The following is a 257250-nucleotide window of genomic DNA, read 5'->3' as shown; positions in this document are numbered from 1 at the left end:
AGCGAGGAAGTTTCACTCATGGTAACAGACACCATGACGTAATCTTGACACGATTGCGAATTGGGCATTCCCACCTAACGCATAATTATCTGCTTCGGGCCGAGGAACAACCGGTCTGTCAACACTGTAGTGAACCACTGACCGTACTGCATATTCTTATCAGTTGTCCCTTGTATGACCGCCACCGCATCACTCATTTTCCGATATTTTATCGATATCACTTACCATATCATCCACCTCTTTTACTAGGTGACGATGGGATTGTCTCTTATGACAGTATCCTTGGTTTTTTAGACTCTACAAAGTTGATAAAATACATCTAGTCCTGTAATGAAATGAATTTCCCAAGAAGCGAAAGTTTTCAAGTAATAGCATTTACCTTTTTACCATGCTTTTTATGAGAACAGAAGCTTTTTATATTGGTCAACATCGTAAACATTCATAGTAATTAAGTCATTGATTTGGCGCTCTTTGGCCCAAGCTGCCCTTGCGCCATTAAACCTTCAATTACACACACACACACAGTTGTCTCGCGACGTAAAGCCACGAATTATTAGACGTATACAGAACAACAACAACGCGGACAGGTTTGTCCGCGACAACATACGTATCGTCAGATACTTTCATTCAGCATAAGAATAAAACGAAGCCGCACCAACGCAGGTCAATCAGTTCCATTTGTCAATCATCAGGAACGTTGTCAACAGCTCTGGAAAACTGAGAGCCAAAAAGTTCCGTTTCAAGTCTCATGCATTCGAAGAATCTTTGCTCGAATTCGCTCGGGACTCGGGAGGTCACCAAGCCTGGGACTGAACCGGTCCTTTTCTGGTGGCATTGAAGGTACCAGTGTTACAAATCGGTCATATAGGGCTTGCTCAGAAATTTTGGTAGGACTGCTCTACTAATATTAACCAACAAAAAATCTGACGCAGGGATATGCTTAGAGACTCATCAGCGAAGACGATGAAAGCAACAGAGGAACTGACAGGGAACGTAACAACTTTGAACAATATGATTAAAGGCTGATTATGATTAAAGGTTGAAGGTTCGACGTTCCCTTGCTCTCTTTGTGTTACTTTTGTCGTGTCCGCTGTTGTCATGTGTCAACCGGCCCCGCTTGTCTCTTCGTTAGAGAGTCATCGACTGTTACAAGTCAGTGGTAACAGTTTTCTGTCACTAATTAACGCAAGGTAAACTGCACGAGTACAGAGGGGGCCCAATATTTTTTCTTATTTTGTTCGGGGGTCACACGAGCCGCATGGCAACCCAAGGCAGTCCGCATGTGGTCCGCGGTCCGCCACTATAGCTACCATACCGCCACTTCGGCACCCCTGCACTGTAGTAAAGCAGTACAACTCCGAACCCGCCTAACCAATTAGAAGGACGTAGACATATGTAGATATATCCTGCTTCCATGTTTACTGTTCATAGTAGAACCTTGAGTTCCTTTGAGGTCGAACACGAAATGAAAAAAACACACGAAGGAGTTATCTGTAACACTGCAGTTATTTGACAGCATTGTCGCAAGATGTACATAAGAACATGTTAAGTTAACGACAAATGTGCCGGGAAGGAGGTGTTGCCTTTGATGGATCAAAATTTAGGGCTTCTTCCTACCCTGTTAATTGTTTCCTCAATATACACGGAATGAATTTCCACTCGCTTTGCATTCCGGCGACGTTAGCAGAATGTAGGGGTAGCCGTAAAGGGTTCTTGACTAGACAGTTTTCCATAAATGAGGATGTTACTCGAGAGAAGGAACTTGTTACAAGTTAAGTTACTGTGTAAAAAGATGTAACTAAGTTGCTAACGAAGTTACAAGTTAGGAAAATGAACTTCCGAAGTTTGGAAAAGTAACGAGATACTTTCATGTTACTTGCTACTTAATATACACTCTTTAGTCCTTGGCCACTGTGTAATTATTTCAGATATCCACATCACACTGGATGGTGCAACGTGTGCAATATGTTGTGTAATTCTTTAGATACATCAAGATTATACCAATCATCGATACGGTGAACGAAGCTGTAGGTTTTTCTGTTTTCTTGGGCTGGCGTTTGACGATTTTTGGAGCCTTAATAGACTTTAAAGAGAAAAAAGCAATGCGTCGGAACTGTATATGTTGCCATTGTCAGTGCATACTTCGCGGAACCGCATAGTAACGTCTTCTCTTCGATGGCTCGGTTGATGTTCAGAAGTACGGAGTGAACAGCCAAGAGAACGCCTAAGGACAAAGTCGGTTACATCAGACTGGACATATTCACTCGCTGAAGTCTCATCGAGGACTCTGAGCCCACGTGAATCCTCAAGAGACTTGACCGCGCACCCAGAAAGGCAACCAGTCTCTTGAAGGATAATGTCAACACCCACCAACTTCGCCCAATCGACAACCCCCACCTGCTTGGCCTCCCTGCTAAGCCCCCGGACGTTTAAGGTAGCAAGACTGAACAGATACATTAAAAACAAAGGAAATGCAGCGAACTTAACACTAGTACTCATCGTCCATTTGAGACTCATCATGCACCTGGGAGCCGTCGGATGACACGCGCATACGTTTAGCGACAGAAGCAGCAAAATCCCTATCACCCGCATGGCCTATCTTAGGGTCCTCATCAATCACCAAGTGCTCGGAGTCGGAGGACGTAACGCTGTCATCCTCATCACCAATGGCTTCGGTAATATGGGAGTTACACCCTGCCACTGCACAGTCACCAACAACAGTACTCGCGTGCTCAACTGGAGCAGCATCTCTTGCATCAAGAGCACCGCCACTGACTACCACAGCTGCGACACTAACAGGACTGGCAACGGCGCTAACTGTAGTGACACCGACAACGGTGTCACCGGCATCCGCACCGTCACCACTAACAGCATCTCCACTAACATTATCACTGCCACCACTAACAGCGAAAGGCTCGTCCGCCACACTAACGGTATCATGAGCAGCTCCCGCTGGACATACCACCTCAGACGTGACACACTCGTCTACGAACGCCTGCACGAGGGGCGCCCCAACGGGAGCTGTTGGTAGCACACCGCCACCAGAAACATGGGATGCCCATGTCGTAGCCGAACATTCGGATACAGCATGATCCCCACCACAGCGCTTACACGAAGCACGACACATCCCATGCCCAAAATCACCACAGCGAGCACACACTGGGACAGCGCAGTCTTTTTTGAAGTGGCCCTCTGCAACACACCGCATACGAACTCGTTTGATACCGTCACAGTGGACGGTCGAACGCTTATCACGCACACTTTTGAAGTTCGGAACTGGGGTCCGCATTTCCATAAGAGCGCGCCGGTTACCCGTTTCGGTCTCTCTAGCTCAGAGGTCTCCAATTCAAACTGAGTCGCGGGACGCATTGGCCTGGCCTACACCACGTCGGGCCGCAGATAGTGATCGTACACAAAAACTGCCTCTGATTTGGGGGACCGCGTGGCCGAGACAGAGTGGCGTAGCGACAACTTTCTCAACTGTCTTTAATATGACACAGAACTCGTTCTCCAGGCGATACATGGATGCCGTTGGCTGCGATATTATCGTCTAGAAGAGAAGCCCGAAGGAAATACGCAGAAGAACAGGGCCCGCTTGCACGAAAGTTCTGCTAGGATCCTATCCTTGAGGCATTTCCTTTGGCACAGCTCTGGTAGTGCATTTCGCTGAACGTGACACAAGCACTAGCAAGGCTGCGCTAAAGGAAATTCCTCAAGGTTAGGATTCTAGCAGAACTTTCGTGCAAGCGGGCTCAGACAATATCGACTTTATTATAGCCAACGGCAGGAGGCTATGCACCTCGGAATAAACTAAACGCGAACAAAGGTACAGGAGGACGCGCTCCTAGCTGACGACACTTGAGGCCTCTTCTTCCTCACCAGGTTCCCGAGGTCCACTCGTAGTTGGTCATCCGACAGCTGGGACGTCAGCTTAGTCTTGCTGATATTCATCATTGAAAAGAACTGCTCGCATACGTATGTGCTTACAAACATCGGCAGAACACGGCTGACGTCAGACATCAGGCAGGGAAACGATTTCCTGTCTACATATTTCTAGAACTCGGGAGCGCCGATTTCGTCAAACTTTGGTCGCAATGTGGAAATGCACTGGAGATCTATTAGTTCCATTTGGAGCTCGGGCTTAACGTCTTCTGGAAGAACTGGAAAGGGGTCGGCAAGCAGCTTAAACGTCGCCTCTGGGATCTCAAAGTCATGAAACCGTGACACGAACTCACCCCGCAGCACCGACACTGCCGTTCGAGTATGTGCGAAACGTTACCTCGTTCTTGCAGTCAACGGCTTTAGACAAGGAAAGTGGGAGAGATCCTTCGACGTTAGCTGTTTCTCCCAAAGCTCAATCTTTCTTGGAAAATCCTTTGACGCTATCGTACATCTTTGCTATCAAGCGCGCTTTCCCCTACAGGCCCATATTCAGAACGTTCAGGTGGTTAGTTATGTCGACGAGAAACCCCAGGTCGCGCAACCATTCGGTGTCGTCCATTTCAGGACGTTATTTTCCCTTGTTGTGAAGAAATTCTTGATTTCCGCCCCCTTGTTTTCATCTCGAAGATCGAAGAGACGTTGAAGTACTTTCCCCCTGCTGAGCCATTTGACCTGTGTATGATAAGGCAGGTCTTTGTACGTGGAATCCAAGTTTTGAAGGAAATCGGCAAACAGACGATGATTCAAGCCTCCCGACCGAATGAAGTTAACGGTCTTGAGAACGTCCATGACGTGTTTAAGCTTAAATACGCGGCAGCACAATGCATCTTGATGTCGGATACAGTGAATTGCTAGAAGGCTCGTGAGCACGCCTTGCACTGCAAGCGTTTCCTTAAGGCGAGCTACCAGACCTAAATTGCGATCAACCATCGAAGCAGCTCCATCGCTGCTTCGATGCTGCCTTTTACCGCGCTCCACAGGTCACTCCCCGTCGTTGTCCCTTTCAGAGGAAGCAGGTCAAACAGTTCCTCGTATATGTCCAAGTCGTGCGCGACACCGCGGATGAACACCACGCATTGAGCCAGCGGCGGATCTAGGATTTTTCCGGGGGGGGGGGGGGGGGGGGGGGGTCCGGTTTGGAGAAGTGCCACGTGCATGCTGGGATTGGTCCCTTCAATCCTATGTTCAAGTCTGGAGTTGAGGAGATTGTCCCGACCCCTGGACCCCCCCCCCCCCCCCCCTAGGTCCGCGCCTGCACTGAGCAATATCAATTATGTCAGTGGATTCGTCAAGTGCTAAGGAATATGCACAAGCATTCTTCGAAATATCGCGCAGCTGCATTTCCAAATCTGCACCCATGACCTCAACCCACCTAGCGACAGTATTTGCAGAAAGGCTAATCTTCTCAAAAGTATCTTTTGCGGTTGTGCACACAATTTCAGCTGCACCCGAATGAGACAGTTCTTGATTAAAGGGCCTTCTGTGAAGGGTTTTGACGCTTTTGTGATCAACTGCGACAGGGTGAAGCTTGCTTCAACGGCGATCTCACTTTCTCTGTTCACCTTACGAAAAATGTCCGTTCGTCTTGTAGCTGCCAATTTGATCCGCACCACCTTTTCACGGATCTTTTCAGTAAATTCCGCGTACTGCCTTTTGTGAAGCGCTTCGTAATGGCGCCGGAGACTGTACTCTTTCGGAACAGCAACAGTTTTTTGACACACCAGACATTCTAGGGCGTTGTTTATATCCGCGAACAGAGAGTTTACTTCCCAATGCTCTTTGAAGGTACTCTTCTGCTCTACCGTCCGCTTCAGATGCGGCTTCGATCAGGTCACGCTCACTGTGCTCTTTTATAGTCAGTCGCAAAGACGTGGAAACACTGCAGAGCGCAAAGCGACGTCCACCGGAGGCTTGATAGTTCAACACGTGATTATGGAAGAGAACGTCTGCAAATTCCGAAACTATAGGTATAGGACGACCTTCTCGGCTCGGTCCTTCTGAGGAAGCGTTTGTTGGCCGCGGCAGTGAAGAGAGCTCCCATGTGAAGTGTACTATTTTAAGTGAGTTTGTGATTCGATGTTATCCAAGAACTAAAGGGCATTCCGCAGGCCCAAGATTGCCCATAGCGCCTACTAACTTCTTGTTAATGTTAGCGTTAGGGGTTTTTTTGTATTTTTTTTTAAATTCCGTGTTAGCGCCGCGGAGAAACTGTGGCTATGAGCGGCGTACAGACGTGGACAGATGGAGAGAGGACAGCAGGAAGGAGTGTGGCACAAGGGGCTAGTATGCGTCCTGGGCCGACTTCAGGGGGAACTGTGCCGACATTCGTCTGGAAAGTCTTCGGAAACCCCAGGGAAAGCCTCGGACAGCACAGCCGGTGACAGGATTCGAACCCGTGTCACTTCCCAGTCTCGGCGTGGAAGGCGATCATCCTAACCACTATGCCACGGGAGCTGGTAGCGTTAGGAGTGTCAAAATGAAAAAAAACAAACCTGTATGTATGTATGTAAGAATGTATGTATGCACGTATGTATGTCAATTTCTTCTTTAGGCACAGAAGGCGTTCCTCGTTTGAGAGTTTGGGCAGGGACTGGAGTACTTGGGCAGGGACCTCTGCAGTTGCCTCAGAGCAAAACTGTCGAGAAAAGAACTGTTGGAAAGCTTGGCGGTCTGTTCTTGACTGAGCAATGTACTCAGCAGCTGTAGTTGTCTCCGGATCGATAAATCGCCTGGAACGCAGGTAGCGCAAGGACCCTGGCCCTGCAACAGACCGAGACCGGAAAAATTCTAGTCGCGCTGCCATAGTGCTAGACTTCAAAAGAGCCATTCGTTCTGCCTCCAGGCAGTCAAGGTATGTCTTTGCTTTCGAACAGAGCACACTGGAACGTCGAGCTATGCGTATCTTCTTTGTCAGAACAGTAAGTTGGTTGGTACGCTGGCGAGCCTTCGACCGACCCATTGCTGTGAAGAGGAGACGGAGATCTTTCTTGATCTTGGACCAACCCTCGAATGTCGTCTCTGTTCCAAGTAGTCTTTCAGACAAGAATTCGTTCACTGTCGTTATCGTATCTTGGTCGCATAAAGCAGCGTGAGACAATCTCCACGGTCGATGAATTCGCTCTGCTCTTTGAGGTACACGTAGCGTCATCATGACGGCTCGGTGATCTGACACATACCTTCCACTTTGGGAAACCTCAAATACATCACACCTCCGCACATAGCTTGTGTATTCTTGTGGTACGTAAAATCGATCCAAGCGCGAGCTGCTTTGTCCTCGGTGCCAGGTGTACACGAATTCGTTACCGCGTGTTAGTTCCCACGCGTCTTGTAATTGGAATTGCTGTACAATTCTGAGTAACTCTCGACCATTCCACACCGGTCGTCCAGCACCAGGCCCTCGGACATCTCTCACACCGTTCAAGACGCAGTTGAAGTCTCCCACAAGAAATGTAGAAGATGGGCTTAACAGGTGAACATCAAGATCAGCGAAAAATGCATTGGTGGAGTTCATCTGAGCAGGGGCATACACATTAACTATGCGAAGTCTGTTCCCCGCAATGTTTATGTCCACAGCGATGACGCGGCCCTCACTGTCTGGAGTCGAGAAAGCGCCAGATAACAAAGCTCGGCGAAAAATAATCACTGCCACACCAGTAAAGCGAGTGGATGCTAGGCTAAAAAACAGTTCACGCGGAAACGTTGTCTGAACGATTCTACTTCTTGCACTGTGGTAAAATTAGCTTCTTGCAAAAGCAGAATGTCTACTCTGGCAGCTGCGGCGAAATTAATTACTTCTGCTTGCTTATCGGGGATTTCGAAATCCCTGTACGTTGAGAGTGCATACTCGCAAATCCATTGTTAGAAAGAGGAGTACGAGCTGCACAGGAAGTCGCCAGTTGTTATGACCCATATTACGAATACTCTAGTCAGACGAGGTGTCGGAATCTCCAAAAAGATCTCGCTTCAGTGCGCGATGTAAGTCGCTCGCCAGCTTGGCTCTCTTCTTTGTTGGAACAGAGCCCTCGCTCGACGTCGTTGTAGCATGTTGGTGTTTTCCTGATGTACCTATCTCCCCTTTGCACCGCATTAGAACAGATCCAGAAATAAAAACAAGCCTAATGCGCGGGAGGGTAGGACCAGTGAGCGAAGCGCGCTCGTAACGGTGTGATGATTGCGTTTTCAACCCTTGCAAAATGCAAATCGTCAAAAATTGGTTGGCGCGAATACTTCTAGTATTCATTCGTAACCGGTATTCAGTTTCTTATTCGATATGTCACCTGTATCGTGACAACCTATTATGTTTGGCCCGTCTAGGGCCGGGTTTCATTTGTAAAACTGGGCCAATGTCGCCAATATTTGGCCAATGTGGAACCAGTATTGACCTCCTGCTGCACAACAAGGTGAGCTAATGCGGGGCCCACGCTGGACAAATATTTTTAAGAGAAAAGAAAGGAACGGTTAGCCAGGCAAAGAGTCGGCGTGCCATTCCACACACACACACACACACACAAACACACAAACAAAAGAGGAAAAGAAAACCGGGAAAGCTGAAATAGAACGGAAAAGAAGAAAAAGAAGGAAAGAAAGGAAAGAAGAAAGGAGACACTATAACAACGTCACATGCAGTTCATTAGACCCGAGGCTCTGAGGAAACGAAGGAGAGCGGCTGTGACAGGGGTTACATCCCATTTCGCCTATTCCCATTTTGCCTAACCCGGATTATCGGATTAAAGAGGCGGGAGGGTTAACAGCCGTTAGGCGAAATGGGACTGCCGTGCAATCTCATTAGGCAAAACGGGACTGTCGGCAAGTGGGCGTTACTTACACGCTCCGACCCGATGATGACGTGTGCAAGAAATGAATGTGCTCGTCGGACAACTACCTTACGTCGTCCGAAACAAAGACCCTTTACATTTGCAAATATAAGGTGTAAATATAATGTACAAATATAACAAAAACATTTTACAGAAATTTTACATAGTGACTCCTGATGACGAATGAAACAAGGCTTGTTGCCATGTTCAGTGTCACCTGAGCGATGTTAAATATGGAAACTGGTGTCACTGTAGTCGTGTTTAATTTAACTCTTTTTTTTTTTTTCGTGTTAGCGCCGCGAAGCTATGAGCGACGGCGAGGTGGCTATGAGCGAGATGTGGCTATGTGGAGATGATAGGTGGCTATGAGCGACGTACAGATGAGAACAGATGGAGAGTGGACAGCAGGAAGGAGTGGGGGGATAGGGGGTTAATATGCGTCTTGGGCAGACTTCAGGGGGAACTGTGCCGGTATTCGTCTCGAAAGTCTTCGGAAAACCCAGGGAAAACCTCAGACAGCACAACCGGTGGTAGGATTCGAACCCACCGCCTCCCAGTTAGCACGACACCACCGAGCGAGACGCCTTAACCCACGTTCAACCTAACTACCGTATTTTCCGGTGTATAACGCGCGCGTTATTCGGTAAAAAGGTGCTCTGAAGAGGGCCTGCGCATTATCTAACGGTGGGAGTTATACACGGATATATTTTACGACAGGAATTCCTTTTCTGGTCGGTGTTGTACAAATTCTAGTCTCCTCCAGGGTGTGCTGTGAATTTCTCCCAAATCACTTAGGGTCAGTTGAAAAAGCCGGCGTAGGGCGTTGGAATTAATAAAAAGTTGTGATGCTACTTAAGAATGTCATTGAGCAGTCAATAATTCAGAATGGCGAACGGGACATGATGTCGTACCTCGATGCCGTGGGACATCTAATGCATATTGAGTAGAGCTGCAAATTTGGAAGAATTTTGAAGTGCAGAAAACAAAGCTGCCCTTTTAATTTAAAAAATTAAATAAAACCATGTTTTCACTCTTGCACAGTCTATATTTGTGAACCAACAGATGAGGGAAGAAACCCTAGTGTAATATGAATTATAAATACAGACCTCATGCTTCAGTGAAACCAACAAGGTTTCATGTAAAGTTATATGAAGATCCGAAATTGACTTTTGGCAGCATGCCAGAGGACCGCCTTCTTTCTTACGTAACACGGATTAGTAGGCGAAGTGGGACTGTCTGCAGCATACATTAGGCCAAATGGGACCCCCTGCAGTTCGAGGTCGGTGAACCTGCTAAGGGATGGCGAGATAATCTGTTAAGAAGCATTAGGCAAAATGGGAATAGGCGAAATGGGAAGACACGGTGACAGGCGGCGGTTGGGATGGGATACCGAACGGGGCCAAGGAGAGCGGCCAAAGAAAAGTCATTACACCCAATCTGGAGCAGGCGGCAATGGAGGGTGTTCCTATGGGGAAGGTGCTGCTGACAATACAGGAGTTGGTGTGGGATTTCAGCTTCCACGCCACAGACGGTGCAGTTTGGGGAAATTAATCGACCCATTTTGAAGACAAGCGAGGGTGTACGGGCACCATTGAGTCGTAGGCGGTAGAGAAGGAATTCTTCTTTACGACTGCGGTGGCAAGCGACGACAAACTCCATCAGTGGGTCGATAGACTGTAGGAATGTGTTATAAGTAGTTTCGGGCCGGAACTGCAGGGCACATGTGGCATACCGACGGCGAATATGTTGACGGCATGTGGAGGCTGTAAGCGGCAGACGCACCAGGGCCGAAGTGTCATCAGAGTCAGCGCGTCTGCTCGGGTGTTTCCATACAGGCCTATGTGGCCAGGGACCCATTGAAGCGTGATGTTGTGACCAGTGGATGCTTTTACGACGATGCTTTTACGATGCGACACACCTTTACTTTGTAGGACCAGAGGTGGCGGATGTCCTTCACGGCAGGGAGGGGCGAGCCGAGCCCTGCCCTGCCCTGCCCTGTCCTGACCTGACCTGGCCTGACCTGACCTGACCTGACCTGACCTAACCTGACCTGACCTGACCTGACCTGACCTGACCTGACCTGACCTGACCTAACCTAACCTAACCTAACCTAACCTAACCTAACCTAACCTAACCTAACCTAACCTAACCTAACCTAACCTAACCTAACCTAACCTAACCTAACGTAACGTAACGTAACGTAACGTAACGTAACGTAACGTAACGTAACGTAACGTAACGTAACGTAACGTAACGTAACGTAACGGAGAGCACTACAGTCCATGGTTCTAGAACAACAACTAGTTTATTTTGAGATGATGAATGGGGAGTTACATCGCCAGGGGCGATAATCTACCCCGTTGAAATTTATGGCCCCCTTGACCCCACATCAAAATCAAATCATTCAATCAATTGCTGGTGGCGATGTGGGGAATGAAATAATGAGCTCCTTCACAATAAGGATCGAAATCCTATGGTGTCCAAAAAGACCAAAAAGAGCTTTGAAGGCAGAGTGTTGGTAGGAAGAGCATGATTCTAGATTGAGAAGTGAAAATGGGAGCCATTGATGCGTTTATTAGAAATGACTCGTCAGAGCAATCCGATGACGGTGGAGGTCGTAAGACATTGTACACAGTAAGGGTCAATTCTTTCTTTCTCAGTTCAATTCTTTCTCAGGTAACTTTGCCAAAGTAACTTAAGTTAAGTTCCGAGTTACTTTTAACTCGCTTTTCACTCACGTCCACATATTTTCTTGCTTTCTCTCCGGTTTCTTCATGGCATTTTTTCCCATAAAACGTGATATTCAATTAATGACAGTATTTTATTCAGGAAGTAAGAACCGCTGCAATTGAAATAAAGCTGAACCATTGTGCGTCCACAGGGGGTAAAGTGCTGAGCGTTCGAATAGACCTCTACTAAAGAAACGTCATCATGACATTGATAGACAGACTGAAACCGAAACAAATGGGAAGGAGGGCTGGGTTCCACGAACGGGCACTTGTTCGCTGTCTCCCATTGAAAGCAATTGAAAGGAAAGTTGGACCGAGGGTCGCTTCCCTTAAAGGGACCATGTCGTAACCCCCTCAAGACCGTGGCTTTCGGACACGACCTTGTTCACCTCTAGCTTCGAGCGTAGTTCAATTCTACCAAATTTTGGCGCTGTCGGACACTATGACGTCATTTGTTTACAAACAGGGAGAGGTCTATTGTTGGACATAAACGAAAACGATCTAAGCGTGTTCCACTCCTCCGCGGGCAACTCAAGGTCTAACTCAACTGCTCACGCGCGCTGCACCTGCATAATGCTGTTTTGTGTCCGGAGTAACTTGGAAGTAACTCGTTCTTTTTTTATAAGTAACTCAGTAACTGCGAGTTACATTTCATGCTGAAGAACTTCGTTATTAACTTAGTTACATTTTGCACACGGTAACTTAACTTGTAACGAGTTCTTTTTGACGGGTAACTTCTCAATCTATGATTTCCACTGGTCGGTGATAATTTCACCATCTCGCGTACCGCCGTTCCAATAACTGACACATCGAAGTCTTCCTGATTGGTCGTGCTTGCAAGGCGGAGCCGTGTGATTGACGGGGTTGCAGCTAGAGTTGCAGAAGAAATCGCTCGTGAAGCGATCGGCTCTGCAACTCCTGCAACTCGAGTTGCGCAACCAGAGCCTCGCCGTTCACACGGTGCAACTTGGAGGCGCAACGTGGTTGCGCGCAACTAAAGTTGCATCGTGTGCATCGACCCTAAATTATTTTACACCTTTATTCGCTCAAAATAGGCGTATTCCTATAAAAACACCCCTTTTTATCCCTCAAACTGTAGCAAATTGTGTAAAAAGAGCATTACTAATGGTGCAATACCGTCATACACCACGTTTTATCCCATGTCGATCATTAAGGTGAGGTGTTGAAAGAGGTGTTTACGTCCTATGCACCTTTTTTACACCCCGTTTGAACTGGGAATATGGTGTTGAAAATGATGTTTTAACTCGTGAACAAAAATTATACTGGTTTCACAGCTCCACTCGGCAGTTACCGTAATTTCACGCGTATAAGCCGCGGCTTATGCGCGATTTTTTTTTTTCTCGCGGGCGCTCTGCGGCTTAATCACCAGTGCGGCTTATCTGATGACTTATTTTTTCTTGTATTTTCCTCATACGCCGGTTTTAACGAAAGGGCCGACAGTGTCTCTGGAACAGCACTGCCCTGCCGATGCATGAACAGTGCGTAACAGAGACGGGTCCACATTCGAGTAGATTGATCCTCCTGCATGGTGCATTCTCCCAAGCAGCTCTAATAATTAATAATTGGGGGTTTACGTCGCGAGACAACTGAGGCAGCTTTAACGAAAGTGGTGACAGTAATTCATGTCTTGTGGAAGATCACTGACCCATCAATCCATGAAAAACGCCCAACAAGGGCACAATCCTATCTTGATAGAACTCTAGAACTGACCTCCTTTGTTGTACATTATGCCCACCCCGGAGTATGCACTACAGGCTTTATCGCCTTCACAATGGACTCCTTTGTCGCACAAATCAGTCGTCTCGTATTGCCCGCGGCTTATCTGCGAGTGCGGCTTATCTGCCAGAAAATTTTCAAAATGTTCCTAAAAACGCGTCCTGCGGCTTATCTACGGTGCTACGCATGAAATTACGGTAATAACATTAAAAACGATAACTTGAGTTGAAAACACAGTATTTGACAGGGAAGGATGTCAGCAATTTCGATGGTACCCTTGACTCTTGCAGGCGTACGTTTCAATTGCAAAGACGAATTCCTGTCTCCGTTACAGACGTTTTCCGCGCTGCTACACTTAACGAACATGCTCGCAACAAATTGTATTCCAGTATATTAGCAGTATTCAGTCATGCCGAGGGAGCGGGGATGAGGGGGGGGGGGTGATGGCAGGATAGGCTCGCCGTTGTTGGCCACACAGAAGTGGGCGTCGTCACGACTATAGCAAAAAAAAAAAAAAAAAAGAAAACGCATAGCAAAACAAAACACAAAGGGAGGACGGACGGATGGAGGATAGAGGAGGTTGAAGGATGGGGATGCGGTGAGGTGCACGAGTTCATCGGGGAGAGTGCAGTATTAGATGGGTCGATCAGCAAGGCCTGTCTTCAGCAGGAAGAGAATGAGGTTTCTTGCTTTGGCGGAACGTTCGGCAGAAGAACCAGCGGGGTAGAGGATGTCTGCTGGCCAGCCCGAGGTGGAGCGAGGGAGATGTGTTTCGCGCGCAGAATGGTATGCTCGGCAGTCTCGCAGGATGTGTTCGATTGTTTCGGGTTGTTGACAGTGGCCACAGCAGGCGTCACCCCTAGAGCCTACCTTGAACAGCTGAGAATTGGTGAACGCACACCCAGTGCGGAGCCTATGGAGCATGGTCTGGATGCTTCGAGGAAGATTTTTCATGGGAAGAGGAGGGCGATTATGATGCATGATGTCCCGTATTCCAGGGTGGCGCAGTTCAACAAGGAGCTGAACAGACATCTGCCTGTCGGCGTCGTCCGGAGTTGCCAAAATATTGCTGCAGCCCAGGTGTGCCGAGAACGCCAGCTGGTCCGCCCTTTCGTTGCCGCCGACACCGACGTGGGACGGTATCCATTGGAAGGCGATATCGCCTCCAGCTTGTTTATGTTGGGCGCACGATCTTCTGATGCTTCGCGCTACGATGTTGTCACACATGGGGTTCATCACGTCCCATAGAGCGCTTCTCGAGTCTGTGAGTAGGAGTGCTCTGGCAAACCCTCGTACCTGGACCGCAGCAGCTGCATGCAGGAGAGCCAGGAGCTCAGCAGTCGTGGAGGATATCGGGTAACGCGATGATCTCCCTTGCCAGGACACGTTCACTGACGGGATGTGGAAGGCACACGTGGCACTTTTGGTACGATCGTCAATAGAGCCATCAGTGAATACCAGAGTATGTGAGTGGTAGACGTCAGTTATGAGGTTCTCTGCCGCCGTTCTAGCGACCAGGGGGCGACATTCCCTATTTTTATGAATGCCCGGAACGTCGAGCGTTACACCCGGTACAAACTCTCGCCATGGCGCTGAAGGTAACCCAGCAGGATGTTGAGGCGATCGCTCACTGTGGGCCAGGGCGCTAGTAGCGTATACGCTGGCGAAGCGGCCGAGAGACGTGTGTGACCTTTTTACGAGGGCAGAAAAAAGAGAGTGCTTGCTTCTGGACGTGGCCAAGTTGTCTAAGTGGCGGAGCCCCCTAAGCTCGGAGTGGATACTGACAGGCTTTTCCTTGGCTTCCAGGTAGGTCTGGGTAATTCCAGAAAAGCTGGGTATTCCAAGCGCCGTTCTTATCCCTGCCCGATGGAGCCGCTCAAGAGCCTGCCATTGTGAAGGTCCCAGATCCACGTACGGCGACACGTACAGGATACGCGAGAGAATGAGGGCTTTGTGTAGCGTGAGCAGCGAACTCGAACTGCAGCCCCATGATTTGCCACTGATCCCTTCAGAGTAAATTAAGAGTCTTCTTGCCTTTACACACCGTTTGGCTTACTAGCCTAGACCAGCGTAAAGAGCTGTCGATGGTGACGCCAAGGTAACGACAAACCTCACATCTTGGGATGGGGGTGCTGTTGATGGAAATATTAGGGAAACCCTTGCCCACGTACTTTCGGCGGGGAATGCAAACCAAGCATTGAGATTTTTCTGGAGATACAACAAGCCCCCTTTCAAGAAGTTCCGCACTGAGGCCGTTCAATGCAATTTCGGCGGTGTCACGAAGCTTCTCCTTGTTGTCTCCCACAACGCGGAGGCAGATATCGTCCGCGTTGATGGTAAGCTGAAGGGTACGGAGATGGGCGGATCCTGCGGCGGACACCGGCCATGATCAGGTTGAATAGAGTAGGAGAGAGAACACTGCCCTGTGGGACCCCACGTTCGAACTTTTTCTTTGAGCCCATGCGCCCATTGACGCACACATCGAACGTACGGGCAGAGAGAAAGTCCCAGAGGTATCTCAGCAGGCGGCCCTCGATACAAGCACCTTGTATCGCAGCCAAACATGCTGCGTGAGTGACAGAGTCGTAGGCCTGCTTTACATCAAGGAACAGTGCGAGGGCAAATGCATTTGACTCCCTTGCCTCTTTGAGCGTCAGATGCAGACCAACCCTTTCCAAAAACTGTAATGTTCGGGGAAGTGACTGTCGCGCTCCAGGACCCAACACAGCCTCTTGTGAATTATCCGTTCCAATAGCTTGCCGACACATGAGCTTAGAGCAATGGGACGGTAGGAGGACAACTGCGAGGGGGGTCTACCCTTCTTGAGGACTGGAATGAACCTAGCATGCTTCCAGTCAGACGGTATGGCCCCAGAGGTCCAGACAGAATTGTAGAGATGAAGGAGAGCCTCCAGCTGCTCTTCACCCAGATTCTTCAGTGCCTGATTGGGGATTCCATCTGGGCCAGCCGCGCTCCTGTGGCGGCCCGTGTGTGATGACGAAGACGTGCCTCTGCTGCCACGCGCTACGGCGCTGGCACGGCAGTTCTACCGGCACCGTCCTAGCGTGAGGCCACGACCATCTGCCCGCTGGGACATTCCATCATCGCCGGTCAGGACTCATGTAGAGGAACACCACCTCCTCTACATTTGGTGACCCGAACAACGAACACCATGTTCGACATAATTCGGCCAAGCACCATCCCAAATTACTGCAAGCCCACCTCCGAAGGTACGGTGCAACGTTCTACCGAGGAACCGCTAGGCGACGACGTCAATTCACCGCGGCTCCACTCATCGCAACGCACGGCCGCGCAACACCATGGTTCTACCCAGCTCGCTCATCTACTCAGCTCGCATCGCCATGGTCTCTCACTCTGCGTCACGTCGCCACATGCTTCGCGATGGCACCCCTCGGGCTACCACCAGCGGCACCTTCCCGAGCATCACGCTCCTGTACCGGTCGCGGTACGCCGCTGTCGACCGCGCCACCCGCATCTGCTACGCCAGCGGTCAAGGAACCCTGCCCGCCTCGCCTTCCCACCTGGCTTTTGTGCAACATAGTGGCAGTCCAGTCCATCCAATGGCGCTCAAGAGGCACCGGGACCAACGTTCCACCGGGGACACGCACGGAGGCCACAGAGTTCTACTCCCGGTCTCCCCGTGCTTCGCGATGGTCCTCCCCGGCACTCTCCTTGGCGACAGTACGAGCTCACCGCTCACGAACCGGTCGCGGTTCTGTCGCTCCATCCTGCATTACGTCCTGCCTACCTGCCTACTCTGCTCTCCACTTCGGCCCGCCCCTGGAACCCTCCCGGCCAGCTCTTGTCCGCACCGTTCAGCCCGCCACTTCTGCCCACTCATCACAAGACGCAAGACCAGCCGTCCCTGTACTGCGTGTCACCCGTCTTCCTCCTCTTCCTGTATCGACGCGGAATCTCAACCGCCAGCTCTACACCGCTCCGCGTCTGAGGGGGGGAGTGATGTGGCGGCCCGTGTGTGATGACGAAGACGTGCCTCTGCTGCCACGCGCTACGGCGCTGGCACGGCAGTTCTACCGGCACCGTCCTAGCGTGAGGCCACGACCATCTGCCCGCTGGGACATTCCATCATCGCCGGTCAGGACTCATGTAGAGGAACACCACCTCCTCTACACTCCGTCGTTTGAGGCTACGAATGGCGTATTTCAGTTCCGACATGGTGATATCGTCGTCCACCGGAGAAGGGTCGGTGACTGACTGGCGAAGTGTGGGGCGGCAATCACTGGAACTGGCGGTCTGCGCTAATCCCCTGGCAAAGTCTTCAGCTATGGCCTTCGGATCACGTCGAGACGCGACCGATAGCGTGACGAGCGGGTTTACGGGTTCGGGAAGGCCTTCAATAGCTTTCAAGGTGCTCCAGACTCTAGAGGTCGGCGTACGGGCATTGAGGGACCCGCTGAACTGTCGCCACTGACTCCGCCGTAACTTCAAGCTATATCGTCTGTGGGCAGCCGAGACACGCTTATAGGAGATCCAGTCTGCTTAAAGACCTGTCCCCAGAGCCCTCCTTTGTGCCCGTCTACGTGCCGCGCGGAGACTTAGATAATGAAGATCAGGTGCAGGTCTACGGGCCGGGTACGAAATTGTTTTTGAGCTGTTCGCCAGGGAGTTCTGAATACCATCAAGCAAGTTGTCTGTGGTGGCTGCAGTCAGTCCCTGCCTAAATTTTGCCCAGTTTGTGACAATTTTCGTTCTCCTGGCTTCGCTACTCCGATATGGCGGGGAAAGGAGAATGGGAAAATGGTCCGAGCCCCATGTGTCCTCTTCGGCTTCCCACTTTAGGGTGACATCAGCAGAAACCAGGGTGAGATCAAGGGCATTTACGTAGCGCGGTGGTCTCATGTAGGTGGGCGAGCCAGTGTTAAGCACCACAAGGTCGCTGGTAGAAAGGTAATCGGCAAGGGCATTCCCTCTTCTACAGTTTTTCCTGCTGCCCCAGAGACTGTGGCTCGCATTGAAATCCCCGCAGATGATGAGAGGGCCATGGCAGGCAAGACGCAGCGCTTTTAGGGTGTCGACACAGGGTTGGGCTTGACCCCAGTGGTACACTGAAACCACCGACACAGATCTGGATCCAGACTTCAGGGAACACCCAACATATTCTTCGGTTGACGAGCAGAGCCCAGACAAGTTGATCTCTGCCTGGGCAATGGACCGCTTGACGAAAAGAGAAGCCCGCGGAAGGCCGTCGGCCTGGTGGCCCTTGGCGTGGTAGGATACAAATGGTGATATCTTGAACGATAGTCGCGAAAGACTCTCTTGGATCGCCAGCACGTCGAAGTCGGACTTCCGCAGGAGGAGCTTAAGGTCGGCTTGTTTATGGGAGAGACTTCTGGCATTCCATTGAAGGATGTGGGGGAGGAACACCCTCGTGTTCCTTCTGTCAGACATAACTGCTATGTAGAACGATTGTTGGGCAGAGGGCGTGATGATGCACTTAACTCTTGTTGGCAGACACGAGCAGGGGCGCAATCACGGTTTTCAGTTGTAGGATCGATTGGATTTCAGCTAGAACGGTACATCCGGGGACGGCTGAGACAATGGCCTTCAACGCAGCAAAGAGCAGCTGAATGATGACCAAGGGCAGATCTGTACACTGTGGCCGGTTTAACGCCTTTTGGTAAGCTGGCGAGGAGATGGCTGGGGGTCGTGGGGAAGTGGGAGGGCCCGTAGTCTTCCGTTTACGTATCTGTGGAGGCAGGCTCTCTTCCGTCACCGAGACGACTGTGGGCTCCAGCGGGGGGAAGTCAGTGTCCGCCCAGATGACTTGCTGAGGAGACGCGTGGGGGCTCTTAGATGGCAGACGGGCACCTGGGTTTCCTGGCTTGGACGGGGACATTCCACGCCTGTATGTCTTTGGCTTACTCGACCGCTTTGCATGGCGGACTTTGGCTTTTGCCTCCCTATAACTGCTGTTGGAGCGTGAGCGTTCCCTTGCGATGCGCCTTTGCTCCTTAAACAACGGGCAGTCCCTGGACGAGGCAGAATGCTTTCCTCGGCAATTAGCGCAAGTCCGTTCGGATTCTGGACACACTGGGTTCTCGTGGGAGGTACCGCAGTTTGGGCACATTTTTCGCTGGCTGCAGCAAGCAGCCACGTAACCGTATCGGAGGCAGTTGTCGCATTGGACTACACGGGGCAGGTACTCTCGGACTTACATCGTGAGTAACTGGAAACTGACGCTTTTAGGGGGTGTCTTCCCAAGGTATGTGAGCCTCACCGTACCAGCGTCCCGTCGAATTCTTCTAGCCACGAGAAGCGGAGGGTCGGACGTTATGGCGTCCTTTATCTGGCTGTCCGAGAGGGACGAGTCAATGCCGACGATGACACCATAGCTCGAGTTCACGGGCCGCGCCTCGTAGGCACGGACTGGTATGGTGCAGATGCGCTCAAGTTGCAGGAGCGCTATCTTGGCAGCTGGGGCAACTACATCGACTGCTATGATGTTCTTTGCGTGGTTCGGTCGGGTCTCCTTAATCCTTCCAGGGAGTTCAGATGTAAGGAACCGAGAAAGCTTCAAGTGGTTGAGGTTAGCGAGGTTCGATGTCCGGTCCAGCGGAGCAAATATCACGGTAGTTCCCTCATGAGAGATGATCCGCCCGTCATTCCCCAGGTTGGCTTTGCGAGCTCGTTTCACAACGTCCTGAAAAGGTTGATCGTCTTCTGACGAAGCGAGAGTAGACGAGGCATGACTCGAAGTAGAGGCACTCCGCTTACGGTGGAGCACCGTACGCCCACTGTCGGGACTGCTTACTTCATCAGGGGATAAATCCATGACTGTGAGGTCAGGAGGCCCGTGTGCGGGCGCAGCTCGCCAAAGTCAGGAAGACGGCTCCTGCTTGAATGCAAGGCAGAGCAACTTCGGCAATAATTTCAGCTAAATCGCAGAAAAACAGAAGGACAGAAAATCAGGAGCTTCGGAATCGAGCGGGGATGAGAAACTAACGCACCCCCGCCATCATCGAATGTGGTTCGTGCGCGTATTTTTCCCCGCGCGGCGCGTGCGCGGAGGGTTGCCCACGTGCTTATAACATGCATAGACATGCAAAGAAGGGTCCTACACAAAAAGTACAAGTGAAAATATATTTATTAATGCCAATTGTAATGTCAGTCAAGTTGAAATATATTTATTAAAGCCAATAGTGCTGGGAATTGTGCCAATTGTGATGCCAATCAGGTGAAGGAGAAAGGAAGGACAAACCCAGCCGAAAAACCTTCACGACCTGTAACAGAAGAAACACAAGGCAATACATGTAAAGAATATATACATTTATTAATCTCCAAATATTTCTTTCAATGTGTCCTCAATAACATTTTTAATCAATTCTTTCATTTCCGACCCTGAAAGAAAGCATAAAATTAACATCGTCACATTTCTTGCCACAGGATAACTCACGTTGGGCACAATACTGACCTGAAAAAGCGGTTATTGTTATTATATGAAACCACACTTGCATTTCAATAATACATACAATTCACTGGATCCAATGTTGGGTAATCTGAAAAGATAGTCACATTATCAACATTCATACTCGTTTTATAATAATACATACATTCCGGTGTCGGACTCCAATGATCTGAAAGAGAATCATAATTTATTATTGTAATCGTGTCCTATAACTTTTACTCACATTCAGGGGTTGGCTGCGGTACAGGCGTGTAAGCTGAAAAAGACATTATCAATTAATAATAAGTAAACATACACAACTATTAAACAAATCCCAATAATACATACATAACGGGGGAGGCGACTTCGGAGCTGAAACAAGAAATACAATTTTAACACTTTTTTCCCATATCCATTATAATTCCTTACCATTTTCAAATAATATTGGGCTTGAGCTAAATACTGAAAACAGAAAACATTCACGAGAAAGAAGAACTACGTACGTTGCGAATCAAAAACTTACTGCTATCGTCGGACACCGGTGTGTAAGCTGAAAAGATACTAACAATTAATAATAACTAATCAGTCAATCCAGCAAAGTCATCGGACTCATATATTAACGTCAAATTAAACAAATTCCGATAATACACACATATTGGCGGCGGCGACTCTGGAGCTGAAACAAGAAATCAAATTTAAACACCTTTTTCATATTCATTATGATTTCTTACATTCTTCAAATAGAACGGGACTTGGAGTAAATACTGAAAAAGAAAACAGTCATGTGGAAAAAAGAACTATATTGCGAAGTAAAAACATGCCGCTATCGTCAGACATTTTTTTGGAATAAGAGTCATTTGCACGTGAGAAAAAATATGATAAAGTGAGGAAGAAACTTTTAAACGTGCAGCTGAAACCACACTCACATTTCAATAATACATACAGTGTGGTGTTGGTGGCGGCGAACTCCAGTAATCCGTAAGCGAATCTAAATTAATATCAACTTATTCGTTTCAATAATACATACAGTTGATTGGATCCAATGTTGGGTAATCTGAAAAGATAGTCACATTATCAACATCCATACTCGTTTTATAATAATACATACATTCCGGTGTCGGACTCCAATGATCTGAAAGAGAGTCTCATTTATTATTGTAGTCGTGTCCTATAACTTTTACTCACATTCAGGGGTTGGCGGTGGTACTGGTGTATAAGCTGAAAAACAGATTAACAATTAATAATAACTAAACATACACAACTATTAAACAAATCCCAATAATACATACATAACGGGGGAGGCGACTCCGGAGCTGAAACAAGAAATAAAATTTTAACACTTTTTTCATATTCATTGTATTTCCTTACCTTCTTCAAATGAAAAGGGGCTTGTAGTAAACACTGAAAAGGACAACATTCATTAGAAAAAGGAACTACGTTGCGAATAAAAAACTTACCGCTATCATCGGACACCGATGTATACGCTGAAAAGATACTAACAATTAATATTAACTATATCATACAGATCCAATCATTCAATCCAGGAAAGTCATCGGACTCATATATTAACGTCAAATTTAACAAAACTGGGAAGGTAACTTGAGAGAAAAATCCATCCAAAAAGAAAGCAGAAGGAATGCAATACATATAATAAACAATATGGGAAGCTAAGTTGAATATTCCTATCAAAACATTCTTTCATTCCTGTCCATTCTATCAAAACGAGAAACATGCACACACTTAACACTGAATAGCAGAGAAACACTCTAAACGGCGCATCTGCCAACGTGTAAACAACAGACACATGCAGGAAAATAATATCGAAACAAACTATCAAACAAGAAACATTACAGATTTAATAAATTGAAATGGAAATAATCTATCTTTTGAACTATCATAAAATCATCCTTGCGACCGAATCTAGTCGAGCAATATACAATTTTCGTCCTACTCAGTCACTATAAACATTACCTTGACAGAGGTATCCAACACCTGCAGTACAGCCAAGCTTTACACAGTACAGCCAATCTTTGCTACTTAAGTCCGGTGGAGGTCTCTCTCTCTCTCTCTCTCTTTATTTCCCTCTATACAGCCCAAAGCGAAAAAACCAAACGTCCTTTGTCAATCTATGGGGTGGGGGACTTTCTCTCTCTTTTTCACATTCTTTTCTACAAAGGGAAATATTCTTAGGACTGGTGTACAGAGGCGAAATTTTTTATTGATCAACTATCGTAAATAGACATTGGAATTATTCGATTCTCAAGAACACAATAAGATTTCTATCAACAAACAAGCAATAGCACGCAAAAAATAAATAAAAAATCTAAGAATAGACTTTTATGTCAGTGCAAACTGGTTTTAGAGAAACATTATCTAAGCAAACGAGAAATATTATCAGCGCAAACAATACTCAATCAAAACGAGAAACGTTGCATTTAATGTATTTCAAATCAGACACAACTATTATGCATACATTATTCTCAACTCACAAAATATCAATCGAGTGAATATCTGAAGCAAAGAGAGAAAGTCAAATTTATTCAATGATAGAAACAATACTCATTCGAAAACGAGAATCAAATTTCATTACATCATTTTATGATAACTTTGCAATAGTAATTTCTACACGCACAAGCCACAAACAAACAACTCATCTGAAATGCAAATTAATGTAAAAGTTTGCTACAGCGAAAATCAACGCACACAACTTAAAAATACTTTCCCAACTAGTCGAATATTTTTATTAATATCAATCGAGCGATCATCTGAAGCAAACTCAAAGCAGTAACTAATTTAGGCAAATACTTTCTGAACAAGCGGTGCGATACATCACAGGAACACGTCTTTTTTATTCAGAACCCACTAGGAAAAAAAATGAGAGAGGGAAGCTGAGCTCCCATACACTTTCGCCAAGGTTACGTCCGCAGGGAGTAGGGGATACTACAATGGTCTTGGTGAAAGGTGAAAGTCATAAACAGACTCCAACAACTCAAGCCGGGAATTGAGGGTTCTAGCGCGTTTAAAGCTCGCGTTTTTCTTACTCATCACATTTTTTTTGTAAATTGACTTTCATAATTCTCACGACGGGTGGATAATAATAACATTCTAAACACGATAACATAATAATTTTATAGTAAATAAAATGAGCACCGATATGATTTAATTAAGTGTAGAGGCGCACTGCAAAACAGAACAGACAATTGCGCTACACTGAAGAGATGGACGGATTTTGTACTCGTTACCATAAATCATGGGAAGATGTGATAAAAAACTGCTTCGAAAAGGAGGAGCCTCGAAACGATTCAATTATCGCTGCATTTCAATACGTCCTAGACATGATCGTATTCGGAGATATGGCGCAAATTATGGAATTCAAGGTGCAAGAATTTGTATGCCGCATCTACAATAGTTATAAAAATACTTGCACGTCAACATCGGAAGGACCACTGGGATTGATGGTGGAGTTTTTGAGGTTTGCTAACGAAGAATTGAAATACAGTAGACCAAATGTAATTGTAATCATTGCAATGGGCATTGCATTAATCAAGAAAGCAATCAGATCAAATTATCATATACAAGCAGTCTATAATGCGCGATTCATTACGGATTTGTTGAAATTACACCTAACGGTTGAAATGGAAAATACATAAAAATCTTATCACGTGATATGTTCCACTAGAGCCTTTACACATTTATTTTCTTCTACCACTTCTTGCAATGATGTCGAATGAACAGAAGTTCAATATTGTCGTGCAAGGTCTGATGTATCATCACTTATTGAAACTCAACAAACATATCAATTGCGGTGGACCACCGGACGATTTTCATCTAATACTCTCTTGTACGCCATTCAAGAATTGCACTTCAACTTCCACAATAACTTGCACTTTGTTGCGATGAACTTGCAGTCTCTTATGATATTTCCTTTCTTTGTATGAAGATTCTTGAATGGCGTACAAGAGAGTGTTAGATGAAAATCGTCCGGTGGTGCACCGCAATCGATATGTTTGTTGAGTTTCAAGTGTGTGCATGTTTTACTGACAGTGGTGGCGCTACGAGCCAACATCATTACATTCCTTCAACCGTTATAATAGTAATAAAACCCTTGCAAACGTGACCCCCAAACCCCCTTTGCGAACAAAACACTATCACACACGTAAGTTCATGAGTAACAAGTTCCAAGTCCACAACTTCACGGGACGCCGCACTCGAGTGGACCTCCTAAGGGCCGGTGTAGCAGGTCTATAGCCGTGCTGGGTGTGTCAGACGCCGCTGTCGCCGGGTCCTGTCTACTTGAGCCAGGTAGCGGTGATCCTGGACCACCTGGGACTTGTGGTAACGGTGACGCTGGATTGTCTGGTGCCAAGGTTAGGGTCTCCGCCTCTGAGCTTAGACTAAGCTGTGGCTGATCTGGAGTGGCACCTGCACGGGAATCCTCTGGACCACGTGGCGATATCGGTGTGGATGCAGGAGACAGTATATGACTGTGTGAACCTCTCATGTGGTCCAAGTGACGATGCCAGGTAGTGCCATCAGCCAGTCGGAGGTCCGCAGACGATGCGCTCTTCTTTCCCTCTACTTCCGCAGGAACCCAGGTAGGACACTATCTGAAATTGCGGGTGAAAACCCTGTCGCCTGGAACAGGTTCCGGCGAGCTTCGGAGCGTGTTGATCATGCCACAATTTTTGTTTCAGCTGATGATACACCACATTCTCTCGTAGGTTAGGCTGCAGGCAGTCCAGTGCAGTTTTCAGTTTCCTGCCGACCAAGAGTTCGGCTGGTGATAACCCAGTAACAGCATGCGGTTGGGAACGATAATGCAGCAGGAACCTCGCTATCTGCTTTTTGAAATCTCCCGCTACGCTCTTCTTTAGCTTCGCCTTGACAGTCTGCACCACCATTTCTGCGGCACCATTTGATGCTGCGTGGTACGGCGGAATGAGGAGCTGTTTGATGCGGTTCCGCTTTAGGAACGCCTTGTATTCGCTGCTCACGAACGCTGGCCCATTGTCCGAGACGATTAGGTCTGGAATGCCATGAGATGCAAAAATGTCCCGAAGGCAGGCGATAGTTGAAGACGACGATGGTGATCGTACTGGTATCACCTCCACCCATTTGGAGAATGCGTCTACTAAGACGAAAAAATATTGGCCCTTAAACGGACCACCGAAATCCACGTGCAGGCGGGACCATGGCTTCTCCGGAAAAGGCCATGTTGTCATTATCGCGCGCTTAGGCATCCGCTGCTGCTCTTGGAAGATATTGCAGCTGCGAACAGAATCTGCAACTTGGGCGTCCAGCGCAGGCCACCATACATGGCTCCTAGCCACTGCCTTCATTTTTTCGATTCCCGGATGACCCTCGTGTAGGATCTGAAGAACAGTCTTTTGTAGCTTCTTTGGCACAACAACTCGGGCTCCCAGCAGGATGCACCCTTCGTGCAGACTCAGCTCGTGTAACCGGGCACGAAAGGAATTGAATTCTGCATCCGCAGGCAACTCTTTGCCGGCACGGCAGGCACGGCAGCTCTTTGTCGGCACGGTATTTGCCACAAAACAACTCCATCCTGAAAGGTGTTTTCAATAGAATACTCCCCTTTTAAAGCTGTTTTTGTTTTTAAACGCCCATTATAAGAGTGTTTTATGAGGAATACACCTAATTAAAGTGTGTTTTAGAAAACGCCCTTCATTCGGGTGTAAAGGCAACACCGAAAAGGTGTGCGCCATGGGACAAGCCATTTACACCGAAAAAGTGTAAAAAAGTTTACTGTGTAGGGAAGACCATCTCGCGTTCTTGATTACCTTGAGGCGAAAAAGAAATTGGCGTTTGAGCAGCACAAACTGAAATATTTGTTCATGCTTTCAATAAATGCGATAAGACAATTTTGTTAGAAATAATCGTGCGCTTGCGTGTTTCTATATTTTTTTATGTTTGTTCACGTCAAAAGTACAATGATTTCATCTGCAAAGCGTGTCATTATTGCTTCATTAAAATTGCTGCACTCATTAGTGCTGCAGTGTAGGCAGAAACATTCAGATATGCCAAACGAGTCATCGAACGTACCAGCCAGGGGAGGATCCAGACCCTGGGTTTGGGGGGAGGTTCTTTGTTGAAGCGCGTAGTGGGGTAGGGGAGAGAGGGAAATCCCATGTATAGACTCACGTTTTGAGGGCGATCGCTCCCCCCCCCCCCCTCCTCCCCGGGATTCGCACACTGGTACCAGTGAACTGCTTAAAAACGCCTCGCCGCAGGATAAGAGCTTCCCTTTCTAGCCACGAGTGCTTCCCTGCGTTGATCAAAAACAAGGCGGCGTCCTTTGCTGGAGAGAAATTCTGCGTTTGCTTGTAGCGTCTAAGCAAGCCTACTGAATGGCGCGCCGCTGCTCTTCGCGTAGGAGGTCGGCACACACAATATCACGTTGGATAATTGGGGGATAGTACCTATTCGGGTGAATTTCGTCTTCTGCTTTTTTAAACTGATGTTCATTTTCATTCTGCGCTAACAGCTGAAAGCGAATCTGTCTCGGTTGAGAATAACGGATCAAAGATGGTGTGGCGGGACCCTCAGAGCGAAAGTTCCGGGGGGAGCAACCCCCGTTAGAAAACTCATGGGGGAACTGTCCCCCCCTGCCCCACATTCCGACGCCCGTGTGGTGGACTACACTTCCGGGTGTGCGGCCGAAACCTTCGAACCCACCTCCCCTCTTTCCGGCGTTTGCAGTATAACATATGGCATGAGAGTTGAACGAAATATGGTAGAGCGGCGCTCACCTCTAGCGTGTTCATCACGTGCACGGGCTTTGTTTGCAATGCCACGATACTGATAAGTGATAACGGATATCGTGACGGCGGAACGTCAGCTCCCCATTCGCTTGTTGACAACGAATGCCTGCACCCCCGCGCAGCATGGGGAAGACTAACAACGTACTTCGGCTGCCTCACGTTTTCGTGACAGTTCAGAACAGATTTACGTGACAGCTCAGGACAGCGTTTGCGTGACAGCTCACGTTCAGGTAGGTAGATTGAAGCGTTGTTTGGTAAACAGAACCCTCGTCGAACAGCTTGCAGGCTGGTCCCAACCATGTAGTCGCTCCGAACACAGCAGCAACATGCAAGCCGTGGAATCGCGACGCCATAGCAACTATTTAGTTTGAGGAGTAATCCGTCTCGATGTAATCTGTAATGCATCTGCGTGGGAGGAACAATTTATTTTCAAGCGTTAAACATGTTATAAGAGAACTGCAGTCCTCTGGCAGAGGACTTCAGTTTGGCAACAATGTGCAAGGTGATGGAAAGAAGCCGCCAAAATATCACTGGAGCGAAAAGAAGGACGACACAGCAGACTTCTCTTCATCCCAGTGTTATGGTGGCAGCTCCTTTCCATCGTGGACTGTTACCAGCCGCCCCGCTTCCATACATTCGTGTACGCGATGTTATTACGTATACGCTACAACGAAGCTATTTAATTTCAGCGTTTTGCGTGACCTTCCTTAAAAATATAAAATGCCAACTGCATGACGCATAACGCTTGGATCAAGGTAACGGCAGAAGGAATGCTTCAGTGAAGTGACGCAATATGATAGAAGCATATTTCCTATATGCTGTTAGATAGCGCGCATTCTATAACTAGCGCTCAGGGCTGTTTGGATTTAATCTGCATGGATTTTATCCGGTGGATTTTTTTTATTTTATCTACACAATGTTTTCCGGCTTTTAATAGATTTTGTCTAGATTAGATGTGGAAGACAAACCGAATTAAACATCACACGGAAAACTCCCGGTTTATTTTATCGTAGTGTTGGCTGTTTGCTAAAGCCCAGGTACGCGCAACATTAACTGTTAGCTTTTTTAACTTTGTAACTATTTAACTTATAACTTTTCAGATTGAACTTTTTTCTAGCTTTCTTCTACTTCCGCACATTCAGGGAAAGGCTTTCTTCTGAAGTACAACAGCTAATCCAGGCGTGTAGGATCTACACCATTGAACCAGGCGTGCATGGAACTCCACCTTTCGGAAAACAATAGAAACAGATACAATGTTGCTGGGACAGGCAGTTCCATAATCCGAAACAATGAGAGATCACCCGAAATCAAGAAGAGCAAAACACATTTGTTTTTACTCTATGTCACATTTCTATAGGCTTGTATATATATTCTCCAAAAATATCCGGGTTTTATCCTAAAAAGCCCACTGGAGAGGATCTTTAAAAAAAAATCCAGATTTTTTTCAACCCTGCTGGCACTGGCGGTAGTGAGTTGGAGCGCAGGTGGACGAGCGTTTATAATTGTGACGTGATGTGATAGAAAAAGAAAAAAAAATGGGGATGCGTTTATAATTGTTACCGGGAAAGTGACTCATAGTGGCGGCTGTCATAAAAATTATAAAGCATTAGCGCTGGCTCTCTCTCTCGCCACGAACGCGAGACGAACGCCACCAAGTACAGCCCGGGGGATCACTGCTGGACGTCTGCAGCATACTTTCTAAAATTACACGGTACCAAGTTCGATACGAAACGTACCCGTCCTGATCTACCAGAGTTTATACAGATCGACCACTCTGTGTCTATTACAACAATTTTGTGAGACCGTTGTAGTAAACCCTGCATATTTACGTTCGGTCCTTCGTGATGTGGTGGGACCAAGAATGCAGGAAACTCAGGTGGGCGAAAAACTCAGTGCAGCATACCCAGGGTTCTTCGTTTTCGGGTTAAACCCGATTTTTCACGATAACTGCCCCACGAACAAATTTTCAAGAATTCGGGTAAAACCCGATGTCTACCCGAAATCCTTGCGGTCCTTCAACTTGTCATCCTCGGTAAAACGTCGGAAAAGTGAACCATAACATCAGCAAAGAGAGCTATTTGTGACAACCTATTTGTCCGCCTTTTATAATCCCCTCCTGCAGGAGTCAAAGACGAGCTTTTGTGGAGCTCGTGCAAGTGCTCGTGCAAGTGCAAGTGGAAAACCCGGTTTGAATACCGCGGTCATTCACTATCCCAGTTCCGAGCGGAAATATAAAGATCACTGTTTCTCGTCCCAGTGTCACAGCTGTGGCTTGTTCTAATGACTTTTGTTTGACCCGAAAATTCCCCGGTGACATGTCAAACAGAGATCATAGCACCTGATTTCTCCCCGAATTCTCGTGAGTAAATAGCACCCGATTTTTCCCTCCCGAATTTGAAAAATCATAAAACCCGAAAACGAAGAACCCTAACTGCATACCGGAGGCTGGATAACATTATGTAGTTTCTTCGAGAATGCCATCTTCCCCATGTTCCAAATACTGGAAGATGAGATTCGTGAAAAAGGAAGCGCCTTGTAACGCGAGCTGAAGTGTTCTCTGACCAGCAATCGGAGGATGTGAGTTGGAATCCCACTGCTGATGCCTTTTTTGTCATCATTCAGTTGGAGCTGAAGAGCATTGGCCTTCCCAAACATGCCCCCTTTTTTTGCGCAGATGTGGCGGTCTGATGTTGTAAGGTAGTTTGGTTTGGTGTTGGCAGTTCCGCAGTTTGGTTCGGTCAATACAGACCTGCAAAATTTTGAAATGATATCTCGAGCAAAAAAAAGAAAAAGAAACGGGCTTAAAATATACGCGTGCCGGACGGCATATCCTCTCACAGCTCGTTGACAAAGCGACTCACGCGCATAGCTCTGCAACTCACGCGAAGGTCGACATGGCGTATCGGTGAGCTCGATCATGCCGAACATTAGTGTACTCCCGGATAACATCACACTTGTAGACAGAGCAGATGTGATGTTATCTGCTGTTCGTGGGTGTATGGGTGTTCGTGTCGTCCATCGGTGTGCCCAGGCTCAGGCTTTTACATTATGGACTAATATGCGGCATGATCGAGCTCCCCGATACGCCATGTCGAGCTTCACGTGAGTTCGTAGTCGCAGCACGATCAGATGAATGTGATCGTGAGTTTCGCGGCCCGAAATGCCGAGCTATGCCACGCGGGCTAGCTGGCCGGCGAGGCAGGGTCCAATGACAGCGTGGAGATACATCACCTGATTGCGAGTCGCCTTTCTTTTGTGAGATAATTTCCATTCAACTTATCTCCACAATGTGTTCTTTTGTCATAGGACACCCCGGATGATATACCCTCCGCTGTCGAGTGCATTCAGGTGATTTCCCGAAACTCCCGGATTACAGGGAGACTCCTGGGCAATCCGAAACTACTATAATGACTGTGTAAATAAGCTCGATACATTCTTCTGGAGTGATAAATAAAGTTGGTTTGGCAGTCGGTGACTCGGTAGTTGCCAAAAGAGCTGCGAAGCTCAGAACGAAACCGAAACTTCTGAAGGTTTCCTCTCCTACCTTCTGTACCATCCGTGACGTCACCGGTAGTTTCGTGCGGGCCACCGGCTGTTTTTCGGGCACGCGCTTTGTAACTTCTTCGTGCCACATGGATGACGAATCATCTGCTTCCTCGATTTCGTTATAAAATATTCGCCAGCGGTAAAAGCAAAGCATACAGAAAGCCGTACACCAGGAATACCGGTGAGGTGAAGCCCAGTGTTGCTGGACTGCTTTTCCGTGGAGGAGCGCCTAATCATTCAAAGGAAATATTCCTTTTCTAAATATCTGCGCCACTTGGGGATGAGAAATTGTATTCACTGAAATATCATACGGTACGGATTGATGTCGCACTGTTACCTCAAGACGTTTTTTGGTGCGGAGTCTCCCTTTAAGAACACTTCGTGCGGTAGCGTTGGAAGGAATCACACGTGCACTCGTAGATCTGCCCTGAATGAACGACCCGTCTAGAAATATAGTAAACACGGGCAGGTTTATGACATCTGCGTGATTCGTCGCGAGACCACGCAGGTCCAGGCCGTGTAGCTCGACTGTCTTAGATTTTGCTGAAAAAAAAAAAAAAAAAAATGAATGTGCGCATTCTCTGAAGAGTGGGTACGTGGGGTATAGACTTTCTTTCTCTTGATTTTGTTCCCTTGAACACTGAGCGCTCCACGAATGTGGAGCCCTCACTGAAATGTGTTCGGTACGCGTCCCCTTTCCGACATATACAGGGTGTTTCACCTAACGTGATAAAAAATTCTAACTGGCGACGTACTCGCCGGAGGATTGTGGGACTTTAGGCAATTACCTTCTGGGAACTTTTGCCACCATTCAGGAAGGCTTTGGACAGGGAAATTTATTTTGACTTTTATTAACTTTGAAACTCAATTGAACTTTGAAAATTGCCAAGCGAACCTCACTTTTTTTTTTTTTACAGAGATATGAAGTCCTTCACAGATAACCACAGGCCCAACAGAAACTATGCACAGTATCCCAACAGAAATAGTCGAAAAAAAAAATTCGTCGAAACTACGCTTTAGGTCCACCTGCTTGATTTTCGCAAAGAAGCGCCCGCTACATGTGCGTTTAGAGGAGGAAGTGCCCCGCATTCATTTGTTTTGCCTTCTGTGTGATAAGACTGTTACTTTGTTTTCTTTGTGATAAGACGGTAGTCACCAGCATCAAGGTCAAAGCGGGGGAAAGGAAGCTAAAACAAGAGGCGGGAACACTTCCTCCTCTAGACATTAGACGCACATGTCACGCGGGCTTCTTTGAGAAAATGAAGCAGGCGGGGCTAAAGTGTAATTTTCACTATTTTTTTTCGACTATTTCTGTTGCGATACTGTGCATAGTTTTTGGTGGGTCTGTGGTTATTCATGGAGGACTTCATATTTCTGTAAAAAAAAGTGAGGATCGCTTGGCAATTTTCAAAGTTCAATTGAAAAAATAAATTTTCCTGAATTAAAAATTGTTCAAAGCCTTCCTAAATGGTGGCAAAAGTTTCTAGAAGTTAATTGCCGAAAGTCCCACAGTCCTCCGGCGAGTACGTCACCAGTTCGAATTTTTTATCACTTTTTGTGAAACACCCTGTATATATATATGCGTCCCCTTTCCTATAGTGTTAGATGGGAAGGATCGCTAAGGATAAGCTACAGCGATCTAGCTTGTTGGAGACAGCATAGAAGGAGAATAAACCTGCTTTTCGTGATGACAGATCTGAAACAGAACACATTTTTGACCAAGTTCCCGGTTTATTTTAGGCAGGTTACCAACCTCGCAGGGCCCCGAAACAATTTTGGCATTTAAGCTATAAAGTTCGGTTTCCCGTAACAATACGAAGCACATCTCTGACTACCGTGTAAAAAGAAAGAAAATCGTAACGATCGGCGATGCGTAAGAAATTATACTTTTCGTACACCTCGCATACCTGAAGTCCATCACTTGACACATGTAGAATTGACCCTTTCCTATAACTACGGTTCTGGGTTTTCGGATTTATCAGAAAAAAAAAAAATCGTAAAACGTACGCCTGTAAAATTTAAAGTTATTCGGATTTATTTGAAAAGCCCCGCATTTCGCGGTTATCGTGGACCACGGTTTGTTGTTGTCACACGACACTTTGTGGCACTTTAGCAGTTACTGCGTGATTGTGACACAACGGCCAAGTATATTTCGATTACGCTGTATATCATGAAAAGAAAAGAGCATAATGGCAATTGAAAAGCTTAATAATCATTAAATACACGGTACGCGCATAATTATTTGCGGGAAATGTTATTACACGCGTACTGACGTCGGGAAATCGGAATCGTGAAAGCGTGGTTACCTCGCGAAACCGAAGCTACCAAGCTCGGTTTCCCATAACGGCGGTTAGCGGCGTAACCTCCGTAACCTCCTAACGGCCGTGTGACTGCGGACTGCCCGTCTGACAAGCTTGATGGAGTTCGTTTTCTTATGTGTCCAGGCTGCCTGGTGTCGCGCGTTAGCAGCCACCGCGACAAGGAAGGCTGGTTCGCTGGATCCAAATCTACTGTCCAACAGTCTTTCACTTAACAATGTACAAAGCATCTGTGTAATACGTCCTAACTCCGTCCTTGCCTAGAGGCAAGGGTGGACATAGATACATTTTAATGTATTTTGACATAAATACAAACCAGCTCCCGTGGCATAGTGGTTAGGATGATCGATTTCCACGCCGAGACTCGGAGGTGACACGGGTTCGAATCCTGTCACCGGCTGTGCTGTCTGAGGTTTTCCTTGGGTTTTCCGAAGACTTTCCAGACGAATGTCGGCACAGTTCACCCTGAAGTCGGCCCAGAACGCATACTAAACCCCCTGTCCCCCACTCCATCCTGCTGTCCTCTTTCAATCTGTCCACGTCTGTACGCCGCTCATAGCCACATTTGCGTCGCGGCGGTAACACGGAACTTTAAAAAAAACAAATACAAAATACTTTGCTTAAATAGATATTTAAATCCTTGGCATAAATACCTCGCAAGCACAGTGTAAGTTTCGCAACCGTCGTACGCGTAACTCGTGCGTATAAAAAGCAATACGAAGCTTCGTTGTCGTCGTAGGGCACTTATGCCCAGGGCCCGCCCTGGCCGAGGGACGCAGAGTCGAGACAACACGTCTTCACACTTCGAGCTTCGAGAACTGACTCCTTTATTTCACACTATGTACAGTAAACGAAATCGGAGCATTGGATTACGTGAGTTACAATATGCTGCGTTAGGCCCGTGGTATCCCCTTGCGAGTTATGACCAACGTGTCAATGAGGGCAAACACACGCACTTGCCGTGTTTATGTCTGGCGTGTCAGGGTACAGCTCACAACAGTATATTTGAATACCGTATTTTCCGGTGTATAACGCGCACCCCTGAAAACGTGCCGAATTTGAAAACAAAGTTCCATGTAAAACGCGCAGCGGTGCATAACGCGCACCGCAATGTTGCTACAAGCTTCTGTGCTGCCACCAGTGTACACAATAAACCAAGGCGGTGTATCGTATACGCATATGCATTATTTGAAGCACATTTAGACAAAGCCGTTAAGATCCGATGCAGCAGAGTCGGTGTCATATAGTATACTTCAGTCGCCTCTCCGCTTTCGGTTTCGCGTCCCTTCTCAATCACGCCAGTCTTCTGAAATGAATTCAGGATTATTGACCTTAAGCAGCATCACTAACTTTTTATGAAGTCCGGTGTCCTTTTGCCGGTTTTGTCAATTGACCCTAAGGGATTTGGGAGAAAATCACAGCACACCCTGGAAGACGCTTGAATTTGTACGTCACCGAACTCCGCAGGAAAATATTTCCGTGTATAACGCGCACCGTTAGATAACGCGCAGGAGCTCTTCAGAGCACTTTTTTTACTGTATAACGCGCGCGTTATACACCGGAAAATACGGTACCCGAAATATTTTCATAAATACATTGAATGAGCAAATAACTAAGATCAATGTAGACCGAATAACTGGTTATAATGGGCATTGAAGCAGACCATTACGAAGTAATAATAATAATAATAATAATTCGGGGCTGTTTTTCTTTTAAATTCCGTATTAGCGCCGAGAAGCAACTACGGCTATAAGCGGCGTACAGATGTGGACAGTTGGAGAGAGGACAGCAGGAAGGAGTGGAGGACAGGGGTGTATTCGGGGCTGTACGTTGCGAGACAACTGCGACCATGAGCGACACCACAGTGGTCGGGTCCCTGAATTAATTTTGCCCGCCTGAAGGTTCTTTAACGTGCGCCGAGATCTCGACACACGGATACACCACATTTAACGTCCCTCGTCGAAGACGGCGTGTCTTGACAATTTGTACCCTTCCACCAAGTTGTCGCCTTCCTCGGCCGAGTTTGAACCCGCGATCTTGGGATCAGCAGGTGGACAAGCTACTGACTGGGTCACCGAGGGATGCCCATTACGAAGTAACAGCGTTCCTTCATCATGGTGATTTTAATGATGAAATGATTTAATTAGACGAGTCTGTCGTCCACGCAGCTCCTGTTTGATCAGATGCCCAACAATTCGGGACGAAACATAAAGCAGGCTTTATACCTGATAACGCTCCCGTAGAGGCCGTGTATTAGGAATAGAAAAGCGCGTGCAGCACATTCCGTTGATATCGCTTTGCATTCGTTCGCTAGTGGAGCATTGCCTGTGTCATAGCGAAACACTGTGAGGCCGACAACGGCGAGCCCTTTCACCACCATAGCGAAACATAGGGCGATTCCATCTCAACTCAGGCAGAGTGGTCCGGACACCATCACCGATTTCCCTTGGAAAAAGATATGTTGTGCCGTAACACGCATACACACAGGATCAACAAATATTTTGGTTCTATCTGTTGTGGTCCGCCCGAAAAAAATTCCCAAAGAAATTGACTCGGCGACGGTGCTTTCTGACGGAACGACTTTGATATTTTATTCCTCGACATCGGACGGTCCCAAACTATAGATTTTCTTTGCACAATATGTCAGGTACAACGACTTTCAGCGTGCGGAAACAGTACCGGTCAATTCTATTTTGATCTTTAATTAAAAATCGCCAAAGTTGCAACAAAATTCACATTTTGCTGATATTTGTCCTTACGCTGTACTCCTGCGATATACACCATCGAGATATATGACCACCGCTGTGTTGGTCGAAGCGTGCTCTTTAAATTTATGTCAAATTCACATGTCTGTACCTTGCCCACTTTTGTCAAGGCGGTGTAGAGTACAGCTATGTTTTCAAAAATGGGGTTTTTTGGACTCTCGTTTCTCAAAAACCCCGGACCTCCGATTTCCTTCATATTTTACAGTTATATAGCCCAGGCTATGACCTACATGTGTTCGCAAAACGGAAGGTTCCCTCTCAGCACAACTTGGTATAGCGCGCAACAAACGTGGAGTGCGGAGCACACGATGTACACCGCGACCGGGAGAACTACGCCAGAGAGTTAATAGGATTATTGGCGTCTGCTACTGCCAACGTCTGCGGCTTTGAATGACAGAGCTCAGGATGCAGACCCACCGCAAATCCCATCCTAGCAATATGCTTTGGGTGTTTCTGAGTTGTTTTTCCCACAGTCGAATCTCAATGCCGTTCACGTGAAGTTCAGCGACGTTCTGAGTCGGTGGCTTGTGTTTCCGACATGAATTCCAAGTACAGTATGGATTGCGTGTATACTGTGCTGACTGTGCGGTGCTATGGTAGCCATCTCAAGCCGAAAAAATCGAAAGAACTACAATTTTGTTATCAGAAACAAGTTGGGAATGCTGGGCATAATGATTCCTTGAACCGTGGTACCATTCAAAATGTAATAATCTCGTGCAATAAAACAGAACTGTACACTTCTTAAGCATGTAGTAATCAGGAAATGGTTTATTTATGTGAAGGACCAGATGTGACTGCTTAACCTCACAGCCCAAATGGACGTAGAATGAACAGCGAAGCCGTTACACAAACGTTATTTATGGTTTCGGGGGCGCCGTCCAGTTCCTACACTCGAAAGGGTGTAACGCGACACCGTCGATCGGCCCCGTCTCTGCCGTTTCTCGGAAAGTGTCCGTTTCTTCGGTTTTTGGTCTCGAACTCTCGATCACCATCCGTGGGGGAAGGCAGTCGTGCCAGAGCTCCCGAAAGACGAACAAGGGTCCAGCACCGAAACGGGGGATGGAGGAAGCCAAGAGACAAGGCAGCGGCCACTGAAGCTACTCGGAAGACAAGGGCGACCACCAACAGGGAGAAGACGACGATCTCTGAGCCAACATTTTCATTCCGTGCTCATATTAAATATGTGTGCTACAAAATCTGGTATTTCGTGTGCTTCCTCTCAGCGTGGACTCACGCGTCGGTAGCGAGCCTTCACATTTATATATATATATATATATATATATATATATATTATTTTTTCCCAGAAAAACAGATAATACAGATCACGAAGCTTGTAAGGTATAACCCTGCTGGACGACACCATTTCTTTTCAGAAGGTTCTCTTGTTGTTGCCTGGAAACTCTGGACATCTTGAGAGTGATGCGTCCATCTCCTTCCACGTTTTTCGTTAACATGTGGCAAGACTGGATTCCAACAGCGGTTCGCGCTATGTTCCATTCTTCCTTCTTTGAGGCTCGGTATGTTTCTATGGAACTTGTTTCTAACAACAAAAGCGTCGTTCTTTTGTCTTTTGGCTTAAGAAGGATGCCATAGCACCGCACAGTCAGCATAGTTGCACGCGATCCATACTATACTTGGAGTTCATATCGAAAACACAAGCCATCGACTCAGAACGTCGCTGAACTTCACGTGAGCGGCATTGAGATCCGACTGTGGGAAAAATCGAGACAGAAAGACTCAAAATATATTGCTAGGATGGGATTAGCGGTAGGTCTGCATACTGAGCTCTGTCATTGAAAGCCGGAGACGTCGGCAGTAGCAGACGCCAATAATCCTGTTAACTCTCTGGCGTGGTTCTCCTGGTCGCATTCGTGTGCTCCGCACTCCACGTTTGTTGCGGGCTATCCCGAGTTGTGCTGAGAGGGAAACTTCCGCTTTACGAACACATGTAGGTCACAGCCTGGGCTATATGACTACAAAATATGAAGGAAATCGGGGGTGGGGTTTTTGAGAAACGAGAGTCCAAAAAACCCCATTTTTGAAAAAATAGCTGTACTCTACACTGCCTTGACGAATGTGCTGCCCTTCAGCATATGCTATATTGCAGTTCATTTCATCTCGGAAAAAGTGATATATTTTTTAAAAATCTGTATACACTTAGCTGGGACACATTATACTTCAGCATGATCCTCGCGTACTCCAAATACCGCTTGCGTGAATTTGAAATACGAAAGCGATCCCGCTGCTCCTACAACGCAAAGTCCTGAATAACCTGTGAAAATGGCAAGGGAAATCAGATAGAAATATGATATTTCGAGGGACGGTAACATCCCACACTCTTAAAAATGAACTTCACCGCATAGCACGCTCCTAGCCAACCATAATCTCGACTGATATCGTTATCTGCCCTGATTTGCTGAAAACGGGAGGCGTACGCCTTTTTGTGACAATTATGAACAGCATAAGTGTCACAAAAAGGCGTACGCCTCCCCTTTTCAACAAATACGGGCAGATAACGATATCATTCGAGATGATGGTTGGCTAGGAGCATGCTATGCGGTGAAGTTCATTTTTAAGAGTGCATCTGCAAACATGTGTTTCCGGGGGCGTGAAGTACAGAACCGGTTCAATTCATTGAATGTTCTCTGATTCATCCTTGAAACTGATGATTTATGCAGCCATGTTTGCGTATGGGCGTGTTGGACTGGTTTTCGTGTGTTCAGTGGGTAACATGTATTACCCAATATTTATTTGTGTCCTTTGTCATCCATTGCCCATCCTCCCGCTTCATTTTCTACAAGCCTGACATTCTGATGCTCTACACGAAAGAAAAGAAAGAAGGAAAGCATTTCAGACACAGTGTGCACAATTGGTACAAGGAACGGAAGACCAACTGTCCAGCACCGGAGCAGAATCCATAAAAGTGAAGCAGAACTCATGTTTTTTGGTATTGTGGACATTGTGCAGTCCAGCACCTTCAGGCATAATGCGCATCACTACGTTTTTGCAGCACCCTGCTCTGTGGGATAAAGAAACCTCAGGAGCTACACTGTTAAAACATAACTTCACCACATAGCACGCTCATAGCCAACCATCATTGCCAATGATATCATTATGTGTATGGATTTGTTGAAAATAGGAGGAGGCGGCTATCTGGGACGTATTATGCTTGTCCCAGATAGGCACCTCCCCCCTGTTTTGAACAAATAAAGACACAGAATGATATCATTCGGAATGATGGTTGGCTAGGAGCATGCTATGTGGTGAAGTTCTGTTTTAACAGTCTAGAACGTTTCGTAATAGAACCACGTGATCTTTACTTCACAAGTAAGATATCGATGAGAGGTCGTACAACGTCGGTACAGTCATCGCTTACGAGCGCTTCAGAGGCAACGCAAGTGGGAAGTGACTGAATTACAAAAAATAAACGAAGAAAAACACCGAATATCCGGAAAATAATAAACAGTGAACAACGCTGTCCGAATATGCCAAAAAGTAAACTGCAACCCCCCCCCCCCAAAAAAAAAAAGAAAAGAAAAAGAAAACGAAAATACCCGATAAAGTAAACTTTTTTTCAGATAACGCATGGTAATGTCACCTTTCACCGGAGCACACGTGGCTGACAAATACGACAGAGAACATTAGTCGAGACAGCACACGTTCGTGGAAACGTCTTTCTAAAAATGTTTCGCTATTTTGTTGAGTTGTGTTGAGTTGAGTTGATAAGAAAAAATGAAAAAGGGAAGAAAAGAACGGCGAAATAGGCACTCATTACGAGAGCCGGCTACTCCAGATCACTTAGAAAAACACAAATGGCTATCTACCATAAAACCAATGAGTGACAAAGACACTCAGTCAGTCATTCACACACACACTGTCCACACACACTGTCGGTCACACTGTTTCCACCAAATTGGAGTCTGCGCAAAATCGCACAAACGCCTGCATGGCGTGGAACTGATGGTCGGATGTTTTGTTATTTGCGAGTAGAAACTCCGTGTCACTGCAGGTTGCGGGTAGCGGATGCACCCGCACTGCATCTGCGGATTGTGCAGGCATACCCGCATCACACACCGCAGGTTGCCGGTGGCACGCCCGTGGTGCGGGTGCGAATTACCCGAGCACACTTCCTGTCATCAGTTCACGGCTTATGAATGAGATTATTTGAGACGGGTTGTGAGGGAAGGGCACATTGTATGAGGTCTGGTAAGCTTAGCGCGAATGGGTTTGCAAGAAGTAAAGGTTCCATGAGGTGAATATGAGTGAAGTCGTAGCGAAACGTCTGCCTATATGCCCTGATCTGAATCGACCTGCGAGTTGATCTGCCCATACTTGATAGGCTAGTCCTTTTTTTAGATCCTCAGAGCATTCCATAGAATGGCGCGCTATTTTCTTCCTATTCACGTCTGTTCAGACAGCGGCTCATTGAGTCTGCCTTTACATGCAGGTGAAGCGCCTTCCTTTCATAGACACTGGTTGACATCTGTAACAATATGGAGAGGATGCTACCGGATGAAGTAGATGACAGCAAAGTCTCCAGCAGTGGCAACTCCAATTGTTCAACTAGGCCGTGTAGTTCACCAATCACCGATGCTTCTCGGACCACGGATGTCTACGTCGTACAGAGCAACGAAAACTTCACCGAGAAAGTACGAGAGAACACTCCTGAGAACCTTCCCCTCGCCTTTGAGAAACCAACGCCGTTCTCTCGAATATACCACTACGTTTATCTCGCTCGTCTAGAAATTTTTTTCTTCGCCTACATATTCAGCCGCTTTATGGTAAGCACGCCCATAGGGGACCTCTTGCTTCACAAGGCCTGTCTGAACAGCCTGCAGTACAATGCTTCCATATGTGAACAGTTGGATCGCTATCCCGACGTTAAGGACGCTGCAGAGAAAATCGGCAGCAACTGCGGAATGTTCAGGGTCATTATTTCCTTCGCTCCTTCGGCAGTCATCGCTATCTTCATCGGCCCCTGGTGCGACAAGTATGGCTACAAGACTCCATTACTGATAAGCAACGCCGGTTGCATCATCAGCACCACCTTGGTTCTTGCGACTGCTTACATGATGGCCCTACCTTTGTACTACGATGTCCTAGCTGCGATACCGGACGGTCTTAGTGGAGGCTTCATCGCTGTCTTCATGGCTGTGTACAGTGAAGCCACCGTAACGACTAAGGGAGGTCAGAGGCGCACAAAGTTTTTCCTTTTAAGTTTATGCTTCAGTGCCGCATTTCCGCTGGGTGGGCTCATCGGTGGACAAATCTACGGTCGATTTGGCATCTGCGTCGTTTTGCGGGCATCCATCTGTCTGTTAGTGATCTGCCAACTTTGGGTTACGTTTGTATTGACTGTGCCCGAAAGTGTGAAACTGCTGAATCATAGCTCATGGACGAAGCTCCGCTCTTTCTTCAAGCTCGAGAACCTTGTGGATGGGTTCCGGACGTGTGTACGAGATAGACCCGGCACGGGGAAAGCACAGTTGTGGCTGATATTTGCAGCGCAATCCCTCATGATCGTGGACATGACGGGTAAGTCGACTCAAGATTTTACTTTTCTTTCTTTCCTTTTTAAGTGGTCAGTATATGAAGTGCTCAGAGCGTCCAACTCAATGACCTATATAGAAGATGATTGTGACAAAAATATACAGAGATGAAAGGTATATCACACGGCTGTATACTCCAGGGGAAACGGACGACAACGACCGGACAACCGTAAGCCAGTACCGCATGGCAGCCCTCCAGCAGAATGGTAGTGAAAAAAAAAAAAAAAAATCGCGGAATAAACCATGCTGTTACCTGCGGTAACCGGTAAACAAGTGCCGCAACAGGAGCATGGAAGAACTTGGAACGTATTTACTATACCGGGTGTTTATTTTTACTCGTTACAGAATTTTTATTAAAAAACTAGCAGAGCAAAATAGTTTTTGCCGTTTTCGCAGGTGAGTTCTACGGCCAGGCTTACATCCCCTCGAAGAAGGTATGCAACTACAACATCACTAATTACCTAAAATTCATGAATTAAATCTTTAATTAGGGGATTTCGGGCAAAAGCGGAAGATCAGAATAAGAGACCATCCTAGTTGAAAGCCATCCCATGTTTAAAAAAATTCTGAAAACACAGGGAGACTCCGGGACAATCCGAAACTATTATAATGACTATGTGAATAAGCTCGATACGTTCTTCCGAAATGAGAAATACAGTTGGTTTGGCTATCGGGGACTCGTTAGTTGCCAAAAGAGCTGGGAAGCTCAAAACGAAACCGAAACTTCTGAAGGTTCCCTTTACCTCCTGTACCATGAGTGACGTCACCGGTAGTCTCGTGTGGGCCACCGGCTGTTTTTCGGGCACGCGCTTTGTAACTTCTTCGTGTCGCGTGGATGACCAGTCGTCTGCTTCCTCGATTTCGCTCTAAGATATTCGCCAGCGGTAACAGCAAAACCTACAGAAAGCCGTACACGAGGAATACCGGTGAGGTGAAGCACAGTGTTGCTGGACTGCTTTTCCGTGGAGGAGCGCCTAATCACTCGAAAGGAAAATATTCATTTTCTTATCATCTGGGCCACTTGGGGATGTGAAATTGTGTTCACTGAAATATCATACGGTACGGATTGACGTCGCACTGTTACCTCAACACGTTTTTGGTGCGGAGTCTCCCTTTAAGGTATCCAGCCCCGAATTTTGATATGCAAATGAGCCGAAACTGAAAAAGCGCGCCTGAGAAGCGCATCACCTTCGCCGATGAAGGGTGCGTTTTTTTATTCTACCCGGGTTACGCACCACGTGACCCGAGTGAGATGTCACGTGACCTGTGGGTAGGTAACCCCGTTTAGAAATTTTCGCCCATTACGAGTTACGCCCGTCTCAGCGAACATGGCGGCAGACGCAGACGACGTTTTTGACGAGGACATGATTGTAGAAGTTGCGGCACTTGTGCTGCTTGACGCATTTGACGAAGGGGAAGATGATGACGAAGGAAGAAAAAGGCATGCATCCAACGAAACAACAGTCGTGCTAAAGCCACCGAAATATGCTCGGAATCCGAAAGTTAGAAGACGCGGGACTCACACTTGACGTCGTGTGACGTCATAACCCTCTGCTACCCACCTGCTGAGCAGTGTCAGTGAGTGTAGGTACCCAGAGTAACCCTCGAGCGACGAGAGTTGCATTTTCGCCGGTAGGTTATGACGTCACTTCCGTCACCCTCGATTTTTCGCCCAGTAAGGGTTACCCCCGAGTCACCCGGGTAGAATAAAAAAACGCACCCGGAGTCGTATCTGGCCGGGAAAACGGTTTATCGGGCCCACAGGTCGGCGTCTACTCCAATCATCTCCACCGCTCCAAATCACGTGGCCATCTGACGTGAAATGACGGCTGTACCCCCTGCGTTCCAGGTCACCGCGGTTTCGGTTTCGGCTCATTTGCATATCAAAATTCCGGGGTGGATATCTTAATGCACGTGCGTGTTTCGGAATTTTTTAAACGTGTAAAGGCTTTCAACTAGGATGGTCCCTCACTCTGATCTCCCGCTTTTGCCCGAAATCCCCTAATTGAAGAGTTAACAAAATTTAGACAACTTGTCATCTTGTAGTTGCATACTTTCTTCGAGAGGATGTCAGCCCTGCAGTAGAACTCGATTGCAAAAACGGCATCTATTTTGCTCTGCTAGTTTTTTAAATCAAAATTCTGTAACGAATAAAAATAAACACCCCGTATACTTTACCGCGTGGTACGAACATACAACCTTCAGGAACTGTTTCCTTTGGGAAGTGCGAATTTCCACGGAAAATAGCTTTACAATGCTGCGCGCGGCGCCAGCGATCTCCCCAGCTGCCCCTTGCGTGTTGTGACGTCAGGTCAATCAAGCACTCTTTATTGGATACTGAGAATCGTCGGCTAGCGATGGTGGTGTCGTGGGACTGCTTGGCGTGCGCTCTACTTCTTCTTCCTCACAAATGATGGGGGGGGGGGGGGGGGGCTATGTTTATTGAGAAAAAAGAAAGGGAGGAAAACAAAACAACAAAACAAAAGATGGCCGTGAGAGCCACTACATACACTCTTAGCAATGATGGTGGTGGTGGTGATAGGGCTAGGGCTCTTAGCAATGAACTTCACCACATAGCACGCTCCTAGCCAACCATCATCCCGAATGACAACGTTCTCGCCCCCGATTTGTTGAAAACGGCAGGCGGAGCCTATTTTGTGCCCGTTATGCACGGCACAGAATAGGCTCCGCCTCCCGTTTTAAATAAATCTGGGGCGAGGACGTTGTCACTCGGGATGATGGTTGGCTAGGAGCGTGCTATGTGGTGAAGTTCATTTCTAAGAGTGTATGGTGAACTAGAAGGTCCACTAAGTATCGTGAACTAGAAGAATATTATACACTAAGGGAGATTGACCAGGACGATTGGGTGGAATTAACAGAGGTGGTGGTGGTGGTGACGATGATGGAACTTAAAACAGAGCTGCACCACATAGCGCACTGAAGGCCAACCATTGCACAGAATGATACCGTTATCGCTCCTGATTTGTGGAAAGGTCGGGGCGTACGCCTTGTCTTTTTTTGTGACACTTACTCAGTTATGATAATTGCCACAAAAAGGCGTACGCCCCTTGTTTTCAACAAATCAGCCAAGAGAGCGATGTCATTCGGGACGACGATTGGCTGGGTTCGTGCTATGCGGCGAAGTTTGGTTTAGGGTACCCGGGTTCGAATCCCGGTGCCGGTTGTGCTGTCTGGGGTTTTTCCTGTGTTTGCCTCGGACGCTCTCAGACACGCACAGTTCCCTTAGAAATCGGCCCAGGACGCACATTCCCCTAGGGCGTCAGTCGTGACGTTGCCCACCTCTGTGAGGCCGACAACGGCGAGCCCTTTCACCCCCCCCCCCTTGGTTTTAGGGTTTAGGGGATAGGAGTCTGGGTTGTCCTCAGCCGCTTTCAGACATATGTCGGCACAGTTCCCTTAGGGGTCGGCCCAGGACGCACATTTCCCAGGACGTCAGTCGTGACGTTGCCCACCTCTGTGAGGCCGACAACGGCGAGCCCTTTCACCCCCCCCCCCCTTGGTTTAGGGTTTAGGGGATAGGAGTCTGGGTTGTCCTCAGACGCTTTCAGACATAAGTCGGCACAGTTCCCTTAGGAGTCGGCCCAGGACGCACATTTCCCCAGGACGTCAGTCGTGACGTTGCCCACCTCTGTGAGGTCGACAACGGCGAGCCCTTTCACACACCCCTGGGTTTAGGGTTTAGGGGATAGGAGCCTGGGTTGTCCTCAGACGCTTTCAGACATAAGTCGGCACAGTTCCCTTAGGCGTCGGCCCAGGACGCACATTTCCCCAGGACGTCAGTCGTGACGTTGCCCACCTCTGTGAGGCCGACAACGGCGAGCCCTTTCACCCCCCCCCCTTGGTTTAGGGTTTAGGGGATAGGAGTCTGGGTTGTCCTCAGACGCTTTCAGACATAAGTCGGCACAGTTCCCTTAGGAGTCGGCCCAGGACGCACGTTTCCCCAGGACGTCAGTCGTGACGTTGCCCACCTCTCTGAGGCCGACAACGGCGAGCCTTTTCACCCCCCCCCTTGGTTTAGGGTTTAGGGGATAGGAGTCTGGGTTGTCCTCAGACGCTTTCAGACATAAGTCGGCACAGTTCCCTTAGGCGTCGGCCCAGGACGCACATTTCCCCAGGACGTCAGTCGTGACGTTGCCCACCTCTGTGAGGCCGACAACGGCGAGCCCTTTCACCCCCCCCCCTTGGTTTAGGGTTTAGGGGATAGGAGTCTGGGTTGTCCTCAGACGCTTTCAGACATAAGTCGGCACAGTTCCCTTAGGAGTCGGCCCAGGACGCACGTTTCCCCAGGACGTCAGTCGTGACGTTGCCCACCTCGCTGAGGCCGACAACGGCGAGCCTTTTCACCCCCCCCCCCTTGGTTTAGGGTTTAGGGGATAGGAGTCTGGGTTGTCCTCAGACGCTTTCAGACATAAGTCGGCACAGTTCCCTTAGGAGTCGGCCTAGGACGCACATTTCCCCAGGACGTCAGTCGTGACGTTGCCCACCTCTGTGAGGCGGACAACGGCGAGCCCTTTCACCCCCTCTTGGTTTAGGGTTTAGGGGATAGGAGTCTGGGTTGTCCTCAGACGCTTTCAGACATAAGTCGGCACAGTTCCCTTAGGAGTCGGTCCAGGACGCACATTTCCCCAGGACGTCAGTCGTGACGTTGCCCACCTCTGTGAGGCCGACAACGGCGAGCCCTTTCACCCCCCCCCCTTGGTTTAGGGTTTAGGGGATAGGAGTCTGGGTTGTCCTCAGACGCTTTCAGACATATGTCGGCACAGTTCCCTTAGGAGTCGGCCCAGGACGCACATTTCCCCAGGACGTCAGTCGTGACGTTGCCCACCTCTGTGAGGCCGACAACGGCGAGCCCCTTCACCCCCCCCCCCTTGGTTTAGGGTTTAGGGGATAGGCGTCTGGGTTGTCCTCAGACGCTTTCAGATAAGTCGGCACAGTTCCCTTAGGAGTCGGCCCAGGACGCACATTTCCCCAGGACGTCAGTCGTGACGTTGCCCACCTCTGTGAGGCCGACAACGGCGAGCCCTTTCACCCCACCCTTGGTTTAGGGTTTAGGGGATAGGAGTCTGGGTTGTCCCCAGACGCTTTCAGACATAAGTCGGCACAGTTCCCTTAGGAGTCGGCCCAAGACGCACATTTCCCCAGGACGTCAGTCGTGACGTTGCCCACCTCTGTGAGGCCGACAACGGCGAGCCCTTTCACCCCCTCCCCTTGGTTTAGGGTTTAGGGGATAGGAGTCTGGATTGTCCTCAGACGCTTTCAGACATAAGTCGGCACAGTTCCCTTAGGAGTCGGCCCAAGACGCACATTTTCCCAGGGCGTCAGTCGTGACGTTGCCCACCTCTGTGAGGCCGACAACGGCGAGCCCTTTCATGAGCACCACCATCACCACCTTGGTTTTAGGAGTGTCGTCGGCTACGCTCAAGCGGGCAACGTCACGACTATCGCAGGGGGGGGGGTGGAGTGTAGGGGGGGTCGTGCGTCCTGGCCCGACTTCACAAAGAACTGTGCCGACATTTGTCTTAAAGCGTCTGAGGAAAACCCAGGGAAAACACTCAGACAGCACAGCCGGCGCCCGGATTCACCACACGGCACGGTGAAGGCCAACCATTGCGCAGAATAATACCGTTGTCATTCCTGATTTGTGGAAAGCGCTGGGCATACGCCTATTTGTGACAATTTTCGTAACTGCATAAATTGTCAGTGTTTTGTGAAGATTATCATAACTGCAGAAGCGTCACAATAAGGCATATGCCTCGCGCTTTTAACCAGTCACGGGGAAGAACGATTTCACTCCGGGACGGTGGATGGCTAAGAGCGTGACTTGCGGTGAAGCTCTGTTGGCCCACTTCTGTGTGGCCAACAACGGCGAGACGATCCTGCCATTACCGCCCCCCCCCCCTCTGTTTTAAGCCCACTACGGCAAGCTGTTCCATCGCCACCACCACTACCATATGTTTCAAGAGTATACTTTTCGTCCAAATATTTATTTATTTGAAGGATACTGCCGGCCCACAGTTGAGGGCCAAGACGAGTAGTATTGAAAACGTCATCAAAATCGTGTCGCACACTATAGAACAAGACACAACATCGGAAAAGTAAAATCTGACAGCACCTGTATAGTCGACTGAATTTAAGAAAATCCAGAAGAGCACCAAAGAAAGCTGCCGAAATTTGAATATCTGTCAAACTTGGAGCCAACTTGTTTCACTCTCTCGTAGTACGAGGGAAAAAAAGAGAAACTAAATGCGTCAAGTTTCTGCAACGAAACTCACAAATCAGCTTGTCGTGTTTCTGCCTAAACTCTTATTGTAGTTTAGATAGTCAACAAATTTTAGTCCCGTTTTCCCATGTATGATACTGTGCAGAATTTTTTTGGCGCCTGACGTTCGGTCGCCTGACGCGTGTACATAGACCGGTGACAATGGACATTTAGATGACAAATTTTAGTCGATAAATTAGTGAACGGGTCAACTGTTCTTCTTCAGTGCCAGCCGCACAGGGCTTCTCGAAAGCGACTCGCTATATGGTTGTTTTGTTGCATAGATTGCTCTATAGGCTTGTCTGTACCACGACCTACTACGAGGGGCGTTCAAGTCAAACCGGGACCTTTCATTTTTCGCAAAAGTAAAATGAACTTACAGGCGAGAAAGTAGTTTTACTTTTCAACGTAATCTCCAGCTGCACTAATGCGCTTGTCCCACCGTTTCACGAGGGCTTGGATGCCAGCAGCGTAGAAATCCTTTCCGGCGCGTAGCAGCCATGATCGGACCACATTCTTCACCTCGTAGTCGCAGCTGGAGTGGCGGCCCCCAAGGAACGCCTTCAGTGGCCCGAAGAGATGGAAATCGCTGGAGGCGAGGTCTGGACTGTAAGGGGGATGTGGCAGCAACTCCCAGCCAAGTTCCTGTAAGGTGCGTGTCGTGAGATGCGAGGTATGCGGGAGTGCATTGTCCTGTAGGAGGAGGACACCTTTGGTGATGAGGCCCGGCCGCTTTTGCTTCAGCGCCTTATGCACATCCCTGAGAACCTGGCCGTAATATGCGCTATTGATGGTGGTACCACTGGGCAGAAAATCAACATAAACAACGCCAGCCTTGTCCCAGAAAACCATGGAAAACTTAGATATTCTCAGGAACTCTGACACTGGGCTCTGAGCCACCCCGGCCGGGATCGTCCTGCACTGATGTACGGGCGTCTCGGAACCGTTTGCACCACTCAAGCGCTTTGCTGCGGCTAAGTGTATCGTGGTCATACTGAGCCTGAAGTCTTCTGTGAATTTCAGATGACTTTACGCCTTCATTCACGAGAAACTTCATGACAATTCGCTCTTCGATGTGCGCGCTCACCTCGTTGTCGGCCATCTTGTCCAGCACGTGTCTTCTGCTTTGCACAAACTTTGGACCACCACGTGGTGAACGCGAAGGCCTGTCGCGTGTGAAAATGACGAAAAAGAAGTAGCGCGAGCCATTTGTACACTCAGGAGACAGAAAGTCCCGGTTTGACTTGAACACCCCTCGTAGATTATAACGACCATGTCATAATCGGCAACCCCTATGAGGAGCCCGTCCGCACGATCCGCTAGGGGCGCTGCTCCTCGGCCCGCGGGATCTACGTCATGATTGGACAATGGAAATTTGAATTTTGAACGCGCAGAAGCGGGCGTACGACTACCGTAGCAGACGACAGGGACGACAGCAACAGCTCCTATGAAAACGTATAGAATGATGATGATAATCGGCTTGAGAAAGAAGCACCACTTGTACAAAAATACTAAGGAAAGCTGAAGTACAAAGTATTACAGAAATTGAGGAAGCAATAGCCGGGCCGATGAGTGGCGCCACCGCTAGCTTCCAAATGCGGTGCTGGGAAGGAGTGCCTATAACATGGTCACTATAATCTAGTTGGTCGTGGTCTATACAGTCCAGAAAAGTCTATACATGCACTGCGATTGCCTCGCAGCCTCAACCGTGGCCTACTACTTTGTGCGAAAGATGTACTCTTGGAGCGTGGCCTACTACACCACAGTGAGCGCTGTGTCTTCGGGGGTCACGTACGCATTCTACTTTCCCACCATGTTTCTCTTCACCCGGGTGCTGCACGTATCAGATCTGTGGATGGCTGCCGTAGGAACTTTCTTCGCTGTCGCCCAGTTCGTTATATGCGGGCTAGCTTACAAGGACTGGTTATATTACGTTCGTGAGTATGGTTTTATGCATTCCGGCCACGCTAAAGTGCAAAAAAACTGTTCTTGCGAAATGAATTATGCCAACAACAACAGGAAACACTCGTAGTGATGATGATGGTGATATAAAAGGGTGGAGTGAGGAGCACAGCCACCCGAGGACCCCTAGCCCTGTGAATGACTTCACTCATTTTACATCATTTTCACTCATCTAATGTCTCACATGTACTGGTGTAGGGCGCTACACCCTAAGTGTGAAGCACTCCATGTCATCGTCATCATCTATTTGTTGTCGTCGTTGTCTGTCAGAGACGGGGCAGTAACTCGACCTAATGGAACTCGTTACTTGTTAAGTTACTTTGTGAAGTTCCAAGTTATGAAAATGAGCTTGAAGTTCCCAAATTACTTTGGAAGAGTAATGAGTTACGTTCAAGTTACTTGCTACGAAGAAATGCGCTACTTAGTTCTTGACCTTTTCATAATTAGTTCAGAACAACTGATGTGAGAAAAGGTGGTGCGGCACGCTTCATAATAGACAATAACCTCCAGTAAGACAAGCACGATGCATCGGTGAAGATGCGTGTGTTCTTGCTCTCTGACTGTGTGACTTGTGTAGGACTTGACAGACTGTGTTTGCGAACTACGCTTGATGGGGCACACTTTTTTTCATGAGGCCAAAATCATGTCAGAAATCGCGCTGGCAGCGCCTTATGTCGGAGGGGGTGGTGGGTGGGAGTGTATTCACTGTATGCGGGCCACAGAACTCGCCGCGTTATTTCGCTTTCCGGAATTGAAGGAAGAAGAAACTTGGAAGTCACTCTAAGTTACGAAGCTACCTAAAAGAGAAACGAATTCCTCGAGAAGTTAATGGAATTTAAACGCCAGGAGTTCATCGTGGCTAATCTGGTTAAGATATACAGTAGCGTTAATTGTTATAGTAATAAGTTGTGAGGAAGGTCCAAAGATACTCCTTGGAATATAAAGGAACGTTTACTCTTAACAAAATTTACTGCGCACGCAGACATACACTGCTGTGTATAGATTTGTATAGTTTTTCCTTTCTCCCCCACCCTCCTTTCCCTTCATTTGTTTTACATATAATGAACACTAAATAACGGGTCCAGGAGTAACTAGTCTCGAGTATAGTTTGGGGCTAACTTTTTCTTTTACCAATCGATCAATCACTGCTCAACGCCAGAACCGATGTTCACATATTCAGTTCATTGTAAATCCACTCCCAATTATTATTATATTCAGATCACGCAGTGTCTTTCATAGTTCGTCGATGTTTCTGCTACTTTATGTAATAATTCTCCTCTACCCTAAATACCGACCCTAAATACTTCCGTCTAGATGAAGCTAGACCAGGAGCCCAGCGCACCCCCCGCATACAGTGCACCTGTCGGCGTCTTACTGAATATCGACGCATATCCCCAGTTTCCGACGACACACAAACACCCTCTACCGTCAGCAATGGAAATCGTTTTCGGCGTCGCTGCTGGTGAGCCATCATTCCCCGACAAAGAAAATCTGGCGTGTGGCGAACTTCCAATCACTCGCAGTGCAAAAGGTACAACCGTTGTCTCACTGGTTGGAACCTTTGCTGATATGTTTGGCGAATTAAGGCAGAGACGTTCCCCGTGATGAATGTGAGGAGTCGACGGCTTCGCATGTTCTTGACCGCCTTTTCACAGCCTCAAAACTTAACTTTGCACTGCGAAACCGCAATGCCAGATCTGCACCGGGAGCCGACGGGACGTCACATCAAGCATCGCATAACATTCTGAAGGAAGCCGTCTTGCAACTTCTGGAACAGCGAGTCTGTTCCTCCTTCCTGGCGTGAAAGCAACTGCAAACCTAGAGTCATACCGCCCTATCTCCCTCGTTGCCGAATTTCACCGAAAGAACGCTTCACAGACGCGTATTCTGAACGTTGGAAACGCCTGCCCTGCCACGCACTATGACAGGTTTCGAGCTGCATCTAAGCAGCCTCGACACCTTACTAAACTTCGTATCCGATGTTGAGGAAGCCTGTAAGAACAAATGTCTTCTACAAAAAGCAGCAACTGTCTTCTTTGACATCAAGAGCGCATGCGACAGTGTCGCAGTATCATCGGCCAAACACGGTCTGAAGCGCGCGGCATAACTACGAAGGCGGCTACTTTCATTTACGGTCTCCTATCCAGCCGAACCTTCAGAGTGCGCCCATGAGTTTCCCTACATGTCAGAGAGCATCGGACTTCCCCAAGGAAGTGTACCGTGACCCATTCTTTTCAATCCAGTCCCTGCAGCCTTACCTGATACCAGTGATGGCCACTAACTACTTCTACAGTAGTTTAACTATAACTACTAACTACTTTGCGATTGAGCAGTTTAACTAGTACTTTTCGTGGGAGTAGTTAAAAATACTTCTTTAGCTACTGCAATGTAGTTTGACTATATCTATAACTACTTAACGTTGTCCATCAACACCAATCCTTTGTAGTGTTCTTGGACACCTAAATATGAGTCACAAGCAATGATAAACTTTGGCTCAAGCCATTGCTACGATCGTCAAATACAAAGCTTGCGGCGAGATTCTTTCTGTGCCTACGCGATAAACTAAGTTGCATAATTATTTCACAGCAAATGAGGCTTCACTAGACAGGCATTAAAAGTGAAGACTTAGTACGCATGCACGAAACAATTGCTCTGCACCTCAAAATCGGAAGTAGTTGGCGTCTTCAGTAACCTAACTACTGTAGTTAACTACTTAAAATAGTAGTTTAACTAGTAGTCGCCACTACATTTCTGCAAGTAGTTGATAACTACTTTTTAACTACAATCAGGTAGTTTAACTACATGTAGTTAACTACTGGCCATCACTGCCTGATACCCTCGCCAGACAATGTTACCCCAGCTGAGATGTTCCGTATACGCCGATGACGTATGTGTAACTGGACAAATGGAAAGAAGCCCAGCGCGCCCAGAAATGCCATCGAGGGGGGGGGGGGGGTTGGAAGCTGTTGACAGTTATGTCCACCGCGATGGCCTATCCCGCTCACCGACGAAGACAGGCCTAATGCTTCTTGATCTGCACGACTCCTGACGGCGTCTGAAGCTGGTGACACCGCAATGGACGCCCCTAGGCAAGGACACAGCACAGATGTCCCTAGGTTTATTTATTGGCAGTCGGCTGTTTCGGACTCCATGTGCGAGGGACGTTAAGGTGAGATGTTAGACTTCTCTCACCTTGTTCGTCGCCTGGGATGCCGCGCCTCCGGCTGTCCAACAATGTTATTTCCATACAGCAAACAACAGCAGTTTCTGTAACGATTCTCCATTGCAAATCCCAGTCCACCTGGAATGGAGGCTTTGGTGCAGTTACACCGTCGTGGATTGAAGAGTGCCCACGGCATCATGGCCTTAGCTCGTAACGCCGCCGTCTGTGCTGTAGCTCCCTCTTTTCCACTGCAACTTCTTGCAACTCAGTAACGTCTAATAACACGGCTTCAAAAAACGGACGGAGGGAAACCACTGCTTCGAAGACTGTACACAGGGTCTGTTTGCAGCCACGCTGCGAATCTTTGATAACCTACAAGTCAGACATTTTCTGCTTCTCATAGGAAGCCCCCATGGAACATCGTGGATATAAATTATCAGGTCCAAGTTCTAGGCATGCCCATAAAGTCTATCGTCCCTGATTGCGTGTCCCGGGTACTTCACGCTGACTGGATCGCGACAACACACTGTCATCCCAGGGATATCCTAAGAGCATCATGCATGGACGGGGGTGACATCCCCAGGAGGGTGAATCTGATCCTCAAATTATCATCAACATGTCATTTTGGCACTAATATAGCGTCCCCACGGTATCCTCAGAGCATCCACAGACGCTACGTGGGGACTAGAGTCACTAAATAAGCTACGCTTCAGAGTATCGACACTGGGTTCCAAGAGCGAGCAGGCGCCATCTTGTTTCCGCGCCCCGCTATCCACGTGCACGCGCACTTTAGCGCACGATGCCATCTATTGTGCGCGGGTGAAATGTTCTTGTCGTTTGCAAGCAGCAGTTGACGGCCTCGAGCTCACCTTGACATCCTCGGGGCGCTGTGGTTGACAATACATGGGTTATAGTACAGCAATCATACACGCTTCTCTATCGCACAGGGGGCATTATGTTAGCCGTCTTTGACCCTCAACTGGGGAGGGTGCCGGTGTGGTACGGAAAGAAGATGGCGCTCCTGCTCTACCTTTAACCTCAGTGTCGATACTCTGAAGCGAAGCTTATTTAGGGACTTTAGTGAGGACAACTTTAGAACAGCGCCAGAGCACTTCTAGGATGAACCATTCTTTCTATTTTTCTTTTATTTTTTATGTGCTGACACATTCAGCCGATATCAACGTTTTTTTTTATTGCACATGCACAGAAAACATTTGCATACGGATTCCATTCATATTGGTTAACTGCCGCAATAAAGTCTAGCTGTTCGTTCCTACCGCATTCCATAGCGGACAATAAGCGCAGCGGTTTAAACAAGAAACAGAGAGAAATATAAAAGACATAGAAAAACCCACTCCGAGAGGTACTATAATTCTTGTATTGCCAACTGTAGGATGGGTACTAGAATTCTCATCCGAAGCGAAAACAGATACTACTATTTGCTGCTTGTTACGCGACCCTCCGTCCGAGGGTTACGTCGACCCTCGCCTGCAACACAAAACGAAGGGTGAACGGTCCACGTTTCTTTCGATTACGCAAAGAAAAATACGTCAAGCGAGGAATTGACTGAAGTATAAGCTCTGAATCACTGCAAAGTCTATGTTTCTTACTCTTTTTATTTTAAGACATTCAGGTTGGACTTTTGAAAGACAAAAGCAGTGCGACAGAATCGCGCATTTCTGTCCTTTCCACGAGAAATGCTCCTTGTATCGTAGACAGACGTCCTTTCCGAGGCAGATAATTTTACGCTGGACCACCCTTTGTTTAAAAAAAATGGCAATCCAGTCCAAGGATCGGCCTAAAAACACAACAAATGTGTTCAGGGAGTCTGAGGAGGTAAACTAAACAAAGTAATATTTCTCGTCCCGGTAGCTACCCACAGGGACTGGCACAGGACGTACCTGAATGACTCTTCACGGACAGTCCCTGAGTGTCATCCTCAGGACGTTCTGCGGATACACCTCGAAGGACGAGGACACGATGACACTGTGGGGACATCCTGAGGACCGTGTGTGTTCTTGGGGTACGGCGGCTACTTGCATGTCTACACAGACGCCTTTGTCAATAAGCCTAAGGGAATGAGGGCATTTGCTTGTCATATCACGACAGACAGTGACAAACATTTGCCGAAGGCATAGTGGGTGTCCTCCCTTCGGCGGAAACAGAGCTCTCCGCCATTTCCCAGGCTCTGGGCGCACTCTCCAAGAGGTTATCTACGAACGTGGAGATTCCCACAGGATAGAAAACAGCCATTTACCGCGTTTCGCATGACTATAAACGTTGTCTCACCGCTAGCAGGGCCCACACACAAATGCAAGCAAAGGCAGTACCGTTGCGCTCCAGTGGCTACCTTCACACAAAGGCGTGCCGGGAAACGAACAAGCTGACCGACTTGCGAAAGAGGCAGCCCATACCACGACGGTCTTCAGGACTCCTCCTAGCCAATACATCTGCCGATAGGCCATAAGGACCCACATCTGGTCATTCCACACCGACGAACCCACAACTGAGGACAACCTCTCCTGCAAAGCAACACCTCCGGCAGTCTCTTGGGGCATAAGCATGGACGACTCCTCTCACTGCTACTGCGTGTCCGCAAGACCAGCGCAAGGATTCGCGCGCTGCAGTACAAATGGGACAGCGCAAACCACCCCAGGTGCACCTGCAACACATCTGAGCCATTAGCACATATCATAATGAGCTGCGATGGTTACTCGGAGGCACGGTGCTCGGAAGAGTGCCGCAAATTGTCCAAGAGCCAGAGGTGGGCACCCTCACGAGGGCATGCGAGGGTGAGGGTTTCCTCACCCTCACCTCACAATATTTGAGGTGAGATGAGGTGAGGGCCAATTTCTCTGGTGATGTTTGAGGTGAGGTGAGGAAAACATTTTTTAAAAATTTGAGGTGACGTGAGGTGAGGAAAATCTTTTTTTTTAATTTTGAGGTGAGGTGAGGTGAGGAGATTTTCAATTTTTTTAGGTGAGGTGAGGAAAACTATGGGAAAATTTTTTGAGGTGAGGCGAGGAAAAATTTATGAACCCACACTTTATGAAAACTTTTCCAGCGCGTACACGGGATATCTTTCCTTCTTTCCGCAGCTTCTGTTTCTCATCTGGGCGGGGACTGCCCTCCTCTCTCGCCGCTGATCTGACGCCCGACTTTGCGCGCCATTCGCATACCCGCAATTGAACCTCAATTTCCCCGCAACTTTTATCGGTATAACAATCGTTCCACGAAGCGTTTTCTGTGATTGGCTAGGCCAAATCCTCCAGCAAGAAGAAAAAAAAAAAAAAAAGAAGAACGTTACATTGACTAAGCAATTTAATGAGTTCAATTTCGAAAATGTATTTCAATGGCAAATTGATGAAACTATTTGTATTTGGTGACAAACTAAATGTCCAGAAGAAAGTTGTTTACCCCATATTTTTCCGTTCAGCCGTTTTCTTATAATGGTCAAATGACACGTTTCGTGCCGCACCCTGTATGCACTCACGCTTGAGGTATATGCATTTACATTGGTAGTCACTCAAAGCCAACGCGCATCGAATACACAAATAGCTTTAAAAAATTAAGGTGAGGTGAGGAAAATTTCGGAAAAAAATTTTTGAGGTGAGGTGAGGAAAATGTTTCAAGAAAAATTCAGGTGAGGTGAGATCAGGAAAAATTTCGCAAAACATTTTTGAGGTGAGGTGAGGTGAGGAAAATTTTTCTCCCAGAAAATTGAGGTGAGGGCGAGGCTAGTGAGGACAAACGCCCACCTCTGTCCAAGACGCTCCGCTCTATGGTCTCCTCGGAGCCCTCCTTGGTAGACATAATCTACTCTATGGGAAGCCGAGTTCACTGAGACATCGTCCAGCAAGGACTCCTCGCCTTTCTGCGGAGCACAGGGCTGCATACGCGCCTTTAACCTACCTACGACCAGTGGCGTCGCTAGGGTACGCGTCACTCGGTGCGGGAGCTCTTTACGTCACCCCGCCCCCCACCCCATGCCCCCGTTAACGGATACCTTTCCGTACCAGGCGATTCACGATAAATAAACATATTACACCACAATCAGAAATAAAAATAATGTGCCCTCGCAAAAGGCTCCTCATGTTGTTTTTGGCGTCATCGTGCCGCAGAGAACGGGAGGAAGCGGCAGTATTGGTGCGGCGCGTCACCCCTTCCGTCGTTCACACGGTGCGGACCGCACCCCCCGCACCCCCCTAGTGACGCCACTGCCTACGACCCAACAGTCTTCCTCCTTGCAACGCATATACAATGCCTCTCCCAGAGTGCCGCTGTACACAGCCCAGGTACACTGTGTGAACCCTCTATACTTCGAGAATGTTCTCTTCTGTTCGGACTGTTCTCAACTCTGAGTGCTTATGGACTAGCATTGCTTGTCGTGCTCGTTAGCCATTTCCTACTGCGCGTGTAGGACCCGGTTCCGCTCTAAAAACTAGATCACCAAGTGACTGGATTTGTGATTTGGCCGCCGTTACGGCAGGTAGGCCGCTCAATAACAACGCCACTCCATCATACTTGTTTGAACCCGTACCCCTACTACTCGTACGAAGCTTGACTGAAGAGGCACCATACGTTCCAATACTGCGCACCTTTACAATGTTTAGTTTGTGCTTCAGTGTGCATAGATGACATGAAGCCAAGAACAACAACAAGCATATGATGATGATGACATAGGATGTTTCACCTTTTACATGTGTGGCGTTAGATGAGCTATATGTGGACCAAGTAGAAATGGGTGCAGCATCTCACAGAAATGTCCTCAGGTATGCCTTCACAGCACAGCACACGCAAACACATATAAAGACGAAACTACGACGTGCGATAAAGCAAATCAGAGGTCGTGTGAAGCTCTATAAATAACTGGATCCCCTGATGGTCTGGACGCAGTAGCATTGCCCCGAGGTTGAGCGTTGCACAGGGTTATGAAAATAGCTTAAAATCGCCAGCCAGACTGAATGGCTTCCTGCTGATACTAGGCAACCGCATGACCTGGAAATATATGTGCCTTTTCGTTTTCTGTAGGTCACGATTTATAAGGAGACATACGTAGAGCCACATCATTGGACCGTGCAACATTTCTAGTGTTCTGGGAACAGCTTAAGCTCCATTCTGCTATTTCCTGTTTCAGAGTTTGCCGTTGGCATCCCTACGTTTTTAGGTAGCGTGGGCATCCGAACTCACCTGTCGAAAATCGTGGAAGGCCATGAAATCGGTGAGTACGTCGACCCAAGACGTATCGTATTTCAACTTTCATATTTCGTATTCTGTGCGCTGCTTTAAAATATTTCTTGTCTATTACTTATTTGCTACTTACACATTAGATGTATTATCCTCGTTACTTGTTTCATATAAAATCATTGGCGCAGAACACACATGAGCGCCGCGTGTGTACTGAATGCAAGGGCGGATATATAGGGGAGGGGTGTCTGGCTGTCCTGACCTCCCCCCTCAATTTGCGTCGTCACCGAGAGCTTCAATTGATCCTAGGCCGTGTATGGCATGCTGTCCTAGACCTAGCTGACACCTCTCCACAACCCCTATACATCTACAACACTGTGTTCACTGGCAGCCGCTTCAGCTGCCAAGTTGGAGCAGGGTCTAGGTGCTCCGGGTACCCTGTTGTGTGGGTGGAGGGTGAGGGTGAGGTGTGGGCGAGATAAGGATAGGAGCGGGTTTGTGTGTGTTGCTTCATATAGGTGGGATTGAGTCTGTCTGCGCTGATTGGCTGTCGTCATTGTTTTTGATGAGGCCCCTGAAGTGTTTGCCCGCAATAATTAATTTTGAAGTGTGCCCGCAACAATTAATGTCGTTAGTCAGACAGGCTGTCTGACTAACGACATTAATTGTTGCGGCCCGAATAGATAAGATATCACTACCCATACGTGTTGTATGAGGGGGTGACTGAATTTCCCCTTTGAATAGAGTGAGGGTGACTAACTCCGAGATCGCTCAGGTAAGGCTGTAAGCACGCGTGCACCCTTGCGTGCTAGCGAAAAGCGACCCAAAACCTCCACAACATTCCAGATCCATTATATTCTTCGGAGACGTTCGTGCCTTTGCGACAGCGGGGACCTCGACGGCGAATCTCCAAGAGAGCTCGAGACGTGGCCGGCGGAAGAATTATACTGTATATCCGCAAGAGTGACACTCCCGCGGAGTGTTCTAGTGGGAAAAAATGCAACACTTGCTCACGAGGCGGAAGTTCCACCGCGTCTTCCGCTTCCATTTGCATGACGTCGGAATAGCGTACTGGGTGCTGGATATGGTGCTGGAGTACTGGCGGAACGGAAGTGGCTGAGCGTGCCTGCAGGCATGGTATAGGTAATTTCGTGTGGAAATGACGTCAGTGTCAATGTTACTCCTCGTTTCCGTGCCTCGCACAGCTTCGGATCCCTTCGGATAGGTTTATACAAGGTGCCTGGTGATCACTGCGTATTGAAAATTGTTTCCCCAGTCGCTTCTGAAGCAGTATGAGTGGCTCTTAGGCTGTTGTCAGGGGCTGACTCTTCCATTCAGGAACAGTCACACCTTGACAACAGGACTACAATGCCAGGTATTGGCACAGCGACGGTAATGCTGCGCACTTTTCCTCCGTATGAATGTATGAAAGAATATGAAACCCACAACATCAAAAATGAATTTTTGACATTTTGATTTTGACTCAATTTTTATTTTCAGCGGCAGCTGGAAATCGAACAGTTTGTTTGTTTGTGCGTGTGTGTGTTAGGGTTCCCAGTGTCCGGATTTCACCCGAACAGAAATTCAAGGCTTGGTTCGGTGTCCGCGTGAAGGTGTAATCCGGACATAAATGTTCGGGAATTGGCCAAGTCGGAGTAAACACCTTACGACTCCAGTTTTTCGTTTGCGTCATCGTCCCCAAAAATTGAGCGATAGCAAAAATGAGCAATCAAAGCTACGTTGAGCCACATGAAGATACTGTAGAGGACCTATTATTGAACCCTCTGTGCCCAGTGCTCAGCTTTCAGCTCTCAAGAATTTGATACGGTACTTCACAGTCCACTTCGTCCAACCCAAGACGGGGCAAAAAATTGAGGGCGGCGTGGCAGTAACAGCTCCCCATAGAACGCATGAGATAGTTCACACAGCACTAGGCGCAATGCAAATGAAATTGACAGGATCAATAAAAATGCAACGTTTTGCATTCCAGCCGGCCAATCAGGGGCCTTCCTGCTTGTCTCGCCTTTCACCGAGACCGGGCTGCCATCAACTTCTACTGGTTTTCCGCCTGACACTCAGCTATTTGTAGTCTGAGATAACTAAAACAACGTTTGATTGAAAAAAGAAAGAAAAACTTTTCATACATCGTATTGATTCACAGGTCTATGTACACAAAGCACACTGCGCTGCGCTTGCAACCCCCCCCCCCCCCCCCCGGTGTTCTATATTGGCCAACGGCAAAGGTGGCAACCCTATAGTGTGTGCGTGCGTGTGAGCCTGTGTGCGCATATGTTTGTGTGTGAACGTGTGTGTGATCGAGCGTGTGGTTTTACGCGCGTTTGTGTCCGCGCGCGCGACCGTGTGTGAGCGTGTGCATATCTTTGTGTAAACGAGTGTGTGTGAGAGCGTGCATGAGCGTGTGTGTCCGCGTCCGAGCTTGTGCGTGAGTGCGTGCGCGTGAGCGAGCGAGCATGTGTGCGTGCACGCGTATGAGCCTTCGTGGGTGATAGCGTTGAGCTCATGCGCTAACGTGGCTGCAGCAAGCTATGACTTTTTTTTGCACGTCTTCTGCTGGAGTATTCTGGGGCGTGTCGCACGGGCACCTCCATGGCTAGAAGGTTTGTAACATAATGTAAACACACGCGCAAAGTCAGAGGTTCACGGTAGTTGGTCGACGATTTCAGAAGAGTCACTTCTTTTTTGCTTCTAGCGTTCCCGCATGCCTTTTTCGTATTTTATTCCAGCTATCGATGCATTGCTATACGGTCTTCCGAACTTTGCAGGAAAGGTGTTCTCGTTCTTCGCATGCTTCGAGTCCATCCTTCCAATTGCTGGAGAGGTCGTATTCACCAAGATCTTCCAGTGGTCTCTTGACTTCTTCCCAGGAATGGTGTACCTCACAGCAGCTGCCCTTTCATTCTGCGCCGTTCTGTTGCTCGGGTAATATTGCATTATGTGTTCCTTCTTGTTTTTTTTTCTTTGTTTTCGACAAAGAACATTTCCTGTACCTACGTGCATTATTACACTAGTGGTACTTTCTACACAGCACGGCGAGGACGGTAAGTTTCTAGGAGGCATGATGATGATGTGTAATTATGTATATTTGTACACATCTACAAAGTGTTTTAGCTTTTAGCTTCACCAGCTTCTTAAAGAGATAGTTTGTACCCTAACGAACCTGAAAAAAAAAAAAAAAAGAAACTTGCGGGACGTGTGCAATAGACAATGAACAACTACCCGCCAATCGCTTTCGTTCGAAATCGACATATTTTCCGCGTTTTCAGTATTTACTTGTGGGCATCGGCTTTCGGCAGCGCGGCCGAGCGCCGGGGGAGGAGCATATTACGTGTGGGGCGGTCGGCTCGCGTGACGTTGCTTCGGGGCTGGCGATAGGAAGCCACATCTCGATGCCGAGGAAACGGCACCGCCCTCTTGACGTCCCACCACCTTTCCCTTCCCGAGAAACATGCCGCCTAATCAGGCAGGCAGACCTCTCGGGTTCCTCCCAACGACACTCCTCCTCCCCTCTTGACGTCACATTGTTCTCAGACAGACGTCCTTCTCCGCGGGAAAGCCTACTTGCGTGGATCTCGTTGCTTTCAGATGCTTCCAATAAATCATGCCTCCGACGAAGGTCACACACGCGCCCAAGGCATACGCGTATGGCGGGCTAGTACACGGTCATGTGAGCAAGTGCTCAATGGTGGCTGGGGCGCTGACCAGAGGCGTCGGAAGTCCTTCACGGCAGGGGGGGGGGGGGGGGAGCCCTAACCTAACCTAACCCAACCTAGAAGAGAGCACTACGGTGCATGGTTCTAGATTGAGAAGTGCGGCAAATACAAAAATGGGAGCCACTGCTGCGCTTACTAGACATGATTAGTCCAAGCAATCCGATGATTATAGAGAAGACCATCTCGCGTTCGTGATTACCTTGAGGCGAAAAAGAAATTGGCATTAGAACTGCAAAACTGAAATACTTGTTGATGGTTTCATTAAATGCGGTAAGACAAATTTTTAGACGTACGTACGTAAGCGGTGGCGTGTTTCTTTATTTTTTAGAATAGAATAGAAAAAAAGAAGAACGAAATGGAAACGTAGGTCGCACTGATGCGACCAGCTGTTCCATGACCCTGATGTGTTGTTCCATTCCTTGATGTGTGAAAGCAATGAACGATTTAAAAGATTACTGCAGCACGTATGTTCTTGAGGTAGTTCGCCAGGGCACAGGCTATTGGTGCTGCTTTGGCCAGCTCCCCAGTACCTTCTCAGCACTAAAATGTCGGCTGCCAAGTATAGTAAGGGCGTTCTTCAGTGTTTGCCGACTAGAGTCGAAGCGTCGGCAGGTGACCAGCACGTGCTCCGAGTTCTCCACGGTCCCGCAAGTTGAACAGCTCGGCGATCCAACGACACATATCTTATAAAGGAATGCTGCTGCGAACGGGACGTTGAGTCGCTTTATCTTTTTGTTCTCGCCAAACGTACAATGACCACGTCCGGAAAGGGTGTCATTGTTGCTGCTCTAATAAGGCTCTGTCGAGTGTTCTGGTCATGGCTCAGGCAAAAACAGTCTGATATGCCACTCGAGTCATTAAAAGACCAGCGAACTCTCATTAAAAACTCGCCGCAAGATAAGAGCTTCTCTTTCTAGCCACGAATGCTTCCCTGAGTTGATCAAAAAGAAGGCGGCGTCCTTTCCTGGAGAGAAAATCTGCGTTTTCTTGTACCGTGGTCTAAGCAAGGCTACTGGCGTGTCGCTGCTCTTCGCGTAGGAGCAGAATGGCTCTGCGTAGGAGGTCCCCACATACAGTATCACGTAGGATGGTTGGGGGATAGTACCTATGCGGGTGAATTTCGTCTTCTACTTTTTAAACCGGTGTTCATTTGCATTCTGCGGTAACAGAACTGAAAGCGAATCTGTCTCGGATTAGACTTACGGATGAAACATGGGGTGGCGGGACCCTCAGAGCGAAAGTTCGGGACGTGTGCCCTGTGATACTTATTTCGGTTGTATTTCGCACATTCACTTTGTTATGCAACGAAATCTATTTTGGCAGGTAGGGGGGGGCTCGAGCCCCCCCTACCTGCCACGGACCGACCCACGCAAATCGTGCAAATCTGAGGAGAAAACAATATATGGGGGGGGGGGGGGGGGCAGTGTGACGATCGCGAAAGTTCTTGCAGATCATGGCGTCCATCTAAGCAGCACTTTTGAATGGTTTTCAATGTATGAGCTTTCCAAAATACTTCCAATCTCGTGACACCACCTCATTGGTAATGGCAGCCTGTACATGTAATCGTATTGTGAACGTCCAAATCAACTCTTTTTTTCATCCACACTTTGCAGTGTGCACAAGTATGTGTGTGTTGTCGCACACAGGATCAGCGGGGTGGGGGGCGAGTTTTCGTATCGAGCCCCCCCCCCCCCCCCCCCCCTACCTTTGGAGGTTTGGCTACACCACTGATCATGGCTGTCTCACGACGTAGATCGGTTCAACCAACCACTTTTTATCAGTTAGCTTTGCGGGCGATATAGAACACATTTCGCGTCGGAGCTGCTAAAAAGGATTGGTTAGCGGGTACCGTATTTGCTCACATCTTGGACGCACTCGCGTATTGAACGCACCACAACTTGAGCGCCGAAATGCTGGTACTTTTTGTTCCCCGCACATTACACGCACCCCGACTTTAGTAGCATACGGCCGGATCGTGAACGACGAATGCGACGGACATCGAGGAGTATTGCGTCCACGCCAGGGGCGGATACAGACCCTCGCTTTTTTTTTTTTTTTTGGGGGGGGGGGGGGCTTCTTTGTTGAATCCCGTAACTGGGAAGGGGAGAGGGGAAACCTAATGGGTAACTTAGCGTTAAGAGCGCAATCCCCCCTGGATCCGCCACTGGTTAACGCTTGAGAACGGAAGACTGTTTGACATGGGGGGGGGGGGGGGGTGAGAACCGCGACGCCCGATGCCGGGGAGATCGCCGCGGGTTCCCATTTCCCCCGCGTATTGAACGCACTTCCTCAGTGGCACGATGATTTTGGGTAAAAAATGTGCGTCTTGTACGCGAGTAAATACGGTACGTAGTACGCTACAGATAGTACCTTTTTTGCGCAGAATACGTCCCTAAAATCATCGACAAAAATGAAGTGAAAAGTGAATTGTGTGCAAACGAGCGATGGAAGTGCTTTGCGGTCTTATTAGCCTCTCCCTTGTAGCTTTTCGCCTCCACCTCCCACCAGGCACTTGGTGAAATAAACTTTATTAATATTATTATTTCCTCGTATGTAAAGATGTCCCTATTGTACTGATAACACTTGCTTTTTTCTTTTGAATCGTAGGTATTGCATCCACATTTCGAGTCATTCATACGCTCCAATGGATGAAGAGAACGAAAGCATTTGTGAAGACAATTGCAACATCAACACCTGAGCGTTTCTGCTGAGTGCTATGTGTGAGAGTGAGCCAAATTCTGGTATTTTAGAGAGAAGGCATAAAAAAGAGCCTGCTACATGAGAGAATCCAAAAACAAAGAGGTGCAACCAGATAGAACGCAATATGTGCTGACGCAAAAATACCATAAGTGAACATTGCGTGCTTCCATGAATTTTCCAAAGGCGTCAGAAGGCGCATAACTCCATGGTTTCAGATTCTCCAAGGGTAGATGACGTCATCCGGAGTTTCGGCGTCTCTCTCCTGATAACAGCGCGAGCACCTCCGTTCCTCGCCGAACGTTGGAAGGGTTTGATTTCTACCAGCAACTGTGGAGAGGAGACTGAAATGGGGGAGACTCTTTTCGGCTGTAGTTCGAGTCACACGGGCTCCGCCTCTCGGCGAACGTCATATGTCACGTGAGAAGGTCGCTTCTGCCCGCGCGCTGGACATGTGCTCGTAGTTTTATAAGGTAAATGTGTTTTACGCGCACTACTGCATAGCCTTGCTGGATGGACATGAGACGAGTTTGGTTAAAACCGACAGAGGTTCGCTACACTGAGTGCATTCAGGTGGTTCTTCCTCTCGAGCGAAACCAGGAAGTGTCTAGCCGCTTGCCCGGGCAAAATAGGAAAACCGACCGGTGATAGCGCTGGGTATCTGTCACTCAAATAGTTCATACGGCAAGGAAAGGTTTTGTTCGTTTATTAAACCAAGCATATCATTCCAGATTGCAAGAAGAAGAGTAACTCGTTCACTGGTCTTCGCGGGCAAGATGCGCGGGGGGGGGGGGGGGGATATATTTATTAGACCAAATAAAAAGGGGGAGGAAACGCAAGATGGGGATCAGTGTTTGCCGAACGGCAACACAAGAGCTTGCTGCTGAACTTCGGAAATTTTGCGATCCACAACTACAAATCGCAAGAGGACTGTTCTGAACTCCTTGAACTTTATAATATCTATATCTGGAAATTCGGAAGCACGTACAACAACAATAATAAATGATAGAGAAGTTATGATGGTGTGCCGTGTTTACCCCTGGTAGCCTCAGGACACCTTCCCTACTTCACCGAGACTAATATGAGAGTAAACACGTTACACGTACAAAAGTTACACATAGCCATGATAGTCTATACTATTTTGTGAAGTAAGATAAATGTGAAAATCGCCGTGCATCGAATACATAACGCTGAATTCGAGAAGCCGTAATGGGGTAACACGCCTCGAACAGAGTACACAGGCAACAGCGTAAATAATGTTTCATGACGTGTTGGAAGTGCTGACTGTTTCAACGGAACATTTAACGCAATGTTTATCGTGTTCTCAGTCTGACGGGCTGCGTACATATAACCGCTCTTAATACCTTTTTTGGAGTGAGAACTCCCCAAAAAATCGCATAAATTGCCCTACTTGCAAACAGTTCTGCCGCTGTGCACATACCAATCTTACCTCCTCGCCTTTACTCATCCCTTGCTCTCTCTGTCTCTCCTCACGTGACATATGACGCACGCCATGAGGCGGAGCCTCTGTGACTCGAACTACAGCCGAAAAGAGTCTCCCCTGAAATCACCTGAAATGGACCTTCGAGGAGCAATGTTGCCAGGCGCATCGCCGACTACACACCCTATGACATCATAGGGCACGACATAACGCATAATGGCATGACGTCACATGGCATAAATTCGATAAGCTTGCAAACACAGAAATTTTAGTGCACAGTGGCACTTTAGCGGCACTGTTGCCTTCAGTGTCTCGGTAGTAAAAAGAAACATGCATACCGCAAAGCTGCTAAAGCTTACTCCACGACTGCCTCACGAGCAAGCGCTTTTTCATTTCATTTATTTCACCTTAAATGCCGTTGCGGGCTTTACATAAGGGAGTGGAGTAAATTGACAAAGCAATTTGAAAATTTTCGCACAAACATGATGCAAACTTGAAGTTAAAAAGAAAAATAATAATTGAAAATAAAGGAAAGCCACAAATAGTTAGACACCATACATAATAAGTTATTAATGCAAAAAATATGAATGCAGAAGTGAACCTTGTAGTAAAACACATTAGCAAAGAAGATATGTTGACAAATGGGAACGAAATGAAGCACTGTCCGGTATGTTTATTAGTGATTCGGGTAGACCATTCCATTCACTTATTGCGAGAGGTAGAAATGAGTTAGAGTAAGCTAATGTTCTGCATTGAGGACGTCTTATTTTGTATGGATGATCAATGCGAGACGACACATAGTCAGGCGAAGGTGATGGTAAATGCTGTGTAGCAGTGTGAGACGTGCAACCTTGCGACGGATGTTAAGTGGAGGTAACTGAAGACTAGATTTCATTTCTGTTACGCTGGAGTGACGAGAATGATTAGAGCATATGAAGTGACAGGCACGGTTTTGAACACTCTCGAGCTCACGGGAAAGATAGTCTTGGTGAGGGTTCCAGATGGATGAGGCATATTCTAACTTACTAAGGATGAGTGATTTGTAAGCCAGTTTCCTTACTGTGATGGGAGCATGTTTTAGATTGTGCCTGAGATAGCTGAGGGTTCTGTTAGCGTAATTTAATATATAATTTTCTATAATTATATATATTATATAATTTTCCTTAATTACACCATGATTATACCTTACCTACATTACTAACCCGTAACCGTCATAAGTTCGGGAGTGCTACCACCCAAAGGCACAGCCTTATATGCTGCTTTTGCTCTCCTTGAGGTGACCTATATGCCTCATCGTTTAACTACCTTTGTTGTATCTGTCTTCACCAAAAACAGCACTGCTCCGCCGTCCCCGCACACCATTTTATATTTCCTTAATGGGAGCTCTGCTAACATTAATTCAGATGGCGTGTTAAAATTAATTGATACTCTGAAGTTGTCTACGTCCGGGTTTGATAATATCGAAGGGGGATTTGTGTCTGTCCGTCCATCCGTCCGTGCCTCTCAGTTCGACTTGTCTTAATCTATGTTAATGGCTTATGAGCGTGTTTAACATCTAACATCAAACTACTGTATTTGCTGATGACTGCGTAATTTATTGTTAAGTAACCTCTCGTGAAGACTATGTTCTACTACAGGAGTGTCTTAACAAAGTAAGCAGTTGGTGTGCTGATTGGCAAATGCCGTTGAATATCAACAAATCTAAAATAATCAATTTTGTGGGTAACCGAATGCCATTGGGTTTCCTTATTCACTTAACAAAGTTCCTTTACCACACTTGGATAACTATAAATGCCTGTGTTGAGTTTTCTTTCAATATGTCTTTGGCAACACACATAAAATCACATTATTTCCAGTGCTAATCAACCACTCAGTTATGCCTCAATCTTAAAATTGTTCCACCTCACTTCAAACGTGTTTCGTTTCTCCCACTCGTCAGACCGACCACGGACTATGCTTTGGCCATATTTGGGACATGTTCCAACATTATCTTATCGATCCCGTCGAAGCTGTCCTGAACTCCGCTTCCAGATTTATCCTATGTAACTGTGATTTTAATGCATCCACAATGGCAATAAAAACCGAACCTGACGTATTAAGTCTTTCAATTCAGCTTCCTGACTGTGTTTCTTATACAAAATGTTTCTTCGCTCTTCATCTGTTTCGACTTTTGATGTCTCTGCCCCGCTTAGATTGTTCTTTTAAGTTAAAGTGTCCTCCCTGTCAAACACTAGCTTTTTCAGAAATCTCTCGTGGCACGTACCATGAAAGAACGGAACTCTCTTCTTCAACTCAGCACAAGACTAAAACAATTTAAAGACGTGCTTTTTCATTATTCACTCACGTGTAACACCTGATTATATTTTGTATTCTACGCTTGCTCATTTATCAACGTCTACAAACATTTTGTGAATGTTATCATTTTTTGTTGTTGCTGTTAATTTAGTTTTGATTGTTGTCGTGTCAATATGTGGTCATGAAGAGTTACGTATACCCTTTGTATATCCATGACATATGTCCAACTTCTTTCTCCAATGCCCTCTTTGGGCCCTGAATGTACCTAAATAGCACAAATAACTGAATATTTAAAATGCTGAATATGTAATATATGCATGTGCAATACAAGAAATAAAGGCACCAAACATCTGCTACATTGTCCGAATGTAATTGAAAACAAAACCTGAAAACATGTACTGCAGTTGATCCCAAAATGGTCAAACGTGAGCCAACCACAAAATATCAATTGTCCAAGCATGTGCTGGGATGGGGGGAAGCCATGCCCTGTTGACATTAGATGGCAAAAGTGTAATTTCCTCAAGTTGACTGATGAAGCATGCGCCGCAGCATAGCTCGCTAGTCGAAATATGCACCTTGAATGAGTACCGCATGAACTTTAAAAATTTGTAGTCCTCCACGAACAGCAGCCTCCAGAATGGGGAAGTACGGGTTGCACCTTCACATACTTTGTTCTGCATTACGCATTGTTGCTTAAACGAGTAATGATTACTATAGAGCCACTCCGAAGGGGGTGCAGTGAGAAGGGCAGCCACTCAGGGTACCTTGTCCAGAGTGGATGTCCGAGGGCAGGGGTCCTGGAAAATTGGCAATCAAGCGAGACTAGATAATTTTTGTTGTTGAATTTACGGTAGGGATCTCATCATTCACAGCTTCACTCTTTTCATATGAAATTATTCTGAAGAGTTTAAGAGCAGACCATTTATGCAAGAAACTGAATCACCAGTCATATATGTGGAGCTAATGATGCACAAATATTCCTGCACCTAATTTTTTTTCTGGTTATTATGAAATCTTTGGAAAGTACTGCTGTAAATAGTCAACCAGCCCCAGGTGGAAGTTGGCCTCAGGATTGCTGTGTCTCATATTTTCGATTCAAAGTAACACTGATGCTGCCACAATGCTGCTTCTAATCATATAATTAGACACGAGTTACACGAAATACACTGTGGCATTGCTGTGAAGTTCAACCCAAAATGTTGGTATATTATGCACCAGGGTTGCGGAATGAGGTCACCCATTCCATTCCAATTCCATTCTGAGGAATGGAGATTTGTGAAAATTCTATTCCTTTCAATTCCTCGGAATGGAAAGCTGTGGTCAATTCCCACTCCTGGAATGGCTTGGCAACCCCATTCCATTCCTTTAATTCCATCAATAAAAAGAGAAAGGACCGGTAACTGTACTGGATAGCCCAGTAGTGTTAGAGGAGATTGGCATTACCCAGCCAAGTTCAACCCACCAAGACAAAGACAAGGTGCGGAGAGGTTCCTAACATCACAACAACATTGATGCACTAGTAATTGCGATGATAAACATTTTTTAAAAATTTGGACATGTAAGCAATCTTGCTGATCAGTGATATCGTGTGTTCCGGTTCACAAACATGAGGATGAGGTGCTGGAAAGATGTGCCCGATACCCAACTTCGCTGTGCAGTCATAATATGCGAAACTGTGGAAAATACTCGTTCTACATCTGCTGAAGCTGTGCGGAGGCCTGAGTGACCGCAGATTGTTTCCCTGTATTATTATTTTCGAAACGAAGGAGAAAGGAAGCCCCATTTATACATGCCGAATATTCAACAATATTATTTTGCTCTTGACCGTGTGTACAGGTGCGGTGCGTGTGTGCAAATTCCAATTCCATTCCTGCAAAAAAATGCCTAATTCCATTCCCATTCCTTTCCTAGGACAGTTTCCGCCATTCCATTCCAATTCCATTCCAGGCTGTGATAAATCTGTAATGATTCCGGAATCATTCCAACTCCGGAGCGGCAACTCCGCAAATTTCTAAAACAACCCTCAACAAAACATTTCAACCACTGAGGTCTCATCAGGGGAACATTCCGCGCACACAACCCATTTGGTCTGCTCTCGGTAAAAGAACATACCCTTTTGGAATACTCTGTAATGTACCTTTGTGTTTGTGAATGTGGTTGTGTAACCGTAAAGACTAACAACGAACAGGACAAGCAAATAGCCTGCAGTAGGAATAGGTTTGGGTAAGGTTTGGGTTCACACCTGCCCACTTTCTCCACCAACTCCAACCGCCGTCTTACGACCAAATTGGAGACAGTGCCATATCAGCATTCACATTTACCAGCTCGGCAGCTCCAACCATCGACAAATTTTGCGACTGCTCATTCGACGATAGGGCTATATTCAGGGTCTGACTTTTTCGGGTTAAACCCGAAATCGGGTTATGCCCTCCTGAATCAGTTTCGGACCAATTCGAGTTGAATCCGATTTTCTACCCGAATTCCAATCACGTATTACAGTGTATCATGTATCACGTACACAATTTAGTAGCAATCTATTGACATGTCTGATGAAAATAATATCTGCGCGCAACAATAAACTATGCGAAACAAATTTAATGTTACATCATGTGGTGTTTGTGACTATAAATCGCGAGGAATGCATGTTTGATCAATATGTGCACCTCTTTAACTGTAGGCCACTTGTTGGACAGAAAGGAAAAGTAACCGCCCAATTGAATCATTTGCACCTGATTTCCCCCCCCCCCCCCCCCCATAATTCATAATTAATTCGGAGGATGTGGAGAACATCTGAAATTTCAACGTCATCGAGAATAGACTTCTGCTTCCGGAAAGACGTCATGTGTAGATCACCTGCCAGTGCTCCTTCTGGTAATTGGCTAGAACACCACCAACTTTCTGGAGTTTCCAGTCGGTGAACGATTTGTAGCAACCCAAGTTGGTCGTGGTTGATGGTGCCGGCCGACTCGGACCAACTCCAAAGTTGGTCATAGTTGGTGGAGAAAGATGGCCCGTGTGAACACAGCCTCAGATCATTATTGCGTTCGGTCGACAGGTGAACGTAGCTCAGTCTCAGGGTTTTGATTACGGATGTCAATCATCACCAGATTGCCTGCTTTCTTGCCATCTGAAAGTAGGTTAGAAAGTAGGTTAGGTTTTGTCTGTCTGTGTCCCCTGCACTGGGGTTTTATCACTTTTAGAATCTGAAAGTAGCTCAGTCAGTCAACACAAGAATTCATCACTAGCGGTACACTAGCTGACTAAAAAATGGTTAAGGCCCGTTGAAAATATCCCCAATACTACAAGGTACATCTATTTGTCCCAGCGTGACCTTTGTGCCACATTCAATGCTCTTGCGTTGTGGCAATTTCTCTCGAGCTGGCATTTGATGGCAACACTGTTTGAGTTGAATGGCTGTAGGAGCGTATAGCATCAACGACATTTCTGGCCTTCTTGCACATATCACACATGAAAAGGGGTCATAGGTAGTTTTGTTCGTTTCCTTCGTCGGTAGTGATGGGTCGAGAATGAATTATTCGTTCTCGGTGAACGAATCACTAGTTTGAACTGAGTGAACCGATTCACCTCCCTAAAAAGGATTCGTTAATTGATTCACCTTCAATGAGGGTCCTCGGGAGGTTCTCGGAAGAACAGCCAATTAGTACACACAAATATTTGCTTGCATGCTGGCACACAGTGCAGAGAGTCACCGTGAAGGTTTTCTATTATTGGTGTTGTGAATGATGATCAGAGCTAGGCAAATTCTCCATGACTCTTTGTCCTCAACTCAATTTCCGGCTTCATAACAGCTTTGTCAATATTTATGATTGTTTTCACATACCTGAAGTCATCTGGAAAGTGAACAGATCTCATCATTTCAAGGGCATACCCTCTCCTATAGCAGAATCATATATATATATATATATATATATATATATATGTTCAGAATCTGCTGGCATGTGTTTTCTGTAGATCTTATAGCATCCATAACACAGATTTCTACAACTTTCCGGCTGTATCGATAAGCTCTCAACACAATTCATGAGAATGAATAGCTGTGAAATAGACGTCCACTTCCTCGAAATAACGAGCGACGTTCAAACGCATTCGGTATCAAAACTGCGGATGTCTCAACTGCTTTATTTAAAGCTTTCTATAAACACAAAGGTTTGACACATGGAGGTCATCCTTCTGTCAGGAAATTTTTGGAGACTAAAATATTGTCGTATATATGTTATACATTCACAAGCTGCTTTGCTTTGATGAGTGTGTTTGCAGATATCGGTGTGATCAAGACACTTGACATTCCGCCACACTGTTATGTGAGGCTGCTTTTGTTTGTGGGTACTGCAACAGAGGTTGAAGGTAGTAGCACACTGCTTGGTACCAACTGTATACAGCTGAAATGTACAGATGTGCTGCACCACTCACAGTCACGTGGTCTACATATCTCACCGGGTGCCATCCCCATATACTCAGGGGCGCAATTAGGTGTCATTTGGGACTACCTACGAGGTGCTACTGCTGTTACCAAGTCCTGCAACATACTTCAGAGGCAAGACAGCGTGTCATCTTTTTCTTTCACAAATAGAGTACTGTTTCCGTGGCTGTGTGCGTGTCATGTCTTGGACAATGGTCAAGACAAGTGCAGTTGTACAGCAACAATGGTCCACCTCGCGCCATACGCTACTGCATGTATTGAAACACAGCAGTGTGAATCTGCCTTTCATCATCTTTGACATACAACATTTTATGTTAAAGCAGCACATAATAATTTTGACCTTTCTAAAAGGAACGTCGAATATTTTTTATTACCGCATGCGCTCCACCTATTACGAGCCTATTGCACGTCCATTCTGACTCGAATTTGTAATCAAAGTCAAGCGGATGCATTTCTGTCTCTTACAAGGACCCCCAAGGCCACACTACGCAAAGAAGGATGGGCGAGCAGCTTCCGTTCCTCTTCCATGACAGCTTTCATCGTGTCTGTATGTACAGTCTATGATCTCCGATCTCCAGCTCAGTGCTGCGTCCATTGGATTGACTTGATGTCGATTCCGTCTTGAAGCATCTCCCACAATGGACTCATCTCTCTCAACTTCCGTACTTCTTCCACACACTTGCGAGCGGTGTACACCACTTCCTCTTCCGAGGTGAAACGTCCGAGCCCGAAGCGGATCGACGAGTGAGCTAGATCCTCGTCAGCCCCGATGGCCCGCAGGACGTAGGATGGCTCCAAGGAAGCAGACGTGCACGCTGACCCCGACGACAGAGCCACATCCTTGAGTGCCATTAGCAGACTTTCACCTTCAACAGTTGAAAACGAGAGGTTGACGCAGCCCGGGTAGGTCTCGTGTGGATCGCCATTGCGCACCACGTGAGTCAGTTCTCTGGTTATGAGCGAAACCAGGAGGTCTGCGAGACGCGCTACGTGCCTGTGATCGTAGGCCATCTCACGTGCGGCTAATTCGCAGGCAGCACCCAGACCGACTACCAGTGGTGTGGGTACCGTCCCACTGCGTATACCACGCTCTTGGCCTCCTCCACTTTGAAGAGCTTCCACTCGAACCCTGGGTCTCCTGCGCAGGTAGAGAGCTCCAACACCTTTGGGTCCGTATAGTTTATGTCCACTGATGGACATGAGGTCGATCTTCATGTCGTCCACGCTGAGCGGTATCTTGCCCACAGCTTGCGCAGCGTCTGTGTGGAAGAAAATGCGGCGTTCGCGGCATAAATTACCAATGGCCGCTATAGGCTGGATGACCCCAATTTCGTTGTTAATTGCCATGACTGATACGAGCACAGTGTCTGGTCGGAGAGCGGCCTCAAGTTCATTGAGGTCGACAAGACCGTTCTTCTGAACCGGTAAGTAGGTGATCTCGAAGCCCTCAGCTTCCAGTGCGCGACACGAGTCTAGAACGCACTTGTGCTCAGTTTGGGTGGTGACAACGTGTTTCTTTTTCTCGGCGTAAAAGCGTGCCACACCTTTTATGCAAATATTGTTTGATTCTGTAGCACCGCTGGTGAAAATTATTTCTTTCGGTTGGGCACCGATGATGTCGGCGACTTGGCAACGCGCTTTCTCCATGGCAGCTTCACTTTCCCAGCCGTAAGCATGTGTGCGCGAATGTGGGTTACCGAAGTTCGTGATCAGGTACGGGAGCATTGCGTCAAGAACACGCGGGTCCAGCGGCGTGGTGGCCTGAACGTCCATATACAGAGGACGGAGCTGCTGCTGCTGTTCTTCAGCTTGCTCGACAGCATCTTCTCCAAGAAGCTTAGAGGGAATTGAACACAGCTCACGAGCAGAAATTCGTGGTTTTGGAACAAGAATCGACAAATGACGCAAAAGACGCGACATGATCACGAAGCAGGTGATGTTGTTATCGTAATGCGACACACTACGTCGTGCGCGAAATCAGAAACATGCACGCTGCCATTGAAGTTTAGGAGATAGCGCTAATTCTACCACCATCCATATGCGTCTTTCCTTCACGTTTTTCTCCTCCTTTGCTTGCGCGCGGATTACTTTTCAACGGTGGGCACTGGTCTACTGATTGAAGAGAGTTTTACACTGCCTCAAAGGTAGGTATGAAAATGTGTAAAACCTAACAAGTACAAAGGAAGCAAAATAGTGTGAAGCATTATGAACAAGCACTTTGAATGAATATCGCAGGAGCCGTGCTGTGAGCCTACGTCACGCACCTCAAAGGAACTAGAATAACCACATGAAAACACATGAAAACCAGAGATAAGATGCGCCGAAAACAAAAGTAGTGCGAGGGTATCGGCTTTTCATGGGCATTCAATGCTATAGATTGTTTGATATTTGATACCGTTCTCCGTTACGGATGGATGGCGATGGTATATAGACCACACTACGCGCCCGGAAACCTGCACTGCTGCTGCACTGTTTCCACGGTAGCACGCACGATGTCGCCCCGATCATTTTCCGGCCCACGTCGGTGTGTTTGCCGGCAATCTTTTTTGCCGCGGTTATCATTCAAAGGTCTGTGCGTGTGCGCGTATGTTGTATGTGTGCTGTTATCCAGGCTTCCAGCTGTCCGATGCTGCGTTCAGTGCGAAAGAATGACACCTCACCGACTGTGGACACAAATACGCAACGTGAGAAACCAACGTGATACAACAAATCCGCAGTGACGTGCGTTGAAACCTTAGTCTGCGCAATTGAATATGAATAAACACGCGCATAAAGTGACAGCTAGAACTTCGCTATGCTCTCAACTTTCCTCTGGAGTGGTAGTGTTTATGTGGATTTTGGTTATTGTACCGTGTGTGCCGGTGTGGTGTACCGGGGACCCTGACAGTGTAGCCAGCCTCGCAGAGTTGGCGTTACTTCGGTATCAACCGCACTTAAAGGATACCAACAATGTATCGGACGCGTTGCTATTGCTGCTTAAGGCCTTAAGGAGTATCCAAACTTCCAGTGATTTCAACGAAGCAAACTGTACATCACGCGCCATTGAAGCTGGCCTGAATAGCTCGCTCCTCTGTAAAGAAGGCTCACAAGTGAGTGCATTTCAGTGCATAACGCAGTGATTTGTCCTGACACCCCCTCCCGCCCTTTCCCAAATGTTTGGTAACCCCCCGCCCCCTTCCCATTCTTTCCTGTGTACCCCTGCAGTGAGGGGGGGACTTTGTTTCAGCCTGGCACAAATGTCAACAGATGTACATAAAGCTGTTTCAGCATAACTACAATAATGACCCACCACCACCACCATGCTTGTGATTCTGAATAAGCCACTGAGCTGAAGTTAAAGCGAAACTGCCACCATCTCTGCACGGTACATGTATATCACCGGACTTAGAGCTCACTACATAATCAGGTATAGCATGAAGACTCAGCTCGTTTACGTTTTTTGTTTCCTATCCTTTTATGCGTAACACGTTACACGCTCTGTTTGAGTGCAGTGGATTTTTCTTGCAGGTTCTTTTTCTCACTACACCGTATGGCAGAAGGCAATCAAATCCGAAGAAAAATATTTGACACTGAACTTTAATTTTTTTTTTTCTTCTATAAAGGATTGAAACAGTCACGTTACACGACATGGCTGGCAGCCTAAAACACGCCACTTCGTCACGGAAACAACAAAGCGCAGTTACATTTAAGCAAATTTGAGGATCCGTGTGGCGTAGAAGTTCTTAACATCGTAATTTTGCAGACATGTACACATTCTTTAGGAGTTACTTTCATGCTCACATGATACTCATTTCAGTTTTGAAATATGTGCTCTCAAAGCAGTGGCGGTCCCAAGGGGGTGGTGGAAGTGGTGGTGGGGGGGGCGGTCGCCCCCCCACCAATAGCATAGCCTGGTCCAGTTTCCATCTCTTTCCTTGTGACACTCTCAAGGAGAACGACCTAAATAGGATCTTTAATGGATTACCAGTGATAGGATTTCGTGCGAGAAAAGGTTGAGCCGATGTCCAGAACACCTCCCCCCCTCGCACCCAAACGGATAGCGACTGGCTAAAGGCTCGCAGGCGTCGCAGCCCCCCCCCCCCCCCGCCAAAGTACTTCGCTGGGACCGCCCCTGTCTCAAAGTATCTCATCGTGACAGTATCATCATGGCCCTCACATGTCTGGAAGCTGGTTTGCAAGCTACGACATGCGAGACCGCTTCATTTCATAACAGAACAATCGTTCGAAGTGTATGCCGACGCATGGATTGTTAACCTGTAAGCCACATTGGCCGCAATTACGTACTCCGAACTTATTCTACTATTCCGTAACTTAAAAACCCGAGACTAGAGGACAAAAAAAATGACAACACAGACAAGGTTGAGACCTTGTCTGTGTTGTCATTTTTTTTGTCCCCTAGTCTCGGGTTTTTAAGTTATGGATCTATACCACCGCTTGCTACCTCTCTATCCTCACGTTATCCTACTGTGTCGCTGGCAGGGAAAGTTGTTCCTGACGACCCGACTGAAGCATTTGAGATTGACCCCAGTTTGCGTACATATCGGTCACGTATCTAAACAGCTCAGCATGCACATTCTAGCCTCCAACTACAGGCACTCTCACAGGCACTCTCACAGGCACTCTCACAGGTACTCTCACAGGTACTCTCACAGGTACTCTCAAGATAGGGTAACAGTTACTTTCCATCTTGTTTGTGAGGTAGAAGGTTTGTGATAAAACTAAAATGAATAGAGAGTGTTGCGAGCTATACTATATGCTGAAGGGTGTGTAATACACTACATATTCATATAGAAATTGCCCTTTCGAAAGTCCAGCTGTTTGTCAATAAATCGTTAAAATTAAAAATGCTACTCTCCTAACGTGTTGAATGACCTATGCCGCCTGCTAAGCCTTTATGCGTGTGTAGCAGGGTTTGCATAGTTTCTCTTGCAGTCTAAACACAGTTACCATATTTATTTTGTTGCTTTTAATTTACGCATCGATTTATCGCTATATACCTAGGGCCTTATGTATAGCCATAGCAGGCACTTTTATTGTACGTACTTTAGCAAATATGCCCTCTGTTGTTAGCTTCGAAGCTACGGTGATCCCATAAAAGGAAAACAAAAAAAGTAATGGTGTATCACCACTATTGCTATTTATTGCACAAATTCAGAAGCTCAGAGCTTTTTGTAGCGCAAACAGTTTTGTAGCATACCATACTGGATCTTAGCTGAAGTAGCCGGACTGTTCATCTGATTCACATGTGAACACAGAATACATAGTTGACCAAGGTTTCGAAGTCTGCCGTACCAGTAGAATTATTTACGGAGTGTAAGAAATGCGGTGCATTATTGTGGGAAACCCTGTATATATGCGCACTCAGCTTGTAAATGCCAGCAATAATAGCTACAGCTGCTAAATTCCAGTGTGGAACAGCAAAATTTTAGAGCAAGAAGTAAAGAAGGCAACCAGTACGAATTATACTAATTGAGGAATAGATTGCCACTATGTTGGCCACTGTGTATCTGGTCAATGACACTCCGGAATTATTAATGGCAACATCTGTGTGACAAGAAAAATGGCACAGGGCAATCCATTACTTTTTATACCATGTTGTGAACCACTGTTCACTTGACATTTGAATGACAGTTCTAATAGTCTCATAGGGACGTGCAGGCGATGTCGGGACATCGTCGTGTTAAGGGTCTCCAGCTTTATTCCAGCTTGCTAATGTCTGCGCGCATGGTAAAGTTTCTCGAGTCGCGTTCGTGGTCGGTTTGTTCTGCTGCGTCTGGTGCACAAAATTGCAGACGCTTTTTCGGCCGCTATCTCGTTGCAAAAGGTCAAACATGCACTGCAGCCAAATTTTTGAGACTTCGGGCTGATGTATTTAGCAGTTAATTCATGTCAGCAACGACGTAACAAACAAAGCACTTTTTGTGTCCCTCACGATGCTATTGTGCAGATAATTGCCAAACAGTAAGACCTCTAGCGTGGCAGCAGTTTTTGTTTCCAGGTATTTGGGCTGAGTCAGTTACTTTTCTCGTAAAATCCTGGGTGAAATCAAACTGCCACTGGTGAAGACTAATATGGGCTTCTGCAATGCCTTGCTTGATCTATTTTTCTGTAGCACACCGTGAAGTAAAACCGTACGGTAAAATTATATTTACCCAAGAAACTTCAGTCGAGCAAATATTTTGCAGCGTTTACGCGGCGATAGTTTTGCTTTAAGTTGCTTAACTATGCCGATTTGCCACAACACAAGGACTGTGAAGTATCGCTGCACACCCCAATGCGAGATACGTTCACTTTGAGCGAGAGAATATGAGAAAATGCTGTCAGTGTCTCTTTTGCATTTGTTCATCACGTTTCAAGAAAACTGACACGCACTGCATCTTCTTGCAATTCTGTAAACCCCAACCACTTAGATGTAGCATGGTGTGGTATCTTGTGAGGGCGCACGTTACAGTGATTTTGTGAACGCCGCGAAGAAATGACAGTCAACATTTCCATGAACAACGACCTCTCTGCTGACATCCATTTGTTGTAACAATAAGGTATTGTTCTGGGGGGGGGGGGGGACGGTGACGTCAGTGGTGGATGTGTGTTTCCTCTGCGGGCTAGTTTCACAATCATGGAATGTGATGAAGATGACAGAAAGCCGACAACAGGAAGCCGGTGTTGGGTTGAAACATCATGTTCTTGTGCACAAAGGGTGGCGGTAGCGTTGTGTTACACTCGTCGTACCCCCGTGGACGTTACCTTGTTCCCTATTGCTAGTCACTTTAGTGTCTCAAGTAGTATCATACGGATGTCACATGCAAATGGACAGTCTAATTAGGGGATATTGACGTATTTGAAGAAAAAGAAAGCAAAAAAGGGGGAAGTTCTTAATTGTAATAATAGCAATTCGTGGCTTTACCTCGTGACACATGAGCGACACAACAGTGATCAGTCTGTGAATTAATTATGCTCACCTGAGTGTGTTTTCAATTCTGTTTCTAGTATTTCATCTGTTGTGTGACAACTTGATGTATTTGTTGGATCATTCTTCTTGGATGAACTTAATTTCGTTGCAGAACTCGCTAATCTCTGGTGGGAGCCACCAGAAAAAAATTAGGGGGCTCTTTCTTTCTTTTTTTCTGATGGCTGCAACCAGTGATTGTGGGTTCAGGTACAAAAAATTTTGTAGGTCTCTTTGGATGGGTCTGCAAGATTTTGGGCATATAATTAACTGCGTTGATTGAACGAATTTAATTTACGAAATACAATCTGTTACATAAATTGAATAATATTATTTAACCAGCAGCTTGTAATTAATACTCTAATTGATTACCCAATTTGGTGAATTGAACCTAACGCCAAAACATTACATGAACCACGTATGGGATCGGAGAGGCGGAAAATTTTACGACAGAACGCGAAAGTGAAAGTCCCATGACTTCCAAGTAGCGGTAGCACCAAGGCGCGTGACGTCATTGTCGTCAATTCGAAGGAAATCAGAAGGATGACATCCGGCCGGCCAATGGTAGGGAAGGGATCGATATCAGGGAACCGCGGAAACGTGTCACGCTGAACGAAGCCGAGTCGGTTTATCAAAGTTCAAGGCGGCTATGTGTTTACAGCAATAGTTCAATGGCGAATTCCATTGGAGAGATAAAGGATTTATAATTCTTATACAAGGTGGTTAACCAACCATGATGGAAATTCGTAGCAAATAACGTAGGCAACGGAGGGACACGCGGTAAAGGGATTTTTTTTTCTGCCAGGAACATTTGCCACATATTGGTACCACTTTTATTTCATTTCAGTTGATGGAAATTTAATTTCTTGAATTGAACTTCGAAATTTCCCAAGTAAACCTAACGTTTTCTATTTTTTTAAGAAATAGTCATATTACAGTAGCCAACCCTAACAATAAAGTCTGCTTGCTCTTTCTTTCTTGTTTTTCTATTTCCCCGTCATAATCGTTTGTGAAGAACTACGTATTTTTATCGTATCGTTTATTCTATTTTCTGTGCCCAATTTGAAAGGACAGCTTATTTATTTCTCTTGGTGTGTCAAGTGGAATTCTCCAGTAATGAATTGTGCAGACACCCTCCCGCTCCCAATAACAATACCGGTCATCGTTTTGTGTATATTTTTTATTTGCTCGGAATTTAGGGTATTTTATGGTAATAACGGTCTTTTTTTTTATTGTGCGGCCCTCTAAGATGTGGTCCAAGGTCGATGCGGCCCGCGACACGATTTCAGTTTGATGTCCCTAATGAGAGCAAAACTGTTGTCACCGAGTGCACGGCGGGTGCCTCTGTTTGCGATTTCTGAGGTTGGGTTGACTACCCAGGTATGAATCAATCCATTTCCAAGCAGCACAGTGTACTGAAAGTCGAGTGCAATAGGGGTGGACGGGTATATATGGAAGGCCTTGAACAGACGCGTGAAACTAAAGGACATTGATAAGACACATACCGCCCATCCCTGTCGCACTCGACTTTCAGTACATTGTACTGCTTGGGATTGCACTCGACTTTCAGTATATTGTGCTGCTTGGGTTTACTCCAGAAGACAGTGGGAGGGCGTCACACGGGAGGAGCAGGTAGCAGGCGAAGCTAAGCACACTTCCGAATTCAGGAAAAAGAAAAAAGGAAACGATAGTAAAGCGCACAATCATACTCCAAGAGCAAAATAGCAAAAATCGAGTGAAAGACATGTTCGTAATGAAATCTTGGAGCGACGTTTAATATGGCATTGCGTAATCCGTGAGGGGTAACGCGCTTGCAGTGCCGTTTGCTCTTGAGGACCGAGTCGCCGAGGAGCTACAACGTATGCAGCGTGAAGGTATCGAACCAGTAAAGACATCTGAATGGGCCGCGCCCATTGTTCCTGTCGTCAAACGCGATGGACGTGTAAGAATTTGTGGTGACTTCAAGATTACCGTAGATCCCGTTGCCGTACCTGAGAAGTATCCGATTCCAAGGGTTGAGGAACTGTTCGCTAAGCTGTCAGGAGGAAAGGAATTCGGTAAGCTTGACCTCAAGGATGCTTACCAACAAATACTGCTGGACGAAGAGTCCAAGAACCTGGTGACCATCAACACTCAGAAAGGGTTGTATCGGTACGTAAGGTACCGTTCGGTGTTTCTAGGGCACCAGCGTTATTTCAACGAATAATGGAAAACCTGCTGCAAGATCTGCGTAGCGTCGTGGTTTACTTCGACGGTATCCTTGTCACTGAAAAGGATGACGACGATCAGAAGAAGAACTTGGATATTGTACTGCGAAGGCTTGAAGAAGCTGGACTACGATTGAAACTTGAAAAGTGCATTTTTATGGCCTTTAGGGTGCACTATTTAGGTCACGTAATCACGGAAGCGGGGTTACATCCTGATCCAAAGAAGGTAGAAGCTGAGACGAAGGCGCCACCGCCAACGAATGTGAAAACGTTGCAGACTACCTGGGGCTAGTGAACTATTACAGGAAGTTCTTGCCTGATTTGTCGACAGTACTGCATCCTCTAAACAAGTTCCTAGGAGCAAATGCGCCATGGACTTGGGGCACCGAGCAGCAGTTCGCTTTCCAAAAAAGTAAGGACCTCCTAACGTTTGCTAGGGTCCTAGCTCACTTTGACCCCAAGAAACATTTGGTGTTGGTATGTGATGCATCGCCTTATGGCGTGGGTGCTGTACTTGCGCACCGTGAACTGTCAGGTGAAGAGTTTCCTATTGCATAGGCGTCAAGGAGCTTAATGCCAGCAGAATGTAATTACAGCCAACTCGATAAAGAGGCTCTGGCCGTAATTTTCGGCGTTCTGAGGTTTCATCAATACCTCTGGGGTCATTCATTCGAAATAGTGACCGACCACAAGCCACTGTTGGGACTTTTAGCGCACGATAGGCCTGTACCTAATAACTGTTCCCCCAGGCTTCTTCGCTGGGCCCTGACGTTATCATCTTACCGCTATGAGTTGGTCTATCGACAGGGAAGCCGCATCGCGCATGCCGATGGACTGAGCAGATTGCCACTACCTACTGAAGCTCTTCCCGTGGAACGACCGGCAGAAGTGTTCCTGTTGGAAGGAGTCTACCCAACTGTTTTATCCGCAAAGGTAGTCTCAAGCCACGTCAAGAGACGTCATTGCATCCAGCGTTCGTCACATACTGTTGTCAGACGGCAAATTACCTGACGTCACTGACTACAGGCCTTACCAAAGGCGTTTTGATCAACTGAGCGTGCAGGATGACTGCATACTTCTCGGAAATCGTGTTGTCATTTCTCAAGAGCTACGTGCAAAGGTTCTCGACTTGCTTCATGAGAGCCACCCTGGTGTCACAAAAATGAAGGCTGTGTCCCGCAGTCACGTCTGGTGGGATACATTGGACGAAGATATTGCTGCGAGGGTACAGAGGTGCATGACATGCCAAGAACAACAACATGAGTCCAGACGTGTTCCTATGATGCCTTGGCCTTTTCCAGAAACAGCATGGTCGCGCTTGCATGTGGATTTTGCAGGCCCTTTCAAGGGTCATTACATCTTCATCCTTGTGGACGCATTTTCCAAGTGGGTAGAAGGCGAAGTTGTTCCATCACGATTCGCGGAAGCTACTATTTCTTGTCTACGTTCTATCTTTGCGAGACAAGGACTGCCCGATCTCGTAGTGTCGGATAATGGACCAGCATTTGTATCAGCAAAGTACACAGAATTTCTGAAGTGGAATGGAGTAAGAAAAGTCCTAATTCCTCCATATCACCCAGCATCGAATGGGGCTGCTGAAAGGGTTGTTCAAACAATTAAGAACAAGCTTAAAGGTACTATAAAGCAGTCGAGGTCGAACCTGTGCAGTCAGCATGACGTGAGAGTGCTAGATTCAAAGGTTCAGCACAACAAGTAATATGCGCACGAGTTTACTCTAAGTATTTTTAATTGGTAAATAAAAACGCAGTCGAGAATGTCGGGGCGACGCCCGGTGGGAAGAATTCACCAATTTGTCAAGCAACCCTGTAAACAAGGAGACCGATAAACAGATTGCTTTCCTGTTGGGATTTGCAAATACTACCTTTTGAGAAAATGTAATTTGTGTGAAAGAATATAAACACAAGTTGAATCTTGCACTCAGTAGCTAAACGTCTATACCTGGGCCTTGTTTCAGCATCGTGGCGCTGCTATCGTACGTCGCTCTGTTCGGCCCATAGTCGTGCGCATGAGACATTTTCGCCGCCGTACTTGGTGGAGTTGGCGTTTCGTCGGTCTGCTTCGCCACAGTGTTACCAGTAGATTTAAATTTGCATTTTCTTTGGAGCAATAACGTCTATGTGAGAGATTTTTGCGACATTTTACTCCTGAGGACGTACACAATTCAGGGCACACAAAACATGAGGTTCCGCCTCGACCTCTTTATAGTACCTTTAAGAAGGCAAGCACAGGTGATTTCAAGACGCAGATATCTCGCGCACTATTCAGCTATCGAACAACGCCGCACCTGATAACCGGTGCATCTCCAGCAGAACTCTTGTGCGGAAGAAAACTCAAGACTGTTCGGATAATCTCCATCCGGACATGCGCTCCACAGTACTTTGTAAGCAACTGCGCAGCAAACTTTTGCATGACAAAAGCGCTCGTTTCCACAGCGTCTATCGTCCTGGGGATTCAGTGTTTTCCGACCTGGACCAACTTGGGTCCCTGCTGTTGTCACAAAAGCACAAGGACAGTCGTCTGCTGCTGTACAGCTACCTGGGGGAGTTATTTCCACCATGCACCAAGATCATCTACGAAGGGATGCACAGCGATCAGAACCATCATCAGACAGCAACGCTGGAGCAGAACAGTCGCAGTTGTCACCGAGTGTACCACCAGCTGATTTTCAACCTGATACCGTGGAGAATCATGGGTCATGTCCAGACGGCAGCAGCACTTCAAGTGATAGTGCGGTGACGTCGTCACCTAGACTGTCTACACGAATCAAGCGTCCTGTGGACAGATACTGCCCATAGTTGGTGCTGATTACATTTTTGTCTTTCTCACTTTGTTTTCCTATATAACGAGTGCTGTAATGCTTATACGTAAGTCAGGTGTTCTGCTTTCTTTTCGGAGGGGGGAGGAGTGTGATAATCAGTGTCAATTACGTCAGCACCGCCGCAAGGCTTTGGTAGCTTATCTAATATCACTGCGCCGCTATTCCCTTGATATACTACCTAGTGTTTAATAGCGTCCTCGATAAACTTGCTCCGGAATTGCCCCGAAACCACAGTGGTGCGTGGTGCTCTACACTGGCGGTACCCTGGGCGGAGGCATTATCGAACATGAAACTGCACCGCACTGGTGGATCTGGTGGATACTAGCGTGCGCCACCTAGAGTTCTGTGCTCGCTGTGGCTCGTAGGCTGTGCGACCCGTAGCGAGAGGCACCTGGCGAGCGGCACCGATCGAATGCCATGCTGACGATGACTGTCTGCAGCTACTTGCCCGCTACACCTGGCTACTTGCCGCTTCTGCCTTCCTCCGTGCTTCCAGCAATCGCGATGCTTCTTGGGATTGCACTCTGGCGCTCGGCCGATTTTCTTGGTGTGGGTTCGGGGCAACTCAGTGCTGCACTGAACGGGTGCACTCCTATAATCGAGGACGTGCAGTGCGCACCAGTGCAGTTTATCGAGGATGGCAAGCCGCACCAGGTCGCACCGGGGCGCACCGGTGCAGTTTATCGAGGACGCTATAACTTCTCGACTGCGCGGCGTACCTTTGTGTTGATTTCGTTTCACTCTTCCTTTACGAAATAAAGTTCACGCGCAGAGAGCACGACGTTGCAGTTGCTACGCCGTGACTCGAAGGCATACAACTCGCCATGATGTCTGTGTGTTTCTATACTTACGCAATCCCGCGACTATGATACGGGGTTGTTCCATTCGGTGGACGTTTAGGCAAAGGAATTCGAGAGGAAAGAAGTGTTACGATTAGAGGAGCACTCAGGTGATCCTCTGCCCTCATTTTTTTTTTTTTTTTGGGGGGGGGGGAGGTTTCGACTGCGGCGTTTTCCGCACCGAACGAAGAATAGGCGCAGGTGACCGACCCACGCAGCGCACGCACGCACGCGGCATCTGCTACGCACACCTTTCAAAAGTCCAAACCCTCCATTCTTGGAAAGAGCGTTATCAGAGAATGGGGCGTGACGTAAGTGAGAGCACGAGAGTATGCAGGCCAGCTGTTGAACGAACTCCGTAATGTGAAAAGCCTGAGCACAACTATATAGAGGGACAGGACAAACACGCGACTCAAACGAGCAAAAGTATAATTTCGATAAGGCAACTCACATACATATGAAACCAGCGGCATGGCTCGTTGGTGGTAGCCAAGGTCGTGCTGAGGACTATGGGAGGTGATGGGTTCGAATCCTACCACCTGTTGTCCTGTCTGAGGTTTTCTCTACGTTCTCCGGAGGCTTTCCAGACGAAGATCGGCACAGTTCCCCGTGAAGTCAGCCCAGGACGCATACTAACCCCCTCTCCCCCACTCCTTCCCGCTGTCCTCTCTCCATCTGTCCACATCTGTACTCCGCTCATAGTCACGGTTGCTTCTTGGCACTAACGCGGAATAAAAAAAAAGCGTACGTGTAAACGTGACTCGTAAGAAAAAGAGGAGGAAAAGGGATTAAAATTATCACGAGTGACGGAAATATGTATGAAACTTTCCTTGGGAAACTTTTACTGGTGTGAGCCGCGTGTTTGTCCTCTTGTGCCCAGACTCAGGGTTTTCACGTTTCTGAGACGTCGCGACGTAGAGAAAAAAGGAACGGAGAAGTAATTACGCTTGACGTGACGCGAGAATAGTGTCCGCGGGTGCTTTCTTGGGCTGGTTTTGTGAATTTCATTGCGCCGGGTCAATACACCGCACGGCGAAAATATTTGCACGATGACTCCTGACGGACAGCCTGACGAATGAGACAGGGTTTCGAAGCACGTTAAATATAACCACATTCCCCCTTTCAAGGAATAGTTCGCTCTGGAAGCATTTCTATATCCACGCGTATGGTGCATTCACTAGCAGTGATGGTGAGGAGGGAGGTTAACTACGTGTATTGGCAACTATTAGTTAAACTACTATTTCGAGTAGTTAACTACAGTAGTTAGGTTACTGCAGGCGCCAGCTACTTCCGATTTTGCCGCAAGCTTTACGACACGTTTGTGCTTCCGACTTTTACCTCGAGCTACTTGTTTGATGAGAACGGAGGTGCATGTGTACTAAATCTTCACTTTTAATGCTTGTCTAGTGAAACCTCATTTGTTGTGAAATAATTCTGTAACTTAGTTTATCACGTAGGCGCAGAAAGAATCCCACCGCAAGCTTTGTACGAGGGGTTCAAGTCAAACCGAGACTTTTCATTTTTCGCAAAAGTAAAATGAACTTACAGGCGAGAAATTAGTTTTATTTTTCAACGTAATCTCCAGCTGCACTAATGCACTTGTCTCAGCGTTTCACGAGGGCTTGGATGCCAGCAGCGTAGAAATCCTTATCGGCGCGTTGCAGCCATGATCGGACCACAATTCTTTAATATATATATAAGTAATTTTTAAATATTATCACTGCTTGTGATTCATATTTAGGTGTCGTACTACACTATACAGGGGATTGGTGTTGATGGACAACGTTAAGTAGTTATAGATGTAGTTAAAATACATTGCAGTAGTTAAAGAAGTAGTTTTAACTACTCCCCTGAAAAGTATTTTGAACTACTAGTTAAACTGCTCCATCAGAAAATAGTTATAAACTACCGTAGAAGTAGTTAGTGGCCATCACTGTTCACTAGCTTTACGTTTTGCGCACTCGAGCTATATAATTAATTATGGTCGTTATAAATCGTAGGAACCTACACGGTTTTATATTCCCGCGCTGAGAGACGTACGCAACGTCACGTGACATCAACTGTGTGAATGATTTAATTGTCTATACGAGAATTTGTACTCCTTGTCTCGGGTTTATTTCGCAGTCATGCTCCAGCCTGTCAGCACCATTTGGCTTTAGTGATTTGCTTCTGCGGAGAATACGCGAGGAAGAGGGAGAGGACGTTCACACGTGACCGTCCTGGAGAAACGTCACCCGACCTGATGAGGAGGTTCTCCCATGCACTCTCTCCTCCACGTTATGTGCGGACCTGCTGCCGACACTCACGACAAAATGCGCGTAACTCTGGAAATACGTGGATTTCTAGCGACGTTTAATTGTTTCAGTTACTTTAGGGAGCGAACGTTCCTTTTAAAGCCACCTGCAGCGGCCCTGTTGACCATTCTGCATATCTACACTCTAAAGCCGAGGCGTTTGACAATTTTTTTACGAGTTGAAGACGATTATAGATGGCTCGAGTAGTGCGCACCGAGTTGATTTGCGTACTATACTTGAAGACGTCAAACAGTATGCACATTGTTTTGCACCGTCCTCGTGCTGCGGTAACAACGTGGTATTGCTTAGTGAAAAGGATCAGGACGGGAGCCCCCAATATTTCGAACAGGGACTGTTGTTCTTCTAGGTCCAGAAGAAGGACATTACCTGTTCGAGATGTCGAAATATATATTTCCTCCCTTTCAACGTGGTATTGCGCACTATATAATTGGTCGCGAAATGTTCCCTTCCATCCGAATTTGCGATTTCGAATTATAAAGGCCACGAAAATTACACACAATGAAAGAAAAAAAGAAAACATACACGCACGCAGACATACGTGTGTGTGTGTGTGTGTGTGTTGTGCTTTGGTGAATTTTGTTCTCAACTCTCAATGGCATCACCAAAGAACTTTTGCAAACACAGTCTTAGAGTATATTTGTATATTTGGCTGTTGTTTCGAAATTAGGGAATAGACTGAGGCAGTAAGCCTACTTTTGTCATGCCCTGCGCTCGCTACTCGATTCGACATGTGCGTGGGTGGTGATGTAAGATTCGCGGATTAGTGACGTAACGCTCCGCCGTTTGCTACTTCCGCGGCAAAAGGAGGAAGCCACTTGGTTGGCGTAGCCTCTTTCGTGAGTCTACTGAGCTAGCCACACGAGGGAATTGCGTCAGCAATCCCTCCTTTATTCCTTTGCCTCCCCCTCCGGAGGTTGTCGAATAAACTTTTGCTGTGTAACGAGAATTTGTCGGAACTCCTTGTCTTGGGTCTTCTCTTCACAGTCATACACCACCAGCTTGTCAGCGGCATTTCGCTTTCGTCGGGCAAATTGCTGCTGGCTGTTGCAATCGCGTGTGAGTGGGGCATATCATATCATGTCATGGTCCTGGTTAGGGGGAAAAAAGAAAAAAAAAAGAAAACAGAAGCAAGACAGGGATGGTCGTTGTACATTCACGTGCACAAATAGCGTAACAAAGGGTCATCGCTTATCCCACGTTCAGTAGAGCTCAGAAAAAAATAAAATAGAAATAAAGAAACGAACTTGGCGGTAACGGCTTTGACTCTCCAGCATCTCTCTAGCGCTGAGTCTTGGAATTTTAGAATGGAGGTCACTGCAAATGGGGATGACGTCACGAGAGCCGAACCGCGGCATTTTCGCCCACCAAGAGTCATCTCTCCCGACTGTCAAGTTCAATAAACAAATGCAACCTACGATGACGAGATCGCGTTCGTATGTCTGGAAGTCGGTCCGGCCGAGAACTTTTCAGCACCCCCTCGTACAGTCCAGCAGGCAAACAATGCCGCAGTTCACACACCTAGAAAGAACGCATCCTACGTCATGGGGATTTGTCAAATGGTGTCGCTTTCACCTAGTGCTTAGAAAGCCCGATGACGTTCTACAGATCCAAATGGCAGCTAGTAGACAATAGTGTCATTTTTCGTTCCCTCGTGACGCGTGTATTAGTGGAAGAGCGGGCGTGACATGGGCTACTGTTCCTTGTTGCTGCTAAATGTGTGGATATGGACTCTTGTAATGCACCGATAAGCACGAGTGGATGCACTTGAACTTCGGCGAGGACACAGCGAGCTGTTTACTGATGCTCATCCTTCGATTATCTTCCAAATGTTACGGATCGTGTTTTGACTTGGAACGGAAAACATCTTATGTGGGCCTCCCCTCGGGAACAACGCATCAGAAATAAAGCGCTTGTACCGTCCCGAGTGACATGATGTTCTCCGCTGATTTCTTGAAAACAAATCGGTGGAAGTAAGTTTGAATTAGTGGAAGTCTGGTATCTGCTTGAAGCCAGCGTGATACTTCGGAGGATTATACAAAGCTGTATCAGAAGTAGGGCAAGGTGGGGCAAGGTGAGACACGGGGCAAGACGCGGCATTTTTTGCTCGAATGCGCTTGAAACGTTACTCATAGGTGGCTCTGCATGTCCGGTTTTTTGCGCATGAGAATTGTCCGGATTGGTGTACGCGTAGAAGAGAGTGAGAGAGAAATCTGTTGCATCTGCCTGGAATGTGAAGACCCGCCAAAAAGGCACGATTTTCCGTAGCCCTTTTTCTTGTTATCTGTTTCGCAGGCTTATTCTGTCAATGGAAGTCCGCATTCTTTATTCATTCATCTAGATATATGCAAAATATGGGTACTCTTGGTTATACGGTGTCGAACAGAAAAATTAGTGCATCCAATGATATGCACGGGGCAAGGCGTGACAATATAATGTAATTTCAATTTAATGCAATTAAAATACATGTATTATGAAATTTTGAAGCGGATATGTCAACTATTAGGTGGCTTTTTGCTTGTTCCTCAGAGATTTCTTTTTGCATATTGCCTAGGATTTTCCAGCGAATTTTTCTGTTTTCTATGGTATCTCCAGCGAAGGAGAAGGGCACGCAGATGCGAGTGACAAGCCGCGATAAGCCGGAGATCAGACTTGCGGTGCCTTGTTTGTCAAGCGCGGTGGAGCAAAATAGCATCGGGCTCTGTGTGGCTTTATTACACATCATGTGGCCGGTGGGGTTAAGGGGGGTTGTGTAGGGGCACACGGGCCATACTTTGTCTGCTTGGATTGCAAGAACTAATTTGTATAGTTCGTTACCACGGCGTGTCTTATCTTGCCCCGAGGGTTGGGACGAGATAGACGATCTGCATTTTTGAATTTCTTGTTCGGGATGAAAGAAGGAAATCACTGTAACTCGAAACCACATCCTTTGGATTACCTGAATTCTTGTTCTATGTTTATTTTAGACCGGCTACGTCCGTTCTGCATTTACAGGTCAGAAGCTCTAGACCTCTGAGAATGTGCCTCTGGCTATTTTTTTTTAAACACGAAAAATAAAAATTCTATATTCAATTGCAAACTTCCGTCTCATCTTGCCCCACATTACCCTATACACATTCTTTGCTGCATGTCGTGATAAGTACAAGTTCCAATTCGAAGCTCGCGGGGGTTTGTTCTTCTGTCGTTTGTTGTTCTTGCCTACAATGATCGGATAGTATATAGAATGGGCGTGTACAGTAATGTCGGCGTCGTCCAGCCGCATCCAGATCCGGCCAAATCTTCCGATCTAGCCGGGGATATAATAGGCCCTCTGCCGTTCCCGGAGTAAGTGGCGATAAAAGGCTATATGTCTGCTTACACCTTTAGTCGGCAGGAGTTGGTCATTTGATGTAAATGAGCCAGTGAAGTTTGCCATGGATTCATCGTTCATCACAGTTGCGTTACTGGTCAAACTGAGCGCGTTTTATATTCCACAAGCAGCCCGGCACTGAACCAATGGACGTTCAGCAGTACTTTGTTCCAGTTCCATGGCTACAGAACGCAAGGTTTTCGAAACAAAGCATTAGCGCACCCCGACCTCCATTCCGACACATATAGTACCTGATGGCATCGGATTTTATTGGCTGTAGCTATGGCGTTAGCCGTGCAGCCTGTTTACGTGACGGTGTTTACAGGTTTCCGAGCGGTTCTACCGAAAAAATTCGAAACTAACTTCAAATATCTCGACTCCAGAACGCGGAATGTAGAGCAATGTAGTACAAACAACCATGTTATATTTGGAAGTATATGAAATACCGACGGAATTGCATTTCAACGAGCACCGACGAGGCATTTATGTTATCTGAATAAAAATTAAAAATAAAACTCTATAGGGACGTGCTTCGCGAAACGTAGAAAGGCCGCGCACGTCGTGCTGTTCTCCGCGTAATTATGGTTACGAAAGAGCTGCCTTTGCAACCTTGTAGCTATCAGACACACACTCGTGTAACTTTACCCTCCTCGGAAGTGGATCGTGAGCTGGCGACAAGGCAGTGGTAGTATCGCGCAACCCTGAAACGTGCTTCGTGGACGCTAAAGATCGAAACGCTCTCGCATGCTCTAGTGGGCTCTAGTCGCATGCTCTAGTCTAGGTAGGATGCTCAAAGTTGCCACGCAAAATATTGCAATTAAAGGGGGGGGGTAGAGTCGCTTTGGTGTATGTGGTTCGTTATATCATATATTCTTGGGAATTGCACGTAAAAAGTAACTCGGTTATACTTATACAGTTAGTGTACGAAATAGTAACCAAGTCACAGTTAGTACACGAAAATAAGTACGTTACGGACACGTTACTTTGAGCAAAAAGTAGCTAGTTAAGTTACAGTTCAAATAGCTTAGTCACTTCACATTTACTTTCCGAATGGTCAAGCTCTCAAGTCTAGCAACTCTTATTCACACGTGCGCTGACACGGTGGTGGTGGTGGTGATGACGAGAGGGCTTGCCGTTGCCATCACCATCACCAACACCGTGTCAGACACGTACGGTGCATGTCGAACCTAAGCAATAGCTGTTGCGCAAAGTTTTTGTTAGAAAGTTTGTCCCAGATTATTGCAAAAATGTGCCTACGCACGCGGAAAAACCGCTTAACCGCTGCCAAATACCAGATATTAGTACACAAACATGTTAATTAAAGCTATCGAGAAAAAACACAAACAAAGCGAACGAAAACACATGTTCCTCGTGCCTGCCATCGACGCAATAAAGGGGTGAAAATAAAGCTCTGTCATCAACTTATCTATCTACGAGGGGTGTTCAAGTCAAACCGGGACTTTCTGTCTCCTGAGTGTACAAATGGCTCGCGCTACTTCTTTTTCGTCATTTTCACACGCGACAGGCCTCCGCGTTCACCACGTGGTGGTCCAAAGTTTGTGCAAAACAGACGACACGTGCTGGACAAGATGGGCGACAACGAGGTGAGCGCACACATCGAACAGCGAATTGTCATGAAGTTTCTCGTGAATGAAGGCGTAAAGTCATCTGAAATTCACAGAAGACTTCAGGCTCACTATGGCCACGATACACTTAGCCGCAGCAAAGCGTTTGAGTGGTACAAACGGTTCCGAGACGGCCCTACATCAGTGCAGGACGATCCCGGCCGGGGCGGCTCAGAGCCCAGTGTCAGAGTTCCTGAGAACATCCAACTTGTGGAGCGCCTGATCCTCAAGGACCGACGGATAACATGTCTCGAACTGGCTCGAAAGACGGACCTTTCTGTGGGAACGTTGAACACTATCATTCGTGAACACCTCCAGTTTCGGAAAGTTAGTGCCCGTTGGCTCCCGAGGCAGCTCTCCGTGTTTGACTGGCAGAGAAGACTGGAAATCTACCAAGAGCTAAGGTACCGTTTCGACACCTGAAGGACAGCCGTTCCTTGATCGGATCATCACGTGCGATGAAACGTGCGTGCACCATTTCACTCCTGAGTCTAAACGCGCATCAAAACAGTGGAAGCATCCGGGCTCGCCAGCTCCCAAGAAGTTCCGAAGCACCCCGTCTGCGGGTAAGGTCATGGTTTTCTGAGACAAGGCTGGCGTTGTTCATGTTGATTTTCTGCCCAGTGGTACCGCCATCAATAGTGCATATTACTGCCAGGTTCTCAGCTAGGGATCTGCATAAGGCGCTGAAGCAAAAGCGACCGGGCCTCATCACCAAAGGAGTCCTCCTCCTACAGGACAATGCACGCCCGCATACCGCGCATCTCACGACACGCACCTTACAGGAACTTGGCTGGGAGTTGCTGCCACATCCCCTTACAGTCCAGACCTCGCCCCCAGCGATTTCTATCTCTTCGTGCCACTGAAGGCGTTCCTTGGGTGCCGCCACTTCAGCTGCGACGGCGAGATCAAGAATGCGGTCCGATCATGGCTGCTAGGCGCCGGTAAGGATTTCTACGCTGCTGGTATCCAAGCCCTCGTGAAACGCTGGGACAAGTGCACTAGTGCAGCTGGAGATTACGTTGAAAAATAAAACTAATTTCTCGCCTGTCAGTTCATATTACTTTTGCGAAAAGTCCCGGTTTGACTTGAACACCCCTCGTATGTATGCTCGCCAAAAGTTTTGTAATCACAAGAAAGTAACTTAGAGGCCTGGTGCTGTTAAAATAAATAATGCGAGTCGACTACATCACTTCCAACTTTCAAATTCCTCAGTTACTGACGAAGTATCGAAAACAACGTATAATCATTGTCGTGACACGCGGTTGTTCCTGAATAGTGGTGATAACCCTATTTCTCTCCATATATCTGTTTCTTTGGAGCTGCGGAGAGTTACATTAGCGAGGAATACGAAGTTGGCGACAAGTACTGAAAGGAACTGTAAATAGTTATGAAATTTTAGAGAAAAACGTGAAATGTTAAAGAAAAGTAATTAGTTATTGCGACTACTAGCTACTGAAGCAGACAATCGCAATCTCTGCAATCTCTGTGGTAGAGTAACTAGTTAAGTACTTTCTCCGTAACTAGTTTTTTGTAACGAAGTTACTTCACAAGACTTGACATCATGCACGAATTGTGTTGACGAAGTTAAACCATACGGTGATTAAAAAACATTTAGGAGCCATACTTGCGACAATGTATTACAACCACATAGCTAAACGAAATTTTTCTCTAGATAATTTCCGTCTACTCGACGGCTGTCTCTGTTGCTCAACAACACTCGAAATCGAAGGGGGCAGCCCCCCACAGGAGCAGATGGGGTCATCCATTTCAGGCATACACAGAGTCCCCATCAGCGGTTCAACGCGTACTGAGCACACGTTGTTGAGTACAGACGCCCGCTCGAACCACAAACGGTCACACACTGAACACGGTGCTCCGCAATTGAGTCGCTCTCGAATTACAGTTGAAACTGAAGATCCGCTCCCACACACGAGACGGAATGATCTCTACTTGCTCGCCGCTTTGGTTGTGCAGTAGCATGCTTAGCGCGTCCCCTTCTTGTTCTCGATATATAGGCCCCGCAACGAAGTAAGACTTTCGCTGCTCGAGAGTCTCTCTTACACGTTTCTCTCGCTGCGTCTCGGCATGTTTTCTCTTCTGCTCGATCTTCTTTTCTTCAATGAGATTCCAATTCTTCCGTGCAGGGAAAGGTAACGGGAACGGAATCGGGTATTATACCGGAAATATAGCAGGTAACGGTAACAGAAACAGAAACGGATATCGCACAGTTAGAATACCTGAATCAGAAACGGAAACGACAATAATTTACGGTAATAATTCGGGTAATGGTGACCTGGAAGTTGCAAGCGTGAGTAACATTCCTGGAAACCATGTTCATATTAGCTGTTCACAGAAATCACTTACCTATATGTGTATTTTTAATAAACTTTGTCTCTTGTATGCATGTATCCCTGGAGTCCTCAAAATAGATTTCAGAACGTAGAGGGAACGTTTTGTCACGGTTGCAATGCTCTTTTCTTTTTTCTTTTTTCTTTTTTTTTTAAAGAAAGCAAAGAAAGAAGGAAAACAAAAAGCTGGAGGTGGGGCGGTACCGAAAACCGAAACGGAAACGTGAGGGAAACGAAAGTAACAATGGTGGTAACCGAAACTGAAACAGAAATACATAAGGGCCAGTAAAGGAGGTGGTAACGGAAACGAAAAAGATTCCGTTACCTTTCCCTGCTTCCGTGCGTATCTTGCTGCTTACATATTATGAATACTTACCAAATGCCCCGGATTCATACCTTGGTTCTTTTACCAGCGGCCGAGTGGGCCAAGGCGTCCCGCTCGTTGGTGGTAGCCAAGTTCGTGCCGAAGACTGGGAGGTGGTGGGTTCGAATCCTATCACCGGCTGTGCTGTCTGAGCTTTTCCCTGGGTTTTTCCGAAGACGTTCCCGACGAATGTCGGCACAGTTCCCCGTGAAGTCTGCGCAGGACGCATACTAACCCCCTGTCTCCCCCTCCTTCCTGCTGTCCTTTCTCCATCTGTCCACGTCTGTACGTCGCTCATAGCCACAGTTGCTTCGCGGCGCTAACACGCACTAAAAAAATTGTTCTTCAGTGAAAACCCGTTTTTTGGTCGTCCCACCTTTTTATAGCCACCCTTTTCGGTCAGATGCACCCACGTGGTGTGATACTGCACCGGTAGCCGCGGCGGCAGCGAGGTCGCAGGCTAAGCCACGCGCTGACGGTACGCACCCTCCTGCTGCGCCGCTCATAGGCTGCTCCAGTGTGGTATACCCGTGGCTTGATCTGTCGCCGCTCAGCGCTACCGGTGAGCTTTCGCTCACATCGCACATAAAATTTTGTGGGGTACCACGATAATGCTGTCACATTAAAAGAGTACAGAACAGCATTTACTACTATAACACTATTTACTACTGTAATACTTCTGCTTTCAATGTACCTTGGTAGGAGGGCTGCATGAACTCGAGCGGGGAATTTACGGGGTGATCTGTGCAAGCAGAATAAAGGGAAATCTGATAGTCCCGATGTGGGAGTTGAAGGAGCAGTGAAATGATATTCAAGATTGCTCAAATCCTTGCTTTATTTTAATCGAGCAGTCTATCGTGAGTGGCCATGCAAAATATTTTCACCGAACGATGTCTTAATCACGCTCTAACGAAAAAAAAAAAAAAAGGGAGTAAAGTGGGCAGTTACAGCTTCTAGTCTCCTAGATTGCAATTTCTCTCCATTTTAGTCACCTGAAGGTTACTCCCCCGCAATGCAAATAGTATCCAGCCTTCACAAAAAGTTCTGTGCATGTAGTTCATTTAGTCACTAATGATTGTGGCAATGCATGTAGTGTACAAAAAGGACTAAAGTCGCTCCTCTTTTCTTCGGGTGCACGAATTTATTTTAAAAGAACGCCTCAAAACTTGTGCGGAGCGGTGCGACCTTGTCTAGGCGTGGCACAATTTGCCGCCGTGACGTATAAGGAATACAGTGTGACGTAGGAGTCGTCTACAGGGTCTGCGCACGAAACACCCATCTCTTGCGTCGGTTACAGTCGTTGTTCTTGTGCAAAAGTGCCCGTTGTTCGTCGCTCAGATTGCCGCAGCTAAAGAAGAATACGAGGGAAACAATCACTGCTCCTTTATACAGGGTATGTCTCTTATATTCTCTACATATTTTTTTAAATTAAAAAGCATGAAAGCAGCAAAGATCCAGAAAAAAATCTTACCAGGCGACCTTTCGGCCGTAATCGAAGACACGGTACACCCGGGGGCGGACAGCGTAGTATAGCGTAGATACCGTTTTTGCGGTTTACTTATTCTGCGATTCTGAACATAGACCTTATACAGACACACAAAAGCATCAGGATTTGGAAATATCTTGCACTTGTATTTTAGGAATCCTGGACTACGCAGTGCAAAAGAGGGTACCGAAAAGCACGTTGAGATCGTAGGCGTTTATATAATGCTTCCCTGACGAACTTTGCTGTCCTGGCCGATAAGTGCCTCTGCGTGTAGCAGAGAGCCATTGCACGCTTCCTTCGTGGTCTTCTCGGGTAAGGGCTGGTGACGTAGGCAAGTGGTCTTGCATCACTGAGTGGATCCAACTGCACTCATATGGAGTTCGTCAACCCACTCTGCAAAGGTCGACGGAAGGATGGAGCACATCAGGCAGCTCTGCTCACCTGGAATCCCATTCACTTTTGAGGTTGTTCGGTAAGGGGCCATCTCATTCGACACCTTGACACCAAGAGACGCTGCAACAGCACTTCCAGCAAATCCCAATGGACCGAAAAGGCGGTGTGAAGTAGGGAACATTCAGTGTTGCTGACCGCTTAACCAAGGACAACGCAGAGCATTTTGGTCCTGACTTCGGTCCTTTGTAGAAACGCTTTCCATATGTCGGCAACGAGAGCCAGCGGAAACGCAGCAGTGTGGAAGGAAGATGAGACTGTTCATCTTTTAGCCTATTTCGAACCTGGTATTGCCACTAAACGGTGAGCCATATAGTACAACTGGTCTTCCCCTACCATTTCCGATTGTACTTGCTGAGTATGGTCATCGTTCATGTAGTTATACGAAGGGCGCAGTCCTATTCTCGTGGACGATTTTCTATCCGTAGCCTTTCAACGTTCCGCCGCATCCTGGTTGTCGTGTAAGTCTACGGTGGATTTTTTTTTTCGTGACAAGGCGACGACGTACATTCTCTCTTCTATAACTATGTCCGAAAATATTTGGGGACTCTGTCGTCTCTTTCGTGCTGACCCACCCATTATGCCGATGCCTGCCAGTTCCCACGTCATGCGCAGGGCATTGTCCTCTTTACTGTCATCATAGGTCTCCTTTCTATGCTACCAGCAGACGAGCCTTGTCGGATTGTTTTAAGTGGACGCACGGCAATGGCCTTGAGCCTGTGCACAGGAAACCCCTCATCCTATAGAGGCTGCCGTCTTGACGCGTGAAACTCTTACTCATGAACTGGTCGCACGAACGGTAAAGGGAAGACCGTAGGATAGAGGATCTTGTGCGTTTTTTTGATCACGTTAAATCTCCTGTCAGCATGTATTCTGTTCACGAGGTCAATGCGCATGGGCGCCTGAACGATGCCCCTGTGGTTAACAGCGACAGCCTTAATTGAAGCATATAGTAGCCTTAATCAAGTAGTACGCTTGTGGAATTGTCGCCAAAAGTATCAAGAGTCAAGACAATGCAGTCGATCGCATGCAGAATTAGCTGGTCAGTCAACTGTGTGCTTACCTCGTTCTATCTTTGCGCGATGATCCGAACAGTTTGTGCTAGGCAGTTGACTGTTTCGCATGCTGCCGCTGCGGTCGGCGGGTCCGCTGTTTTCATGACACTGAGTTTAAAGTGGAAAGGACGTCAGTATGTCCTGAAGTTCGTCGCAGCGCTCAGCCTGCACAACGTGGCTGCTGAATTCGGATCGTACGTCTGCGATATAACGCTAGTCCTCGGCTGAAGCCGTCTCGACGCTACAACTTTACCAGCAAGTATAAGGCGGTAGAGGTCGACCACAATGCCATAGGGTTGCGTCGAAGGCATGATCTCTGACAAGATGGAGGAGTACGTGTTCCACAGACTCCAAGCAAACGTAATCCCACGTATACTAGTGTACATAAAGTCAGAGAAACGTAGTTGTTCAAAAATACCATCATCATCACCGGAGCTTGACAAGCAGTGGCGTCACTAGGGGGGTGCGGCCCGCACCAGGTGGCGCGACGGAAGGGGGTGACGCGCCGCACCAGTTTTTCGATAATAGTGAAAGGGCGCAGACTAGCTGGTTCATAATGACGAGGTGGAGACCCGAGAAAGGGAGGAAATAACAGACAACAAATTCTCCGACACAGCACTAAATCTTACTGACACCCAAAGCTTAAATACACAAATACCTCCGGAGAGGAGGAATGGGCAGAAAGGATGGGTTGCTGACGCAATCGGCACGTATAGCTATCTCCAAAGATTCCCTAAGCAATCTACGCCATAAGTTCTCTTGCCAGTTTTTCTCAGCGGCCAGAGCCGTTTACAGAGAGAGTTTGGCCATAAGACGGCGCCTAACTTGTACCGCGTCATGCGACGTCACGGCTGAACGACCTCCCTCGATGCGCTCTATTGTTGTCCAGCAGAGGTGGGCGTTTGTCCTCACTATAGCAGTAGTCCTCACTACTATTTTCTGGGAGAAAAATTTTCCTCACCTCACCCCACCTCAATTTTTTGTTGAAAAATTTTCCTCATCTCACTTCACTTCAAAAATGTTTTTCGATATTTTCCTCACCTCACCTCAATTTTTTTTTTAAAATTTTTCCTCACCTCACCTCAAAGGAATTTTTTAGACTTTTCCTCACCTCAGCTTAAAAATTTTTTTCCGAAATTTTCCTCACCTCACCTCAAATTTTTTCGAAAATTTCCTCACATCACCTCACCTCAATTTTTTAAAGCTATTTGTGTATTCGATGTGAAGATTGTGTATTCGATGCGCGTTGGCTTTGAGTGACTACCAATGTAAATACATATACCTCAAGCGTGAGTGCATACATGGTGCGGCACGAAACGTGTCATTTGACCATTATAAGAAAACGGCTTAACGGAAAAATATGGGGTAAACAACTTTCTTCTGGACATTTACTTTGTCACCAAATACAAATAGTTTCATTTGCCATTGAAATACATTTTCGAAACGAAACTCATTAAATTGCTTAGTCAATGTAACGTTCTTTTTTTTTTTTCTTGCTGGAAGATTTGGCCTAGTCAATCACAGAAAACGCTTCGTGGAACGATTGTTATACCGATAAAAGTTGCGCGGAAATTGAGGTTCAATTGCGGGTATGCGAATGGCGCGCAAAGTCGGGCGTTAGATCAGCGGCGAGAGAGGAGGGCAGTCCCCGCCCAGATGAGAAACAAAAGCTGCGGAAAGAAGGAAAGATATGCCGTGTACGCGCGGGAAAAGTTTTCATAAAGTGTGCGTTCATAAATTTTTCCTCTCCTCACCTCAACATTTTTTCCATAGTTTTCCTCACCTCACCTCACCACAAAAAGGTTTGAAGATTTTCCTCACCTCACCTCAAAGTTTTTTGAAAATTTTCCTCACCTCACCTCACACATCACCAGAAAAATTGGTCCTCACCTCACTTCACCTCAAATATTGAGGTGAGGGTGAGGAAACCCTCACCATCGCACTCCCTCGTGAGGGTCCCCACCTCTGGTTACACATACCAGGTGGAAGGATCCCAACATTGTGCCATAAGTTCACAATGACTACTGGATTCACTGCGTCTCACGCCATTCTCGCAACCCTCGAACACCATCAAATATAGAGGCAACAGCACTCCTTACTGCACTCAGATGTAATGCCACGCCAAAGCAGCTCGATAGTTTGGCTCATAAAGTGTGCGTTCATGAATTTTTCCTCGCCTCACCTCAAAACAATTTCCCATAGTTTTCCTCACCTCACCTCACATCAAAATTTTTTTTGAAAATTTTCTTCACCTCACCTCAAACATCACCAGAAAGACTGGCCCTCACCTCACCTCAAATATTGTGAGGTGAGGGTGAGGAATTCCTCACCCTCGCACGCCCTCGTGAGGGTGCCCACCTCTGTTGTCCAGTCGTCAATCGGTTGCCGACGCCATGTTGATGCAATGCGTTGTTCACGATGCAAGGGGGAAGGCATAACGCTCCGCAAGTACGTTTCTGCGCAGCAGAAGAGGGCGAGGGTGTAAAAAGACGTGCACGGCGGCGTGCCGCGCTCCCATTCGCCAAGGCCCCTGTTCTCTCCACGTGCGAACCAGAGAAAGGTAAACATCAGGGAACCCGCCATACGTTTTGTGTGTTTTCCGCTTTGCTAAGTGATACGGTGTTAAACACCTGCTGCATTTATGACTGTACTTCGTCGCATTTGGATGTAGTGTCACTTATTTATTTCCTAAGCGCACACGGATTCGCTGACGGTGAGAGAACGCGATTAACAGTTGCTGCTGCTGTCGGGTTCAAACGGCATTCTACGACCGGAGTGTTTTGTGTGCGTGTGTGTTGTGCAGTGATTTACGTTGACTACAGAAAGTGTTCAAACACGGCGCACTCCCAAGGCTCTGCTGTCGTGACAGTGACGAAGAGCGCCGCGGCAGGTCACAGTTTAATGTGCTGTTTTGAGTGGTCTCATAGTAGTTCTAACGTCTACTAACAGTGGAACGAACCAGGAACAAGCATGATCATTGTCTGTTCGGGTGCAACTGCACCAGGCTCCAGTTGCTTCACAGTGGAAGACGGAAGTTCGTACGCGTGCTGAGGCACGGTTGTCGTCGTCCTGTCGTTCACGGTAGTTTAGACCATTGCAGCTGCCATGTGACTGAATTTTCCATGTCTACGAGGACACTCGCTGTTCCCCTAGACAGCTGTCAACTCCGTGAGACCGTAATTTGAACAAAATGGGGAAAATGTTTGCAGGGTGCTCGCACAAGCGAACTTAAACGAGAGCCGAATAGTTGAAACTTCAGCAAATATATTGCGTTAACCTTTCGTTTGTCTTTCGCCGGTAAACCAAGATCATTCCCAACGAAAAGTGGGACATCTAATACAGAAACCAGAGCTGTTTTGGCCCTCCCAGGGGCACTCCGTGCATCGAATGTGTCTTTGTTTACCTTCTTGAAGCGCGCACATGGTTCCTTCGGCCAATCGGGAGCGTCCTAGAAACGTCACAGTGACGTGATGCGCACTAAACTCGCGGGCTTGCGGAGCGTAACGTCCTTCGAGAACTTTTCGTCCTTGAATCCTTTCAGTCTGGTAACAAAGCCCCCTTACCACAGGCGACTGTGGGTCATAAGACGGCGATTGTGCTAGATTACGTTGAACGTGACCAGAGCAGCTGTCGACTGGCCGGTGGACCGCATCAAAACGGCGCCCATCTGCTGGCTGCTAAGCGGATATCGCTTGGATTTAGGCGGTGCAACGGCGACTCTGACGTCAACACAGGCTCCTCCCGTAAAGCGGCAAAAGATCAAAAGATGGCCAAACTCTCTCTATATATACGGCTCTGTCAGCGGCGACATGAGGTGCCCTCTGCGAGCGCTTTTTTTTTTCTTTCTGTCTGTGCCCTGTGGTATACTATTATTATTTATCCTGTACCTTCAGGTATGGAAAGGTGTACACTATGTGGGGAAGGGTGACGCAAAGAGCTCAGCACCGGGTGACGCGTACCTTATTGACGCCACTGTTCGCAAGAGTCTTTAGCCTTTGGACATTTTCACGACATCGACTTCACGACTTTTCCTTGCGTCTGACAATGATAAACGCATGACAACTGGCCCAACACACAAGGTGCTGCTGTCAAGTTTATATGTACGATGTACGGCACAGAGCGCGCAAGTTTCACAGTTTTACATGCCACCTTCCGCTTCAGAGCACAGCCCATTTTTGAGTATTTAGTTTCATAGCTCTTAGCTCTACCTGCACAGAGAACCTGCGACAATACACAAACATGTACGCACGAAGAGTTAGCCTCAAGGACCACTCATATTGCACACAGCTGAGCTACAACAGGCACTCTTCTGGGTGCGGCAAGTGGCGCCTCTGGCGGGCGCGCCGCGCGTAAGTACGGCACTTCCGCTGCTCGAGCCGCGGACAGAAGTCCCATAAGCGAACGGGCTGCCACACGTTCATTATGAATTTTCGTGGAATCGTCTCACGCTGCACCCGAATTCGGGAGCGGCAAATGGTTTGTGACACTGAGAGAGGGTAGTTGAAGGGGTGGGGCAAGGGTCCACTCACAGCACTACGTGACTGCAAAATGAGGGTGACCGGCACACTTGCACGTCTCAGAACGATTTTCGAATATTTTTTCCAGCTGTCGCCAGTGGAACATGTGCCTCATGGGCTGTCTATTTCTGGCAAAAAAATAATATAAACAAAATAATAATAATAATAAGAAAACACGTTGCCTTCACTTGGCAATCAATTCTGAAAATTAAACTTCCCGCGAAAACAAGCTAATTAAAACCGACGCAAGTCAGTGCAAAACTTCCCGGAAGATAGGCCTAAATACCGTTGACAGCATCTTTTGCGGACAAGTAGTTTTTAATATATATATTTTTTTACAGGAATTAATCACCCGTTAGGTGATGCAGCCTCTATATGGTGACAAATCGTTCGAGAATGATCGGTTCGCATCTGCAGGAAAAGTTCGTTCACTAGTTAACCACAAGAAGTAAACTGTAATAATTGTTCCGTGTTCTTAGGCACCTTGAGGCTTGTTGTGCCCGTCTGTTTGTGTGGTTCAACCACAGAACACTTACTTACCATCATTAAGCTATAACAAACATGGATGTTTTCTGCGCGTACACGATTTGTCTTTTGTTCCGCGAAGAAAGGTAGCGGCAACTTACACTCCTTCCTCGGGGTGTCTCGGTACCGGTTCCGCTAACACAAGGTTATGTGCAGACAACAAATGCTGTGCATGAAGAGTTGATGCAAATGGGAAATGCACCTATAAGCCTCTCGACGAATTCATCAGCCGCCGAACATATGCAAGAAACATACGTTGTGAGGCTTAGCCGTTTTTTTTTTTTTTTTTTGTCTCCTGCGCCGCACTGCCTCAATTATATAGCTTGAGAAAGATGCCTCCTGCCCCGATCGTATGGTATATCTTTGTGAATGCGAGCGCGAAATAGTATGTTGGAAGGGACGTGCAGAGGATAAGTGGTGTGTGAACCAGGCTCGGTGTGTTGATAAGGAGGTAGCTAGCACAGCAGCCAGTATCTCCCTGGGTGTTTTGTAATACGCAAAGGTCTAACTGGTTTACTATCATCGTTTCAGTGCCTAGCCGTAGAAGAACTTTTGGCCTTACTGTCCCGACGGGATGCGAGTTTTCCCGAGACACTGGCTGAACTGTGTCCCGTGCTGTTATTCCAAAGCCACCAGCAGGGATGCAATCCTTCGGCCACTCCGCAGAACACCGCACGTGGGAAAGTACGACCTACCGCACCTCAAGGTAACGTGCCCCTTCGTTGTTCGAGATTGATTTTCTCGCTCGCTCGTTGAACAAACGCAAAATGTTACGATGTTCTCACGACCCATTCAGTACCCATTTCATATCAATTATTTTCAAGATACATCAATTGATATGAAATGGGTACTGAAGGGGTCGTGAGACATTATGCTGCCACTTATTATGCTCCATAAAAGAGCGTGGTTCACGATATCAAAGTACCGTAATTCCTTAAGTCGTAGCGAGCGTATATTTACCGAGAAACAGTGCTATATGCGAAAGCATAATCCGCGCGACGCCCTCCTTGGAACTCAACTACGTCAGGAAGTTCTGACGTGTAATAACGCCACATGCCAGGTATACTGTATTCACACGGGCAACGTTCCACAGAACATTCTAGCGGAAGATGCGAAAAACATCATAGCTTTCTGCTGTCACGTGAGTGCCAGCACGTCATGTCACGTCACTGCTAATTGTGAGCAATATCCGGCGACACGGCTACAAGATATCCCGTAGCAGACGACAGGAAAAGACGCTGACGGTGTCGTCTGCTAAGTGCGCAATACGCCACTCCCGATATTCTGGCACCGTGTGAATTCTCAACGTAACACGGGGCGGAAGTTCGCGGCTCCGTGAGTAGTTTCTTTTTCCTTTTTCTTCCATCAGAATCTTCCGTGAGGATGTCGCCCGGTGAATACACGGGTACTAGAGATCGGGGACCTTTCGGAGCATAGTTCGACGAATTCATTCATGATGACCTTCACGGACATCATTCAGCGTCGCATTATGGAGAATGATGTGGTGTTGGGTGAATGTCTGTGATTTGATTCGATGTTGAATTTTATGTTGAATGAATAGCTATGGTGTGATGTGATGTGATGTTCCATGAATGGTCTATGATCGGCTGTGAACACAACGTTGGGTTTTGAAGTTGAAGTCCTTATGGCGCATGGGTTACGATGTTGAATGATGAGTTGTGAATTCATGTTGAATGATGGGTCATCATGTTGGTGGCTACTGACTTTGTCGACTGGTGGGGTATGATGTTGATGGGTTGCGACGTTGATTGCGCTGTGATGGGCTGTGAGTAAGTCCCTGTTATGATGTGATGTTGAATGAATTCCTAGAAAAATGCCGACCTATGTTTCGGAGTCATAGCCAATAACGGGGTCCGCTGAGACAAGGTGCGACGCACGAGGTGTACCGGTTCTGGGAACATCGCGCTGGCCTCACGGAGCGATAGAACTGTGAAGACATACTGCGAACATGAAATGGAACCTGTCTATGTTTGGTACGGTTTCGACTTTACTGTCTTGGGTGATTTAAGGTGGTTGCATGGGGGAAAGATGTTTCGTATTTACCCCACTTCCCCAGGCTGCAATAAATTAATGCACAACTTCCGGTATTTTGATTGGTTGATGGGGCGCGACATCAAAATGACGTGGCCATTGGTATCAGGGCATTCCAGGTCGGAGCTTAGGCATGAATGAGTGCATCGAATATTGTGTTGGTCAGCAGGCATTATGTACCTTTTAGTACCAATAATTTCCAGGAAACCATCACCGCCTGCAAGATATAATACACCACAGTGCAACAACAATAAAGTGCACATTGTTTACCTGTTTAGTGTTCCTTGGAAGAGGTTGCGACACTGTGTCGCACGTTATGCCGGATGTGAAAGTCTAATGTAAAACATTTGTCTTTCCACATGTCGAACGACGGACAAATGTGAGAGGCGCGAGAAACGACTCCACTCAACGCCGAACGAACCACTACACACTTACATTTTGGCGATTTTGCACATTCACCCTAAGCCATTAGTCGATAACCGTTCTTCTTTTCCAATAACTATATATATACGGAACTTCGGAGAGTCACTCATTCTGCGGGCGAAATGCAACGACCCCCGACACTGATAAGGAAATTTGAAAATGAGCACAATTGCAAGATTGCGTTTTACAGATTGTAGGACGCGATTATAGTAGATAATTTAAAAGGAATAAATACAGCATAGGAACGAGCGCTGTGTAGTGTCCCGTTCTCTCCTTACTGCTTTTAAATTATTCCGATTTACGATATACCACAGTTTCTCTTTTGTGCTCACCTTCGTTGTTTGTGGATTTCTTTTCTTCTTCTTTTTATTTTTTCTTTACGCGAAACGTTTTATTCGATCCCGTGAGCCGACGATGAGCTTCTCAAAGATCCGGTTTCCAATTCTGGTCTGCTATGGCTACCTCGCTGCAGTACATCTCCAGGTGACCTTTCGTAGCTGCTGACCCAAGCAGCACAATGTACCAAAAGTCGAGTGCAATAGGGGTGGACGGTATGTGTCCTATCAATGTTCTTTCGTTTCACCCCAAGCAGCAAAATGTACTGAAAGTCGAGTGCAATAGGGGTGGACGGTATGTGTCTTATCAATGTTCTTTAGTTTCAAGAGTCTGTTCAAGGCCTTCCACCTACCCGTCCACCCCTATTGCACTCGACTTTCAGTACATTGTGCTACTTGGGACCTGTTCGTTCAAGGTCTTCCACCTACCCGTCCACCCCTATTGCACTCGACTTTCAGTACATTGTGCTGCTTGGGGAGGTGCTTCGCTTTCCCGGAACTCCTCTTTCGAGTATGTCGAGGGCGTACCAGATAATACCCCTCCATGAATTGCACTGTTTTTAATAGGAGGTACTTTTCTTTTCCCGTTTTTATACTGTTTCCTTTTTCCCGGCTCGTTATATTGTCTTGGCTATCAACGAACAAGGTGATGGTTAACACCCACGCGCTACTATTATATAGCAATGGTTCGTAAATTTGCGCGTCTGCGTTGTGGTTGCGGTTTCCCCGAGTTGTATAAATATTTGGATATGTTGTGACGGGTTAGCTGGAATGTTCCCCCAAATAGACCCGACTGGGAGGTTTCGTGCAAACACGAAAAGGTACACATTATCGAATCTCGAGAGCGTTTCTATTTATAAAGACGTGCTTTTCCTGTGGGCCATGTATATCCATAGACTTTTCCCCATAATGATTTATTGGGACACCAGGTTATTCTCGCTTTTGACCGCATGACATTCACGAGGGAAGTCCTTCTGCTACAGGTTGGAAATCTGTTTGTCCCGTGTTACATCGGGAAATTTACGATCTGTACACAGTGGATAATGGTCGACTGTGGGTCGTCATTTGATGGACATACCTGAAAGGCGCGCTTTGAGAATTTGAGAATGGTACGAGCTACCGCGCTCGTTCCGCAGTTCGTGAAGTATTCTGCACTATCAGGCTTGAGGAGTTGACACTCCGGAGTTGGAATGATTCTGGAATCATTCCGGTTTTATCAGAACCTGGAATGGAATGGCAACGGAATGGCGGCAATCTTGGATGGAATGAGAATGGAATGGCCTGGTTGTCCCCACGGTAGTTTCGGTTTCAACCCAATGGTTTTTGCCCTTGCGCCCCTTGAACCTAGAGCAAATCATGCATGTCAAAGATTAATATGTGTACTGGACGTCACCATGCAACAATCGAAAGCTCGCGGAAGGTTGCGTACGTGACAACGGCACAATCTACATGGCTACATAATAGTGAAGCACATAAGTGCTTCACTATTGGTACATGGTACCTCTGTTCCCTACCTCTGTTCTCTACCGCTGTCCCCTTCAAACATGGTACCTCTGTTATTTTCAAAGAGGACCGAAGACGTTGGTCACCGCCTTGCGAAGTGCACAGCTACCAGCACTGCTCTCTCCGTGCGAAGGGTTTGGCGAATCCCTGCTCGTACAAGATTTAGCACTTCGGCTACACTACGGAAGCAGCCACCCTGTGCTGCAATGCAGCGGGCAATCCACACCTGGTAATTGATCTCGACTGCCAGAAGAAGAAACTGTTTCCTATCGCAATGCTGGACGGGAGGCTGGAAAGAGAAGCTGTGTGTATTGTCATCAAGTAAGAGAACTAGCTATGGAGGTAGCCCTTTTTAGACCACATACCAGATTACAGCGCTCCCAAGAGAGATTGTTTTTTGTACGTGCCGTATACCATGCGAACAATCCTGAAACTCCGGAAGAGTCGCTACAGGGGGAAGTACAGTCCTAGTGTGCTTATTAATGTCCCACTCACCTTGATTATGATCAAAGAAACGAGTCGAGGTAAGCCAGCGGCGAGAGCACTCCACAGGCCCGGACAATGACTGCTCACGGATGATATGTGCACGCAGCCAGGCTCACACGGCCTGGAAAATAGCCATTGCTCCCAACATCTCAGCCACCGAAGTCCAGCCGACACGGGCGAATCTAAATTTGCAAGTTTATTTCAGAGACCAGCAATGACAACTGCTTCCTCCTCTCCGCGCACGACCGGCAGTGGCTCCAGGTACCCTACGGTGGCCCAGTCGACTGCTGGGAGCCCAAATATTTGTGCGGTCCTACTCCTCAGTGAAAGCGGAATATGGCACCGGAAAAAAACAATATTCTGCTGTCTCAGACATATGCCACAAGACGGACAACTGTCCGTACGACATATCCGAAAACGCTGTAAACGTTCACGGAGTGGAAGGACGCCATGGGCCAGCTTCCACTGGAGCTATCCGCGGTCACTCAAGACTTAGTACAAGAATACATGGAACGACGAAAAATGCAGAAACGGGTAAGTGGGGAAGAGGCGTGCAGTTTGAGCAAGATGCAATCATAGAAAAATAATGGGCGCATGGAGTAACTACCGCTGACGAAAGTGTGCGCGGGAAACTGGCCTCTGGGAGATTTGGAAGAACGCTGATTCGCTTTATCCAAACATGTAAATTTGTGTAAGTGTACTGGGGTAGCCAGTTCGACTTTGTCGAAACTCACGTCCCATTTTTTTTTTTTTTATCACATCACATCACATGTAAATTTCATGTTGGAAAGTCACGCAACAAAACTAGATATGCTTCACATCGACAGCTTGAGGGCGTCCGTCCTGCGTTGCGTAGTTCCGAAATATTTATTATATTGTTTTTCATTGGAAACACGATAGAACGGGATTGGCAAACCGTTCCAGGAGTGGGAATTGACCAGACCTCTGATTCATTGGAATTGAAATGAATGGAATGAGCGGAAATCTCCATTCTTCGGAATGGAATTTGAGCCCCCATTCCGCAACCCTGTGCACTATTTCTATTGCATTTGTTGCACTATTGCTATTACACCCCTACTCCGCAAACCTCTCCGCGGGTGTACAGTCGTAATCAGTGCCTTTCCCTTTCCTCCGACCCTCCTTGGTAGCTCAGTCGGTAACGTGTTGTCTGCACCACGGTAACGTGTGTGTCACGTGCAACATGTCGCCATACTATAGCCTTTACTTTAAGTGTAACATCACGGCACTATTATTTTGTGAGCACTCCATTGCTAGCACTATACTGGCTGCCCTCCCGTAAGGTCTGTGCCAATATTATATACTTAAAGAAAAAATTGCAACAACTAGACGGGACTAAGGTCCTCGGTGCAGTTTTTCATTATGCAATGTTACCAACTGCCCCGCTTCAGCCCACTGTGCCATTATTCTGATTTTTCGAATACCGAAGCGAATAATAGCAAATTCGATCGAATCGAATATTGAATTTTATGTTGGAATTTAGAATTGAAGTGATGTCTTCCAATCGAATGTACTACTGGAATAGTCGCAAAGTTATCTGAAAGAAGAGCGAGAAGGAAACCGGGGGTGCACGTAAACCCGAACGGTTCGGCTTGTTGGTAAGGCATATCCATCCAGAGAAGTAGGAATGCAGAAAGGGGCCAAGGAGAACACAGACGGTCACACATAGGAGTGCTGTGCGGTCGTTTGCTATAGAAACCACGGGAGGGTAGCGGACGTGTTTTAGTTCCTGTTTCCATTTTCGCGTTTCTGCAATACGTTCGTTTCCGTTATCCGTTTCTGATACCAGCCTTTCAATTTCGTTTCTTTAACTGTTTCCGATAATGGAACAACTGTTACAGATGCGGGAGAACAGCCCGTTCAGCCCTGTCAGCACCCCGTTTTGTTTCCTCGCTTTTCTTCTTCAGAATTTAGGGGACCGGGAGAGAGGAGGGGAAAGGAGGGAGCCTTACAACATTTCGCGGATATCCGCACACTGATATTGAGTACAAGCGTCTATAGCGAAAAAGGCTTACAATGTATCCGTTTGACTCGGAATGTATGCTCCGGATACGAGTTCTATATGACACGCCCCACTGTGGGTAGCTGGCATCACTCGAGCAGGAAGGGGCACGATAAAGTGCTTCACACGTGGCTAAGCTCACCACAGAAAGACGCAATGATCCCGGTCACTAGAGAAAGTAAATGTTTTACGTCTGGCTTGGTGCAAAGTGCGTGTGTGTGTGTTTCGTGCACAGATTCATTGAACATGATTCGCAGTAGAGCACTGCACGGGCCGCATTCTTAGGCTTGGCCCGAGCCCGGCATTCCTTTGATTTACCCGCCCGGGCCCTGCCCGACGGCTCCATACATGGCCTAGCCCCGGCCAAAGCCCGAAGAATTTATGGGCTACCCGGCACGGCCCAGCCCGGCCCGTTGTAGCTGTAAAATTTGACCGTGACAGGATTTCCGGGACAAAATGGCGGACGCCCAAGCTTAGGGACTCCAGTGAAGAACAGTGGAACTCTTGAAACTTGATGTTTTCGCTTCCTCACGTCTTATTTTCACACTTGTGCAACAGTAACTTCGTTCCTACGTTACCTCTCTTTATCTTGCTTGCTCACATTTTCATTTTTCTTCATTTGCCCTACACCCTCCATGCCCCCTCTGAGCACTCAGCTTTAAGTGTTGTGGAGTAGACAGATCCATATTTGTGGAACCGCCATCTACGTGTTTTTCACCGTATATCCTATCCAATCCAATCCACATTCATTGCTGGAACCCGTAACATTGTGCTGGAGCTTGTGGCGAACGTATGTTGCATGAAGCGTTTTTGACTGTTTTTGTGTTCTTTTAATGGAGTGGAGTTATAAGTTCCAAGCAGCAATTCAAAGCGAAATTGGGTTTAACCGGTCCTTGTCCGAAATTAGGTGCATATACCGGAACAGGAATTTTCTCGGCTGGGACTTCGGCGTGCGTGGAAGCTACGACGTAAAAAAGAAAAGAACTGGCTAACCGACGTCACAACGCCCGTTGACTTGGTGGTCTCTAGGCTATACCGACTGATCTAGGATCTGTTGAGCACTTCCGCGAATTCTCATGAGCCGACCTCGAAAAATTAGCATCATGCTTACTACTGGTCGACTAATTTGGGGAAGGGCTGGTGGCCCTATGCACCACCCCTCGCTATATCCTCGTACCGTGCGAATCTACGAAAAAGAGCGAGGCACTATACGACTGTGGATCTGGGTCTTGATTTAGCCACTGCCACATCCATAGTCTCTTTCTGATCGACACCTACGCGGGAGGACAAGAGACATTTTCTGCTTCACTTACTCCCGCTACTGGAAGAGAAACGTATAATGTAGCGTCCTTGAAAATGCGGGAGAAGTTACGCGACTGCATAGCTTTCGTCCGTGCAGGGTGTCATGCAGGATATACCACCGAGTGCTGGCCGCAGGGCATGAGAGAACGCGGAAAGAAATGTCATATGCATGCCAAGTTGTGCAAGGATTGCTCAAGAGCTACCGGCATCCCTCAGCTGACTTAGCTAGGAAGCGCACTTGGCAGTCGAGGCGCGGGGCATTCTGGAGGGGGGGAGGGGATCGAAGTAGCTTGCCTTTGTTGGCCGCACTCAAGTGGGCATCGTCACGACTATAGCAAAAAGACAAAAAAAAAAAAAAAAAAAAACGAGAGGGAGAAGAGAGTTGACGATTCGAGTGCACTGTAGGACACGGTTAAAAAAAATCCGAATATTTTTAAAAAGATCCTCTCCAGTGGGCTTTTTTTTTTGCATAAAACCCGGATATTTTTGGATATTTTTGGAGAATATATACAAGGCTAGAAATGTGACACAGAAATGTGCTTTGCTGTTCTTGATTTCAGGTGACCTATCATAGTTTGTTTACGGAACTGCCTGTCCCTGCAACATTGTATCAGTGGAGTTCCATGCACGCGCGGTTGAATGGTGTGGATCCTACACGCCTGGATTAGCTGTCGTGTTTCGGAGCACTTCAGTTACAGTGCCTCCAGCAAGCGGAAGAAAGTCTCTCCCTGAATGGGCAGAAGTAGAAGAAAGCAGGAAAAAGTTAAATCTGAAACTTAAAAAAGTTAAGTTAAAAAGTTACAAAGTTAAAAATGTTAAAAGCTAATGTTGCGCGTACCTGGGCTTTTGCAGACGAGTTTTTGTAAGTCGTTCTGCGTAAGAACCTTCGGGGAAGAGGACGTCCGTCACTATGATATGTTCGATAGCTTCCGGACGATGACAGTGACCGCAACTGGAATCCTCCCTGGAGCTGATCTTGAACAGTTGCGAATTCGTGAACGCACATCCCGTGCGTAACCGATGGAGCATTGTCTGCACGACACGGGGAAGATCCGAAGATCTTTCGTGGGAAGAGAGTGTCTATGATTCTGCATGATGTCCTGTATGCCAGGATGACGCTCTTCAACTAGCTGTTTGACGGCCATGTGCCTGTCGGTGTCGGCAGGAACTGGTAAGGATGGGCTGCAGCTGAGGTGTGCTTAGGATGCTAGCTGGTCCGCTCGTTCGTTGCCTCTGATGCCGACATGAGACGGGATGCATTGAAGAGCAAGATCACCTCCGATTCGCTTATGCTGGGCACACGATCTCCTTATACAGCAGGCTAGGATGCTACCACACATGCCGCAGAGGCGGAGAGTTTTCATTTTCCCGGAGGGGGCAAGGGCGCACCTCGAAGTAAGTACTCTGGCCGGGGGGGGATATGTGTATTAAGAAAAAAAAAAAAAAAGAAAGAAAGGAAAGGTAAGCCAGATGGATGTCGGCTTGTTATTCCAAAACAAAAAGTGAAAGGGGAAGTCAAAAAAGGCAAAGAAAATAAGAAAACAAAAAGAAGGAAAGAAAAGAAAAACGAAGAACACAAAACTAAAGCTGAAGAATCACACACTCTGGCGGGATCCTATGATGTATGCAGAACTGGTATAGAAATAAGAGGAAGGAAGAACAGAAAAAGCAAAACAAAAGAAAAAACAGAGAGAACGTAAACAGTGAACATGTGCACAGCTGAAGGCATTACGCCTTTGAAAACTACGTGCAAAAAGAACAAAATGTATTGAATGCTCGGTGTCTGACTCGAAATGTGCGCAAATAATGAATATGGTCAATGAAATGGAGCAGCGGGAGTTGAACCCGCTCCCAACGAATATGCGTTCCGAAGATCCTACCGTTACACCTCACTGGCAGCTGCTGGTACCTTTTCGACTGCTTCGTTTCATTGATCTGATTGCTTTGGGCGAAATTCAGGCTATGTGTTGTGTCATCCTCTGTTTCTTCGCCTCACCTTCTACAGTGATAATGAGTATGGTGGGCGGATACATATTTTACAAATTACAAGGTGCATTTTTGGGTTGGTGCCTCTTCGCTCTTTTGACCCAGGCGCGCCGAGCTCCAAAGGTTGGTGTCAGTCTCTTGCACGCTGTCGAATTTACGCATTTTCCGTAGACACCCCTCACAAAAAGACTGTCGGGGGCGTTGTCCTAATTCACAATACGATGTACTCGCTATGAGAGGAAAGTGCATTTCCAGACGAACACAATGATGTAGATTACTTTCGGGTATCGCAACTGGGGGACGAGTTGCGAGGTTCCCAAAAGGTACCGTATTTTACAAATGAGGCAAATTTGCGATTTTTATCTCCTTAAAGGCAAACTTTAGTATCTTCAGAACTTAGGATACAATGCTACCCACCCCAGACAATACGTGGAAAAAAATTCAGCTGAATATGTCAAACAGTTATGAAGATATGTGGCGTCAAACTGCGTAGGAAGTGCAATGGTCGAAATGCCCACATCTGTATGATAATTCATTAAAAAAATAACCACCAATTATTTTCAACTACTTTCAGCGCCAATATGCCTCCTAGGGACAAGGCTTGAATATATGTTTGAAAGAAAAAAATTGGAGAGGTCGACCGGGACCACCCTGCCTGATCTGGCGTGAAATCACCCAGCACATGCCAATGCGAAATCTACAGCAGCGACTCAAAACACAGGTACCGACGACGGAGTTGTATTTCACAACCTTGAGGATGATGAATTAATAGCACCGAAAGCAGCTTGCCAGGGGGAGGTAAATACCAGTTCGAGTGCGACAAAGCCTTGCGAGGTTCAACATGAAGAAAATAATGAAGACACACCGCAATCAAATTCGAACCGTATTCCAAGACGCTCAGAGCGACTAGCATCCAAGCCGCGAGGCTAAGATGCTAAGGCCAGACTTAGCATTCTCTGCGGCCTACATGAGTCAGTTCAACGAGAACCCAGCCGGAGAACACTGGAATGGCGTGAAACATATTCTGCGCTACGTCAAACAAACGAAGGACTACGTATTAACGTTCCAGAGAACAGGAAATTGCATGAAGGCTTTTTCTGACCCAGATTGGGCAAGTGACTGCGTGGACAGACGATCTTTTAGCGGTTACGTGTTCACCATGGCTGGAGCAACTGTCTCCTGGAGCAGCAAGAAGCAGAGGTCAACCGCTTTATCGACTGTAGAGGCAGAACTCCTTGCAATGTGTCATGCAGCCAAAAAAGTTATGTTGCTACAACTCTTTACTGAAGAGCTGGGAGCAAGCGAATTTATAAAAGAACCCCATACTCTGTTCGTGGATAATCAGGGAGCGATAGCAGTCGCGGTCAAGTGACATCAGAGCGAAACAAACACATTGAGCTCCGTCATTTTTTCCTCCGTGAAAAGATTGAAGAAGGAAAGTTGCGACTGGGAGTATGTTAAGACATCAGATAATCACGCTGACATCATGACGAAGGTCCTGAACGGAAAGAGAACTCTTCAGCATTCCGAGCAGTTAGGTCTTCGTTAATTCACAGAACACTGGGTGGCGGCACATTGAGGGGGAGTGTTAATAATATTGACAATGTGTCGTTCATGGGGGGCAGCACATGTGTTTAATCAGCTGAGTGCTGAGCCAGCCGCGTATCTCGTGACACTTGTTCTCATTTTAAACCTGTGTGAGCATTACCGTCAGCCACGTCTTGCTTGGTCCCTTTCATCGTTGAGGTTCCGCGTTCACCCTAACATTACCTTCTCATTGTTTCTTCTCTTCTGTGTTTCGGCGATGCGACATATGGGACAAGATTGACCCGTATGCCCTTAACAGCTGTCGCTGTAAAAGTAACCTGAGGTAAAATACCATCGAGAAGGTCATCATCATATTTCATGCATATTGCACACACATGTTATCTCTTATACATGCAGTGAGGGTGCCACCTGACGTATACTGTGCTGGGAAAAGATGCTCAGCGTCGTAGATGCCTTTTGTTTTGTTGCTTTTAAGATAAGTGATTTGGGAAACAATAAGTTGGCAAATAAACGAGACTTCGTGAAAAAAAAAAAAAAAGTGAAAATGTTCAGTCTGTTCGCTTGGGGCTTATCAACGAAACATATAGTTAGGTGGATATTTTCTATAGATGCACTATTCATGATAATGTTTCCCTACACGCTTGCTTGTCAAGTGTATGCACTGGGAATGAACGCTGGATTTTTTAATAGTTCAGCCTCGTGCCTAGGATAAGCCGTGACCCATGCGCTGGTAGAAGAGACGTAGGGGGGTGGGGGGTGCACTAGGACGACGCACGGAAACTCTGTCAGAGATAGGGTTGCCACCTTTCGTAGTGAAAAATACCGGCTGAGGGAGAGGAGGAAATGTTCGCGGGAATGGCAATGTGGGTGAGTGGGGGAGAGTATACATAGAGAGAGAAAAGAAGGAACCAGCGTACTCGCTCAAGACAACAATGATAATAATAATGAATAACTAAGAAAACGACTGTTGACTACGGAGTTGGGTCGGTGCTCCAGATTTATTCAAGCTGTAGTGGAATGTTGAAAGGAAAACCCTGTAAAAGCCCCTATGAAAGGTGTTGAGCCACAAATACCGGCAAAAGGCTGCCGGTATCATCTTCCTACCGCCAACCGGCAGAGCGAGCAAATAACCGGCTGTGCCGGTATAATACCGGCATAGTGGCAACCCTAGTCAGAGATGCGAATCATAGATCACGTTCGATGTGCTCTGTAGTGCGCACTACTGGTGACATAATTTCCCTGGAAAACCCAGGAAATTCCCGTTTGAAAATGTCCTCCGAAGTTAAAAGAAACACCATAATTTCGTCATTCGGAACAATTTAGAACGCTGCGTGGAGGTCGGTAAACAAACATCCACAAGTGAGCGGCAGCACTTACATAGTACATCGAATAAATAATCTGAAGGACCCGAAGATAGAGGTTCCGGGAAACGCGAACGATAAGACTGTCGCTTCTTCGTCCGGCTGCGGCAATAGGCGAATTCTTGCGAGAAAGGCCGTATCTCCACATCGGAGATTTTGGAGGCTAGTCACATTGCTCTTTGCACAAGAAGACCACGTGAGGCTGACTGTGCAAGTGATTGCGAGTGATCAACTCTGTTTACTTCAGTGAGAGCTACGGTATAGGGAGAGGAGAACGTGGAAAGGGCCATTGATGCACACGACGTCGTCTGCTGATATGTGTCGTGTGGATCGGTGTTTTGACACCACCAGTCGGATGTTACATCATCCTGAATTTATCGGGGAAATCAAGACACTTATCCTTTGGCGGAAAGCTCAACAACTGGCGCAATGCAGAAAGGATGGGACGACATGTTTGCAAATATTAGGCGGGGAGGAAGTGTCCGCGCGGGAGGTATCGGGCCACTACAATCAACGAGTTATTATGTCCAAGTTGCCAGTCCATCCTCCGATGGATGTAACGGCACGTCGGATGTGATGGTTCGTTGGATGAAACAGCACAGTATGGATGTATTGACACGTTGGAATAGGGAGGATTTAACGGCGTCTTGGACGTAGCTTCCCGTTTGTTGATTGAGACAGACTGATACGTTAATTGAGATTGAAACTAATTCATTTGAAATTCTGAATATTTATGCATCTAAATCTTGACTGAAAGTAATTCAAAATTCAGAATATTTGTAATACTAAATGTCTAACGGCCATATAATATTCGGAACATTGATACTTCTAAATCTAATCAAATCAAACGATTTCTTTCAGATCTGACAAAAAATAAAAAAAACAAATAAATAGAATACATATTTATAAGGGGAATATGGTTAAAAAAGCGGCAATATAGCCACATGACAAAGGCACGTACCTCAAAGGGTTACTCTCGAGTGCCGACAGATATCATAAGGTACAAAGCAAAAGTGATAAGGATTTCATGAACTTAGGCTATGACAATTTTGATACGAAATAATTAACAATACTAACTACATACAAACTAAATAGCCAGATAATTCTCAACAAATAACGTCCGTAATGCGGTTACCGAAAGATCATTTACGTTTACACCTCCAATATAGTATGTATTTAAAACCGTGGGAAGAATACGAGATACCAGCTGATTGCCGTAATTAGTTCCAGATAGGGATATCTTATACACACAATATGTCTACTGTGTGCCGGGTGGCTTTCCAACAAAGATAAAGACAGAATAATAATAATAATGTTATTCAGTTTTAGAGCTAATAAATACGTCATCGGTAGAATAGGTATGTTTGTGTATATATTGCACTGGGCTTTCAGGCACTTGGGCCCATGAAGTCGGCCCAGGACGCATACTAACGCCCCTGTCCCCCACTCCTTTCTGCTGTCCTCTCTTCGTCTGTCCACATCTGTACGTCGCTCATAGCCACAGTTGCTTCGCGGCGCTAACACGCAATCAAAAAAAAAATCTCACCCTGACTGGAGGAATCACGTGTTAAGTGACCTTCTGACGCCATCTGTTCAAACGTTGCCTGCCTGCGTACTGCTGATGAGGCCCAAGAAGGCCGAAACAGCTGTCCAGTACTGGCATGGCGACGTTTGACTTACACACACACACACACACACGCACACACACACACACACACACACACATACATACATACATACATACATACATACATACATACATACATACATACATACATATATATATATCTATATATATATATCTGAAATGCAAAATGGTCAAACAACCGTCATAAAAAAATGGACGCAAATACTAAATAATTGCAGTCAGCTGTGAAGAGTCTGTTCACGTGCCGATCGGTAGCAGTTTTATCTCAATACAGCTTACAGAAACAGGATTTCTTGAAATGAATTATGAAATTACCAATTCTGTTGAAACTAGAAGTTCAACTCACAGTGCGCACACAAAATGATAAGAATCAAGGGAATGGCATAACCGAAGTAAAATAGGGAAGTCGACAATTATACGCTATGTAGCCTGTCCGTATTCGGCATTGTAGCTGCGGCACAAGTAGGCAGTGGCATAGCCAGATCTCCAAGGTCGGGGGGGCTCGATACGAAAACTCGCCCCCCCCCCCCTCCCCACTGATCCTGTGTCGACAACACACACATACTTGTGCACACTGCAAACTGAGGATTAAAAAAAGGAACGAAAATAGTTGATGTAGACGTTCACAGTACGATTACATGTATAGGCTGTCATGACCAACGAGGTGGTGTCACGAGATTGGAGGTTTTTTGAAAAGCTCATACTTTGAAAACCATTCAAGAGTGCTTCTTAGATAGACGCCATAAACTGCAAGAACTTTCGCGATCGTCACACTGGTCCACCCCCCCCCCCCCATATATTATGTTCTTGGGTTTGCACGATTTGTGTGGGTCGGTCCGTGGCAGGTAGGGGGGGGGCTCGAGCCCCCCTCCCCCCCCCCCCCCCATGGCTACGCCACTGCTAGTAGATGAAGATAACTTTTTTTTTTTCTATTTGGCTGCGATTCGTGTTATCGCTTTGTGAGATGACGAGAGGTGTGATCTTTCGCCACGAAATGTGGTCATTTCACTAGTTTATTTCAGTCGTCTCCTTCGCATTACGCGGCGCTGATTGCCCACAGTTTGTCGTGAGACAATCGTTGTACTTGCGAGTAAACGGAGGATCCGTCTACAGACTTCAGAGTTCAATCCAAGAAATTGCATTTGCATTGCAAGATAGTTATCATGCGATAAAAATTCCTCGTAGCAAAATGGATGCGACAGCACTCCTTCCCCTTGCCTACATAATAAACATTCACCGTGGTGCCCCCTCCTTCCATGCTCCGGTTCATCGTTCAGTTCCCCCACATGTAGAAAACAAAGAAACTAGTTGGAAAGAAAAAAGGAACGCGACAAAGACGCGCGTGCTCTGGGGAAGGGGATTGGCTTATATTCTTTTCTCTCTGGGCAATAGTATTCACGCCTAGCACTGACAATTGTTTTGTAACAGCCTGCTTTCCGCCCCTAGCAGGCTTCGCTGTCATAGAAGTTGTCAGTGGCACTGGGAGACCGAAGTTGATTCGTCATGCGCAGCGAAGGGCGCAATTGTTATGATTTGAGCCTATTGTGATAATCGCAGTTTCATTGTGATAAGTATTATAATAATAACGAATACAGTTCTATATGTCATTTGACAGCAGGGCTGCTTGTCCGTCGCGTAGCGAAAAGATTGCAACGAAACAGCTGTTGTACGAAATGCCGCAATCGTTCATTGTACACGCACGCATTGCTTACTAGGGGCAAAAATAGGATGCTACGATTTTTAGTTCTGTCCACAACAGTTGTTTCGATCCAAAGTCAATATGTTACTCTGTGGAAACCTTGCAAGAATGTCAGAAATACAAGCGAAGAGACACTCAAGAGTCAAGCTCTAAACAACAGCTTTGTTGCGTTCCCCTGTGATTCTCTCTTACAATGAGACATGAGATACAACAACCGAAGTAATGTCAACGCGTGCGCATTCTCGTTGTTTTTCCTCGGTCGTTCGTCCTGTGGCCATGTGTCACGTTGACCCGGTTGCAGCAGCACAGTGGATGCCAATCTCCCGTGAGGTGCTCTATTTCCAGGTCTCGCGTAACGGACTGTTACACTGGTTACACGCTGGTCATTTCAGATCTATCCGCTGCTCCGTGGAGCACTACGTAGAAGGTAAAGAGCATGTTGGTTGGAACTCATCAAAGGAAGACGTCACCTTTGTCTAGAAACACGCCCCCCGCGGGTAGCGGTAGGGAGGATTTGTGTCAAATAAACCTGGGTTGCTAGTTGAACGCCGTCCGTGTCTGTCGTGTTTGTGTTCGTCCACCACGATGCGTCGCCGAGAAAGCACGAATTCAGCTGAAATCGCCGGCAGAGCGCTGTTGTCACTTCCGCACTAGGGAGCCTCCATGTGCGTCCCCTTTTCAGGGAGGCGACAACTCCGTCGTCTGCTACGAGCGCCGCCATCTTGACTCCCACATCGCATTGGGCGTCAGCGGTGGGTTTGCGTTTTTCCCGATTTTTCGCGACAGGAAGAGGGTAAAAGCGGAATGAGGGATAGTGGCATGGCAAAACTGTCATATATACTAGTAGAGCTGGCCATGGGTTGTAAAATATGTTGTGAATGCTTTGTAACGTTTGTCTAAACACATCACTGCACCTGCACACGCAGTCGTGTCTCGACCAACGATTTACAATAGTAAGCATGGGAATGTGTATAGACAACAGAAATATGTTAATTGCAAGCAGATTTTATTACAGCATCTCATTCAATAGGATAGAATAGAAATAGAAAGAAAAAAATGCAAACGTAGGTCGCACTGGTGCCGTTTTACTTGAAAACGATGTTGTTTTAGCGACATGCTCCTGTCGCAAGTGCACCCTCAATCGCAGTTGTACAAATTTGTCCACGATCACATGATATAGTTCTTCTTTGTGTTGGGTCACAAGCCGGAAGATTATTGTCCACGTTATTATGAATAAAAGTCGACACAGTCTTGAAAGGTGACTGCATCGCATAAATGCGTTTCGAAGCAGATATCGCAGTGAATGCCTCTTCACATTGTACGCTGCACGCTGCCCGAAATATACCGAAGATTCATTGCACATGGTACGTGTTCACGAAGCTCAATGAGCTTGTTGTGACTTTCCGGAGATTTAACGTAATTTAATTTAACGTAAATAACCACTGAGCAACCAGAATACACCGTACACACCGCACGCTGCAAAGGTGCTTGCTTACCTCGCACACGTACGAGCTCCTTGTTGGTTCCCATTCTGCTCTCTTTACTTGCGCGAGCCAAACCTCTTTCCGCTTTTTTGATGCTGGGAAGCGATACAAACGCGCACGTTTCCGAGAGTGATTGGCACACTTGGGCACACAGCACCATGGAATTTTGCTGCACGACGTATCATGCGAGTAATGCGCATTGCAGATCTCCACGCACGCTGGTCTTCGTCCACCAACCGAATGTATTTGCTCAATCAAATAGGAACTACTCAAACAAGAGCGAGCTGGTTCGTGACCTAGCTCTTGAGCCGACAGACCAACGACCTCATACCAACAATACGGAGATGAACTGAGCATTAGAGAAAAGAAAGAAGGAGCATATTCATGCGTAAAGTGCAATGCAAAAGAACTGTGACCCGAACGTGGTACACGCAGAAAAAATGGGACGGAACGCTGGTATTACACGAGGATATGACTCGTGGAACGACCGATTTCAGTAGAAATAGAGGCTGTTCTGACACGCTTGTTCCACGCTGGATTTAAAATTCCGGAGGGATGAGTTGCGATATTCGTTCCCAAAACATACAATGACGCTAAAATACAGAAGAAATGCAATCACTTGCGTGTACATGTGCCGGATGGCCGCTCGAACGCGCAAAATGCACAGCCGGCAATGGGCAGCGCGTAGCAAGTTGGGAGTCAAAATGCGCGCTCCGCGCGAGGGCGAGGAGGAAAGGCGGCGTTGGCATGGTTAAAGGGTGTCTCCTCCCTGAAAAGCGGAGAAGCCGCAGCAACCCATGGAGGCTCCCTATTCCGCACTTCGTTCGCAGACCATGGCGCAGACGATATCCCCAGGGTTCAACTGATTTCGGTATTATCGCTGCTGAGTAGACTTTTCATGCTGCTCTCATTTGTTTTGAGCAACGACCACTCGTCAAAAACACTTCGGAAACGTTCTTGGGTGGGTTTCCGGAAATCTGCAGTTGTGAATGTAGAAAGGCGCGTGTAAAAAAGGGAAAAATAGATTTCCCCATTTCCTGTCATTTTTCTTTTTTTCGCTAATAGAAAAATCGGGAACTCAGACTCGGTGAAAAGCATGGCGGCAAATGATGCGCAATGGTTCGTTGTGCTTTGTTTCTATGATGTTGTGTTACGCTTGATACACATAACCAACCAGCCAAGCAGATACAGTCGACACTACAGTACGAGAATGCAGTAGCATTTTAGTAGTTACATTATTTTTCTCTTTGGAATACAGCGTACTGCGGAACGTATACCGGGACAACGTCACACGCGAAATTGATACATTAGGGAAACGGCACAGGGAAATGTGACGGGGTTTTCATTTCGTCATTTCGACTGGGACATTTTACCCAACGCCGTTTCATCGAACGCCAATTTATCATCCCTTGCCTTTCGTCGTCCCTCGTCTCGGGATTTTACTGTTACGCAAAGACAATTCTCCAAAGCATCAGGGTGCACAATCGGTTATGAAAAGCAGAAAAGCGTGAACGCAAATACAAAAAAACGTACATCTGGTAAAAACGTCTGTGATCTTGTCAGCCTGCTGGCCGGCGTTGCCCACAGTTTGCTCACATGATTGCCCACAGTTTGCCGTGAGACGATCGTTGTATTTGCGAGTAAACGGAGGATCCGTCTACATATTTCAGAGTTCAATCCAAGAAATTGCATTTGAGTTATCATACGATAAAAATTCCTCGTAGCAAAATGGATGCGCCAGCACTCCTTCCCCTTGCCTACATAATAAACATTTACCGTGGTGCCCCCTCCTTTCATGCTCCGGTTCTTCGTTCAGTTCCCCCACATGTAGAAAACAAAGAAACTAGTTGGAAAGAAAAAGGAACGAGACAAAGACGCGCGTGCTCTGAGGGAACCGGAAAAAATGTTCCCGGAAAAAATGTCCCCTGGAAAATATGTCCCCCGGAAAAAATGTGCCATCGAGAAACATCCACTTTTGGTACGCGTGGAATTTTTGCGAAATCCCCGGTTGCGATATTGCAGGTCTTGAAGTCCTCTGGCTCAAAATAAATACTAAAATTCCTAAGCACTTACTAAGGGTTTTTACTTTGAAAGCTCGACCTACTTTCACTTGCGATTTCTCGTAGGGAATACACTGTAATCAATTTCACGTTCGTTGATACAACGTGACACGGGTTCGAATCCTGTCACCAGGTGTGCTCTCTGAGGTTTTTCTTGGGTTTTCCATCGGACTTTCCTGACGAATGTCGGCTCACTTAGCCCTGAAGTCAACCCAGGACGCATACTAGCCCCCTGTCACCCACCCTCCTGCTGTCCTCTGTCCACGCCTGTACACCGCGTATTGTTTCTGCGAAGCAATAGTTGCTTCGCAGCGCTAACACGGAAAAACATTTTCTCTGCTAATTAGCACAAATGTGAAGTGTCACAGAAAGTAGTACGACGTCCAGTTTCAACAAATCAGGAGAGAAGACGTCATTCGAAATGACCAGGAGCATGTCAAGTTCTTTTTTAGAAGTGCGCAGATCGACGTACACGGTGATGTGTAAAGAGGGAAATAAAATGCGGGGGGAAAGCAACAAAATTGACAGACAAAAATATATTTCAATATGTCTAGCGGTATCACATCTCGGGAGCCCCATGACTGTACAGGCCGCATTGTTGCAAGACACAAAGAAGTAAATTCACTAAAACTGACCCACAGCGACTACCTAGGCAAAGAAATGCTATGTGTGAATAGTCATTTTCAAATGGAATTGAATACGAATAAATTAAGCTACTCGTTGAATAACCGTAATTGGATACATATACAACATATATTGGAATACAAACATGTACGGTACGTATATGTATGCGTAAGTATAGCGCTTACTCTTTTTTTGTTCTCCATGTGCCGGGTCTCTTCAAATATATTCAGTTTAGTAGAAGTATCAATTCGATTTGGAATTCGAACATTGAATTCCATATTTGATTAGGAAATGGAATAGGATATACGATTACTCGCTTCGGTGCTCAAAAATCCAAACATTCACACCGTCCCATATAGTAAAAAGTCAACGTCCGAAGTCAACCAGTCCACGCGTACCAAAAGTGAATTTTCCTCAGGGGACATTTTTTTCCGGGGACGTTTCTTCCAGGAAACATTTCTTCCGCAGACAATTTTCGGCATTTTCCTTCTTTTCTTGGTGCTGTGTACACACCCAACGGAGAATAATGCAGCTCCTCAGCACGAAATTCAGCCAAATTGACACAATATAACCGTACGATCAACAAAAATACACGCGGCAGGAACCTGCGTATACGGGATCACACACGGGGCCAACGTTTCGTAAGTCAGGGGGGTCAGAGAACCGCTACGTGATCACGTGATCAGCACATATGAACCCGTGCCATCTCTCGGCAACCTCTTGCAACGCGAAGCTGCCGCTGGTTTCAAACTCGTACGGCAGATGGCGCTAGTCACCACATTTTCTGCGTTTCTGTGTATTTAGGTGTGCGATTTTGAACCACGCTAGTTTATTTATTATTCTTTCATTTCCGATAAAACTTTGGACATCACTCCTGCTGATAATTACCCACCCGCTGATCATATTTTCAGCCGAGAATGAGTACAGAATAGCCTTTTATGGCAAGTGTAAAAGTAGCGTTTTTTTCTTAAATTTGATAGGCAATAATCAATTTATGACGCTTTACGCGACTAAACACGTTCTTGACTTTCCTTTGCATACTGTGCAAGGTCACTTTGAAAAAAGATTGACAGCGCTATCTCTTTTCGTGTTCGCATCATCCTTGACTGAAAAACACAAAAAATGGAAGATATGGTCGTCCTTCTCGCTTTATAACGCGACAGCTGATCATCACATAAAAAAACGAGTTCTTGGCTTAGCTTGCCCAAAGAACAAGCTTTCCAACGGTACCAACATATTTCACGTAAGTTGCCGAGAAGCCGTGTAACCTGACTGACCTGACGAACCTAACTGAGTGAAAATGACACTTTTCGGGTGATGAGTGGGACCGTAGCCTGGAATAGGTTTCGTACATGACGTCATAATCGGTACGGGCACGCCACAGGCGTTTGTCAGTGAGTCAGATTCGGGAAGATTCCAGAGGGTCAAGTCATTCGCCGTAGGTCACTGTCCGTCTGGGGAAAATTTCGGGGCAGGGTGAGCGCTGCTTCAAACTTTGCTGAAAAAATAAATAAATAAATAAATAAATAAAATAAAGAAAGACAGAAAAGAAACGAAAAGTGTAGCTCATCTAGGCGGCCGGATTTCTTACCGTTGAAAGTGCTCCCAGATCTTCGTTAATGGTTGATTGGAATTTGTAAATGAGATAAGGTTCGCGTTGTTCCCTGCACCGTCTGAGCTAAAATTTGACTGGAGAATAAAAAGTGACACATTATTTAGTGAATGACCTGGTTGTTTGAAATGGCGAGAGACCGGGAGGTTTGGCTTTTTTGTAACGTCAGATCGGTGGTTGTTGAACCTGATCCGAAATGATGTTTTAGTCTGACCTATACGTATTGTGCTTGGCACATGCCGCACTGAATGACATAAACGACGTTAGATGAATTACAGTCGAAGTCACCATTACTTTTGACGGAAAAATTGGAATTAGTTCTTTTAAGTACTTCGGTGCTTTGCATTAATTTGCATATTTGACACCTGCGACCATCGCACGGGTGACAGCCGTTTCGTTGATGCGCTGCTTGGCTAACCTTAGAGCTAAATAGATTATCATGCAGGTTGCGCGCGCGCCTGTAGGTTACCCGCGGTGGCTGAGGGAAAATTTGTCACATGCGCTCCGATTGGAGAAGGATACTATGGTGGCGGTTTAGTATACTGTTAAAGCTTGGAATATTGCTGCTAAATGTTAAGATGAGGTTTACGGAACCATTATCTAACATGCGTTTGTGGTTTTGGAACAGAGCTTTGCGATCTGCTCTGCGGGCTTTGTTTAGTGCGTCGTCAACTAAGCTAGGTGGAAATTGACGACCGATGAATGTTTCCCTAAGTTCAGCTAGATTTCTGTCCAAGTCATCGTCACTGGAACAGATGCGCCTGTATCGAAGTGCTTGGCTGTAAGGGACGGCAAGTTTAGTATGACGCGGGTGACAACTGTTAAATGCTAGATACTGTTGATACTGTTTCTCGCGCTTATCAAAAGATACACTCGAGATTTTTTTATATCTTGTATGGGAAGGTCCGTCGCATACAATGACGGAAACATTATTTTTCCAAACCGACCTCCTCATTCCGAATTACGCCTCCGAACATTGAAGATTTAGCTAAAAATGACTACTTTACCAATTTTTATTACATTACCAACTACACCCTCAGTTCAGACGATTTTTTTTGCATGAACAGCATCACGAGGGCTACCAACGAAAAAGCTGGTGTAAAAAATTCGCAAAAGTACACAAAAATTGCGTTCGTGACGAGTTCCGTAAGTAATGACGGGGGAATGTAAAAAGGCGGCAATTTCGCTGCGATTATAAAATAGATCACCTTCTACGGTTTAAAACAAATCCGATGTTTCTAGGAGGTCCCGGAGCGTCGCTACTAACTTTCGGGTGATTGGTGGTTTCTACAAGGAACTCCCCCTTTAATGGCTCCTGCCGCGACAACGGTTACTACTAGAGCATAAATATTTTGCCATATGACATTATACATCCCTTGGAGGTGCCACGATTTTTTTTTCGGCTCGAATGGTGGTAGGTCGAGCGCACTCGTTGGATCCTTTCGCGTAGAATGACCCCAGTATAAACAACAAGCCGCACAGCCATGCCGCAATCTTGGGTCCTTGTTCTAACCCTGTGCAGCACCGTCAATGCCTGCACTCATTCGTCTATTCTTGACGTCTACCAGTCTGCTTGACCTCCTCTGACCTCCGAACTTTTGCCATGAATGCGGATATGTGATCTTTACAGCACTACATCTCCGGTGACCGACCGGACGAACTACTATCCCCATCTGTTACGACGCACCCGCGTGTGTGATATCTCATTTGCGTGTGCCATGCGTGTGTGTATGCTTCATCTTTTTCATTGCCATCTCACTCACATATTATCCCACACCCACATGCACTGAGATATGGTACCGCAATTGCTGCGGTGAAACACCTCATCTCATCGTCATTCGTGTCGTAGTAATGGGGTAGAGTATCGCCCCCGGCGATGAAACTCCTCAGCCATCATCCCGTAATAAAGTTGTTGTTTTTGTGTAGTAGTTGTCGTTGTTCATTTGAGTGGTTCACAAACGACGAACATTATTGTTGCGAACAATTTGTTTGGTTCTCTTTTCAGTGTGGGGATTCGGCATGTTGTCGGTGCTGGTGATCAGCTGCTGCTCCCTGGCAGGACTTGTAATTGTACCCTTCCTGAGCAGCACTCTGTACCACACCTTGTTGATGGTATTCCAGGGTCTGGCTGTAGGCTCTCTTCTTGGCAGTGCACTCTTCCACCTCATTCCTCAGGTAACAACATTATGTCTATTCTATTCTGTGCGAAAATTTTACAACCAGGGTCGGTAAGCCAATCCTTGAATTATTCTTGGCGTGACGTGCACAGTCAGTGCGAAGTGCTCACCCTTTATATTTCTCACACTTGAGCAAACACTGCTTTTAACATGGTCGCTTTTACCTCGCTAACTTCCTGGACGAAACATGATATTTTGTCAGTTTACAAACGTTCCTTTTTTAAAGGGGCAGTGAAAGCCCCGTCGGTACGTTTTTCCTTGACTAATTCCCTATTGAAAAAACCCATATCGAATAAATACGGGTCCCATATATATGGCATTATTGAACATGGGGTTATGTGTCATATGGACATATGAGTTATATAGACCATACGGGGTCCTCATATGGCCCGTATGAGAATCTCCATATCCAACAATCCCGTATAAATGTGTCCCATACAATTATCATGTGACCCATAGACCCACGTGATTGTGTGAGCCACAACGGAATTATGAGACCGCTTATACGGGGCGCAGAGAGCATAAGGTTATGTACCACGTTGAAGAAGCCGCTGGTCGGGTAACGGTCGTATCACGATACGGAGTGAAGGTTATACAGGGTTGACACATAGTGGGGAACCAAAATCCACCTACACACAAAGCACCAAAGGGGAGGATACATTGTGAAAGCAGTACATATCTTAGAAAAATGTAGGTATGATAAGCTGGGTAGCTTTACGCGAACATAGTGGCAAAAGAACCAGGAAACTTTTCTCTGTTATCCAGTTTATTTGGCTTGTTACATTCAAGGGCACGGTTGTAAAAGCTTGCACTGCCATGAAGCAGACATTGGAGTTGCATGGGTGAAGTGCACACCCTACCTGTTTCGCAGGAAACACAACTCAGTAAAAATCTTTGCAATAACCTGTAGCTTAACTTACTTTGTCTTTTAAGATCTCAGCGACGTGTGTGTTCATTTCCTACGTCGGGAGTGCGACAGCCCATTTGTCTTGTGCACAGAAACAAATCTGTCAAAAGCGTCTGAAATTCAAAGATTCCACATTTGTAACAGGCCAATGAAGCATCACATGTGACGTCTTCACCCGATGTTAAGTGACGATATCGGTTAACGACTACGGCAACGACCACAATGAGTTCAGCACAAGGTAACAGGACTCAAGAGGGTAGAAATCACACTGAGTGCATAAAGTAATAGGAACCCACACGCTAGGAATGTTACCAAGCAAACCGTGCATGAATCATGACACAGCAACCTCAACACTAACCTTCCATTCACGAAATCCAACGGCTTCTGGTCGTATCTTCCAAGGCGTACAAACAGAGAAACATGTCCAGACATCACTAGCAAGGCACAAACACACAGTCAGAACAGTCCGAGCCACCAACGCCACGCCGAAGCACCCAGAACAGGAACGACGACAACACGCGTCCGCTCACCTCCGGTGCTCAACGTCGACTGAGAGCAGTGGCGGATGCAGAGTGTGGCATCGGGGGCGCCACTGTCGCGGCGCTCTTCGTGCTATATCAAGACAACTGAAATCGGCGCGAGCACGGCAACAATGCTATCGGAAAGAGGACGTTTTCCCCGTCAAAACGAGACCTCATTCACCTTCCTACGCCAAGAAACACCCAATATCGAAAAAAATGCCCCGCGCCCCATGTATAAGGAAACCGCCGTTGCCACGGGATCCTAACTAGAGAACGGAGGGAGATAAAAAGGTGTCGCAAGTTCCTACACCTTGCCCGCTTTGAGCACGTGTGCCCGTCAGAGGGAGGTTCGGATCTGCCGTGGGGTTCGAACCCAAACACTGAGACAAATGTCGCAGAACGGGAGTCGGCGTCAGCAATTTTCGGAATGACGCCCTAACCGCTGGAAATTGACGGGTGGTCCGAATCGGAAACTTGTAGTGCGGGGTACGGAGCATGCACACACAAAATTTTGGGTAAATCGGGCGTTAGGTAAGCAAGTTACAGCACTGAACAGCGGGAAGCGTTTCGGGGCGTCGTCACCCAGCACGCCGGCGTCGAAAAACTACAAAGCCAATATCTTATCTTGGAGAACGAAACTTTTCGGGCCTATAGGGCAAACTCGATTAAAAAGAGCACACCGAGACCTTCAAAACTACGTTACACACGACTATGTAGCTGTAACTGGGGCGGTTTTAGGAAAATGCGGCCGCCCGTCACATGTATCGTGAGGAATGCAAACACGGAAACCGGGAACTGGAGAACCGCTAAAGTTACAGAGCTGCGCTCAATTTTGTCACGTTTAGTACGTCATGTAGAGCATGTTACAAAAAAATGAACATCGTCGAACGCGAGCTTCCTTCCTAAAACGGACCCCAAAATTGCAAAAAGAGCGTCGCGAACGCGTCTTCACCCACAGTTTCCGAACCGCTAAAGACCCGACCGCGGTGTGATTTGGCCGATCATAGAACTATTCGAGACCTATTTGGACGCAAATTTTGGCGTGAATCCGACAAACGCCGCGGGAGTGACGGCGCTCCGAATTTGTCCTATATGTGCTGATGGATGATGAGCAGGCTATCCGTGTACTCCAGATAAATACCTGAAGAATCGATACTTTGAGTACGGGAACAGGTTAAAAAGCAGGAGAAATCCATGTTAGGGTATAACTAATTGTATTCTCAGCAAAAAGCGACATCATCCAACCAATCATCCAATGTGTACTATTGCTGTCACATACGAAGTCGTATGGAACCCATATTGCTGCCACATCACTTCATATGGGTGAAAGATATGTGATATACGGTCCCATATCACTTCATACGAGGCCCACATAAGTATCATATTGACTCCATATGACTCCGTACGGTACCCATAAGAATGCCATATTGCCTACATATGACTTCATACGCGGTCCATATGTATTAATATAGACCCATACGAATCTGTACGGGAACCATACAAACTGATATAGGAACCATATGAGTCTCATACGGGATTTTTCAATAGGGTTGCGGCAGGTTGCACAAGAAGAGTCATTCATTCTGACCTATGGGGTGCGACAGAGGTCCTCGATCTGTGCACCTTCAAGTGTCGTAGATATCCCTTCCGTCATTCTGTAAGAAAATGAGTGAGGTTGAAACGTCACTGCGTGACGCAGCACGACTACGACTATATGTGAACAGCAGATTTGCGATTAAACCCCTTAATTCGCACTCAAGACAAATTGTCATTGCTTGTAAGAAAGCAAAGAAATAAGTGGGAATGCTCCTTTCAGCAACATCCTCAGTGAGAACCCCCCCCTCCCCTAAATTCCCAACACTCCCCCAAATGTTTGGCGAGACCTTCGAACTTTTTCACCTTGCTATTTCAGCTTTAGAGACATGTCGGTAATGATACGTAAAGCCGTTATCACGTAACTGTAATTATGACCCCCAATTTTTTGCACGCCCCCCCCCCCCCCCTCGTGCTTGGGATTCTGGGTAAACCACCGAACAGCCGGTGGCTGCGCAGATATAAACTCCACCTGTATCTGCACTGCGATTAAACCTGACCTCCACCTGAATTCGCACTTGAGATCTCGTCGTCGTCGCTGTCCTGTGGCTTTGTTTCCATGGCGTCTTGTCACGCTGTCACGGCCGTGTCACGGCCCGCTGGGTGCAAGTTCTGCCACGGCATATTCACTACTAATACAGCAATCGCGTAAACTAAGTTGACTAAAAGGCCTTACGAAAGCAGTAATCGCAGTGAATTCCAAAGGGGACCCTATTTCGCCGTATTATGAACGCTGACAAGGAAAGAGGATAATAGTAGACAAAGCTGGGCCAAGACGATATTTTTTCCGATGGCTCGTCCACAATGTAAAAGGGGACCGACCTAGGCCGATCAGTGTGCAACGTGTCCTAGGTTACGGATTCGGACCCGGGCCGCCAGCAACTTGGTGGCCGGGCACAAATTGCTTAGACACGTCGTGCTTCGGAAGCGACGCAGAACTATGGTAGCCGTGTGGTGTGGGACAAAATTGTACCTTTGTCGCAAGAGTATTTTAAGGGCCATTGAATGCCATTTGGGCAATGGCGATTGCACTGAATGGGTATAGGCTCTGCTACACGGCCACCTTCAATCGCCGTTGACTCCGATGTTCCTCCTGTCGATGGAAAGTCTTGAAACACCATTGAGGCAGTCAGGCGTCCTAGCAAAGCCTCGTGCTGGGTGAACAACTAAGCGCCGCACAAAAAGAAACTGCGACATATGTTATGAAAAGTCATGAAAGTTATGGACAACCGTCATTACATGTGGCTGCATTCGCAAAATTTAGTTTTCTACTCGCGACACCCGCTTCGCCAAACTTGTTCGGTGTGCCGGCCGGTTGCCATGATGAATTCGCATGACACTCACACAGTGCTATTGTTCAGAAAGCAAAATCAATTTTTTCACTGTTTCTGCTGTTTTCAGGCCTTCAACTTGGTGGGAGAGGACAGTGAACATGACTACCTTTGGAAGTCATTGATAATTTTTTCTGGAATCTATCTCTTCTATATCAGTGACAAGGTGATGAAGTTCATCACAGACTACAAACAGGTAAGAAGCTGAGGGGCCGCATAGAAACATCTGACAGCCGCTGTGGAGCAATTCGAAATGTGGATCTGTTTCAGACTTTTTTTTTTCATTTTTACTTCAGGTTGTGTTGTATACTAACCTGCATGCAAGCAACAACCAGTGTCTTGTTCCTCGCCATTTCGTATCATCGCGAGTTCGCGTTTTCTCCGCCCTCACCCGCGCTGCGTGGGAGGCTGTTGAATAGTCAGGGGCGTGTTCACAGCCACGTCGCATATTCGCAAGTTCGCGTTGGCTCCACCCATGACCACCACAACAGGCGAGCCACCACATGGTGTGCTTTGCTGGGTGAGAGCTAACGCGGCGTTCCCCAGTGAGCCCGCGCGCCTACGACCATCGGCGCCGGGAAATATTATAGAATGACGCAAATATATGCTTTGTCTGCGTTGAAAAAAAAAATCTTATGTGCTTCCAAATGAGGAAGAGATCGCTGATGACGACCAAGTGTGCAACTATACCGCGCTTATGGGGATAGGCCTTCACTGTCATGTGGGACAAATGAATGAAGAGAGCATTGGCACAAAAGTATTTCGAATTTGGAGCTTTGTAAGTGCTGTGTTAATACTAAACTTGTATTCAGTTGAATGATGTCAGTTGAAGAAAAGGCACCAGCAGTGAGAAGTATGCGACCAGCCTTGTGTTTGTTTTTCTGTGTTTATTAGTCCCATCGACTACAACGTTACTTGTATGCAATTCACTTGTCACTTGGCCTGTTTTTCAGCAATTGTAGTGGAAATCATTGCAGCCTAAAACAATTCGACTTACAACTTATCCATGCCCTGTAGACATGCACTGAACCGGCATCCAAAATTTAACATCAGCTGGAGTGAGCAGAACACTAAACGCAGTTTTCTGTTGGGATATGAATGTGGCTGATGTAAGGTAACATTGTACAATGCCATTGTGTTTTGATTTTAGGAAAGAATTTGCATAATCTGCACACTTTGCATTTTACATAAAGTGTCCAAAAGAGGCGTACACCTTTTTCAGCAAGTCATGATACAGAACGCTGTCGGTTGGCTACATGCAGTGTTAGGTGGTGATGTTTTGTTTCAACAGTGTAAGATAAGGCTAGGAATGCGCACCATGACCATTGGAGGGCCGGTGGCATTGCGCTGAGGAGGGCGGAGCAAACGCGAAGCTAATAAATGGCGAGGAACGTGCCATAGAGCGGTGATCCGATTGCGCATTAACACTTATTAGTACATTAGTGCTTATTGGACACAAACATATACCAGAGGGGTTTCTGCACAACCAGGTCACAAAATTTGGAGCAAATTAGTCACACTACAGCTTACTTGCACTTGGTCTAACTTTTCATGTTCTTTTTTCAGATGAAAAAGCCGACAGAAAATAACGATACCTCATTTGGTCATCCTCTTACCAATGGATGTATAGGGCAGACAGGGCAGCCAATCAAGAAGAATTCAGAGCAGGTAACACAACATCCGATTGACTTCTTGTTGTTTCCCACTGAAAGATGTCCATTTTCCACCACGCTGTTAACTTCCGGCACTAACCTCCTAGCCATAAGTAACCAACACTAATGCTACTAACCTTCGTTGGTCTAGCCTTGAAAGAACAGAGCAGGGGCCCTATCCTCATCAAAACTAATCTACCTCGATTACTTTACGTAACCAGCTGTAGGGTGGGGCTGCCACGAAATACTCTGCCCTTAGATCCCGCCCATTTCAATGGAAATTATCTCTAGTTTTCCTTCGCAGCCTCTCAGACCGTGACCCTACATCATTTTGACGTAACAATGACGTAAAAGATTAGTTTCAAAGCTTAAAAGTAATGTAGCGAAAGAGGCTCGATTACTTTGAGCGGCGACAGGTTTTGTGATGCGCCCCCGCATGTGTATTTTCATTTATTGTGCTGTATAAAGTCTGTATGTGCTCGTCACAAAAAAAATTCATATCTTTCTTCGTTTTTGTTTAATAATGATAGAAAGCATCGCTGCACAACGCGCTTCACCGCGTAACACAGTTTCTCTGCGCGGATCACCGCATGTATGCATGAAAGTGGCGCGCTTTCCGAAGCGTCGTACAATTAATGTTCTTGCAATATAGTGGTGTGCACACAAAAACTAATCGATCAAATTTCACTGTTTGTTGAGTAAAACTATCAACACTGATTTGCGGTACCATTACCACTCCCACAGCTGACGAGCAAAAGACGCATATTGAAATGCGACTTCCATAACATCATTTCGCATATCGAGCACACGAACACACAGAAAAATAAAAAATAAGCTCAAGCTCATGATTTAAAGTTCCAACCGATTTCTTATAAACGCGTTCAAGGCTCGCGCCACACTGTCCATTCAATCCTTTGCATGATCCTTTGTGGGTTTTGTCATTTTGTCGCATGCCATCGGCGCCATCTCATGGCCACATACTGCAGTTATTTTTAATTAATTATGCTGTTTATTAGTGTTACTGCAGTTATTAACTCATCCTAAAATCTACTCAGTTGACACTCAAGATGAACATTTCGAAGGATATCCTAAGAATAGCGTGTTTCATGCGAGTGAGCATGGAAACGTGTAAAACCTGTAAAAATTTGCCTCACAACATGACGACATGGACACCCCAACACCCTGCCCGACCTCTGTGTATGAAGGGGGGGGCCTCGTCATACCCGACCCTCTCCAGCAGATGAAGAACTCCCCGCCTATGGTCCAAATATTACAACCAAGAAGTTGCGACAGAATACAGCTGTGGCCATTTTTCTTGCCGGGCTGTGATACACGTCAACCAAACGCAATTCACAAGTCACCGCCTCAGACTTCATCTGCCTTGTGCTGTCCTTTTGACATATTTGAAGTCTGTCCTCACAATAGCAATGAATCCTCTGACCTGCGTCGGCACCAGGACGGCCGCACTCAGGTCATTGTGCTTCATGAAGAGGACTTCCGGAAGACATCGTGTATTCATATCTGTACATATAGTATGTACTCACATGCTCTATACGGGAATAGGAGTCAAAATGCAGGCTAATTGCGGAGAGTCAGAAAGGCAGTATCACGAAGAGCAAAATCCGGGAGGTCTTTGCTGGGAGGGACGGCCCCAATTCTGCTTTCGGGAAGACAACGTGAATTAGAGTCAAAATGCAAGCTAACTGCAGAGGGTCAGAATTCGGTCAAATTTCGTCTTGTATATAATGGAGAGCAGATATGATAATTTTGATCAGTGTAGTTCAGCTGAATTCATTTCATAGCCCGTTATATACTGTAATTTCACGCGTATTAGCCGTGGCTTATGCATGACGTTTTTTTCTCACAGGCACCCTGCGGCTTATCCACCGGTGCGGCTTATCAGATGACTATTTTTCCCTGGTATTTTTTTTTATATCCTGGTATATCCTTCTTACACAACAAGGGCGTGTCTAGGCATGTCCACAATCGAGTAGACTGATATTCCTGGTGCCTTCCCCAAGCAGGTTTAACGAAAGCGGTGACAGTGATTCATATCTTCTGAAAGGCCACTGACCCTCGATTCATGAAAAACATACAACAAGGGCACAATCCGATCTTTGTAGAACGCTAGAACTTACCTTCTTTTTCGTACAGGTTGCCGACCCCGGAGTATGAACCACCGGGTTTATGGCCTTCTCTATGGTCTCCTTTGTCCTGCAAACAAGTCGTGTTGTATTGCCTGTGGCTTATCTGCCCGAAAATTTTCAAAATGTTCCCAAAAACGGCTCCTGAAGCTTATCTGCGCTGCGGCTTATACGCGTGAAATTGCAGTACTTGAAATTGACAAGGTTTCACAAATGCCATTTAACGCTTGAACTGAGGTTGGGATTTAGCACTCTGTTTTGCGAAAAGGAGTACATGTAACTGATTCATTATCATGTCACCAACTAACATTTGTAAAAAAAGACGGATGCTGACTTCAAGTTTTAGTAACTGGTTGATCTCGGTTCAAAGTTAGCCATGCAGTGTTGGTGTTACCGGGTCGATATCAGGTGAAGCCCAGGCAAACTAAATAGTGCTCCAAAATGGCTAAATAATTTATTATGCAGTAACAGGCACTCTCTATCCTTACAGTTCTGTTTTCTAACATCCACACATAGTAAAGCCATTCAATAACCAAACTAGCCTGAAGAGTCTCTGCGAATGGGAATGACTGTACCCACGTATTCTTTTTCCTGTACGTTACTTCGCTGTGGCCGAGATACTTTTGTAAAGTAATTCTGACAGCCCTGCAATTAGAAACTGTACAAATAAAGTGCTTCAGTGCACACAAACAGACTTGTCAGAACATTTAATTGAAAATGTAATATAACAGCAGAAGAAACGTCTTGTCACAACTCTAAATATATATTTCTTCTATATTGACCAGGGATTCAGGAGACAGTAGGTTTTTCTGCCTCTGACATTTTGACGTACTTGATAGAGCTATAACACCTGAAACAAAATAAGAGAAGTATAAGCAGTTTTTTCTTTCCCCTTTGGATTTAATAAGCAAGTTCTATTTTATCAGTTGCGTGGTTTTGTATTCTCCTGTTGAGGAAAAGAGTACAGGAATAATAATGTAGCACATAGATCCAAAAGTGAAATGGCACTGACAAACTGGTGCATGACTGTGAACTAAACCCGAGACAGAGTATAGACAAACTCTCATTTAACGAGAATTTGTCTGTACTCCCTGTCTTGGGTTTAGTTCGCAGACATAGATCCAACAATGATCTGTCATCTTCCTGAAGCTGAGAACTTTTCTTCGAATGAGCTAATTGTGACAAAAGAAATATATACAATGAAAGCATTGTTATACAAAAAGAGCAAATCTCTGTTGACTAAGATTTTAGAAATGTGGATGTTACCACTTCGTGTAGTTTTCATCTAAATGTAGGACTATTCCATTGCACGTACTGACACCACAGTGAGAAGCGTTCCCCGAAATGATGTGGTAACCTTGCATGACTCACTTTAGCTGCGACACACTTTGAAAAATTCCAAGAGTGGGTCTCCGAAGGCAATGAACTTTCGCTGTTCCAGTGGACATTCAGGTGTAGAGGACGTATCTTTAAAAAATTACTTAGCCTTCCTTCATCATAACTATACACCACCAGGAAGTGTTCCTGTACCCTTCAAAGAAGCTATCCTCAAATGGGTAGTAGCTGTCATCAGTTTCTTCTCCCACTGTTCATGTCATACTAACGTTGTGCACCTCTCCAGAAGACTCCAAAAATGTTACAAAGTCCGCAACATGTAACAACGCGCGCGCGCGCGCGCGCGCGCGCACACACACACACACACACACACACACACACACACACACACACACACACACACACACACACACACACACACACACACACACACACACACACACACACACACACACACACACACACACACACACACACACACACACACACACACACATACACATACACATACACATACACATACATACATACATACATACATACATACATACATACATACATACATACATACATACATGATATGACATCTCTACATAGTACGAAGCAGTCTAGTACCACTTCAACACTAAAATGTCCCTAAAATGAAATCAGTGTCCAGTAAGCGACAGGTAGGCTAACACATATGTTAAATGGGATGCGTCATCGATATATCGTATATGTACGTGTGTGATACATGTATATAAATGAAACGTTGTGGTGAGCTCGTCACCTTGGTGAAGCAGAAGGACTGGTGACGGAACGGCAGTTTCTTGAGACATTTTCGCTCTTCGCCTTCTTATGACATTTTCGTATTCACCAGCAGCAAAATGAGCTGAGCACACACGACACGGCTGCTGTATCTCATAGTCTAACCACTTTCGTTTTCGCGCACTGTCCTGAGGAATGTGTATGTAGAAAACTCCCGACGTCGAAGATGAACAGTTTCTGCTTCCCCGAGCACTACAACATACACCAGGCATATATAGGTCTTTCGAATACGCGACACAACAGCGACAGACAAGTGATTTGATTACTTTAACATACTTTCACTTTCTGCTTCGCGCAACCAATATGTCCACCCACGGCGTATGGTGACAACGTGATAACAAAGACTGCCTTGCAGACGGCGAGGCAGATCGTGGCGTCGAAGCGGCTGAATGCTTTATTGATGTAATCTATGTTGCTCGAAGTGCCTGGAAGTGAACGTCATTTTTAAAATAACGTTTAACTGTAACAATACCGTGCATCAGCTATGTTCTCTACAAAATTAACTAGTTAATGTGTACCAGTTGACCAATTCTAGGACGTCCTGGACCCAAGTTGCTCTTTTTTGCTGTTCGTTGGCAGCATCGTCCACGTTCCGGCAATCTTCAAAGTATTTATGCATAAAAAATACACCGAATTGAGAGGTAATGCTCTCTGTGTGCTATCAAACAGCGATGTTGTGCAGAATGGTGGGCAAAAATATGGCGGTTATTTTGCACTTTACACTCCCTTTAAAAAACGTAAGAAGAGCGGGTGTACCGATCACGATTTGGGCCAAAGAAGACTCTGCCACGAGATCCGGTATAGACCTCTCCCTGTTTTTAAACAAATGACGTCATAGTGTTCGACAGCGCCACAAATTTGGTAGAGTTGAATTACGCTCAAAGCTAGGGGGATAACAAGGTCGCGCCCGAAAGCCAGGGTCTTGGGGGGATTACGATAGTCCCCGAAAAGGGACGCGACGTCCGGTCCTACTTTTCTTTCAATAGGAGGCAGCAAACAACTGCCTATTCGTGGAACCCAGCCCTCCCCTTCCAATTTGTTTCGGTTTCACTCCGTCTACCAGCGTCATGATGACGTTTCTCGGGCAGAGGTCTATTGCCGATTTCGAATTTGCTTTTTGAGTAGTCAGCACAGGGAAGGTTGAGTGAAAGCCTCAGAAAATTACTCTCAAAAGACAAAAGCTGATGTGAAAGCCCCAAGCTACGAGCATCGAGACGAAAACTACTTCCTCATGACCAATAAACCTCCCCCTGTTTGTAAACAAGTGACGTCATAGTGCTGGACAGCGCCACCAATTTGGTAGAGTTGAACTACGCTGGAAGCTAGGGGCGAACAAGGTCGCGCCCGAGAGCCACGGTCTTGGGGGGATTACGATAGTCCCCGAAAAGGGACGCGACCTCCGGTCCTACTTTTCTTTCAGTAGGAGACAGCGAACAAATGCTCATTCGTGGAACCCAGCGCTCCCCTTCCGATTTGTTTCGGTTTCAGTCTGTCTACCAACGTCATGATGACGTTTCTCGGGTAGAGGTCTATTCCGTCAAGGGTTTTATTGTCTGCTCCTATACAGTTTGAGAAATGCCGTACAAATCATGATATTGGGTGGCATGTCAGTCGCGGATGTAGGATGTAGGGATATTTTGAAAGAACGATAACCGCGGCGAAGCATGTGACAACAGTCGAAACAATAATAGTTTCCATCGCGAAAGAAATGTCTTCGGGCGAAGATATCGCATTTCAAGATAACAATGCGACTTTTGTTGTCTTGAAGAACGGCATCTTCGTCCGTTCTTTGCAGGTGCGAAGCATATTCCTCTGCTTTATGTATGGTTCATACCAAAGCGTTCTATTGCGTGCAGTTACCTGCGTGCGAATACGTGGGTCATAAGCGATCCGCTAGACTGTTCACATACATGCGTTCACCGAAAGTGCAAGCCAATGCGCGTCTTTCGTAATGTCCTTGTCCAGGAAGCGTTATGGCGGATCCTGAAGTCCACGTTTGAGTCTGGCGTGAAACAAACTGCTGTTGGCTTGAATGAAAGTGTTACGATTCCTGCATCGTGTTTCTTGCCTCATCCATGCGCTCTAGGTTTACAGCGGCCGCCATATTGAAATGCATGTCACGCTAAGAAGACGCGCCTCACCATGCATGTGTTGAAGGCGGCGATCGGTTATCCGCCTGCGACTCGCTGCGTGCGTCGGAAAAAAAGTTTATTTCGGGCAAATTCCTTGCATTCTCTTGCAGAAGGTCTCGCACGCGTCTGTACGGTAACCAAAGTTCGTCAGCTTCCGACCGCGATGAAACACAGTAGTGTGAACCAAGCTTTAGTGTCGTATGGTGCCCGTTTTCAGTCGAGCTTCCTTTCAGCAGTAGTAAAGCTATTATCCACGTCCCAGGCTGTGAGCGAGCTCTGAGGTATTTCGGCTGTCTGAACTGGGCTTTCAATTTGGATTGGATGTTGTGGAACCAGGTATTGCCAATAGTCAACAAACCGGCCTCGGGATCCGCCCTGAACAGCTGGAGATTGTCCCCGTATGTGGTGCAGAGCGTGCGCTTCTGATCAGGCGGGAGCAATCTTTTGGCACATCCGGAAGAGTCCTTGTGCATATCCAGATATCGGGCCAAGATGCGCAACGTTTGCATCTACGTGTAGCACGAGCGATGGTCCGAATGTTGACTCACCGATCTGGACGGTCTTTGTTTTCTTGTGCCATGATTTTCGCAGGCCTGCCGAGACGAGGGTCGTATTCAAGGCTGTCCCGTCCTCGCTTGAATTTTGCCGCCCACTTCTTCACCGTGCTGTAGTGTGGGGCAACTTTCCGCAACATCTCCACCATGTCCTGGTGGATGCCTGTCGTGTTAAGACTTTCCTATACAAATATTCGACATCCTGACTTTCTCCATAAAGCGTAAAAGTGTTCAATGGCTCTTCACTGGACTAGCCAGAAGTCCTAAAATGCCATCGTCGGATAGCGATCTTCTGCCTCTGATTGCGCAACGGAGCGCAGCTTGCGTAAATTGGCGGTTTCGTTATCGGCAAGCAGACGTCCATAAAACGCTGCCTAGCGACAAACAAATGTCGCCTTCGTTCTGCTAGCGACGGGAAAGCCACGTGTCTTTGACACGCTGCATTGAAAGGTCTCAGGCGGGCGTCGAAGTATTTGCGGGTTTCGCTGAAACTTGCTGCTTTAGGCGGTGTGCAGCGCCTATAGGGGCGCTGCTGGTCGTCCCCCTGGAAACTGCGCAAATGTTTCGGGAGACGTTGGGTGCTAGCAGACGACGCTGCGCCCGTTTGCATTCACGTTTCCTAAGCGTACGTTCTCGTAGTTCTGCCTCATATTAGACATAGTGTGTCCCGTTTTCGAGCAGGCGCTCCTTCGTAAGGGCAAGACTCTTGTAGTTTTTACTACATAACTCACGTGTCGTCGTTGGCATTCAGTCAAACCGCGTCAATAGCTTGACATGCAGCGGGTGACCGCTCGCCCGATGTTTCTCCATCTGTCAAAACTCCTGAACCCGAACAATCTTTTAACAAAAACCTTTTTAACAACAATACTCGGCTTTCGCGAATATCCCGATTGCTCTTTAGATTCCCTTCCCATTGATGCTGCAGAAACAATATATTTACTTTATTTACATCATCACTGCATTTACATCGTCCCCCAGCACTGTTTCTTTTAGCTTGACAGAATGGCGTAAATGCAGGCTAGCTGGTGGATTCTTTTAGCTTGATTTTTTGGGTTTCCTGACTTGTCGGCCCCAACACGTAGTTGTATGATCGGATGGCGCTCGAAGTTAACTCTGTCTCTCAGAAAGGAAGATTGCATTTATGTCTAGAAGGTGTGGTTTATCTCTTGAGAATAGTCACATGAGAATGTGGTTGACACTCACTAAGCCACACACTACGGTAGTAAACTTTCGAGTTCAACTTGCCAAATTAGATCGATTTACGTGTGCCAACCTTCTTTTCATTGCGTATTGTTGGCTTTGCTGTGGGCTTAACTCTCCATTGGTACTAGGTTTGAGGACTTTTTTTTATGGGATAGCTAGTTTAGCAGCATATATCTTTCGATTTTTATTGCGAACTGCTCTATGTGGGCTTGCTTTAAAATGCGAGTCAAAATTAGATACGTCAATTGCAAAAAGAAGACACACGCACACACACATAAAGAGACGATGATGAGATGACGCCAAAAGAAGAAAATCGCAATATCCGTGGCATCATACCACTTTTGGTATAGCACACATCATTCAAATTTTCCCAAAATTTCCACTACGATGTCGAAATCTTCTTCGTTCGCAAGAAAGAGAGTAAAAGTTCAAGTTCAAGTGTTTTTTTTTTTCTCAGCTTGTACAGAATTAATGCCGTACAGATTTAAACAGAGTAATTAGTATACGTAAAACGACACGAGCTAAAAGGATCAAACGCCATAGGCGTGAAATCAAAATAAAATAAAAAGCGCAAACCGCTACTGCCTTTCATGCTAAGGGCGGTTTTTGTAAGGGAAGCGCAGTTGCGAGGCGTCGGGTGCTCGAACCTGCTGATTTCCACAGAAATAATTTGCAGCGTGTCATTACGTGTGGCGAGAAACGTCCACACTATTTCTTCGTAAACCATGGTGATGAACGGACACGGTAGCTGAATCACTCATTGTGGATTTGCTCATCTGTCAATGCAGCCGCCGCGTACGACTCCCAGCAGAATTAGAAGTCGGCCCAGAACGCGCGTTACCCCAGAGCGTTAGTGGTGACGTTGCACACCTCTATGAGGCCGACAACGGCGAGCGCTTCCATTAGACTCCCAGCTCGTTTGCGGGTCTCCCGCATGGCGGCGCGGCGATCGCTCTGCACACGGCCTTTTATAGTGTTGTTTTGGGAGTCACACATAAAGCACAAATTTGAGTAAGGTGCCGAACACTTGAAGGTATAGACTGCATCCTCCTTCTCTGGATGCCATTGATGACAACAGGGATCCCCCCCCCCTGCATTTTTGCAACACCCCCCTGAAATTTCTCAGGTGACCCCGCCCAGCTCGGCCACCAACACGTTCTGGTAGAGACTCCGGCCGCAGCGAATTACATCCTGTACTGTCAAACTTGGGCTGTAGGACCACAGTCATGCAGATGATCGTACCATGTATTTGTCCAAAATCATTTGAAAATGATTGTTCAATGCATTTATTGCGCGCATATACGAGCAAAAATGCGTGCGGGCACGCAAACTCAATGTGGATCATCAAGAACCATTTGCGATTTGATTATTTATCTTAATGTTGAAATGCCGTTCATAATGAATCTGTATTCCAATGTACTGTGTTCTAACGTAATAACATGTACAAATAAAACGGGAAAGCTGCGCAGAGATGTCACCATAGTGCCTCGATTCCCCCCCAGCAGTGAATTTCTGGGGAAATCACTGAATGACAATGCCTCTACTTGGCTTCATTCGACCTTTACGATAGCTATGAGCAAAATAATATGTAATGATTGTGGAAAAGTAAAATTTGTAGTCTCTCTAATTTTCGTTCATCGTTTTCTCGCATCAAATCCAAACATAACACACACACACACAAAAAAAAGGAGCTGTCGGGGAACGCAAATATTTTTACTGTCTCATCTGTCGCGCACTAGACTTTAGCAAAGCGGTGTCACTACATCTAGTAACTTGTCTCTTCCATAGATCGACAGGCATCATGCTGGACATGATCATGGAGACCTGCATGGAGGCAGCATAGCCACAGTGGCCTGGATGATTATTTTTGGCGACGGCATGCATAACTTTATCGACGGTCTTTCTATCGGAGCAGCATTCTCGGAGAGTCTCTTAGCTGGAGCGTCCATCTCGCTAGCTGTTTTCTGTGAGGAGTTCCCTCATGAACTTGGTGAGTGTCAAAGTGTTTCTTAAATTAGAGGCTTCCCACAACTCTGTACGGGGTGCGGAAAGGTATGGGCCGCTTGAAAGGTTAGCGAAAAGAAGTAGCGGTTTTGGCTCTGAACGGCTAGTATCCTTGCCGTCCTCTGCGCGGAGTAACCGACGCGGCGGATGTCACACGGTGGCCTATACTTTCAACTAACGTTGGGGTAACTTTTAACTAACGAAACTAATACTTGGGGTAGTTGGTACGTAACTGCGAAGTTTTGTGGCGCATAGTGCATGTCTCTCCACCCTTGCGCTGTTCTTGCACACACACAAACAAACAAACAAACAAAAAACAAAACAGCCGATACTTTTACCGCATTTTTGTGATGTCAACCCTAATGGCGTGGCACAGGACGTATCGTATGAATCATTAAACTTGTAAAGCGGCCGCACTGTACCGGAACCCGCAGGCGATTAGGGCTCTGTCTCATAGTAACTACAGCTTTTTCCGGCGTTATTAATCCTCTTGTCGTACATTTTAATCCTTATACCATGACATTTAATCCATTTGTCATCGGAATTAATCCTCCTTTCATTATTTTTAATCCTCATTTCACATAATTTAATCTGTTTGTCATGCAATTAGTCCAAGTGACTATGTGTGTGCTACGTGACTTTTTTTTGTATTTTGGGACAATTCCCATATGTACGCATATTGCACATGCCTTTCACTAATATTGTGGGTTTCTGCACCATAACGGGATACTGTGGGACTGTCAATCTGGATTACGGTGTTGTGGGACTATTCCCATGTCTACGAGTATTACCCATGCTTTTCATAAATTATGCGAATTTCTGCACTGTAATGCACTCTAAGAAAAAAATGAGTAAAACGGGGAGTAATTGCAGCTTCTACTCCCCTAGTCTGCAATTACTCCCCATTTTAGTCCCCTAGCCCAACATTTAGTCCCGACATTTACTCCCCAGGACTGCAAATTGTCACTAAACTTCGCGATTGGTCTCCTGAATGCGACAGTCTACGTAGATATGTACCCTTGGTCAATTTGAACGACATAAGGCTGTATAACTCAGACAACGTAGCAATTATCCAGACATACGGAGTAAGAAACATTTAGCGCATCTTTCTTCGCAAATTGTGCCCTGGTATGGCGCAAGATTTTATATCACTCGATATATCACGGTTGACGGTTTGCTTCAAAGTATTTTCATGCATGCGCACCAATTATGTACCTGGGACTCTTCCAACAGCGCGTGAAATGCGGTCTTCACTCTGTGACATTCATTTACTCCCGTGCATTTACTCCCGAAAGGGACTATTTTTTGTGGCAATGCAATTACTCCCCAAAAGGAGTAAAAGTACTCCTTTTTTTCTTAGGGTGTGGGATACTGTGATCCAGGTAGACAGTCCCATAGTATCCCATTATGGTGCAGAAGCCCGCATTATTAATTAATAGCATGTGCAATACCTGTAGACATGTGAATTGTCTCAAAATACCCTAATCAAGATTGACAGTCCCGCAGTATCCCATTAGCGCAAAAACCCGCGTTTTTAATGAAAAAGCACGGGGAATACCCATAGACATGCTTTTTTTCCTAGGATATCGTAATCAAGATCGACAGTCCCACAGTATCCCATTAAGGTGCAGAAACCCGCATATTTCACGAAAAGCATCAGTAATACCCGCACACATGGGAATAGTCCCACAATATCGTAAGCAAGGTTGACAGTCCCACTGTATCCCATTACGGTACAGAAACCCGTAAATTTAATGAAAACCATGTGTAAAATTCGTAGACATGGGAATGGTCCCACAATACCACAATCCAGAGTGACCGTCCCACAGTATCCCATTATGGTGCAGAAACCCGCATTATTAATTAATAGCATGTGCAATACCCGTAGACATGTGAATTGTCTCAAAATACCCTAATCAAGATTGACAGTCCCGCAGTATCCCATTAGTGCGAAAACCCGCGTTTTTAATGAAAAGCACGGGGAATACCCATATACATGCTTATTGTCCCAGGATATCGTAATCAAGATTGCCAGTCCCACAGTATCGCATTACAGTGCAGAAACCCACATATTTAATGAACAGCATGGGTAATACCCGAACACATGGGAATAGTTCCGCAATATCCTAAACCAGGTAGACAATCCCACAGTATCCCGTTATACTCCAGAAACCTGCATTTTGAATGAAAAGCATGGGTAATACCCATAGACATGGAAATAGTCCCACAATATCGTAATGAAGATCTACAGTTCTACAGTACCCATTACAGTGCAGAAACCCGCATATCTAATGAAAAGCATGGGCAATATCCGTACACATGGGAAGAGTCCCACAATATCGTAATCCATATACACAGTCCCACAGTATCCCATTACAATACAGAAACCCATGTTTTTAATAAAAGCATATGTAATATCTGTAGACATGGAAATAGTCCCACAATATCACAATCCAGATTGGCAGTCCCACGGTATCCCATTACAGTTCAGAAACCCATGTTTTTAATGAAAACCATGGGTAATACTCTTAGACATGGGAATAGTCCCACTATACCGTAATCCAGATTGACAGTCCCACAGTATCCCATTATGGTGCAGAAACCCAGAAAAACATGTGCAATACGCGTACACATGGGAATCGTCCCATAATACACAAAAAAAGTCACGTAGCCCACACATAGTCACTTGGATTAAATTGCATGAGGAACGGATTAAATTATTTGAAATGGGGATTAAAAATAATGGAAGGAGGATTAATTCCGATGGCAAATGGATTAAATGTCATGATATAAGGATTATAATGTACGACAAGAGGATTAATAGCGCCGGAGAAAGCTGTAGTTGAACGAACATTGCCTCCGCACTCTTGTAGGAACCACCGCGTATACGTGTAACATTGCCAACAGCAGGACCTGGTCCGTGGGGCCAAACAATTTGTGTGCTGCCATTTCCATTCGTGCTATACTGCTCTCTGCATGTGTCCTGATAGACAAATGAGTCGAGGCGAGCGCCATCTAGGGACAAACACAATACATAGTAGCTATAGTACACTCATTGGCTTTTTGGTGAATTACTTGTTGCATGTGTCCTCCCAGTAGTGCAAAGATGATTACCCCTCACATGGAAGAGTTGAGTCGTGACGATCTTATGCAATTGCAGGGGACTTTGCAGTGCTTCTGGGCGCTGGCATGTCAATGCGGCAAGCAGTAGGGTACAATTTCCTCTCTGCACTCACTTGTTTTCTGGGCTTGGGAGTTGGTATCCTAGTCGGCGACTTGACTCAAGGGGCACCGCACATCTTTGCGCTGGCTGCTGGCATGTTTCTCTACATCTCACTCGTTGCTATGGTAAGTTGGGTTGGGTAGCGTTTCACACCTACACTGGAAAACCTCCCCACTTCATCGTCAGAACATAATTGTTGTTATTGTTGTTGGGATGCGAGTCCTTTGCAAGGGTTATCCCATGGAACGCCGAAAACGCTTTTTGAACATCTGTAGACGCTCCATCAAAAAGAGAGACAAAGGAAATATGTAGGAGATCTAAGATTGCCACTGTGAGGCGTACTTGAAAAGAGCACTGAAATTAAAATTTTGCACTAACGTCCTCACTATTTGTAGGGTCAGACTACCACGAATGATATCAGATTATACCACTCTGGCAAACGGTATTCCAGTGACCGTATTTTCCTGCCGCCAAGAGTGGCACCCAAGTGCCTTCCCCAAGACCATTCACGCGCTTCTATGGTGCAGAGTCACGCGCTTGTGTCCCAACTCAAACTTTACTTTGATGATGATGATGATTGGGGTGTTTCATCGCGGCAAACGGTACTTTCCCCACTGGTCTTGGTAGTTCGGTGAAAGTATAAGACGAACTTGACAGTGAAGACTGAAACCATATGTGGTCCAAACCTTATGTTGTGGTGTGAGCACCTCTTCTAGGGCAGCAAGTACGTGAGGTGGATTTTACCATATTTTCCAGGTAACCACAGCCATAGGGCAGGTCGGAGAGTCCACATGTCTTTTGGGGCGTCATTGACGTTTCTTGTGTTTCTGGCATATGATATCGGCGTTAACCGTAACACTAGAATTCGAGCTAAACCCTTAGCATGCCTCGCTAACAAAACGTTGCGAGCTGCCGCTTCAGAACGTGGATAGGCTGCGGTTACATAAATTCGACAGAGGCGCATCGTATCGAGTTATCGCACCTCCTCGCAACTATCCCGACCAGTGGATTGGTTGACGTGGCCCAGTCGAAGAAGATTTGTTGCGATAAGGCGACACGATACGCTTTTGTCGCGTTCACATAAACGCAGCTATAGACGCGCTGGTCTACAGCCGTGGGCCATAGCTTATTGTTTGTTCTTGTGGTCCTATCTTGCTGGCGACTACAATTAGGATTCACGTTCCAGAATGCATATTCACTAGATGCTGGCCGGAATAACATTGGAATACGACCTAGTTCATTTTGTTGCGCTTTTTACTGGGACGTACGCACAAGTCATCAAATGTGTTATCGTTTAACTAATATCGTTAATCTATACTGAGTCATCTCCATCACGACTTCCAGTATGTCTCAATCTTCCTGATTATCGTCATCAGCCGACCGAGAGCCCCGTAACTGTCGTCGTTTGGCAGGGCTAGCGTGGACCTGTTGACCTGCATGAAGCCTTATTCTAGCATGGAACCTTTTACCATACATGGGGAGTCCGCAAAATGTTGAACTGCTTCTTTCAAAAGTTCGGTGGGCACAAGCATAACCCTATAAATTTGAAGCTACTCAGGGGAACATGGGAAGCGCGACGTTTTCCTTGTGCTTCTTCCGTGCTATAAAACTGAGGACACGCGCGCCCGAAGTGTCCTGGTGGTCTGTACCGTAGAAGCTCGCGAAGGGTCTAGGGAAAGAAGGAACCAAAGGAAGGAAGCACCCGTCCTTGGCGATCCAATGCCCGCGATGTAGCACGGGTGCGAGCGACATTAATTCCTCTTGAGAAACCTAAAGCAGGTGAGTGGCTACGCCCTGCTCACTGAAACCGTTCTCGAACAGCGCTTAAGAAACGGAAATGCACAATTTTTTTGTTTTCTAGATTACTGCTGTGTGCGCAGCAGCTGTAAATTGCTGCTGCGCTGTATGGCTTTCTATATCTGTTTTCTTTTTCTTTTTTTTTCTGGCCTTGACAATCTCTGAATTGCAGACTGACAACTGAACTGAAACTGTCTTATTCTGCCGGTGATGGACACAAATGTTATTTCTTTATTTATTTTGCAACACGTAACACAAAACATTAAACACGATTGGCGCAGCACAGAATTATTGCAAACTAACTCCCTACTTTCGTTGTTTGTAGCACTTCCGTTGTTTGTAGCACTTCCGTAATCCAGCGCACGTACTTCTCAACTTTCGTGTACACACCAAACTTTCCCGGTCTGGCACACCCTTCCCCCCAACTAACCACACCGACTAGGACTTCCTCGCCTCGCAGAAACACCACAAAAGGTCCTCCGCTGTCTCCCGCGCATGTGTCCGACCTGTAGCCTTCTTCGAATCCGGCGCAGAAGACTCCTTCCCCCAGCGGACGTCTAAGCGACATCTCACAACGGTCACGCGATACAATAGGAATACTGGCTTCCCGAAGCCGCAATGCTGGTCGCGGTTGACCGCGAGGGTTGACGTGGCCCCAGCCAAAAACGACACCTTCTTGAAAGGACAGCGCTTGCCCTGGCAAGGACAGTCGAGGCCCCTGGGGTGCATCACGTGACAGGAGGAGAAGTGCAAGATCGTGACGGTTTTCGAATGGAATGTTGTGGCTAGTGAAGTTTGGGTGTCGCACTGCGAGGACAATGGGGACTCCGGCGGGACTGGATGCAGCACCACGATGTCGATGACCGCCAATGGCAACCTGCAGACAGTCGTTAAAGAGGAAGTGGATTGGATAACACCAAACATATATCGCACGTTCGGGGTTTAAATGGGCGGCTGCTTTCATACCAATCGATCCCGAAACTATGGCGGCATTTTATTCCTCGCGAATTACTGGCGTAGCTTTTGTGCACATTTGATGAAATACACCGCAAGAGTTGAAATTATGGAAAATATGAAAGATGTTGAGATCATGTTGAGGTCGTTCTCTAGAAATACGAGTAAAACATCAGAATGAAACCGACCTATATGAGTGATCGTCTTCGCGAGCGTTAACTGCTTGAGTGGCGAGCGTCTGCAAGGCGCCCAGTAAGCGAAGCAAACGAACTCGGGGACAGTGCAGGTCGACTGCACGCTGCCTTCTGATTCGCCCGTGAAACGTACGTCATCGTGACGTTTTGCAGCTAGAGCTTCCTCTGCTGCAGAGGCAGTGTTCGTTTATAAGACTCGTTTACTTAATATCTGTAAGCATATTTTCGTGAGGGAAAATTGGCCTAATAAACTATGGAACGATGTCAAAGATTGCGCTACTTTTCTCGTATATACGCATTTCTGGAGGCGACTGTCCCTTTAATTAAACGACACGGAGGCATGACATATTGTTACGACGTGGAAGAGGATGAAGGCTACAACAAACAACAACTACATGAATGACGATGAGATGAGGTGTTTCACCGCCACAATCGTTCATTATGCTGCCTATCGATGGTGATGCGATAAAGAAAAAAATGGGGATGTAAGTTTCGACGAAGTCGAACTGGCTACCCAGTACGCTTACATACGCTGCCTATTATGCCTTTCTTGTGCGGGTTCATTCTGTACAAATTGGTGGAGGTGTTCTATCCTCATCTAGGAGGCGGAGAAGTTGGAATTGCGGGAACAGAATTATTCGAAATTCCGTTGTCCCCATTTGTCCTGGTACGGAAGAAGGATGGTACATGTCATATCTGCGTACACTGTCGCAACCTCAATAAAATCACCACTAAGGACGCGTATCCACTCCCGCGAATCGATTGAGGTACTTGGACTGGAGCGTAGTGACATGGATCTACGCTCCGGATATTGATAAGCTTCTGTCGACGAATGCGATTGCGAAATAAAACAACTTTCTCATCCCTAGTGGTCTGTATGAACGTAAACTGTGGAGGCTGAACGAACATTTAAGATAAACATAACATTAAGCCTCAACAACGTCCAAGCAATGATCTGAAAGACGGCAGTTGACGAAAGCATAGCGAGGGTTAGTGATAGGACTCGAACTCACACACCTCTGTGATTGCCTATAGGCATAGCATGACCGTAGACTGTATACAGTCTACGGTCAGGTGCGCTACATTGCGCTGACATAATAAGACACCGTACCGTACCCATTACCATTATTACTAGGATTACATTGTTATCCATTATTATGCGACTTCGTTCGTGCGATTCTTTTTCAGACGTACGCGGCGCGCTCAGATCTATGAACCTAAGTAGTATAAAACACCGAGAGACAACGACATCGCTTTACTGTTGCTCAGTACTGTGTAATAAAAGAGTTGTCTCAAAATAAGCCCGCACCTGAGGCATAACCGATGCGTTGCGAGGAATACAGTGCGCTGCTGTAACGGCCCATCGAGATGTGATGAGGCTACAGCCACAGATGAACGCCGGACCACGATGGCCTGGTAGGCCTAGCTGGCACATCCAAGGAGCATCGCGAGCCAGGATGCCGTCCACTACACGACGTTGGCGTCTCGCAGTCGTGGTCCCATCTGGCTTCACTGCACCGCATGAGAGGCCATGAAACAGCTCAAGAGTCACAAGAACAGGCAGAAGTTGTACTGGCCTTAACATGTCGAACCTACAACAGAAATACTATGCACTTTTCTATTCTGGCCATTGAAATCTTACGGAGAGAGGCTAGGAGGAAAAGCGGGGGAGGAGGGTCGGAGGAGAGGAAACGACTTGAACAAGGTTTCTTCTCTCACTCAGTGTAGGCACCCGGTGGCAGCCATATTGAATCAGCCGAGGGGACGTCGCGTATTTTTAGTCCGCGAAAGCAGGTGCGATTCCGAAAGCTGTTGGCAACGCTTGCTCTTCTGCTTCCGTTGGCTACCGATTTTGTCACCGTCAGCTCCTATCCAATCTAGTAGCCAAGGCTTGTCGAGGCACGTGGGCACGAGTTTGGCAGTGTGGGGTGGTGTGGGCATACCGTGGGGGACCTGTGGGCGAACTTCGTGACGGCGTCGCCATGGACATAGGGTTCGAAATCCCTGGCCGTTATTCCAATCCTGGGATTTTGGGATTTTTAAACGTGGATCTCGGGACGGGATCGGGATTTTTTTGCAGCTATTCCCAGGATGCCGTACAGAAATGTATCCACCTGCACATCCACCATACTATTAGAAATTGCGATACAGTGCGTGTTTCCTGTCATCTCCGCGGAACATTCTAGTGGAAGAAAACACACAAAGAAAGAAAGTGGGGAAAAAGCGTGGAAAAACGCTCATCGGGCTAAAGTTTCGCCTATATTGACTATATATACTATATTGAATTTTCGCACCATGCAGGAATCGACTTTGCGTTGGAAGGCGTCTCGTCTCGTCGCTACGGAATATCTTGTGGCTGCGGCCCAGCATATCTCCCGCGGCTAAGTAGTGCACGAGAAGACATGACATTCACTGCTTATATATACTAAAGCGGCTGCTAAAATCAGTGACGTTCTTCGCATCTTCCTCTGGAGTATTCTAGGGATTGGTGCGTTTTGCTCTTCTCCCCTTTTACTCATTCACAGTAATTGTTGTGTTCCGGTCTGGAGCATCCCAGTCTAGTTTCCTCAAAAGGCTCTCTTAGTTTTTTCTTATCACTTTCAAACATACGTATTCATGGAGATTAAAAGAAGGAGAAATTGTGTGCAATCAAAGGACTGTATAGGGGTAGTTGGTACAGGTTCATAATGGTACTGCAGCAAGAGACGAGGACAGTCCGAGACAGTCTGGGAAAACCGGAAGTTGATTCTGTCTAACTGCCACTCAGGCTTACATGGTGTGGAAAGTTTCAGCTCACAAAACGGGGTGGTTTTCGAGATTCCGAATGAAAACTACTCCTCTGAAGACATCGGGTTCCGTTTTTCTCCCTCGCATACTCCTTTCCCCAATGATCCTGTATGTCCGTCATCAGTCAAGTGAGCATGACGTCCCCAATGGACACAGTGGGGTGCAATACTGAGACATTGCTGGGAATGCAGAGAGGTGTACTGCGTCGTGATACCCGTGTTTACATTGACGCTACGCTGCAGTTTCCTCTGCATAACGTGTGATTGCTACTCAAAAGCATCATAATGGACAAATACTAGCACGGAACAACCAACTATCGCGCAAACAGGCATGCACAAGTCACGTGCGGCTTTGCTCTTATGCATGTCACGCGAGAGCTCGCTGCTAGGGAGCAGAGACCCCATAAATGGCGGCGCGCGGAAATACTCAAATTACTCGGGCGGATCGCGTTCGTCAGTAGATCAGAAGATTGTTGCGGATGTTAGAAACGTAATCGTTATGTGAGCGTCCTGCTGCAGTATCATGTTCGTTGTAATATGTTATCACTCAAAAGCACCCATCTTTGAGACTTTTTCACTCGTAATAAAAGTGTTTATCACTTATGTAGAGTTTCTTTTCTTGAGAGGTTACAGAAACGTTCGCTTGGAGCGCTGTCCGTCCGCCGTTGCAGAAACCATGCATGCGGTTTGCTTTCGGCGTTTTTCGACAGCGTGGCTGGCTGCTGAGAAACGCCTCATGCGGTTGGGCGGAAGACTTCGGAACGATCGGAGAAAAAATTGTTGCACATCGTAGTTGGTGCATAACATCCACTGTATTCCTGCCATCGACTTTGTTTGTTTTTTTTCCTCATGTGACGAATTATGCCTCAAATAAGAAAGCAATCAAACCGAAACAGTAACGTGGAGAGGAAGCCGCAGAAAATTTTCCCTCACAAGGTCACCGCGTTGACATCACTCTGTATGGAGCGGACAAGTAGTATACCACGCCGGTCGCAGCCGCCGTGTTATATTCCCGAAACAAAACAACGGACGAAGATTCGGGATCAGACTACTCAGACACTGATGGAAAGAAACAGCGGTCAGCTGCTTCCCTGAGAGTCAGGAAACAGCACAGAAATGGTATGACTGATGCACGGTGACGTTGACCGACCAGAGAAAGAAAGAAGCACTTCCATCGACCCTCGGTGTAAGCCAGACTTTTTCAAATTTCAAAAGTCGTTTTTATGATTCCCCCTTCGTTTTCAAGTGAGGTATTTCACAACTGTGTTCTGTTCAGGTAAATGGTTACGTGAGAAAATACTCCAAAAGCCGGGTGATGAAGACATACTGTAAAACCTTTACTGCTCCGACTTGCACAACAATTAAAACAACACCACAGTAGACGTTTCGCCGCCTATCCAGGCAGCATCCTCAGTACAAATGGGCAAACCAAGGGGCACATCACTCACTTATCAAAGAGGGCGGCGTACACATCCGGCAGAGGGCCACGGTTTTTGTTGCACGCTGACTCCGCATGTCTGATAAACCACGATTCCAACAACTTTCGCGGGCCCCATCTTATCTCCCGTGCCAAGGTTTCCGCGTTATCAAAATCAAATACATGTTCAGTGGCCCAACAGTGATCAACCAACTCGGTTTTCAATCGCGTGGCATTCGTAGCATTGGCCACATCACTTTTATGCTCTTTCAAACGTGTTATTCGTTTCCTGCCTGTCTCACCGATGTAGATCCTATCACACGTAGATGTAGATCCTATGCTACGAATGCCACGCGATTGAAAACCGAGTTGGTTGATCACTGTTGGGCCACTGAACATGTATTTGATTTTGATAACGCGGAAACCTTGGCACGGGAGATAAGATGGGGCCCGCGAAAGTTGTTGGAATCGTGGTTTATCAGACATGCGGAGTCAGCGTGCAACAAAAACCGTGGCCCTCTGCCGGATGTGTACGCCGCCCTCTTTGATAAGTGAGTGATGTGCCCCTTGGTTTGCCCATTTGTACTGAGGATGCTGCCTGGATAGGCGGCGAAACGTCTACTGTGGTGTTGTTTTAATTGTTGTGCAAGTCGGAGCAGTAAAGGTTTTACAGTAGGTAAATGGTTGTGGGAATACCACAAGCTTGAAATCCATTTGGTTGCGAAGTCTCCCTTCAAGTGTCCAGACTGGTAGCTTTGCGTTCACCGCCGTATCAATGTGGTTGCTTCAGACTAAAGACGGCGCTGCAAAGTGTCCAATAATTAAGGTTGTCCAGGCAAAGAGCCGGCTTGGTATTCAAAAGAAAAAAGAGAAAGAAACAAAAAACGGAAAAGAAGTAAAACGGAACGGAAAGAAAAAAGAGTTGAACTGCATAATCATATGCATGTGACAAGTCACATGCGGTTCAAATTCGGGAATTCAAGGAATTCGACATTCCCTTTTTGTTTCGGAAACCGCATCGGCCATGGGGTGAAAGAAAGTCACATGCAGTTCAGGAGTCTCCTGGGGCTCTGAGAAATCGGAGGAGAGTGGCAGTGGCAGTCCGCTGGTTGGGGTCCAGTACGGGGCCAAGGAAAAATATTACAAAGCAGACGGCAACGGAGGGTGTTCCAATGGTGAACGTGCTGTTAACAATACAGGAGCTAGTGTGGGATGTCAGCTTCCACGCCACAGACAGTGCAGTTTGGGGAACTTATGCGGTACATTTTGAAGAGAAGCGAGTGAGTACGGACAACATTGAGTTGTAGGCGGTGGAGAAGGGATTCTTGTTTACGGCTGCAATGGCAAGCGACGACAAACTCCATCAATGCGTCGATAAACTGTAGGAATTAGCGCACTGCAAAGGGCCGGGCTAGCCCGAAAAACCGAGCACGGTACGGCCCGCGGGCCGAAGTCTGGCCTCAAAGTCGTTTTGACTGCGGGCTCGGGTCGGGCTCGGGTTAAGTCGAGAGTTCTCGAGCCTCAGTCGGGTCGAGCTTTTGTGAGCCATATTCTTTCGCATTATGTAATCCCCAACATTCGTTTTGAAAACAAAGCAACCATGCGCCTGGGGTCGTCCCTCTGTTTTTATGCTAAAACACTAGAACATAGGCGTCGAATTATTCTGGATCTCGCCATGTTGATGATCTCGCCCTCGCCGTGGCGTGCACCATAGAGAGGCGCGCTAGACTCGACTCGACGTTCACGTGTAGCTCAAGCACAAACCGCATCAAAGTCTGCGCTGGCGCGTGCAACGTATGTGTGGTTTATGCTGTTTCCTGTGGGCCGCACCTCATGTGGAGAATTTCCCCATTCATTATCATCAATTTATATGTTGTCGTTTGTTGTGTACAGTATAGATAGAACCTGTTGGACGGATCGCATTACACATGGCCAGAAAATCTGGACAGGTGCTCCTAAAGAGAGGGTTTCCCCTAACATCACGTGCGCAGCCAGGGAAACATTACACACAGGCAGGTGGGGAGGAAAGGAGGAAAAATTCGCAAAGGGGGGGGGGGTGAGACGGAACTATCACAGAAAACCGCGCGTCCCGTCTGATGATAACCAGCGTTGAAGAACAGACTTGGCGCTTATCTCGAAAGCAGATTTCTGCGTTGCTTTCAAAGGACAGGGTTTTGGGGTATTACTCGCAGAGACGTTACTCCTTCTTGCTTTTCTGGCTTTATACGATGGAATGTATTAGGGGGAGGTACTTTGTATCTGTCCGCAAGAACAATGAACATACATGTAAACGTCAGTGGTTGTAAATGCCGTGAATTACATAATACCTAATTTCTGGTAATTCACGGCTTTGCGTCGGGAGACAATTGTGATCATGATCGACGCCACAGTGGTCGGTCTGTGGGTGAATTTTTCCCACCTGAGGGTTCTTTAACACGCGACAAAATCTCCACACACCGGAGACCGCATATTTAAACATCCCTTGCAGATGCCGGCCCCTCTGAGGCCTCGTTCTGTGCCACCCTTTGCTGACACTCTCATCTTCGCACGAACAGGAGATAATTTAAATAGACAGATCATAACTAGGGCTCGGCGTCTAAAACGTTTTTCTGATTTTCGTTTAAAGCGTTTCCGTTTAAACGTTTCATACGTCGTTTAGATTAACGTATAGTTCGGAAAATCTTTCCTTATGAAATGTTTAAACGTTTTGTGTAATGCAAAACGTTTAAACGTTTTGTTAATGCGAAACGTTGAAACGTGTCGTTAATGTGAAACGTTAAAGGGGCATTAAACAGCTTCACGAATATTTTCCAGTTATTATGCTCTATGAAAGAACGTGGCTCACGATATCCAATTATGAAATTCATTTACTTCTAGCGAGCGTCTTTACCACGGAACAATGCCATTCAAAGAGCATAATCCGCGTGAGTCTCTCCTTCCTACTCGGAGAGCATATACGTCACGCGTCTCGCACGTGTAGCAAAGCCAGGCCCCCCCAGCTCCCCCTCTTCGCGGCTCTAAAAAAATGTTTGCACGTCATAAACACGTGGTATTACTCCGTCAGGCATCATAGTTGATACCCATTGGCCGAAGGACATTGCGCGCTCCGCTATTGGTTGGCAAAGTTTCAAAAGAGCATTCTTTCGCGGGCTGCCTGTCTGGCGGGCAGTTACGAAAAGAGAAGGGAGAGCAGTGGCAGCGGCGTCTCGCGTCTCGACGATGTCAGTTGACACCACGGTATGATGACATTGTTCAAAGAGAAGTCCCAGATTTGTTCGTGTGTCAAAGTGACTCAGCGCATGTTGTGATGTTTCCCAACACAAGTATCCTACGTACGAACAGTCTCTCGAGTTCAGAACTGGAATGCAGCTCAGGCCTGAGGAACACTTGTGAGCGCCGTCGCATTTTCAAATGCAGTCACAACGGAGACAGGATTCGGTGTCCGTGCGACAAGCATTGCCCGCTTCGTTGAAACCTTCGCACTGCAGCCAACGAAAGGAGATGCTAACCGTGAAATCGCGTGCACTCCTGTGATCGTCGCTTACTTCTGGGAGTAGTGTGTGTTTTCGTGTTCGAACTTGGTCGAACGCAACGATTTGGACTCTGTACGCACGGTGAATATTTGTGTCACATTATTGAATCAGTACGATGTTTCAAATAAATGTGTATTTTGTCAAAAATTTGCCTAGTTGTTCTGGAATACGGAATAACAAGCGTCGGGCATGAAAACCAGTAAAAGCCGATGGTAGCCAGTACTGGCCAGTACCGGGCCGAAAGGCGAGCCAAACTGAGAGACTCCTGATTGGCCGAAAGGTAGGCATCATAGTTCATTTTCATTGGTTGCATGTCCAGTGTTGCCTGAATTATCTCAAACTATGGGCTCTATGGGGAGCTGTGGGAGCCTGGCAAAGCTGCGTTCCAGTTACCGGAGGTGGGGGAGATTTCGGACTCCTAGCCAATGACGGGCCTCGTTGACACAAACAGCAGCGCGCGGGGAGAACCGGTTGTGGGAACATCGCTGTGACCTCACGGAGCAATACAACGCTGAAAACATAGTGCGCACATGTAATGGAATATTGTGGGCTTTTGGTATCTCTTGACCTGGCTACCTTAGGATTGACAAGTGTAAATATGTTTAGGATTGTCCTCAGTACCCGATATTAAAACAAAATCAATGTATAGGCGTCCTGCATTTTGAATGGTTGAAGGTGCGCGACGTCAAAATGACGTGTCTCTATTGTCGGCAGAGCATCGAAGGGCGGGGCATGAACACGAAAGAGTGCAATGAATATTCGGTCGGTTTGAAGCCATTATTTACTTTTTTGCGACAAAAATTTTCGCTAAACCTCACTGTAGGAAACGAATCACACTGCATTAGAAAAACGTGCACCTTGCATACCTGTTTATTGCTCCTTTAAACTGGAGCGTTTAAGCGTTCTGTTAAACTGAAGCGTTTGAACGTTATGTCAATGTGAAGCGTTTAAATGCCTTGTTAATACGAAACGCAACGCGTTTCGAAACGGATAGCTATTTAAGCAACTTCTTACCTTCATTAATGGGAAACATGGACGCGCAAGGCGTTACGGGGACAGAGACAGAAGTTGTCCTCGTTATGCCTGGCGCGTCCTTGGTTCCCATCGCTAATTACCAACTACGCCAGTTTCTCACTGTACTAAAAGTAGCTTATTACTCCAGTTCATATTTGGACAGTTGGACAAACGGAGTTGGTGTTGCCTGATTGTTGGTTTTCTTTTTTTTGTCGTGTTAACAAGTAGGCTAATTACTTGAAATGCTCTTTCGTGGTGCATGTTTCTGCTTTTTCCTGATTTGGGCGTGTGCCTCCACTCCTGTCAAGGCTCGACAGAGCCAACAGTATAGTGAAATAAATAAATAAATAAATATGAAATCCTTTATGCAGGCTATTGTACACGAGCAAAAGAATACCCAAGACTTACGCGAAACCGATATTTGTGCACTGATACTAAGTTACATCTTTAATTTATTGGTACCTAATTAGCCACTTAATTATAAGTAACGTGATTATTCATTCAGTAATTAGCAAATAGTTTGTAATGATTGTGACGAATTAGCGGGTACTCAATTGATTAATTTACTAATTAATATGTCAATTAATGACAACTACGTTAACTAATTTGAATCGGTAGTCCATTAATTAATTCGTTAACTATGAACTAATTCATTATTCACGTAAGTATCACTTACCAAATTAAAGTGTCTAATTACTACTTTAATTACCTGATCGGTTAATTAAGTACTTCATTATGAACTGATTCATTGATTATCCACATAAGTACCACCTACCGGATTAAAGTGAATAGTTAGTGAACAGAAAGTGACATCAAATAAATAGTTAACCAATTCCCAGTGAATTAATTCACTTGGAGCAGGCACTGTCACCAATGTCGCTTAGCGCAAGTCATCTCTTGAGACTAACTACGGCATTTGTCAATGCATGCGTCCATCAACAGATGATTAAACAAAACACACACACAAAAAAGGAAAACAAAACCACGACCAATACCGCAAGCTCAGCAGCCAACACCAGCAACCCTTGAGACGGCTTGCACGCTATGCCTTCCCTCTTTGCGGTCAAGCCAAACATATCTTCTTGTGTACATATGCCATTTGAGACTTTTTTGGCCCAGGGAACCGCTTGCGGTAGGAGTACCGCAAAGGTAAAAATAAATTTTAATTTCCCATTTACCCCAGAACCTATATCCCGGGGGAAAATGTGGTATCTTCATCAGAGCCCGAGATATTAACTCATAAAGTTGTCTCGTTTGTGCACTTTTCATATACCTCCCATGTATTAGCCGTCCAAAATGCACAACCTCTAGGGAACCGATGCCATTTGGTACCCAACGATGATTTCTGTTCGAATGCGCTCAGAAGGGCTCCCTGATACTATATCCCGGGGAAAATTTTGATATGTTAAGTAGAACGGCAGATATAGCAATTTTTCTTACCTTCCCATTGTATTTTTGACTTGTTTCGCGGGGCGGCCACAAGATGGCGCAAGGCGTCGCTGTCCAGAATTTTGGGGATGACGTCCGCCTACGCAGCTGCAAGCCGGGCCACGGTCGGCCTTTCGGCCGCCGGGTCGGGCTCGGGTCGGAAAAGCCTCCGTGGCGTTGGGTACGGGCTGGGTCGGGCCCAGTGATGGAAGTACTGCGCCATCTGCGCCCAACTGCGCCAATCACGGGGTGCTGCGCCATACACGGTGCTTTTGCTGTATTTGCGCCCAAGTTGCGCCAAAGCGCCGAGCCGGCGACAACTTGGCAGTCCACGGACGTTGCGCGCGTCACGAGAAAACGAATCCCGAAGTAAACGAGACGAATCAGCGTATGACAAAATTTAATCGGCCCATCGGCCTGCTAATCGGCCCATGCCAGCTAGGCCTAGCCCAACTAAGCAGTCTCTGTACGCACATGTGCGCGTTGACGCTGCGACGGTTGGCTGTTCGTTTTGTGTTATCTTTTGCGTTTTCCCCAAGCTCAGGGGTATGTTGCCAACGTCATGTATACACCAACTAGCTTGCACTTTGCTTCTATGTTCATCCAAGCTGAGAAGCACGAGGTGGTCTCCAGGCAAGGACCGCTTTTCGATTCCTTATTGTAGCTCGGCGTGTCTCTAAAGAATTATCATTCAAACCTAATGTTGACGGTCACTGTAACTTGCTACCTTTGATGAGCGCTTGCTGTTAGACACACACACATCGCGTATGTGGATACGCAGTTCACGCACGCCATGCAGTGACTGATTGGAAGCTCGTGGCTCCCCGATCTCGCGCCTCTAAATTGAGCGGAAAATTGCGGAAAGACACAATGAAACCGAAATTATGTGGAAAGCACTCATTCCACATCATAAATTAATAACTATACACGTCCGGGGCTCTCCAACGGCGGATCGCGAAGCTGCGCCATACTGCGCCATGCTGCGCCAATACTCGATTTTTCCTGCGTCAGAACGCGTCGAGGCGCTTCCATCACTGGAATTCAGGCCCGTGCAGTGCTCTAAGTATGAATAAGTTAAAAGCGTGATATTGCGACCGGTGGCTAAGAGTTGATTGAATTTCTGAAGTGTCACGGCGTGCAAATCACATTTTATGCTGGGGCGAGATGGCGATAATATATCTAATCATGCTCCACTGTCGGTAAGAATGACCCACGTTTTGTGCCCTATATCTGACAATATGCTTTAGTGCCGCCAGGATAACGAACAGTAGGACACTGTGTATAGAGGAGTTTGAAAGCATGCTATCACGTCTTCATCATGAATGTAGAAAGTCTCGCTCGAACTTTCATGTGTCACAGAGCCAGAAGTGTATATATGGCGACTTAGTGTGTGTTGGGGCGAGATGCTCCAGTGTGAGTTGGCGGACCACGACTGTGGGGACGTCGTTCTTTCGTTGAAGACCAAGGGTGGTAGAGTTAATACGGGTTCCTTCAAGTGTAGGAGTAGTCTCAAGTCAGCTCCATTTCTTCACTCGGAATATAATACATGGTAGCACATGTGTCATACACTCCACCGTTGCCTCAGTCATATTGGTAACGGAGGGTACCGAGGGTATCGAATGATGATCTGCTAGCTGCAGCTTATCATATTATCGCACTAGAACTGTCTGTGTCATGTACATCGCTACCTTGCAATCTAAGCCACCAATTTAGGTTTGGTGATGTAATATCGAAAGCATCGCGAAAAATTAGGGTACATCGCCACATCATATAAGTACGCGTCGTAATGAAACAAACAAACAAACAAACAAAACAAACAAGCAAACAAAACAAGAAATAGATATTCGCCTCTCCAACTCGCCACCTAGCGGACCCCAGCAGAAGCACTGAACGAATGATAGTAACAGCAGACGACAGGCATATTTCGCGCTGACCCGAAGCTGCCGCAACTTCCCTTCGTGTGCGATGGAGTTTCCCGGCTTACAGAACTCAAACAGCAACAGTGCTGCTCAATTCCGCAATGCGGAAAAATACTGCAGAGAAGGATACCAATGTCGAGAAGGGGAAGATTAAAAATATACTATCACAGGAGCGGCGTGAACTAAAACAACGAAGTCAGCGGGAAACGACACGCGGGTTATGTTATTTGTACAATTTTTGAAGCGGGTCTCGTAGAAGAAGGCATGAAGCAGGCTGATTTATTCATCGGAAAGCATTCTTTTCTCCGCCATCTTGAAGACGACGCGAGCGCCTCTACAGGTAGTTGGAGAGGCGATTGTACACGGTCGCTGATGAAGCCCTAGACAAAGCGTTTCTGTCACCAGCTGCTGCACAGTGGCCTCTCCGCTAAATGATCTTGTCATCACGATGTTTCCTAAACATATCATGCCGAAATCTCGGCACACTGCCCGGGCTATTTAACGTTCCATGGGATGATGACGTCTCTATGAACTTGTATCAAGGATGACAAATTACTGTCGGCGCCCTGCGCATAGTTGTAAGTAGTCGGAGCTGAGCCACTGAAGCCGCTTGTTACTTCTACGCCATATGTAGTGCATATACATCCTGTACACGATGCACCGTGCGATACAACAGGACGTGGAGTCCTCCTGAGATCCGCCTGTGTGCTGAATCCGACAACGCCGTCGGTAACGACAGGAACGCGCTGCACTAAAATGAGTAGCAAGAGCGGCAACGTATAAAGCGATATCCGATATCATCGAGACGGAAAAACTAAATAGAGTGAAACATCATCCATACCTGATAGAACAGGTTGTTTAGCCTGCAGCGAGGAGAGCCACGCGAATGATCTATAACGCGCACACCGGAGAAACTACTTCTAAAAGAAGGTCACACGTGGAGAGGCAGCCGACACTGCTTGCCCATTAGCTTTCCACGTATTTCGCACTGCTTCGAGGGTAAGGGTTGAGCATAGGGTAACCCGTTCATGATGCCGTACCAAGTTCATACGCGAAAAAAAAAAAACGTGGTACAACTTGTTCGTTACGGTAACTTGACCTCAGGACGAGGTATATCTCGCACTAATTAACCAATCGTTAACGCTCTCCTGCTCCGCTATGATGTGGACATTGTTTGAAGAACTGATGGAAGGAATCGTGCGGCTCTGGCATATTCGGGGCTGCCAGTGTGAAGGCTTATTTTCACGCTGTATTCAGGGGAGTCTTGGAAAAGGAAAACGAATTCATACTGTGAAGTGCAATTTCGACAGGAACGAAAAAAGGGACAAAACCACCACTTAGAATTCACAAAACAAAATTTAAAGAAATGAAGAGACGGTTATGCAATTTTAACGCGATTTTCAGCGTCAGCTGTGTGCGAGTCAACGTGTAATAGTTCTTATAATATAATACAATATCAACAATGATACAATACAATCATCATGCGATGTCTATCGGCCAATCCGGTCGAACCTTCGTAATGTCACCCCTCTCATCATACGCTGTCTCGTCTTCAATCCGATCTCTCCGCTCTTTCTGGTCTTTCAGGTCATGTTTTCGCACACTGGGTGTCCTTTTCTTCCCTGAAATGTTTTGTCTTAGGAGTATGAGTTAAACCGCTTTGTATTGCTGGTTGGATTACACTTTGCGGGGGTCACGTGAGGCGCGTTGTCAGCGGACGCCGATCACGCGATCGCGGGTGGGTATGTCCTTAACGGCAGACGCTGTAAAAGCAAAAGAAAAACAGAGAGACATGTCCATCGTAGGTACAACAGTGCGAAACCAGCGCAGCCAGCGGCGATCTTGGGCGTATCCGTCGTGTCACCACGCCGCCCGTTCTGTGCATTCTCAAGTGGAACCGTGGCGACCCCCGTTATTAGAAGTGCAGATTTTCGAAGTGTAAATAATGTGGAACCTTTCAGGGTTCCACATTATTTAACGAAGAAAAGGAGACAAACTACACAGAAGCAATCACCATATTTATAATGTACATAACAGTGCGCAAGGAGACACAGCCAGTCGCGTTTGTCTGCTTCAAAACACCTGCAAGTGGTACGTCGCGAGGATGGTTATTTGATGTCTCACGAAATTCTAGCTTGCTAGCAAGGACTGTGTACATTTCTCTGACTTCAACCACTTTGGGATCATCATGTTTTTGACCGAGTCTCTCATCCCTTTCGTCCTTTTTGGCATATCACTGCGCACGTAGCTTCGTCATTGAAATCTATAGCTATATCGTGCGTCCGCTTTATCCATACAAATAAACGCGAGTAGTATAGAGCCGTTACGCACAACGACATCCTTTTTCTAATCCAGTTCTAGGAATTTCTAATCCACCACCCATTTCTAATCCAGGTGAAGCCAGGTCTAATCCAGGCTCCACCACTTCAGGTGATCCATCCAATTTCTATGAGATTGGCTACCCTTCATTGCCGCATTTGTTCATTCGCTTATAGACACCAAAATTATCTATTCTATTCAATTCTAATTTGGCTCATAGGCTTCCAAATCGCTCTTTTTTCTAATCCATTTCTAGGAATTTCTAATCCACCACCCAATTCTAATCCAGGTCAAGCCACTTCTAAGTCCTCTGGTTGGTTGGTCACAGCTCCACCCCTTCATCCATCTAATGTCTATGTGATTGGCTACCATTAATTGCCACAACATCTGGTCACTCGCTCGTAGACACCAAAATGATCTTTCTATTCAATTCTAAGTCGGCTCATAAACTTCCAAATCGCTCACCTGTCTATTGACCCGGGGGGTGGTCACTTCCATTCATTTCTAAAATCTAGTGATTGGCCTATTGGCTGCCTCTCATACATGCTCGATAGACTCATTTGTCATTTCCACTCTCTAGTTACTCGGTCACACTCTTTCAACTGCATATTGCTTCATAATTTCAACCGCAGCATAGACAACCGCTCATTGATCAATTCCATTAATTTCTGGGCCAGCTCACAGGCCCACCAAATTGCAGATTGGCTTGGGATGCTTTCTAGTTAAGCCAGGACAACGCTTCGGAACAGTAGGGACGTAGAAAAACACGGGAAATAGTTTTCAATGTTTATTGAGTACATCATGGCAGTCTCAGAGAGATTGTAGTTCTCTCTGGGGCACTTCCAGGCACACTGGACATTTCCATTAACATCCATGGCATTTTTCGCATAAGTACCATGTGGATCACCCAGGCGTTCGTCCTTCTCCATCCACGGCTGAGTCCCAGACAGCACGCGAGAACAGCATGTCACAGAAGTATCAGTTCTCTTCCTGCACATCTTCTGGAGTGAAAAAAGAATGTTATGAGCTTCACTATTTGTATCATCCGTTTAAACTTACCATATTCACAGCTTCCGTAAGGGTAGGATTCGATGTCATTGCAGAGGTATCGCTTGTCGTCATATGCCATCAGACTTCTTTTGACATTTCTGATGGTGTACATGCACTGTTTCTTTCCAACTATTGACACTTGCTCATTCGATACGCTCGTGTGATTGAACAAGGTATTGTGGTATGTCTCATGGAGGAGGTGCTTGCGTACAATATTTTTCTTTACCCCTTTAGCTCTTGCAATTTGCTTTTCTCCAGCTAGTTTGATAGAGTACATTTTAGCTTTCAAGCATATTACTTCTTCGATAGGTACACTACCAGTTTCGCTTTTGAATGCCCCAAGTCTTCCACGATTCTTTTCACTGTACAGTGGATGATCCCGATCAAAGGAAGACAAATCTAAGTGGTCGTCGGCGATCGCTCGTAACTGATCTTCGTAGTCCTTGCAGAATAGGCCGAGGATCAAAGAATCCGTGTCAAAGTAGCAGGTAATCACCGGACAAGTGAGCTTGCTCAGCAGAGTTTCGTAGTAGAATGAGTACATGGTTAATTTACTGAGTTCTAAAATCGTAAACCCAATCTGGAGCGGGAAATCGCATCGCACTTTTCTTTTGCGCATTTCGTACATGACACAATCTGGGGACAAAATTTCCATCCGCACGCATTCTGCCCGACTCCCGAGGCGACTCGCCGTCTCCTCATCGAAGGCTACTCGAATATCACGCATGTTAAATTTATTTAAAAGCGTTCTCCCGAATACCGCATTATTTGAGAGTTTATAGAAATTTTTTTCGAACGTTGTGCTCGAGGCAACGCGCCTGGCAACATTGTCCTCGATGTAGGGACGCAGGAATGGTGCCTGGCGAAATTTTAGGATTCGGTGAATTTTTGTCACCCTCATGCCCAATCTACAATAGAGTGCGAGCAACGCGTAATGAACGACGTACTCGACCTTGTCGTTGCACGTGAGCAACAGCTTTTTGCTGTTAGCAGGCTGATACATTAATTCTTCGAGAAGCCCTCGCTGGAATGGCGAGAGCCATTCCTTCGGGACGACTGCCTTCTCGGGAGCCAGGGGGAAGTATCGCGTTAGAGCGTGGATAGATTTTGGATACTCCAAGTCACATACGTACACATACCCCACCTCCGAATCCGTGGGGTGATGCATAAAATCCACGGAGCTAAAATCCTCGACCCATTCGAAATCACCGGCAGGGAGGTGCTTTATCATACTAAATCCGTAAAGATTGTTGCAATCTATGTATGATACGTACACCTCCTCTTGATCAGGATCATAGCCGCTACACAGAGGGTTATTGGCACGCAAATGACGCCTGCTCGCCTGACAGAGCCCGCCTCTAACGCCCGATTCGATGGTTCTGTACATTTCCTCATCGGTAATCAATTCCAATTTTGCATTCGTATAATTTAACGCGCATTGCCACGAATAGGATGCCAGAGAAACGCAATGAAGCAATTCCAATCCGCGTGCGCTGTAGCACAGGCGTCGGAAGTGCTGCATTATGTCTGCATGTAAGAGGGCATCCGTTTTCAGGTACAATGTGTTATAATCCCGTAAACTCGAGCACCCAAAATGTTCAAATACATGCACAGCGTACTGGTAGTCCTCATCGCTTACATCTTCCCCAGTTAGATCATTTCGAAAAGCGGATTTTTCTGGGAGACTCAACTCGTCGTACACTGCAAAAGAACTAAGGTAACTGTAAGGGAACACACCTTTACGAAGCAAAATTTTGTAGTCGTCTCCAAATACCTGCTTCAAGCATTGGAACGCCTCGGCTCCCCCCATGGATTTGACGGTTTCCACGAGGTCCCCCAACGACGAATTTAGGTACTGCATGGTATCTCTGAAGAGGAAGGTACCAATTTCGAACGAACGAATTTTTTCCATGGAGCTGGCCACAATGAAGGGAGGTCGCTTCCACCCGAGAACGTGAAATTCCCGTAACAGTCCAGCCAGATCATAAGACAAATTGTGGACCATGATCGGCAATTTTTCTCTGGTAGTGCACGCGACGTTACAGGGGTTGCACAGTGTCGCGATATAATTTGTCTCACCCGCAGTACAATGCTTCGAATGATCATGATGCCGGACACGAGGTAGGTCTTCCGCGAATTCCCGTTTACAATATGCACAGTGGGTAGCAGCTCTGTGCTTGGCCTGTTGTTCATCGCTCAACACCATTGCAGCGGGGCAGGCGTTCAAGGCAATCATTTCATCACGCATTTCCATGAGTGCCTTCACACACTGCTTTGCCGCATCTTCCCCATGGTGTGTTCTAATGCGCATCACCTTTGAGTCATGGGTACGCACGAGCACAGCACAGAAGCTAGAGGTAATGTGACGTTGCATGCCAACACCACTGGGTGCGAGTACGCTCTCAGTGTCCAACGCAACGACATAGTTGTACTGTTGCATGTACTGTATTTTAGTAAACTCTACAAAATTTTTTCCCGGCTCGCAAAATTCCAACAGGATTTCGTTTATGTCCGTGCAAAGGCGTCGATGTTTCGCCATGCTCTCTTCCTTCACGAAAGAGCGTGTGCAGCGTTCGCATACAAAATGGTTACTTCTTGTTGTCAACAAGCGTTCGAGGGACTTTATTCCAAAAAAATGCTCATCAACCTCCAAGAGATGAATTTTCTTTTCGAATTCCAGTTTTGCGGGTCGCGACACGTGCACTCCCTGATCGACATAGGCGTAAACATACACGGATATCTCGTTTTGGACTTCAAATTCATCCAGATCAGAGAATAAAACAGGGAAGCGGCTTGGCCACCAGTAATCTGCTGCATAATTTTCACATTTTTTCCACGAATTCCTTTCCTGTGGATGCAGGAGAGCGAGTGTATTGTATTTAAAACATTCACCCTCCTTGCGTGCTGGTAATTGGATATTCGTTAACACATTCCTGCGTTTAGCCAAATTTGTGGGAAGTACCCCATCGCATCCAAACTTTTTAGTTTTCACAGCGGAAATACACATTTGAACTTTTTGGACATCGGTGGATACAAACCCACTACCCTCACGCTGGTAATTTTCAATGCGCCCGGTGGACTCCTGAATCACGTCCATCAAAGTATTTGCAATAGCTCCGTCGCTGTGGACTTCGCGAGCAAGCGCCATAAAATGAGCTATGTGTGCAGTTATATCCCCTCGATTTTCTTTCATCATTAGAACGTCAGAACAAATGCAAAATCTAAAGGGTATTCTTTGCGCTCGCAAAATAGCAATTATATTGTGGAGGTGGTTCATTAAATATTGTCGCAAGTCCTCTACTCCCTGATCGTGAACAGATGCCAATAGCACAAACGCTTTGACGGTACCTCGAAATGCGCTATCAGTTTGAAAGAAAGGCAGGAAGGAAATGTCCACATAGGGATGTGATCGCTCGACGTGAGCATGCAATGTGCCAGGTGAAATGTCTGGAGAAGATGGTGAATTCTCTTCCAATGGCTCATCATCACCGATATCATGAGGATCAAAAAAGCAGAACACGCATCTAGGCACTGAAAAAAAAAAGAAGCAACACTAAGAAAACGTGCGCCACAGAGCGTGGATGAAAAATACTTACTTTTGAAGCGAGCTCCGCACACTCCCGAAGCGATGCGAAGACTGCTGCCTCTTTACACATCCTCCCCACTTATATAGCGGCGACCTCGCTGCATGCCCCAACATGCACGGGTGCGAGGAGTCATCATAGCCTAAAAATAACTTGCTCTGCATGTTCAAGGTCGCAGCTTGCCCTTGGCTTCACGTAATGCTCCGTCCGCCTACACCATTGCCGCACCTGAGCGCAAAGTTCGCTATCATCACGTGTCATTCCGATATGCAAGTTGCTTCCATGAGCAGGCGCACAACCATCCCTTTTTGTTCAAAGTGGCTGTGGAATTTCAATAATATTACTTAAATGAAACAAGTTGCAGTGAAATGCAGGAATTTCTACCCTCAGCGTTAAACCCTCAGATACCATCATTTCTGCTCAAATAGCAAAATAGCTATGACTACAAAAATTAAACACATGCTAAGAAACTACCATCAACTGACAAAACACCCATTTCTGCTGTCAGATAATTATTGCATAATGCTACATGCACAGCTGCATCGTCGTAAAGAAACCACAGGACAAGGGTACACAAATTCACTTAAGCGGTGAGGGAAAAGGCTTAAGACCTCAGGAATAATCGCAGAGTCACCACACATCGCTACGCGGCCAGCACAAGATAACAACAACAAGATACTAATGGCGGGTAAAATCGTAACACTGCTAAACAAGCCCCAACATGCCATGATGACGTCACAAACCGGGAAAAAAGCACACACGCGCGCGCACACAGCAGCTCAGGAATGCACAAGGAGAGGTGCTTTATTGGAATTTCTACTCCTGGCACAGACTGCTCCAATACCTATAACTGCCCGATTAAGCACTGCTTACGTCATCGAGCACCCAACAAAATCTAACAAACAAACAAACAAAAACAAACAAACCCACTTTCCATGATAGAACACTATTCAGCTTTACCAAGTGATTTTCTTCTGCTTTAGCAGTGAAAGAAGAAAAGAGCCATGAAAAATTACACGTACTTTTGCTTGAATAGCTATAACTGCAAAAAAAAAAGAAAAAAAAAGAAGAAAAATCGAAGCACATGATAATAAACCGGGAAAAAGGCACTCATTTCTGCTATCAGATAATTATTGCATAATGCTACATACACAGTCGCGTTGTCCCTGTGTAAAGAAACCACTGGACAAGGGTACACAAATTCACTTAAAGGGAAAAGGCTTAAGACCTCAGGAATAATCACAGAGTCACCACACATCGCTACGCGGCTAGCACAAGGTAACAACAAGATACTAGCGGCGGGTAAAATCGTAACACTGCTAAACAAGTCCCAACATGCCATGATGACGTCACAAACCAAGGAAAAAGCACACACGCGCGCGCACACAGCAGCTCAGGAATGCACAAGGAGAGGTGTTTTATTGGAATTTCTACTCCTGGCTCAGACACCAACATTTCTGCTCAAATACCCATAACTGCAAGATTAAGTACTGCTTACTTCATCGAGCACCCAACAAAATCAAACAAACAAACAAACAAACCCACTTTCCGTGATAGAACACTATTCAGCTTTACCAAGTGATTTTCTTCTGCTCTAGCAGTGAAAGAAAAAAAGAGCCATGAAAAATTACACGTACTTTTGCTTGAATAACTATAACTTCAAAAAAAAAAAAGAAAAAAAAAACGAAGCACATGCTAATAAACGGAGAAAAAGGCACCCATTTCTCCTATCAGGTAATTATTGCATAATGCTACATACACAGTCGCGTTGTCCCTGTGTAAAGAAAGCACAGGACAAGGGTACACAAATCGAATTGGGAAAATCACTTCTAATCGCGCAGCATAATACGATATACGCTGATTTTTTTTTTTTTTTACGGGCGAAAATTGCAATAAGAAGCCACTGCTATACAAGTGCAACAACCCTTATTTTTAAACCAACATTTCATGCAATACCACATAAATTTATCACTCGAGTCACACGAAAAGGCATAAACAATGTACTTACTGGTTAAGTGGGGTCCCAGCTGCACAAACGCGCACGCACACTCACACATTTTTAGCGCCTCACAACGAGCAAAAACCCGAGGTCTATTCACAGCCACATAAATTCATATTATTCCTCACGTCAATAATTATCCAGCCATCGTCAAAACGGGGAACACGCATATGCCAATGCGAAACAATAGGCCTTCGCGCCGGATGTAATACGATATCGCCAGTCGACCGTCCCAAAGCAAAAAAGAAACACTGCATCTCAGGAATGCACGTTGCCTATACATCCAAGAACAGCGTGCAGCAATTATAACACAGAATGAGATTCATTTCTTTGTACTTTTGTTTACTTGCATATAAATATTTCACAAGAAATATTACAGAGTGTAAAAGGAGAACAGCATTCGCTACACCCTGTAGCTCTTATCATTTTTAAACAAACCAGTTTTCATAACCACACTACCATTCACTAAATAGGGGAGTCACTAATGATTCAAATAAGATAAAATATCATTCCATCATCATTGATTGCAAACTTCACGCAAGAATATGCAACTGCTGCGCGTCGTATTTTTCTTATAAGAAACATCAAATCTCGCAGTGTTAAACACCAACAGCAACGATTTTTTTGTATTTTGTATTTATTTTTGTCGTTTCCAGCAGCTCATTACTTTGTGCGAATCATCAAAAATTAAAAATTTCTGATCCACTGCTGTTAAAGTGATAAAACAGTGTGCCCCCCACGTGAGCCGCATCCCGGCCCGTTCACGCACTGAGGACACGCTTGACGCAATGACGCGCGCTCCGTTATCGTTTTGCCGTGCAGGCACACTGTTTTATCACTTTAACAGCAGTGGATCAGAAATTTTTAATTTTTGATGACTCGCACAAAGTAATGAGCTGCTGGAAACGACAAAAATAAATACAAAATACAAAAAAATCGTTGCTGTTGGTGTTTAACACTGCGAGATTTGATGTTTCTTATAAGAAAAATACGACGCGCAGCAGTTGCATATTCTTGCGTGAAGTTTGCAATCAATGATGATGGAATGATATTTTATCTTATTTGAATCATTAGTGACTCCCCTATTTAGTGAATGGTAGTGTGGTTATGAAAACTGGTTTGTTTAAAAATGATAAGAGCTACAGGGTGTAGCGAATGCTGTTCTCCTTTTACACTCTGTAATATTTCTTGTGAAATATTTATATGCAAGTAAACAAAAGTACAAAGAAATGAATCTCATTCTGTGTTATAATTGCTGCACGCTGTTCTTGGATGTATAGGCAACGTGCATTCCTGAGATGCAGTGTTTCTTTTTTGCTTTGGGACGGTCGACTGGCGATATCGTATTACATCCGGCGCGAAGGCCTATTGTTTCGCATTGGCATATGCGTGTTCCCCGTTTTGACGATGGCTGGATAATTATTGACGTGAGGAATAATATGAATTTATGTGGCTGTGAATAGACCTCGGGTTTTTGCTCGTTGTGAGGCGCTAAAAATGTGTGAGTGTGCGTGCGCGTTTGTGCAGCTGGGACCCCACTTAACCAGTAAGTACATTGTTTATGCCTTTTCGTGTGACTCGAGTGATAAATTTATGTGGTATTGCATGAAATGTTGGTTTAAAAATAAGGGTTGTTGCACTTGTATAGCAGTGGCTTCTTATTGCAATTTTCGCCCGTAAAAAAAAAAAAAAAATCAGCGTATATCGTATTATGCTGCGCGATTAGAAGTGATTTTCCCAATTCGATTTGTGTACCCTTGTCCTGTGCTTTCTTTACACAGGGACAACGCGACTGTGTATGTAGCATTATGCAATAATTACCTGATAGGAGAAATGGGTGCCTTTTTCTCCGTTTATTAGCATGTGCTTCGTTTTTTTTTTTCTTTTTTTTTTTTGAAGTTATAGTTATTCAAGCAAAAGTACGTGTAATTTTTCATGGCTCTTTTTTTCTTTCACTGCTAGAGCAGAAGAAAATCACTTGGTAAAGCTGAATAGTGTTCTATCACGGAAAGTGGGTTTGTTTGTTTGTTTGTTTGATTTTGTTGGGTGCTCGATGAAGTAAGCAGTACTTAATCTTGCAGTTATGGGTATTTGAGCAGAAATGTTGGTGTCTGAGCCAGGAGTAGAAATTCCAATAAAACACCTCTCCTTGTGCATTCCTGAGCTGCTGTGTGCGCGCGCGTGTGTGCTTTTTCCTTGGTTTGTGACGTCATCATGGCATGTTGGGACTTGTTTAGCAGTGTTACGATTTTACCCGCCGCTAGTATCTTGTTGTTACCTTGTGCTAGCCGCGTAGCGATGTGTGGTGACTCTGTGATTATTCCTGAGGTCTTAAGCCTTTTCCCTTTAAGTGAATTTGTGTACCCTTGTCCAGTGGTTTCTTTACACAGGGACAACGCGACTGTGTATGTAGCATTATGCAATAATTATCTGATAGCAGAAATGAGTGCCTTTTTCCCGGTTTATTATCATGTGCTTCGATTTTTCTTCTTTTTTTTTTCTTTTTTTTTTGCAGTTATAGCTATTCAAGCAAAAGTACGTGTAATTTTTCATGGCTCTTTTCTTCTTTCACTGCTAAAGCAGAAGAAAATCACTTGGTAAAGCTGAATAGTGTTCTATCATGGAAAGTGGGTTTGTTTGTTTTTGTTTGTTTGTTTGTTAGATTTTGTTGGGTGCTCGATGACGTAAGCAGTGCTTAATCGGGCAGTTATAGGTATTGGAGCAGTCTGTGCCAGGAGTAGAAATTCCAATAAAGCACCTCTCCTTGTGCATTCCTGAGCTGCTGTGTGCGCGCGCGTGTGTGCTTTTTTCCCGGTTTGTGACGTCATCATGGCATGTTGGGGCTTGTTTAGCAGTGTTACGATTTTACCCGCCATTAGTATCTTGTTGTTGTTATCTTGTGCTGGCCGCGTAGCGATGTGTGGTGACTCTGCGATTATTCCTGAGGTCTTAAGCCTTTTCCCTCACCGCTTAAGTGAATTTGTGTACCCTTGTCCTGTGGTTTCTTTACGACGATGCAGCTGTGCATGTAGCATTATGCAATAATTATCTGACAGCAGAAATGGGTGTTTTGTCAGTTGATGGTAGTTTCTTAGCATGTGTTTAATTTTTGTAGTCATAGCTATTTTGCTATTTGAGCAGAAATGATGGTATCTGAGGGTTTAACGCTGAGGGTAGAAATTCCTGCATTTCACTGCAACTTGTTTCATTTAAGTAATATTATTGAAATTCCACAGCCACTTTGAACAAAAAGGGATGGTTGTGCGCCTGCTCATGGAAGCAACTTGCATATCGGAATGACACGTGATGATAGCGAACTTTGCGCTCAGGTGCGGCAATGGTGTAGGCGGACGGAGCATTACGTGAAGCCAAGGGCAAGCTGCGACCTTGAACATGCAGAGCAAGTTATTTTTAGGCTATGATGACTCCTCGCACCCGTGCATGTTGGGGCATGCAGCGAGGTCGCCGCTATATAAGTGGGGAGGATGTGTAAAGAGGCAGCAGTCTTCGCATCGCTTCGGGAGTGTGCGGAGCTCGCTTCAAAAGTAAGTATTTTTCATCCACGCTCTGTGGCGCACGTTTTCTTAGTGTTGCTTCTTTTTTTTTTCAGTGCCTAGATGCGTGTTCTGCTTTTTTGATCCTCATGATATCGGTGATGATGAGCCATTGGAAGAGAATTCACCATCTTCTCCAGACATTTCACCTGGCACATTGCATGCTCACGTCGAGCGATCACATCCCTATGTGGACATTTCCTTCCTGCCTTTCTTTCAAACTGATAGCGCATTTCGAGGTACCGTCAAAGCGTTTGTGCTATTGGCATCTGTTCACGATCAGGGAGTAGAGGACTTGCGACAATATTTAATGAACCACCTCCACAATATAATTGCTATTTTGCGAGCGCAAAGAATACCCTTTAGATTTTGCATTTGTTCTGACGTTCTAATGATGAAAGAAAATCGAGGGGATATAACTGCACACATAGCTCATTTTATGGCGCTTGCTCGCGAAGTCCACAGCGACGGAGCTATTGCAAATACTTTGATGGACGTGATTCAGGAGTCCACCGGGCGCATTGAAAATTACCAGCGTGAGGGTAGTGGGTTTGTATCCACCGATGTCCAAAAAGTTCAAATGTGTATTTCCGCTGTGAAAACTAAAAAGTTTGGATGCGATGGGGTACTTCCCACAAATTTGGCTAAACGCAGGAATGTGTTAACGAATATCCAATTACCAGCACGCAAGGAGGGTGAATGTTTTAAATACAATACACTCGCTCTCCTGCATCCACAGGAAAGGAATTCGTGGAAAAAATGTGAAAATTATGCAGCAGATTACTGGTGGCCAAGCCGCTTCCCTGTTTTATTCTCTGATCTGGATGAATTTGAAGTCCAAAACGAGATATCCGTGTATGTTTACGCCTATGTCGATCAGGGAGTGCACGTGTCGCGACCCGCAAAACTGGAATTCGAAAAGAAAATTCATCTCTTGGAGGTTGATGAGCATTTTTTTGGAATAAAGTCCCTCGAACGCTTGTTGACAACAAGAAGTAACCATTTTGTATGCGAACGCTGCACACGCTCTTTCGTGAAGGAAGAGAGCATGGCGAAACATCGACGCCTTTGCACGGACATAAACGAAATCCTGTTGGAATTTTGCGAGCCGGGAAAAAATTTTGTAGAGTTTACTAAAATACAGTACATGCAACAGTACAACTATGTCGTTGCGTTGGACACTGAGAGCGTACTCGCACCCAGTGGTGTTGGCATGCAACGTCACATTACCTCTAGCTTCTGTGCTGTGCTCGTGCGTACCCATGACTCAAAGGTGATGCGCATTAGAACACACCATGGGGAAGATGCGGCAAAGCAGTGTGTGAAGGCACTCATGGAAATGCGTGATGAAATGATTGCCTTGAACGCCTGCCCCGCTGCAATGGTGTTGAGCGATGAACAACAGGCCAAGCACAGAGCTGCTACCCACTGTGCATATTGTAAACGGGAATTCGCGGAAGACCTACCTCGTGTCCGGCATCATGATCATTCGAAGCATTGTACTGCGGGTGAGACAAATTATATCGCGACACTGTGCAACCCCTGTAACGTCGCGTGCACTACCAGAGAAAAATTGCCGATCATGGTCCACAATTTGTCTTATGATCTGGCTGGACTGTTACGGGAATTTCACGTTCTCGGGTGGAAGCGACCTCCCTTCATTGTGGCCAGCTCCATGGAAAAAATTCGTTCGTTCGAAATTGGTACCTTCCTCTTCAGAGATACCATGCAGTACCTAAATTCGTCGTTGGGGGACCTCGTGGAAACCGTCAAATCCATGGGGGGAGCCGAGGCGTTCCAATGCTTGAAGCAGGTATTTGGAGACGACTACAAAATTTTGCTTCGTAAAGGTGTGTTCCCTTACAGTTACCTTAGTTCTTTTGCAGTGTACGACGAGTTGAGTCTCCCAGAAAAATCCGCTTTTCGAAATGATCTAACTGGGGAAGATGTAAGCGATGAGGACTACCAGTACGCTGTGCATGTATTTGAACATTTTGGGTGCTCGAGTTTACGGGATTATAACACATTGTACCTGAAAACGGATGCCCTCTTACATGCAGACATAATGCAGCACTTCCGACGCCTGTGCTACAGCGCACGCGGATTGGAATTGCTTCATTGCGTTTCTCTGGCATCCTATTCGTGGCAATGCGCGTTAAATTATACGAATGCAAAATTGGAATTGATTACCGATGAGGAAATGTACAGAACCATCGAATCGGGCGTTAGAGGCGGGCTCTGTCAGGCGAGCAGGCGTCATTTGCGTGCCAATAACCCTCTGTGTAGCGGCTATGATCCTGATCAAGAGGAGGTGTACGTATCATACATAGATTGCAACAATCTTTACGGATTTAGTATGATAAAGCACCTCCCTGCCGGTGATTTCGAATGGGTCGAGGATTTTAGCTCCGTGGATTTTATGCATCACCCCACGGATTCGGAGGTGGGGTATGTGTACGTATGTGACTTGGAGTATCCAAAATCTATCCACGCTCTAACGCGATACTTCCCCCTGGCTCCCGAGAAGGCAGTCGTCCCGAAGGAATGGCTCTCGCCATTCCAGCGAGGGCTTCTCGAAGAATTAATGTATCAGCCTGCTAACAGCAAAAAGCTGTTGCTCACGTGCAACGACAAGGTCGAGTACGTCGTTCATTACGCGTTGCTCGCACTCTATTGTAGATTGGGCATGAGGGTGACAAAAATTCACCGAATCCTAAAATTTCGCCAGGCACCATTCCTGCGTCCCTACATCGAGGACAATGTTGCCAGGCGCGTTGCCTCGAGCACAACGTTCGAAAAAAATTTCTATAAACTCTCAAATAATGCGGTATTCGGGAGAACGCTTTTAAATAAATTTAACATGCGTGATATTCGAGTAGCCTTCGATGAGGAGACGGCGAGTCGCCTCGGGAGTCGGGCAGAATGCGTGCGGATGGAAATTTTGTCCCCAGATTGTGTCATGTACGAAATGCGCAAAAGAAAAGTGCGATGCGATTTCCCGCTCCAGATTGGGTTTACGATTTTAGAACTCAGTAAATTAACCATGTACTCATTCTACTACGAAACTCTGCTGAGCAAGCTCACTTGTCCGGTGATTACCTGCTACTTTGACACGGATTCTTTGATCCTCGGCCTATTCTGCAAGGACTACGAAGATCAGTTACGAGCGATCGCCGACGACCACTTAGATTTGTCTTCCTTTGATCGGGATCATCCACTGTACAGTGAAAAGAATCGTGGAAGACTTGGGGCATTCAAAAGCGAAACTGGTAGTGTACCTATCGAAGAAGTAATATGCTTGAAAGCTAAAATGTACTCTATCAAACTAGCTGGAGAAAAGCAAATTGCAAGAGCTAAAGGGGTAAAGAAAAATATTGTACGCAAGCACCTCCTCCATGAGACATACCACAATACCTTGTTCAATCACACGAGCGTATCGAATGAGCAAGTGTCAATAGTTGGAAAGAAACAGTGCATGTACACCATCAGAAATGTCAAAAGAAGTCTGATGGCATATGACGACAAGCGATACCTCTGCAATGACATCGAATCCTACCCTTACGGAAGCTGTGAATATGGTAAGTTTAAACGGATGATACAAATAGTGAAGCTCATAACATTCTTTTTTCACTCCAGAAGATGTGCAGGAAGAGAACTGATACTTCTGTGACATGCTGTTCTCGCGTGCTGTCTGGGACTCAGCCGTGGATGGAGAAGGACGAACGCCTGGGTGATCCACATGGTACTTATGCGAAAAATGCCATGGATGTTAATGGAAATGTCCAGTGTGCCTGGAAGTGCCCCAGAGAGAACTACAATCTCTCTGAGACTGCCATGATGTACTCAATAAACATTGAAAACTATTTCCCGTGTTTTTCTACGTCCCTACTGTTCCGAAGCGTTGTCCTGGCTTAACTAGAAAGCATCCCAAGCCAATCTGCAATTTGGTGGGCCTGTGAGCTGGCCCAGAAATTAATGGAATTGATCAATGAGCGGTTGTCTATGCTGCGGTTGAAATTATGAAGCAATATGCAGTTGAAAGAGTGTGACCGAGTAACTAGAGAGTGGAAATGACAAATGAGTCTATCGAGCATGTATGAGAGGCAGCCAATAGGCCAATCACTAGATTTTAGAAATGAATGGAAGTGACCACCCCCCGGGTCAATAGACAGGTGAGCGATTTGGAAGTTTATGAGCCGACTTAGAATTGAATAGAAAGATCATTTTGGTGTCTACGAGCGAGTGACCAGATGTTGTGGCAATTAATGGTAGCCAATCACATAGACATTAGATGGATGAAGGGGTGGAGCTGTGACCAACCAACCAGAGGACTTAGAAGTGGCTTGACCTGGATTAGAATTGGGTGGTGGATTAGAAATTCCTAGAAATGGATTAGAAAAAAGAGCGATTTGGAAGCCTATGAGCCAAATTAGAATTGAATAGAATAGATAATTTTGGTGTCTATAAGCGAATGAACAAATGCGGCAATGAAGGGTAGCCAATCTCATAGAAATTGGATGGATCACCTGAAGTGGTGGAGCCTGGATTAGACCTGGCTTCACCTGGATTAGAAATGGGTGGTGGATTAGAAATTCCTAGAACTGGATTAGAAAAAGGATGTCGTTGTGCGTAACGGCTCTATACTACTAACGCGTGTGGTCACAATATATTGTCTGAACTTGTACTGCAGGTTTTCCAATATCTTCAGAAACAAATAACGCTAAAGAGATCCTCAAAGAAGAATTATACAAAGGGGTGCTAGGTCACAAATACGCAGCTCACTATTGACATGAATTTTTTACCTGAGCTCTGTGAGCTTGCGGCACGACGGTTGTGAGATGTCGGTGCGTAAATATAAACTTTTTGGACAACGTAGAATTTCAGTTCTCACTGTGAGGCTCGTCAACCAAATTACCATGAGCAATATCGCCTCTGGCGATGAAACACCGTAGTCGATATCTCCAAATAAAGTTTCCGTTTGGTCGGTGCATCTGACGGTGATACAGTATCCAGCGGAGCAAAACTGTAAATTGACCATTTGATCATTTTGCAGGTCCACCTTCAGTTTTATCGAAACTTGAACGAAAGAAATAGAATATATTCGCTCATTTTGTTCACACCTTATGCAGTGGCCGAACGCGCCTCAACGAACGCTATGCGCTGCGACTGCGAGTCTAGTGCCTTCGGTGGTATTGGAAGCATAGAAATCACGAGAAATGAAACACCTCCTCCCTAGTAAAGGGTTCTTTTAGGTGCTTCCACAGTTAGCGATGCGACAGTTCCAGTTCGGCGAGGAGGAGGAGGAGTGTCGTTGGGAGGAACCCGAGAGGTCTGCCTGCCTGTGCCTGATTAGGCGGCATGTTTCTGGGGAAGGGAAAGGTGGTGGAGAGGAGGAGAGGAAAGGGTGAAGTGGAAGACCAAGCGGAATCCGCTCGGGGGGAGGATAGCTGCGTCCATGGGCCGACTTCGGGGGAACTGTGCCGGCATACGCCTATTACACATCTGAGGGAAACCCAGGAAAAACCCCAGACGGCACAGCCGGCTTCGGCAAAAAAAGAAAAACCTTATTTCACACGTAAACAAAGCTGGCTACCACGCCAGGTACTTTCTCCGGAAACCGCATCGCGGCGCCACCAGTTTGTCTCACGTAAAGGTCTCACGGTCCCTATATAGTTGTATCGCGCTTTGTTCAGTCTGTTGCGTTGAAAGAGAAACTGTCGTTTACCAGTCCTTCATCATCACGATAGTCTGCACTTTGCCGCACCGTATCCAACACTTGTAGAAATGCGATTGGGGGCTGTACAACAACAACAACTTTATTTGATGATGATGATATTTATGATAAAAATGATAATATTAACATTATGATAATAATCATAAAGCGTGATACCCTACCCCATTACTGGTATTGGAGGCTGTAGAAGGAAACATCACTGAAAGGAAACGTCGGTTTTGTCTCGTTATCTGAGGCATTGAGGGGTCTAACTCAAATATGCGTGTGGAATTTTGCCGTGTCAATTTTTTCTTAAAAATTTGCTTTCAGTTATTGAGCGCCAAACACAGTGTACGCTCCTCTTGAGAACCGTTTTGTAAGGTTTATGGGGGGGGGGGGTGACATCCGGGGAGATGGCGTTTCTAAAGCTACAGCCGATGCTAATCCCGGTATGGTTACGCTATGCGCGCGCCCTTCGCTTTTTTTCTATTCAACGCACCTCTGTAGCTATACCCTTAGAAACGACACGCGGCCTTTTCTCGAGGAAAAAAACGGCGAGTGCCCGGAGATTATCCGCCCGATCGAATCAGCTTACACCGGCATTGTCACACGCGATGAGAGGGAAAGCGTATATTGTGGATTCTTTCGCTCATAAATCACGACCGACGCAAATGATGAGTCCCGCACCCTTTGTGTTAATGTCGAGGTAAATAAATGTCGAAGTAACGAGGTAACTTTTCTCTCGCGAGAAATATTTTCACTATAGCGCCACTTTAATATCGCGATACGTGTACCACTGAGCTCTTACGTAATGGAGTTGACAGGAGAACGTAACAAATGTAACTGGGCGCCAGCCTTTGTTTCCTTCGCCTTCGAACGGCCCGATTCAGAGCGCTCGTTGTACCTGCTACTTACTGCTACTTACTTTGTCTTTTCCAGCGGCTCAATGGCATATTGCTAACGTTAAGTGTCTACCATCTCGCTTGCGTATTGCTTTTATGTTCAACGGCCTTTAGGTTGCCGTGTATCCGACGCTACACAATGTGAAGGAGGCACCTCTCGTTCACGGCGTTGAGGTGGGCTAGTTGGTACGACATCATATAGCAGCGCAGCAAAGACATGGACGAGAGAAGACGAGCGAAACACCATCCATCCGCTGGCTCGCGAGGCCATGGGTCGTGCCATGCCGCGACCTATCAGCGCCTTCTCCCGCGCTTCCTCCTCCTCACGTGTCCTCTGCAGGACTCAGGGGGACTACGCAGGGGTTTTCAACGGGTGGGGAATCTGTGAATGTCTAAGGGGAGTGATATTATGTAATATTCACCCCCAATCGGCCCTTGCGCGCATCCTGCGCAGTATATCATTCATAGGACATCTATGTCATCAGCCAGAATTGCATGAACGGTAAGTCGTGATTGCTCCTCGGTGCGCACAGGACTGGAAGGCCTATCAAGCGGTGAGATCGTATGCCCGCATTGCTTTGGAGTTATTATGGGCGGTGGAGTAACGCTTTGATGAACGGCAAAAGGAGGTGCATGGAGCAAACGGTTGAGTACAACTGAATAGCCCATCTGTCACATGCCAGTGATTTATTCAGACCCCCGACTCCCCCGTAACCCCCTCCCCAAGTCTTATGAGATTACGCAATATTGTGCCAAAAAGCATAACAATTAGGGCTGTGCCAAACGAATCCTCGAACGCTGGTTTCGAGGTTCGCGAACCCAAATCCCTGTGCCCAAAACGGCGATTCGAATCTTTCGAATCCACCAACCACGTTTGATTGTTTCTTTTTCAACTCGGCGCCTCTGGAGTCCGCCGAAAGCCTCATTGGCCGACGGTTTTTGTTTGTTTGTTTACGTTGCTCTGGACTGAAAGAGTTGAGGCAGGAACTGTTACATTACGTTACGTGTTAAGTTTAAAAGTAACATGGTTTTGCTTTTGATTGTTGCTTAGTTTTATGGAAATAATTCAGACTCGAAAATTATATATTTCTTGTAGTCGAAGAACAACATGTTAAATTGTAGAGGACGATGGTATTTCTCTACATGAGTCCCGACCGGTGATGATGGTATGCCACGGAGAGGCGACGACGGTGGCATACCGGCCGCACATGGCCGCACCGGCGGAACTGAAGACGGTGCTCCAGGCGCGTGGCCATCTTCGTTGTTGTCCACGGCCCGCTACAAAATAAATTAAGCTTAGGAAGAACTATATCGGTATATTTTCTCCTGAAACTGAACTATTATTTAATTTGTTTTTCATTAAACAAGGGCATCATATTCGGCTTCAAAACACTTTTCACTAGAAGTGTTTTTTTCTAGGCTTTTTAAACTCTTTCTAAAGAAAGGATTCGAAAGATTCGAGATTCGTAAGGTTCGTCGATTCGCAGAACCTTTCTTGGATTCGGATTCGGAAAATTCTGGATTCGTCCCGTCTTTAATAAAAATACATGGGATTAGCCTCCATGTTGCGACGTCACCCCCCCCCCCCCCCCACCCGTGGAGCCCGACACCCCACCAGGGGCGACATCGTCTGGGTAAACCACTGATCATGCCCTACACCACAGACGCTAATGCTTGGCCACACGCCCCGTGTCCTGCATGCTTGTTTTGCCGGTCCTCATTTCGCAGGCGTCTTTTGTGGGTTGATGAACCGTGAGTAGTCCGTAAAAAAAAAAAAAAAACAAGAAAAACAACACACACACACACACACTGCAAAACACTATTGAAACTAGCATTGTTGGACATTCAAGCTCTGGCAAGACCTAGACACTGTATGAGCCTCATCGTCAGCATTAATATCCATCGTTACGTGTGGTCCGCTGTGTGCAATTAGGTTGTACGTGTTGTTTACATTAGGGCCTGCGTTCCTGGACTACATCTCGGGCCACAGGCTTCTTTCTATGGGCAGTGTGGGTCTGACAACTTCTACTTTGGAGGCCGAAATCTACCTGTGAAGTAGCCTAGTTGAAAAACGCCGCATCAACAACAACAACAACAAAATACAACCCCTGTACAGCACTTTTGCTAAAGACAAGCTTTATTGTGGACAGTATTCTCACATTCATGTTTTCTTTGTGCAGCTGGGTGAACTAAATGAAGCCCTGGAAGCAGTCCAGCCACGTGGCTTTAGAAGTTGTCTCTGGATTCTCTTCCTGCAGAACGTGGGCATATGTGTGGGTCTTGCCCTACTCTTCGTCATGGCAAAGTACAGCGAACATATCAACTTCGCCAACGTTTCCTTTTCGTCTCCACAAGCGAGGGCCGCTTCACCTGCACTCGCAAGCGACGCCAGATCTCTGTTCCAGGGGTTCGGGATGTAACGCGTGCTTCATAGACCTTTGACGGTGAACGATCAATATTGTGCCACAAGAAGTTAGTGACACTGTAACCCGTGTTCCAGGGAACCGAACTTTCCCCACAAGACACTAACATAGTTACTCCTCTACAACCAGGGACAGGGGCTACGTAATTCTGCAAGTTCCCTTCGGTGCAGAATTGGATAAGCTGACATATATCGTGCTGCACGCCACAAGTGATCCACATTCTTCGGGTGCAGTGAGCCTCTTGACGTTGAGAAGTGCGCATGAACTCTGCGCATGAAGAAGTGCCCATATACTCATGAGTTCATACAGTGTTTGCCGACTCGGGTGACGCACCAAAAAAAAACAAAAAAACACTGAAACTTCTGCTTAGAAGTACAAAGTATGCGCACTGTAGAACTGTGGGTATGTAATTTTCGTACCATACAGGTGTACTGCAGGACACAGCTAGGAGGTAAAAAATTTGTGTACTGTAGCGCAACACAGATACCCAATAGCGAAGGTGATTTGTGGGACCACGAATGGAATGCTCTCCTCCGGGGACGTTTTCCATTGAGCAATAACAATGAAGACATATGTCTTATCGTATCAAGCCCCTATAGTGTGCTGTAGCATTGGTTGGGGCGCAGGACACCCCAGTCTAAGCAGCTGTATAGATTGAAAATGCTTAGCCGAGATAGGAAATTCAGACCATGAGAAGGTGTCGTACTTCTGTTTAAGCCAATTCGGAAGCGCCACCTGGTTACTGACTTTGAGAAAGCAGGTGTCCTACCTGAGGCTCTTCTTTTGCATGTACTCCTTGTTAGAACTGGTCTGTAGAGATTAAGATTTATGAAAAAATTGTGGAAATTGTAACAGCTGTCAAAATATTATATAGTTCTATATTTTCGCTACGATTAACATCTTTTTGTGCAGATGACGTGATTTTTTAATCTTTGTGCATGCCTTTCTCTTTTTTACACACACGCCTGAACTAGTTGATGTTGATGTTGACAAAAAGAATAATAGGGAGAGCCTGAACTAGTAATGTAAGCCAACTGATAAGGGGTTGTGTAGCGTGACATTCCACTTGACTGTATATGCTGGTATTATACCTTTACTCCAAATATACTTTAGCTCGCAGGTTAAATTGGACATGGCGCACATTACAGCAATAAGTAGGGGTGAGACGGCATGCCTTCTTTGGGCTTGTGTGTAGGGATGCCGGCAACGCTTGGCGCAGGTCACAGTTTTAGTGAACGAGGTGCCAGTAGGACGTTCCATTGGATTCGAAACCTCAGCTTACGTCTAACTTACTTTCTAAAATGTAGCAGCTCTTCCAGCAGCTGTAGTAGCTGGGGGAGCTACATCTCGTCTTGAAGGCGTTGAACAACGAATACAGAGCGCGGTTTCCAGTGCGGCATGTGACAGTTCTTTACGAGGGCTTCAGTGTTGGCGGAAATCGAACAATGATTATTTGACCTGCTTTCTCGTCACGTCACGAGTGAACGCGTCAAATAAATACAAAGCAAAATGGCCACAAGTTCATCTTGACTCTCCCTCTGCAAGCAACACTGCATACGTAGAGTGTCAGCTTCCAACTGCACGAGGCAAGTGTGGACCTGCGAAATGAAATTAATTAAAAGGACAGGGAAATGTCTTTCGAAGCAAAATATCTGTTTCCCGGTTTACGGGTTTCGAGAATCAAATTTTTTCAAATGCGAAGCATTCTTTAGCTACTAACACCGAAAAACGTAGTCAGTGTTCTGGCATCGCAACAAAACTGGGAGGTATACACGCGCCGCGTGTAAACGGACCGGCAGTACGCATTCGTTCACAATCGCACCCGATTGCGTGCGGCGCAAGGAGCTAAGTATACGCGCGCCGCGCGTACACGGAGCCGGTACTACGCACTCGTTCACATTCGCACCCAAACCAATGCAAAACAGATTTCTAACAGACAGTGGCGCGCTGCAGTGGCGCTGACGTCAATAATTGCGTCGTAAACCGTTTATCATAAACCGTTTATAAAACCCGATCTTGAGGCACTCGTTGTGTCAGATGAGATGGGGCCTCGCAAGCGGCCACTGCCCACAGAAGAGGAGCTCCTCGACCGGAAACGGCGACGGGACGAGACCAAGTCTGTGTGTCGCTTGAATGCACCGTTCTGGCCCATGAGAGAAACTCGTATCCTCAACCCAATACTGAAGCACGACGGTAACAAGCCCGGCAATAATGCAAAGACGTCCAAGTGCGTGGCATCGGTGGTGCCGGCGCAATTGCGTTCTTGTTTTCATAGTGATCTGCGTCGTGAGTTGCGATGTGATTTTCTGGCATCGTAACAAAATCATGCCTCTTCCTATACGTGACGTCGTTAGTCTTCATACACGATGCCTCGCACATCGTAGAGAACCAGCGGAGTGGTTTCTGCAACACGTTTTTTATTTTCGATTTGATGTTTTGATGGTGCCATATTCCACGTGAAGCCGCTCGATTTACCGCTGAGCCCCGGGGTGCTTCTGACATGACGACATGCCTGTTGTCTACCAAGCACAACAGGGCTTGTGCAAGGGCTTGTGCAAGAAACGTTACCAAGAGCTCACCTGCCGTAAGGGGTTGTGGCGGCATTGCCAGCGCCATCACATCAAGGCGCGAATAATAAATAGCCTTGCCTCGCTCAGCCCGAGCTCTCGCTCTGACCTGGCAATTCCACCGCCATGTTGTTGTCTGGTCTCGTTAGTCTTCAGTAGCACTACAGGGTCCTATCTAACTTGTGCAGAGAGCAACTGTTTATGGGAACGGGGAAGATACCTTGATAAAAAAGAGGACACGTGAGATACGGCAAGAATGAAAAATAGGGTGAGCTTACAGCAGGTATGAAGTAATTCGTACTTTTGATTCGGAAAGGGGTAGTGGTCCCAGGTTTGACGTTTGAGAAAACAGTCGACTTTCGATTTATAAACTGTTAAGTTTCCTGAAAAAAAAAAAGAAAAAAAATGTCAATATATCGAGGTTTTTGGACTGACGAAGAGAAAGTGTCTTGTCCCAGAGGGCACCAGTTCAATAAAGCGAGATATTCCGTAAATCTAGGTATGATGTGATGTGATAGAAAAAAAGAAAAAGAAATCCAGGGTTTGTAAATCGAAGGTTGACTGCACCGTAATGTGTTCAAACACATGCATTATTTTTCCAGAGGAGCCAGAGGAGTCTGAAGATTATCAGTGAAAGCACATGGAAATACACTAAATCAAAGGTCATAGGGGAACGTAGTGCTCCCCATTTGAGGGATCAAGCGCGAGAGGTAAGACCAAAGGTGACCTCAGGGAATTAAACGAAAGATGTGGGTCAGGAAGGTGCTCACGTACATACTTACATACCTAACTAACGTGGATACGAAGTGGTGAAAAAGGACTAGACCACTGTCTTCTATAGGTATTTAGCTTTGGACGAAGAAAGTAGGAAGACTATGGTAAGGGATTAGGAAACTACGTACTGGGCAAGTACGTTGCAAGCAAAAATGTCGCCCGAGAGGTACAGAGAAGACAAAGAAGAAATACTGCCGGAGGAAGGACCCGGAAATATCTCTTTATTTACAAATATTCTTGAAAGCATGCAAGCGCATTTGTTGAAAGACAGACAAACAAACTAAAACAAAACTACATATGTACATTTCCCGTCAACCTTAATAATAACACTGAAAAAAAAAATTCGGTCTCATTTCCGAGCGCGGTAACAGTCACCCTGGGGGCACTGCAGGGAATGTTAAGTGAGCAAAATCCTTGCTTTAAACCTAACCGAATAATTTTGTTCAGTTAAGATTTCCCCATGGCCGGAAGTGCTGCTGTAATCGCGCTCGGGCACGAGACCATATTTATCACTGTTATTATTAAAATGGACGGGAGCTATACGTGACTTGGGACGTCCGTCACGTACGTACATCGCTGCTAGCGTGCCCACCAACATGGCGGCCCGAAGGCACGCCTCTCCCCCACGAGCCCCTCTCCCATGCGCGATCCAGCCTTTATACATAGAGATCAGTGGTTGTGACATGTGTAGATGCTCGTCGTCTGCTCCTCAAAGCGGACGTCGCTTTACAGGTTGCTGTACAAAACGCAATAAATACGTATTTCGCAATTGTTATTCTGATTTATCACAACTACATTTTACGTATTACACGTGTGGAGCTTGAGTACAGTTCGAAAAATGAAACAGATCAGTTTTTGTAGCAGAGTACGGTAGTGCCAGTATTGCCGGCATTCCCGGCGTTCGGAGCACAGTGTGAACGAGAGGGTCGCGAATGCCGTAAAAGCGGTGAATGAGTTCCCCGCGGTTGCGGCTGTCGATGATGTAGTGTGAACGTAGCAAACTCGTATCTAACAACATGGAGAGGGACAGGAACCGTAAGCGTACTCGGCTCTGCCTATAATCTTACGTACTACTGGCACAGACCGCGCGAATTGCTATATTAAAAACATGCATATTGCATTAGTACACACATCATTCGCGCCTCCGATTAAATTATTTTTGTTTTATACCCGTGTCACACGGGCATTTTCGATCCTGCTCGACCGAACCTGCTTGAACCCAATGCAGATCGGATGGTGCTACACGGCCGCTTCCAAGCAGGATCGAACTTTGATCCTGCTTGACTCAAGACGGTTCCCATAACAGGATTGAGAATTTCGAGACTGCTCGACGGCCGCCATTTGCATCCTCGACCCCGGTGAACTGTCATAACTTAAGACGGACATGCGCACGAAGCTACAAATGATGGTTACATCGGTATACGATAAATTACCACTAATATCGCTGTTATATAGGAAACGCGAAATTAATGAGTTCCGTTTCTTCATTTGCACAGGTCAACCATTCAATGCGCATTGAAAGTGGCCGTGTAGCAGCGTCAAAACTCGAGCGTGCTCGGGAAGTTCAATGCAGATCGGATTCGAGAAGGATCGAAATGCCCGTGTGACAGGGGTATAACACTTTTGTTCAACAACCACGCTCGCATGTGTATCATGAAGGGCGCAGGGTTTCTAACACATATTTTGTATTTTTTTTCACCTTCGCTACTATGTGGAACGAAACAAGTGCAGTGCGAAGTCCAATGCGGCTGCTCCTACTGCACGCCGTTGCTGAACAGCTATACGAAAACCGGTATATTTTTTACGACTCTGTTTACGGACGGTGAGCATTTTCGGTTACGCTCAGGTTCCCGAAACCCCCCCTGTCTACCCGCAGCAGCAGCCTCGTGACCCGATAATCTGCTTTTCCACTTCGACAGAAATGGGGGCGAGCGCGTACGCAAGCCCCCACTACCAAAAATTACATGTCCCATCTACCCCGATTTGGGGAAGTGGCGGGATTCAACCAAGGCGAAGTGCAATGCCTTGATCTCCACCCGGGGAGCCTACCTCATTGATCATAGGCTACCCGACACCAGGTAAGTATGCAGGCGCTTGTATCGCGAGCTGCCCCCAAGAGACAACTGTATGCAAATCGAAAGGTGTATGGTACAGCTACAGGGGGAAGAACCACATTTTTGAAACGCGCATTCTTAATAATTCTACGTGCGACGATGGCACTTGTTGTAGTTGATATGTTTCTTATTTAAATTTGCCAATTTTCAGGAGCGTAATGCTGTAACGGCAATTACGGCATCCTCAATGGTAGACGACAGCCCGTCAATAAATATTACCTGTCTTCGATTGGGCTGTACTCTGTGAACTTGTCCAAACTAGAGTCACTAGTCCAAACGGTGCAAGTCCCACCAGCTCCCGTGGCTCAGTGGTTAGCGTGCTGGCCATGCCACGTCGAGACTGGGAGGTACCCGGGCTCGAATCCCGGTGCCGGATGGGCTCTCTGGGGTTTTGCCTGGGTTTTCCTCAGACACTTTCAGACATATGTCGGCGCAGTTCCCTTAGAAGTCGGCCTAGGACGTACATTCACCTAGGGCGCCAGTCGTGACGTTGCCCACCTCTGTGAGGCCGACAACGGCGAGCCCTTTCACCAGCACCACAGCTCGCGAGGCTGAGTGGTCAGCATGCTGGCCATGTCAAGTCGAGACCCGGAGGTACCCGGGTTCGAATCCCGGTGCCGTCTGGGATTTTTCCTCGGTGTCCTCAGACGTTATCAGAAGTCGGCACGTGACGCACATTCTCCCCCCCCCCCCAGAGGGTTAGTCGTGACGTTGCCCTTCAACGGCCGAGCTCTTTCACTAGCATCACCACCACCACCGGTGCAAGTCCCTTTGGCTCGCTGAGCTCAAGATCCTGGCCGTGGACGGTAGCAATGTGGGGAGGTAAACATTGCTTCCAGCACCGTGTGTCGGAGATCTCCACAGCGCGTGACAAGAACCCCAGGTGGTCGAAATTATTCGCAGTCCTACCCTGCAGCACGTGCAGCATGTCGCCGCACTAGGCTGACACACCTTACGTGTAAATATACTCAAATAACCAATATTTATTCAGCATTCGACTCAATGGAAGTACAATCCTTTGCACAACACTCGACCATTCAATAGACGATGTTACAAAGAGGTGCGCGCATACAAGCAATGCGGCATGGGAACTTTGAGGGAGACTGCTTCGTCGTCTGCTTCTGTAATGTTTTACCCCGGCTGACGCTGCTGCTGCGCACACCGGGAATGTTGTTGTTATACTGCTATATTCGCCTCTGGTCCTCTTGTAATACAGGAAGGCGCTACGAGTCCTTGCGTGCAAAGGTTTTTAAAGGAACGGTCTCGTACAGCCGGGGCGATTCCGAAACTTAGCCAAAACTAGCTTCACGAGTACTGTACACATACAACCGTCCGATCCTACAGTTGGCAATACGAAATAACCAAGTCGTTTTCGACGAATTTGTCGAAACGTGCCGTAATAGCAGACGACGAAACCTGCGCTTCTCTCATGCATACGTCACGTATGACGTCGGCTTACGGGTATGTCGTCGTTGTCATGGTAATTGTAACTTGCAGAAGCACCTTGGGTTGAGTCATCCCCTTTGCTCTCGAAATGGGGCACTTAGACATATACCTCCGCGAGCGTAGAATGTAGTCCGAACATTGACTGTGGGGTCCGTAGACCCTAGAGAATGTACTTGGCGCGCCGTCAATGGGATTCTCCTATCCTCGAGCGTGACTGCCCGGGCGCAGCCATCCGTTGGTCATGGACAGTGTTAGTGGACGAATTTCTGCCCCCTAACTACAGCGGAGCTGCTCCGTTTGTTGCCAACCCTGTGCAGTCACGTGGGATAGAAATCTGAAAACGAGCCGATGGAGACGACGTCCACCGTGAACGGGAACTTATTGGATCTGCAATGACAGACGGCCGAACAGTGCGGGTGCAATAGGTTTACTGAGAATGAGAAAACGTGGTCGCGTGCGCATGCATAGATGCGCACGTACCAAAAATGATGTCGCTGTCGTTTGTTCCCAACAACCCCCCTCGATGACTTGCCATCAACGAGGCCTAAACGGCCCCTGAGGTTCTGCAGTCTTGCTCGCGACAGTGGCTTCGTAAAAATGTCTGCGACCACCTCGCTAGTTTGGCAGTACTGGAGGTCGATGACTCTGTGGTGAACTAGGTCGCGCAGATGATGATGACGAACGTCGATGTGCTTCGTCCTCGCGCTAATACCCTCGTTAACCGACAGCTTGATGCAACCCTGGTTGTCTTCGAGCGAACACGTCGGCTCGTCCATGCTTCGGCCGCAGTCGATGAGCAACTGTCTCAGCCACAGAACTTCCTGTGAGGCATGCGCCGCTGAGACGTATTCAGCCTCTGTCGATGAAAACGCCACGGACGTCAGCTTCCTGTTGGACCACGAAACAGGGCTTCCTCCTAGACTAATGAAGTAGCCGCTTGTTGATCTACGGTCACTGATGTCACCTGCCCAGTCTGCGTCTGCATAGCATACCAACCTTGCACCTCGCTCCCCAGACAGTTGCAGCTTGCAATTCAACGTGTACTTGAGGTACCGAAATACCTTCTTAACGGCAGTCCAGTCGCGTTGGCGCGGGGCTTGCTGACACGTCGCCACAGGTACCCCATAGCACACGCTATGTCCGGGCGCGTTGTCGTGCTCAGGTACAAGAGCTCTCCAACTGCTTCACGATAGATTTCGTTGCTCTGCAGTACGTCGTCATCCCCAGTGAGTTTCGGATAGTCCGCGTCCATAGGGATGGCACTGCCTGTAGCATCTCCAAGCTTGTACTTCTCCAGTAGGCTGCTGATTCTATTCCACTGGTGAAGAAGAAAGCGATTATCCTTGCTTCTCTCAATCTCGATTCCAAGGTAGTGACTGACGTGACCAAGGTCTTTGAGCTCAAAATGCTTGTTAAGGTCCTTCCAAACTGCAGTAATTGTTGAGTCATTTGGGTGGCATATCAGCATGTCGTCCACGTACAAGAGAATATACATCACCTTACCATCTACAGATCGGGAATAGAGGCAGGGGTCGGCATCAGCACACCTAAGGCCTTCTTCGAGTAGTGCCTTGTTTGCCTTCACGTTCCAGGCGCTCGCGGCCTGTTTAAGCCCGTATAATGACTTTTCCAACTTGCAACCGAGAAGCTCTTCCCCTTCCTGAACAAATCCCTCAGGGTACTTCATATATATATTCTCTTCGATATCACCATTGAAGAAAGCAGCTTTAACGTCGAAATGTCGGACCTTTAGCTTTTCTATCGCAGCGATGGTTAGGAGTACACGTAAGGTTGTTAGTTTTGCGACAGGAGCGAACGTTGTGTCATAGCCTTCGCCGTACTTCTGTGAAAAACCTTGTGCGACCAACCTCGCTTTGTAGCGTTCAACGTTCCCCTGTTTATCTCGCTTCGTTTTGGATATCCACTTGCAGCCAAATGGATGTTTTCCCTGTGGTAGCTGCACAAGATCCAGAGTGTTAAGCTGGTGTAGCGAATCCATCTCTTCCCTCGCCGCTGTCATCCACTTCACTTTCTCAGAGGGAGGTAGCTTCTGCATTTCCTTCCAGCTGACTGGATGAGGGGCTGTCGTAGCATGCGCGGTAGTGTACGCTAACCGATCAGGTGGAGTTCCTTTGTTGCTCCTAGCTCACCTCCTGGACGTGTTAGCTCCCACCTCCTTTTCTTGCACCTCAGCGCCTACACTTTGTTGCGGAGCAGGCGCTGGCGACAGCACTTCCACTACTACTTCATCGGATGGATCATTTTCAGCATTAGAGGGGTTACCTTCCGCAATAAAGTCCGGTGAACAGCCTCCTCGTCGTGCTAGCGTAGGTGGTACCGCCTGGGACTCACGACAGAACTTCTCCATGACTGGAGTCTCGTCAATAACAACGCTGCGTGGCATCTTCACCTTGTTGGTACCTCCAACAAGTACACGATATCCTTTCTGTGTTTCGCTGAATCCTATCAAGGTCCCTTCAATGGCACGAGCGTCCCATTTGTCGCGGTGTTCCTTTGAGACGTGCATATCAGTGTTGCGGATTTGGCCGCTCAAATCGGATTTAAATCAAATCCGCATTTTTTCTGAAGGTAGTAAATCAAATCCAAATCAAGTCCGGATTTAATTTTGACACGTTAAATCAAATCCTTTTAAATCCGGATTTGTTTTTCCGGACCTAAATCAAGTCCGCTTTTAAATCCGGATTTATCGAATCTTTTGACAAATCCGGGAGCCAAAATTCGTGCAGTAGCATTACTAGACCTATAAACGTGTCTACAAATTACTAATATTGCACGTATTCACTAAACAACGCTTAAATAACAGCATGCCGTGGCACAAAGAGCAACAAATTTCGTCTGATTGACGAGGATATAAAGGGCCAACCTATCAATCCGCTGGCCGAAATTTTATTCATATTTTAGGACATAAATGTTTGAGTTAGAAAGACATTCTCGGTTACGCCTGCTCGGCGTGTACCAGACTATCAGTCACTACGTATCAGCCTGTGTCAGGGGCGGATCCAGACGCTTGTTTTTTTTTTGTTTTTTTTTTTGGGGGGGGGGTTCTTTGTCGGAGCGCGTAATGGGGGAGTGGGGAGAGGGAAATTAAAGGTATAAACTAACGTTTTGGGGGGGGCGATTGGGGGGAGCAATTTGGCGAGTTGCTTCTACTTACAGTCGTCTGCTCGCTCTACCACAGGAGCTATATAGATGATATCTACACCATTCGATAGAGAATGAGCTAGCGGTTCTAATGAATCTACCTTCAAGGAAATGTGTGTACCCACTCATGAACAAGAAAAGTTCGAAATCGTACATATTTCGCCGGAAGTGCTGTTTTCTGGAATTTTTTTGTAGCGCCCCTTTAAAGTAGGAGTCACGGGAATTTTTTCGCGTTGGTAGGTATGGTACACCTTCCCAAAAGCGGATTTTTGGGTCAGGAACCTCCTCGTCATTTAGCACCGGGCGAACACGCCTGAGTGAAGGAATTCCTGTCGCGGGCCTAGGCTCAGCCACGCCCAAAAACACACGCCTGCGTCGATTTCTACCATCAGTACTCAAAAAACTACAGGTCGTTGTTTACTACACCCTGGGGGTCACAATTAAATGGATCGTTAATAAATCGTGGGACATGTTACTAATACTTATACTGAACATGTAGCCCATGGGCCTATTTTAATGCTGACGTTTCGGGGCTTTGTAAAAAATTTTCCTCGCGCAGTACAGACTGTTGTAATCAAGGGAAAAAAAGTGTATGTGAGGAAGAGTAGCACATTTTGCCATGATTGTCCTTGGGAGCAGGAAAGGCTTGCCTTCCCGAAATCACGAAATGATAGGATGTGATATATTTATTGTTCGTTTTTACTTTCTTTTGACGTGAATGCGTGTACCTATACAGGGTGTTCAAAATTAAGCTTTCACGAGCGCTACGCAAACACAGCGATGACAGGAAACCGGATAATAACTTGACGCTACTTGTGTAAGAAACAGGTGCTGCTAATTATGTAGCACCTGTTTCTTACTCAAGGAACAGAAAAAGTAGCACCAGTTTTCTTTTGTTCGCCTATTTATAAAATGCTAGTGAAAGCTTAATTTTGAACACCATGTATGCGTTCAATATGATGGCCAAGACCAAGAATTTCGCGACATGCTTTGGCAAGCTTGAAACGGGTCGTGCTTGAAGACTCAGCTAGAGGTCCACGGAAAAGGTGCCGTCCAATCGGCAGAATAACGTTATCTGCGTTCAAAGAACTGCACCTGATGTTCCCTCGGTGCGGTGAGAGGAAGTGATTGGAACAAAACGGCTACTCCTGTCGCTCTGGAGAGAGGACGCCGCTAGTGCGTGTTCAGATTTCAGACAAGGTCACATCGATTCGCGTAGACTGCGAAACGGCGCTTCGCTCAATTTCAAATCCATGCATTTTGTGAGGGAGTTTGGTGAAATCCACGCGCAAATCCGCTGAAAAAGGGGCGATTCAATCCAAATCCAAATCATTCGTGGAAAATGCGATTGAATCCAAATCCAAATCATACCTGGAATATACGATTGAATCCAAATCCAAATCATTAGTGGAAAATGTGATTCAATCCAAATCCAAATCCTGCCCATATTTTTTTGCGCAAATCAAATCGCAAATCAAATCCCCCAGCATTCCGGTGGATTTAAATCCGGATTTAAATCAAATCCACGGATTCAAATCAAATCCACGGATTCAAATCCGCAACACTGGTGCATATAAGCCATACTGTCAAATATCCTCAGAGGTGCCAAGTTCGGCTTCTTGCTGTTCCACAGCTCGTAGGGCGTCTTGTTAACAGTTTTACTCCGAAGCCGATTGTGCAAGTAGCAGGCAGTGACAACAACCTCACCCCAGTAAGTCTTTGGCAGGCTGGCACCGAACGGCATGCTCCGATCGCTCTCGCAAAGAGTGCGATTCTTTCTTTCTGACACACCGTTTTGTTCTAGGCTGTATGGGACCGTCGTCTGGAGTCGGATGCCAGTTTGTCGAAGGATTTCTCGAATTTTCCCACCAGTATATTCTGTCCCATTATCAGAACGCTGTGTCTTCGGATGCCTGCCGAACTTGTTCGAAACCAAAGCCAAATATTCTTCCACCCTCGCAGGAACCTCATCCTTGGACTTCAGTAGGTAAAGGACCGTGTAGCTGGAAAAGTCATCTGTGAAGGTAATGAAGTACCTGTTCTTGCTTGGTGTTAGTGCTGGCATTGGACCACAGACGTCCGTGTGCACCAAGGCCATGTTCCGCCCTTGAAGACCCGTGTGAAGGAAAGGAAGCACGTTTTCGGTCGTGAAGCTGACGGACGGTAATTACCAGGCGTGGAAATTGAAGATGACGATGCTGCTAATAAGGGAGGAAACTTGGACTTTCGTAGAAGATGAAGTCCCGGAGAGACCAACAGTTGCCTGGATTGCCGGCGACAGAAAGGCGCAGAGCACCATTTGCTTAAACATTGACGATAGTCAAATAATACACGTCTGCAAATGCTCGTCGTCCAAGATGATGTGGGAGGAACTTCGCAAGGTACATGAGAGGGCTAACCTGAGCAATAAGTTGTACCTTTTGAGGAGGTTACACCAATCGAAGATGGACAGGGACGAGGACATGCAGGGCTACATACGGCGTGTTCTGGAATTGGTGGAGCGCTTGCGCGACATTGGAGAAGAGACTACCGACTTCCATGTTGCTGCTCTTCTGCTTAGTGGGCTTCCTGACAGTTATGAAGCTCTGGTGACTGCCCTTGATGCTCGTTCGGACGAAGATCTCACGCTCACTTCGTCACGCAGCGGAAGCGTGCTGGGTCCACAACCTGTTGGATCTGCAATGACAGACGGCCGAACAGTGCGGGTGCAACAGGTTTACTGAGAATGAGAAAATGTGGGCGGGTGCGCATGCATAGATGCGCACGTACCAAAAATGATGTCGTTGTCGTTTGTTTCCCAACAGAAATGGAAGTGGCAAAAACGAAACCACCCGCCATTCCATGCTCTGGTCTGTCGAGTTTCGTGATAATAAGTGACGAACGAACGACAGCACACAAGCAAATGATGTAGTGAGAAAATATTCACTGCTTATTTGTTTAACAAATACATATGAGATACGCACATAGTACGCCGAGTTGAGATAGCAAGTGATGAATTTAGGAAAACTAGCACGTCAAGCTTAACGGAATGAAGCAGCCAACGGAAGGCAACACCTTCCGTGACAAACGGATGGCAGCTCCCCTGTGGTCATGCCGCTTTGAGCGAGTCCGACCCCCCTGGTGGGGTCTCCGATAATGTGGCGCATAATAGGATTCGTGGAAACTAAGTCACGTGTTTTCTTTCCGCGAGTATTTAATGCGGTTTTTAAATAAACACGCACTCCTTCTCCATGTACGTCGCCATCGACACTTCATTTCGAAGCATGATCAGTGTGCAACGGGTAATGTAATGGAAGCGCACGTAATATATTTTTGGTCGGAGCTGTAATGCGACCGCGCGCGCCGATGGCCAGCGACTTCAGATTTGTGATTGTGGGTGGGGTTGTCCTGCGACTTTTAACTTTTCTCTGAGGATTAACATAGTTGTTCTAAACCACCATGCTTGCCACTTCCTAGAATGTGCGTTTTTCACCTGAGAACTGAAAGAAAATGTAGGAGACTTGCCGCGGTGCCCAGTAACTTCTGAAAGTCGTCTGCTCACGCCGATGCACTAGCGCGCGCAAAAGCAGACGATTACTGTGGCTGCGTTCCAATACCCCGGTTATGGCCAGTTCTCACTTGGCGACGCCCGACGCGGCGTCGTGAGCGGGCGGCGGAAATAGACGCGCATTTCCGCCGCCCCGTCAGCGCGCACAATTTTCATGTTCCCACCACAGTGGCCTTCCGTCGTCCAAAGCAGACGAAAAACCAGGGGGCGTGGCCTTTCTGTGTCACCTAATTGGTCGCCAGCTGTCGTTCTCGGCAGCTCTCGCCGACGTCGTGAAAGAAGTTCGATATGGCAGTTTTTTTGGCTCGACGTCTCTCCTCTCCTGACTCCGGAAATGCGCGTCTATTACCGCCGCCCGCTCTCGACCAGCTCCGGTGGCGCAGCGGTAACGCGTGCGCTTGGAGACTGGGAGGTCCGCGGTTCGAATCCGCGGGCCAGCTGTGCCGTCTGAGGTTTTTCCTGGGTTTCCCTCAGATGTGTAATAGGCGTATGCCGGCACAGTTCCCCTGAAGTCGGCCCATGGACGCAGCTATCCTTCATCCACTTCACCCTTTCCTCTCCTCTCCACCACCTTTCCCTTCCCGAGAAACATGCCGCCTAATCAGGCAGGCAGACCTCTCGGGTTCCTCCCAATGACACTCCTCCTCCTCCCGCTCACGACGCCGCGTCGGGCGTCGCCGAGTGAGAACTGGCCCTTAGTCGACTGCCTAGCGGTCTAACCGGAAGTGCCGCCATGTTAAAGTTTGTTCCAATTCCCGCCTAGACTGCTATCCAGGCGTCTTTCGCCTAGTCTGCATCGATGCACACTAGCTATGCGTCTGAGTGGTCGTCGCTGACAGCAGCCGTTAAAATTAATACGCTTGTCGACGACATCGATACTCTTTAGGTCTGGTGCATTTACGGCGTTCAACAATAAGTCCAAAGAAGAGATATTTTATCTAATCTATTGATTGGGGGGGAATGCAAGAATCGCGCATTTATTGGAATACTACGCCGTAACAGCAATGAGCCGTGACGGCATTTTCGCTGATCACTGTGTTCTGCAATATAACGATACGCAGGAAGAATGCATCGACAATTGAGTTGAATTATTTAATTAAAGAGATATTAAAGAGATATTATATAATTAAAGAGATATTTTATCTAATCTATTGATTGAAAATACAAGAAAATGCAAGAATCGCGCATTTATTGGAATACTACGCCGTAACAGCAATGAGCCGTGACAGCATTTTCGCTGATCACTGTGTTCTGCAATATAACGATACGCAGGAAGAATGCATCGACAATTGAGTTGAATTATTTAATTAAAGAGATATTAAAGATATATTATATAATTAAAGAGATATTTTATCTAATCTATTGATTGAAAATGCAAGAATCGCGCATTTATTGGAATACTACGCCGTAACAGCAATGAGCCGTGACGGCATTTTCGCTGATCACTGTGTTCTGCAATATAACGATACGCAGGAAGAATGCATCGACAATTGAGTTGAATTATTTAATTAAAGAGATATTAAAGAGATATTATATAATTAAAGAGATATTTTATCTAATCTATTGATTGAAAATACAAGAAAATGCAAGAATCGCGCATTTATTGGAATACTACGCCGTAACAGCAATGAGCCGTGACAGCATTTTCGCTGATCACTGTGTTCTGCAATATAACGATACGCAGGAAGAATGCATCGACAATTGAGTTGAATTATTTAATTAAAGAGATATTAAAGATATATTATATAATTAAAGAGATATTTTATCTAATCTATTGATTGAAAATGCAAGAATCGCGCATTTATTGGAATACTACGCCGTAACAGCAATGAGCCGTGACGGCATTTTCGCTGATCACTGTGTTCTGCAATATAACGATACGCAGGAAGAATGCATCGACAATTGAGTTGAATTATTTAATTAAAGAGATATTAAAGAGATATTATATAATTAAAGAGATATTTTATCTAATCTATTGATTGAAAATACAAGAAAATGCAAGAATCGCGCATTTATTGGAATACTACGCCGTAACAGCATTTTCGCTGATCACTGTGTTCTGCAATATAACGATACGCAGGAAGAATGCATCGACAATTGAGTTGAATTATTTAATTAAAGAGATATTAAAGAGATATTATATAATTAAAGAGATATTTTATCTAATCTATTGATTGAAAATGCAAGAATCGCGCATTTATTGGAATACTACGCCGTAACAGCAATGAGCCGTGACGGCATTTTCGCTGATCACTGTGTTCTGCAATATAACGATACGCAGGAAGAATGCATCGACAATTGAGTTGAATTATTTAATTAAAGAGATATTAAAGAGATATTATATAATTAAAGAGATATTTTATCTAATCTATTGATTGAAAATACAAGAAAATGCAAGAATCGCGCATTTATTGGAATACTACGCCGTAACAGCAATGAGCCGTGACAGCATTTTCGCTGATCACTGTGTTCTGCAATATAACGATACGCAGGAAGAATGCATCGACAATTGAGTTGAATTATTTAATTAAAGAGATATGAAAGAGATATTATATAATTAAAGAGATATTTTATCTAATCTATTGATTGAAAATACAAGAAAATACAAGAATCGCGCATTTATTGGAATACTACGCCGTAACAGCAATGAGCCGTGACGGCATTTTCGCTGATCACTGTGTTCTGCAATATAACGATATGCAGGAAGAATGCATCGACAATTGAGTTGAATTATTTAATTAAAGAGATATTAAAGAGATATTATATAATTAAAGAGATATTTTATCTAATCTATTGATTGAAAATACAAGAAAATGCAAGAATCGCGCATTTATTGGAATACTACGCCGTAACAGCAATGAGCCGTGACAGCATTTTCGCTGATCACTGTGTTCTGCAATATAACGATACGCAGGAAGAATGCATCGACAATTGAGTTGAATTATTTAATTAAAGAGATATTAAAGAGATATTATATAATTAAAGAGATATTTTATCTAATCTATTGATTGAAAATGCAAGAATCGCGCATTTATTGGAATACTACGCCGTAACAGCAATGAGCCGTGACGGCATTTTCGCTGATCACTGTGTTCTGCAATATAACGATACGCAGGAAGAATGCATCGACAATTGAGTTGAATTATTTAATTAAAGAGATATTAAAGAGATATTATATAATTAAAGAGATATTTTATCTAATCTATTGATTGAAAATGCAAGAATCGCGCATTTATTGGAATACTACGCCGTAACAGCAATGAGCCGTGACGGCATTTTCGCTGATCACTGTGTTCTGCAATATAACGATACGCAGGAAGAATGCATCGACAATTGAGTTGAATTATTTAATTAAAGAGATATTATATAATTAAAGAGATATTTTATCTAATCTATTGATTGAAAATACAAGAAAATGCAAGAATCGCGCATTTATTGGAATACTACGCCGTAACAGCAATGAGCCGTGACAGCATTTTCGCTGATCACTGTGTTCTGCAATATAACGATACGCAGGAAGAATGCATCGACAATTGAGTTGAATTATTTAATTAAAGAGATATTAAAGAGATATTATATAATTAAAGAGATGTTTTATCTAATCTATTGATTGAAAATGCAAGAATCGCGCATTTATTGGAATACTACGCCGTAACAGCAATGAGCCGTGACGGCATTTTCGCTGATCACTGTGTTCTGCAATATAACGATACGCAGGAAGAATGCATCGACAATTGAGTTGAATTATTTAATTAAAGAGATATTAAAGAGATATTATATAATTAAAGAGATATTTTATCTAATCTATTGATTGAAAATGCAAGAATCGCGCATTTATTGGAATACTACGCCGTAACAGCAATGAGCCGTGACGGCATTTTCGCTGATCACTGTGTTCTGCAATATAACGATACGCAGGAAGAATGCATCGACAATTGAGTTGAATTATTTAATTAAAGAGATATTAAAGAGATATTATATAATTAAAGAGATATTTTATCTAATCTATTGATTGAAAATGCAAGAATCGCGCATTTATTGGAATACTACGCCGTAACAGCAATGAGCCGTGACGGCATTTTCGCTGATCACTGTGTTCTGCAATATAACGATACGCAGGAAGAATGCATCGACAATTGAGTTGAATTATTTAATTAAAGAGATATTAAAGAGATATTATATGATTAAAGAGATATTTTATCTAATCTATTGATTGAAAATGCAAGAATCGCGCATTTATTGGAATACTACGCCGTAACAGCAATGAGCCGTGACGGCATTTTCGCTGATCACTGTGTTCTGCAATATAACGATACGCAGGAAGAATGCATCGACAATTGAGTTGAATTATTTAATTATTTGAGCGTTTATAAATGAATTACACGACGTTTAAACCAAATGCGGAATTAAAGTTCCTACTGGCCATGACAGATGGCGATAGCGGCGCCAAGTCCGCAAGTTTGTCCCAAATATCCGCCGATAGGGCGTCTACCTTAGGCGTCTACCTAGCTGTTCACTCAGACAGCTTCTCCTGCGCTGAGTATTGGAACGCAGCTGTATCGTATCACGGACTTTCCCGAAGGGCGACGAGGCCGTTCTTATTGTTGCCAACACAGATCGCGGCATGCTCTGCAGTCTTTATCAATTTAATTCGGTTATTTAATAACTGGTGCCTGTTTTGTCGGGTAAATTCGCAGTATTCTATTTTCAACAAAGGGCAATCGAATGGTACAGGGGCAGGGGGTACGCGACCGTCCCTTTAAGATAGCTCTCCTGCCGCTTCTCGGCCTTTTGGGTTAAAGGTACCATGAAAGGATATTTGACAAGCCCGCAATCATTTTTAATTTGTTCCCTGTACTAAAGCATTTACTCTGTGAAATATGAAGTTGAAAATGTTCAAATAGCGAAACTATTCTATATTAACCACGGGCGTGAACGCCAGCTGCTACGGCCCGCCTCCGAGGCGAACTGGCCGTGACATCATACACAGAACAAGGTATATCTAAACAGGTAGCGCAACTCCCATAGGCCCCTGTGTCTTCAGAATGACGCCATGACAGAGACGGTCAGCGCCATCCATCCGTTGCGCGGACTACTACGATTGTAAATAAATGGCGTCAGAGGTGACGTCAGCAGTATGAATAATTAGTGGTGCATAATTGGCTATGGCACGTTTTCGTTCGCGCACTTCGTTTGCGTTGTATTCCCTTTTCCTCACCCGTGCAACAGTACCAGACGAGAACACAGAACAAATAAATCGTATCAGGTTTAATGAAACATATCAATACGAAATACATATAGTTTTCACATATCTTAACAACTCCAAACAGAAGGGCACCGTGATATCACACAGAAACGAGGAAGGTTCACTTAAAGGGACTCTGACCAGAAGTTCAACAAATCTTTCGTTTGCATCTATTACGAAGGTATAATATGCCTCCAAGCTACACGCGAAATATTTTGGCTGTGCGCGGCGGCAAAGTTTGCCAAATGGGGAGCTGAAAACCCGCTTGGCTTTTCCTCCTCAACTCACGCAATCGGCGCCGAAATCTAGCCTCTTTGTAGTGGATATCCGCCAATTTCCGTGTGCGTGACGAAAACATGAGGTTCATGTTTCATTGGCCGCCCGGACCGGAAGTTCTGCTGTTAGTTTGTGAGAGCGGCGGCATCTGGAAAGCGATCTTCAATATGGACGTCGAAGCAAGGAATGGTGAGACTTCGAGCCCGGAACTTTCTTCTGACCTTTCTGCGATCGAGAAGGAAATTCTGTGTGCTGAACAGTTCGGAAGCCTCGCTTTCGAAACGTCGCTGATGCCGCAAATGCGAGCCGAAGTCAAAGCTCTACGAACATCGGTCACAGATGACGCAAACAGGATCAGTCGCCTGTCTTCGACAGACAGGTAAGCGATGAGCTTTTTAACGCACACTGTGATGGAACATGTAAACGTGTTCTCTGAAATTTTGTGTCCTCATATTTAATGCGTACTTCCTGTTTAAGGTGCCGGTGCGGCTGATGTGTCATAATGCCGAAGGAGATCGAATATGCTTGTGCTGCAAGGAGCTCGAAAGCGCAGCCGAATGACAGCAATATGAGTGCATTACAACCCACGATGATTTGTAACTTCTATGCCTCAATACGACTGTCCTGAAGGTGGCATATATTGAATTCCGTGGGTAGCGCGAACGTATGAGCGACCATATTCACAAGTAAGTCACATTTGGCCCTGTCGAACGATGTTAAAATTTGGGCGCTCAAAATTAGTTTGGTCCTGCATTAAAGTCGCTAAAAACTCCAGTGCAGGGCGCACCACATAAAAGACGACATATTACAGAACTGTGAACTTGAGAAAAGCAGTATTAGGCAACTGTGTAATTGTCAAGGTGATATATGTCTTAAGTCACCTCTTTGTGTATTGCCCTGTGCCTATGTTTTTAGCGTAAGCTTTTAGCGATATTGAGTGCTCTTACTTTCGATATATAGCGATATATTCGATATAGCGATGTTATAGCGAACGGACGTGCCTTCACTGCTCTCTTCTACGATTAAGAATTTCCTGGGGCTCGACTTCCTACTGTGTGGGTCTGCCCCCGGTCCGTTTCACGATGTCAGCTGAGGCGACGCCCACCGCTCCCGCGGCTACTGTCTCGGCAGCTCTTTGTACCGTAAGGCCTCCTAAAGACCATGCCTTCGATTTCACTGTGCCCGACGGGGCTTCCGTAGATGGTGTCCTCGACGCTATCTGTCAGCTGGTCGACGACCAGGTTCATTCCATTCAGCATCGGGGTGGCTTGAACTTCCAAGTTGTTGTTTCGAACAAGAGAGCACGCGATCTGGTCTTCGGAGTTGGAAAGGTAACCTTTGAGGAGGTTGACGTTCTTCTTACCCCAGTTTCTTCGACAAGAACTGCCTATCTCACTATCAAGCGACTTCCGGAGTATGTTCCCGATGACGTCCTGGTGCGTGCCTTGGCGCCTTACGGCACTGTACTGGCGTTTTCGTTTCCGGTATACAAGGACCGCCCTACCATCCGCAACGGGACTCGCATAGTCAAGTTCGAGATGAAGAAGCCGGTACCCAACTTCCTCACTGTTGGGTCTGATCGTGCATTGGTAGACTATAAGGGCATCAAGAAGGTTTGCGGAAGGTGCGGGTCGGAGGGGCACATCCGCGGTGACTGCAAGGCACTTCGCTGTGAAAGATGCGCCGTATTTGGTCACCACACCGTCGGCTGCAGAGCCCCATGTCTCCGCTGCGGCCAAGGTCACGCCACGGTGGATTGTGTCATGCGCAGGTCATACTCGTCAGCTGCAAAGGGAGAGCGTCACGGATCGAGGACGGCTGCTTTTCCTGTGTCTGCTGCTGCACCCACTCAGCAAGTAGTCCCCGTGAAGTCTGATGCGGAATTTCCCGCCTTGAGTGAACCCGCTAGCAATGAGCCTATTTCTTCCGAGGCGACATCGCCTGCTGAGGCCGCGCCGGCAGTGGACGCCGTGGAGAAGGTTCTGTTTTCTTCGTGTGACGAACCAGCAAGTGAACTTCCATACGGGTCTAATAACTTGGAGGGCCCCGATGGTCTGCACGAGCTCAGTCATGTGCAGGGAGCTGGCCTTGCCACCAGCGGTGATGAAGTGAGCCCTTTAGTTTCATCTCCTGGTTCATCAACGTCACTCTACTCTCTGGCGGGATCTCATGGTGAAGCCGCAGAGTTGTGTGATCTAGTCGTTGACGACCCTGCTGTTGGAGTCTCCGGGAAACACTGCCGCCACTCTTCACCCAGTGATAGCGACCCCGCTGCGCGGAAGACAATGCCCACACACAAAAAAGCCAAAACCGTTTCGTGTGGCGACGACGTGGACATGTTTGATATCTAGCCTACCATGGGAACTGGAACACAGTGGTTTGCCCTAATCTCTTACATGGTGCTACGCATACTGACTCTTAATGTGCAGGGGTTTCGAACTGCAGCAAAGCAGGAAGAAGTAATACAGTTCGCTCGTAGCGTAAGATGTGATCTGCTCCTTCTGCAGGAGGTTCACTTTACCTGCTTCTCCGACGTAGTCAAGTTCACAGAGCATTGCAATGTTCGCGGCTTCTTTAGTTTTGGTACTACTCGTCAGTGTGGAGTGGGTGTGGTAGTGCTCAACAGTGCCTTACTGCCACACTGCACAGCGCGACATGATACAGATGGCAGAGTACTGTGCTTTGAATTTTTCGTCGGCCGCACAAAATTCCGAATTGTGAACATTTACGCCCCGGCACGAGCTTCCGCAGCCAACGGTTTCTTCCAAGATTTGGATACGAGCTTCATACCCCTCTCCGGGGCTATTCTCGGTGGGGACTTCAACTGTGTGCTGGATTCTAACCGCGACGTACATGAACCCGGCCGGGGAAGACCAACGTGGAGTGCCCGCGAGTTGAGACGTCTACTGGTGCACCGTAACCTTATCGACGCTTGGACAGCCCTGCGCGGGTCTCAATACTCGGCGACTTGGTCACGGGCGGGGTCGTCGAGCAGGATCGACCGCTTTTATATACCCTCAAGTCTTCGCTCTTGTCTTGTGGACTGTGTTGTTGTCCCCACCAACCAGCTCGGTGTTCATGTGAGCGACCACAGCGCGGTCCTGCTATCCTTGGACATGGCGCACTTTGAAGCTGCCCAGTGCACGCGCTGGAGACTGGACACTTCGCTTCTCCACGATGACGCCATTGTGGCTGAGGCCCGATCCAGAATAGCTGACTACCTCTCTCGTCATTCTCCTTCCCCGGAGTCGTGGGAAGCTTTCAAGATATGGACACGGCGCCTGTTTCAGTCGCTGGGCCAACAGCGGGCCAGGAGGCGGAACGCTCTTCTGAGACGGCTTGCTATAAAGATAGTGCAGTGCGCAGGGGGCGCCCGTTAACCCCTTTGATGGAGGAATACCTTCAGAGCCTCCAGGAGCGATATAGGCTCCTCCTTCGGTCGTCAGCTGGGGCTGCTCGTATGCGTCACACCCAGTCTGAGGCGCTTGCTGGTCCCGGTGTCGTGCGCTACCTTCACTATGCTCGCCGTTCGCACAGCAGCCAGCCGCCACCTAACAACTTTCGTGACGCCGACGGCACTATTACTGAGGACCCACAAGAGGTAGTAGGCGGCTTTGAAGCTTTCTTCCGCTCTCTTTACATCAGCACACAAGTTGCGAGTACCGAGGACAGTGATTTTCTTGACGCGTTGCCGTCCCTTTCTCCTGCAGATCAGCGTTCCGTTGAGGCTCCGCTGACTATTGAAGAACTGGACTACGCTGTATCCAGGGCAGCTTCTGGTACTAGCCCGGGCCCTGATGGCCTGCCTGCAGAATTTTACGCAGCTTTCTGGCCTACCATCCGCCTTTTCGTCTTTGAGCTTATGCGACTTTGCCTGGGTGGGGTGGCATTCCCTGAGTCCTTTGGCTTCGGGCACATTATTGTGCTCCCCAAGAACAGCGGTGACCTTGCGTACCCAGAAAACTGGCGTCCTGTTACGCTTTTGAATTGTGGTTATAAACTTTTGTCATATATATTGGCCCAGCGCATCCAGAGTGTCCTGCCGGCAATAATACATCCCTCCCAAACGTGCAGCGTTCCGGGCCGGAACATGTACGACACGCTCAATGGATTACGCGATGCCCTGCATTACGCTGCCGCCACCGGAGTTGACGGTTGCCTCTTGTCTCTCGATCAAGCAAAGGCCTTCGATCGTGTGGAACACTCATACCTGCTTGCTGTATTACGAGCGTATCAGTTCCCTCAGTGGATTCGAGACATCATCGCTCGGCTGTATAGCAACCACCGTAGCTGCCTGTACATGCTGCGTCACTTTTCTGGGGAGTTCCGGGTCTCCAGGGGAGTCCGGCAAGGATGTCCGCTGTCACCTGCTCTGTTTGTATTGTCCATCGACCCTTTTCTGTGGAGCATTGATACGGCCACCAGTATACGCGGACTGCCCCTTCCTTCGTCTGGATCATGGAAAGTCGCAGCTTATGCAGATGACGTCACCCTTCTTCTGCGAGACCCGTCTTCGGTGTCTGAGGTGCGTCGCGTCTACGACATCTACGCTGCTTACTCAGGTGGAGCTCTAAACCTCCGGAAGACCCATCTGCTGCCGCTGGGTCACCGTATGTCCACCGCGTGTCTACCCTTCTCGTGCACTACTTCCTTAAAAATTCTCGGCGTCTTCTTTGACAGCACCGGGCCCACGCCTGCGAACTGGTCGAGCGCTTTGCAAGAACTTTGCGCGAACTGCGAGGCTGCCAGCGCATTCAACTTGACGTACCTCGAGCGCGCATATCTCGTGCGGAGCGTCTTCTGTGGACGCGTGTGGCATCTGAGTCATGTGCTGATCGCACCGCGCTCAGTTGTCTCGCGGATCCACACTACCATCTTAGCCTTCATTTGGCAGAAGAGGCGCAATAGGCCTGTGGCCCGCATTTTCCCTAGTCTTCCAGTGTTTCGAGGGGGCCTAGCCCTTCCGGACGTGGGCCTCATGAATCGTGGAATCGCACTCAAGACCGTTCTGCGAATCATCTGTGGAGAGCCATCGCCCACGCAAGTTCTTCTAATGTACTGGATGGGGCCTCTGGTGCGCACTCTTTCACCGGAGTCGTTTGCACCGTCACGCCCGGCAGCGCGATCACCACGGCGGTTCCATGCTGTCATTCACGCTTACCATCGCATACTAGCTCGGATCACTACCCCTGTGAACCCGAACTCCACCAGCCCCGCTCATATGTCGCAGGCAGTTTTGTGGGACGAGGCGTGCAGCAGCACAATCTGGGCCCACCGTCGTCGGCAAGTGGACACCATCGCGTGGAGCAGGGTTGTGTGCTCGTGGCTCCCTCCTTCCTTGTTCGACACACTGTGGAGTTTTGCGTGGAGCATACAGCCGACGCGTGATCGCCTCCACGTGTGGAACATCACTCCGACGAATACTGCGCCAGTGTAGAGACCAACTGTCATGTGCTCTTCGAATGCCGCATAGCCCGCATATTCTGGCAGCTAGTCAGGCGGCATACAAACATTATGTGCCCAATACCCCTTGACCGGAGATGTGCCAGCCAGCGGTACAGTGTGCTTGTGACAGCTTGTGGGGCCCAGGTCTTGTGGGGTGCCAGATGTAAGGCTGTGGCGCAGCGTAGGCGCGACGTCCCGATCTTCCTGCTTGTGAGATCTTTGCGGGTTCGCGTCGTCAGCGTCCTCCAGAGGGAACTGTTTGCGCTAGGGGAGGATGGTTTTGTGCGCTGTTGGGGCCATCACCCTTCTGTTCGCGCTGTCGGCGGTCTCGTCACCATCGCCGGCGTCCCGTCATAAGCCAATTCAATTTTTGTACATATTTTTTTCACCATCCATATTTTTTCCCATCCATGATCATTTATCATTCATTGACTCTCATATGTTAATATCCGCAATTTGCATCGCCCTGTATCGTTGATCTTGTGTTGTGTATGTTACGTGTGTGTTGTGCTTGTTGTATAGTACCATGTGAAATCCGTCTAGTAAATCTCTCTCACACAAAAATGTTAGTTTCTAAAAGAATACAGCATGTGTAGTAATATACAGGGCGTGTGCAGATAAAATACAGTCGCTTTCAAGCAGGGGCAGATCTAGGATTTTTCCTGGGGGGGTCCGTTATGGACAAGTGCCAAGTGCATGCTGGGATTGGTCCATTGAACCCTATGTTCAAGTCTGGAATTGAGGGGGGTCCGGATCCCTGGACCCTCCCCCCCCCCTAGATCCGCGCCTGCGTTCAAGTACATGTAGAAATGCCACGACACACACCCTGTACTGTGACCGGTTGCCTATTTGCAAAAACTATATTTTATGTTACATCTGCGTGTACGACATGGATATACTGCATATCGCCAGTTCGCAACGTGTTTTTGCCACAAGCTTGGGAAAACAAGAACATCGTCATCCCAGCCTGTGCAGTGAACAGGATCTGGCGAGCCTTCCACACAGAAAGTGCCACAGGCTTCAAGTACCCAACATCCTAACTGGAGGCAGCTCTTCGCACAGCTCGTCTATCGCATTTAAACTAATTCAGCATCTGTATTTAGGATTACTTACAGCTCTCAGGATGATGCATGGTTCATCAGTTCAGTATGTTATGTCCTTTTTAATGAGTTTTGCGGAATGATAGATGAGCACTCCTTCCGTGACATTGTGTACCGTTACTACAATTTCTTGAGCAAAACTGATGAACAAATGAAAAGCAGCGTCTGTCTTTCAAATATGTATGTTCCTTGTAACTTGCAACCAATGCACGACCGACGCAACATTACTCCGAAAACACAGCTACACTATACATGTGACGCATATTTAAGCAGACATATTACCTGTAACAAACCAATAGCACCGCTGCCGTGTGTTTGCATGACGCAGACATTCCTGCAGCATAGGAACAGTCGCTGCTTGCTACTTCGGCATCGCAACCGGTAGACGTGAAATTCACCTTCACGAAGTTCGGTTGATCAAATACACCACAAGTTTGCAGGCAATACGCCACAACCATAACTTTCTCTTTCGACTTCTCCGCTACGCCTGCAAAAGGTACATGGGAAGCGCCTAATATTCGTTCCCCTTCGACGAAACATCGGGAATCAACGCTGCATTTCAGATATTTCAAAAGCGAACTCAAGCTTGGCCGCAGGAGCAACCTGGATACGTCCGCCATGTTGAATTTTCGACGCGCCACCTACAGGTCATCAAAAACGCGAATAAGTGGAAAGGCGGTGAGAAATTGTCCGGCTTCAGTGGTTCTGTGGTGAGCCGTTGTCCGGCCTCAGGAGTTTTTTTGGTGAGCAAATGTCCGGTGAACAATTGTCCACGCCCCGGTTATATCCGCACTGTGCTGTAAAATGGTGTCTGCCCATTTCATCCAACGCCGTTTCAAAACCTCCCCACTTCATCGTCAAAATATAATTGTTGTTGTTGTTGTAGACAAAAGTTTGCGCTTCCGTTGAATCCAATGCGGGAGCTTGCACCGCCTGCACTATAGTTCGCCCGGTTACATCCCATTTCGCCTATTCCCATTTTGCCTAACCCGGATTATCGGATTAAAGAGGCGGGAGGGGTAACAGCCGTTAGGCGAAATGGGACTGCCGTGCAATCTCATTAGGCAAAACCGGACTGTCGGCAAGTGGGCGTTACTTACACGCTCCGACCCGATGATGACGTGTGCAAGAAATGAATGTGCTCGTCGGACAACTACCTTACGTCGTCCGAAACAAAGACCCCTTACATTTGCAAATATAAGGTGTAAATATAATGTACAAATACAACAAAAACATTTTACAAACATTTTACATAGTGACTCCTGATGGACAGCATGACGAATGAAACAAGGCTTCGAGCCATGTTCAGTGTCACCTGAGCGATGTTAAATATGGAAACTGGTGTCACTATAGTCGTGTTTAATTTAACTCTTTTTTTTTCTTTCGTGTTAGCGCCGCTAAGCTATGAGCCACGGCGAGGTGGCTATGAGCGAGATGTGGCTATGTGGAGATGAGAGGTGGCTATGAGCGACGTACAGATGAGAACAGATGGAGAGAGGACAGCAGGAAGGAGTGGGGGGATATGGGGTTAATATGCGTCTTGTGCAGACTTCAGGGGGAACTGTGCCGGTATTCGTCTCGAAAGTCTTCGGAAAACCCAGGGAAAACCTCAGACAGCACAACCGGTGGTAGGATTCGAACCCACCGCCTCCCAGCTAGCACGACACCATCGAGCGAGACGCCTTAACCCACGTTCAACCTAACTACCGTATTTTCCGGTGTATAACGCGCGCGTTTTTCGGTAAAAAGGTGCTCTGAAGTGGGCCTGCCCATTATCTAACGGTGGGAGTTATACACGGAAATATTTCGTACAAATTCTAGTCTCCTCCAGGGTGTGCTGTGAATTTCTCCCAAATCACTTAGGGTCAGTTGAAAAAGCCGGCGTAGGGCGTTGGAATTAATAAAAAGTTGTGATGCTACTTAAGAATGTCATTGAGCAGTCAATAATTCAGAATGGCGAACGGGACATGATGTCGTACCTCGATGCCGTGGGACACCTATTGCATATTGAGTAGAGCTGCAAATTTGGAAGAATTTTGAAGCGCAGAAAACAAAGCTGCCCTTTTAATTTAAAAAAATGTAAATAAAAACTATGTTTTCACTCTTGCACAGTCTATATTTGTGAACCAACAGATGAGGGAAGAAACCCTAGTGTAATATGAATTATAAATACAGACCTCATGCTTCAGTGAAACCAACAAGGTTGCATGTAAAGTTATATGAAGATCCGAAATTGACTTTTGGCAGCATGCCAGAGGACCGCCTTCTTTCTTACGTAACACGGATTAGTAGGCGAAGTGGGACTGTCTGCAGCATACATTAGGCCAAATGGGACCCCCTGCAGTTCGAGGTCAGTGAATCTGCTAAGGGATGGCGAGATAATCCGCTAAGAAGCATTAGGCAAAATGGGAATAGGCGAAATGGGAAGACACGGTTCGCCCAGCATTATTTGTGAACTCGTGCTGAACTCCCACGGCACTTTTCCCAATCAAATGATGGAGTGTAGAGCAAAGGTTCGCACTTCCGTCGAATCGAATGCAGGAGCTTCCACCGCCTGCACTGGTTCACAGAGTACAGCCCAATCGTACAGTACAGCCCAGCATTTTCTGTGAACGTGTGTTTGGGGGTGGGGGGTGGGGGGTGGAAAAACGCCGTTTTTCGGAGCCTTCCTGAACAGACGCTATTTATCGGAGAATAGTGAAACCTACACCGTTCGTTTCGTCATTGCATGCCCTATCTGTTGATACCATGGTTTTAGACTTAATCTGCTAGAAGCAGATTGTAATAATCCCACAGGTAGTATCGCGGTTTAGCTGTATTGCGGCCGGCGCTAACAAAAATGACCATCAAAAAGTAGCGCGATTTTTTTATATGTTGCGCAGAAACCCGTTCCTAAGACACAGAAAAAAAATGAGATTCGTATTTGGTTGTCAGTGACACTAGGATGTTTTAAAGTGACAGTGTGCACGCGCGCTGCGCGCTGCTCGTAGGCGGCGCTCTCCCGCAGCTGGTCGGCGTTAGTCGCCAAGGGCGGACGCGATTCAGTGAAATCAAGTTAAAAACGCGGTTATGGCTCATATCCGAATCGCTGACACCATCGATACATATCATCAGAATTCGTGTTTCCTCAAGACCGTGGGAAACCTTATGTCTAAAGCTTTCTCACGGGCCAACCTTTTTGACCAACTGGTAATGATACCTCATTGGCGGCTTCCAAGAGCCGCTGCCTTTGTTTTCAAATGCACCAAGCTAAAGCTGGCCTGGACAGAGGATATTGACAGATATCGCTCGTCACCAAAATTGGTCAAGACTGGATCAAGCGGTTGACCCATGTGAATGACGGCGCCTAAACTGTCACCACCCAAGTTTTGCCGCGGCTGTTTCAGACTCGCATTGTAGTTCTGACGTTTCCGCATGAGACATGAGTTCTGCCTAGAGCAGCAAGCGGGTCTACTGTGCAGACTATTTGCACAAACACAACAAGAAAAAAAAAAAGTCGTACAAAGGACTTCCAGTGCGTGACTCGGATTGATGTTGACGCCCTGAAAGCTGTACTTGACGCCGAAGGTGCAGGTGATATCCGGGAATCAGATATGCTGTGCCAAAACTGCTTTGTGAGTTTCCATAGGTTATGTGAATCACATCAACCCTCAACGTCTACGTCATACAATATCAGCACGAAAGATGATCCGTTGTCAACGGAAGACGAAGCGATTGATGGAAACAATAATCGATTAATAACGTCACAAGGCATCGGCGAGACACCAGTGAGAAAGCGCAAGAAGACCTCCACATCGTACGTGAAAAGAAAGAACTCCGAAATTTCGGAAACTCTAGGTGTCAAGGCACGTCGACAGATTGAAACAGCGCTCAACGTTTCCCTTCCCGGTACATCGAATAGCAATTGCCAGCTGTGCTTAGCGTTGTTGGGAAATATTAGGATGGCCTACCGAGCATGTAAGTCACTGCAACAGCGATGCTAAATTCTTACACTGCATCGATGTCAGAGCGCGACGTCCAAACAATCGTTCCTGAGGCAACCCGGTACATGATTCAGAAGTCCCAGAAGTTGCTCGCGGTAAAAGATCTGTGGGCATTGCCTGACCCGTACGAGCGCAGTGCTCTGAAGGAAGATGATTTGGCGAGAGCAACGAGCTTTTATACGGTGGGTGAGCTGGACTGCACAGTTCAGAGCCCACGATCAAGAGATGTCGTGCACGTTAAAGGAGGAGGCCAGAAACTCACAAAAGCTAGGAGGTACGTGACTTGTTCAATCCGTGAAGCGCCTACAGAAAATTTAGAAAGTATACAGACATAAGGCTTAGCTTGAACAAATTTTACTCCATCCGCCACAAGCGGGTTAGTAATAGCCAATGCATAAAGGAATGCGTATGCACATACTGTGCAAACTTCGAGCTTACCACGACAGCTGCCATAACAGCGCCATGGGCCTGTTGCTCTGGGCCAGGTGGCGCGAGTGAGCAGCAACATGAGCGCCCCAAATCATGCAACACTCCCCAGTTTAGCAGACGACGCGGCACTTTCAAGTACACGGTTTCGAGTCGTTCGCGCTTTTCAAGAAGCACCGCTTTTTCTGTTGATTTCCTACAGGTTTTGTAGCTTTATTGGCACCATACCGTTTGACACACCATGCAAAACCCGCTGATGGAACTCCTTACTGTTGGGATCCGCGGCCGTTTGGGCCCGAAATGGCGCTGTGCAAACTTCACTGCAACGGCCCTATAACCGCGTTTTTAACTTGATTTCTCTGAATCGCGTCCGCCCTCGGCGACCGTAACGCCGACCAGCTGCGGGAGAGTACCGCCTACGGGTAGCGCGCAGCGCGCGTGCACACTGTCGCTCTAAAAAATCGTAGCGCACCGACAATCAAATACGAATCTCAATTTTTTTTTCTGTGTGTTAGGAAAGGGTTTCTGAGCAACGTATAAAAAGGTCGCGGCAACTTTTTGATGGCCATTTTTTGTTAGCGCCGGCCGAAATACAGCTAAATCGCGATATCGCCTGTGAGATTACTACAATCTGCTTCTAGCAGATTAACTCTAGAACAATGAAAATGTATCAACAGATAGGGTATGCAATGACGAAAAGAATGGTGTAGGTTTCATTATTCTCCGATAAACAGCGTCTATACAGGAAGGCTCCGAAAAACGGCGTTTTTCGCGTTTTCTTGCGATTTTGCCATTTTTTTACGAAAAAAAGTTCCAGTTTCAAACGGGTAGGAAGAAGAAAGTGAGTTGTCCATGTAGTAGTGAGCAGGTGAAAAAAATTGTTGCTCTTAGAACCACATACTTCTCAATTGAGAAGCCCGCAAAGTATCTCGAAACGACTGGGTCACATTACATTTCGACCAGTTTCTTTCTCCCCCTCTCCGTCGAAAATGGCTGAAGGTTGGAGCTTAAATATAGGCGCATTTTTCATCTTTTCCCGTCCCCTGAGGAATATATATGTATATTTTTAAATTTGAGATGGTCAGGTTCCTAGCTTGGTCGAAATTCGCTGGAATTAGCCTCGAGACAGCTCTAATATTTCTTGATGCGCTGACGTCTAGCATCGAGGCTGTTATAATGACCGTTAGAGCGTTACGCTACTGAAAACTCGCAAATTTAAATAAGAAACAGATTAACTACAACAAGTGTCATCCTGGCTCGTAGCAATTATCAAATGAGCGGCTTTGAAACTACGTGGATTTCTCCCCGTTGCTACACCAAACACCTTTCACTTTGGATACTGTGATCCCTTGGGGGCAGCTCGCGATGCAAGCCCCAGCATACTTACCTGGTGTCGGGAAGCCTGTGATCAATGCGGCAGGCTCCCCGGGTGGAGGCAAAGACATTGCACTGCGTTTTGGTTGAAACCCGCCACTTCCCCAAATCGGGGTAGCTGGGACATGCAATTTTTGGTAGTGGGGGCTTGCGTACGCGCTCGCCCCCGTTTCTGTCGAACTTAAAAAGCAGAATATGGATTACTTTCATGGGGCTGGAAGGTCTTCAGTTGTCTAATTGCTCTAGCAACAACGTAAGTATCCTGAGAGCAGACGACCCTTCGCCGTTGCGCCCGGTTGCGTCACCGCATGATACGCCCATGTGATCAACGTTCCTTTCTGTGAGCCGTGCGCAAACCCAAAGGAATGCAACGTTTCAAACGAGCGGTATTTTTTGCCAAACCCCAGAATGTGCCGTTGGCGCAATAGTCCGGGAAAGTTGGCAATACAAAATGGACGGCTGCGAAACCACGTGATCTCTAGTAGCCATTCCCGGCACTTCCCTCCTAGGAGCACGGGAAAGGGAAAACATTGTGCAGGAATCGCTGTGCAGATTATCATTGAAATGCAATAGCATTTATGACGCCATCGTTGCCTATCGTGGCCTATAGAAACTGATAGGTGATTGGCAACCACTGGCTTTTCTGTGCCCCCTGACGAAGACACAATCTATAACACTTCCCGTACATTTTGACATGATGGAACGTACAGAAGACTCCGACGGACATTTGTGCGTTCGATCATGTCAAGTTTTAACCAACCTGCTCTGTACTTAAATTTCTTTTGCAGCAGAGAGACAAGGACAGAAGAAACAGGCGCAGCCTTCCTGTCTGTTTCTTCTGTCCTTGTCTCTCGGCTGCAAAGGAAATTTAAGTATGACTTACCAACTACCCCGTTTGTCTACGTTAGTCAACTGCTCTATAGGACTTCCCGTACAGGTTGTGGGAATTTTATCGTCACTGGCTAGATGCAAATCGAAGACTTCATTGCCCGCGAACCAGTTGTTCTGCAGCTTCTTAATGTCCGTATAGAAGCCTCCCACGACGGTCATGGACATGTTCTATTCCTTAGAGTTTTGTACGAAGGTGTTGCTGGCAGAGTAATTGAAGAGTTTGACTAGAAGGAACCTCTTGATCTTGCCTTTAGAGTACCCCGCATTAATGTATACCAGCACAACGAGGGCGGGGGGAGCATCCTTGTAGACCACGTCTACGACGCATAGGTCTTCGCCAGTCATCCTGGCGGTTACCAGTTACAGAATGAAGGCTACAGAGGGATGCTCGTGTGTTTTCTGTTGTGGGTGGTTCTCCGCGACTATCCGATTCTCAAAGCCAGAGGAAGTGCACAAAGCTCTCCCTCCTGTACCACAGTCACCTTGCAAAAATACTCCAAAAGCCGGGAGACGACATAACTGGACAAAAAAGTAGATTAACATAACCAAATAACAAGTTTTACTCAGACGTTTCGTTCGTCATGCGACGGACATCATCAGTGTCGAACTGGATGAGAGATCATACAACCAGTCGCTATTTAAGGAGATGGCAGTATTGTTCGGGAAGGGGGCCGCGGTTTTTGTTACAAACCGAGGGGTCACCACGTATGTGCCACGACTCCAGAAGCTTCCTGGGTCCCCATCTTTGTTCGCGAGCCAAGGTCACCGCGTTGTCGAAGTCGAAACAATGTCCCGTGTCCCAACAATGCTCTGTAAGCTCCGTCTTAAACCAAGTGGCGTGGGTCGCGCTCTTTACGTCCCGTTTATGTTCTTTGAAACGAGTGTTTCGTTTTCTGCCTGTCTCGCCAATGTAGCACGTGTCACAGTCTTGGCATTGTACTTTGTAGACTACTCCAGACTGGTCTTCCTGGGGGACAGGGTCCTTCGGTTTCGATATGACACTTCGAAGTTTAACATGCGGTTTGAACTTAGTCCTGACGGCCGTGGTCCGCACGGTCGAAAGCTGGCCCTGAACTTCGGCATCGACTGTTTGAAAGCCCGAGTCCTCGAGAACAAGTCCAAACTCAACGACTCCCGTCATCGACTTGACTTAGCCGAGAAAACGTTGTTGCAGACCCTTCAACCCGACGAGATGCGCCACATTTTCAGCGCCAGGAAACAGGCTGAGCTGCTTGAGAGACAGAAACGGATTATCGGGACTACGTTCAAACCGCATGTTAAACTTCGAAGTGTCATATCGAAACCGAAGGACCCCGTCCCCCCAGCAGACCAGTCTGGAGTAGTATACAAAGTACAATGCCAAGACTGTGACACGTGCTACATTGGCGAGACAGGCAGAAAAAGGAACACTCGTTTCAAAGAACATAAACGGGACGTAAAGAGTGCGACCCACGCCACTCGGTTTAAGACGGAGCTTACAGAGCATTGTTGGGACACGGGACATTGTTTCGACTTCGACAACGCGGTGACCTTGGCTCGCGAACAAAGGTGGGGACCCAGGAAGCTTCTAGAGTCGTGGCACATACGTGGTGGCCCCTCGGTTTGTAACAAAAACCGTGGCCCTCTTCCCGAACAATACTGCCATCTCCATAAATAGCGACTGGTTGTATGATCTCTCATCCATTTTTTCACTGAGGATGTCCGTCGCATGACGGACGAAACATCTGAGTAAAACTTTTTATTTTGTTATGTTAAGTCGGAGTTCTCTACTTTTTTGTCCACAGTCACCTTTCCCGTCTCCTTTTAACCCTCCTCTTTCCCGCCTTGCCTGGGTGCACAGAGCTGCCGCCCGCTAGCAGGCTGACCAAACCTTCTCCAACACCATCCCCCCTCTCCCTGTCTCCATACGTCACCAACTTCGTCTGCAGCGGATAGGGCGTGTATTACCTTAGCCGCGGTTACATGAACGCGACAGAAACGGGTCGGCTTGGTTTATAGCAGCAAAACCTCTCCCATCAGGCCGTGTCAACCAATCTTCAATGAAGGATGGATATGAGGAGGTGCTATAAGTCAACTCGACCCGCCTCTGTCGAGTTCATGTAACCACAGCACTTGTCTTCTTTGCGACTGTCTCTTCAGTGTATTTTTTTAACAGGTTCGTCATTTCTCGGGATGGCGGCACCTCCACTTCTGCTTTATCTCTCAAGGTGAATGTGTTAAACGCGTCACAGGCGCATTCCCTATTCGCGGTAGGTTGGTCCAGGTCTCCGAGAGGGCAAGGACGTTGCACTGGGCCAGTACAGGGTCTCTCGCTATATCGGTAACATGTCCATTGTGTCTCTGAACCCTAGTGTAATGTTGTTGTTTTCCTTGGCCCGCTGTCCCGTGAGTAGAAGGTAGCTTCTTGGTTATCTAGAGCCCATCCCGCTTGCACAGTAGATGGAGTTGGTGCTTTTCGTCGTTTTCACGAGACATTCTCGCCCGCTTAGCTTGTCGCATTTTACACAAATGCGGTTCGCGTTGCTCTGAGTCACCCTCGCACGCAGTTGTTGGTACGGCTCGAAACGTTACACTTGAACTGGAGAAGTTATTCTGATGACAACTGCTTGAACCGACATGACGGCGTTGCTTCCACCGTGTGACATCTAAGCTTTCCCCTCCCGCACAGCGGTACTGGTGACGATGGAACCCCTTGCCATAGTCAGCCACGCTCAGGCGGGGATCATACGTCCTTGGACGACTTCACAGGGACCTATGCCGTCCTTTGTCTTAAAGGGACTATCGCTGGGGTGCCGAACTCATTCATGTCCGAGGGCCGCATTGAGCCATGAATGAGCAACGCGGGCCGCATGCCACAGCTTTGGGGTTGCCTGTTTCTGATATAGATAACACAACACAGAATATAAAACGACATAAAACATAAATATTTGCGTTACTTACCGTTGCTCAATCACAGCGTCAGCAATCCTTTCGTACATTATGGGAATTGATGTTATGAAGCCGGAACACATAGAAGGACAAATCCTCAAGCCCAAGAAATTACTGATCAAAGACGGAAGTCACTGAAAAGGTTAGCCAGCTGTAGGGCACGAACCCACATCTTATGGATTACCGGTCCAGGGTCCTACAGCTTGCTAACCTTTTCCGTGACATCCATTTTTCACCATTAATCCTTTTGTGTTTGCTGTGTACTGAGGAAATTTTGCGCCTCTTGTTTTTAACTATTGCGTCAACATCGCAGTAGTTCGCAACATCGCGTGATTACGCAGTTGCAATCTTAAGGCGGACTCACTTCTTAAGAAAGTCTATTGAGAATTTTTGTTCGCAGGGTTCCCGTAAACCTCGCTAGATTTCTACAAGGAACAAGTACAGGCGTGTTCTCCTCGAGTTTATCTAGGGAATGACGCATTTTTGAAGGCCTAATGCGATCCACTGATTTTTGGCGAATGAAGTTTTTCAATTTTTCAATACGTGGGAGTCTATGAGAGATGCAACAAAGTCGCTTCTCTCGGCCCGTGATATTTGGGCCAAAATTATGTCATTCCCTGGAGTAGCAGTCTGGGAATAGTTGGCAATCAACAAATTCGACAAGCTCGTTGTAGTTTTCCAGATCCCTGCAGATAATGGTGTTGTCGTTTGTTACCATGTTTTGCACGCTGCGCTAATTATATTACTTTCCTAGAGCGCGCGAGAAAGACAAAGCGAAGAAAACAATTTTAGTCGTGATGCCAACCCTCTCCAAAAGCGAACGTTAACTAGATCACATGAGTCCGCCTTAAGGATTGCTTTAAGGTGTTCGTTTGTTAGTTATGAGCGGAACTTTGACTTATTGAGGTTCATCAGAGAAAACACCTGTTCGCAGACGTATGCTGACACAGTTGTCTCGTAACGTAAAGCCACGAATTATTATTATTAGACGCATGTTGTCCCGAACATGGACAGGTTTCTCCGCGACAACGTACGAATCTTAGGATAGTTTTGTCCCACGTAAGAACAACACGAAGCTGTACCAACTTCAGCGAACTTGTTCCTATCGTTGCGTCGCACTACGGGCCAATCAGTTCCATTTTTAAGTCATCAGGAACCTTGTTCACAGCTACGGAAAACGGCGAGCCAGAAAGTTCCGTTTCAAGTCTCCTGAACTCATTCGGGAGATCACCAAGCCTGCAACTGAACAACTCTGCTTCTGGTGGCATTGAAGGCACCAATATTATAAATGGGCCATGTAAGGTTTACTCAGAGTTTTATGTAGGAATGTACTCGTAATACCAATCAAGTAAAAAAATAGACGCAGGGCCATGTTCAGGGAGTCATCAGCGAAGATGACGGAAGTAACACAGAAACAGACAGGGAACGTCGAACTTTCAACCTGTAATCATACGATTAAAGGTTGATTCTGATTCAAAGTTGAAAGTTCTGCGTTCTGTCTTTGTGTTACTTTCGTCGTCTTCTCTGTTGTCATGTACTCGGACCCGTTCGTCCCTTATTTCGAGAGTCATCGGCTGTTACAGGTCAATGGCAACAATTTGCTATCACTAAACAACGCAGGATAAATGGCAGAAGTACAGAGCCAAATCATAATGCCACGGCCATTGATGAAGCTTGGGCGGATTTTTTTTTCTTTCTTTTGCTCAAGGCCCACGCGGGCCACATGCAACCCGCAGACCACCACTTGGCACCCCTGGACTATCGCTTCCGTCTCGGTGGATTCCGAAAATCAGTGCCATTTTACTCCTCCTTCATCACCGACAGTGAGGTTGAAAATATGATGCCAATTAGTGGAGTCGTTTCTTTGCAATTTCACGCACGTAAGGCATGGCAAGAGCAGACCCTGGATGTAGAGCATTCCGGAATTCCCTCCCCGGAAATCGGAGAAAACGTCACTCGGACAAAGCCAATCAGTGGTGGCCCTGGGCGAACGTGAGTCCTGAGGAAACTGTGCCGACATATATCTGAAAACTACCCTCGTTTTCCTCCTTGATAACCTATGAGCTGAGATGTGCTCATCAGTAAATCAAAGCCAATCAGCGAGCGCCCTTTGGTGCGGACAGGCCAAATCAGGGAGCGGCAGAGAAACCGTATAGCGTCCGACCGCCGGGCGGGAGTGATGGCGTCGTCGGGTGGGTGCAGGATGTGGTCTGCAGGTCGAGGGAAGTCTTAGATCGCCTCGTGGAATGCTCTTTCGGGACATCATACGCGTTTGTAGCCACGAGCATATCACCGCGTGTTCCTCGGAACATGGTCATGTCCGCACTCACACTGGTAAGCGAAAGTCGTAATCATTATTTACTGAGGTCCTTTCGCTTACTATGTTGCGGTTCGAACGCGAAGCAGACGACCTCGGAGACAATCACCTGCGCTTCGCTCCCATTCGTGTGTCCGGCTTACGTCATTCTGGCTTAGCTGCACAGGGAGTGAGAATATTTAAAACTCGTATATTTAATACGTGCCCTGTTTTCGGAAGAGAAACGTAGGCGAGTGGATTGTGAAACCATGCATGCCGAATATTACCGTATCGGTCTCACGCACACCTTTCCAGACGCGATCCCGATGCGTCCAGGGAAAACGCGGGGAAAACACTCAGACAGCACAGCGGGCGTGCTGATTGAAACCCGGGTCGCCTCCCCATCTCGGCGTGGAATATGCCATCATCGTAACCACTAGGCCTCTTGGTCTACTGATTCACTACAGTTTTGTAGCTGCGCTGGAACACTTGACCCCCAAGGAGCAGCCAATGACTGCAGGGCTTACACTGCGACATACCAAGCCTCAAGAAAGCTCGAAGGGTTCGCTCATATCTGCCATCGCATTTAAAATAGGTACGGGGTAAAAATAAACACCATCTATATGCGATACCAACACTCCAAGATGGAGGGCTGGCATACAACGGAATCCTTGATCAACCGAACACCTTTCTCACTTGGATAGACGTCCAGGGCGCCTACTTGTCAGTCTGAATTCATGCAGAACACAGCAATCTCCTCTGCTTCCAACGGGGGCCACACCTGTATCAGTGGAATGTTCTCCCCTTTGGTTTCTCTGTGGCTTCACGAGTGTTTACAAAACTCCTCAAACGATTCGTGGAATTCTTACGCACAAAAGCAACGAGGCTTCTAATCAATTTCGACGATATCCTGCTCCTCCTCCAAAGTGCCCACGCTCTTCGAGAAGTCACGTCGGAAGTACTGACCATCCTGACCTTGCTCAGCTTTCAGGTCAACTACACCAAAATCACAGATGACCCCGTGTCAGTGCCTTCGTTTTCTCCACTTCACGCTGAACACTCAATCGGTGCTAGTATCGCTTGCTCTGGCTAAGCAAGATTATATTTCCAAATCCATAACGGAGCCTCTGGTGAGATAGGTCACGACAGCAAGGGAGATATTCTTACCGTCTTAGCAGTATTCCCACCCCCTTTGCACTACTGGTCTCTCCAAAGTGTCAGAAAAATCGTCATCTCACAGGGCTTCTGGGACACGCAAATTCGGCTGTAAAAAAATAAAAAAAAGAATAAAAGAGAAACGTAGAGGAGTTGACGTGGTCGGCCACAAACATTCACCGTAGCCAAGGTTGCTCCCTGCGGGAGAATCCGTAGCGGTCATCAAGAAGCTAGGCAGTGCTCACTCCTGTGTGATCCCCAAATCCCGCTCGGGGTAGAGCTCAACCAGTCTTCTACCCAAACCGCTGCACCGAGAGACACAGACCCAATTCAACGAACATACTCTTTAATCAGTGACAAGGGCACCACTTACATCTGTCACGCTGCACTTAACAGATCCTCCGTTCAGCCAAAATCTCGCGGCCTACCTCGACAGCTGTCGGCAAAACACTGCCCTCTCCCCCAATCACGAGGCTCTTTTATCTGCTTCGCTAAGCGGCGACTGCGCCCCACGGGGATCATGGGCGAACTGCAGCGTTAACGCGTTAATGCTCCTCGGTGTTTGTTGTATTGGTCAGTTACCACATGTGGACTCACCAAGCTTCCTTCATTGTGGTGACTTGAAATGTCTAGAGCACGTCTTCACTGCTCACATTCCAGGCCTTTCAGGACGACTCCTAGTGTGTTTAAATCAGCTACACTCGACCCCTTAATACAACAAGATTGCTTGGCCCACGGTCAATGCCCAGCTCGTCAGGGAACCGCTCTATATCGCCTGTCTACTTTTCAGGATCCTAAAACATAATTAAAACAAAAATAAACTGATATTCGTGTACTGCCAGCAAACTATCATACATATCGTACCACTGACGCATAATTCTAGAATTGTCATGTCCGCAACACAATGTCCGTGTCCTAGCGGTGAAATGCAATACCAAGGCTCACCTAAAAACGAAGAAGAGTCAGTCCATTGTAGATTTCTTGAGGCAACAGCATCCCAGCCTCGTGACAGCTGCCGAAATGGAATCTCTGCTGGACAGCACGACGCCCACAAGTCTTCCCATAACCCAGCTTCACTGACATTACATCCCATCATGTCCCGCCCAGTCGTGCTTACTGGATTCTCGGAAGATGTTGACTGGCGCCCATTTCAATTTGTCCGTCCAGTGCCTGGTGTAGGCTTGTGCGATCTATGCGGGGTTTTGCCAAAAACTCTGCATCTCGTCAAATGCGCTCACGGATTCTGTCATCACTGCTTCAACCAGCTGCTTGTAGCCGGATGCAAGTGTCCATTTGACGGCTATGGCTACAAGCCAGGTACGTGAAAACCTTCGAGTTCAGCGAGAGCGAGCTGTTGTAGTTCGAAGTGCACTGCTGGAACTACGCCAACGGTTGTGATTTTGAATGTGATTATCTCGCAATGATATCTCAATTTCTCAACGACTGCGCTCGGCATTCAGTTGGCTGTCCTCGTTGCAAGCGCACAGTTCCTCGCAATGAAATGTTTGAGCACAACACCACAGACTGCAAGGATTCCCGTGCTCAACAAGAAATTTGCACTTCTCACGCAAGAGACTTCGCAGCAGACGGCATTGTTCGAGTAAGCCAAGATAGCAGCGTAGCGTAATATCCCTCTGCAACGATCAACAGGCCTTGGCAAATAAAGTCAACGCTTTATCCTCAAGTATCAGATGCTTAGGGAAAAAGCTGCTGCAGGCGAAAGAAGTCGTGGAAAATGCTGTCAATGGAGGCAACGTGGGACCAAGGCGAACTTCATGCTCGTCAGGTTCATGTCTCGCGGGACAAGAGAAAAGTGACCGAAAAATTGCTACGTCGTGTTGGAGAATCAAATGCTACGGCAACGAAAAGAACAAGGATGAGGTGAAGAGAATAGCGGGTGGTGTGTCTGAACGAGCCACGAAAAAGAACAAAAAGACGAAGGATTAGCCAGTGACAACGTGTCTCACAAGTAGGGTGCTGTCGGCTCTGGGGAGATATCAACTAGCGTCCCCTATTTAGTTACTTTGATAACATTTGGACAGATAATGATGTACTCTTTGGACACACCTTGAACCTTTTACGTTTCGTCGTGCCCCTGTACACCCCTTATTCGTTGTGCCAGTTTCGTAACTCTCCACACTTTCATACGCTGCTCCTGGCCGGTTACTTCCCTTCCCATTTGAATTGCAGCAGACCCAATATTGGGTTTGGGAACTGGTGAGCCGTTGCATTTTCTCCATGTCGGGTGGACCTCCAGCTCAAGACTTGGAACATGTGCTGTGACATTGTCGTTTTCTTCGTGTTCATTACTTCACATAGAATCCTACGCCGAAAATTAATCGGAGCCACGTCCGTACAAGTCGTCTCCAGCATTTCGCATGGTGATTTTGAATTTTTGGAAACTAACCAGTTTTAAATTGTTGTCAGTAGTGCATCAAGCCATGGTAGCAACCCATCACGCAACTCTTTTCTCGTATAATCTACGTTGCACCGTAAACTGCAACTGAGTCTCTTTCGTATACCGTGTGCAATATGTAAAATGTTGTCCTTGAAAGAATAATAGTAAGTTGTATTGTTGTGAACCAAACGAAAGACTGCACCAATGTCCACATAAAGCGCCAGTACGAGCTCAAGGAATATTTGTCTTATTTCGTATCACAAATCAAAATCTCTAAAAGAATCAGCACGCAAAATACAAACGTCGTCCTGTGCACATCCACGAACTTTGAAGAACCCCGCAAAGCTCCATAGATTCGGATTCTTCAAGGGCAGGTGGCGTCATTGTGAGTTAGCGTCTTTCACCTGGCAACAATGTGGGCATCTTCGCTCTTCGTGCGACGCCGGAACCATGAGCTACTACATTATACCGACCACGTCAGCCGGCAACCCCTATGAGGAGTCCGTCCCTACGATCCGCTAGGAGCGCTACACATGGGTCCGCGAAATCTACACCATGATTGCACAATGGAAATTTGGAGTTTGAACGCGCAGAAGCGGACGTACGACGGTACAACTACCGTAGCAGACGACAGCAACAGCTTCTATGAAAATGCGTAGAATGATGATGATAATCAACTTTAGAAAGAAGCATCCCTCGTGGTACGTCCACCGCTTGTAGAAAAATACTAAAAGCTGAACTACAAATTATTGTAGAAATTGAGGAAGCAATAACCTTGCCGATGAGTGGCGCCACCGCTAGCCTCCAAATGCAGCGCTATAAATGGGTGTCCATGGCATGGTCGCTATAATCTAGTTGGTCGTGGTCGGAACACAGAGCTCTGTAGTGCTACGTGACCTGTACAGAGCTCTGTAGTTACCAGCTCGCGTGACTCAGTGGTGAGCATGTTTGGCATGTCACGTCGAGACTGGGAGGTACTCTGGTTCGAATCCCGGTGCCAGCTGTGCTGTCTGGGATTTTTCCTGGGTTTTCATCAGACACTGTCAGACATATGTCGGCACAGTTCCCTTAGAAGTCGACCTCTGACGCACATTCCCCCAGGGCGTCAATCCTGACGTTGCCCACCTCTGTTGTTGGAAGTCTGTCGGCAGCTGTGGTGGGGAGATGGAAATCGACCTTTGGCGAGCAAGGTTGCCAGATACATTGCAGATTGCGTAGCTTATGACATCATACCTTTCTAAACTATAAATTAATTTAGCCTGCGGCATGGCCGAGCGGGTAAAAGCATGCGCTTGTTGGTGGTAGCAAGGTCGTACTGAAGACCGGGAGCTGGTGCATGGGGTTCGAATCCTATACCTCCGGCTATGCTGTCTGAGGGTTTCCCTTGGTTTTAGTCCCTCAGAAGTCAGCCCAGGACGCGTACTAGCCCTCCTGTCCCCCACCCATTCCTGTTGTTGTCCCTTCATCTGCCCACGTCTGTACGCTGCTCACAGCCGCTGTTGCCTCGCTGCGCGAACATCGAATGAAAAATATGATAAATTGACACATGCGCTTTATACAGGGCATTTTTTTATTCCTTCACATAGTTTTAATAAAAACGCTACGAGAGCAGCTAGATGTCGTTTTTGCGGTTATGTACAGGATGTTTCTTTTTAGCTGCGACAAATTTTCAGAAAAAAGAGAGCTGCCTTCGGACGCTTTTACTTGAGTCGTTGGAATACTCGACTTGGCTGCTACTAGGAAACCGTATGTTTTCTCAATTAGGGGACTAATTAACGGAAATATTTTAAACAAATTTTTAATTATTGACTTTAGGGAGTACATTGCAATTGCGATATTAAAGTCTGATCTCCACATGATCCTGATCTGTTCGAACCACTGATCAAAACACAAAAGTAATCGCAGCGCACGCTACAGGCCTAATTATTTCAGCTCTGCCGTCTGCTGTAAACCGCAAGTAATCTGCAAAAGAGCGACAGTGGCGTCGATATCTCCGCAAAAAAACGTCAAAAACGATTCAGACAAGCCCTTATCGAGGTACGTTTCACGATCTTTATTTTCCTTTTTTCTTTCTTTTCTTCCTTCATGTGTTCGCAGTGGCTTGGCGCATCACTCATTTCATCCTAGTGGACACGGCAAGGTAAATATACCTTGGACACGGCTCGAAAAGCTCCTTGCAAGAAAAAAAAAAAAAAAGAAAACGAAGATCGTGAAACATACCGCGATAAGGGCTTGCCTGACTCGAGTATGACGTCTTCTGTGAGCGAGGACGGAGATATCGACGTCACTGTCGCACTTTCGCCGATCACTTACGGTTTGCAGCAAACGGCAGAGCTGACGTAGTTGCTGCTGCGCGCGCTGCGATTACTTGGTGCTTTATAAGTGTCTCGAGCGTATCATGTGGAGATCAGGCTTGAAATATCACCATTACAATGTGCTCCCTAAAATCGATAACGAAAAGGTTGATCAAAATATCTCTGCTAATTAATCCCCTAATTGAGATAAAATGCGGTTTCCTTGCAGCAGCCCGTCGAGTAATCCAATGACAAAAGTAAGCGCGTCCTAAGGCAACTCCCATTTTATGAGAATTTGTTGCAGCTAAAAGGAAACACTTGGTATACCGGGTGTTTCAGTTAAATCCCCGGGCTAAATAATTAGCGAACGGGTGCACCAATCGACGAACTTTCTTTTCACAAGTATCTGTCCGATACCACCTACAAGCTGAGCACCGTGTGAATGAGTGGTGAGTATTGCCAACTTTCCCGGACTATTGCGCCACCGGCACATTCTGGGGTTTGGCAAAACGTTGCATTCCTTTGGGTTTGCGCACGGCTCACAGAAAGGAACGTTGATCACATGGGCGTATCATGCGGTGACGCAACCGGGCGCAACGGCGAAGGATCGTCTGCTCTCAGGATACTTACGTTGTTGCTAGAGCAATTAGACAACTGAAGACCTTCCAGCCCCATGCAAGTAATCCATATTCTGCTTTTTAAGTTCGACAGAAACGGGGGCGAGCGCGTACGCAAGCCCCCATTACCAAAAATTGCATGTCCCAGCTAGAGCCCTGCACCATCCGCGGATGGAAGCGGATATCCGCGGATATCCGCAAGATACTTGAGGATTCGGATGAAAATTTAGCACTTTCTGCGGTGTGCGGATCGGATGCGGATGGCGCGAGGTCGGATGCGGATCGGATGCGGATACGAAGGCAGCGGATCGGTAGCGGATCGGATGCGGATATACCGCGTGCTGTCATTTTTCCACCAGCAATTTATTTGTATTGCGCGCCGACAGCCGACAGCGAGCGCATAGCGCATGCTCGGGTTCACCTTTGTCCATGCACGGCGCCAAGACGGGAGAGGAGGCATTCTGGCGTCTCGAACCGCGCGAGCACCGACGAGGTAGCGTTCCACGCGTTCCAGAAGTCTCTCCATATCGCGTTTGTTGAAAGGTTTACCTTTGCTTGTCGTCATGACTGAGTCCTTCCGTGACAGCCTGGAGGCATCCGAAATTATACCAACATGCTTCCGGCGGTCTTTACGCGTCTTTCGAAACGTGCGGATTTTGCGGATCGGATGCGGATGGTGCGTTTTGCTCAGCGGATCGGATGCGGATGTAAACTGTTGTGTATGGTGCGGATGCGGATCGGATGCGGTAATGTGTGCGCGGATGCGGGTCGGATGCGGATGCCAAAAATCTCATCCGCGCAGGGCTCTAGTCCCAGCTACCCCGATTTGGGGAAGTGGCGGGTTTCAACCAAAACGCAGTGCAATGTCTTGGCCTCCACCCGGGGAGCCTCTCTCTGTATTGGCATCGGAGCGGAAGACCAGCCACACAGACTGGCTCCCTCTAACGTTTCACACGGACTAAACTAAGGCTACGTAGATGCCAACTCTAGAGCAATATGATCTCTAGATTAATATGTGTGCTGGACGTCACCATGCAACGAACGAAGACTCGCGGAAAGCTGCGAACGTGACAACGGCACACTGTACTTGGCCACCTAAAAGTGAAGCACATACGTACCTCTATCATCTTCAAAGAGGACCGAAGATGTCTGCCACCGTCTTGCAAAGTGCACAGCTCCCAGCACAGCTCTCTCTCTACGAAGAGCGCGACGAACCCCTGCTCGAACAAGATTTAGCACTTCTGCTACACTACGGATGCGGCCACCCTGTGCTGCAATGCAGCGAGAAATCCACACCTGGTAGTTAATCTCAACTGCCAGAAGGAGGAACTGTTTCCTATCGCGATGCGGGACGGGAGGCTGAAAGAGCGTTTGAATGACAGCCCACCGAATGTGTGACACACCGAACAGGACTTCAACTTTGTGCCATAGAGTATCGGGCACAAGGCACTGATGAAACGCGTGTTCCGCAGTTTCATGACAAGCACAGAATGGACAGAAAGGAGTGGTGACTCCGTACCGAGCCAGACGGTCCCGAAGCGGTAAAACGCCGTGTGCCAAGCGCCATTGCAGGCTAGCCCGACGTGCGTCGAACCAGCCCGCGGTGACAAGACGCCAAGCAACCTGCCGGGGCACACCAAGGCCCACAGCCGGCGGAGGCATGGCAAGAAGCTCCAAGAGAGATTTGTACAGTCGCTTCACAGTCCAGGTAGAAATGCGTTCACCTGGGTAGGACTCGCGCAGGCGCCGCATGGAGGAGGCATACTCCCTGAGGTGAGGTGCAACAAACTCAGACCGAGGCCTACTCAGCGAAAAAGCCGAAAAAAACCTGACATCAGGACCCAGGAGGAACTGTAACAGATCATGGGCAGGGTGGCACGGCTCCATGAGCGCATCAAAAATACCTTTAAGGCCAAGGGCGAGACACTTGGTCTTCATATGTGGAACCCATAGGCCACCTAACTCCCGCTGCAGGCACATGCGGGCGCGTGACACCCATTCCACGCTGCCACCCCAGATGAAACGAAAAGCTGTGCGAGTAGCAGCTACCAAGAAGGGGGAATAACGACACTGCCATGGTACCAGTACTTACTGAAAAACCATGAGGCGGCAAGACGGGCTCGACACGTGATAGGGAGCACCAAACCTCTGAGATCAGCAAGAACGGGGACACTGCGCTGGTGCACCCTCAGCCATGAGGACGGCGACAGTCCGCAACTATTAAAGTTATATCCTAGTATGCGAACATCGTCTTTAACAGGAATGCCAAAGGGCGCAAGGCACGAAGGGGTAGCATTAAGGAAGAGCAAAACACTCTTCGCCCGATTAATGCGCGCATTTGATACGTTGCCATAGGCATCTAGAACACCTAGGACAGCGGCAACAGAAGCTTCATCTCTAAGTATTAGAGATAGATCATCCGCGTACGCAAAAAGCGGAAGAGCTGTAGAGCCAGGTAGTTTGAGCATACGTGAAGGGAGGAAAGTTGCAAGAGACTCCAAAAGTGGACTAAAGACCATGGCGTAGAGAGCAGGAGACAAAGGGCAACCTTGCCGCACACCGGACTTTATTGGAAAACGGTCAGACAGAGCCCCATTTAGCCCAATCGTAGCTGAAGCTCCGGCGTACAGAGTTCTGACCCAGTCAATAACCGTAACAGGGAAACCAAAAGCGTGCAGGACCTGGTACATGTACCCGTGGTGCACCCTGTCGAAAGCCTTCTCTTGGTCAAAAGAGGCCAAAACTGCAGGTTGGATGCGACTATGAGCCCAATAAAGGGCATCACGCAACGCAGAAGCGTGGAGCTGGAGGGACCGTCCGGGGACAGCGCAGGCCTGCCAAGGAGGAATAACAAGGCCCAAAACAGGAGAAATTCGTTGCAATAGCGCGTTAGAAATAATCTTATAGTCCGTATTCAATAGAGACACGGGCCTATAAGCGTTCCGATCGAGCCTGCGAGACTCGTCTTTGCAGAGCAAGATAATAACGCTGTCGCGCATGGAAGGACACAAGAGACCGCCCGCCAAGCAGCTATTGAAAAGGATTGTCAAAGGACGGGACAAAGTCGACCAGAAGCATTTATAAAATTCGGCAGGAAGTCCATCAGAGCCGGGAGACTTCCCAGTGTGCAGGGCCTTGACTGCAGCCGAGTATTCAGCTCGCGTAAAAGGGTCGGCACTGAGAGCAAAGTGCTTTGCACAAGGCAAGAAAGAGCGGGCCTCCTCAGTGGGCAGGATCGCAGCGTCGTATAGAGTCGCAAAATGTTCTCGAAAGAGCGACCTAATGCCATCGGGCTGCCCACAGACAGACCCGTCAGACGCCGACAGCTCCCCAATGACACTCTGAGGGCGGCGATAGTAACGGCCAAGGAGGAGGCGGGAACAGCATGATTTCCGTGACCAACGCTCAACTGACTGGAGCGAGGCAAAGCGATCCCAGGCCTGCATTTGCAAGGCAGAAATCCTTCGCAGGACTTCCTGTATGGCCTCGTCATTTCCAGGGCTCCTAGACCCCGGATGGCGCAGTATAGATAGCACCTGCCGTAGATGCTGCATTAGCTGCCGACCCTCACGCGCACGTCTCGCCCGCCACTGACGAAAAAGCCTCGCGGCCCCGATCTTCGTCTCCTCCCACCAGCCTGGCGTGAAAGGAGGGGACGCACAACGAGCCTCAAGCCATGATTTCACATCATTGCGAATTTCAGAGTCTTCCAATAGCGTGACAGGCAACCTCCAACATCCTGATCCTGCGCGATAATTGCAGAAGCCATGAAGGACGAGAGAAACCCCCTGATGATCCGACAGATCCCCAGACGGAACAACAGCACACACACTCATGCGCGACACAAGTGCGGGAGACACGTAGAAACGGTCAATACCACTATGTGCACCACGAGAGTTGGACCAGGTATACTGGTACTGCCCCGGCTGCAAGTGCGTGAAAGCGTCCACAAGACTTAAATCCCGGACCAACTGAGACAACTCCGCGTTTATAGGGCGACGACCACTACCATGGCCGTCAATGCAGCAGTTGAAGTCTCCCGCAACAATTAGATTGGAATTGCCAAGAAAGAAGCAGTCGAGACTTCGAAAGAACTCGGCCCGTTCAGCCCGCCGAGCTGGGGCATACAAATTAACAACTCGAAGGGATGACCCGCCGAGTTGTAATTCAACAGAAATGACACGCCCATCATTATCACGATCATACCAGCGTACGTCGCCTCGAAATGAAGGAAATAATAAAATTGCAACACCAGACTGATGCGGAGATCCGTGGCTGAAGAAAGGGCGCACCCCATAGTCTGTTACTAAGTGCCTAATAGTCCATGCCGATAACACGCGGGTCTCCTGAAGCAAGAGGACATCAACACCTAAACTACGTGCCCACTGAATAACGGAAAACTGCTTTCGGCCGCTGCGAAAGCCCCTGCAATTGAGCGTCGCCAGAGAGCAGGCCATCAAAAACCAAAGGCAAAAGAAGAAATAACTCATTGTAGCATTAAAGAAGCAACTGGCAACAGTGCCCCAGATGCCACAGGGAGAGACGCCCTGCGATTGACTGCGGTGCGAGACATTTTCACGCCCCGACCATCATTGTCAACACTTCCTGCCGCATTGATCACAGGCTTCCCGACACCAGGTAAGTATGCCGGTGCCTACATCGCGAGCTGCCCCCAAGGGATCACAGTATCCAAAGTGAAAGGTGTTTGGTGTAGCAACGGGGAGAAATCCACGTAGTTTCAAAGCCGCTCATTTGATAATTGCTACGAGCCAGGATGACACTTGTTGTAGTTAATCTGTTTCTTATTTAAATTTGCGAGTTTTCAGTAGCGTAACGCTCTAACGGTCATTATAACAGCCTCGATGCTAGATGTCAGCGCATCAAGAAATATTAGAGCTGTCTCGAGGCTAATTCCAGCGAATTTCGACCAAGCAAGGAACCTGACCATCTCAAATTTAAAAATATAAATATATATTCCTCAGGGGACGGGAAATGATGAAAAATGCGCCTATATTTAAGATCCAACCTTCAACCATTTTTGAGGGAGAGGGGGAGAAAGACACTGGTCGAAATGTGACCCAGTCATTTCGAGCTACTTTGCGGGCTTCTCAATTGAGAAGTATGCGGTTCTAAGAGCCACAATATTTTTCACCTGCTCACTGATATATGGACAACACGCTGTCGTCTTCCTAGCCATTTGTAACGGAAACTGTTTTCATAAAAAAAATGGCAAAGTCGCAAGAAAACGCGGAAACCCGCATTATTTGGAGCCTTTTTGTACTGACGCCGTTTATTGGAGAATAATGAAACCTACACCATTCTTTTCGTCATTGCATGCCCTATCTGTTAATATCATTTTCATTGTTCTAGAGTTAATCTGCTAGAAGCAGATTGTAACAATCCCACAGGCGGCATCGCGATTTAGCTGTATTTCGGACGGCGCTAGCAAAAAATGGGCATCAAAAAGTTGAAGGATGAACGATGAAGGATGAAAGTCACTGAAAAGGTTAGCCAGCTGTAGGGATCGAACCCACATTCGATCCCTACAGCTGGCTAACCTTTTCAGTGACTTTCATCCTTCATCGTTGATTTCTTAGGCAATTTGAGGCTTTGTTTGTATCTGTCCCTTCTATGTTGTTCCAGCCTCAGAACATCAGCCCAAGCAGCACAATGTACTGAAAGTCGGGTGCAATAGGGGTGGACGGTATGTGTCTTATCAATGTTCTTTAGTTTCAAGAGTCTGTTCAAGGTCTTCCACCTACCCGTCCACCCCTATTGCACTCGACTTTCAGTACATTGTGCTGCTTGGGAGTTTATCTCTTGTTTATCTCTTGATCAAAAAGTTGCCGCGATTTTTTTATGTGTGGCGCAGAAACCCTTTCCTAACACACAGAAAAGAATTGAGATTCGTATTTGATTTTCGATGACGCTACGATTTCTGAAAGTGACAGTGTGCACGCGCGCTGCGCACTGCTCCTGGGCGGTACTCTCCCGCAGCTGGTCGGCGTTACGGTCGCCAAGGGCGGACGCGACTCAGAGAAATCACGATGGCTCATATCCGAGTCGCTGACACCATCGATACACCGTCGATACAACTCGGTACATGATTAAGAAGTCACAGAAGTTGGTCGCGGAAAAAGACGTGTGGGCATTGCCTGATCCGTACCAGCGCAGTGCTCTGAAGGAAGAGGATTTGGTGGCAGCAACAAGGCTTTTATACGGTGGATGAGCTGGACTGCACGTTCAGAACCCAGGATCAAGAGACGTCGTGCACGTTAAAGAAGGAGGCCAGAAACTCACAAAAGCAAAGAGGTACATGACTTGTTCAATCCGCGAAGCCTACAGAAAATTTAGGACCAAGTATCCAGACATAACGCTTAGCTTGAGCAAATTTTACTCCATCCGCCCCAAGTGGGTTAGTAGTAACCCATGTGGAGAGAAATGCATATCCACGTACTGTGCAAGCTTCGAGCTCAACGCAAAGGATCATGAGCATGTGCATCTGTGATGGAAACTGCGAAGAATGTCTTTCTGTGGATTGCGAGCAGTGTCCAGGTACAGAAGCACTTACTGAAGAAAGTCTGGGCATCCAAGATGACCAAGAAATTGATTTCGCAATATGGGAGGAAAGAGGCCTGCTGAGGAGGACATTACCTGCGCGCAACTTCATTGAACTAATTAGAAAGTGGGTGCTCCTATATCAGCCATGACCACAAGGTCAAGAAGCGGTCCGAAAGGAGAAGTGTTCTGTAAAGCCAGGACACGTTGTATTTCATTTCGGCTTTTCAGAGAATTGGACAGTTATCCTGCCCAAGGAAGTTCAGAGCTACCACTGGCACAAAACTCGATAAACTCGATCAAGTTTCGATATTCACATGAGTGGCTACTACGTCAACTTCAACTCGTTGTTATGCTGTTGTGTCCATAACGACACCCGGCACGACAGCGCAGCAGCATTGCTTTCTCTTCGAACATATGGAGGACCACGAACCCCGTCGTGCAAGCGCTGTATACATCTCTGATGGGGCCAGTGCGCATTTCAAAAACAGATTTCAGCACTATGAGCTCGGACGCAACACAACTGTAAAGAGGTGGCTTTTCTCAGCTACAGGTCATGGAAAGAACGCCTGTGACGGAGTCGGAGGTGTTGTCAAACATGCTGCAACAATTTTCAACTTGCGCTCTCCAGCAACGGAAGCAATACGAAACGCGTGTAAGTTCACTACCGCCGTGTCAAACATGTCAAAAATGTGACTTTATTGCAACTTCCTTCGGAAGATGTGAAAACCTTCAGGCAACAAAAAGAAGATGAGTGGAAGAATGTACGTCCAGTGCCCGGCCTTCGTTCTCATTACGTGTGAGAAAAGGTAAGTGACGCTCCCAACAGTGCAAAGTTGAAGAAGGCTCAAGCAGATATCCCATCTTTGTTCTCATCCTGTGTTTTCCAGAGTTATACAAATTAAAAGTGCGTTGCTGTGAGCCATAACCATGTTTTTATCTTGATCTCTCTGAATCGCGTCCCCCCTTGGCGACCATATAACGCTGACCAGCTGCGGGAGAGCACCGCCTAGGGGCAGCGCGCGTGCACACTGTCACTTTAAAAAACTTTAAAAAATCGTAGCGTCACCGAAAATCAAACACGAATCTCAATTTTTTTTCTGTGTGTTAGGAAAGGTTTTCTGCGCAACGTATAAAAAAATCGCGGCAACTTTTTGGCCGCCATTTTTTGCGAGCGCCGGGCGAAATACAGCTAAATCGCTATACCGCCTGTGGGATTGTTACAATCTGCTTCTAGCAGATTAACTCTAGAAAAATGAAAATGGTATCAACACATAGGGCATGCACTTACGAAATGAATGGTATAGGTTTCATTATTCTCCGATAAACGGCGTCCAGTAGAAAAAGGCTCCGAAAAACACCGTTTTTCGCGTTTTCTTGCGACTTTGCCATTTTTTTACGAAAAAAGTTTCAGTTACAAATGGGTAGGAAGAAAACAGCGTGTTGTCCATGTAGCAGTGAGCGGGTGAAAACTATTGTGGCTCTCAGAACCGTATACTTCTCAATTGAGAAGCCCCCAAAGTAGCTCGAAATGACTGGGTCACATTTCGACCAGTTTCTTTCTCCCCCCTTCCTTCGAAAATGGCTGAAGGTTGGCGCTTAAATATAGGCGCATTTTTCGTCATTTCTCGTCCCCTGAAGAATATACTTTTTCAAAAGAAATTGGAGATGGTCAGGTTCCTCGCTTGTTCGAAATTCGCTGGAATTAGCCAACAAATAAAATATTCGGTGGTACGAGTGAAATGGAAAGAACGGTGTCCAATAGTTTCTTCTTTTCTTTTTTTTTTGTTACAAGCGTTCCTTCCCCGAAAAACATCATTTGCAATCCGAAACCGAACCAACCTTGACGACGTTAGCTGCTGACTCATGTGAACGACCCAAGCCATAGCAGAGAACTAGAGTCACTAAATAAGCTTAGTTAGTGACTCTACGGAGAACAGCCCTCAAGTAGCATAAAATTCCCATGAAATCAGAAGGAGTCTTCCAATCCCATACAACAAGAAATATTGCAGAATCTCTCTCTCTCTCTCTCTCTGCAGAATCTTTCTTTTTGTTCTTTTGATCCTCACGAATACACATAATTTGAAACGTCAATATATATATATATATATATATATATATATATATGCTACAAAATTTAGGTTCGAACGACCAGGATGTTGAATATAGATAGGGGAGAAAAGACACCAGAGACTGAAGTAGGGAGTAGGGGAAAGTTATTTATTAAGCTGGCATTTAAACTAAGGGTCTGGGGAAGTCTACGTCTCGGCGGAAGCTCCGCCTTCTTCGGGACTGAGACGAAAATCTATGTACAAGGTCTTTTAAAAGGTTACAAAAGTGTCGTCACAGTTGGTACAATTCCACTGCGAGGCAGTCGTCAGTGAGTCATGTTCTGGAAGATTCCGGAAGGTTCCTGGGTCATCGGCCGGGGAGATTACGTGTCAGAGCCTTGGGTCGCGCTCGTTGAAAACCTGTTGTCCGGGGTGTTCTTAGAGTCATTGTGTCCAGCTGTAAAGAAAAGAAGAAAAGAGGCAGCGGGCACTCCGAGGACATACAGAAAAAAAGTTATCCGGATATGCTTCTTACAGTTGATAGCACTCCTTTATCCTCATTTATTAGAGATTGGAATTTGTAGATCAAGTACGATTCGCGTTGCTCTCTGCAGCGATCGGATGTGAAATTTGACTCTAAAATAAAAAGTGCGACGTTATTAATGGAATGACCGGGTCGACTAAAATGGCGAGAAAGCGGGAGGCTACCTTTTTTCGAAACATCTGATCGGTGGCTATTGAATCGAATCCTAAATGAATTTTTACTTTGACCTACATATTGCGCGGAGCATGTTGTACATTGAATGATATAAATAATGTTACTGGAGTTACAGTCAAAGTCGCCATTGATTTTAAGGGAGAAGTCGGAGTTTGTACTCTTGACCGCTGCCGTGCTTTGCATTGATTTGCATATTTGGCATCTTTTACCATTGCATGGATGGCATCCCGCCGTAGGTGTTAATGGTTTGGGAACTTTGGAGTTGACTAGTCTATCTTGGAGGTTGCGGGCACGTCTGTAGGTAACTCGTGGCTTCTCGGCAAATATTTGTCGTGTCCGTTCAGATTGCAGAAGGATGCTATGGTGGCGGTGGAGGATACTGTTAATATTACCCGCGCCTGCACCAAGGGTAAGAACAAGTTTTACGCGGTCGCCCTTGGGTTCGTCGTTGCGTTTACCGAATAAGTTCCTCCGGTCTGTTTGTCGTGCTTTGGACAGGGCGTCTCTTACTAGACTGGGTGGAAAATTACGATTAACGAAAGTCTGCTCTAATTCCGCGAGGTTTTTGTTTAGAACATCGTCGTCCGAGCAGATCCTCCTGTATCGGAGTGCCTGGCTATAAGGAATAACTCGTGGCTTCTCGGCAAATATTTGTCGTGTCCGTTCAGATTGCAGAAGGATGCTATGGTGGCGGTGGAGGATACTGTTAATATTACCCGCGCCTGCACCAAGGGTAAGAACAAGTTTTACGCGGTCGCCCTTGGGTTCGTCGTTGCGTTTACCGAATAAGTTCCTCCGGTCTGTTTGTCGTGCTTTGGACAGGGCGTCTCTTACTAGACTGGGTGGAAAATTACGATTAACGAAAGTCTGCTCTAATTCCGCGAGGTTTTTGTTTAGAACATCGTCGTCCGAGCAGATCCTCCTGTATCGGAGTGCCTGGCTATAAGGAATAACTCGTGGCTTCTCGGCAAATATTTGTCGTGTCCGTTCAGATTGCAGAAGGATGCTATGGTGGCGGTGGAGGATACTGTTAATATTACCCGCGCCTGCACCAAAGGTAAGAACAAGGTTTACGCGGTCGCCCTTGGGTTCGTCGTTGCGTTTACCGAATAAGTTCCTCCGGTCTGTTTGTCGTGCTTTGGACAGGGCGTCTCTTACTACACTGGGTGGAAAATTACGATTAACGAAGGTCTGCTCTAATTCCGCGAGGTTTTTGTTTAGAACATCGTCGTCCGAGCAGATCCTCCTGTATCGGAGTGCCTGGCTATAAGGAATAACTCGTGGCTTCTCGGCAAATATTTGTCATGTTCGTTCAGATTGCAGAAGGATGCTATGGTGGCGGTGGAGGATACTGTTAATATTACCCGCGCCTGCACCAAAGGTAAGAACAAGGTTTACGCGGGAACAACTTTCCTCCGCTCTTGTCTGAACATATGCACCATCACCAAAATAATATTGCGCGAGTCTGGAGCCTGCTAATATACGCGCTCGAGTCGCAAAAGCGTTATTAGGCAATTAAAAGGAAAGTATCCAAGTCTAATATACACGACGCGATGCACACGGCTGTTTGTGAACGGACTGGTTAGCGAAAGCGCCTTTATAATGCAAAGTGTAGCAACACGGGAAGCCATAATAATGTGGCGTAATTTATCATGTACGTCCATTTGTTTATATTTATTTATTTATATTGTCGTATGCCGTATGCGTGCCGTACACCCCAATCTCACAGCATAGCAATTGAGCTCTCAAACAATAACCGTCAGTTGAACAATAAACGGAGTGAGATTAATATAAACTCGCTCAAAGACTCGTACACACACAACGCTGGACCCAAAACCCTTTTGCCGCCGACGCCGCGCATCGCGGTCACGAGACCATAAGAACGCCGTGGAGAGCCGCCACCGAGAGCGTCTGTCCTGTCGCCCGCAGCGCCACCACAGCCTCGCACAAGGGGGCGCTCTATTTCGCATCGCCATCCAATACCTCCCGCTATCTCTCACCATGCTCCCCAGAGGAGCAATGACGTCATCCGCGGAATGCGACAGCAGCGGCCCCTAGTGGTGAGGCGTCGCTTGTAGCGCCCTCTAGTGGTGTAACCTACACAATGGCTAATCCTTCTATTCATCGGAGATAATCCGTCTATTGGGGGCTGCATTGGAAACAACACCCCAAATTCCAATCTTTAATAAATGAGGATAAAGGAGTGCTATCAACTGTAAGAAGCATATCCGGATAACTTTTTTTCTGTATGTCCTCGGAGTGCCCGCTGCCTCTTTTCTTCTTTTCTTTACAGCTGGACACAATGACGCTAAGAACACCCCGGACAACAGGTTTTCAACGAGCGCGACCCCAGACCTTTCTGGAACTCCAAGGCTCTGACACGTAATCTCCCCGGCCGATGACCCAGGAACCTTCCGGAATCTTCCAGGACATGACTCAGTGACGACTAAACGTAGACTCCCCCAGACCCTTAGTTTAAACGCCAGCTTAATAAATAACTTTCCCCTACTCCCTACTTCAGTCTCTGGCGTCTTTTCTCCCCTATCTATCTATCTATCTATCTATCTATCTATCTATCTATCTATCTATCTATCTATCTATCTATCTATCTATCTGTCTGTCTGTCTGTCTGTCTGTCTGTCTGTCTGTCTGTCTGTCTGTCTGTCTGTCTGTCTGTCTGTCTGTCTGTCTGTCTGTCTGTCTGTCTGTCTGTCTGTCTATCTATCTATCTATCTATCTATCTATCTATCTATCTATATATATATATATATATATATATATATATATATATATATATATATATATATATACAGCAGTACAAGCCAGCAAGTACATATACAAAAAGGAAAAATAGCTAATGCATTAGAGCATTAGCTATTTTTCCTTTTTGTGTTTCGGCGCTGTCACCGTGGAACATTGACGTCCCGCCGAGACGCACTGTTAGTGCTGACCCAAGATCGTGTCACTTCCCTACGCCGGGCTGATGAGTCCCAAGTAGGACGAAACACCTGTACTCGGCTGGGAGCGCACGATCAAATTGTAAACATATGCTCAACGTGCAGCCATAGAGCATTAGCTATTTTTCCTTTTTGTATATATATATATATTGACGTTTCAAATTATGTGTATTCGTCAGGATCAAAAGAACAAAAAGAAAGATTCTGCAGAGAGAGAGAGAGAGAGATTCTGCAATATTTCTTGTTGTATGGGATTGGAAGACTCCTTCTGATTTCATGGGAATTTTATGCTACTTGAGGGCTGTTCTCCGTAGAGTCACTAACTAAGCTTATTTAGTGACTCTAGTTCACTGCTATGGCTTGGGTCGTTCACATGAGTCAGCAGCTAACGTCGTCAAGGTTGGTTCGGTTTCGGATTGCAAATGATGTTTTTCGGGGAAGGAACGCTTGAAAAAAAAAAAAAAAAAAAAAAAAAACGATTGGACACCGTTCTTTTCATTTCACCCGTACCACCGAATATTTTATTTGTTGGCTAATTCCAGCGAATTTCGAACAAGCGAGGAATCTGACCATCTCCGATTTCTTTTGAAAAAGTATATTCTTCAGGGGACGAGAAATGACGAAAAATGCGCCTATATTTAAGCGCCAACCTTCAGCCATTTTCGAGGGAAGGGGGGAGAAAGAAACTGGTCGAAATGTGACCCAGTCATTTCGAGCTACTTTGGGGGCTTCTCACTTGAGAAGTATACGGTTCTGAGAGCCACAATAGTTTTCACCCGCTCACTGCTACATGGACAACACGCTGTTTTCTTCCTACCCATTTGTAACTGAAACTTTTTTCGTAAAAAATGGCAAAGTCGCAAAAAAACGCGAAAAACGGTGTTTTTCGGAGCCTTTTTGTACTGGACGCCGTTTATCGCAGAATAATGAAACCTATACCATTCATTTCGTAAGTGCATGCCCTATGTGTTGATACCATTGTCATTTTTCTAGCGTTAGTCTGCTAGAAGCAGATTGTAACAATCCCACAGGCGGTATCGCGATTTAGCTGTATTTCGCCCGGCGCTCACAAAAAATGGCGACCAAAAAGTTGCCGCGATTTTTTTATACGTTGCGCAGAAAACCTTTCCTAACACACAGAAAAAAAATTGAGATTCGTGTTTGATTTTCGGTGACGCTACGATTTTTTACAGTTTTTTAAAGTGACAGTGTGCACGCGCGCTGCCCCTAGGCGGTGCTCTCCCGCAGCTGGTCAGCGTTATATGGTCGCCAAGGGGGGACGCGATTCAGAGAGATCAAGATAAAAACATGGTTATGGCTCACAGCAACGCACTTTTAATTTGTATAACTCTGGAAAACACAGGATGAGAACAAAGATGGGATATCTGCTTGAGCCTTCTTCAACTTTGCACTGTTGGGAGCGTCACTCACCTTTTCTCACACGTAATGAGAACGAAGGCCGGGCACTGGACGTACATTCTTCCACTCATCTTCTTTTTGTTGCCTGAAGGTTTTCACATCTTCCGAAGGAAGTTGCAATAAAGTCACATTTTTGACATGTCTTGAGTCTTGACACGGCGGTAGTGAACTTACACGCGTTTCGTATTGCTTCCGTTGCTGGAGAGCGCAAGTTGAAAATTGTTGCAGCATGTTTGACAACACCTCCGACTCCGTCACAGGCGTTCTTTCCATGACCTGTAGCTGAGAAAAGCCACCTCTTCACAGTTGTGTTGCGTCCGAGCTCATAGTGCTGAAATCTGTTTTTGAAATGCGCACTGGCCCCATCAGAGATGTATACAGCGCTTGCACGAAGGGGTTCGTGGTCCTCCATATGTTCGAAGAGAAAGCAATGCTGCTGCGCTGTCGTGCCGGGTGTCGTTATGGACACAACAGCTTAACAACGAGTTGAAGTTGACGTAGTAGCCACACATGTGAATATCGAAACTTGATCGAGTTTATCGAGTTTTGTGCCAGTAGTAGCTCTGAACTTCCTTGGGCAGGATAACTGTCCAATTCTCTGAAAAGCCGAAATGAAATACACGTGTCCTGGCTTTACAGAACACTTCTCCTTTCGGACCGCTTCTTGACCTTGTGGTCATGGCTGATATAGGCGCACCCACTTTCTAATTAGTTTAATGAAGTTGCGCGCAGGTAATATCCTCCTCAGCAGGCCTCTTTCCTCCCATATTGTGAAATCAATTTCTTGGTCATCTTGGATGCCCAGACTTTCTTCAGTAAGTGCTTCTGTACCTGGACACTGTTCGCAATCCCCAGAAAGACATTCTTCGCAGTTTCCATCACAGATGCACATGCTCATGATCCTTTGCGTTGAGCTCGAAGCTTGCATAGTACGTGGATATGCATTTCTCTCTGCATGGGTTAATACTAACCCACTTGGGGCGGATGCAGTAAAATTTGCTCAAGCTAAGCTTTATGTCTGGATACTTGTTCCTAAATTTTCTGTAGGCTTCGCGGATTGAACAAGTCATGTACCTCTTGGCTTTTGTGAGTTTCTGGCCTCCTTCTTTAACGTGCACGACGTCTCTTGATCCTGGGCTCTGAACGTGCAGTCCAGCTCATCCACCGTATAAAAGCCTTGTTGCTGCCACCAAATCCTCTTCCTTCAGAGCACTGCGCTGGTACGGATCAGGCAATGCCCACACGTCTTTTTCCGCGACCAACTTCTGTGACTTCTTAATCATGTACCGAGTTGTATCGACGGTGTATCGATGGTGTCAGCGACTCGGATATGAGCCATCGTGATTTCTCTGAGTCGCGTCCCCCTTGGCGACCGTAACGCCGACCAGCTGCGGGAGAGTACCGCCCAGGAGCAGTGCGCAGCGCGCGTGCACACTGTCACTTTCAGGAATCGTAGCGTCATCGAAAATCAAATACGAATCTCAATTCTTTTCTGTGTGTTAGGAAAGGGTTTCTGCGCCACACATAAAAAAATCGCGGCAACTTTTTGATGCCCATTTTTTGCTAGCGCCGGCCGAAATACAGCTAAATCGCGATGTCGCCTGTGGGATTGTTACAATCTGCTTCTAGCAGATTAACTCTAGAACAATGAAAATGGTATTAGCAGATAGGGCATGCAATGACGAAAAGAATGGTGTAGGTTTCATTATTCTCCAATAAACGGCGTCAGTACAAAAAGGCTCCAAATAATGCGGGTTTTCGCGTTTTCTTGCGACTTTGCCATTTGTTTTTACGAAAAGTTTCAGTTACAAATGGCTAGGAAGACGATAGCGTGTTGTCCATATATCAGTGAGCAGGTGATAAATATTGTGGCTCTTAGAACCGCATACTTCTCAATTGAGAAGCCCGCAAAGTAGCTCGAAATGACTGGGTCACATTTCGACCAGTTTCTTTCTCCCCCTCTCCCTCGAAAATGGCTGAAGGTTGGGACTTAAATATAGGCGCATTTTTCATCATTTCCCGTCCCCTGAAGAATATATTTTTGGTCACGTTCCTCGTTTGCTCGAAATTCGCTGGAATTAGCGTGTTGTCAAAAAAGCCGAAATTTATAGTCTCGAGATCCCGGGATTTTGCAAGGCCAAATCCCGGGATTTCGGGACATGAAATTGTGCTGGAACCCCGGGATCCCGGGCTCCGAACCCTAGTCTCTTCGTGCACAATCTCCTTGACGATAGGCTATACAGCTCATCAAGAGTGGCGTAGCCACGCTGGTGTGTGTGTGTGTGTGGGGGGGGGGGGGGGGGGGGAACTTAACTGCAAAACTCTACCGGGTGCTTCAGTTAAATCCCCGGGCTAAATAATTAGCGAACGGGTGCACCAATGGACGAATTTTCTTACCGATTGAATTGCCTTGAATTTTCTGCCCGATACCACCTACAAGATGCGCACCGTGTGAATGAGCGGGAGGCGCTTATTATTTCAATAAAAATTCGAATTAATTTCGTAAAAAAAAAACATAACTTCTAAGGCAAGGCGCCGTCGGCGTTAAAAAACTACCCCTTTTGGGACCTTCAGGGGACACCTTTTAGAGAAAAATCTTCCACCGAAGTGGGTCATTTGTTGCAGTAATTAATTGGTTTCGGTTTACATATTTGTTATGTTCTTCGTCCGGGTCACCAAATGTAGAGGACGATGGTCTTCCTCTACATGAGCCCCGACCGGCGATGATGGTATGCCACGGAGAGGCGATGACGGTGGCCTATCTCCATGGCCGCGCCGGTGAAACTGAGAAACGGGTGCCCCACGCGCGTGGCCATGTGCGTCAGAGGTCGACTTCTAAGGGAACTGTGCCGACATATGTCTGACAGTGTCTGATGAAAAACCAGGAAAAATCCCAGACAGCACAGCTGGCACTGGGATTTGAACCCGAGTACCTCCCAGTCTCGACGTGACATGCCAAACATGCTCACCACTGAGTCACGCGAGCTGGTAACTACAGAGCTCTGTGTTCCGACCACGACCAACTAGATTATAGCGACCATGCCATGGACACCCATTTATAGCGCAGCATTTGGAGGCTAGCGGTGGCGCCACTCATCCGCACGGTTATTGCTTCCTCAATTTCTACAATAATTTGTAGTTCAGCTTTTAGTATTTTTCTACAAGCGGTGGACGTACCACGAGGGATGCTTCTTTCTAAAGTTGATTATCATCATCATTCTACGCATTCTCATAGAAGCTGTTGCTGTCGTCTACTACGGTAGTTGTACCGTCGTACGTCCGCTTCTGCGCGTTCAAACTCCAAATTTCCATTGTGCAATAATGGTGTAGATTTCGCGGACCCATGTGTAGCGCTCCTAGCGGATCGTAGGGACGGACTCCTCATAGGGGTTGCCGGCTGACGTGGTCGGTATAATGTAGTAGCTCATGGTTCCGGCGTCGCACGAAGAGCGAAGATGCCCACATTGTTGCCAGGTGAAAGACGCTAACTCACAATGACGCCACCTGCCCTTGAAGAATCCGAATCTATGGAGCTTTGCGGGGTTCTTCAAAGTTCGTGGATGTGCACAGGACGACATTTGTATTTTGCGTGCTGATTCTTTTAGAGATTTTGATTTGTGATACGAAATAAGACAAATATTCCTTGAGCTCGTACTGGCGCTTTATGTGGACATTGGTGCAGTCTTTCGTTTGGTTCACAACAATACAACTTACTATTATTCTTTCAAGGACAACATTTTACATATTGCACACGGTATACGAAAGAGACTCAGGTGCAGTTTACGGTGCAACGTAGATTATACGAGAAAAGAGTTGCGTGATGGGTTGCTACCATGGCTTGATGCACTACTGACAACAATTTAAAACTGGTTAGTTTCCAAAAATTCAAAATCACCATGCGAAATGCTGGAGACGACTTGTACGGACGTGGCTCCGATTAATTTTCGGCGTAAAATTCTATGTCAAGTAAATGAACACGAAGGAAACGATAATGTCACAGCACATGTTCCAAGTCTTGAGCTGGATGTCCACCCGGCATGGAGAAAATGCAACGGCTCACCAGTTCCCAAACCCGATATTGGGTCTGCTGCAATTCAAATGGGAAGGGAAGTAACTGGCCAGGAGCAGCGTATGAAAGTGTGGAGAGTTACGGAACTGGCACAACGAATAAGGGGTGTACAGGGGCACGACGAAACGTAAAAGGTTCAAGGTGTGTCCAAAGAGTACATCATTATCTGTCCAAATGTTATCAGAGTAACTAAATAGGGGACGCTAGTTGATATCTCCCCAGAGCCGACAGCACCCTACTTGTGAGACACGTTGTCACTGGCTAATCCTTCGTCTTTTTGTTCTTTTTCGTGGCTCGTTCGGACACACCACCCGCTATTCTCTTCACCTCATCCTTGTTCTTTTCGTAGCCGTAGCATTTGATTCTCCAACACGACGTAGCAATTTTTTGGTCACTTTTCTCTTGTCCCCCGAGACATGAACCTGACGAGCATGAAGTTCGCCTTGGTCCCACGTTGCCTGCATTGACAGCATTTTCCACGACTTCTTTCGCCTGCAGCAGCTTTTTCCCTAAGCATCTGATACTTGAGGATAAAGCGTTGACTTTATTTTCCAAGGCCTGTTGATCGTTGCAGAGGGATATTACGCTACGCTGCATATCTTGGCTTACTCGAACAATGCCGTCTGCTGCGAAGTCTCTTGCGTGAGAAGTGCAAATTTCTTGTTGAGCACGCGAACACTTGCAGTCTCTGGTGTTGTGCTCAAACATTTCATTGCGAGGAACTGTGCGCTTGCAACGAGGACAGCCAACTGAATGCCGAGCGCAGTCGTTGAGAAAATGAGATATCATTGAGAGATAATCACATTCAAAATCACAACCGTTGGCGTAGTTCCAGCAGTGCACTTCGAACTGCAACAGCTCGCTCTCGCTGAACTGGAAGGTTTTCACGTACCTGGCTCTGTAGCCATAGCCGTCAAATGGACACTTGCATCCGGCTACAAGCAGCTGGTTGAAGCAGTGATGACAGAATCCGTGAGCGCATTCGACGAGATGCAGAGTTTTTGGCAAAACCCCGCATAGATCGCAGAAGCGTACACCAGGCACTGGACGGACAAATTGAAATGGGCGCCAGTCAACGTCTTCAGAGAATCCAGTAAGCACGACTGGGCTGGACATGATGGGATGTAATGTCAGTGAAGCTGGGTTATGGGAAGACTTGTGGGCGTCGTGCTGTCCTGCAAGGCATCCATTCCATTTCAGCAGCTGTCACGAGGCTGTGATGCTGTTGCCTCAAGAAATCTACAATGGACTGACTCTTCTTCGTTTTTAGTGACCCTTGGTATTGCATTTCACCGCTAGGACACGGACATTGTGTTGCGGACATGAGCATTCTAGAATTATGCGTCAGTGGTACGATATGTATGATAGTTTGCTGGCAGTACACGAATATCAGTTTATTTTTGTTTTAATGATGTTTTAGGATCCTGAAAAGTAGACAGGCGATATAGAGCGGTTCCCTGACGAGCTGGGCATTGACCATGGGCCAAGCAATCTTGTTGTATTAAGGGGTCGAGTGTAGCTGATTTAAACACACTAGGAGTCGTCCTGAAAGGCCTGGAATGTGAGCAGTGAAGACGTGCTCTAGACATTTCAAGTCACCACGATAAAGGAAGCTTGGTGAGTCCACATGTGGTAACTGACCAATAAAACCAACACCGAGGAGCATTAACGCGTTAACGCTGCAGTTCGCCCATGATCCCCGTGGGGCGCAGTCGCCGCTTATCGAAGCAGGTAAAAGAGCCTCGTGATTGGGGGAGAGGGCAGTGTTTTTTTTGCCGACAGCTGTCGAGGTAGGCCGCGAGATTTTGGCAGAACGGAGGATCTGTCAAGTGCAGCGTGACAGATGTAAGTGGTGCCCTTGTCACTGATTAAAGAGTATGTTCGTCGAATTGGGTCTGTGTCTCTCGGTGCAGAGGTTTGGGTAGAAGACTGGTTGAGCTCTACCCCGAGTGGGATTTGGGGGGCGGAATCACACAGGAGTGAACACTGCCTAACTTCTTGATGACCGCTACCGATTCTCCCGCAGGGAGCAACCTTGGCTACGGTGAATGTTTGTGGTCGACCACGTCAACTCCTCTACGTTTCTCTCTCTCTTTTTTTTTTTTACAGCCGAATTTGCGTGTCCTAGAAGCCCTGTGAGATGACGATTTTCCTGACACTTTGGAGAGCCCAGTAGTGCAAAGGGGGTGGGAATACTGCTAAGACGGTAAGAATATCTCCCTTGCTGTCGTGACCTATCTCACCAGAGGCTCCGTTATGGATTTGGAAATATAATCTTGCTTAGCCAGAGCAAGCGATACTAGCACCGATTGTGTGTTCAGCGTGAAGTGGAGAAAACGAAGGCACTGACACGGGGTCATCTGTGATTTTGGTGTAGTTGACCTGAAAGCTGAGCAAGGTCAGGATGGTCAGTACTTCCGACGTGACTTCTCGAAGAGCGTGGACACTTTGGAGGAGGAGCAGGATATCGTCGAAATTGATTAGAAGCTTCGTTTCTTTTGTGCGTAAGAATTCCACGAATCGTTTGAGGAGTTTTGTAAACACTCGTGAAGCCACAGAGAAACCAAAGGGGAGAACATTCCACTAATACAGGTGTGGCCCCCGTTGGAAGCAGAGGAGATTGCTGTGTTCTGCATGAATTCAGACTGACAAGTAGGCGCCCTGGACGTCTATCCAAGTGAGAAAGGTGTTCGGTTGATCAAGGATTCCGTTGTATGCCAGCCTTCCATCTTGAAGTGTTGGTATCGCATATAGATGGTGTTTATTTTTACCCCGTACCTATTTTAAATGCGATGGCAGATATGAGCGAACCCTTCGAGCTTTCTTGAGGCTTGGTATGTCGCAGTGTAAGCCCTGCAGTCATTGGCTGCTCCTTGGGGGTCAAGTGTTCAAGCGCAGCTACAAAACTGTAGTGAATCAGTAGACGAAGAGGCCTAGTGGTTACGATGATGGCATATTCCACGCCGAGATGGGGAGGCGACCCGGGTTTCAATCAGCACGCCCGCTGTGCTGTCTGAGTGTTTTCCCCGCGTTTTCCCTGGACGCATCGGGATCGCGTCTGGAAAGGTGTGCGTGAGACCGATACGGTAATATTCGGCATGCATGGTTTCACAATCCACTCGCCTACGTTTCTCTTCCGAAAACAGGGCATGTATTAAATATACGAGTTTTAAATATTCTCACTCCCTGTGCAGCTAAGCCAGAATGACGTAAGCCGGACACACGAATGGGAGCGAAGCGCAGGTGATTGTCTCCGAGGTCGTCTGCTTCGCGTTCGAACCGCAACATAGTAAGCGAAAGGACCTCAGTAAATAATGATTATCACTTTCGCTTACCAGTGTGAGTGCGGACATCGTCATGTTCCGAGGAACACGCGGTTATATGCTCGTGGCTACAAACGCGTATGATGTCCCGAAAGAGCATTCCACGAGGCGATCTAAGACTTCCCTCGACCTGCAGACCACATCCTGCACCCACCCGACGACGCCATCACTCCCGCCCGGCGGTCGGACGCTATAAGGTTTCTCTGCCGCTCCCTGATTTGGCCTGTCCGCACCAAAGGGCGCTCGCTGATTGGCTTCGATTTACTAATGAGCACATCTCAGCTCATAGGTTATCAAGGAGGAAAACGAGGGTAGTTTTCAGATATATGTCGGCACAGTTTCCTCAGGACTCACGTTCGCCCAGGGCCACCACTGATTGGCTTTGTCCGAGTGACGTTTTCTCCGATTTCCGGGGAGGGAATTCCGGAATGCTCTACATCTGGGGTCTGCTCTTGCCATGCCTTACGTGCGTGAAATTGCAAAGAAACGACTCCACTAATTGGCATCGTATTTTCAACCTCATTGTCGGTGATGAAGGAGGAGTAAAATGGCACTGATTTTCGGAATCCACCGCGACGGAAGCGATAGTCCAGGGGTGCCAAGTGGTGGTCTGCGGGTTGCATGTGGCCCGCGTGGGCCTTGAGCAAAAGAAAGAAAAAAAATCCGCCCAAGCTTCATCAATGGCCGTGGCATTATGATTTGGCTCTGTACTTCTGCCGTTTATCCTGCGTTGTTTAGCGATAGCAAATTGTTGCCATTGACCTGTAACAGCCGATATGACTCTCGAAATAAGGGACGAACGGGTCCGAGTACATGACAACAGAGAAGAACTTTCAACTTTGAATCAGAATCAACCTTTAATCGTATGATTACAGGTTGAAAGTTGGACGTTCCCTGTCTGTTTCTGTGTTACTTCCGTCATCTTCGCTGATGACTCCCTGAACATGGCCCTGCGTCTATTTTTTTACTTGATTGATATTACGAGTACATTCCTACCTAAAACTCTGAGTAAACCCTACATGGCCCATTTATAATATTAGTGCCTTCAATGCCACCAGAAACAGAGTTGTTCAGTTGCAGGCTTGGTGATCCCCGAATGAGTTCAGGAGACTTGAAACGGAACTTTCTGGCTCGCCGATTTCCGTAGCTGTGAACAAGGTTCCTGATGACTTAAAAATGGAACTGATTGACCTGTAGTGCGACGCAGCGATAAGAACAAGTTCGCTGAAGTTGGTGCGGCTTCGTGTTGTTCTTACGTGGGACAAAACTATCCTTAGATTCGTACGTTGTCGCGGAGAAACCTGTCCATGTTCGGGACAACATGCGTCTAATAATAATAATTCGTGGCTTTACGTTACGAGACAGCTGTGTCAGCATACGTCTGCGAACAGGTGTTTTCTCTGATGAACCTCAATAAGTCATAGTTACGCTCATAACTAACAAACGAACACCTTAATGCAATCCTTAAGGCGGACTCATGTGATCCAGTTAACGTTCGCTTTTGGGGAGGGTTGGCATCACCGTCCCAAAATTGTTTTCTTCGCTTTGTCTTTCTCGCGGGCTCCAAGGAAGTAATATAATCACCGCAGCGTGCAAAACATGCTAACAAACGACAACACCATTATTTTCGTTCGCAGGGATCTGGAAAACTACAACAAGCTTGTCGAATTTGGTGATTGCCAGCTATTCCCACACTGCTACTCCAGGGAATGACATAATTTTGGCCCAAATATCACGGGCCGAGAGAAGCGATTTTGTTGCATCTCTCATAGACTCCCACATATTGAAAAATTGAAAAACTTCATTCGCCAAAAATCAGTGGATCGCATCAGGCCTTCAAAAATGCGTCATTCTCTAGATAAACTCGAGGAGAACACGCCTGTACTTGTTCCTTGTAGAAATTTAGCGAGGTTTACGGGAACCCTGCGAACAAAAATTCTCAATAGACTTTCTTAAGAAGGGAGTCCGCCTTAAGATTGCAACTGCGTAATCACGCGATGTTGCGAACTACTGCGATGTTGACGCAATAGTTAAAAACAAGAGGCGCAAAATTTCCTCAGTACACAGCAAACACAAAAGGATTAATGGTGAAAAATGGATGTCATTGAAAAGGTTATCAAGCTGTAGGACCCTGGACCGGTAATCCACAAGATGTGGGTTCGTGCCCTACAGCTGGCTAACCTTTTCAGTGACTTCCGTCTTTGATGAGTAATTTCTTAGGCTTGAGGATTTGTCCTTCACTCTTAGCTCGGTTACTTCTAGTAAAGGTAAAAAAATTGCAATATTGTTACCTGTACACTAGATGGGTACAGCGTTACCTCTGCCGAGGTTACCTCTCTAACAGTAACCAGATGCACCGTGTATTTAGAAGTAACACCGTTCCCGGGGCTCCGGGGCTGCACCCGCCCGTTCCTCGCGTCCGTGCATGCATGCAGCAAATTGCATGCAGGCATACACGAAACACGACACGGGTGACATACCACAATACAATGACCATGGGCTTTCCTGGGAACGTATTTTATTGTGAATATCAGGAAAACACAACCGAGCATTGGCGACGTAAGATAACGAAGATATCGTTTCTCAATGTGGTGGCATATGTGAGACTATGTATAATAAACACAGCTCCAAAGGGGCTTTGATGTGTTCACAGAATCGCGTGAAATATTGTGTTGTAAAATTGCAGGGGCGGCATGCATGCATACGGACCTTGTCCTCATTCTTGCTTGTTGCTGTGGGGACGGTGCCGCTTTCTCCACCATAAATATCTAAAATGGAATGGGCACTCCTTATTTATCATCCTCACGTTGTTTGGGTACATCATTAATAGCAAAAGCAGACCTTACTTACACTTGTGCAAGCACGAGTAAGGAATGCAATAACTGTAGATACCTGATATGTTGGAAGAGTCGGTGTTCGGTATCGTAGCTTCGTTTGCCGAAAACGGGGGATTTTCCAATTCACGAGCTTCCATATTTGTACATGTAGCGGCAGTGATGAAACCAGCCACAGTATGGAGTTCACATTGAACATCCTCAGGGCAAGGTGTAATGCAGCATAATTGCGAGGCCAGCGATACATGCACATAAAAAGAAGAGAGTACTGAAATGTTAACTTCCAACAAACACAGATGGCAAAATATTTTGTGGATGGCAGGTCGTTATGTAAGAAAATAAATACCATGGAAAACGTTACAGCTATGTCCTGTTTCCTCCTGTGGCTGGAAGTTCACGTCCTGAACATGTTCTTCACCACCTGAGGGAAATCAGTCGACATTAGTTTGCAGGCCCTTGACATATTAATTACCACCAGCACACCCGCTCCTTCACTGCCTGACTCATCGGGATGGCGATTTAGGTTGCCTGGTAGATAAATTCATCTGAATGTAATTCAGTAGCCGATGTGATCGATTTCTTATTTTTTAACAGTTTACTGACTAGTCGGTGTTATTGATTGATTGTCTTGACTTTCTTCATTGGTATAATTCGCGAGATGCTATCTGGTGGTCAGTTGTACTAGCAAACCACTGATAACAACCAATTAAGGCATCAATGTGGGCAACCATTCTGGTCAATTAACCACATGGACCAATCACAGTGGCTCAAGTCATACCGTGCAATCAGTCGACCCATTCACCACGAAGTCAGTGAAATTTACGAAGGCAATCAGACAGAAAATGACTGAGTCAATTCATCAACCAGCCAGTAAGACGACGAAATGACCTGTCATTGACAACACGACCCTGAACAAGTCAAAATCAAGCCGTATCAAGAAGTAAAGAAAATAGTTATCGCCCACACACACACACCCGGGCATAAAGAAACGCAATCATAAAATTACTGTAGTGGTCAATCAGTTGCCTATTCATGAGGTACTACATATCGTGCATCGTTTCATTAGTGAGTCGACTAGGCTTTAGCAATTAGCCCATACACCAAAATAGATTAAGTCCGTCAGAAAAACACGAAATGAAAAGTACAACCCCACGATAACAGAACTAAATACTTCTCAGAACAATGTACTACGAAAAATCCAGTTTCTTTTCGTTGTCATTGCTACGACACACAGACTATAGCGCTTATCACTCTTCTTCAACGCTGAATGGAAACAATTTGCTCGTAGTTGAAAGTAGTTAACACAAAACTCAATGTCAAAATGGCTCTATAGGTATCATATACTTTTCAGCGTATGAAAGATGCTGGGACAAGAAGGCGACACGGAGAGATACAAAGTAAAGTCGATGTAGAGAGCAAAGCTGGCAAGAGAAAGCAGAATGCGTTAAGGCCGAGCGTTATCACTGCGACCAACAGCTTACACGTGCGCAGACAGCACATCATGTATGACTTGCCATAAGACAGGAATCAACAGCGAATCTACTTAGAACGATCTTGATGAAATACGCACTTACCTATTTCACGTATCCTTTCATGGTCGTATCACGTTTATGTGAAACCGGGCTGTGCGCACAGTATTCATATTTCAGATGACGAATGTCGGACTCCACCATGTATTTCTTGCAGTCCTCGCACTCTTTGCATCTGCCTCCCGGCACACCCCAGAAGTCCTTGTTTGTAAACACTATTTGGACGCAGTTCACAACACGTCTACAACCACGAGTGTGATTTAACTTGTCAGCCACAGAGGCGTCACATTTCAAAAGATGCAACCGACAAAACACGAGGACGCGATGTAGTGTCCCTTCTCGTGTGATACTGTAAACTGTTGCCAGATGAGCGACCAAAAGCGATCAAAAGCGGCTCTGATTGTTTGCGAACGCATTACGACGTAGAAGTAACGGACTCCCACTACAAGTAACACGTACAAGTAACCAGGAGAAGACAGGGGTTTTCCCCACTGGTTACCTCTACCCCAGCTCTTCGAGACCCAATTTACTTCTAAAATTCGCAATTTCCTGTGTTACATCTTCCTTTGAGCCGATGTTACTTCTAAATACACGTAACAACGGTCTAAAAGTAACAATACAAGTAACTCCGGTAAGAGTGTATGTGTTCCGGCTTCATAACATCAATTCCCATAATGTACGAAAGGATTGCTGACGCTGTGATTGAGCAACGGTAAGTAACGCAAATATTTATGTTTTATGTCGTTTTATATTCTGTGTTGTGTTATCTATATCAGAAACAGGCAACCCCAAAGCTGTGGCATGCGGCCCGCGTTGCTCATTCATGGCTCAATGCGGCCCTCGGACATGACTGAGTTCGGCACCCCAGCGGTAGTCCCTTTAAGACAAAGGACGGCATAGGTCCCAGTGAAGTCGGCCAAGGACGTATGATCCCCGCCTGAGCGTGGCTGACTATGGCAAGGGGTTCCATCGTCACCAGTACCGCTGTGCGGGAGGGGAAAGCTTAGATGTCACACGGTGGAAGCAACGCCGCCATGTCGGTTCAAGCAGTTGTCATCAGAATAACTTCTCCAGTTCAAGTGTAACGTTTCGAGCCGTACCAACAACTGCGTGCGAGGGTGACTCAGAGCAACGCGAACCGCATTTGTGTAAAATGCGACAAGCTAAGCGGGCGAGAATGTCTCGTGAAAACGACGAAAAGCACCAACTCCATCTACTGTGCAAGCGGGATGGGCTCTAGATAACCAAGAAGCTACCTTCTACTCACGGGACAGCGGGCCAAGGAAAACAACAACATTAAACTAGGGTTCAGAGACACAATGGACATGTTACCGATATAGCGAGAGACCCTGTACTGGCCCAGTGCAACGTCCTTGCCCTCTCGGAGACCTGGACCAACCTACCGCGAATAGGGAATGCGCCTGTGACGCGTTTAACACATTCACCTTGAGAGATAAAGCAGAAGTGGAGGTGCCGCCATCCCGAGAAATGACGAACCTGTTAAAAAATACACTGAAGATTCAGTCGCAAAGAAGACAAGTGCTGTGGTTACATGAACTCGACAGAGGCGGGTCGAGTTGACTTATAGCACCTCCTCATATCCATCCTTCATTCAAGATTGGTTGACACGGCCTGATGGGAGAGGTTTTGCTGCTATAAACCAAGCCGACCCGTTTCTGTCGCGTTCATGTAACCGCGGCTAAGGTAATACACGCCCTATCCGCTGCAGACGAAGTTGGTGACGTATGGAGACAGGGAGAGGGGGGATGGTGTTGGAGAAGGTTTGGTCAGCCTGCTAGGGGGCGGCAGCTCTGTGCACCCAGGCAAGGCGGGAAAGAGGAGGGTTAAAAGGAGACGGGAAAGGTGACTGTGGACAAAAAAATTAGAGAACTCCGACTTAACATAACAAAATAAAAAGTTTTACTCAGATGTTTCGTCCGTCTTGCGACGGACATCCTCAGTGAAAAAATGGATGAGAGATCATACAACCAGTCGCTATTTATGGAGATGGGAGTATTGTTCGGGAAGAGGGCCACGGTTTTTGTTACAAACCGAGGGGCCACCACGTATGTGCCACGACTCTAGAAGCTTCCCGGGTCCCCACCTTTGTTCGCGAGCCAAGGTCACCGCGTTGTCGAAGTCGAAACAATGTCCCGTGTCCCAACAATGCTCTGTAAGCTCCGTCTTAAACCAAGTGGCGTGGGTCGCACTCTTTATGTCCCGTTTATGTTCTTTGAAACGAGTGTTCCTTTTTCTGCCTGTCTCGCCAATGTAGCGCGTGTCACAGTCTTGGCATTGTACTTTGTAGACTACTCCAGACTGGTCTTCCTGGGGGACAGGGTCCTTCGGTTTCGATATGACACTTCGAAGTTTAACATGCGGTTTGAACGTAGTCCCGATAATCCGTTTCTGTCTCTCAGGCAGCTCAGCCTGTTCCTTGCGCTGAAAATCTGGCGCATCTCGTCGGGTTGAAGGGTCCGCAACAACGTTTTCTCGGCTAAGTCAAGTCGATGACGGGAGTCGTTGAGTTTGGACTTGTTCTCGAGGACTCGGGCTTTCAAACAGTCGATGCCGAAGTTCAGGGCCAGCTTTCGGCCGTGCGGACCACGGCCGTCAGGACTACGTTCAAACCGCATGTTAAACTTCGAAATGTCATATCGAAACCGAAGGACCGCGTCCCCCCGGAAGACCAGTCTGGAGTAGTCTACAAAGTACAATGCCAAGACTGTGACACGTGCTACATTGGCGAGACAGGCAGAAAACGAAACACTCGTTTCAAAGAACATAAACGGGACATAAAGAGTGCGACCCACGCCACTCGGTTTAAGACGGAGCTTACAGAGCATTGTTGGGACACGGGACATTGTTTCGACTTCGACAACGCGGTGACCTTGGCTCGCGAACAAAGATGGGGACCCAGGAAGCTTCTGGAGTCGTGGCACATACGTGGTGACCCCTCGGTTTGTAACAAAAACCGCGGCCCCCTTCCCGAACAATACTCCCATCTCCTTAAATAGCGACTGGTTGTGTGATCTCTCATGCAGTTGCGAGGTGCGAAGGTGCGAAGGTGCGTTTCGGGGGCAGTTGGATGTGCTCGTTCTGAATATCACAACCGTTTCAACACATCGGGAAATCGGCGTAGCTGACCTTTAAATAGCGACTGGTTGTATGATCTCTCATCCAGTTCGACAGTGATGATGTCCGTCGCATGACGAACGAAACGTCTGAGTAAAACTTGTTATTTGGTTATGTTAAGTCGGAGTTCTCTACTTTTTTTGTCCAGTTATGTCGTCTCCCGGCTTTTGGAGTATTTTTGCAAGGTGACTGTGGTACAGGAGGGAGAGCTTTGTGCACTTCCTCTTGCTTTGAGAATCGGATAGTCGCGGAGAACCACTCACAACAGAAAACACACGAGCATCCATCTGTAGCCTTCATTCTGTAACCGGTAACCGCCAAGATGACTGGCGAAGACCTATGCGTCGTAGAAGTGGTCTACAAGGATGCTCCCCCCGCCCTCATTGTGCTGGTATACATTAATGCGGGGTACTCTAAAGGCAAGATCAAGAGGTTCCTTCTAGTCAAACTCTTCAATTACTCTGCCAGCAAAAAATGGTCCCGGAAGAAAGGGTCCCGGAAAGAAGGGTCCCACTGGCAAAAGGCGGAAAAAAAGGTCCCGCAGGCATGGAATGGTTTTGCTGGCTTGTGCACAAGAGCACATCTTTGGTGTGACAGATGATGCTCCTCAGACAGAGATAGTTATTATGTTTTGTGA

General features: G+C 46.8%; 7 protein-coding genes, 1 long non-coding RNA gene and 2 other non-coding genes across 14 annotated transcripts; 4 read left to right on the top strand and 6 right to left on the bottom strand.

The window, feature by feature from the left end:
* Nucleotides 1–20361: 20361 nt before the first annotated feature.
* Nucleotides 20362–27612, bottom strand: LOC135391337 (uncharacterized). Of its 2 annotated transcripts, XM_064621579.1 has the most exons (17): nt 27419–27609; nt 22106–22132; nt 22017–22049; nt 21938–21961; nt 21834–21866; nt 21757–21780; nt 21676–21702; nt 21380–21412; nt 21301–21324; nt 21172–21198; nt 21078–21110; nt 20997–21020; nt 20893–20925; nt 20815–20838; nt 20734–20760; nt 20658–20675; nt 20516–20602 (listed from the first exon to the last, which is right to left on the bottom strand). In XM_064621579.1, the coding sequence occupies exons 1-15, from the start codon at nt 27431–27433 to the stop codon at nt 20737–20739; spliced, it is 405 nt and encodes a 134-aa protein (XP_064477649.1). In that variant the 5' UTR covers nt 27434–27609; the 3' UTR covers nt 20516–20602; nt 20658–20675; nt 20734–20736. The 2 variants fall into 2 exon arrangements, with proteins under 2 accessions (XP_064477650.1, XP_064477649.1); XM_064621580.1 differs by lacking the exons at nt 20516–20602; nt 20658–20675 and adding an exon at nt 20362–20484 and having other exon boundaries at nt 27419–27612.
* Nucleotides 27498–68718, top strand: LOC135391336 (uncharacterized). Of its 4 annotated transcripts, none has more exons than XM_064621577.1 (7): nt 27498–27660; nt 40507–41594; nt 49589–49825; nt 58151–58234; nt 60984–61140; nt 64539–64657; nt 68009–68718. In XM_064621577.1, the coding sequence occupies exons 2-6, from the start codon at nt 40553–40555 to the stop codon at nt 64627–64629; spliced, it is 1611 nt and encodes a 536-aa protein (XP_064477647.1). In that variant the 5' UTR covers nt 27498–27660; nt 40507–40552; the 3' UTR covers nt 64630–64657; nt 68009–68718. The 4 variants fall into 4 exon arrangements, with proteins under 4 accessions (XP_064477647.1, XP_064477648.1, XP_064477645.1 ...); XM_064621578.1 differs by lacking the exon at nt 68009–68718 and adding an exon at nt 64847–65276; XM_064621575.1 differs by lacking the exon at nt 68009–68718 and having other exon boundaries at nt 64539–65276.
* A 3766-nt stretch (nt 68719–72484) lies between these two features.
* On the bottom strand, nt 72485–74835 carry LOC135392832 (cysteine desulfurase-like). The gene has a single exon (XM_064623533.1). The coding sequence runs from the start codon at nt 74723–74725 to the stop codon at nt 73385–73387; it is 1341 nt and encodes a 446-aa protein (XP_064479603.1). The 5' UTR covers nt 74726–74835; the 3' UTR covers nt 72485–73384.
* A 469-nt stretch (nt 74836–75304) lies between these two features.
* On the top strand, nt 75305–184999 carry LOC135391334 (metal cation symporter ZIP14-like). The gene is made up of 8 exons (XM_064621574.1): nt 75305–75894; nt 104202–104376; nt 127819–127988; nt 132413–132538; nt 133909–134010; nt 143958–144159; nt 147334–147521; nt 183740–184999. Exons 1-8 carry the CDS (start codon nt 75559–75561, stop codon nt 183977–183979), a joined length of 1539 nt encoding a protein of 512 aa, XP_064477644.1. The 5' UTR covers nt 75305–75558; the 3' UTR covers nt 183980–184999.
* On the bottom strand, nt 128709–129426 carry LOC135391335 (uncharacterized). Its single transcript, XR_010421907.1, has 3 exons — nt 129256–129426; nt 128911–129010; nt 128709–128850 (listed from the first exon to the last, which is right to left on the bottom strand). It is a non-coding gene; the product is annotated as an uncharacterized LOC135391335 (long non-coding RNA).
* Nucleotides 149401–154911, bottom strand: LOC135392831 (serine protease 33-like). Its single transcript, XM_064623532.1, has 3 exons — nt 154576–154911; nt 151651–151933; nt 149401–150070 (listed from the first exon to the last, which is right to left on the bottom strand). The coding sequence occupies exons 2-3, from the start codon at nt 151924–151926 to the stop codon at nt 149492–149494; spliced, it is 855 nt and encodes a 284-aa protein (XP_064479602.1). The 5' UTR covers nt 151927–151933; nt 154576–154911; the 3' UTR covers nt 149401–149491.
* On the bottom strand, nt 165532–171605 carry LOC135391333 (uncharacterized). Its single transcript, XM_064621573.1, has 4 exons — nt 171400–171605; nt 169404–169619; nt 165817–169338; nt 165532–165758 (listed from the first exon to the last, which is right to left on the bottom strand). Coding segments are annotated over exons 2-4 (3546 nt in total). The 5' UTR covers nt 169405–169619; nt 171400–171605; the 3' UTR covers nt 165532–165735.
* On the top strand, nt 172731–178807 carry LOC135391332 (uncharacterized). The gene is made up of 4 exons (XM_064621572.1): nt 172731–172936; nt 174720–174935; nt 175001–178522; nt 178581–178807. Coding segments are annotated over exons 2-4 (3546 nt in total). The 5' UTR covers nt 172731–172936; nt 174720–174934; the 3' UTR covers nt 178604–178807.
* Nucleotides 185000–189245: 4246 nt separating the features above from the next.
* LOC135393578 (U1 spliceosomal RNA) lies at nt 189246–189409 on the bottom strand. Its single transcript, XR_010422678.1, has one exon. It is a non-coding gene; the product is annotated as a U1 spliceosomal RNA (small nuclear RNA).
* Nucleotides 189410–215446: 26037 nt separating this feature from the next.
* LOC135393580 (U1 spliceosomal RNA) lies at nt 215447–215610 on the top strand. The gene has a single exon (XR_010422680.1). It is a non-coding gene; the product is annotated as a U1 spliceosomal RNA (small nuclear RNA).
* The last annotated feature ends 41640 nt before the right edge of the window (nt 215611–257250 follow it).

This window comes from Ornithodoros turicata, chromosome 4 (genome assembly GCF_037126465.1).
Source record: "Ornithodoros turicata isolate Travis chromosome 4, ASM3712646v1, whole genome shotgun sequence".
NCBI classification, from domain to species: domain Eukaryota; kingdom Metazoa; phylum Arthropoda; class Arachnida; order Ixodida; family Argasidae; genus Ornithodoros; species Ornithodoros turicata.
Note: the sequence above shows the minus strand (reverse complement) of the source record. Positions and strands in the feature narration are given on the sequence as shown.

Coding starts and splice junctions, on each gene's coding strand:
- LOC135391334 (XM_064621574.1), top strand. CDS start 75,559: ATGAATAAACACGCGCATAAAGTGACAGCTAGAACTTCGCTATGCTCT. Junction 75,895..104,201: donor TCTGTAAAGAAGGCTCACAA/GTGAGTGCATTT, acceptor TCATCGTTTCAG/TGCCTAGCCGTAGAAGAACT. Junction 134,011..143,957: donor TCAAGAAGAATTCAGAGCAG/GTAACACAACAT, acceptor TCTCTTCCATAG/ATCGACAGGCATCATGCTGG.
- LOC135392832 (XM_064623533.1), bottom strand. CDS start 74,725: ATGTCGCGTCTTTTGCGTCATTTGTCGATTCTTGTTCCAAAACCACGA.
- LOC135391333 (XM_064621573.1), bottom strand. Junction 165,759..165,816: donor TTACGGAAGCTGTGAATATG/GTAAGTTTAAAC, acceptor TTTTCACTCCAG/AAGATGTGCAGGAAGAGAAC.
- LOC135391336 (XM_064621577.1), top strand. CDS start 40,553: ATGGAGAGGATGCTACCGGATGAAGTAGATGACAGCAAAGTCTCCAGC. Junction 49,826..58,150: donor GGACTGGTTATATTACGTTC/GTGAGTATGGTT, acceptor TTCCTGTTTCAG/AGTTTGCCGTTGGCATCCCT. Junction 58,235..60,983: donor CGTGGAAGGCCATGAAATCG/GTGAGTACGTCG, acceptor CGAACTTTGCAG/GAAAGGTGTTCTCGTTCTTC.
- LOC135391337 (XM_064621580.1), bottom strand. Junction 21,962..22,016: donor CCCCTTTTCATTTGAAGAAG/GTAAGGAAATAC, acceptor TTCTTGTTTCAG/CTCCGGAGTCGCCTCCCCCG. Junction 21,703..21,756: donor TTGGAGTCCGACACCGGAAT/GTATGTATTATT, acceptor CTATCTTTTCAG/ATTACCCAACATTGGATCCA.
- LOC135392831 (XM_064623532.1), bottom strand. CDS start 151,926: ATGTTAAGGCCAGTACAACTTCTGCCTGTTCTTGTGACTCTTGAGCTG. Junction 150,071..151,650: donor ACGCATCGGTTATGCCTCAG/GTGCGGGCTTAT, acceptor GACTGTCTGCAG/GTTGCCATTGGCGGTCATCG.
- LOC135391332 (XM_064621572.1), top strand. Junction 178,523..178,580: donor TTACGGAAGCTGTGAATATG/GTAAGTTTAAAC, acceptor TTTTCACTCCAG/AAGATGTGCAGGAAGAGAAC.